The sequence below is a fragment of the Dryobates pubescens genome, chromosome Z (genome assembly GCF_014839835.1).
Source record: "Dryobates pubescens isolate bDryPub1 chromosome Z, bDryPub1.pri, whole genome shotgun sequence".
NCBI classification, from domain to species: Eukaryota; Metazoa; Chordata; class Aves; order Piciformes; family Picidae; genus Dryobates; species Dryobates pubescens.
The window spans coordinates 63,371,573-63,659,930 of record NC_071657.1 but is presented as its reverse complement, the minus strand read 5'-3'; the positions used below and the strand labels follow the sequence as shown (position 1 = coordinate 63,659,930).

At 43.3% G+C, this 288,358-nt stretch overlaps 1 protein-coding gene across 1 annotated transcript; it reads left to right on the top strand.

Moving 5' to 3' along the window:
- Positions 1-145,356: 145,356 nt before the first annotated feature.
- Positions 145,357-274,555, top strand: RNF180 (ring finger protein 180). The gene is given in 7 exon segments (XM_054177787.1): positions 145,357-145,431; positions 161,614-161,677; positions 161,680-161,853; positions 161,856-162,547; positions 237,727-237,952; positions 241,290-241,415; positions 274,058-274,555. Coding segments are annotated over 7 exon segments (1,560 nt in total). The 3' UTR covers positions 274,261-274,555.
- The last annotated feature ends 13,803 nt before the right edge of the window (positions 274,556-288,358 follow it).

Genomic DNA, 288,358 nt, shown 5'->3' with positions numbered 1-288,358 from the left:
TTCAACAGACTGCCAATGGGCTGGATCCACAGCTCCAGCATCTGTCATGCAGTAATCCATGATGCTCTGGAGGAAGGTGGTGCTCCAGAACACATCCAGTTCATCGATGATATCATCGTCTGGGGTAAAACTGCTGAGGAAGTCTTCGAGAAAGGTAACAAAATCATGGACATTCTCCTGAATGCAGGTTTTGCCATCAAGAGAGACAAAGTGAAAGGTCCTACCACAGAGATCCAGTTTCTGGGAGTGCAGTGGCAGGATGGACGCCGACACATTCCAGTGGATGTGGTAAATAGAGTCTCTACCATGGCAAATCCCACGAACAAGCAAGAAACTCTACGTTTCTTGGGGATAGTGGGATTTTGGAGACTACACATTCCTGGATACAGTCAGATTGTGAAACCTCTGTATGATGTGACTCGAAAGAGGAACAGTTTCCACTGGGGACCTGAACAACAAGCAGCCTTTGACCAGATAAAGCAAGAAGTAGTCCAAGCAGTGGGTCTGGGACCTGTCCGAGATGGTCCAGACATTAAGAACATTTTGTACACGGCTGCAGGTGACAATGGTCCAACCTGGTGCTTGTGGCAAAAAGCTCCAGGTGAGACACGTGGATGACCTCTTGGTTTCTGGAGTCGAGGTTACAGAGGTTCAGAGGCTAATTACACTCCAACAGAGAAAGAGATTCTAGCTGCCTATGAAGGAGTGAAAGCAGCTTCTGAAGTAATTGGAACTGAGTCACAACTTCTCTTAGCTCCCAGATTGCCAGTTTTGAATTGGATGTTCAAAGGCAAAGGTTCCACACCACATCATGCCACAGATTCCACCTGGTCTAAGTGGATGGCCCTGATAACACAGAGAGCTCGAATGGGAAATCTTGAAAGACCTGGTCTGGTGGAGGTGATCTCAAGTTGGCCTGAAGATACCAACTGTGCTAAACCTCCAGAGGAGAGAGTAACTCGTGCTGAGGAAGCTCCTCCTTACAATGACCTTTCTGATGATGAAAAGAAATATGCTTTGTTCACAGACGGTTCCTGTTGTCTCGTCGGGAACAAGCGAAGGTGGAAGTCTGCCGTGTGGAGTCCAACACGCCGAGTTGCAGAGGCGAAGGATGGAGAAGGAGAATCCAGTCAGTTTGCAGAGGTAAAAGCTGTCCAGCTAGCTCTCGACGTGGCTGAACGTGAGAGATGGCCAAAGCTTTATCTCTACACCGACTCATGGATGGTAGCCAATGCTCTATGGGGTTGGCTAAAGAACTGGAAAAAGAATGGCTGGCAGAGGAAAGGAAAACCCATCTGGGCAGCTGAACTGTGGCAAGACATTGCTGATCGAATCGAGAGAATTCCAGTGAAAGTGAGACACATTGATGCTCACATTCCCAAGAGCAAAGCTACTGAGGAACAGCAGCACAACCATCAGGCAGATCTAGCTGCAAGAGTTTCTCAAGTAGACAAGGACTCTGAACTTGATCTCGACTGGAAACACCGAGGTGAGATATTCTTAGCTCGGTGGGCTCACGATTCGTCAGGACATCAAGGCAGAGATGCAACATACCAATGGGCTCGTGACAGATCCATAGACATTTCCATGGATGCCATCACACAAGTCATCCATGACTGTGACATTTGTGCTGCTATTAAGCAGGCAAAGAGAATTAAGCCCTTGTGGTATGGTGACAGATGGTCCAAATACAGGTATGGTGAAGCTTGGCAGATTGACTACATCACTCTACCACGTTCTCGTTCTGGTAAGCAGTACGTGCTTACTATGGTAGAGGCAAACACTGGATGGCTGGAAACTTACGCAGTCCCACATGCAACTGCACGCAACACCATTCTCGGTCTGGAGAGACAGATCCTGTGGAGACACGGAACTCCAGAGAGGATTGAGTCAGACAACGGAACTCACTTCAAGAACAACCTTGTAAAGAGCTGGGCAAAAGAGCACGGTATTGAGTGGATTTTCCATATTCCTTACTATGCACCAGCTGCAGGGAAGATTGAACGCTACAACGGTTTGTTGAAGACCACTCTCAAAGCCATGGGAGGTGGATCTTTGAAAAACTGGGAGAAACATTTAGCACAAGCAACCTGGCTGGTGAACAGTAGAGGTTCAGTGAACCGAGCTGGACCTGCACATTCTGATCTGCTACAGAAAGTAGAAGGTGATAGAGTTCCTGTTGTTAGGGAAAAGAATCTGTTAGGTAAACTGTTTGGGTATTTTCGCCCTCAGGAGAGGCTAAACCTGTCCGAGGGGTGGTTTCAGCAGAAGGTCCGGGTCACACTTATTGGGTAATGCAAGAGAATGGTGAAATTCAGTGTATTCCACAAAGAGATTTAACTTTAGCTGAGAGAGTTTAATTTCAGAATGTTGTACAGCTACAGCGCGTCCAAAGGAAAGAGTCCCTGAGGAATCTACGGTGCACGAACCCTGAGAACCCTGAGAGCCCTGAGTCAACTGAGAGTCCCTGAGTCCCTGTTTCCCTTTTTCTTCGCTTCGTCTGCGGAGAGACAAACTGTTTTCCATTTTCTTGATTTTGGATTTTCTTGGACTTCTGAATCATCTACATCTGAGTATAGCCGGAATGGACGATGAACTTAACTTACGAACTGTAAATATTGTTCTGGATTGGATGGACAGTACGAACAGCCAATGAAATTGTTTAGAAAGGGGTGGACTGTGGTCGTTTGAGGCTGTGCCTTTAAGAACAAACACTGCTGGAACACACTGGCTAATGTTTTTGGTACTAGAACCAAAACATTCTGATATTCTAAACGAATTTCATTGGTTGATAAACAAAAATTCAGCTTTAGATTGTGAAGCGGTTGGAAAATTATTTTTTTTTTTTTTTTTCCTCAGTTCAGTTCGGTTTGGGAGTTGGGGGAGTTTGGTGTTTCAGCCTGTTCTCCCTGCCTGCTTCTTCTGCGAACTGCTGGACTTGGCCTTCAGATAAGCAAACACTAATCCTGCATGGGCTTTTGAAGCTTGCTAACAACTCTTTTCCTTAGTAACTTGCCTTTCTCTCTCTCTAACCCCTTTTTGGGGAAAAAGGGAGGTAAGGGGGGGAGAGAGGGGGTTCCAAAGAGGGGATCCCTCCCTGAGGGAGGGATTTTTGTTGTGTTATTTGTCTTTGCTGTGTATTTCTGTGTATATATTGTAAATACCTGTATATATTGTGTTATATATATAACCTGCTTTCCATATATGCTTGTAAATATATAGCTTTTGCTCTTCGACTGAGTTAGCTGTGGTTTCTTACTCTGTGGAGGAGGGAGAGCTAAGCCCTCTCTCAGCCTACCACAGTCAGTAGCATTTGCACCATTAATTTGTCTTCTACAAGCAATATGATTTTATGGGTCTCTGCAGTGATTATCTTTGGACTGATATTCAAGCAGGAGCTTTTTGTATCCAGATACTGAAACTATTAATAGCCTTGAAGCCATCAAAATCATAGTGTAGCCCAGCAGAAATGCCTAGCTATAATGTCCCAGTACTCCCCAGATACCTGGAAGTTTATTTTAAGTATGGATTGATGTATCATATTTTCAGAGGTCAGTGAAGATATGAGTACCAAGGAAAAAAAAAAAGATTTAAAATTGTAATCAAGGCTGAGAAGGGTGCATACAGAAGTACAACAAATAACAAGTATGACACTAACAATTTTATAATGGTATTAATTGTTCTTAAGTTTTTCCTACTTTTTTTTCTCCCAAAGAAATGTTTTGAAAACAGCACAGCTGCAACAGAGTGCCTAAAAGAGCAATGATACACCTCCTGTTTCTATGAATGGAGACAAAAATGCAGAAGGGCAAAAGTGGAAGTTCTCCATCTTCTCTTCAGAAGACAAAAACATGCCTGTAGCCTCTTGCTTCTAATTACTCTCACCCAAACAGGTGCAGAGATACATTCCAACATCCTGAGGATGACACTTATGAGCAGCTCTTTCCCTCTGTTCACAAAGCTTATGCCTTGGATGGTTTCACAGAACTCAATTCCTCTCTGTTACTCATTTGCTGTATGAAGTTCATAAAAGTGTTTATTAAAACTCAGTCCAAAGTGTCCATAACAATTTCAGAGGAAGAAAATGGACTAAAGTTTACCACCCCACCCCCCCAAAAAAACAACCCAAATGACATTGACTCTATCATTTTCATAGTTAATCTATAACAGTTGTGACCAGACAAATCTAGACTAATCTAGACCAATCTAGACTAATCTAGACAAATCTAGAAAATCATTGCTTGACTGCATTCTTGCAGTCTGAAACAAGATTGTACCTCCCAGATTTTCTAGACCACAATCCAACACTTCTGTAGGCAGAACAGAAACAACCTCACCCAATAAAAAATGTACAAGTAATCCTGTTTCCATCCCTTCATACCTGAAACTGTGATCTTCAAACTGCAGAGCACAAGCATAGGAATAGTACAGAATGAATCAAGTTAGAAGAGACCTTCAAAATCATTGAGTCCAATCTATCATCCAACACTACCTAATCAACTATAGCATGGAACCAAGCACCCTATCAAGTCTACTCCTGAACACCTCCAATGATGGTGACTCCACCACCTCCCCCAGCAGCCCATTCCAATGGGCAACCACTCTCTCTGTGTAGAACTTCTTCCTAACATCAAGCCTAAACTTCCCCCTGGCGCAGCTTGACACTGTCTCTCTTGTTCTGGTGCCGGCTGCCTGGGAGAGGAGACCAACCTCTGCCTGTCTACAACCTCCCTTCAGGTAGTTGTAGAGAGCAATAAGGTCACCCCTGAGTCTCCTCTTCTCCAGGCTAAGCAACCCCAGCTCCCTCAGTCTCTCCTCATAGGGCTTGTGTTCCAAACCCTTACCAACTTCATTGCCCCTCTCTGGACATGTTCCAGCAAGTCAACATCTTTCCTAAACTGAGGGGCCCAGAACTGGACACAGGACTCAAGGTGTGGCCTAACCAGTGCAGTGTACAGGGGCAGAATGACCTCCCTGCTCCTGCTGGCCACACTGTTCTTGATGCAGGCCACGATGCCATTGGCCCTCGTGGCTGCCTCGACAAACTGCAGGCTCATGTTCAGCCTACCATCAACCAGCACCCCCAAGTCCCTCTCTGGCTGCTCTCCAGCCACTCTGACCCCAGCCTGTAGCTCTGCATGGGGTTGCTGTGACAAATGTGCAGAAAATGGCACTTGGATGTGTTCAATCTCATGACCTTGGACACTGCCCATCTGTTCAGCCTGTCGAGGTCTCTCTGCAAAGCCTCTCTACCCTCCAGCAGATCAAATCCTGCCCCCAGCTTGGTGTCATCTGCAAATTTACTGATGATGGACTCAATGCCCTCATCCAGATCATCAACAAAGAAGTTAAAGAGCATGGGGCCCAGCACTGATCCTTGGGGCACATCACTAGTGACTGGCTGCCAGCTGGATGTGGCACCATTCACCACCACTCTCTGGGCTCGGCCCTCCAGCCACTTCCTAATCCAATGCAGTGTGCTCCCATCCAAGCCATGGGCTGACAGCTTGGCCAGGAGTTTGCTGTGGGGGACGGTGTCAAAGGCCTTGCTGAGGTCCAGGTAGACTACATCCACAGGCTTTCCCACATCCACCAGGCGGGTCACCTGATCATAGAAGGAGATCAGGTTGGTGAGGCAGGACCTGCCCGTCCTAAATCCATGCTGGCTGGGCCTGATCCCTTGGCCATCCTCGAAGTGCTGTGTGACTGCACTCAAGATGACCTGTTCCATAATCTTGCCTGGCACTGAGGTCAGGCTGACAGGCCTGGAATTCCCTGGCTAATCCAACCAGCCCTTCTTGTGGATGGGCACCACGCTGGCCAGCTTCCAGTCATCTGGGACCTCTCCAGTGAGCCAGGACTGATGAAAAGTTATGAAAATTTGCCCAGCCAGCTCATCTGCCAGCTCTCTCAGCACCCTAGGATGGATTCCGTCTGAACCCCATGGACTTTTGGGGATCCAAGCAGCTGAGCAGATCTCCAATCTCCTGCTCATGTAACATAGGGAAGCTATGCAGCTCTCTGCAGAACCCGGCACTTGGATGTGTTAAATCTCATGCCGTTGGATTCTGCCCATCTGTCCGGCCTGTCGAGGTCCCTCTGCAGAGCCTCAGTAGATACATTAGAAGTGGCGGCAACTGTCCCTTCCAGGATCCCTTTCAACCAGTAAATAATGCTAATTTTTAGCACGGGCTGTGGAAGCCATATTTGCTTTCATAGGAAAGCTGATTCTTTGCAGACTTGTATGAATGTGATGAATCCTAACCAACCTGTGGTCTGATTCAGCATCTGTATTAGGGTTGAGCAGCAACTCAGAGATGACAACTGAGTTGTGGAAAGCTAGGAAACAGAATTGTTTCAACCCAACAGAGTCCAAGAGTTTTCTAGAGAGGATTCAAAAGCTCCTCCTCTGCTATTTTTTGGAACCTCTCTTAATTATTTTTTAAATTTTTTGAATGACATCACATGTTAGGAGAGACAACCTTGGTTGTTCAAATTTTGGGTAGAACAAAGAGAATGTTTCTCATTTTAATTACTAATTAGATTTCAAGTCATGCAGAATGAGAAGTTACTTTGTTGTCCTATGTTTGCATAATGCTTTTCACATCTCTTTTCTGGATTTCCACAGTGATGTAAGGAAAAAGATAACAAGGGGAAATAAATTTTCTTCTCATATTTTAATACATGATCTACCTGTTCACACATAGACCTGGCCCTGCATGTCTAACCTATGCCTTGGACAGGCAAGCAGAACTAGGGACCTGAATTAATTTCCCTTGCCTCAACTTGAAAACTGTGCAGCAATCTGCACATTTAACTCTATCCTTTGCATATTATTTTATGAACAAGGACACAATTGGCTACAGACTTGACATCTTTGTCACAGTGATTCTGTGGCAGCACTGAAAAGAAAGGAGGAAGGAGAAGGGTCATAGAGAGGACAAAAGGAAAAAAATAGCTGTCTAAATCATATATCATTAAAGTGATGCTCATTGAATTACCTCTCTCAGGGCCTGTCAAAACATGTGGTGCCCTTGCAATATGATGTGAATTAAATGCCTTCTGGCCCATGAAATATTGTTTTCAAGGCCAAATGTGTGCTTTCACAGTCTCCCTCTAGTAACTATTAAGAGACATTTGAAGCATGCTGATTGACTCCTACAATTAGCAAAATCAACTCAGGAATACAGCAGTGTGTGGTAACTGGCTTTCAAGGAGAAGATAGGACACATGTCTTCTTGCAGACCTTTGATGATGGTCACTGATAGCTCTATATACTAAAAATTTTGATACACAGCTTAAAAATGCCCTTGGGAAATAAAATGTAAGCTCACTGAAGCTAAGCCCTCTGAATCTTTTCAGTAAATATAGTCTTATTTCATTGTCTGTGAGATGGGCTGAACTGCAAGCTGGTTAGTAGACCCCCATATAAATATCAGGTGTCCCAGAAAGTTGACTCCACCTGCATAAGGTTCTGAGGCTGTTTGAGATCTGCAGCTACCACTTTGCTTGACAGCCTATCACAACTCCTCCATAGTATCATAGTGTCATAGTATCAGTCAGGGTTGGAAGGGACCACAAGGATCATCTAGTTCCAACCCCCTGCCATGGGCAGGGACACCCCACACTAGATCAGGCTGGCCAGAGCTTTATCCAGCCTGGTCTTAAATACCTCCAGGGATGGCGCCCCAACCATCTCCCTGGACACCCCATTCCAGGGCTTCACCACTTTCATGGTGAAGAACTTCCTCCTCACGTCCAGCCTGAATCTCCCCACCTCCAGCTTCATTCCATTCCCCCTAGTCCTATCACTACCTGCTATCCTAAGAAGTCCCTCTCCAACCTTCTTGTAGGCGCCCTTCAGATACTGGGGACATCTGTCTCCTCCACCAGCTGAGATCATTGGGGCACCAGAACAGTAGGATTCTTCTCTTCTATTCCAGTGAAATTTTGGTTAATTCTTTACCAATGAGGAGTTTTACCTGTGTTTACTGTTGCTATTACGTGGTGCTGTTGTTTGGCCACTGGCCAAAGCGTGCAAGATCTACTGTACATAAGTAGAAAACATTGATGCCTACCTGAAAATATGGCATAACTTCAAAATTTGTCAGCCCTGTGTCCATCAAGAGTCAGAATGACTTCACAACTTCTGTGGGACTCCAGGATTTGTCCAGAATTTTGAGTCTGTGGGACAAGGACAAGTATAGGTAATACGTGAAGAGGTAAAATCCTGCATATGATGATATTGTCAAAAGATACCACTTTATGGAGAAAAATCTTACTGTTACTCATCATAGACATGTGAACATTAATGAGGTGAACATAATGCCACCAAAATTCTAATAATGTCTCTTCAAAGTTGTCAGATTGAACACATTTAAGGCAATAAGAATTGAGTTATTTATCTTGTTTTCTTTCTTTTCTCCTTCTTGTTAGTTCTTTTTTAGCCTGCAAGCTTTTACCTGAGATTACATAAACTAGACTTTGTCTGCTCCTCTCACTGCTTTTTAGTAAAAGATGTTGTGAACAGATAATTTTTTATTTTCATTCTTGAAAAGACAGTTTTAATGAAAGAAAAACATGATGTCTTCATTAGAAATGCTAAAATCAACATCACGTTTCTCCATATGAAAATGGCCTATCCTCAAAGGGAAAAAGATTCTAGGAAGGGAATTGGCAGGTCTCATAGATAGGGCTTTAAACTAGATTCAAAGGGGGAAGGGGGTGAAACCAGTCCCCCCAGGCAGGAGCCTGGGGGTGATAAGCTAGAGCCAGAGGTGAAACCGGCAGCCGGCTGAAGTGCATGTACACTAATGCATGAAGCATGGGTAACAAACAAGAGGAGCTGGAAGCCTTGTTGTAGCAGGAAAGTTATGATGTAGTTGCCATCACAGAGACGTGGTGGGATGGCTCACATGAGTGGAGAGCTGCAATTGATGGCTACAGGCTCTTCAGGAGAGACAGGCAAGGAAGAAGGGGTGGAGGGGTGGCCCTGTACATCAGGGAGGCACTAGATGCCATTGAGATGGAGATCAGGGATGATTGGGTTGAGCGATTGTGGGAGAAAATTAGAGGGAAGACCAGCAGGGCAGATATCCTGGTTGGAGTCTGTTATAGACCACCCAACCAGGATAAAGATGTTGATGAATCACTCTATAGGCAGCTTAAGGCTGTCTCAAGATCGCCTGACCTTGTTCTCATAGGCGACTTCAACCTGCCTGACATCTGCAGGGACCTCAACACAGCAGAGAGGAGGCAGTCTAGGAGGTTCTTAGAGTGCATGGAGGACAGCTTCTTATTCCAGGTACTCCAAGAGCCTACAGGGGTAAGGCTCTGCTTGACCTCCTCTTCACCAACAGGGAAGGGCTGGTGGGTGATGTGGTGGTTGGAGGCTGTTTAGGGGCCAGCGACCACGAGATAATTGAATTTTCAGTATTCAGTCAAGCTAAGAGGGGCAGCAAGAAGACCTCCACTCTGGACTGCCAGAGGGCAGACTTCAGGCTACTCAAGGAACTAACTCAGAAGGTTCCTTGGGAAACAGCCCTTAAAAACAAAGGGGTCCAGGAGAGCTGGGCCTGCTTCAAGGAAGAACTCTTGAAGGCGCAGGAACAGGCTGTGCCAATGTGCCAGAAGACGAGCCACCGGGGCAGAGGGCCAGCCTGGATGGGTAATGAGCTTCCAATAGAACTAAGAGAAAAAAAGAGGGTGTATCGTCTTTGGAAGAAAGGTGAGGCAACTCATAGAATGTTTCAGGATGTTGCTAGGTCATGTAGGAAGAAAATTAGGGAGGCAAAAGCACATTTAGAGCTTAGACTGGCCTCTGCTGTGAAGGACAACAAAAAATCCCTCTATAAATACATTAATAGCAAGAGGAAGGGCAAGGACAACCTCCATTCCTTGGTGCACACGGAGGGGAATGTAGTGACAAAAGATGAGGAAAAGGCAGAGGTACTTAACACCTTCTTTGCCTCAATTTTTACTAGCAGGACAGAATGTCTTCCAGACAGCTGGCCTGCAGAGCTGGCAGAAGGAGCCAGTGAGCAGCATAGTTTTCCTCTGTTCCAGAATGGAGTAATTGGTGATCTGCTCAGCCGCTTGGATCCCCACAAGTCCATGGGACCAGATGGGATCCATCCTAGGGTGCCGAGAGAGCTGGCAGATGAGCTGGCTGGGCAAATTTTCATAACTTTTCATCAGTCCTGGCTCACTGGAGAGGTCCCACAAGACTGGAAGCTGGCCAACGTGGTACCCATCCACAAGAAGGGCTGGTTGGAAGAGCCAGGGAATTCCAGGCCTGTCAGCCTGACCTCAGTGCCAGGCAAGATTATGGAACAGGTCATCTTGAGTGCAGTCACACAGCACTTCGAGGATGGCCAAGGGATCAGGCCCAGCCAGCATGGATTTAGGACGGGCAGGTCCTGCCTCACTAACCTGATCTCCTTCTATGATCAGGTGACCCGCCTGGTGGATGTGGGGAGGTCTGTGGATGTAGTCTACCTGGACCTCAGCAAGGCCTTTGGCACTGTCCCCATAGCAAACTCCTGGCCAAGCTGTCAGCCCATGGCTTGGATGGAAGCACACTGTGATGGGTTAGGAAGTGGCTGGAGGGCCGAGCCCAGAGAGTGGTGGTGAATGGTGCCACATCCAGCTGGTGGCCAGTCACTAGTGGTGTGCCCCAGGGATCAGTACTGGGCCCCATGCTCTTTAACATCTTTATTGATGATCTGGATGAGAGCATTGAGTCCATCATCAGTAAATTTGCAGATGACACCAAGCTGGGGGCAGGAGTTGATCTGCTGGAGGGTAGAGAGGCTCTGCAGAGGGACCTCGACAGGCTGGACAGATGGGCAGAATCCAACAGCATGAGATTTAACACATCCTAGTGCCGGGTTCCCGGCCGGGCTGTGCGTGTGGCGCCATTTTGGCTCGATAGCCGGTAAGCACCGCTTGGTTTGTGAGTTTCTGCTCAGCTTTTCACATTGCTTTCGGGGTTTTGCGGGTCGGGAGGACTCCTGGGGCGCAGTGGTTGAGGCGGGATCGTGCCTTTTGGCTGCTTGGGAAAAAAAATATTTTTTATGTTTGTTTTGTTTTGGTTTTGGTTTTGTTTACACTCATACGTTGTACCATGGTCATTACTTGGATAAACGGTAGCAAAACAGCATCTACCCAGACAGAGCTGTTTCATCAGCATGCTGGAGTCCAGGCTGCCAGCTGCAGAGAGTGCTTCAGCCTGGCACTTGGAATAGAGGGAGAGGGAGAGGACACCTGTGTCAGGTGTGAGCAGGTGAACTTTCTCCTCAGCCTGGTGGCTGAGGTGAAGGATGAAGTGGCCGAGCTGAAGGAGGAGGTGTCTAGGCTCAGGTTAATAAGGGAAAGCGAAAGGGAGTTAGATTTTTGGAAGAAGGCTCTGCAGATCTCCCCTGCTGAGGGAAGGGCCCCTGGAAATGGAGAGGGATGGATACAGGTCCCTGCCAAGGGTGGCAAGAGAAATCCACCCCAGCCCCCTCCTCCTCCTCCGCTACCCTTGTATAATAAGTATGAGGCCCTGCAGGCCAAGGGCAGTGGGGATGAGAAGGCTGAGAAGCAGCCATCCAGAGGGGAGACCAAGGCCAAGTGGTCCCCACCAGCTGTAATGACCAGCTCCAGAGTGGAGCCTAAGGCCAAGCCTAAGGCCAAGCGGTCCCCACCAGCTATAACGACCGGCTCCACAAAGAAAAGGAGAAGGGTTATAGTTGTTGGGGACTCTCTCGTGGGGGGTACTGAGGGACCCATATGTCATCCCGACCCATCCCACAGGGAGGTCTGCTCCCTACCCAGGGTGTGGGTAAGGGACATTGCAAGGGGAATCCCCAAGCTGATCCATCCCTCTAATTATTACCCTCTGCTGGTCATACAGGCTGGGAGTGATGAGATCGACAAGAAGGGCACCAGGGTGATTAAGAAGGAGTTCAGGGCCCTTGGACAATTGATTGATGGGGCAGGAGCTCAAGTGGTGTTCTGCTCAGTTCCCTCAGTGGCAGAGGAGTACAATGAGAGGAATGGGAGAACCCGTACCATCAACAATTGGCTCAGGGGATGGTGCCAGCAGCGGAATTTTGGCTTCTTTGATCATGGGACAACTTTTACTGCACCTGACCTGCTGGGTCCTTGTTGTAGTTTGAGCTGGGTGCCCCCCTGGTGCATTCACTTCCTGTGTCCAGAAGTCCAGCCCAGAGGGACGGACACAGGAAATTGTGTATTCCCTACCATAATTCTTTGCACCACTATAAGATCCAGTGCGGAGTCTGGCACTTCCTCTTTCCTTCCCTCTCCGAGACTTGGTAACTGGGGGAGAGATCTCCCGGCCATGGGCCTGATTGGGCCCAAGGCCACAGGGGGATGGGCAGTCTCAGGCCTGGCAAGCTGAGACTAGCCCAGCAGAGGGAGGGGGAAGAAGGAGCCCTGGGGGTTTTGCATGCACCCTCAGGTGGGGATGGGATCTTTCTTTGTCACTGCGCTTTGGGTTTTCTGTAACATTCACTGCTTTCTATTTAAACTTTCATCACTTTTGCAATCCGTTTGTCTGAGTCGTTATTTCTGCCTGTGGTGGGGAGGGGACCTGCCCCAACCCATTACAGTCCTGATGGGGTGCATTTATCTAGAAGGGGCAAGAGAGTCCTAACACTAGAGTTGGCAGGGCTCATTAGGAGGGCTTTAAACCAGGTCTGAAGGGGGTGGGTGAGGATATCGGTCCCTCTGCAGAGGAAAGAGTAGGGCACAAGGTAGGGTCAATTGAGAGGTTGGGAGCCCAGCTGCAGTGCATGTACACCAATGCACGCAGCCTGGGCAATAAGCAAGAGGAGCTGGAGGTCCTGGTCCACCAGGGCGACTACGATATAGTTGCCATCTCAGAAACTTGGTGGGACAGCACACACGATTGGAGTGCTGCACTGGGGGGTTACAGGCTCTTTAGGAGGGATAGGCGAGGGAGAAAAGGAGGAAGGGTGGCCTTGCATATTAGGGAGTCACTTTCTGCCACAGAACTTGAGGTGGAAGATGAGAGAATTGAGAGCCTGTGGGTTTAAATCAGAGGGCAGCCTAACAAATCTGACATCCTGGTTGGAGTCTGTTACAGACCACTCAACCAGGATGAGGAGGCTGATGAATTGTTCTACAAACAACTGGAGGCTGTCTCAAGATCATCAGATCTTGTCCTTGTGGGTGACTTCAACCTGCCAGATATCTGCTGGGAACTTAATTCAGCAGAGAAGAGGCAGTCCAGAAGATTCCTGGAGCAAATGGAGGACTGCTTCCTGACGCAGCTGTTTAGTGAGCCTACCAGGGGACAGGCTCTGCTTGACCTGCTGTTTTCCAATAGGGAAGGGCTGGTGGGAGATGTGATAGTGGGAGGCTGCCTAGGGTGCAGTGACCACGAGATAGTGAAGTTTTCAATATGCAGGGAGATAGGGAGGAGCACCAACAGAACCTTCACCTTGGACTGCAGGAGGGCAAACTTCAGCCTCTTTAAGAAACTTATTTGTAAATTTCCCTGGGTACCAACCCTCAAGAACCGAGGGGTCCAGGAGGTTGGACCTACTTCAAACAGGAGCTCTTGAAGGCACAGGAACTGGCAGTTCCCATGTGCCGAAAGATGAGCCGGCGGGGAAGGCGACCGGCCTGGATGAGCAAGCAGCTCCTGAAGGATTTAAGGGAAAAAAAGAGGCTGTATCACCTTTGGAAGGAGGGGAAGGCTTCTCGAGGTATGTTCAAGGAAGTGGTTAGATTATGTAGGAATAAAATTAGAGAGGCAAAGGCCCAGCTGGAACTGAAGCTGGCCACCTCTGTGAAAGACAATAAAAAGCATTTTTACAAATATATTAACACTAAAAAGAAGGGCAAGAAGAACCTCCACTCCTTACTGGACCTGGAGGGGAACACGGTGACCGAAGATGAGGAAAAGGCTGAGGTCCTGAACACCTTCTTTGCCTCGATGTTTAACAGCAAGGAAGGAGTCCAGGATGAGTGGCCTCCTGAGCTGGGTAATAGGGTCGGGGAGCAGTGTGATGCCCTGGAAATCCATGAGGAATTAGTTGGGGACCTGCTGAGCCACTTGGACACTCACAAATCCATGGGACGAGATGGGATCCATCCCAGGGTGCTAAGAGAGCTGGCGGATGAACTGGCCAAGCCTCTCTCCATCATTTTCCTCCAGTCCTGGCTCACTGGAGAGGTCCCAGATGACTGGAAACTGGCCAATGTGGTCCCCATCCACAAGAAGGGTTGGATGGAGGAACCTGGAAACTACAGGCCAGTCAGCCTGACCTCAGTGCCAGGGAGCAGATTATCCTGGCGGCAATAACTGCGGACCTGAAGGATGGCCAAGGGCTCAAGTCCAGCCAACATGGATTTAGGAAGGGCAGGTCCTGCCTCTCCAACCTGATTTCCTTCTATGATCAGGTGACCCACCTGGTGGACGTGGGGAGGCCTGTGGATGTGGTCTACATGGACTTCAGCAAGGCCTTTGACACCGTCCCCCACAGTATACTGCTGGCTAAGCTGTCAGCTCGCGGTTTGGACAGCAACACTCTGTGCTGGATTAGGAACTGGCTGGAGGGCCAAGCCCAGACAGTGGTGGTGAATGGTGCCACATCCAGCTGGCGGCCAGTCATCAGTGGCGTCCCCCAGGGATCAGTGCTGGGCCCCATCCTCTTTAACATCTTCATTGATGATATGGATGAGGGGATTGAGTCAGTCATGAGCAAGTTTGCAGATGACACCAAGTTAGGAGCAGATGTTGGTCAGTTAGAGAGTGGAAAGGCTCTACAAAGGGACCTGGACCGACTGGACAGATGGGCAGAGTCCAATGGCATGGCATTTAACAAATCCAAGTGCCGGGTGCTGAACTTTAGCCACAGCAACCTCATGCAGAGCTACAGGCTGGGGTCAGAGTGGCTGGAGAGGGGGGGGCTGATTGACACCCACCTGAACATGAGCCAGCAGCGTGCCCAGGTGGCCAAGAGGGCCAATGGCATCCTGGCCTGCATTAGGAATAGTGTGGCCAGCAGGAGCAGGGAGGTCATTGTGCCCCTGTACACTGCACTGGTTAGGACACACCTTGAGTCCTGTGTCCAGTTCTGGGCCCCTCAGTTTAAGAAGGACATTAAGACACTTGAACGTGTCCAGAGAAGAGCAACAAGGCTGGTGAGAGGCCTTGAGCACAAGCCCTATGAGGAGAGGCTGAGGGAGCTGGGATTGCTTAGCCTGGAGAAGAGAAGGCTCAGGTGTGACCTCCTTGCCCTCTACAACTACCTGAAAGGTGGTTGTAGACAGGAAGGGGTTGGTCTCTTCTCCCAGGCAACCAGCACCAGAACAAGGGGACACAGTCTCAAGCTCTGCCAGGAGAGGTTTAGACTCGAAGTGAGGAGAAAGTTCTTCACTGAGTGAGTCATTCGTCATTGGAATGGGCTGCCCAGGGAGGTGGTGGAGTCACTGTCCCTGGAGGTGTTCAATAGGAGATTGGACGTGGCACTTGGTGCCATGGTCCAGTCGTGAGGTCTACTGAGACAGGTTGGACTTGAGGATCCTTGGGGTCTCTTCCAACCTTAGTTATACTGTGACACTGTGATACTGTTCTGCACATTGACCACAGCAATCCCATGCAGTGCTACAGGCTGGGGTCAGTGTGGCTGGAGAGCAGCCAGGTGGAGAGGGACCTGGGGGTGCTGGTTGATGGTAGGCTGAACATGAGCCTGCAGTGTGCCCAGGCAGCTAAGAGGGCCAATGGCATCCTGGCCTGCATCAGGAACAGTGTGGCCAGCAGGAGCAAGGAGGTCATTGTGCCCCTGTACACTGCACTGGTTAGGCCACACCTCGAGTACTGTGTCCAGTTCTGGGCTCCTCAGTTTAGGAAGGATGTTGACTTGCTGGAGCATGTCCAGCGAAGGGCAGCAAAGTTGGTGAGGGGTTTGGAACACAAGCCCTACGAGGAGAGGCTGAGGGAGCTGGGATTGCTTAGCCTGGAGAAGAGGAGACTCAGGGGTGACCTTATTACTCTCTACAACTACCTGAAGGGGGGTTGTAGACAGGCAGAGGTTGGTCTCTTCTCCCAGGCAACCAGTACCAGAACAAGAGGACACAGTCTCAGGCTGCACCAGGGGAGGTTTAGGTTGGATGTTAGGAGGAAGTTTTATACAGAGAGAGTGATTGCCCATTGGAATGGGCTGCCTGGGGAGGTGGTGGGGTCGCCGTCACTGAGGGTGTTCAGTGCGAGGCTTGACACGATTCTTGATTGGGTGGTGTTGGATGATAGGTTGCACGTGATGATCTTGAAGGTCTCTTCCAACCTGGTTTATTCTATGTATTCTATGTATTCCAACCTGGTTTATTCTATTCTATTCTATTCTATTCTATTCTATTCTATTCTATTCTATTCTTCTATTCTATAATATAATTCATCAACCTCTTCATTCTGTTTTGGCGGTCTATAACAGACTCAAAACATGTTAGGAAGATGTTCTTCATAGAAAGAGAAATTGGCCATTGGAATGTGCTGCCCAGGGAGGTGGTGGAGTCACCATCACTAAAGGTGTTTAGGAAGCGACTGGATGGGGTATTTTGTGCCATGGTTTAGTTGATTAGATGATGTTGGATGATGGGTTGGACACGATGATCCTGAAGGTCGCTTCCAACCTGGATAAATTCTATTCTATTCTATTCTATTCTATTCTATTCTATTCTATTCTATTCTATTCTATTCTATTCTATTGTTTTAGATTGGATTAGATTAGAATTAGAATTAGAATGATATTGAACACATCCAAGTGCCAGGTTCTACATACTGGCCAAAACAACCCTGTGCTACAGGCTGGGGTCAGAGTGGCTGGAGAGCGTCCAGGCAGAAAGGGACCTGCAGGTACCAGTGAATACTAGCCTGAACATGAGCCAGCAGTGTGCCCAGGTGGCCAAGAAGGCCAATGGCATCCTGGCCTGCATCAGAAATACTGTGGCCAGCAGGAGCGGGGAGGTCATTCTGCCCCTGTACTCAGCACTGGTTAGGCCACACCTCGAGTACTGTGTCAAGTTCTGGGCTCCTCAATTTAGGAAGAACATTGACACACTTGAATGTTTCCAGAGAAGAGCAGCAAAGCTGGGAGTGGTTTGGAGCACAGCCCTATGAGGAGAGGCTGAGGGAGCTGGAGTTGCTCAGCCTGGAGAAGAGGAGGCTCAGGGGAGACCTCATTGCTCTCTACAACTACCTGAAGGTACGTTGTAGCCAGGTGCGGGTTGGTCTCTTCTCCCAGGCAACCAGCACCAGAACAAGAGGACACAGTCTCAAGCTGTGCCAAGGGAGGTTTAGGGTGGATGTTAGGAAGAAATTCTTCATAGAAAGAGAGACTGACTATTGGAATGGGCTGCCTAGGGAGGTGGTACAGTCACTGGGGGTGTTTTAGAAGAGGCTTGGTGAGACACTTGGTGCCAAGGTTTAGTTGATAAATTAGTGCTGGATGATAATCATAATCTCAAAGGCCTTTTTCATCCTATTCTATTCTATTCTATTCTATTCTATTCTATTCTATTCTATTCTATTCTATTCTATTCTATATCTACCACAGGATTTGCTGTACCTAAACAATTCTTTTCTTGCTTCTTTGCTCTGCAGAGATACTATTTTCTTTCTGCTTGACCTTGGCTGCATTGTTTTGGTTAAGCCTAACAGCCAATTTCTCTGCTCCTTTCTCCCTTCTTTTGTGCAGGAGGTTGGGAAGGGGCAGAAATGGAGAAGCTAGTAGCTTCCCTTGGTCTTTGACCAGGGGGGATATTGTGCTGTTTATTAATTCTTAATAGCTGTATAAACTGTAAATGCTGTATGTTTTGCATATATTGATTACATTCTGTTGTAGTTTGTAGTCTTGTCTGTAAATACAGATTTCATTTGCTTCCACCTGAGCTGGTCTGGGAAAGTTCATGTTGGGGGTGGAATTTCAACCCACCACACACCATCACAGTAAAGGATTTATTTCTTATATGTAATTTAAATCTCAGCCTCTTTCAGTTTAAAAGTGTTACCACTTGTACTATTGTAGCAGTTTGGGCTGGGTGCCCTGTGCTGTGTTCATATGAGGGACACTTCCTGTGTCCCAAAGGAGTTTAGCCCAGTGGGTGGACACTGGAAGCCAGGTATTTCATCCCATAATACCCTGCTCCCCTATAAGATCTCAGCAGGGGTTCTGGCACTTCCTCTTTTCTTCCCTTTCCACCACCCGGTAACCGGGGGAGATGTTTCCTGGCCTTTTGGGCCTAGCTAGGCCCAAGGCCAGGGGGATGGGCAGTTTCATATCTGGCCAGCTGAGACTAGCCTAGCAGTGGAGTGGGGCAGGGAAGAACTAGCCCTGAGGGTCTTGGGTGTACCCTCAGGTGGGGATGGGATATTTCCGGGTCTGCTTTGGGATTTCTTTTGTCACTGTGCTTCTGGCTCTCTGTAAACATTCACCACTTTCCATTTAAACTTTCCACCACTTTTGCAATCTGTTTGCCTGAGTCTCATTTTTGCCCATGGTGGGGAGAGGGTCTGCCTCAACCCATTCCAACTATTCCTATCTCTAATCAAGAGTAGCACCCCCTGTTTCCTGTTTGAGGAAAATCTATAAGGTCACAATGAGGCCTCCCTGGAGCCTTCTCTATTCAGGCTGAACAAACCCAAATGTCTTGTAGGAGAGGAGAGTTCTTCATTCTATTGATCAACTTTATGACCTTTTCTGCTCCAGCATGAGCAGGCTCATATCTTTCTTATCCTTGGGACCCAAGACCTGAACACAGTACTGCAGGTGGGCTCTGAACAGAGTGGAGAACAGGGGCAGAATCATCACCATTGAGCTACTAGCCATGCTGTTATTAATGCAGACTAGGATGTGATTTGCTTTCTGGGTTGTAATTGCACCTTACTGGGTCATGTTGGGCTTCTCATTAATCAACACCCCCAAGTCCTTCTCTGTGGGGCTGCTCTCAATCCACTCATTGTTCAGACTGTATTTGTGCTTGGTATTGCCCTGACCCATGTGCAGGACCTTTCAAATGACCTTGTTGAATTTCATGAGGTTCACACAAGTCCACCTCTTCAGCCTGTCAAGGTCTCTCTGGCATCATGTCCCTCCAGCATGTCAGCCGCATCTTTAGAGATGAGGCGTTGTATTTTTGATGCTGGCGAATTTACAGAGATCGCAGTTAATTCCACTGTCCATGTCACAGCCACTCATCACTGGTGTCCACTTGAACACCAAGCTATTGATGTTGAGGTCTTAGGAAATGCATCTCCCAATACAAGACTTTCATAAAACTGTGATTGTCAAAATAGGAATATATAGAGATTATATTAGAATTGCACACTGGTCCATAAAAATAAATACAACCGTTCATGAAGGAGTTTTATTACAGGTGCTGCTCTTAAACACTGAATACAACCCATCGACCAATCCAACACCATCCAAACATCTAACCCACGGCACCAAGCACCCCATCAAGTCTTCTCCTGAAAACCTCCAATGATGGCGACTCCACCACGTCCCCAGGCAGCCTATTCCAATGGGCAATCACTCTTTCTATATAGAACTTTTTCCTAACATCTAGCCTGAACCTCCCCAGGCACAGCCTGAGACTGTGTCCTCTTGTTCTGGTACTGGCTGCCTGGGAGAAGAGACCAACATCTGTCTACAACCTCCCTTCAGGTAGTTGTAGAGAGTAATAAGGTCACCCCTGAGTCTCCTACAGGCTAAGCAACCCCAGCTTCCTCAGCCTCTCCTCATAGGGCTTATGCTCCAAACCCCTCACCAAGTTTGTTGCTCTTCTCTGGACTCGTTCCAGCAAGTCAACCTCCTTCCTAAACTGAGGGGCCCAGAACTGGACACAGTACTCGAGGTGCAGCCTAACCAGTGCAGTGTACAGGGGCAGAATGACCTCCCTGCTCCTGCTGGCCACACTGTTCCTGATGCAGGCCAGGATGCCATTGGCCCTCTTGGCTGCCTGGGCACACTGCAGGCTTATGTTCAATCTACTGTCAACCAGCACCCCCAGGTCCCTCTCTGCCTGACTGCTCTCCAGCCACTCTGACCCCAGCTTGTAGCTCTGCATGGGGTTGTTGTGGCCAATGTGCAGAACCCGGCACTAGGATGTGTTAAATCTCATGCTGTTGGACTCTGCCCATCTGTCCAACCTGTCGAGGTCCCTTTTCAGAGCCTCTCTGCCCTCCAGCAGATCAACTCCTGCCCCCAGTTTGGTTTCGTCAGCAAATTTACTGATGATGGACTCGATGTCCTCGTCCAGATCATCAATAAAGATGTTAAAGAGCATGGGGCCCAGTGCTGATCCCTGGGGCACACCACTAGTGACTGGCCACCAGCTGGATGTGACACCATTCACCACCACTCTCTGGGCTCAGCCCTCCAGCCACTTCCTAACCCATCGCAGTGTGCTCCCATCCAAGCCATGGGCTGAAAGCTTGGCCAGGAGTTTGCTATGGGGAATGGTTTCAAAGGCCTTGCTGAGGTCCAGGTAGACTACATCCACAGGCCTCCCCACATCCACCAGGCGGGTCACCTGATCATAGAAGGAGATCAGGTTGGTCAGGCAGGACCTGCCTTTCCTAAACCCATGCTGGCTGGGCCTGATCCCTTGGCCATCCTCTACGTGCTGTGTGATTGCCCTCAGGATGACCTGTTCCATAATCTTTCCTGGCACAGATGTCAGGCTGACAGGCCTGTAATTCCCTGGAAGAGACCTTCAGGATCATCGTGTCCAACCTATCATCCAACACCACCCAACCAAATAAACCATGCAACCAAGCACCCTATCAAGTCTCCTCCTGAACACCTCCAATGATGGTGACTCCACCACCTCCCCAGGAAGCCCATTCCAATGGGCAGTCACTCTCTCTGTATAAAACTTCCTCCTAACCTCCAACCTAAACCTCCCCTGGTGCAGCCTGAGACAGTGTCCTCTTGTTCTGGTACTGGTTGCCTGGGAGAAGAGACCAACCTCTGCCTGTCTGCAACCTCCCTTCAGGTAGTTGTAGAGAGCAATAAGGTCACCCCTGAGTCTCCTCTTCTCCAGGCTAAGCAATCCCAGCTCCCTCAGCCTCTCCTCAAAGGGCTTGTGTTCCTAGCCCCTCACCGACCTTGTTGCCCTTCTCTGGACATGCGCCAGCAAGTCAACCTCCTTCCTAAACTGAGGGGCCCAGAACTGGACACAGTACTCGAGGTGCGGCCTAACCAGTGCAGTGTACAGGGGCACAATGACCTCCCTGCTCCTGCTGGCCACACTGTTCCTGATGCACGGCAGGATGCCATTGGCTGTCCTGGCTAATATAGGTAGCTAACCCTCAAGATCACCAGACCTTCTTCTTATGTGTGATATTAACCTGCCTGATATCTGCTGGGAACTCAACAGAGAATAGAGGGGGCAGTGTAGAAGGTTCTTAGAGTATGTGGAGAACAGCTTCATATCCCAGGTGCTGTGTGAGCCTACCAGGGGTAAGGCTTTGCTTGACTTTCTATTTACAAGCAGACAAGGGCTGGTGGGATATGTCATGGCTGGAGGCTGTCTGGGCTCCAGTGACCATGAGATAATTGAGTATTCAATATGCAGTCAAGCTAAGAGGGGCAGCAACAAAACCTCCACTCTGGACTTCCAGAGGGCAGACTTCAGGTTCTTTAAGTAACTAACTCAGAAGGTACCTTGGGAAACAGCCCTTAAAAACAAAGGGTTCCAGGAGGGCTGCACCTACATCAAGAAAGAACTCTTAAAGGCACAGCAACAGGCTGTGCCCATGTTCCAGAAGATGAGCTGCCAGGGTTGATAGCCAGGCTGGTTGGGCAATGAACTTCTGAGTGAATCAATGGAAAAAAACAGGGTGTATCATCTTTGGAAGGAAGGTGAGGTATCCCATGGAATGTTTAGGGATGTTGCTAGTTCATGTAGTAAAAAAAAAATTAGAGAGGCAGAAGCCCATTTAGAGCTTAGACTAGCCACTGCTATGAAGGACAAAAGAAAATCCTTCTACAAATATATTAATAGCAAAAGGAGGGCAAGGACAACCTCCACTCATTGGTGGACATGGAGGGGAGCAAAGGCAGAGGTACTTAACACCTTCTTTGCCTCAAATTTTAATAGCAGGATAGGTTGTCTTCCAGACAAATGGCCTCCTGAGCTGGCAGAGGGAGGCAGGGAGCAGTATAGTTCCACCGTGATTCAGGAGGAAGCAGTTAGAGACCTCCCTCCTTAGCCATTTGGATCCCCACAAGTCCATGGGACCAGATGGGATCCATCCTAGGGTGCTGAGAGAGATGGCAGATGAGCTGGCCAGGACACTCTCCTTCATTTTTCAGCAGTTCTGGCTCACTGGACAGGTCCCAGATGACTGGAAGCTGCACAACGTGATGCCAGTTGGACAAGCCAGGGAATTCCAGACCTGTCAGCCTGACTTCAGTGCCAGGCAAGATTATGCAACAGGTCATCTTGAGTGCAATCACACAGCACTTACAAGATGAACAAGGGATTAGGCCCAGCCAGAATGGATTTAGGAAGGGCAGGTCCTGCCTCACCAACCTGATCTCCTTCTATGAACAAGTGACTGCCTGGTGGATGTGGGGCAAGCTGTGGACGTAGTCTACCTGGACTTCAGCAAGTCCTTTGACAGTGTGCCCCACAGCAAACTCCTGGCCAAGCTGTCAGTCCCTGTCTTGGACAGCAGCTCTCTGAGCTGGGTTAGGAACTGGCTGGAGGGCCAAGCCCAGAGAGTGATGGTGAATGGTGCCACATCCAGCTGGCGGCCAGCCACTAGTGGTGTCCCCCAAGGATGAGTGCTGGGCCCCATGCTCTTTAATATCTTTATTGATGATCTGGATGAGGGGGTTGAGTCCATCATCAGCAAATTTGTAGACGACACCAAGCTGGGGGCAGGAGTTGATCTGTTAGAGGGTAGGAGAGCTCTGCAGAGGGACCTTTCAAGGCTGGACAGATGGGCAGAGTCCAACAGCATGAGTTCTAACACATCCCAGTGGCTGGTTGTACACATTGGCCACAACAACCCCATGCAGTGCTACAGGCTGGGGTCAGAGTGGCTGGAGAGTGGCCAGGTAGAAAGGGACCTGCAGTTGATAGTGAATACTGGCCTGAACATGAGCCAGCAGTGTACCCAGGTGGCCAGGAAGGCCAATGGCATCCTGGCTTGGATCAGGAACAGTGTGGCCAGCAGGAGCAGGGAAGTCATTCTGCCCCTGTCCTCAGCACTGGTTAGGCCACACCTTGACTCCTGTGTCCAGCTCTGGGCCTCTCAGTTTAGGAAAGATGTTGACTTGCTGGAAGGTCTCCAGACAAGGGCAACAAAGCTGGGAAGGGGTTTGGAACACAAGCCTATGAGGAGAGGCTGAGGGAGCTGGGGTTGCTTAGCCTGGAGAAGAGGGGGCTCAGGGGAGACCTTACTGTTCTCTACAACTCCCTGAAGGGAGGTTGTAGCCAGGTGGAGGCTGTTCTCTTCTTCTAGGCAACCAGCACCAGAACAAGCAAATTCAGTCTGAAGCTGTACCAGGGAGGTTTAGGCTGGAGGTTAGGAAGAAGTTCTTCACAGAAAGAGTGACCATCAGAATGTACTGTCCAGGGAGGTAGTGGAGTCACCATCACTGGAGGTGTTTAGGAAGAGACTAGATGAGGCACTTTGTGCCATGGTTTAGTTGATCAGATGTTGGATTCATTTTGGATCATAGATTGTACTAATTATCTTGAAGGTGTCTTCCAACCAGGTTAGTTCTATTCTATTTTATTCTGCCATTGACCCTATACTTCCCCTCGCACAGCTTGAACTATGTCCCCTTTTGCTGTCACAGTTTGCCTGGGAGAAGAGACCAACCCCCATCTGGCTTGTCCTTTTTACCAGGTAGTTCTAGACAGAAATAAGGTCTGTCCTGAGCCTCCTCTTCTCCAGGTTATGCAACCCCAGATTCCTTAGCCTCTCCTCATAGGTCTTGTGCTCCAAACTCCTCACCAGCTTTTTCACCCTTCTGTGGACACGTTCCAGCAACTCAACATCTTTGCTAAACTGAGGGGGAAATTGTGACAAGCCTTTAGATACCATGGAGATGGAGATTATTTCAGGGTGACCTGTAGTGTCTTTAGATTCTATTTCCCATTGACCCTGAAAGCTGTGCAAATCCCAACGGGTCCTGCCTAAGTATTAGCAGAGAGATTTGGTTTTAGGACTTAGATGCTGGTAAAAACAGTGTTTCCATGTTGTAGGATGTACAAAAGCAAAGCACCATCCCAGTCCAGCTCAGAATATCTACAATAATGAGTAAATAAAGTTTGTAGTCCACTACAGCTATCTCAGATGTAGGCAGTTCAAAAGTTCAAAAAACAGAAAATAAGAAAACAGACACTGGAACAGGTTGTCCAAAGTAGTTGTGGATGCCCCCTCCCACCCCCCTCATCCCTGGAAGTGTCCAAGGCCAGGATGGATAGGGCTTTGAGTAACCTGGTCTAGTGAAAATGTCCCTATCCATAACAAGAGGATAGGAAATAGATCTTTAAGGTCTCTTCCAATCCAAATATTTCTATGATTCCACAAAAAACATGATCGTGAGTAGAATTACCAGCTTCTACTAGAGACCCGCAGGCTGTGTTTCCACAGTTTTATAGGAGTAGTTCCTGGAATCCCACTTTCTGCCTTCATATTAGCCCATACAGTTGTCTTGGTAAGACCAAGGTGGAAAAAGTACTGGTATTCAGACCACCAGCATAGCTAGGCCATGATTCCTGCACTCTTGCATGTATGGCAGCCAATCCTAGGTCCTTCCTTTAAGTCACAAAGTTAGTAGCAAATCAAGAAAGGAAGAATTCAGCTGTTTTGGCATTGATCCTCACTGCTGCACCTCACTGCCTCCAAAGCAAAAAGTGTTGGAAAGTAGGTAGGTGATTTGCATTCCTTGGTGGGAAACAGATTTTGGGTACTGATCTCATCAATGGTTATTTCCCACAAACATGACAGCAAAATTATCTCATACATTTTCATCCAAAAAGCCCAGGATATGTTTTCAACTTGGTATCTCACCTCTTTTGCATCATGCTGTGATCAAATGGACAGATCATTTGACTTTTTCAGCTTCTGTAACCCTTTATTATTTATTGTTAATTTCAAGCTGCTGAGCACTTATGTGAAATGCTGAGCATCCTGATGCAGTGAGTGCCAATTAGAGGTGTGTGGCACCTTCCACTGTGACTTATAAGACTGTGACTTATAAGAGCAATTGTGCTGAAAGGGAAAAGAAATCTTCTGTTAATTACAAGTTCAATTAAACACAACCAATCTTCTGTTAATTACAAGTTCAATTAAAACACAACCAACATCTAAAGTACAGGTCGAGAAGAAAGTCAATGTACAGTACATTTGACATGTATAAAAGACAAATATGCCTTTCTATTAGTTTGAAGGTTAATGTGCTCATTACCTTATATCAGTTCATTATGCGGTTGTGCCTGTGTCTGCAATACGATATATAGCAATCAACAGGAGCATTTCAAGGATGAAATAAAAGAGAAAAATAATATAGTAACTGTTGATGATTAAAAGTTAAAAAGATAATCTGGACAGAAAGTTCATTTTTGCAGACATGTTAGGGAAAAACACATGATTTTTTTTAAAATGTTAATAGAATAGTAAGGCCGGTTGGCTTGGGAGACACAGAGATGCAAATTTGGGCTGACAATGTTTATGATGACCACAACATTCTTGTTTTCCCCCTTCACCCTAACATAATTGCTTTCGACTGGGCAAATCACGTTGTTCTTGTTGTAATGCCATGGCAATTTATGATTCCATAAGGCACTAGAATAGATTTTTTTTTTTCTATCTACCTTGCATTTCATTTTAATGCCACCCAGAGAAATTCCATACCTAAAGCTGTATCTGTTACTTTTCGTTAAATACTAAATGGTATAATTTTTTCTTTGTGTCTTGATTATAGTCGAGATACAGTTTTGTCTTTATTAAGAAATCACTTTCCTACTTCACTTAGAGCCTTAATGTTACTTTCTGCTTATACTTAGCTCTAAATGTCAAGCTTAATTCAGATTTTGTGTGAATATAGGGCAAAACTCCAACCACAAGGGGTCGACATAGTTTTGTGGGAAGTTTTAAAAACAACACCAAGCACAATTTTGATCTTGGAATGGAATAAATTATGGAGATTGAGTGAAGTCTAATGGGAGCTTCAGAGCAATTTGAAATGAAGTGTACTGAGCCACCATGACAGTAGTAGAAGGAGAGTTAGATGAATAAGACCATGATAAAGTTCAACAAAGACAAGTGCAGAATCTTGTACCTAGAGAGGAATAATCCCAGTACAGGTTAGAGTTTGACTTGCTGGAAAGCAGTTCCACCAAGATGGACTGGAGATTCCTGGGAAACAACAATTTAACCTTGAGCCAGCAATGCGCCCCTATGGGCAAGAAGGTAATTGTTGGGTTTTTTGTTTGTTTCTTTGGTTTTTTTTTTAATGCATTAAGAAGAATGTAGCCAGAGGGTCAAAGAAGGTCCTCCATCTGCTCTACTCTCCCCTAGTCAGGACACAGATAGAATAATTTGTCCAGTTCTGAGCTTCCCATTTCAAAAGTGACAAGGAACTACTAGAGAGCCAGTGAAAGTTACAAAGACAAGGAGTGAGCTGGAGCATCTCTCTAATGAGAAAAGGCTGGGGATCTGGGACCATTTAGCCTGAAGAAAAGACTAAAAGAGAAACCTATCAATGCTTATTGATATCATAAAGGGCTGGTATCAAGAGGATGGGGGCAGTGTGTTTTAAATGGTACAAGGGGCAATGGGTGCAAGTGGCAGCACAGGAACATTTGAACATGAAGAAAAAGTTAATGTGATGGAGCACTGGAACAGACTTCCCGGAGAGGCTGTGGTATCTCCTTCTCAGAAGATATTCAAATCCCATCTGGACACAAGAATTACACAGAATTGCATAGAATAAACCAGGTTGGAAGAGACCTTCAAGATCATCCAGTCCAACCCATCAACCAATCCAACCCACCTAATCAACGACACCACAGCACCAAGCACCCCATCAAGTCTCCTCCCAAACACCTCCAATGATGGCGACCCCACCACCTCTGCAGGCAGCCCATTCCAATGGGCAATCACTCTCTCTGTATAGAACTTCGTCCTAACATCCAACCTAAACCTCCCCTGGCACAGCCTGAGACTGTGTCCTCTTGTTCTAGTACAGTCTAAAACCTCCCTTCAGGTAGTTGTAGAGAGTAATAAGGTCACCCCTGAGTCTCCTCTTGGAGACTGGTTGCAACATCATCCTTCTCTAACTGCATAACTAGTAAGGGATAGTAGTCAGAGGGCTGCACCAGGCTAGGTAACCTTCTGGTAACATCATTAACTTGGGCTCCTGGCAGACAACAGAGTTCCCTATGAGAAGGGTCTGGCCGACATATGGGGCCCTCCGTTCACCTCAGAAGGGAATCACCAATAACAATTACCCTCCTCTTTTTTTTGAGGGAGCAGGTCCTGATGCCAGGGGAAGGCTGTTTAATCTTAGGCTGTTTAGCCTCAGGGAGAACCCCAGATGGTGTGTCCTCCGGCATCAGGATCACCTCACCCTCGATCTCCAGTGCCCCATACCTGTTTTCCAAGAGTAGTGGGGAAAGTGAGGGGAGGCAAGGAGGTTTAACCTTGTGTCTTTTGAGAGGAACCTGCGTCCATTCCCGTCTGCTTTTTGGATAACCAGCCTCTGCTGAGGGAACTTGCAGAGCCTGCTTACTCTGATTCATCTCTTTCCTCCTCTGGTTCATCTCTTTCCTCCTCTGGTTCATCTCTTTCCTACATTCCCTTACATTTCTAAGGCTAGCAACCTCATCCTTCAGTCTGGCCACCAGGTTAAGCAGATAAGTCAATCTGCTCACACCTTATGCAAGAGTTGCCCCTACTACTCTGCATCTCAAGAGCCAGGCTCCAGCACTCTCTACAGCCAGATACCTGAACAGATACCTGCTTGTCTTCTACCTCAGTCTGGGTCGACACTGATTTTTTTAGGGAGTTTTTGCTGCGAGTTACAACCATGCCTGTCCCTGGCCACAGCACCCACTGGACAAAAAACAACACCAACCAAAAAGAAAAATTAGCGAAAGTGAGGTGGCACATGAGAGCACGAGAGAATACGAGAGAAGATGGGCTTCCTGCCGAACAGACCCCCCGCAAACTGCGGCAAACCCTTTAAAAATCTGCTGCTGCTGATGCAGTGATCCTGAGCCCCAGCCATGTGAAAAGACGATTCCCCCAAGCCTCGCAGTGCTTGCAGCAACCTCTGCAGTGCTGGCAGTTCCTGTAGCCTGAGAAGCAAAGCAGCGAATGGCCGCCGGGGGTTGCTGGTCCAAGCTGGGGTAACCAATGGGTTGAACTAGATGATCACCAAAAGCCTTTTCTAAAACTTACCATTCTGTGATTGTCTATGAACTATTCTATATATAAATCATAGAATCAACCAGGTTGGAAAAAAACTCAGAAATCACCAAGCTCAGCCTATTACCTAACACCTAACACCTCCTGACAACCAAACCATGGCTCAAAGTGCTATGTCCAATCCTATTTTGAACACCTCCAGGGACGCTGACTCCACCACCTCCCTAGGCAGCACATTCCAATGGCCAATTTCTCTTTCTGGGAAGAACTTTCCCATCACCTCCAGCCTTAATTTCCCTTGGTGCAGCTTAAGACTGTGTCCTCTTGTTCTGTTTCTGGTTGCCTGGGAAAAGAGACCAACACCCACATGGCTACAACCTCCCTTCACAGAGTTGTAGACAGCAAGAAGGTCTCCTCTGAGCCTCCTCTTATCCAAGCTAAGCAATCCCAGCTCCCTCAGCCTCTACTTATAGGGCTTGTGCTTGAGACCACTCCCCAGCTTTGTTGCCCTTCTCTGGACACATTCAAGTGTCTCAATGTCCTTCTTAAATTGAGGGGCTCAGAACAGTACTCAAGGTGTGGCCAAAGCAGTGCTGAGTACAGGGGCAGAATGATGTCCCTGTTCCTGCTGGCCACACTGGTCCTGATCCAGGCCAGGATGCCATTGGCCTTCCTGGCCACCTAGGCACACTGCTGGCTTATGTTCAGCCTACTATCAACCAGTACCCCCAGGTCCCTTTCTGCCTGGTTGCTCTCCAGCCACTCTGACCCCACCTGTAGCACTGCATGGGGTTGTTGTGGCCAAAGTACAGCACCTGGCACCTGGACTTGTTAAATGCCATCCTGTTGGACTCTGCCCATCTGTCCCATCTGGCCTGTCAAGGTGCCTCTGCAATTGTAGATAAGGACTACTCTGGCAGCAGTCAAACATGGAATTCACTCAGTTTGTGGAAAATAATGTTTTACTGGTATTTAATAATTTTAACTAATATCTCTGCAATGCAAGGGAACATTCTGAGAAAACCTCTTAGAGAACTGTGTGAAGCTTATGAGTTTTAAAAGTTTGATTGCTTCCCAGATAAAGATACTTTAGATGCTTGAGGATCTAAAGAAGTGAAAAATAATAATCAAAGTGCTTTCAGTGATAAGACTGCTCATTAATGTTTTAGTAATGAATTATTTATTCTACAAACTGTAGCATAATGTAAATAAGAAAACAATGTTGTTACTATCATTTTCTGTGCACAAAGGCTTTGCCACATCGAAATCTTACAGATTTGTGATATTAATTGCATAGCACCTCATGACACCTCATGTTATTATCTCATGGAAGGAGACATAATTTCATATGGAAATCTCAAAATAGCATCTTTTTTATAGACTGTTCTGGGTAGAATATCCTTTTTTTTTTTTCATTGTAGAAGAATCCATTTTCACACCCCACCCCCCCCACCCCAGTTTTTGTTGGTTTCTTTTGGTCTTCACAACAGGTTGGTTGGGTTTTGGTGGTTTGGTGGGTTGGGTTTCTTTGGTTGGTTTGTTCAGAAGTCTTTTTTCTTTCTTTTATTTTTCTAGGAAAAAGAAAGAAAAAGAATGCCTCAAAATAAAAGTAATATTTTTTTTATATGAGCTCTACTCATGGGATAAAAAAATGCAGAAATGTGTATTATATTCATGGTCTACGTTTTTTATATTTTCACTCTCTTTTGAGGAGTGTTCTTAATGTCTGTAAGAAGGGAAATTTACCCTTTTCTTTTAGAAACACATGAGTAACTAATTTGCAAGATAGTTGCTGAGGGAGCAAGTGTCAGCATGTAAGACTAAAACACATAAAGAAAACATAATTACTGCAGGCCTTATCAGCTATTAACATATATCTTTATTCACATCCCATTGCAAGATAATGCTTTTGTAACAAAAAAGAGTGTGAGCACACACACACCTCCTACACAAATATATACAGATAGAGTTCTAAAATAGTAATTTATATGGGTAACCCAATGGGAAACCAGCTGAGATATTCAGATTTAACTGACAAGTAGTAACTGCAAAACTTTGCTTCTGAAATGTACATAAGGGGCAACATTTTAGAAAAGAGCTAACAAGAAGATATTATATTAATGTTAATAACGTTTTATTTCCAAAGGGAAAATGTGATCAAGTGCTTTTCTTTCTAGGCTACATCCTTCCTTCCCTCCTTCCTTCCTTCCTTCCTTCCTTCCCTCCTTCCTTCCTTCCTTCCTTCCTTCCCTCCTTCCTTCCTTCCTTCCTTCCCTCCTTCCTTCCTTCCTTCCTTCCCTCCTTCCTTCCCTCCTTCCTTCCTTCCTTCTTTCCTTCCTTCCTTCCTTCCTTCCTTCCTTCCTTCCTTCCTTCCTTCCTTCCTTCCCTCCTTCCTTACTTCCTTCCCTCCTTCCTTCATTCCTTCTTTCCCTCTTTCCCTCTTTCCTTCCTTCCTTCCTTCCTTCCTTCCTTCCTTCCTTCCTTCCTTCCTTCCTTCCTTCCTTCCTTCCTCCCTCCCTCCCTCCCTCCCTCCCTCCCTTCCTTCCTGCCATCCTTCCTGCCTGCCTTCTCTCCTTCCTGCCTTAGAATAAACCAGGTTTGAAGAGACCTAGCAACATCCTTAAACATTCCATGGGTTGCCTCACCTTTCTTCCAAAGATGATACACCCTCTTTTTTCCCCTTAGTTCCATTAAAAGTTCATTACCCATCCAGGATGGCTGTCTGCCCTGGCAGCTCATCTTCCGGCACATTGGCACAGCCTGTTCCTGCACCTTCCAGAGCTCTTCCTTGAAGTAGGTCCAGCTCTCCTGGACCCCTTTGTTTTTAAGGGCTTTATCGCAAGGAACCTTCTGAGTTAGTTCCTTGAATAACCTGAAGTCTGCCCTCCAGCAGTCCAGAGTGGAGGTCTTCTTGCTGCCCCTCTTAGCTTTCCCAAATATGGAAAATTCAATTATGTCGTGGTCGCTGGCCCCTAAACACTGTCTGACCACCACATCCCCACCAGCCCTTCCCTATTGGTGAAGAGAAGGTCAAGCAGAGCCTTACCCCTGGTAGGCTCTCGGAGTACCTGGGATAAGAAGCTGTCCTCCATACACTCTAAGAACCTCCTAGATTGCTTCCTCTCTGCTGTGTTGAGATCCCAGCAGATGTCAGGCAGGTTGAAATCACCCATAAGAGCAAGGTCAGGCGATCTTGAGACAGCCTTAAGCTGCCTATAGAATGCTTCATCAACATCTTCTTTCTGGTTGGGTGGTCTATAACAGAATGTTTGCCCTGCCGGTCTTCCCTCTAATTCTCACCCACAATCATTCAACCCAATCATCCCTAATCTCCATCTCAATGGCATCTAATGCCTCCATGATGTACAGGGCCACCCCTCCACTCCTTCTTCCTTGCCTGTCTCTCCTGAAGAGACTGTAGCCATCAATTGCAGCTCTCCACTCATGTGAGTCGTCCCACCACGTCTCTGTGACGGCAACTACATCATAACTTTCCGGCTGCAGCAAGGCTTCCAGCTCCTCTTGTTTGTTACCCGTGCTTCGTGCATTAGTGTACATGCACTGCAGCTGGGCTGCTGGTTTCACCTCTGGCTCTAGCTTATCACCCCCAGACTCCTGCCTGAGGGGTCTGGTTTCAGCCCCTTCCCCCTTCCTGCCTTCCTTCCTGTCTGTCTTTTCTTTTTTTTTTCTTATTTCTATGAAAGTTGGGGAAAATTACCCTAACTTAACCAGTTGTTCCCCTTGCATACAGTTCTGTTAAATTACATTTAAAAAAAAAAAAAAGGTGGGGGGGAAGGCTTGCAAGCAATGATCTTGACAAAGCCATACTTCTCAGATGGTGTATCATGAACAAGGCTCAGTGCCAAATGCTTTTAGCCAAGTCAAGTCATTCTATATATGCTCATGTACCATAAAATCTGCATTTACAAGGATAACTATAACATTTGCATTATAAAGGAAAAAAATGAAATATTAAGATCTTTGTTTGTATCTATCCCAAGCACTTCTATAGTGCTATATAAAATGAGATTGCATATTTCAATATTTTATAAATCTTGGCTCCATAGCTGATGAAATTTTATAATGGATTACATAGTCTCTATACTGTCAAGAGACCAAAATGTGTTTCTTCCTGTTGTAACACCCTATTTAAGGGCAGCCTTTGAAGTAATCAACTAGATTTCAGATATTTTATTACGTTTTCTCATTTTGGATTTTTCCTCTCTTGGTTTTACTTTTATTAAATTAAGAAGAATAAGCGATAACTGAAGGCATGAGCTCACGTTAGAACTATTAATTTGCATGATTTCAAATGCATCCTTATCACTAAGAAAACAAGTTTGCAAGAGGCACCACTGTTGCAGTTTATGAAATTATTGGCTGGAAATATGATAAAATATGACTATTATTTATTAAATATCAAAATCATTTTCCTGCACCAATTTACTCAGGTTCATTTGCCCGGTTGATAAGAGGTTAATTACACACAGTAGAAGGCTAATAAACAGTAGAATAACAGTCTAGAACAATCAGAACTTGGAATACAGAGGAACAAACTAGAATCTCCCTGTGCACATGAAACTAAACAGCACTGCTGCCTCGGGTGGCATAGATGAACCACTGTCGAGTTCACAACGGAGCTATCTAAGAGTTAACAAGCTATAAGCCTCAGAAATAACCAGGTAAAATAGCATATTTACTCATGAACCACCAGGCAGTATCCATAGATTTAGAGGAAATGAGAGGGAGAACACTGCTGCAGTGAACGCCCAACTTTAGCACTACACTGCTAAACAAAGAAACTACCTGCTCTAGAGAGAGGATCGAGTAGGGTGCTTGTTGCCGCCTTGAATCCCATTAACAAACGGGGGAGAGAGGTGAGAGAGTTGCAAGCTTTGAGTGCAATGAGTGAGCGAGGTACAAGTGAGCAAGCATAGGAGGGTCTTGCTCTATAAATTCCCTTAGAATAGAATAGAATACATAGAATACATAGAGTACATAGACTAAACCAGGTTGGAAGAGACCTTCAAGATCATCGCATCCAACCCATCAACCAACCCACCAAAACAACCCACCTAAACAACTAACCCATGGCACCAAGCACCCCATCAAGTCTTCTCCTGAAAACCTCCAGTGATGGCCACTCCACCACTTCCCCCGGCAGCCCATTCCAATAGGCAATCACTCTCTCTGTATAGAAATTTTCCTAACATCCAACCTAAACCTCCCCTGGCACAGCCTGAGACTGTGTCCTCTTGTTCTGGTACTGGCTGCCTGGGAGAAGAGACCAACCTCTGCCTGTCTACAACCTCCCTTCAGGTAGCTGTAGAGGGTAAGAAGGTCACCCCTGAGTCTCCTCTTCTCCAGGCTAAGCAACCCCAGCTCCCTCAGCCTCTCCTCATAGGGCTTGTGTTCCAAACCCCTCACCAACTTTGTTGCCCTTCTCTGGACTCGTTCCAGCAAGTCAACCTCCTTCCTAAACTGAGGGGCCCATACCTGGACACAGTACTCGAGGTGCAGCCTAACCAGTGCAGTGTTGTAATGGGTTGGGGCAGATCCCCTCCCCACCACAGGCAGAAATAACGACTCAGACAAACGGATTGCAAAAGTGATGAAAGTTTAAATAGAAAGCAGTGAATGTTACAGAAAACCCAAAGCGCAGTGACAAAGAAAGATCCCATCCCCACCTGAGGGTGCATGCAAAACCCCCAGGGCTCCTTCTTCCCCCTCCCTCTGCTGGGCTAGTCTCAGCTGGCCAGGCCTGAGACTGCCCATCCCCCTGTGGCCTTGGGCCCAGTCAGGCCCATGGCCGGGAGATCTCTCCCAGTTACCAAGTCTCGGAGAGGGAAGGAAAGAGGAAGTGCCAGACTCCGCACTGGATCTTATAGTGGTGCAAAGAATTATGGTAGGGAAATACACAACTTCCTGTGTCCATCCCTCTGGGCTGGACTTCTGGACACAGGAAGTGAATGCACCAGGGGGGCACCCAGCTCAAACTACAACATGCCACCCCTGTATTTCATAGCATAATCTTTGCACCCAAACACATCATCAGATCAGAAAACTTCTGATGACATGTCCGGCGGAGTCCATATCTTCATCTGGGCGTCCACTCAAACAGTCTCTCATTCAGGCTCAAGCATCAGTCCATTCCAGTTGTTCTTCCTCATGTGATGGAACCTCCCAGCGACGCAGTCCTTCTCCTGCAGTGTGAATTCCTTGTGGACTCCTTGGGACATCCTGGTCACCTGGAAATACCTCACAACTTCTCAGCTAAGCCTTTACTCTCCTATTCAGCGGCAAATTCTCCACCCCTGGGTCAGGCCAGTCGGAACAATCCGGCTCCACGACTGCCTTTTTCAATCCATCCAGGGTGCCGCAGCCAACCGCTTTCACGCGGACCAAAGCTACACGGATGCATGTCAGAGGCACTCCGCACCCCCCGGCTGGGCGCTCGCGTACCGAGGCAGGACAGCATCCGGCTGCACAACCTCCACCCCCGGAAGAGGGAGGAGCTGCGCCACAGCCCGCTGAAGAAGCAGGGAGGCGGAGCCAGGTGCTCGGCGCCATTTTCGGAACACGTCCGAAAACACCAGGGAAAGATTTACAGCTGCCGCCGCCGCCTGAACGCAGCCCGGCTCGGGCGGTGCCGCCGCCGCCGCTTGAACGCGGCCCGGCCCGGCCCCCGCCGTCTCTGTCGCCGCGATGCAGAGTCCGAGTCACCTCCAGCAGTCGCTTGCCCGCTCGCCGCGGGTGTCCGCTCCCCGCAGCGGCCGCGGGCCGACCACACTCTGCTTGCCGCTGCCCCTCCTCCGCTCCCCGCCGCTCCGCAGAGAACGAGGAGAAGGCAGGTCTCGCCTTCTTAGGCTACTCGAGCATTCTTAAGCTACCCTGGGCAGAAAGTCACAGAAAGAACCACCCCTCGCTGTTCCCAAACAACAGGAGGGAATTCCATGCCATCAGCCACGCACCAGCTATCCTTCTGCAGCCCACAGGAGTTCACACAGTCGCCCCGGTAACACAAAACCTGAGCCCCAACTTTCCAAACCCAAATCGACACCCAGAACTAAATTTAAACTCTCCATCTTTTGCAATCCGAGCTGCAGTTGGCCCCACGTTGGGCGCCAAAAATGTAATGGGTTGGGGCAGATCCCCTCCCCACCACAGGCAGAAATAACGACTCAGGCAAACGGATTGCAAAAGTGATGAAAGTTTAAATAGAAAGCAGTGAATGTTACAGAAAACCCAAAGCGCAGTGACAAAGAAAGATCCCATCCCCACCTGAGGGTGCATGCAAAACCCCCAGGGCTCCTTCTTCCCCCTCCCTCTGCTGGGCTAGTCTCAGCTGGCCAGGCCTGAGACTGCCCATCCCCCTGTGGCCTTGGGCCCAGTCAGGCCCATGGCCGGGAGATCTCTCCCAGTTACCAAGTCTCGGAGAGGGAAGGAAAGAGGAAGTGCCAGACTCCGCACTGGATCTTATAGTGGTGCAAAGAATTATGGTAGGGAAATACACAACTTCCTGTGTCCATCCCTCTGGGCTGGACTTCTGGACACAGGAAGTGAATGCACCAGGGGGGCACCCAGCTCAAACTACAACAAGTGTACAGGGGCAGAATGACCTCCCTGCTCCTGCTGGCCACAATGTTCCTGATGCAGGCCAGGATGCCATTGGCCCTCTTAGCTGCCTAGGCACACTGCAGGCTCATGTTCAGCCTACCATCGACCAGCACCCCCAGGTCCCTCTCCACCTGGCTGCTCTCCAGCCACTCTGACCCCAGCTTGTAGCTCTGCATGGGGTTGTTTTGGCCAATGTGCAGAACCCGGCTCTTGGATGTGTTAAATCTCATGCCATTGGACTCTGCCCATCTGTCCAGCCTGTCGAGGTTCCTCTGCAGAGCCTCTCTGCCCTCCAGCAGATCAACTCCTGCCCCCAGCTTGGTATCATCTGCAAATTTACTGATGATGGACTCAATGCCCTCGTCCAGATCATCAATAAAGATGATAAAGAGCATGGGGCCCAGCACTGATCCCTGGGGCACACCACTAGTGACTGGCCACCAGCTGGATGTGGCACCATTCACCACCACTCTCTGGGCTTGGCCCTCCAGCCACTTCCTAACCCATCACAGTGTGCTCCCATCCAAACCATGGGCTGACAGCTTGGCCAGGAGTTTGCTATGGGGAATGGTGTCAAAGGCCTTGCTGAGGTCCAGGTAGACTACATCCACAGGCCTCCCCACATCCACCAGGCGGGTCACCTGATCATAGAAGGAGATCAGGTTGGTCAGGCAGGACCTGCCCTTCCTAAATCCACGCTGGCTGGGTCTGATCCCTTGGCCATCCTCTAAGTGTTGTGTGATTGCACTCAAGATGACAATAGAATAGAATAGAATAGAATAGAATAGAATAGAATAGAATAGAATAGAATAGAATAGAATAGAATAGACCAAGTTGGAAGAGACCTTCAAGATCATCGCATCCAACCGATCAACTAATCCAACCCACCTAATTAACTAAGCCATGGCACCAAGCACCCTATCAAGTCTCCTCCTGAACACCTCCAATGATGGTGACTCCACCACCTCCCCAGGCAGCCCATTCCTTTTCGAAAACTGAACAGCCCAATGGCACATCAGCCATTCAAATCCCGCCAATCAATTCAAAATGTTTAGGTGGCGTGTAAACTGTGCACGCCTTAGCTTGGGGCTCAGCTTCCACTCCCCTCCAGGCAGCCTTAAGGGTGCCTGCCTGTTAGGCTCCTTGACCTCAATCCGGACCCTGTAACAGAGAGGTAGGAGAAAGGGACAGTGGCTTAAGACAGATTTGTCTTGGTAATGCCTCATCCAGGACAACCACTAATGAAAACTTAATGAAAAACTTATTTCAAGCTCTGTGATTAAGAAAAATATCTCCTTTATCCTTCCTTCCTGCCTTCCTCTCTATTTTAAAATTTCTCTTATTCCCTCCGACTGAAAGTCATGTAGGAAGGCCCTGAAATCTTAAACATAGTTATGAATTATGATGGGGGGCTGGGGGGACAGTTTCTGGTTCATTACTGCATTTCTAATATTCAGTTAATTTGAGTTAATATTTTTGTATTTCAATAAAAACACAAAAGAAATTAACAAACAAACAAAACCTCAAACCAACCAACCAAACAAAAAGGCAACAAAAGATGAGTCATGTACAGAAAATTAAATTTAAAATGAAAAATAAATTAGAAGGAAGAAAATAATCGGGGGGGGGGGGAACAAAACAAAAAACAACCTTGATTTGTAAAAGTTTTTGATTTAAATTCCTGCAAGAAAACAGAAGCATCTTTTAAAAAAAATAAGTAAATAAAGCAAGGCATAGTCAGATCTAATCTGTTAAGTCTCCCATTGTCTTCCTTCCTTCTTTGAGTACCTTAAACTTTTATCTTAGTAGTTATTTCATCTGCATCACAAAATTGAAATAACTGTGCTGTTGATGAGCATATTAACTCTGAAATCTGGAAGACATATTTGGTAAATTTGATAATGAAGCCTTAAAATAAGAGTAGTCACAACATTCTTGAGCACAAAACTTTGTAAGAGATATGTTGGAAGAACATTAACACCGCTATAACCAAAAAGTGAAGGGAAATTACTTGAATATGCAAAAAGAAACTGAAGACACAGAAAGTGCATTTAACATGAGGCTGAAGGTTTTGGAATTGGAGAGCTCACTAGATCACCTAGTCTTCTTTCCTCAGCTGAGCCCACCAGGAAAGACATACCATCAGGAAACACAGTCCACATCTGCTGATCTTGTATCTTGTTTGCCAATATTCTGTGGCCTGCTCATGTTTCTTTTGATGTGTAGAATCTGAAGTTGCATCAAGTATTTCAGTTCAACAATTTATCACTGCAGAGGTTATCAGGGTAATTACTTATGCTACAGATGTATTTTTTATTTATGTGTTACAAAATAATATACCACATTCACAGTATGAAGAAATCTTTGTTGTCATGAGGAACTCAGATTGTTTTTAGCAGAGCTAATGCTCCACATGCTATTCCCCAGTTTTCAGTTGTGTGGTTCATTGTTTCCACCTGTATGCAGGAATTGATATTTAAACCCCTTTTATGGATTTTTTTCTTTCTTCACTTTTCAGGGTCATTCTCACCATATTTCTATTGTAGGAAGCAGGCAAGCACAGAGCAGGCAAGAGACTCTTCAGTCTTTTCAGCACTATCATGAGAAGTTTCCCACTGAAGAGTGGAAAAGTTCTTGCTTTGATCATCATTTTACAACACAAAGCACATTCACATATGCACATACAAAGCTGTCTGGTCCTATTCAATGCACTGCACATAGGCTTTCATCAGTCAGCCAAATTTCCTCATGGATCTTACTCCTAAGAAATTAAATTCATGATTCCACTTCTTTCCATATGAACCCTTTAAAAAGTGACAGTACAGATCTCCCACATCAATTGCATGCTTAAAGGTCAGTAAGAATTATGATGAAGCCCATGATTTTTCATATTCAAAGCAAGAAGAAATCACAGTCTTTCTTTAGAACAATGTGAAACTTCCTCAGCCTCTGGCAACTGAAATTAAGAATAGCAGAATGCAGGTTGTTCTGTATGTTTGTGTGCACATCTTTAAATATAAATCAAATTTTGTCTTACCTTGCTGCTGCTGATATGACAATTACAGGAAGTGAACAGGCCACATCAATTATATTTCTGCCATTACACAGACTACACTGAAATAAAATCTGGAGAAGTGAAATACATTAACAAAATGTCCAATCTTATAATATTTCATTGTTACACAGCGTTTTTCATTGCAAGTAACCCAAACCACTTGATAAACAGCAGAAACACTCAGAACACATCTACAAGTTCAAATATGGTGTGACTGCTCATAGGGATGCTTTAGTCCAGATTTCTGAGGAAACACACTACCTTCATTTACTGTAAATTGTTGTGTACATAGATAAACAGAAAACCCACATTTTCTTGTACTTGCAGTTGGCATAGATGAATAAATACAAGTGTCTGGACTTTCACAGATGACAACCATCTGTTAGCTACCAGCCATGAACATCAGGACATAGTCAAAGTGTTATGTTTTTCTCTTAAGCAGAATTTTTCCTTATTAGCACTATATGTATAGTGAAGTTGGTTGTATGTGTGGGAGCAGGACCAAAGGTCAGGAAAATTGAATGAAGTATCTTTCTCTGACCTAAGGCTGATTCACAGGAAATCATTATGCACCCTTCTCCTTTTGTCTCTTCTTTTATTGTTACTTCTTTTTGCACAGAAAATTATTTCTTGTACAAAGCTTGAAGTAGTAAGGACAATCAACAGGACTGTAACACATTGAAATTACTATTGTTATTCAATGACTTCTAGGCTGTTACCGTGAGGAAAATATTTTAATTAAAAAATCTTTGCCATGAGAAGAAATGCAGGAAAAATAGAAAGCAGTCAGTACCTGGTTAAACAAACATTTTTGAAAAATATTTTCCTCCCCTTCATACAAACTATTGAAGACACAAAGAAGAGTTTGAATATGATAGAGATTGTGAAATGGTCTGATACAAAATTCATGTGTGAGTGGAGCTGTCATGAGAAAAAATATATTACTGATCAATCAAGGTAGTTATCTCTAGATGGGGGGATCAGAACTCAATAATGACAAACAGATGCAATGATAATGTGATGGGACACAGAAGGAAATTCCTCTCTGGTGAAAGAAAAAACAATGGATAAAAATCTAGTCAAACAGGTCTCATGAGTGGAGCCATAGAACTAATTTTTTGGGTCCTTTGAAAAATACAATCCCATCAAGACATATTTTGCTCTTTTATTTTGGTCTTTGGTGATCTATAGTTCAGCTGTGCTGAAATAAATGGAAAGGCCTTTAAAAAGCACAATTCTTTTTCTGATTTTGTAAATTCTTGGCTTTTGTTTGGTTGGTTATGTTTGGGGGTTTTTGTTTGGTTTATGAATCTCAAGCCAACGGATTTCTGGTTTTAGACTGGATCCTGGGAAAACATGCACAATCCAAACACCACTTCAGTCCAGAAGGCTAAGTGTTTTGGCAATTGAGCATTTTAGTAATTTTAGCACCCATTTTGCAATAGAATAGAATAGAATAGAATAGAATAGAATAGAATAGAATAGAATAGAATAGAATAGAATAGACCAGGTTGGAAGAGACCTTTGAGATCATCACATCCAACCCATCATCCATCACCATCTAATCAACTAAACCATGGCACCAAGCACACCATCAAGTCTCCTCCTAAACACCTCCAGCGATGGTGGCTCTACCACCTCGCAAGACAGCACATTCCAATGGGCAATCACCCTCTCTATGAAGAAATACTTCCTAACATGCAGTCTAAACCTCCCCTGGTGCAGCTTGAGACTGTGTCCTCTTGTTCTGGTGCTGGTTGCCTGGGAGAAGAGAACAGCCTCCACCTGGCTACAACTTACCTTCAGGTAGTTGTACAGAGCAATAAGGTCTCCCCCAAGGCTCCTCTTCTCCAGGATAAGCAACCCCAGCTCCCTCAGCCTCTCCTCATAGGGCTTGTGCTCCAAATCCCTTCCCATCTTTGTTGCCCTTCTCTGGACATGCTCCAGCAAGTCAACATCCTTCCTAAACAGAGGTGCCCAGAACACGGTACTCAAGGTATGGCCTAACCAGTGCTCCGTACAGGGGGAGAATGACTTCCCTGCTCCTGCTGGCCACAGTGTTCCTGATGCAGGCCAGGATGCCATTGGCCTTCTTGGCCACCTGGGCACACTGCTGGCTCATGTTCATACTACTGTAGACCAGTACCCCCAGGTCCCTCTCTACCTGGCCGCTCTCCAGCCACTCTGACCCCTGCCTAGTAGCTCTGCATGGGGTTGTTGTGGCCAATGTGTAGAACCTGGCACTGGGATGTGTTAGATCTCATGCTGTTGGACTCTGCCCATCTGTCCAGCCTGGCAAGGTCCCTCTGCAGAACTCTTCTACCCTCTAACAGATCAACTCTTGCCCCCAGCTTGGTGTCATCTGCAAATTTACTGATGATGGACTCAATGCCCTCATCCAGATTATCAATAAAGATATTAAAGAGCATGGGGCCCAGCACTGATTCTTGAGGGACACCACTAGTGGCTGGCCGCCAGCTGGATATGGCACCATTCACCACCACTCTCTGGTCTTGGCCCTCCAGTCACTTCCTAACCCAGCACAGAGCGCTGCTGTCCAAGCCAAAAGCTGACAGCATGGTCAGGAGTTTGCTGTGTGAGACAGTGTCAAAGGCCTTGCTGAAATCCAGGTAGACTACTTCCACAGGCCTCCCCACATCCACCAGGTGGGTCACCTGATCATAGAAGAAGATCAGATTGGTCAAGCAGGACCTGCCCTTCCTAAATCCATGCTGGCTGGGCCTGATCCCTTGGCCATCCTCGAAGTGCTGTGTGATTGCACTCAAGAAGACCTGTTCCATAATCTTGCCTGGCACAGAGGTCAGGCTGACAGGCCTGGAATTCCCTGGCTCTTCCAAACAGTCCTTCTTGTGGATGGGCACCACGTTGGACAGCTTCCAGTCTTGTGGGACCTCTCCAGTGAGCCAGGGCTGCTGAAGAATGATGGAGAGCAGCTTGGCCAGCTCATCTGCCAGCTCTCTCAGCACCCTAGGATGGATCCCATCTGGTCCCATGGACTTGTGCGGATCCAAGAGGCTGAGGAGATCTCTAATTACCCCATACTCGATCAGAGGGAAACTATGCTGCTCCCTGGCTCCTTCTGCCATCTCTGCAGGCCAGCTGTCTGGAAGACATTCTGTCCTGCTAGTAAAAATTGAGACAAAGATGGTGTTAAGTTCCTCTGCCTTTTCCTCATCCTTTATTACAGCGTTCCCCTCTGTGTCCACCAAGGAGTGGAGGTCGTCCTTGCCCTTCCTCTTGCTATTAATATATTTATAGAAGGACTTTTTGTTGTCCTTCACAGCAGAGGCCAGTCTAAGCTCCAAATGTGCTTTTGTCTCCCTAATTTTAGCATAGAATAGAATAGAATAGAATAGACCAGGTTGGAAGAGACCTTCAAGATCATCATGTCCAACCCATCAACCAATCCAACCCACCTAAACAACTAAACCATGGCACCAAGCACCCCATCAAGTCTCCAAAGGAAGTCTCTTTCTTCCTACAAGACCTAGCAACATCCTTAAACATTCCATGGGTTGCCTCACCTTTCTTCCAAAGATTATACACCCTCTTTTTTTCCCTTTTACAGTTCTCGCATGCCCTTCTTCTCTGTTTGAAGGGCAGCCATCAAGTTGCCAGAACCTATGTTCTTTCAGTCCATAGTTCAGTTGTCAGAATTAATAACTGTGCCTCTATAAGGAAGATTTCTAAACCACAGTTATCATATACCTGAAATATCAAAGTATAAAATATTCTTGAGTACTAAGTTTTCCTATGAAAGTGATCTGCTCTTTATAGCAAAGTGCCAGATTAAGTGGGCCTGAAAGACTAAACAGTGTGGATATGGGCCCAGTGCTCAGTGGCCTTTTGTCACACTGATTTTTTTGTCAGTTGATTTCAGATTAGAAGGCTTCATGTGAAGACTCCAAATTTTACATTATTAGTAAAAAAAAAAAGTAGAAGAGGCAAAGAAAATGTTTAAATGATTCTGAAAATCTGAGTAGAAATATTCATATGCATTGCTTTAGATTTAGGAAAAAAATTGCATCTGAGTTCTATACTAGATTCTGACATGCAAGTTGGGTTTGGTACTTGGTCCCTAAAAGCAAGTCCATGACAAATCCACACATAAACTGAATCATAAATCCAGTTACTAGGATTTATATTTTTAGGAATAACTTATGGAAATGAAATCATGTACTTGGTAGCTGATTCACTCATTTCCAAGTCCTGTACTAATGTTGTGTACATTTTTGTTTGCATATTCATAAAATCATAGAATCATAGAATTGTTAGGGTTGGAAGGGACCTCAAGGATCATCCAGTTCCAACCCCCCTACCATGGGCAGGGACACCTCACACTACAGCAGGTTGCTCACAGCCACATCCAGCCTGGCCTTAAAATCTTCCAGAGATGAGGCTTTCACCACCTCCCTGGGCAATCTGTTCCAGTGTCTCACCACCCTCATGGGGAAAAACTTCTTCCTAACATCCAATCTACCCATTTCTGGTTTTGTTCCATTCCCCCCACAGTCCTATCATTCTCTGACACCCTAAAAAGTCCCTCCCCAGCTTTCTTGTAGCCCCCTGCAGATACTGGAAGGCCACAATTAGGTCTCCTGGGAGCCTTCTCTTCTCCAGACTGAATAGTCCCAACTCCCTCAGTCTGTCCTCATAGCAGAGCAGCTCCAGCCCTCTAATCATTCTCGTGGCCCTTCTCTGGACACATTCCAGCACCTTCCTGTAATAGAGATCCTTCCTGTAATAGAGGCTCCAGAACTGGACACAGTACTCCAGGTGGGGTCTCACCAAAGCAGGGCAGAAGGGGAGAATCACCTCCCTTGAGCTGCTGGCTATGCTTCTCTTGATGCAGCCCAGGATGTGATTGGCTTTCTGGGCTGCAAATGCACACTTCTGGCTCCTGTTGAGCTTCTCATCCAGTACCACCAAATCCTTTTCTTCAGGTCTGCTCTCAAGCCAGCTGCTGCCCAGCCTGTACCAGTGCCTGGGATTGCCCTGACACAGATGCAGGACCTTGCACTTGGTCTTGCTGAACTTCATGAAGTTGTCATGGGCTCACCTCTCCAGCCTGTCCAGGTCCCTTTGGATGCATCACTTCCCTCCAGCATGTCTGCTGCACCGCACAGCTTGGTTTGGTCAGTCAGCCTGCTGAGGGTGCACTCAATGCCTCTGTCCATGTCACCAGCAAAGATGTTAAACAAGACTGGTCCCAGCACTGATCCCTGAGGGACTCCACTTGTCACTGGCCTCCACTTGGACAGGCACCCATTGACAGCCACCCTTTAGGTATGGCCATGAAGCCAATTCTTTATCCACTGAGTGGTCAATCCATCCATATTACTTGAAAAAGAAACTTAGTTTTTATATACTGAGTTTATTAATAGTTATCCAGTGTGATCTTCCTCTCTTCATCAAATATTTGGTTAAAGATTATGTCTGAGGAGAGAGTTCCTCTGAATCCACATTCAAGACATTTTTCATATGGAAAAATTCTTATGCAAATTTACCAAAAGCATTATACTGGTTATTTTACCTACCAGTCAAAAACTATTTGGGGTAAGGGTTGTCAATGCCTCTAATACTGCACCTTATAACATGTGCTGCTTTAAATCTTGCAGACAAGGACAGTGATGCAGTAAAACATAAAGCAGTCCTTTAGGTTTAAAACCCACAAGAAAATCTTTGCATGTGAAATCTTGTAATTTTTAAGTCAATTAATTCTAGAATGAAAATATACAATTTTGGGGGGGGGCTACATACAAAACAGGAGAAAACCCAAAAATATAGAAAACAGACAAATAGGAATAATAGATATAATTTCAAGAAACCACCCTTTGGGTATATATTAAGGAATATAACAAATACACAAACAACTAAGCTTGTAATTATACCCTTTTGGAATCACAACTTTAAAAGAAATATCTTCAAACACCACCTGAAAGTAATCCATAAATAGGGCTCTTATTCACAGTTGTACAATAGTAGGTCTTGAATTTAAAATAAAATAAAATAAAATAAAGTCTTAGCAACATATAGGCTTTGTTTACAGCATCAGGATGAGGGATAAAAATACCTTCTGAGTAACTAAGTCACTTAGCTTTTCTAACACCTTTGAAGATCAGAAGATTTGGAGATAAACAGTTTGTGCTGCAGTGAGGAGCTAAAAATTGTGATGTTGGTGAATCATTTATGGTACTGTGTCAAATAAGTATGGACAAATGTTTGAAACTTCTACCATGACTTGAACACTTAAGCAATGGAGAAATCAGCACACACATACATGTACTGTTCTAACAGTGAACTTCCTTAAAGGTTATAAAAAAACCATAATCCATCTTTGTGAGAGACTAAAGCTTGTCTCTCCTTGTGTGACTCAACAAAGATAAAATGACTTGCTGCTTGCCCAGACAATATGTGTTGGGCAGAGCCGCTGGAAGGAAGATCATGTAGGAATCCTGCCTACCAATCCTGGATGCAAATCACCTTGCAATTTGCATCACGATAACACTGGACTGCAGCTGGCCTACAACAATGGCCCAAGGACCCAGCCACCATGCCTTCAGGACAAGATCATTTCCAGCCATCAGATACCCCAGGAAGGGAGGATGGTGAGACAATGGATTCACCACCTGTTTCCTGATGTGTAATGAGTGTGGGGGCATCTAGATGGAGAAGGAGGAGGCCTCCCCCCTCCATCCAGACCCCTGCCTAAACACACAGGAATATGCAGAAAGATTTCCTGGGGAACAATACCTGGATATTTACCTAAGGATGATTTCCTCGCCCCTGAATTCCTGAGGGACAATGCTTGGACACATACCTAAGGACTAAAAACTCTATAAAAGACTTGAGCCACTACTGGCTTAGGAGAAGAAAAATGCAGGAGAAAAATGGAGATGAAGGAAAACACAGAAGAAGGACCATACCGCTGAGAAGGAAAAGCCTGGGATAATGCTGCTCCAGAGAAAGGAGGCTGTGAAGCCTAGAAGAAGCAGACTGAACCCTCTCTCCGTGTCCTAAGTCCCGCCTGCTGCAACTCATGGAGCTGAAGAGGATGCCCAGAGGACCATATCTCTTCTCCAGCCAAAGCCTCACCACCCTTTCTCTACAAACCCAGCATCTCCTGCAGCACCTTTCCCCCACAGACTCAAACTCTCTTGGGGGAGTGAGGGGTGTGGTAATGTAATTCCTTTCCTCTTCTCTCTCTCTTCTCTCTCTCCCTCTCTATTTTCTCCCTCTCCCCTTCTTATTTCCACTTTATTTATGTAATAAATAGTCTAGCTGTTGATATTTTGGCCTCATTTGTGCCTCTAATTTCACAACACAAGAATATTCAAAAGAAACTGAGTCTCGTTCCCTCTCCGGACCGAGACAATCTTACATCTCCATTTCCGATCTGATGACATTTCATATGGTCAATATATATTAATAACTAATTTTAATATCTTTGTTATTCATGCTGACATACACAGGTCATATTGAATGTATATCTTTACAATTTCTCTCAGATTCATTAAATACTGAACCTCTTAAATCTATCAAATTCAAGCATGATTTCAATTTCCTGAATAATTTCTTTTATACCTTTTTCAATGCTTTCTATTTTTCCATTATTCCTCTGCAATGGGAGAACTTTAAAAGAATCCTACATGCTTATGCTTTCAACCCTTTGTTTTCCCTGTCTCCCCAGCCACAGAGTTACCTCATGGAACATCATAAATACTGTATCTTTGTTGGAGATCTTCTAAAATTACTTCACTATCATTGAAAGCTTACAGTGTGCAGGGAAGGCCATTAAGAGTGGTAGTCACCATTCATGGCCTTCTTATATAATTCCTGGCGTGAACAGAAGTAAATGTATCTCTCTTCTCACACCTCTATTCTGGACCCACATTTTCTGTCTCACAAACTTCCTGATAATCTTTTGCTTTCAGAGCAGTGAAATTCATTGGAGAGGAGAGTCCTAGTTTCATGAACTGCTGAGAAATCAGTTCTGTCTTTGCACATTCACAAGTCCAGCTGATCTGAAACATGGTCTGGAATTACCATATATTGCTCTGCTGAGCATCTTGCAGGTTTAAAAAAAAAATAAATTAAATAACCAAACTGAAATAATACTTAAAGTGCAATTGGAAATGTCACTGCATGAGTCTATCAGAATAATGCAAGGACAGAATAACTGAAAACAGTGGATGTCTTTTGTGTCAGGTTTGACTTTGGACAGTCCCTCCAGATTTTATTTAGGGATGATAGAGGAGAAAACTTGTCTCTCAGAAACTGTATCTTATAAGATGCATATTTAAGCAGAATTATAAAATAATGAAAAGGCAGGTGTAAACACATACCTCTGATTTCCTTTCCTTCTTTAGAGTATGTCAGCTGCAGGACACACTGCTGTGCCAGGGGAAGTTTAGGCTCGATGTGAGGAGAAAGTTCTTCACAGAGAGAGTTGTTAGCCATTGGGATGTGCTGCCCAGGGAGGTGGAGTCCCCATCCCTGGAGGTGTTCAAGAGGGGATTGGATGTGGCACTTGGTCCAATGAGGTCTTGGGTGACAGGTTGGATGTGATGATCTTTGAGGTCTCTTCCAACCTTATTGATTCTACGATTCTCTGAAAATAAGCTGTGTGTATGTGTAGAAATAACTGTATTTCAAATCTCAGTTTTCCACAAAATTTAAAACACTAATGCAGATTGATTTGCAGCATTTTTCAAAAGTATGCTGTCTGTGTGTAGAATTGGGACAATCAATCTGATGTGCAGTTTTGCATTTTGTCTGATTGCCTTAGGGTTGTAAATATTTATTTTTCTGTTAGTTTGACTTGAGTATCCTCTAGCTGAAGATTTTATTCTTAAGGCAATTTTGACTTTTTAGAGCAGGAACCCTTGACTTTGTCAGTATATGTTAAAGAATAGCTCATCATGATCCTTCTCCTGCAAGGAAACAATTCTGTTGTGAAATAACACAACACCCACAGCAACACACTTTGAAGGTTCGTTATTGTTGAATTAGAAACAATCAATTAACCTAAGTTGCCCATGTATCTCTCTTTAAAAAAATTGTATTTTCTTTCCCATATTTTTGAGTGATTCATAATCATCTCTTCCTTTCATAGTGTACTGGCTTGTTTTGTTTTGTTTTTATTTAAGCTGTGAATCACAGCTGGAGAAATCAAATTTCAATGTCAACTAGTCAGAAACTGCAGGTTTCTCTCAACTAAATGCTCCTAGACAATATTGTTAGGACTGAAATATTATTATTATTTGATTCAAAGAGTTAAAAGAGTGTCAGAAGAACAAGGGATATTATTTAAATATTCTACATATAGAATGTAAGATTTTTTAATAAATTCTACCTAATATGCATGGGAAAAGGGATGTACTATTTATCTACCATCACTCCAGAATATTTCAAACACCCATTGAGATAGGGAAATGCTACCATTCTCACTTCACAGTAGTGGGAAGCAATGCAGAACAGCATCCAGAAATACTTAGACCCTTGAAGTGATACTTAAGTGAAATGCATGTTCTTCTGAGAAAGTCTGAAACTTTTGAAACCTATACTCTGGCACAATCTCAACAAAAGAAGCGTGGATAATTTCTTATCCCTCAGATTTGTCTAGATCTCTCTCCTCCTGTGACTAAGAAAAGCTTCTGCTGAAGGAAATTTATGTTATTTCAGTCTGTGGAGAAAATTGCTCATTTCCTACTAGGGTGCTCTGTGGATTCAACAAATGGGGAAGCTTCTCCCATTTCCATCCCCAGAAAGCTTACTTTAAAAGAAGTTTGAAACAAACTGAGTTCTCTGGAAGGAGAAAACATAACAAGGTAATGGTTGAAACAAACCTATTCATGATTCTGCTATGATAAAGGAATCTGTCTAGAATTTAGCTTCCTGGGTCATCTGATGCTGTGTTTAGAGTGGCCTTTAGCAACTTGACTGTATTTAAAGAAGTCTGTACAAATCTGCAGAATTATTTAGGATTTGCAGTATCTCCAGCTAGTCATTTCCATTTTAATTTCATTTCCCTAAGTGCTCAGTACAGAGCATCTTGTAACAAGTCACTTCTCAGAGAGCAGTTTACAAATCTCCTTAATTTATACAGACGGTCAGGTCCAAGAAACACATGTACATTCAACTGACATGGCAGCACAAAAGTTGAGTATAATTAAGTGAAACTGAAGACAAGGATAATTACAAAATTGATCTAGTGAATTACAACATTAACCCATCTTCAAAAAATTATTTCCACATTCTTTTTCATAATGGCAAAGCACAAATAAACAGGCAGAACAGAACTCACAGGCCACTGCTAAAAGTTGTTGGCTAGATAAATGAAATAATTCATTCTTTCTACCAACTCCAGCTGATCTTGGCCTTCAGTACCTACTCATTAAATGCAGAAATGTTTGAGATAATGTAAGTTAATTTACTAATTAAATGACAAGCACAATTTATAAATTGTCTCTTTGGCTTATTGTGCATTTAGAGAATGAATTAACAATACAATCAGGCTGCAATTGTGAGATGCCAATAAGGTTGAGACTTGAAGATATGTTCAGTTCTGTTTTCTGTCTCAGTTTTTATGGCAGCTGCACTGTAAGGAAAATTCTTGACTCTTTTAATTTGTGTCTGTAAAATTAAATATAGGTTTGTGGTTTCTTGCTCACTGGGATTGCAGACAAAATGGTGCATTTAACAATACATTTCTGATCAGCTGACATAGGCATGATACTGTATTAGCAAGTGATTTGATCAGGCTTGAATTAACAAGGCAGGAATTACAAAATATAGTTATTTTATTTTTCCTGAAAGCCCTGCCCCAAAATGATGTACAAAACTTATTAGATTATTTACAGGTTCTATTTGGTTGTGAATTCTACCACAATGCTTATGGTCAACTTTAGTACAATTTAGAGAATTCAGAAAATGGAAAAGGCTAAGCCACAAACTAGCTTCACCCCACTTTTAATCAGAGGCAAGCCAGGACCTTAGGGAACGGATGGAGAAGGAATTTGTCATTGGTTCCTAGGTCTCTCTCCTGTGGCAGGCTCCAGGAACTGCAGGTTTGTGGATAACGCCACACAATCCAAAGGCAAAGGACCTGCCAGAATCAAGTTTCCATAGACATGGCTGCTACAAGGGAAAACTTATGAGCAGCAGCACTGACAAGTGCAAGAAAGCCATGGCTTACACGGCAGGCAAGGTCATGCCATGTCAGGCAGAGAGCAGGACCAGAGGCAGGCAGGTCCAGGAGAAGCCAGGTCTGAGTGGACTGAGCAAGATGAAGGCAAGAGCAAGAGAGCAGGAGTGTGGGTGAGGTCATGACAAGAGCAGGAGCCACTTTATTTGAGGAGTTTCTAGACAAAGTGTCCAAGATCAATGTATACTGGATGTGAAGCACCCCACTTAATCATTGATTCCAAACCCAGCGGTCCTCCCCCACTGGTAAGTACTTGTGAAGGACCTCTGCCCCAGTGCAGTTCACCTGTTCCCAGGGGAAGGGCAAGGCAATTTCGCACCTTGGACGGCAATTTGGTACCTTTGGTTTTCCCCATTCAAACCGCTGCTGATGGAGATGGAGGGAGTGGGGCTCAGAGCACCCTGTAAGAGCAAGTTGGCATTTTTCTCTATTAGGTCTGTAAAATTATTTGTCATTGGGTTGTGTTATAGTAAAGTATGTTCAAGAGACTGTAACAATGAAAAGGTAAATAGAATTTCTCTGACATATTCAATTAAAACGTATAGTGAAATATTTTTCATTTAGAAACAACACTAACCATTAGCGTACTCATTTAAAATAAACATCACTAGTTTTTTGTGTATGGGCCTAAACTATCTTAAAAGTAGCTAGTTTAGGAATTTCTAAAGTATAGTGGAGATAGCATAGGAACTTAACTAATGGACAAATGATGATTCAAGTTTCTCAGCATGTCTAGTAAAATTGCTCTTAAGCAAAAATATTCCTTGTTTGTTTCTTTGACTTCTGAATGGAAGATATATATAAACTGTATGTTTCTAGACTGGCATGACTGATCTTTGGTTTTGCCCCTCTGAATGCTTTGTGTTTAATTTTGTTTTGTTTCCCAGATGAAGATAAATACAATTATCAACTTGCAGTCAAATTGAAAGTCAGTTAGAATTTATTACATGCTGCAGCTCCTCCAAGAGTGTCACAAAAGAACTTCCAAGGAAAACGAAAAAACATAAAAGGTCATCTGATTGTAATCAGCTCAAAAATTTGCAATGACCTGTGGAGAGAAACTGAGTTGTTTAGTTGTTTACTCACCAGTAATTCTAATTTTTTTTTTTTTGCACAAGTCGTTGTAAAATTTTTCCTTGCATAACATTTTTTATAGTCATAATTAATCACCTGTTATAATGTTGATATGTCTACAGCCTCTTTTCATAAACCAGTTACTTTCAAATTTTAACAATATTTAGTGTATGCCTATAGATGTGTGTGTGTGTGTGTTATTCCATTCTAAGGAAGAAAGCTGGTTACTTTGCATACAATTTACTTTGATTTTTCTGTCTAGTCTATTGGTGCCTACAGAAGAAAACAGTAATAAATCATTTATTAAATCAGCCCATTCCCTTCTACAGGGAAATACAGTGAGGCAGACTGTCTCATAAATTGTTTAGAATAATGCAGCTCTCCAGTGATTTAGCCTGATTTGTTTGTTAAAAAAAAAAAAAAAAAAAAAAAAAAAGGAAGAACAAGATAAAGATAAAGCCTACAAAACCCACAGATGGTGATTCCCATCTTTTATGAAGAGGGTAGCAGGAGTGCACACTTAAGACAAAAACAAAGTACCATTTAAAGTACCATTTAATGTGCTCACAGACAATGCAGATAGCATCACATTATCAAACAGACCATGGGTCAGAGAAATTAGAAGAAATTATGTAAATGGAAGTAATGGGGATTAATTTTCTGCAACTATTGCAAATGTTCTCCACTGGTCATATGACCTGCACTGCAACTTAAGGGGATTGGGGGGGAGGGGAGGAGGGGAGGGAGGAAGAAAATGACCCACTCAATTAGACCTCACATCCCAAATCTTTAACCTTTCTTCATGTGTTGATCATGGACAGTAACAAAATGGTATTGTGTTCTGGCAGCTTGACTTCTGGCATTTACCAGACTCTATGAAACAGCACATCTCCAAACACTTCTGTCACATTCTCTTCCAGATTGTGGTATATTAAACTAAGGAAATAAGTCTGTTTTGCTAGGGATCATATATTCATCAAAATTAAAGATGGAAAAGACCTGTTAGTGTAAATCACTTACATTATCCCTCATCCAATGCAATATTACTCCCTGAGGTATATTTTCCAGTACTTTTTACAGTCCACTTTGAAATGACTCATGCAACAGTTTCCAACATCTCTCTCTAGAGATCAGTCTACAGTCTAATATATCTCACTTACCCTTAGTTTCAGCCTAAATTTTCCATTACTCATTTAGAGAGATTTTTTTTCTAGCCATCTGGTAAGGCAGATTGAGGTGCCCCTCTGAAACCAAAACCTAAGCCTTGGCAGCAGAGCTAAGGGCTACCAGGAGGGCATGAGGTAGCCACATATTGAAACAGACTTCGAGCAACATTTTTAGGGTTTCAGTATCAGCTTGGATACAGTCCACAGAAACCCCATATAATGGTGTAGTAAACCTTTCCAAACCCACCTGCCCTTCATTAAAGCTATTGATGGAATTATGATACATCGCATTATGTTTGATTGGCAGAGTTAATAACAAGCTTTCTCTACTTACAAGCCTACAACATGAAAAAAAGAAAAAAAGCCCACAAAAATCAACTTGTAAAGCAAAGTTTAATGGAAGAATGTACTTAAGCTTTGATACTGCTCTGATATGTAGGGATACATTGATGTTTCTGAGGTAAGGCAGTCTGTATTACTGCCAGCCATTAAATCAGCTTCCAAGTTCAAGGCCCGTTATCTAAATGACACAGGTCCTCTTAGTCTCAGAAAAATTTGTTTTTCCTTTTCATGTTTCCTGCTTCAATTCATATTCACTTTTGAAAATTAGTTCTATTTAGAGGACAAAGTCATTTAATGAAGACACCACCAAAATTATCTAAAGGAATCCATGTATGGAAAGATGAAGTTTTCAAAATATCTGTGCTTTAGACAGAATTGAAAGTTAAATGCCTGGAGAAGAGACAACATTCAATTTGAAAAGTCAACAACCTCCTGCTTAACAAGAATCTGAAATATTTAATAAAATGTTTTGAGATACTATGAAGGTTGCTCTTCATGAAAGAGAAGATAATCAATCACAAAGTGTTCCAGCCTGAACATGCATTTGAATTGCCTCATGGGAAGTGTTAGATAAAAGTTAATGGAAAATAGAGACAGTCAGTGGGAGATCTATGTCCATCTTACAGCCCCAGCAGTGACCAATCTGCAATAAAATATGCCATAAATTGCCCTATGTTGATTTTATTTTTGCTGTAAGAATAAGTATAAAAAAGCCCAAATAAACAAATGAGTTATAAAATCCTGAGCAGGATTTATTTTGCTAAGTTCAGGCACAGAGTAGAGGCTTCAATTTTATGGGCCAAAGGAAGCAACACTCTTAGAATAAGTACATAGGCTTCTGTCCAATTAATGGAGGAAAATGAGCACCTCCAATGTCCTCCAGTGGGAAATCTTCTGTCCCCAGGACAAAATTAATTCTGCAGTTGGGATTTCCTGTCACATTATTATGCCATTTTGGTGAACCTGTGTGTTAGAGACTTGCAATATTTCACATAGCCAGGAAGGCTGGAGCACAGGAATCATTCCACCAGTGTTCACCTTACTAGATGAGAATTTAATGGGCATAGTTTACAAGCATGGTTTGGTTGCGGTTTCTAAAAAGCAGAACAATTATTCCTGAAGCTGCTGTAAACATTTCATATTTACTTATTTCAGATGGCAAATTTGGGTTTCTGTCAAGCCAGGATTATAAAGTAAACTCATTGTATTTGTCTAACAACCCCAGAGGTGCTGTACATCTTCATGTAAGTTGAAAATGTATGGTGTGGGGTTTTTTTAATTTGTCTGTTTTGTTTGATTTTGTTTTTTAATGCTCTCAGGGATATTCCTTATTCTTACAAACTGCTCTTTGCTGAGCATTACATCTATATCCATTTTCTGCGGGGTAGCTGCACTACAAAAATGTACCACTGTACTTATTTTTCACCCTTAGGCACACACCTATAGATGCATATATATAGCTTAAATAGTTTTAGCATACCTGCCTTGTCCCACATTCATTGAAGACTAGAGAAAACATGAAGTAGAGGAAAGAATTATGTCAATGAAGTTAGTAGTTTCTTTGCCAATGTCTGTGCTGAAATTATACATCATTTATTTATATTGCCTGCACACACACAGAGAATTTTCTGAGCCAGGACACTTAATATGGTTTGAGACAAAATTTACGTTAATAAATACTGAAGAATCATTTCCATAGGTAATATGAAGAAGACATGGACATGTTTGGAATTCATCTCCATACATTCTAACAGATCTGAAAAAAAAGACTCTCAGAGATCTCTGCATGTCCTCATGTCACATCAAAAGGCAAACAACAAAAACCTCTTTAAGTTTCATGCTGTGTAACAACTCTCTCTTCACAATTGAGCCTCACATTGTCAATACTTTAAGAAAAAATCATACAAAATCGGAATTGTATCTGTGGGCTATGATTGTCCTATATAGGGCACAACTCAAAGAAAGATTTCTCACCTCACTTTACTGAATGATACAGTTCTAGTTTTTGCTGGTAGTAAGAAAGAAATGAAGAAAAAAGGCTCAAGTGACAATTCCAGCTATTGAAAAGAAAATGAGTAAACTTAAAATGTATGTCACTTAAGCTTAGTCACCTAAGTTCTAAGTCACCTAGTTCTATGTTACTCAGTCTTTCTTTCTGTTCAGCTGAGAACCTTCAGAGAGTGACTCATCTTTGACATCTATCTTTACATGTGGTGAATCATTGTTTCGAAGTTCCAGTTTCACTGTAGCTACTAAAGAGGTAGTCTGGACAGTTCCTATTCAACTGAGTTCCTAACTTTCAAATGCTTAAAGACAAGTGATCTTATCTATCTTAAACAATTATTTTACTGTAACTTCTAAAGCAAGTTGACAGTTCCTGAGAAGTAATCTAGCTTTCTAAGTATAGCTGATTATATATATATTACATTTTATGTAACTTATTACATCCTGAACATTTGCTTGGGGTTGATAGATACAAACTGGGACTAATATGGCCTCTTGCCCTTTCTGAGATTTTCCTGGAGGCCAGGTGGCCAAATGATTTTTGGCATATGTAGCTACAGCAGTTATATTAAACATCAATGGAAAAACTGTACTTACTATTTTTCAATACATTTTACATTGTGGGTTTTTTTCACCAGTTTCATGGGCTAACAAATGTCCTGTGACAAAATGTATTCTTGAAATGTAACTTCAGAGTCATTCTCTATGAGTCATTCTCTGAGAGCAGAAAGAGACCAACATGTCAGATTTGATTAGATGGAGCAGAGACTTCCTAGGTCACCCATAATACATCCTTCCGGCTCCTAGTCTCATTTCCATTCCTGGAGCACAACTTCATCTGCATGTCTCTAGCTATGTAATGTACGAGGACTACCTGAAGACTTTCAATATTCAATCTCTTGTCCTGAAGCCAGGGTAAGTTCAGTCCCAGACAACTCAATCACACCTGGCCTCTTCACAGACAACCACATGGACATTTTATGCTAACAGCAAATGTATCAGGACGTAAAGGAACATGTTCAACAAATATGCAGATAAAGCCCAGTAGTATTTGATGCATATCACAAGTGGTATACATGCTGTTTCTTTTTAACATAATATTTCTTCAGTTTTGATGTATTGGGCTTGTGAGGCACATCAATTTTTTTTCAATTTTTTTTTTTCTTCCCACTCTTATGCTCGCTGACACCACCTCAGAGTTCAATATTGCAACCAAGCCATCATGCCTTATATATAGATTAAATAAGTGGGACAGGAGTTTGCATGACTTTATAATATCTAAAGGGAATGAGAATATATTCAATGCCTTTTGTCCACCTATTAGGGAAATGGTGACACTGGTGGTGTAAGTTTATCCAATTTCCATTGCTGCAGAGAGATTGTCACATATGTTAGGTGCACTGGCTATTTGTATTGCAGTCCTCTGTTGCCTGGTGTATAATTATCGTGGCTCATCTTTATTAAACACTAGTCTTATCTTTGTTTTGCTCTCTTTGTTGGTAGATGTAGCCTCAATACTGTTACCATGGCTACAGTAACAGTAGCTGAGAAGATTTTGTTTGTGGTAAACAAACTGAGCTATGCAGGCACAGATCCTAGTGGAGTGTTTCCAGTCCCCTGCCTTATATTATGCTGATTAACGCTGCCATCTCCCTCCTGCAACTTATTCCTTATTTTAATTAATATTAATTTAAGCTATATCAAGAAGTGTTTCTCCTTCTTTGCAATTGCATCCCCTTTCTGAAAGCTTTTCTCCTTATGGGAACAGCCATCGGTTAACACTGCAGCCCTGCTGAGAGTATCCTCACAGCAAAGCCCTGCTCGTACCAACAATTAATCTAGATGTGCACACTAGCATAATGGCAAAAGATTGCTTTAATTTACTTCCTACATTCTCACCTCCAGCGGTAACTGAACTTGTTCTCACATAGGAGCCACACTGATCTGAAAATGTCTTACTACTTATGAAGCTTATTTAGCTTCTAGCCTGTTTTTCAAAATCAAGGGCCACATTCAGCCCCTCACATAAGGAGATGAAACTGTTGTACAAGCAAGTCTATTGCTGACTGTTGACCTAACACATGTTCTTCCATATGGAAGAAAATTATCAGAGTAAGTTCAGGAATCATCTGAACTTCTGACAGCACCTGTTTTGTGTTATTTTTATGGCAGAATTTTCCCCTAGCAGACATTTTCTCAAATCCTTAGACCTGAGTCCTGAATTTTACATTAGTTTTATTTATAGTGTATGTCAATGCTAACAATACTTATTCTATACTATATAATTTCACTATTATTCTTTTCATCTTGAAAAATTTAGGCACTCTCCCTGGGGGTAATCTGACTACTTGTCTTGAGGGACTAGTACTATGTTCAGTGAAAGGTTCAATAGTTCCATATTATTTACATTAATGTTATACTTTTAATACTGCTGTAAACAGCTAGATTTCTTCATTTTAACTAGATAAAACTAAGTGAAAACCACTGTGTATGGGGACTGTAACAGCATGTAAACAGTGACAATGTTCTTGCCTAAAAAATGATGGGATAGAAGAGAGACAGGTTAAGCCAGGTGAGATATGTCTGTTCTGCAGCAGTACTGTAATTCAAAATGATTAGGCACTGCCCTGATTGGACACTGTGCAGTAGTATTGTCCATTAAATCAGAGTTACATACTGCTCTGTATACATCTTGCATAGTCCTGTTTTGATTTTGTGACCTTGTTGTGCCTCTGCTAAGGCATCACCTGAAGTGATGCTATCTGGAAGTCTTCTTTGCTCAGCAATGCAAGGATGAAACCTCATGATGTTTTCCTTCTCATTATTTCTCTCTCTGGCCCTGTATTTACTGCCATCCAGAATAAAGTGAAGATACCATTTGTGGGATGCCATCAGGAATTTGCAAACCGTGAGTGAGGTTCTGTTAAGAACAGAGTACCCTTTTATACGATACTGGTCCAAAAAAAGTCCTTCATGATATCTTCACAATTTAGCACTAGAAAGGACAAATTCTTCTGGGAACACTGAACTTAAGAGGAAGAAAACTCATCTTCCCTTTCACTGTGTTGATCCTCTTCATGCAAGAGACTAAACAGAATCAAAATATTGATGATATCATGACATACATTAAGGGAAGTCTAACAAATTCATCATTGCTAGGCATTCTTTGTTGATTGTGTGGAAACTATAGGATCATGAAATCAAGAGATCCCAGCAGTTCCTGGGATGACAGAAACATCAGCATCATTCAGAGCTCCAGGTATTTGCTTGTCATGAATGAGTTTACTTGAGAGGCTGGCACAGCATATGTTAAGTGTTGATACCAATGTGCTTTCCCACTATCAATGTACTCAGCCTTTTCCTAACAAACTGACCATCTTTATCCAACTCCTTTTTTGTGTGTCAAGACTGAATGTATTACAGTGCACACTATCTTAGAGCTTAGCCTTAGTCTCTTCCCTTAATACTTCTTGGTTTTATACCACAAAAAGTAATGTAGGTAAAGATGTGTCTTATTTTCAGTCTTTTGGTAAAACTTTGTACCCTGTCATCTGATGAGGTTGAGGGAAGGAAGAAATCACAGTACTTGTGAATTTCCTGGATTACACAGTTTTATGTTCCAACTCTTCATGCTACTTTAATTTTACAGGTGAGTGATAAACAAGGTAACACTTTTATAATGATTCACACTCATTTCCAGCTTGAAAAGTTGTTACCTAATCATACAGCAGCTTTTTTAAGTGCAAATGGAAATAAACCAGCATGCAGAGATCTGTAGTAGTTTGAAAATTTCTACATGGTATCTGGAAATCAACCTGAAATATTAGAGTAGATCAAATGCTCTACAGACCCAAACTCTTGTTTTAATGACTTGGCAGACCATCTAAGAGTATTTTTGCAGCAGAACTCTCCCTGCAATTTTAATTCTTCTAGGAAAATAACCTAAGTCAATATGTCTCACCAGTGTATCATGCTTGAAGACCACTTAGACCAGGGAGGTGGTGGACACCCCACCCCTGGATGTTTTTAAGGCTGGTCTGGATGTGGCTCTAGGCAACCTGATCTAGTGGAAGGTGTCTTTGCCTGTGGCATGGTGTTTGGAACTAGGGGTCCTTGGGGTCCCTTCCAACCCTGACAATTCTGTGATTCTGTGAAATTTATTTTGTTTCCCACGAGAGTAAAATGCAACGATATTTTCAAATTACTAGACATAGAAATGGAACCCAAGCTGCACAATAAGTATGCTTTCTCTGTCCCAGAGGCAGTGTGTCATGGAAGAAGGGAAGACTGAAACTACGTCACAATGCAACTACCTGAAAACAGTCTGAAGCTTGCTATGCACCTTTAATACTGCAGCCTGATGTTTCCAGTTATCTTTGTAGCACTAGACTAAATCATGTCTCCTTGTGAGATCTGATAATATAAATATGTAAGACAAAAGAGGGAGAAGGGAAGAATTATATTTTATACTCTTACTGTACTTACTGATAAAATGGGTCTTGAAAAGGTTGATTCACTCTTTCCCTAAAAATAGAGGGAGGCGGGGAAAAGGGCTCTCCAGAGGGACCTTCACTGGATGGCCAGAGGCGCAGAGTCCAACATGATGACATTCTACAAGTCCAAGTGCCAGGTGCTGTACTTTGGCCACAGCAACCCCATGCAGCACTACAGGCTGGGGTTGGAGTGGCTGCAGAGCAGCCAAACTGAGAGGGGCCTAGGGGTGCTGGTTGACAGACAGCTGAACATGAGCCAGCAGTGTGCCCAGGTGGCCAAGAAAGCCAATGGCATCCTGGCTGGCATCAAGAATATGGTGGCCAGCAGGAGCTGGGAAGTCATTCTGCCCCTGTCCACAGCACTGGTTAGGCCACACATTGAGTCCTGTGTCAAGTTCTGGGCCCCTCAATTTAAGAAGGACATTGAGACTCTTGAACGTATCCTGAGAAGGGCAACGAGGCTGGGGAGAGGCCTCGAGCACAGCTCTATGAGGAGAGGCTGAGGGAGCTGGGATGTTTAGCCTGGAGGAGGCTCAGGGGGGACCTCATTGCCCTCTACAACTACCTGAAAAGTGGTTGTAGCCAGGAGGGGGCTGGTCTTTTCTCCCAGACAACCAGCACCAGAACAAGAAGACACAGTCTCAAGCTGTGCCAGGGGAAGTTTAGGCTGAAGGTGAGGAGAAAGTTCTTCACAGAGAGAGTTGTTGGGTATTGGGATGGGCTGCCCAGGTGTGACCGTTTGAGGCTGTGCCTTTAAGGAAGGGACACTCTGGCTAAATGTTTGTAAATATATTGTATTCTAAACGAATTTCATTGGTTAATAGGTAGGAGTAAGGTCTTAAGATTTGGTGTGGCTGGAACTTTCGTTCAGTTTTGCTTTCTTTCGCTCTTCCAGCTGACTGCTTCTAGGCTTCTGGCCAAATAACAGATAAGAACTAACCCTCCTGTACTTAGGCCTCTTCTGCTTTGCTAATTCCCCTTGTTCTCTTTCTAACCCTCTTTGGGGAAGAAGGGGGGTAGGGGATGAAGGGGGCCCCCTCTGCTAGGGGGTCCTATTCCTTTTTTGTTTCTTTGCTGTATATTTCTGTATATATTGTAAATTCTGTATATTTGTGTACATAAATTCCCTGTGATCATTGCTTTGGAAATATAGCATTCCCTTTCGCTTTTACTGGCTGTGGCTATTTCTTCTTAGTGGGGGAGGGGAAACTGGGCCTTTCCTTTCAACCCACCACACCAGGGAGGTGGTGGAGTCACTGTCCCTGGAGGTGGTCAAGAGGGGACTGGACATGGCACTTGGTGCCATGGTCTAGTAGTCATGAGGTCTTGGGTGACAGGTTGGACTTGATGATCTTTGAGGTCTTTTCCAACCTTATCGATTCTATGATTTTATTATTCTATGTCTTACAGAAAGTCTGTGAGACAACTGGGAATCTGAATCCTATTCTGGGATGTTGTCCATATGTCCTGTAGTGGAACTTTTCCTGTCTCCTTAAATTATCCTCTGTTGTTTTTTTCTTTTGCTCTTACCAAATGTCTTTACTACTGGACTAAGGTGAGAACATTTCTAGATACAAGAAGCAGCACACTAAAAAGTGACCTCAATCTTAGTCATGGTGGCTGATGCTTCAGTCACACAATATCTAATATACTTAAGCCACAGTCATGTAGAATATGGCAGAAATTTCTTCTCAGCTGGAAGTATTAGATAGTATGAGTGCCTTCATAAAGAACCCTGTTGCTTCAAGTGAAATGAAGGAGGTAAAGGCAAGATACTAGACAGATACACCATGTAATGGGTTGGGGCAGATCCCCTCCCCACCACAGGCAGAGATAACGACTCAGGCAAACGGATTGCAAAAGTGATGAAAGTTTAAATAGAAAGCAGTGAATGTTACAGAAAACCCAAAGCGCAGTGACAAAGAAAGATCCCATCCCCACCTGAGGGTGCATGCAAAACCCCCAGGGCTCCTTCTTCCCCCTCCCTCTGCTGGGCTAGTCTCAGCTGGCCGGGCCTGAGACTGCCCATCCCCCTGTGGCCTTGGGCCTAATCAGGCCCATGGCCGGGAGATCTCTCCCCCAGTTACCAAGTCTCGGAGAGGGAAGGAAAGAGGAAGTGCCAGACTCCGCACTGGATCTTATAGTGGTGCAAAGAATTATGGTAGGAAATACACAATTTCCTGTGTCCATCCCTCTGGGCTGGACTTCTGGACACAGGAAGTGAATGCACCAGGGGGGCACCCAGCTCAAACTACAACACACCATTACAAATGAGGATGAGAAATTAAATGTAGACAATACAGCATTTAAAATGGGAATCAGGTATTGTATGTTCTTCTTATAAGATCAAATAAACTGTATTTTGATATCACTGTCTCTGCAATTAGTTTAGTGAATACAAAGGTTGCCTACAGCTGGTTTTGCACGTAGAGGAACCTGTGTTGGATCTGCAACTGCAGCACACCAAGGCAGGACCCCAGGCACCCACCATGCAGAAAATCATGTTGCCCCTCATCCTCCAAAACCAGCTTTCCTCTCCCAAGAGGCCAGTGCAGTGTGGGCAGAGACTGCTGCAGTGGGGGCCAGTGTTTTCACCAAGGGAGGGAGGTGCTGAGACCCATTGGCTCATTCCTGAGTTGTTCTCCAGTTAGGTCACATTGCCAGGGATAGAGATGGTGGTATATCACCACCAAGCTGTTTTCAAAAGATCTGTGTCGACACAGACTGAGGTGGAACTTAAGCAGGGAGGTGTGCAGGCAACTGGCTGCAGAGAGTGCTGGAGCCTGGCATCTGAAATGGAGGGCAATGGAGATAACACCTGTATGAGGTGCAAGCAGCTTGATTACATGCTTAACTTAGTGGCTGAACTGAAAAAAGAAGTTGCTAGACTTAGGACTGTAAGGGAATGTGAAAGAGAGTTGGATTTGAGGAAACAGCCTCTGCAGCCTCACCAGGCAGAGGGAGGTGACCCAAGATGCAGCAGAAAATGGATGCAGGTCCCTGTTAGGAGAGGCAAAGTAAAACCCTCACGTCTCCCCTCACCTTCCCAGATGCCTTTGCAATACAGGTATGGGAGTTGAGGGTGAGATGAATGGGAAGACACACCATCTGAGGTGTTGTCTAAAGCAAAACAGCCTTCCCCCTGCATCAGGACTTGTTCCCATAAAAAAAACGGAGGAGGGTAATTGTTATTGGTGATTCCCTCCTGAGGGGAACAGAGGGCCACATATGACAGTTGTATCCTTCCCAAAGGGAAGTCTGCTGCCACCCTGGGGCCCAGGTTGGAGATGTTACCAGAAGGCTGCCTAGTCTGGTACAATCCTCTGATTACTCCCCCTTGACAGTTATGCAGGTAGGGAGTGATGAGGTTGAAAACAGAGGTCCAAAGGCAATCAAAACAGACTTCAAGGCTCTGGGAGAACTGGCCGAGGGGTCAAGGGCACAGGTAATTTTTTCTTCAATACCCTTAGTTGCAGGAAGCAATAGTGAAAGGAACAGGACAGCAGGTGTCATTAACAAGTAGCTCAGAGGCTGGTGCCACCAAGAGAATTTTGGGTTGTTTGATCTTGGGGAACTTTCTATGGCACCAGGTCAGCTAGCAACAGATGGACTACATTCATCCCAGAGCGGGAGAAAGATCATAGCACATGAGAACAGCCTATCCCCCAGAGGGAAAAAGTTCTAGGAAGGGAGTTGGCAGGACTCATTGACAGGGCTTTAAACTAGATGCAAAGGGGGAAGGGGCTGAAACCAGCCTCCCCAGACAGGAGTCTGAGGGTGGTAAGATGGAGTCAGGGGTGAAAACAGCAGACCAGCTGAAGTGCGTGTACACTAATGCACGAAGCATGGGAAACAAACAAGAGGAAGTGGAAGCCTTGTTCCTGCTGGAACAGGCTTTTGTGGAAGTGGAAGCCTTGTTCCTACAGGCTTTTCAGGAGAGACACGCCAGGGAGAAGGAGTGGAGGGCTGGCCCTGTACCTCAGGGAGGCTCTAGACACCATGGAATTAGGGATTAAGGATGATTGAGATGAGTGCCTGTGGGTGAGAGAAGGAAGGCCAACAGGGCTGACATCCTGGTTGGAGTCTGTTATAGACCACCCAACCAGGATGAAGAGGTTGATGAATTATTCTATAGGCAGCTACAGGCTGTCTCAAGATCACCAGACCTTGTTCTCATGGGTGACTTCAACCTGCCTGATATCTGCTGGGAACTTAGCACAGCAGACAGGAGGCAGATTAGGAGGTTCTTAGAGTGCATGGAGGACAGCTTCTCATCCCAGCTGCTGTGTGAGCCTACCAGGGGTAAGGCTTAACTTGACCTCCTTTTTACAAGCAGAGAAGGGATGGTGGGAGATGTAGTGGTTGAAGGCTGTCTAGGTTCCAGTGACCATGAGGTAATTGAGTGTTCAATATGCAGTCAAGCTAAGAGGGGCAGCAACAAAACCTCCACTCTGGACTTCCGGAGGGCAGACCTCAGGTTACTTAAGGAAGTAACTCAGAAGGTACCTTGGGAAACAGCCCTTAAACACAAAGGTGTCCAGGAGGGATGCACCTACATCAAGAAAGAACACTTGTAGGCTCCAAAGAGGCTGTGCCCATGTGCTGGAAGATGAGGCCCAGGGCAATGAGATTCTGAACAAATTAAGGGAAAAAAGGAGGGTGTATCACCTTTGGAAGGAAGGAGAGGTGACCCATGAAATGCTTAAGGATGTTCTAGGTCATGCAGGAAAAAAATTAGAGAGGCAAAAGGCCATTTAGAGCTTAGACTGGCCAATACTGTGAAGGACAACAAAAAATCCTTCTACAAATATATTAATGGCAAGAGGAGGGGAAAGGACAACCTCCACTCCTTGGTGGACATGGAGGGGAGCAGAATAACTAAAGATGAGGAAAAGGCAGAGGTACTTAACACCTTCTTTGCCTCAAATTTTAGTAGCAGGATAGGTTGTCTTCCAGACAAATGGCCTCCTGAGCTGGCAGAGGGAGGCAGGGAGCAGTATAGTTCCCCTGTGATACAGGAGGAAGCTGTTAAAGACCTCCTTAGACATTTGGATCCCCACAAGTCCATGGGACCAGATGGGATCCATCCTAGGGTGCTGAGAGAGCTGGCAGATGAACTGGCCAAACCACTCTCCATTATTATTCACCAGTCCTGGCTCACTGGAGAGGCCCCAGATGACTGGAAGCTGGACAAGGTGGTGGCCATCCACAAGAAGGGCTGGAAGGAAAAGCCAGGGAATTCCAGACCTGTCAGCCTGACCTCTTTGCCAGGCAAGATTATGGAACAGGTCATCTTGAGTGCAATCACACAGCACTTCCAGGATGGCCAAGGGATCAGGCCTAGCCAGCCTGGATTTAGGAAGGGCAGGTCCTGCCTGACCAACCTGATCTCCTCCTATGATCAGGTGACCCAACTGGTGAATGTGGGGAAGGTTGTGGATGTAGTCTACCTGAACTTCAACAAGGCCTTTGATACAGTCCCCCACAGCAAACTCCTGGCCATGCTGTCAGTCCCTGTCTTGGACATCACTACTCTGAGCTGGGTTAGGAACTGGCTGGAGGGCTGAGCCCAGAGAGTGTTGGTGAATGGTGCCACATCCATCTGGCAGCCAGGCACTAGTGGTGTGCCCCAGGGTTCAGTGTGGGCCCTATCCTGTTCAATAACTTTATTGATGGGGGATTGAATCCATCATCAGTAGGTTTGCAGATGACACCAAGCTGGGGGCAGGTGTTGATCTGTTAGACAGTAGGAGGGCTCTGCAGAGGGACGTTGACAAGCTGGACAGATGGGCAGAGTCCAAGGGCATGTGATTTAAAACATATAAGCGCTGGGTTCTACACATTGGCCACAACCACCCCATGCAGTGCTACAGGCTGGAGTCAGAGTGGCTGGAGTGCAGCCAGGCAGAATGAGACCTGGGAGTACTGGTTGATAGTAGGTTGAACATGAGCCAGCAGTGTGCCCAGGCAGCCAAGAGGTCCAATGGCATCCTGGCCTGGATCAGGAATAGTGTGGCCAGCAGGAGCAGGGAAGTCATTCTGCCCTTGTACTAAGCACTGGTTGAGCCACACCTTGAGTCCTGTGTCAAGTTCTGGGCCCCTCAGTTTAGGAAGGATGTTGACTTGCTGGAGCATGTCCAGAGAAGGGCAACAAATCTGGGGAGGGGTTTGGAGCACAGCCCTGTGAGGAGAGGCTAAGAGAGCTGGTGTTGCTCATCCTGGCAAAGAGGAGGCTTAGGGGAGACCTTCTTGCTGTCTACAAGTACCTGATGGGTGGTTGTAGCCCGTTGGGGGTTGTAGCCAGAACAAGAGGACACAGTTTCAAGTTCAGCAAGGGAGGTTCAGGCTGGATGTTAGGAAGAAGTTCTTCACATAAAGAGAGAATGGCCATTGGAATGGGCTGCCCAGGGAGGTGGTGGAGTCGCCATCACTGGAGGTGTTTAGGAAGAGATTGGATGTGCCACTTTGTGCAATGGTTTAGTTGATAAGATGGTGTTAGGTGAGTGGTTGGACTTGGTAATTGTGATGAAGAGGTTATTAAATTTATTATTATGAAATATGAATTATGAAAATATTATTTTTATTATCAAATTAGTAATAAACAATTAATCACTAATTTATATACATGTTCTAGCACGTGGAAGATACTCTGTAGCTGTTGTTTGTAAGCAAGGTGGAGGTCCAGCAGACTACTGTCGCTGGACTGGTTCCTAGTTGAGTTGGACGGCGACGTTGGATTACTGTCTCTTCTCTCCGCAGCAGTGGAGAGGGAATAATGGAACCTTGGCTTAGTGCAGAAACAGGTTCCCTTCAGGACTCGGTCAATGCCCTCCAGACAACAGGGATCGGTCCTGGTCGGGGGTCAGGGTAGGCCTGTAGTTTGGCCCTCGGAGTCGGCTCACATGACAGGGCAGGGCAACGGTTGCCGGTAGGTGGCTTGGATATTTCCAATCAGACATGACAGTAGACAAAGGTCGGCCTGGCTACGGCAATTCTCGGGGCTGATATAAACGGCCTCGAGGAGAGAATACGGCCACGTTGAGTGGCTGCTTATCATTTACTGGGCTTAAAGGAATAGCGGGACGTTTGGAGTGGTCCCAGGTTTAGTGCAGTATAGGCACGAACAGTGCTTTAGTCTTCCCTGAGGTTTACAGGGCTCAGAGTGGCACACGTGGCAGCTCCTCTCCCACTACGGCGATGCTAGGCATATGTGGACTCGTTCTTGATCAAGTCCTTTCTCCCCAACAACTGGACAGATCTCACCCTCAGGGGTTGGTTCAGCCCTCTGATGGCACGGTGGGCTCTCCCAGTTGGTACGACTGCCTGTGACGATGCTGGGCTTCTCGGGCTCAGTGAAGGTCCTCCCTCTGGAGATGATCCTCACGATTGCTTCTTATGATGCAGAGGCTTTCAGTATGCATGCAGGTATAACAGAAGCTAACAACAATAAGCTCAATGGCAGAGGCCATGGCTCGAGAGTTGTTCTCTTGAGAAAGTACAGAGACAAAGTGAAAGAGGGGGCAACTTGTTTACCAACTGGGGTGATACTTAAAGATTCCGTGAGGCTGGGTTTGACCAGTGGGCACTCTCATAAACAACTGGCTTCAGCCTATAGAAAGCGTGAAGCTAGAATTATGCCCATACTTGGTATTTGCACAAGCACTGCATGCACTGGGTGCATGCTGGCCTGGCTAATGCCTTGGCTTTTGTCTTCCTTCTGAAGGTGGGGAAACTTGTCCACATGCTGGGACAAGATCCAATATCTGGGCAAAAATGTGCCTTCACCACAGTAATCTCAAAAGGTCTTTTCCACCCTGGTTAATTCTATTCCATTCTATTCACATGCAGGGTGCTTCCAGGCAAACTATTACAGAAGATGACCGAGGCACACTGGAGCTTACACATAATTGAGATTGTTTGGGGATTTTTGTAGCTATGTGACACTGTGCTATAGAAAGATGTTTTTAAAGTCTGACACTTTCTTAGTTACCTGTGTTAAACAGGGATGAGATGAAATACTGAAAAATCAGACTGTGTTAGTACTATTGCTTGCAAAATAATTATTGAGTTTTGCAGTGTTGTTCTAGTGAAACTTGGGGCAGAGGGTGTTTAAAACCAAACAGGAAGTAAGAAAATTTTTGTTATTCATTCCTGAATAATACTAAGAAAAGAGTGTGAAAAGGGGGAGAAAAATATCCTTGTAAGGTGGCAGCCAGGCTGAAGTAGAAACATGAGTTGCACTGATTTATCATACAGTGCACGGCAGTCATTTCTAGCTCTCTTTCTGTTGAACTAAATGAGAGATTGTCATTTACTTCAACAACAGAAAAATTTAGATCTTGATGTAATATCTTAATTTAAATAGTTTTCTGATTAAATTTAATATAAAATATTCCTCCATTCAGTTGTTAAGGACTTCTCTCATACTATGTTTGAGATGAATGAGTTATGGGAACAAAGGACAACACAGAAAACACATTATTGCAGCAGCTTTTTTTCCCCTAAGCATTCTTGTCATAAACAGAAAGCTTGTCATTCACATTCATAGTCCCCTAAGCTTGTTTTATATCAACACATCCCTTAGTATTACAGGAATCTAATTGTTTTACATGGTTAAAGATAAAGTTCTAATATTCATTATGGGCTGCAACTATAAATCTCCTTGCTAAAACAAAAACAAATATTTATCCAATTCAGGAAGCATATGAACATTGCATTCACCTTCTCTGATGATATCACTATAGTGTTTCCATCACTTCATTTTGCCATGAGATTATATATGGAGATGTGTTGGGTTGAAATCCCCCCCCAACATTAACTTTTCCAAAGCAGCTCAGCTGTATTTACAAGCAAAACTACACTCTATAATGGAATGCAATGAATATGTACAAAATATACAGTATTTACAATATTATACAGATATTTACAGTTAGCAAATAACACAAAACGTCCCCTGATTAGAGACCAGGGAAGCTGTTCCACTGCCCCCTTGCCCCCCACCCACCTCCTGTCCCAAGAGAGAAAGGAGCAGAGAGAAAGCAGGGGCTAGATTTAACCAAAATAATTCAGCCAACAGAAGTATATTAATCTCTCCTGAGCAAAGCAAACAGGGAAGAGAGCAGAAAGAGTTGTTTTGGTACAGCAAATCTTACAGCAGATATTTTCTCCAATGAAATTGCTTAGAACAATCTCTTGTTTTCCTTTTCACCCCTAAACTAAATTTTAAAGGCAAAGCCTAAAAACACCACAGGAGAAAAAAACTTTAAAAGAAAATACTGTGAGCCAAATTATCTTCACACATACCACAGTATATTTGCATTATTCTAGATGATGAATTAATTCAAGCATGTCTGTGGTGCAGTGTTGTACAGTAAGAATTACTTCTTGGTCTTGTGTCTCTGTGAGAACTGTATTCACACTGTCTGAATTTTGGCAGCAGCTGTCTTTAAAATACAACGCACATTTCCTGAGAATTCCTTTATAGTTGATGAAGGGTGTGGAGCTGGATTCCCAGGGGACCTAATTGGTGTGCTGTGTTTGACTTCTGTCAGTCACAACTTGGACAATTCTTCACTAATCATATAGGAGGCTCTGAGGTTGTACTGTCTTCAGTATTTTGCTGTGAATCTGTGAGATATATTTTGAAGTCAGGCATTTTGCATTGTCATTTTGTCTGCACTTACAAGTGCTACTTACTGTTACTAAAAGACTGACTCATTTTTTCTTTTTGAAAGTCTTCTTATATGTTTTGCATGGAGGTTTCTTAAGGCAAGAAAATCCATTGGGTAAATGAAGTTTTCTGTTGATGTTCCACCTTACTCTTGAAAAAAAATCCTCTTCACTCCTGGACAGATTTTTCTCCTCATGGGCATAAAAGTGGACTCTGATAGAGCTGTGGCATTAAAGCAACCTGGAATCACAAGCATTACAGATGAAGGTAACTATTCCCAATGTGGTAGCATCACATTTTATACAAACATTTTCTATGCCTTTTTATATTCATGCAATTAAGATTCATATTTGTTTTCCTGTAGCTGCCAAATAATGAACACATATCATAGTCAAACATTCCACAAGTTTCCAAATGTTTTAGATCCTCAGAGAATCCTGCAGCTTGAGAAACATATGAGAAGTTTAGAGCACTTCTGTCTGTAAGGATAACCTTACATCTATCCCAGTTGAATTCCATCTGTCAGGCAGCCATACTTCCATGTTATGTTCAAATCCACTGAAAAGTTCCACCTTCGTCCTCACTGCTTATTAATATTTAAGTATGTGAGAAAATTGTGATACTGATATCAGACACAGTCTAAATCTCAAATATTTTCAAATACAAATACAGACTTAGTGGACTTTTAAAATACAGGTGTATTAAACCCATAACTGATATATTATATTATCTTTTATCTTGTAGTGCTTTCTGTTGACATTTAGAATATTAATCTTGGATTATTTGAGCCAAATTTTTCAATTTATTTAAGGCAAATAGAATTTTTCAAATTTTAGTGGGAAAGTTTTACACTGAAAAGGTGAAAATAACAAAAATATGGGTTTGGCAAACTTGAATATTACACTTTTCTATCTGGAACAATTTTGCTTCTGTTTCAAATCAGTCTATTAAAATGTTGGACTGAATTTCAATCATTAATACAAGAAAATATCCAGGAAAATCTCTAGATGTACTTCTCCACCAGAAGACTAATCTTTAATGACCTGAATACATGCTGTTTCTCTTCCATGGAAAAATTCACAGTATCAGAAAAGGACACTTCTACCAGCAGAGGGTACAGAACATAATAAACTCCTTTTTCATACACAAACCCCATTAGTTTTCATTAGTTGGGCAAGAGATGTCAATCAGGAATTGAAAGTGCTCAGGGATCCCTCAGCAGCTCACAAAAATGTCTCTACTATCTAGAATTTCAATTAAATTTAAATTTACATTTAACTGACTTTGTCTTGCTCATTTTTCTTTCTGTTCACAAGTGTATGTATAATTGCATTTATTCTAATTAATATTTACAGCATTTTAATCTACAGTCCTGCACTGTCGCTTATCATGGTTATTTTTCTGAATAGTTCTTAAAACCACTTTTATTAGAACTTTTTGAGGATCTACATAACACATGCTCCCTGAAAAACTTTCTTTCCTTCTGAGTTTAAGATTTATGACTAACATTATTTTATGGAAATGCATGCAGTTTCAGTCTGGGTATATGGTATCTAAGGTATAGTTATCTAAGGTCCATGGTGGTTTTCCACCAGTAAGACTGGATCCACAAGAAGAAATAAGGGTTTGTTATGCAGTGGATATCCCAACCTCTCTTCTCAAAAGAAGCCCAAGATGGCCATGCTGCCTAGTGCTTGGAAATGTTGATCTGTGTCCATTAATTGACTCACCAGCTATATAACTGTCGTCTGGACAAATAAATATAGGCGGCGATTTTACCCAGAGAAAATTGTTTTTAAAGACTTTTAGGTCCCAGATGACTGGAAACTGGCCAATGTGGTCCCCATCCACAAGGGTCAGATGGAGGAGCCTGGAAACTCCAGGCCAGTCAGCCTGACCTCAGTGCCAGGGAAAGTGATGGAGCAGATTATCCTGGTGGCAATAACTGCACACCTGAAGGATGGCCAAGGGCTCAGGTCCAGCCAACATGGATTTAGGAAGGGCAGGTCCTGCCTCTCCAACCTGATCTCCTTCTATGATCAGGTGACCCGTCTGGTGGACGTGGGGAGGCCTGTGGATGTGGTCTACCTGGACTTCAGCAAGGCCTTTGACACCGTCCCCCACAGTAAACTGCTGTCTAAGCTGTCAGCTCACGGCTTGGACAGCAACACTCTGTGCTGGGTTAGGAACTGGCTGGAGGGCCGAGTCCAGAGAGTGCTGGGCCCCATCCTCTTTAACATCTTAACTGATGGTCTAGATGAGGGGGTTGAGTCAGTCATCAGCAAGTTTGTAGAAGACACCAAGTTAGGATCAAATGTTGGTCAGTTAGAGGGTGGAAAGGCTCTGCAGAGGGACCTTGACCGACTGGACAGATGGGCAGAGTCCAATGGCATGGCATTTAACAAGTCCAAGTGCCGGGTGCTGCACTTTGGTCACAACAACCCCATGCAGTGCTACAGGCTGGGGTCAGAGTGGCTGGAGAGCTCCCACACAGAGAGAGACCTGGGGGTGCCACCTAAACATGAGCCAGCAGTGTGCCCAGGTGGCCAAGAAGGCCAATGGCATCCTGGCCTGCATTAGGAATAGTGTGGCCAGCAGGAGCAGGGAGGACACTGTGCCCCTGTACACTGCATTGGTTAGGCCACACCTTGAGTACTGTGTCCAGTTCTGGGCCCCTCAGTTTAAGAAGGACATTGAGACACTTAAACATGTCCTGAGAAGGGCAACAAGGCTGGTGAGAGGCCTTGAGCACAAGCCCCATGAGGAGAGGCTGAGGGAGCTGGGATTGTTTAGCCTGGAGAAGAGAAGGCTCAGGGGTGACCTCATTGCCCTCTACAGCTACCTGAAAGGTGGTTGTAGCCAGGAAGGGGTTGGTCTCTTCTCCCAGGCAACTAGCACCAGAACAAGGGGGCACAGTCTCAAGCTGCACCAGGGGAGGTTTAGACTCGAGGTGTGGAGAAAGTTCTTCACTGAGCGAGTCATTCGTCATTGGAATGTGCTGCCCAGGGAGGTGGTGGAGTCACCATCCCTGGAGGTGTTCATGAGGGGATTGGATGTGGCACTTGGTGCCATGGTCTAGTCGTGAGGTCTGTGGAGATAGGTTGGACTCAATGATCCTCGAGGTCTCTTCCAACCTTAGTTATACTGTGATACTGTGACACTGTGATACTGTGACTTTATCTTTAAGTGACCCATATGTCACATTTTTTAGAGATCCTCAAAGATTCTTAGGACTGAACTATCTAATCATGACTTAATGGCGTACCACACTGCCTCTGTATGCACTTAGTAAGTATGAGACACTGTGATTTGTCTTAATCATCTTTGGTGATGCATTAAGCTATGCAAAATTACTTCATATTTTGCATAAATTAAAATTAAGCAATGAGACATTTACTCCAGATCACTTGATGCAAAGTGAATTCTTAAACCACAAGATTGCTCATGTGCCTGATCCTATGGGCATTTTTTTGTTTGTTTAAGGATGCTCTATCATCATGTACTCCATTACTGCCCTGTAAAGAGTTTCCCAGTGAGCCATAAAACTCTCACAATACTTTGTTTTTCACAGGTGCCTTTCAACAAAACTGACAATATGCTGGTTTTCCTCCAGACTTTTTTGCTAGTTTTAGACCTGATGGATTTGCCAAGTGGATTTTCCTGTGCCTGCAATGCCTCTGTAGATTAATCATACTCTTAGAGTGGGTAGAGAAACACAAACTTCTTGGCTGATTAAATTCAAGTCAGAATCAACTGGGAATTTCTTTGTAAATGTAATCAGGTTTTCTTCATTTATAGAATAGAATAGAATAGAATAGAATAGAATAGAATAGAATAGAATAGAATAGAATAGAATAGAATAGAATAGAATAGAATAGAATAGAATAGAATAGAAAGAATAGAACAAAACAAACCAGGTTGGAAAAGATACTTGAGACCATCAAATCCAACCTATCATCCAACACCATCTTCTCAGCTAAGTCCACCACGCTCCATTCCAATGGCCAATAACACATTCTATGAAGAATTTCTTCCTAACATATAGCCCAAACCTCCCCTGGCACAGCTTCAGACTGTGTCATCTTGTTCTGGTGCTCAGTGCCTGGGAAAAGAGACCAACCCCCACCTGGCTAAAACCTCCCATCGGGTAGTTGTAGAGACCAATAAGGTCTCCCCCAAGCCTTCTCTTCTCCAGACTAAGCAACCCCAGGTCCCTCAGCCTCCTCTAATAGGACTTGTTCTCCAGATTTGTTGCCCTTCTCTGGACACTTTCCAGCAATTCAACATCTTTCCTAGACTGAGGGGCCCAGAACTAGACACAGGACTCAAGGTGTGTTTCAACCAGTGCTCAGTACAGGGATAGAATGACCTCCCTGCTCCTGCTGGCCACACTGTTCCTGATCCAGGCCACAATGCCATTGGCCCTCTTAACTGCCTGGGCACACTGCAGGCTCATGTTCAGCCTACTATCAACCAGTACCCCCAGGTCTCTTTCTGCCTGGCTGCACTCCAGCTACTCTGATCCCATCCTGTAGCACTGCATGGGGTTGTTGTGGCCAATGTATAGAATCCAGCACTTAGACGTGTTAAATCTCATTCCGTTGGGACTCTGCCCATCTGTCCGGCCTGGCGAGGCACCTCTGCAGAGCTCTCCTACCATCTAACAGATCAATACCTGCCCCCAGCTTGGTGTCATCAACAAATTTACTGATGATGGACTCAATCCCCTGGTCCAGATCATCAATAAAGATATTAAAGAGCATGGGGGCCAGCACTGATCCTTGAGGGACACCACTAGTGACTGGCTGCCAGCTGGATGTGGCACCATTCACCTCCACTCTCTGGGCTCAGCCCTCCAGCCAGTTCCTAACCCAGCTCAGAGTGCTCCTATCCAAGACACAGGCTGAGAGATTGGCCAGGAGTTTACTGTAGGGTACGGTGTCAAAGGCCTTGCTGAAGTCCAGGTAGAATACACCCACAGCCTTCCCTATATCCACCAGCTGAGTCACTTGATCATAGAAGGAGATCAGGTTGGTCAGGCAAGACCTGCCCTTCCTAAATCCATGCTGGCCATCCTGTAAGTGCTGTGTGATTGCACTCAAGATGACCTGTTCCATAATCTTGCCTGGCAAAGAGGTCAGGCTGACAGGTCTGGAATTCCCTGGATTCTCCGACCGGCAATTCTTGTGGATGGGCACCACCTTGTCCAGCTTCCAGTCTTCTGCGACGTCTCCAGTGGGCCAGGACTGCTGAAAAATGATGGAGAGTGGCTTGGCAGTTCATCTGCCAGCTCTCTCAGCACCCTAGGATGGATCCCATCTGGTCCTATGGACTTGTGGGGATCCAAGCTGCTAAGGAGGTCTCTAACTACTTCCTCCTGGATCACAGGGGAACTACACTGCTCCCTTACTCCAACTGCCAGCTCAGAAGGCTGGTTGTCTGAAAGACAACCTATCCTGCTATTAAAATTTGAGGCAAAGAAGGTGTTAAGTACCTCTGCCTTTTCCTCATCTGTTACTGTGTTCCCCTCCATGTCCACCAAGGAGTGGAGGTTGTCCCTTCTCCTCCTCTTGCTATTAATGTATTTGTAGAAGGATTTTTTGTTGTCCTTCACAGCATTGGCCAGTCTAAGCTCTGAATGGCCTTTTGCCTCTTTAATTTTTTTCCTGCATGACCTAGCAACATCTCTAAACTTTCCATGGGATACCTCACCTTTGTTTCATAGATGATACACTCTCTCTTTTTCCCTTAATTCACCCGGAATTCACTGCCCAACCAGGCTGACCTTCTACCCTGGTGGATCATCTTCCAGCCTATGAGCACAGCCTGTTCTAATATTCTAATGTGGAGCACATCCACATCTTCTTATCTTATGAGATTATATGTTGAAACTTCAACATTATGACTGGCTTAAGTAAAACACTTCCCAGCTTCAAGAAGAGAAAATAAATACCTGACCTGTACTACTTCCAGCTATTCTTTACACAGCATACACAAAGAGAACAGCACATACATACAGATAGTTGACAGCCCTACTGATAACTGGTTATCTACAATCTCCTTTACAAGAACTTTGCTCTCTGCAGTGCACTGATGTCTCTAGTCTGTGTAAGACAAACACAGCAAAACCAGATAGGAACAGCTACTGCTGCAGCAGGAGCTCAGCAAACCTCCCCCATGTTTGTTTGTTTATGTTCTCTGATGGTCTGGATTGGAAATTTATTATGGCAGTGGGGGCTGGCTTGAAAGTTTCTCTCTCTTTATTTTAATGGTCATTTAAATTACTTCTGCAGACTTTGACAAAGCTTTGATTAGCACACACAGAGATGATGAAAAAAAATCAAACTCAATCTTTCATCTTAATAAAGATGAACCCACATCCCCATTTGGATCTTGGATGCTGCTTGTGAGCTCTCTAGATTTTCTGCCAAACACTGCCACCAAGTGTGACTCTCTGATTTTCTATGGAACAGTCAAGAAGGAAAAGGACCCGCCAGTGAGGTCCTGCCCCTGTCATTCTTAACAGAAAATTGAGAATACCCAGAAAGACACCTAGAGAAATATTTCCCACTCTCTTTTTCCCCTATTGAAAATAGACCTAGGAAGGCTGCCTGCCACCCACCTAAAGTATTATTTCTGGCACAATAAAACCAAAAATCTTCCAGGTAAAGTCAGATAAACTGTAACAGGCACCAGGACTTTGAAAGCATTAAACAGAGATGTAGTGAGGCAAAGTAGCTAAAGTGTAAAAAGACAAAGAAAATAATTTATTTTTGCTGTTACAAACTCACAATTTTTTCGCCCCAGAATAACTTTAGTAACATGATTGCCTACTATCCTGTTAGCTCTATACCATAGTAAGCAATGTAGCATGCAACACTGATATGGGAAATAATATATCATCAGTCTTGGAGAGGGAATATTTTTATGGCCACTTTAAACAAGATGATCTGCCTTCTAACATAGAAAAGGAAAAATACATAGAAATGAAAGAAAACTCAAAATATATCTAATTATAGCTGATTAAAAGTCTGCATGAAAACTGTCATTCATAAATAACATGGCATCAGGTCAAACAGCCTAGTATTTTTTTAGAGGATGAAATTTATTTCAAAATGAGGGGGTCCAGATGTCCAACAGGTTAACTTTACCTTTCTGTATTAACCAGAGTTAATTCGTCACACTTCTCAGATCTTCCTGTCTTCATGATTCCCTAGAAAGTCATCTAGGTGCCAGAGAATGTCACTTGTCTAAAGAAATCTTGATCAGATGACCCGCCTGGTGGACATGGGGCTGGCTGTGGGTGTGGTCTACCTGGACTACAGCAAGACCTTTGCTACCGTCCCCCACAGCAAATTCCTGGCCATGCTGTCAGCCTGTGTCTTGGACAGCAGCACTCTGAGCTGGGTTAGGAACTGGCTGGAGGCTAAGCCCAGGGAGTGGTGGTGAAAGATGCCACATCCAGCTGGTTGCCAGTCACTAGTGGTGTCCCCCCGGGGATCAGTGCTGGGCCTCATCCTGTTCAATGTCTTTATTGATGATCTGGACCAGGGGATTGAGTCCATCATCAGTAAGTTTGCAGATGATGCCAAGTTGGGGGCAGGTTTGATCTGCTACAGGGTAGGAGAGCTCTGCAGAGGCACCTCACCAGACTGGAGAGATGGGCAGAGCCCAATGGCATGAGATTTAACACATCCAAGTGCCAAGTTCTACACATCAACCACAACAACCCCATGCAGTGCTACAGGCTGGGATCAGAGTAGCTGGAGAGGCAGCCAAAAAGGGACCTGGGGGTACTGGTTGAGAGTAGGCTGAACATGAGCCAGCAGTGTGCCCAGGTGGCCAAGAAAGCCAATGGCATCCTGGCCTGCATCAGGAACAGTGTGGTCAGCAGAAGCAGGGAAGTCATTCTGCCCCTGTACGAAGCACTGGTTAGGCCACACCTTCAGTCCTGTGTCCAGTTCTGGGCTCCTCAATTTAGGAAAGATGTTGAGTTGCTGGAAGGTGTCCAGAGAAGGGCAACAAAGCTGGGGAGGGCTTTGAAGCACAAGCCCTATGAGGGAGCTGTGGTTGCTTATCCTGGAAAAGAGGAGGCTCAGGAGAGACCTTATTGCTCTCTACAACTACCTGAAGAATTGTAGCTAGGTGGGGGTTGGTCTCTTCTCCCAGGCACCCAGCACCAGAAAAAGAGGACAGTTTCAGGTTGCACCAGGGGAGGTTTAGGCTGGATGTCAGGAAGAAGTTCTTCCCGGAACGAGAGATTGGCCATTGAAATGTGATGCCCAGGGTGGTGGTGGAGTCATCACTGGATGAGTTGCTTGGTGCCATGGTTTCGTTGATTAAATGGTGTTGGATGGTAGGTTGGACTCAATGATCTCAAATATCTTTTCCAACCTGGTTAATTCTATTCTATTCTATTCTATTCTATTCTATTCTATTCTATTCTATTCTATTCTATTCTATTCTGAAATATCTGTAGTTAAAAAGAAAAGATGTGATTAGCAGCCATTTACTATAGTTTTTTGGCTGCAATGAAGGGTGCAAGGCTGTGAGATTCAGCCATGGTTCCCAGCCCTGAATGGAGACTCCAGCAAGGACTCTGATCTTCAGCAGTTTTAAGTTAATAAGCATGTGAACAAGAGGAATGTACTCGAAGTGGCTTATAACACAGGATCCATGGTCATGAAAATGATGATAATTTATAATAAGTCTTAGTATAGCTGTAGCCAATTAAATTCTAAACTGCAGTTCTGACAATTCCCTTTAGCTGGAAGTATATTCCTCAGCCAATAAGATGCAGAATTATTTATAACTCAAAAGTTTGAACATTTTCTGGGTATGTTTAAATACTGCTATTTTTGGATGCATGTGCAGAGTTTCTCTGTTTAATATCAATATTTGGACATGAAACTCAGCTTTGGGCATTTATCAGTGATTCTTGTTGCTGGACAACAAAGAATTAGTTAAATAGTTTCCTTAACTAATCTCTCGAATTTTCTCCTTCAGGTCTAAAACCACTACAAGGTAAATTAGACACAGCTTCAACATTGGTGTGTGTGTGAGAGGAGTTCTTAGGGTCTATAAGGTAAATAATATCATCTTTTTTTTTTTTTAAATTTATTCTAGGAGGCCTAGTCTCTCATCACATAAAACAGACTTATAAAGGCAACATGCATTAACTTTATTTGAAATCAGGCCTATAAATCCTCATATACTAATGAGAAAACAGACCCTTATGCAGTAATTCTGAATGTAGTAGAGATCTGAATGCTTGCTTGCAATAAATCACTGTATTCTGGAATATGAAGAAGGTAAAATCTACATTAAAGGGATTTCAGAGCACTTCTTTCTGGGACAGACAGTAAACTTTTCAATTCTTTATCCAGTGAGGTTTTGAATGTTTCAAGTACCAGACCTTCTGTCAGTCCCCTGAGGAAAATATTCTGCATCCTCACAGAGCGAGCATTGTTAAGGTCTCTTTTTAGACATTCATTTCAATTATTCATTTATTCTCTCCTAATTATGCTCATCTCAATAAAAAATTGTTCTCCTCAGAACTGCACTCTGTTGGAGATACCTCCTCATGCCCCCTGCCATTATCTGGGCAAAGTTAGTGATTCCATTATTCATGTGCTTCAAGTGAAGCTCATATGTCTGTCTTCATGGGATTTTTCTGGTTTTCAATTCCCCAGCCCTACAATAAGCCTCACTTTCTCACATCCTTTATCTATTTTTCTAAAAGTTCTAACAAAGGGTAAATCTTTATTTGTGAACATTATCTAAAAGCAATTCATGGAGAGACTGAGATCAGCTTCTCAAATACTCTGAGATACAAATGGAAAAGTGTAATAAAAAAAGTTGCAGATTATTCTTTTTAATTATGATATGACTGAAACAAGTATCCCACTTAAATCCTACCTGGATATCACTAGCCCTGAAAAAATTTAATTCCAAAAATAGATTAAGACAATACTAAAGAGGGATACCATATTGTGCAAAGGGAAGTAGCTGAAACAACATTTACAATAATCCCATGAGAAAATAAATAATTGTGAAACAGATGTTGATAAAATAAAGAGTTCAGTTTTGCACAAATGCAACTGTCATTTTTTTCTTTTTTTTTTTAAGATTTTTTTTTCTGAATAACCATTGGCTAGGTTAAATGCCTATCAACTTTAGACTTGAAATTGAGTAGTGTGATTTGAGACAAAAAATATTTTAATCATTCTTTCAGGCTGAAGAGGAGAAACACTCGTGCTCCCAAACCATTTCTAAGTCCTTTAACATATACAGTGGTATGTTTCTTGGCTTCAGCAGGAGATTAAATAACGAGAGAACTGGACTACTACTGCAGAGAACAAAATACTGGCTGCAGCTCTGCTGCTCTGCTGTTCAGATTCAAGCAACACATTTCATGTCCCTGTTTCTCATCTGTTTCTGCTTGTGATGCTCAACTAGAAAACTGTGTGGAAAAGAAATCCATGTCAAGATATTTGTATCATCCTTAATAAAATGGTCTCCTGAATTCATCTAGGGCCAGCAGACATGAATACTCCAGCTATAGATAGCACTTTCACTGTAAATATAGATTCAGATTCTATTCTTTAGGTACTGTCAACTATGTTTAGCCACTTTTATTGGGATGCCTTTATGGAATGTATCTAATGCCTAATGGACAGTAATGGGCACTTTCTGAGAAGAGAGTCAGACCACCCAAGAAAGGAGATGTTTTGAAGAAGCCCTAGATTTCTCTGCAATTACTGAGGAGAAGTAGGAAGCTCAAATTCTAATTCAGGCATAGCAGTTAAGAGCCTAGCATTAGCTAAGATGAATCCAGGCCAAAACAAATAACATCCTTTTAAGTGTGTGCGGAGTTCAAAGTCTATGTTTCAAACAAGTACAAGGTCAATAATACGTACATGGAATAACAATTGGTGCTTATGGAACTGCATGAACAGAGTAAGAAGGAAGGCAACATGAGGAAACTTTCTAACTCCTAAGAGCTGCAGTATCTTGATCTGGTGCTCATATAATAACCCTTGCTCCAATGTGATATTTTTGGAACCAGAAGGCTTTAAAAAAAAACAAGAAATGATGAGAATTTTTATATGCCTATATTGGTGGGAGAGGGGAAAGATAGATAGAAAGAAAGAGAAGCTCTTAGCAACAAAGAATGCAGGTCTAGGCACAAGAGTCCAGACCACAGACAATTTGTCCCCCGTCTAAATTCTATCACATATTTGTGCATGTATTTGTCTACATCACAGATAACACAGGGAAAGCATATGGATGATGTGTGAATGTGCACTGTATTCTCAACGGCCACAGGACGAGGATCAGTGTGGTCTTTGAGGACATATGCCTTAGCCAACAAAATCCAACTGTCAAAGAGTGTTCTTGCAGTTTCTAATTAGTGAGTTACATGATCTCCAAGACTGCACTCATTCTTAATAGGAAGCCCAGCAACATAATAATAATGACATTAAATGAAAGTCATACAGATTTCTAAGTTAGAATAAGCCAGGTAGGAAGAGACCTTCAAGATCATCACAACCCACCTAATCAACTAAAGATCAAGATCAACCCACCTAATCAACTAAACCATGGCACCAAGCACCCTATCAAGTCTTCTCCTGAACACCTCCAATGATGGTGACTCTACCACCTCCCCGGGCAGCCTGTTCCAATGGGCAATCACTCTCTCTGTCTAAAACTTCTTTCTAACATCCAGCCTAAACCTCCCCTGGTGTAGCCTGAGACTGTGTCCTCTTGTTCTGGTGCTGGCTGCCTGGGAGAAGAGACCAACATCCGCCTGTCTACAACCTTCCTTAACCACCCTGTAAGTGAGGGTTTGGACAGTGATGGGTGGAATAATATGAAAGAAAATGTATTCCTTATTGGCCATAGAGTAGCTGATGTCTAGGGCAATAAAGCACTATTGGACAGCTATATTTGTACCCTCCTAAAACATTACCTGATGCATTTCATATGTTATTTTCCTTAATCTTATTACAAAGTTCCATTACTCTGACGTTATTGTTATTCAGAACATAATACAAAACTAAATTACATCCCTTGTGAACACAGAATATAGGTTTTTCATTTAATATTTGATCATATGTCAAGGTCTTCTTGGAAAACTTTATTTGCTCTCTGCTTCATAAATAACTTCTAGAGGACCAAGGGCCTGGTCATTAAACACCATGGAAAATTTATCCCTGGATGATCCAGTGAAAATCAATAGAGTCACATCAGGGATAAATTTGTCCTAATTTGTTCACCCACACATAAAAACTACATGGTATCATCACATTTATTATGGCATGATACAAGAAACCACACATGTTCATAGGCTTTTTTGTCCGCTGCAGACCCCACAGCTAATTTTGTGTCACAGTGGAGAAAACAACTGCTAAATACCAGCAGCCTCTTCTTCATAGTCAGCATAAACTAGGTCTGTCTTTGCATCTTAATCTGTTTTCATTCAAGGTTGAATATTTGGGGGGAAAAAAAAGAGAACATTTTAAACCTGATTTCAATAAATATTTTGGGTTTAGGTCTATTATTTTAATCCATGTTCTCATTTTCTAATAATTTGTCCACACCATGATAATGTGGTACTGCCTTAATTTTCTGAGAACCAGAATGCCAGAAGTGCAAGATATGCTCAGCAGTGGGATGCCAGGGGAATGGTTTCCCTAGCAACAGCAAGCACATAGAAAGTATTCAGAACAGTCCCTGTTTCTCCTATGTATTAAGCTTCCATTGATTAAGGAATCATATCCAGTCTGGGGTTTGGATTATTTTGGTTGGTTAGTTGGTTGGGTTTTTTTGGTTGTTTTGTTTTGGGTTGTTTTTGTTGGCTTGTTTTTGTTTTGTTTTATTTTGTTTTGAGGGGGTGTTATGTATTTATTTTTTATTTAAGGTGAACTGCAGGGCAGAAACTCAGGGATTTATTTTATTGCATTTTGCCACCTTCTCGAGTAAACATGCAGGAAAGGGGATTACTGTCAGAATCTAGAAGTCCATACCTCTGAGAGGACATATAGTCACAGGGGGGAAAGAAAGAATAAACAACAATTAAAATAATGGAGCTTATTTTCAAATAACTAATTTTCTACAGTTGGTTTTAAAATGAGCCAGAGGGATTGTAGGGTTCAGTTTAAGGTTTGGCTTTGATTCAACATGTCTACCTTCAGTCTGAGAAGCAGATGCTCTTATTCAAGATGCAGATCCACTGTGTTTTAGGCATTTGGATAGTCCCATAGAAATCAGATACATGCTTTGGTATCTCTCTGAACCATGACTTACATGATGTCACTTTAAGGAAATTCAGATCTTGCTGTATTTCCTTCTTTAAAAGAGGCTTGGCTGGGCTAGTACTGCAAAGTTGCCTTTAAGAGGATGCAATAAAACTAAAATTTGTCTTCAACATATCTATGTTTTGCCTGCACCACCATTGTTGAGTGGGGACATGTGCATTTAATTTGTCTGCACTTTGACATGTTTTCTGGTGTGGTGGTTGTGGTTGTGGTTTTGCACACATGACAAGATAGATACCTACACTAAAAAAGTCAGAGATATAATTGGTCTTTCATGAATGCTTGATGCATCTATTATCTTTAGTACAGGAAGAGATAGATTTGTATTTTATAGACGGTGTTACTGCATAACTTTTCATGAAGCAGCATAAATATATGATAGAACAGATAGCTTAGCTAAAGCAAATAATGGAGGTGATCTCAATGGAATAAATACAAGCTCCTAGAATTGTATTAGGGTGATTACATACACTCAATGATTTTTGTATTATTTGCAAATTAGAGAAAAAAAAAATTTAAAATCATAATACCCTCTAAACAAATCAATTCTGCCATTACTTGAGCAAACACAAATTTTATCTTTACCTTCATGCTGAATATGACTTGATATTCTATGTTTTTTTTCTTTTTTTTTAATGGTTTTAGAGCCTTTGTTATTTCTGTACTCTCCTTCTTTGGAAGTTTACTGAGTATTAATATTCCCCAAGTGAACTGGCATTCCTTCATGCTAAATATATCCTTTCAAACTGTTTTCTTTTCCTTTTTTCCAACTGTTAATACTGTCCAGCATTTTCTCACTCTTCTTCCTTGCTTCCTTGCAGACTCCTGTATTAGATTTCCTTGGATTTTGTAATAGGACTAGGAAATAGAAAGGTGATATTTGTCACTTGAGAAGTATAAAAAATCTCCTAGGCCTGGACTATATTTTGTGATCAAAACTAATTCACTAATTCTTTCAAAAAAAAAAACCCCCACAACCCAAACATGGGTTCCAACCAGGAATCCATGTCTCTCCAACCACATACCAACCAGTACATCAGAAGGGAAGTCAGGCCATGTGTGGTGACAAAAGGACTCACAAAGAAAGAAAATACGAACATGTGAGATGCATTTATAACCTTTTACTAGGCTTTGACTTGTGAAGTTTTATTGTTTTTAAGGTTCACTAATAAGCACTGCCTTGAGCCTCCATCCAAACTTCTGTTTGAATAGCATTTTATACCATCTAAGCATCTGAGTGCTCAATAAAAATAACTTACCATTTGCAAACAAGTAATCAAGTGTGTAAGCGTGTATGCTTTCCTGAAGGGAGAAAAGAAAACAAAACAAGGGAGAAAATTGGATAAGATACAATGACCTACTTAACTGTTTTCATCAATTACAATAGCCAGTTACTGCTCCCTCATCGTGGCAAAAGAACTTTAGGGATACTGGATGCTTTTGTCTCCTGTAGGAAGACTCCATTGAAATTGTCAGATCCAATGGTTCTGCGCTTTACCCTGCCAAACAGCAAAACCATCAGATTTGGGTCACTCACCCTCCTTGTGCTGTCATAGCCACTCATATTTACCCTGACGGCCTCAAAATCTGTCCCTCTTCTTCAGAAATGTCTGGCTTTTCAGTGTTAAGGAAGCCAAGATGGTGGATTTTGGCTCTCTAGCTCTCTAATCTCTAGATTAGCACCCTAAAATGCAATAAAAATAGCAAGTACAAAATGTTCACATTGTCAGGCTAGTGAGAAGTCACATCCTTTCAGCTCCCCTGCTCTGGCTCTTTGATCTGGCTGAGCGTTCTCCCATTCTGGGCTTCCTTCTCTCACCATTGTTCTGGGTACATCTCTTCAACCCCTCAGCAGACATGTTTCACCTTTTAGTTCTATGAAAGAAGCCTGGGGATGCTACAATTTTATTTTCTGCCTTCTCATAGCCCTTAATTGATTCTCTATTTGAAAATTAGAGAATTACTCCACTGTCGCCTATAGGTTGCAGCACTGCAAAAATAATCCTTGTCTGCACAGTTCTCTGGAATGACCCTCACCTCCTCTCCCACACAGCCTTTTCCTCCAAAACATTTCCACAACTTCCATCCCCTCAGTTTCATATGATGCTATTTAAAGTAAAGCTATTGAGAATTTGGCATTTAAATAATATTACTGCATTCACCACATCCATGTACACTGAATATGCTTACTCTGCCATCTGCTTCTGCTTATACACATACTCATGCTTCTGCCCTTGGGAAGATGAGAGGGCAAACACCTGACAGATGCTTAGTCACATTGCTTAATATTTCTGGAAAACATTCAGGTGCTAAATTTGGAAACAGGAGAAAAGCAGCGCAGAATTAATATAAATTCCCAATAAATCTATCAGAATTATCTACCTGGAAGAATTCTTACAAAGATTAGATGTAGAACAGAAACACTGAATCTTTCCTATTTTTCACATGGATCAGTTACAGCAGCAGCATTGACAGTCAGGCTAGGTTTTATTCAAATCCAGAGTTACTGCATAATGAGATCTAAGACCTGCTGCATTTATGCATCCATTCCCATCTCTTCGGTGTCTGAGCACCTTCTAGCATAACTCTAAGTGATATAATTAACATCTGTCAAGTGTGGCTCATTCTCTCCACAGGAGGGAAAGATTGCCTGTGGATCATCTTTTTGTCAAGCATGCCCAGTGCTATGTGTCTGTAATAGCCAAGGCATTAATAAAAGAGGAAAACCGGGACTTTACACTTGGCACAAAGAGGAGAAAGGTGAGTGGTAAATTTTTTGGCAGTTTGCAAATCTGTACCTCTCCTGGTTGTCAGACTGCTACTGACAGAACACAACTCCTTCCCTTAGTTTTCGACTGGTCTATCAGTTGCAGAGACACCTTATGACCGTCAGATGACTTTTGAATCTTAAACAGAACTTTCACAAGTAAAGCCTCATGTGCTCAAAATGGAGGACAGAGGTTCCAGGACACATAATATTACTTTTCAGATGCTTGCCTCTCCAGCAGGCTTGGTAGAAGCAAGAATGCCCCTTTTCAAGTTCACACAATCTCCCCATACCTTCCTGCATATGAACTCTTTGTAAATAGTCACTTAAGATATGAATATTAGAACTACAGAATAGAATCATAGAATCATAATATCAATGAGGTTGGAAAAGACCTCAAATATCTGTCACCCAAGACCTCATGACTACCAAACCATGGCACCAAGTGCCACATCCAATCTCCTCATCCAATCCCCTCTTGAACACCTCCAGGGATGGTGATTCCACCACCTCCCTGAGCAGCCCATTCCAACAGCTAACAGCTCTCTCTGTGAAGAACTTTCTCCTCACGTCCAGCCTAAACCACTCCTGGCACAGCTTGAGACTGTATCCTCTCATTCTGGTGCTAATCCCTATGAGGAGAGGCTGAGGGAGCTGGGATTGTTCAGCCTGGAGAAGAGGAGGCTCAGGGGTGACCTCATTGCCCTCTACAACTACCTGAAAGGTGGTTGTGGCCAGGAAGGGGTTTGTCTCTTCTCTCTAGCAACCAGCACCAGAACAAGGGGACACAGTCTCAAGCTGTGCCAGGGGAAGTTTAGGCTGGAGGTGAGGAGAAAGTTCTTCACTGAGCGAGTCATTCATTATTGGAATGGGCTGCCCAGGGAGGTGGTGGAGTCACCATCCCTGGAGGTGTTCAAGAGGGGATTGGACATGGCACTTCGTGCCATGGTCTCAGCTTGGTGTCATCTGTAACCTCACTGATGTTGCATTTGATCCCACTGTGTATATCATTGATAAAACTATTTAACAGTACAGGTCCCAGTATGGACCCTTGAGGGACACCATTTGTCACTGTTCTTCATCTGGACTTTAAGCCATTGAGCAGCACCCTCTGGATGTGACCATCCAGCCAATCCCTTATCCACTGAACCCTCTACCCATCAGATCCATTTATCTTCAACCTGGCAAATAGGATGTTGTGGGGGGCTCTGTCAAAGGTCTTACAGAATCCAGATAGATCATAACCACAGGTTGTCCCTTTTCCACTGAATCCACTTTATCATAGAAAGCCTCTAAGCTGGTCAGGCAGGATTTGCCACTAGTAAAGCCATGATGGCTGTCTTGAATCACCTTCCCCTCCTCCATGTGCGTTAGCATGGCATCTAGGAAGATTTTCCCAGGCATGGATGTAAGGCTGACAGGTTGGTAGTTCCCGGGGTCTTTCTGCCCTTTTTCCATCAGCATGGTGGAATTTGTTTATTCTAGAGGAGGGAAAAATGAAGAAAGACATAAGTGTCTTCAAACATGTCCATTCGTCGGGAAGCTGCGCCGGGACCGCACCGGGACCTGCAGCCACCGGGGACCATCCGACTCTCTCCTGTTGGGCTGCGGGGGTCGCCGGAGCTGAGAACGTCCCCTGAGCACACCGCGAGGTCGGCGGGAGTCGTCTCTTCGCGCCACTGGGGCTCGTGATCACTGCGTCACCCCCGGCTGATTTAAACGCGGTTTGCTGCCGCACGCGAGGGTCCATTCGTCGGGCAGCCCGTATTGTCACGGTTTCGCTACTTTCTTTTTTTTTTTTTTTTTTTTTTTTTCCTAGTGGGTTCTGTGGTAAGGGACAATCATGGTTGTAACTCATAGCAAAAACTCCCTAAAACAGTCAGTGTTGACCCAGACTGAGGAAGAACACAAGCAGGTATCTGTCCATGTATCTGGCTGTAGAGAGTGCTGGAGTCTGGCTCTTGAGATGCAGAGTAGTAGGGGCAACTCTTGCATAAGGTGTGAGCAGATTGACTACCTACTTAATCTGGTGGCCAGACTAAAGGATGAGGTTGGTAGTCTTAAAAGTGTAAGGGAATGTAGGGAAGAGATGAACCAGAAGAGGAAAGAGATAAACCAGAGGGGCAAAGATATGGACAAGAGTAAGCAGGCTCTGCAGGTTCCCACAGCAAAGGCTGGTTACCCAAAAAGCAGAGGGGAATGGACACAGGTTCCTCTCAAAAGACACAAGGTTAAACCTCCTTGCCTTCCCACACCTTCCCCACTGCTCTTGAAAAACAGGTATGGGGCACTGGAGATCGAGGGTGAGGTGGTCCTGTTCCCAGAGGACACACCATCTGGGGTTCTCCCTGAGGCTAAAGAGCCTAAGGGTAAACAACCTAAGGTTAAACGGCCTAAGGCAAAGCAGCCTAAGGTTAAACAACCCTCCCCTGACATCAGGACCTGCTCCCTCAAGAAAAAGAGGAGGGTAATTGTTATTGGTGATTCACTTCTGAGGGGAATGGAGGGCCCCATTTGTCGGCCAGACCCATCTCATAGGGAACTCTGTTGTCTCCCTGGAGCCCAAATTAATGATGTTACCAGAAGGCTACCCAGGCTGGTACAGCCTTCTGACTATTATCCTTTGCTACTTATGCAGATAGGGAATGATGATGTTGTAGTCAGAACTCCCAGGGCTATAAAAAATGATTTCAGGGCCTTGGGAGAGCTGGTTGAGGGGTCAGGTGCTCAAATAATTTTTTCCTCAATACCCTTAGTTGCAGGAGGGAATACCACAAGGAACAGGACAGCAGCCATAATCAACAAGTGGCTTAGAGGCTGGTGCAGACAAAAGAATTTTGGGTTTTTTGATCTTGGTAAACTTTCTACTGCACCAGGCCACCTGGCAACAGATGGAGTACATCTGTCCCAAAGAAGGGGAAAGATCACAGTATATGAGAATGGCCTGTCCCCCAAAGGTAAAAAGATTCTGGGGAGGGAACTGGCAGCTCTCATCGACAGCGCTTTAAACTAGTTTCGAAGGGGGAAGGGGCTGAAACTAGTCCCCTCAGGCAAGAGTCTGGGGGCAGTAAGCTAGGGTCAGAGGCCAAACCAGCAGCCCAGCTGAGGTGCATGTACACTAATGCACGAAGCATGGGAAACAAACAAGAGGAGCTGGAAGCCTTGTTGCAGCAGGAAAGTTATGACGTAGTTGCCATCACAGAGACGTAGTGGGATGACTCACATGACTGGAGTGCTGCAATTGATGGCTACAGGCTCTTCAGGAGAGATAGACAAGGAAGAAGGGGTGGAGGGGTGGCCCTGTACATCAGGGAGGCACTAGATGCCATTGAGCTAGAGATTAGGGACGATCAGGTTGAATGCTTGTGGGCGAGAATTAGAGGGAAGACCGGCAGGGCAGACATCCTGGTTGGAGTCTGTTATAGACCACCCAACCAGGAGGATGATGTCGACGAAGCATTCTATAGACAGCTTAAGGCTGTCTCAAGATCTCCTGACCTTGTCCTTATGGGCGACTTCAACCTGCCTGACATCTGCTGGGATCTTAACACAGCAGAGAGGAGACAGTCTAGGAGGTTCTTAGAGTGCATGGAGGACAGCTTCTTATCCCAGGTGCTGCGTGAGCCTACCAGGGGCAAGGCTATGCTTGACCTCCTCTTCACCAACAGGGAAGGGCTGGTGGGTGATGTGGTGGTTGGAGGCTGTTTAGGGGCCAGCGACCATGAGATAATTGAATTTTCAGTATTCGGTCAAGCTAAGAGGGGCAGCAAGAAGAGCTCCACTCTGGACTGCCGGAGGGTGGACTTCAGGTTGCTCAAGGAAATAATTCAGAGGGTTCCTTGGGAGAAAGCCCTTAAAAATAAAGGGGTCCAGGAGGGCTGGACCTGCTTCAAGAAAGAACTGATGAAGGCTCAGGAGCAGGCTGTGCCAATGTGCCGGAAGAGGAGCCGCCGGGGCAGACGGCCAGCCTGGTTGTGTAATGAACTTTTAATAGAGCTAAGGGAAAAAAAGAGGGTGTATCACCTTTGGAAGAAAGTTGAGGCAACCCATGGGATGTTTAAAGATGTTGCTAGGGCATGTAGGAGGAAAATTAGGGAGGCAAAAGCACATTTGGAACTTAAACTGGCCTCTGCTGTGAAGGACAACAAAAAGTCCTTCTATAAATATATTAATAGCAAGAGGAAGGGCAAGGACAACCTCCACTCCTTGGTTGACATGGAGGGAAATGTTGTATCACATGATGAGGAAAAGGCAGAGGTACTTAACAACTTCTTTACCTCAATTTTTACTAGCGGGAAAGAACGTCTACCAGACAGCTGGCCTGCAGAGCTGGTAGAAGAAGCCAGGGAGCTGCATAGTTTCCCTGTGTTCCATGAGCAAGTGATAGGAGCTCTCCTCAGCAGCTTAGACCCCCACAAGTCCATGAGACCAGATGGGATCCATCCTAGGGTGCTGAGAGAGCTGGCAGATGAGCTGGCCAAGCCACTCTCCATCATTTTTCAGCAGTCCTGGCTCACTGGAGAGATCCCAGATGACTGGAAGCTGGCCAACGTGGTACCCATCCACAAGAAGGGCCGGTTGGATGAGCCAGGGAATTACAGGCCTGTCAGCCTAACCTCAGTGCCAGGAAAGATTATGGAGCAGGTCATCCTGAGTGCAATCACACAACACTTAGAGGATGGCCAAGGGATCAGGCCCAGCCAGCACGGGTTTAGGAAGGGCAGGTCCTGCCTGACCAACCTGATCTCCTTCTGTGATCAGGTGACCCGCCTGGTGGATGTGGGGGAAGCCTGTGGGTGTAGTCTACCTGGACCTCAGCAAGGCCTTTGACACCGTTCCCCACAGCAAACTCCTGGCCAAGCTGTCAGCCCATGGCTTGGATGGGAGCACACTGCGATGGGTTAGGAAGTGGCTGGAGGGCCGAGCCCAGAGAGTGGTAGTGAATGGTGCCACATCCAGCTGGCAGCCAGTCACTAGTGGTGTGCCCCAGGGATCAGTACTGGGCCCCATGCTCTTTAACATCTTTATTGATGATCTGGACGAGGACATTGAGTCCATCATCAGTAAATTTGCTGACGACACCAAGCTGGGGGCAGGAGTTGATCTGCTGGAGGGTAGAGAGGCTCTGCAGAGGGACCTCAATAGGCTGGACAGATGGGCAGAGTCCAACAGCATGAGATTTAACACATCCAAGTGCTGGGTTCTGCACATTGGCCACAACAACCCCAGGCAGTGCTACAGGCTGGGGTCAGAGTGGCTGGAGAGCAGTCAGGCTGAGAGGGACCTGGGGGTGCTGTTTGATGGTAGACTGAACATGAGCCTGCAGTGTGCCCAGGCAGCTAAGAGGGCCAATGGCATCCTGACCTGCATCAGGAACAGTGTGGCCAGCAGCAGCAGGGAGGTCATTCTGCCCCTGTACACTGCACTGGTTAGGCCGCACCTTGAGTACTGTGTCCAGTTCTGGGCCCCTCAATTTAGGAAGGATGTTGACTTGCTGGAACAAGTCCAGAGAAGAGCAACAAACTTGGTGAGGGGATTGGAACATAAGCCCTACGAGGAGAGGCTGAGGGAGCTGGGGTTGCTTAGCCTGGAGAGGAGGAGACTCAGGGGTGACCTTATTATTCTCTACAACTACCTGAAGGGAGGTTGTAGACAGACGGTTGTTGGTCTCTTCTCCCAGGCAAGCAGTACCAGAACAAGAGGACAGAGTCTCAGGCTGCGCCAGGGGAGGTTGAGGCTGGATGTTAGGAAAAAGTTCTATACAGAGAGAGTGATTGCCCATTGGAATGGGCTGCCTGGAGAGGTAGTGGAGTCGCCATCATTGGAGGTTTTCAGGAGAAGACTTGATGGGGTGCTTGTTGCCATGGGTTAGTTGTTTGGGTGGTGTTGGATTGGTTGATGGGTTGGACGCGATGATCTTGAAGGTCTCTTCCAACCTGGTTTATTCTATGTATTCTATGTATTCATTTAAAGAATGGCTGCATAAAAGGAAATTAATAAAATATTATTCATGTCATCTGGGGTTAGGGGAAACAGCAATAGGCTTAAATTACAGTAAAGGAGGTGTAGGTTGGGCATTAGGAAGGAATTCCTAACAGTAAGGATTGTTAAGGTATGTTGCACAAAGAAGCTGTAGATCCCCTGTTATTCAATATTAAAAAAAGTCACTTAAATGAATCTGTCAAAAAAGTGTCTAGGTACAGTTGTCGTAGGCAAAAGGTTACCTGGCTCTGATAGCTGTGGGAAGCTGACTCAGTGAGCAAGATGTAAACCCAGAGTACAAACCCGTATAAGTACTGAGAAATTATTTGTCTGTATTGCCTATCAGTCTTTGCCACCTGGGGGAAACTGATGTCATTCAATTCCTCACATGTATTTTACTACCAAGAAATGCCACCAGGTTTTATATATGTCTTCCAGATTACATTTTTTATCAGCTTTTAAACAGGCCCACATGTGGGACATTTATTTTTTGATGATGTGCAATTATTTCCTTGCAGATTGTGTGGAAATTATTTCTCATTCTCCAAAAATTATGACTACATTTCATTCCTAAAAAATGTTTCAAAGGGATTCCATGGTCAAATGGCCTGCACATTTTAGAAACTCAGTTTGCCCTCAGTGATATTTTTTGAAGCTATTCAAATTTCATTCAGCTAGAAATTGATTAGTAGAAAGGTGACATGACCTTGCTTTCTGTATTAGGTACTAAGAAGTCCAGAAGATTCCTGGAGTGAATGGAGGACTGGCAGTTCCCATGTGCCGAAAGATGAGCCAGCGGGGAAGGCTCCGGGCCTGGATGAGCAAGCAGCTCCTAGAGGATTTAAGGGGAAAAAAGGGGCTATATCACCTTTGGAAGGAATGGAAGGCTTCTCGAGGTATGTTCAAGGAAGTTGTTAGATTATGTAGGAAAAAAAATAGAGAGGCAAAGGCCCAGTTGGAACTGAAGCTGAACACCTCTGTCACAGACAATAAAAATCATTTTTATAAACACATTAACACTAAAAAGAAGGGCAAGAAGAACCTCTACTCCTTATTGGACCTGGAGGGGAACACTGACTGAAGATGAGGAAAAGGCTGAGGTCCTGAACACCTTCTTTGCCTCAATGTTTAACAGCAAGGCAGGAGTTCAGGGCCTCCTGAGCTGGGCGATGGGGTCGGCGAGTGGTGTAATGCCCCGGGAATCCATGAGGAATTGGTTCGGGACCTGCTCAGCCACTTGGACACTCACAAGTCCATGGAGCCGGATGGGATCCATCCTAGGGTGCTGAGAGAGCTGGCAGATGAACTGGCCAAGCCGCTCTCCATCATTTTCCTCCAGTCCTTGTTCACCAGTGAGGTCCCAGATGACTGGAAACTGGCCAATGTGGTCCCCATCCACAAGAAGGGACGGATGGAGTAACCTGGAAACTCCAGGCCAGTCAGCCTGACCTCAGTGCCAGGGAAAGTGATGAAGCAGATTATCCTGGCAGCAATAACTGTGCAACTGAAGGATGGCCAAGGGCTCAGGTCCAGCCAACATGGGTTTAGGAAGGGCAGGTCCTGCCTCTCCAACCTGATCTCCTTCTATGATCCATCTGGTGGACGTGGGGAGGCCTGTGGATGTGGTCTACCTGGACTTCAGCAAGGCCTTTGACACCATCCCCCACAGTAAACTGCTGGCTAAGCTGTCAGCTTGTGGATTGGACCATAACACTCTGTGCTGGGTTAGGAACTGGCTGGAGGGCTGAGCCCAGAGAGTGGTGGTGAATGGTGCCACATCCAGCTGGCGGCCAGTCACCAGTGGCATCCCCCAGGGATCAGTGCGGGGCCCCATCCTCTTTAACATCTTCACTGATGATCTGGATGAGGGGATTGAGTCAGTCATCAGCAAGTTTGCAGATGACACCAAGTTAGGAGCAGATGTTGGTCAGTTAGAGGGTGGAAAGGCTCTGCAGAGGGACCTCGACCGATTGGACAGATGGGCAGAGTCAAATGGCATGGCATTTAACAAATCCAAGTGCCAGGTGCTGCACTTTGGCCACAGTAACCCCATGAAGAGTCACAGGCTGGGGTCAGAGTGGCTGGAGAGCTGCCAAAGAGAGAGGGATCTGGGGGTGCTGATTGACAGCTGCCTGAACATGAGCCAGCAGTGTGCCCAGGTGGCCAAGAGGGCCAATGGCATCCTGGCCTGCATTAGGAATAGTGTGGCCAGCAGGAGCAGGGAGGTCATTGTGCCCCTGTACTCTGCATTGGTTAGGCCACACCTTGAGTCCTGTGTCCAGTTCTGGGACCCTCAGTTTACGAAGGACATCGAGACACTTGAACGTGTCCAGAGAAAGGCAACAAGGCTGGGGAGAGGCCTTGAGCACAAGCCCTGTGAGGAGAGGCTGAGGGAGCTGGGATTGTTCAGCCTGGAGAAGAGAAGGCTCAGAGGTGACCTCATTGCCCTCTACAACTACCTGAAAGGTGGTTGTAGCCAGGAAGGGGTTGGCCTCTTCTCCCAGGCAACCAGCACCAGAACAAGGGGACACAGTCTCAAGCTGTGCCAGGGGAGATTTAGACTCAAAGTGAGGAGAAAGTTCTTCACTGAGCAAGTCGTTTGTCATTGGAATGGGCTGCCCAGGGAGGTAGTGGAGTCACCATCCCTGGAGGTGTTCAAGAGGAGATTGGACGTGGCACTTGGTGCCCTGGTCTAGTCATGAGGTCTGTGGAGACAGTTTGGACTCAATGATTCTCAAGGTCTCTTCCAACCTTGATGATACTGTGATACTGTGATACTGTGAAGTTGCTCTAACCTTGATTATCTCATGAACAGAACATAATGTGCTGATCAAATTATTTTTGCATTGACATCCTTTTCTGAACAGTCAAATTGATTTTAAATGCTCCTACTCAAGAAGCTTATATGGGGACTAAAATGTTTTCTTTAGTTTTCCACAATCCTGTAAATCTGCAGTTGAGAATGTAGATCATATCCACAAGTCTTGGAGTGGACTTGCACTCTAGACCACAGAGGATGTTCCCCATTTCCCACCCTGGCTGGGTCCTGTAAAGGAAACTTCCACCCCTGTCATGATGTAGAAATCCGAAGAGAGTGAAAGAAGGGAGTAAAGTTAATCAAACATTATATATTCATAACATTAGCAGAGGTTGTAGTCACATCCTTACAGATAAAAATTGTGTTATCCAGCACTTATTTATTTGAAACAAAGAGTGAATTTTAACAGAGAGCAGTCAAATTGACCACAAAAAACTTGGAAAGTTCTGTCTTTTTTCCATTTTAGGTCTTCTTTTTTGTGGATTCATATAATTTTTTCCAGAGTGAAAAAAAAAAAAAAAAAGAATGAAAAAAAATTAAAATCTCATGATAGGATTGACTGGCCAAAGATTTTCAGTGAATAACACACACATAATCACACAGAATCAACCAGGCTGGAAGAGGCCTCCAAGATCATCAAGTCCAACCGATCACCCAACCCTAGCTAATCAACTAGACCATGGCACTGAGTGCCTCATCCCATTAACTGTGTCCTCAGGGTTCTGAGGATGGGAAGTTCTGGAAGGATATGATCTCAGCATATTATGGGGGAACAATCTGTCCTGAAAAGCAGAAACTGGCCTGGGTTTTCACATTGTTCTCAGCAATATTTTCTTTTTTTTTTTCTTTTCTTTTCTTTTCTTTTCTTTTCTTTTCTTTTCTTTTCTTTTCTTTTCTTTTCTTTTCTTTTCTTTTCTTTTTTCTTTTCTTTTCTTTTCTTTTCTTTTCTTTTCTTTTCTTTTCTTTTCTTTTCTTTTCTTTTCTTTTCTTTTCTTTTCCTTTTTTCTTTTCTTTTCTTTTCCTTTTTTCTTTTCTTTTCTTTTCTTTTCTTTTCTTTTCTTTTCTTTTCTCTTTTCTTTTCTTTTCTTTTCTTTTCTTTTCTTTTCTTTTCTTTTCTTTTCTTTTCTTTTCTTTTCTTTTTTCTTTTCTTTCTTTACAGCATAATCTCTTTTCAGGTGAGATTTAGTTCTCTGCTTCTTTTTTTTTTTTTTTTTCCCCATATATATAAGATAATACTCTTTCTGGAACTGCAGCTGAGTCCTTCCTCTGCACTGGTATCTGAATAAATGTCATTCAGTATGTGTGGCTAGGTCAAAAGGACAGAGGTGGGTGTGATACAAAAGTAGAGGTATTGTAGCACATTGCCAGAGATCTATCACTACTGTCAGTAAATGGCTGTCCATCCTCTAATTATGATGAGTATTTTGTTTAGGTGAAAGTGTAGAAAATCTTTGCCATACATTTTGTACATGTCAAGGTGACATTTCTTTTTCAGTTGGGTTCTCAGAAAGATCATACAGTGTCTTTGTAAATGACTGGAGGAAGATATATATGGATGACTGTACAGTGTTATTACAAGACACTGAAAAGCAGTAATAACAATATAATTACATCAGAAATAAAATTACACCTTCCAAAGTGAATTTCTGTCAAATTGTCTTCACTACATGAAATTAAAACAGAGTGTCTGAATGCTGGGGTAGGTAAGAAGGGCCTGGACCAATGAGAAATGTTAATAATATTCTGCTTTCTTAAAGAAAAATAGCCAAAGCCTTTGACGTAGCTGTTTGTGATATCTTCTCCCTCCTGAGTATGGGACATGACAGCCAGATGAGAGATAATCAGGTAACCTGAGGATAATAACTTTAAAGGATTAGATGGAGAGAATGACTTGATTGATGTACTTGTTGAATCCAGCCTTTTTTTCCCCCCTCTTACTACTTCCCAGAAATCCTTCTCCCATCATCCCCTGAGATTTTTAATTAGTTTTTGTTATTGTTTTTAATAAAAGGCTTTATGCAATTCCAAACAGAAGTATTTTATGCAATTGTTTACTTTACATTGTCAGTGTGATCATAATGAGATCTTTCTGAAGAGCATTGTGTAAGACCTGAAGAATGACAAATGTCTTTTTCTTGGTTGTTGTTGCTAAAATAACATTATCTGGTGATATCTTTCTCCCTTAGTCTATTACAAGAACTTAACTACAGAACACACAAGGGGAAGTCTGGATCTACTCTCCTAGCCAAAATCTAAGGCAGCTGATGAACTGTTAAAGGAGCAGAGCCAGCTGCTAAGTTTTTATTTCAGACTTCAGCCACTATGTAAAGTTTCAGAGGAATAAACCAAATTTTCTTAGAATCATAGAACCATAGAAGGGTTTGGCCCAGAAGGGACCTCCAAAGCTCATCTAGTCTGACCTCCCTACAGTCAGCAGGGACATCCCCAACTAGACCAGGCTGCCCAGTACCTCACCAAGCTTCACATTGAATATCTCCAGGGAAAGGGCCTCAACGACCTCCCTGGGAGACCTGTTCCAGTGATCCACCACCCTTATAGTAAAGAACTTGTTCCTAACATCCAATATAAATTGGCCCTTCTCCAGCTTAAAGCCATTGCCCTTCATCCTGTCACCTCAGGCCTTTGTAAACAGACTCTCCATCCTTCTAGGCCCCCTTCAGGTACTAGAAGGCTGCTATTAGGCCTCCCTGGAGCCTCCTCTTCTCCAGGCTGAACAACCCCACCTCCCTCAGTCTGTCCCTTGTAGCAGAGCTGCTCCAACCCCTTGATCATTCCTGTGTCCCTCCTCTAGATCTGCTCCATCAGGTCCTTGTTCATATATTGAGGGCTCCAGACCTGTACACAGTACTCCAAGTGAGGTCTCGCCAGAGAAAGTGGCAGAATCACCTCTCTGGATTTGATAGCGATGCATTTTTTGATGTGGTCCAGGATGTGATTTGCCTTCTGGGCTGAAAGCACACACCACCTGCTCATGCCCAGCTTCTCATCCATCAGCAACCCCAAGTCCTTTTCCTCAGGCTGCTGTCTATCACCTCATCCCTCAGTCTGTATTGATAGTGAGGATTGTTCCTGGCCCAGATGCAGAACCCTGGGCTTGCTCTTGTTGAACCTCATCAGGTTCACCACTTCTCCAGCTTGTCCAAGTCCCTCTCAATGCCATCTTGTCTCTGTGGCATATCTACAACACCACACAATGTGGTGTCATCTGCAACCTTGCTGATGATGCACTTGATCCTGGTGTCTATATCACTGATAAAAATATGAAAGAGCACAGGTCCCAGTATGGACCCTTGAGGGACACCATTTGTCACTGCTCTTCATCTGGATTTCCAGCCATTAAGAACCACCCTCTGGATGTGACCTTCCAGCCAATCCCTTATCCACTGAACCCTCCACCCATCAAATCCATATCCCTCCAATTTAGCAAGCAGGATGTTGTGGTAGACCATGTCAAAGGCCTTGCAGAATCCAGATAGGTCACATTCATAGGTCGTCATTTATCTACTGACATAACCACTCTATCATAGAAGACTCTAATAAAGCCATGCTGGCTGTCTTGAATCGGCTCCCTGTCCTCCATGCACCTCAGCATGGCATCTAGGAGGATCTGTTCCAGGATCTTCTCAGGCACAGATGTGAGGCTGACAGGTTGGTAGTTCCCAGAGCCATCCTTTCTACCCTTTTTAAAAATTGGGTGTGATATTTCCTTTCGTCCAGTCATAAATGACTTCACCTCACTGACATGACTTTTCAAATACCATGGAGAGTGTCTTGGCAACTACATCAGCTAGCTCCTCAGGACTGGGACGTATTTCATCAGGTCCCATGGACTTCTATATCTTCAGGTTCCTCAGATGATCATACACCATGTCTTCACTTACAGTGGGAGGAACCATGTCACCCTGATCTCCAACTAGTGGGCCATCAATACAAGAGCAATGAGGAGAGGGATTGCCAGTGAAGACTGAGGCAGAAAAGTTGTTGAGAATTTCAGCATTCTCCTCATCTGTTGATACAAGCTCCCCACTGTTGCTCTTTTGAGGGGGGATGGGGGGGTAGGTGTAGTTTCCTTTAACCTTCCTCTCCTGGTTTATGTACCTGTAGAAGCCTTTCTTCTTTTTCTTGATATCCCTTGCCAAGATCAATTCCACCTGTGCCTTGGCCTTCCTGACCTCATCCCTACACAGCTGGGCAATGTTCCTATATGCTTCCCAGGAACCCTGTCTCTCCTTACATTTTCTGTGTAGCCCCATCTTGTCCTTTAGTTTGACCAGCAGATCATGGCTAGCCATGGTGGTCTCTTGCCCTCCTTGCCCAGTTTCTTACATGTCGAGATCTCTTGTGCTTTACAGGAAGCAGCCTTGAAGATCTGCCAACTCTGTTCCTTTTCTTTGTCCCTGGGGGCCATTTCCCATGGGGTCCTTGAAGAGCTGGAAAGTTGCTTTCTTAAAATTTGGAGTCCTAACTGTGCTTCTGGTGGACATCATACTCCTTAGGACAGTGAACTGCACTAGCACATGATTGCTGCAGCCCAGACTGCCTTAGACTTTGATATCCCTGATGATGTTGCTTGCGTTTGTGACCAACAGGTCCAACAACACATCTCCTTGAGTAGGGCTGTTCATTTCTTGTCTGAAGAAGTTGTCATCTAGGCACTCTAGGAGCTTTCTGCATTGCCTAAAGCCAGATGTGTTGTTTTTCCAAAGGATGTTGGAATGGTTAAATCTCCCAGAAGGATGAGAGCAGGCTACCTGCCAGCTCCTCCCATTTGTTGCACATGCTGCATGCATTGGTGTAGAGACACTTCAGCCAGTCTGCCAACCATGTCACCTTCTTTTTTATGTGGCCTTCTCTTAGCATGAAATGCCTGAGGGGAAAGATGCTGCTTCAGATTACATAGCCTGAATAGAGGTGTCCCTGTGAAAGGCAGATGTCTTAGTTTCCTCTTAAATCAGCAATAATTGTTATTTAAGGGTCTGGTTCAATGTTCAAACAGAAGGTCTATACTATCTGCTAGGGCACTTCAAGGTCTCCCACTTGTTTCCATAGATTCATAGAACGGTTTGGGTTGGATATGACCTTAGAGATCATCTAGTTCCAGTTCATCCCCATCACAGGCAGGAACACCCTCCACTAGATCAGGTTCCTCAAGGCTGCATCCAGCCTGGCCTGGAACATCTTCAGGGAGGGATCATTCATGACCCCTCTGGGCAACCTGTTCCAGTGTCTCTCCATCCTCACTGTAAAGAATTTTTTCCTAATGTCTACTCTAAATCTACCTTCCTCAAGTTAAATGCCATTGTCCCCCATCCTACCATTACAATACCACTGGAAGGCTGCTATAAGCTACATGCCATTTTGCCCATAACTGCAAATTTTCATGTTTATGTTCATGTTTTGTGTTGTGCTGCAGGCAGAAGAAAGACATACCAGTCTTGTTTTAGTATTTGGGCTGTGCTTGAAGTTGAAATAGCAGCTAACCTTTTTTTTGTTTGTTTGTTTGTTGTTGGGTTTTTTTGTTCTTTTGTTGTTGGTTGTTTTTTTTTTTAAAGCCAGGAATTCATCAGAGTAAAAGCAGTAAGCCCAAAGTTTCAGATGAAGAGAGCTGCTGCCTCAAGTGATCACACTGATCTACTCAAATGGTAGTACCATATTAGAAGACAAAGCACTTTTTGTTAGATGGAATATTCAAACTCTCCACAGGCATTTATGTATAATGCAGGCAATGCCTTCATGGAACTAAAGTAACCATCAGCAACTTCCTGTTCATAAAACAAAATAAAACAACCCCCCTAAAATGCCAAACAAACTAAAGAAGAATACATAACCTTTTTTTTTTTTCTCTGTAAAATGCTGAGTTAACCAAAATACTGCTACTTGAAGGCATGAAATGCATACCTTCTCAAAAAGCTAAGTCTTTGTCTCATGATTATTTATCCAACTAATTAATTTAACTTTCTATTATAATCTTATTTTTAATTACTGTCTTTTCTTTTTTTTTTCCATTTCACTCAGATCATCTTTCTACTATGGACCTGGTGCCTTAATTCTGCACCACAGAGCTCAGCAACCATTTGACTTGCTAAGACTTTTAAAGAATTTTTAACTCAAGCCTATTAAACTCAGACAAAATGTTTTGGAGCTTTTCATTTGTATGCAGTAAGGAGGCTCTTGAGAGGGGAGAAATCTTCAAAAGAAATATAAATCAATATCTTAACACAAGTGTTCAATATGGCACCATAGCTGTTACATACTTTTTTCTGTCCTTCTGAGGTTCAAATACATATGCTCAGCAATTACTGTTATATTTGCATAAAAGGACATTTTTTGATTAACATCTCTTGGACTTCTGTTTGCATTTTTTAACTGTGGTTACTTTCATTTTCTACTTTGTCCTTATTCCCTCTTCATGTTCTGTTATGCTTCCTCATGTTTTCCTTTGCTCTTCTTTTGTTTTGCTGATGGCTTGTTTTCTCCAAAGCTTTGTTTAGTGTTTGATTTTGTAGGTCACATCATACAGTGATGGGATACCAGGAAAGCAAGACATATGAAATATTAAAATTTAATTAATAAATTGTGAAACCACATGATAAATGCCATGCTTCCACAGGGGGCAGCCAGGAAACAGAGTGGTGCACTGCAATGTCTTACAAAAACTGTGATATAATTTACAGTTATTCAGCCTTTCACCCTATTTCAAGGTTTTGTCCAGTGAGGCAAATACCTTGTATTTTTATCAGCTTCAGACATTATACAAAATTTGAACACTCTACCTGCATCTCTATCTATCCAGAACATTACCAAAGTCTTGACATAGTGATGTCAGGTGGAGCTGTTCTGGTTGACCATTCTCTTTGCCCAATTTATGAGTTAAATGTAAGGCAAGGCTTAGGTAGCTATGCAATTTTTCAAAAATCCTTCAGTGCAGTCAATTAGATTTTCAGTTCTGTAGAAGTCTTTAATACTTTTCTGCCACAGTGAGGCTCAAAAGGGCTCTGGGCAGCCTAATCTAGTTGAGAATGCCCCTGATTACTTTAGAGGGGATTGGACTAGATGACCTTCGGAGGTCCCTTCCAACCCAGACCATTCTATGATTCTATGGTATTAGTGCTCTATTTGTTCATTTTTATCTACCTTTAAATATTGTAAATACTTGGATATCAGAGCAAAAAACTCTAGAATTTTATTATGTTTTGGGTTCACCTTCCTGTTCATGGAATTAATTGATTTCTGTAATTAAACAAGTTGGAAGTAAACTCTGGCCTTTAGCTGCATGCAACACATCAGAGCCAATAGTTGAATCGTAATAAGCTGTTTAGTGCAATCGTGTGTCAGAGCAGCTAGGTGTTAACAGTTTCCCTAGTGCTGCAATTCCATGTAGCAATCTGCAGTTATAATTGACTCTGCCAGCACAAAAGAAAGAGGAGGTGGAATAGACGTAGATTAAAATGAAACAGTGTAGTGCAAAGTGGTTAGCTCAATGAATGCAAAATTCTTCCCTTTTCCATGTAAGTTGAACTCAATAGGTTCAATTTCCATCTTTCTTTCCAATCACAGTGTTTCAGATTCCAAAACCTATCTGGAAAAAGAGATCTGAGAATGTTCCCTATCTGGGAAACAGAGAGAAAAAAAAATAAAACAAACAAAAAAACCCCAAAAAACCCTCAAACAACAAACAAACCAATAGCATCTTTGATGTGTAAACAATGACATGTAATTACCAAGGATAATAGTAATGCCTTTGTACTGCTCCTTACAGACTTCTATGTTTTAGTGTCAATATTGTGTAGTCAACATGCATTACAAAAACACAAACTCAATAGTATTGTTCCACTCCTTAAATCACAAAACAAACAAAAAAATCTCAAAGAAAAAAAAAAATGAACACACCAAATATTCCTCGATAACAACAACACAACAACCACCACCCCAACAAACAACCCCAGAAAGCAAACCAAACCAAAGCCACCACAATCTGGTGCTCGCCTTAAAAAATAAGCTGGAATACAGGCAAATCACCCCATAAAGTGGTATACTATAAAACAGACAAAATAAGGGGGGGGGGAAGTTATATAAAGGAAATAGCTTAAGGCATGGAATAACTTCCAGAGCTCATGATTGCCCATCCATTATATCTAGATGCTCCCTCTCTTTTTATGTAATACTGTTGCAGTGAGGTGCTTCCTGTGTCAAGAGGTCCAGCCCAGTGGGTGGACACAGGAAATTAGGTATTTCTACCATATTTCCTGCACCACTATAAAATCCATGGAGGGGTCTGGCACTTCCTCTTTCTTTCCTTTCCACCACCCAGTAACTGGGGGAGATGTCTCCCAGCCATGGGCCTGGCTAGGCCTAAGGCCACAGTGGGGATAGGCAGTCTCAGATCTGGCCAGCTGAGACTAGCCTAGCAGTGGGGGGGGGGAGGAGGAGCCCTGGGGATCTGGGGTGCACCGTCAGGTGGGGATGGGATGTTTCTGGATCTGTTTTGGGGTTTCTCTTGTCACTATGCTTCGGGCTTTCTGTACACACTCCCTGTTTTCTATTTAAACTTTCCATCACTTTTGCAATCCTTTTATCTGAGTTGTTATTTCTGCCCATGGTGGGAGGGGGTTTGCCCCAACCCATTACAAATACCTGCTCTTAGATATAAATTCCCAAAATATTTTGGAATAGTCCAGAAAAAATTTCATCTGTCCATGGAGAAAAGTTTCATTTTCCTTAGAACAGAAAGAGTCCAGAAGTTTGCTGGGACTGTATATGGGTTGCAGTGCCTCCTTGATTCCTGAGGGAATCAATTGCCATAAACAAAATTATATGAGAGCAAAAAATAGTCATAATCATAGAATCATAAAATGGTCCAGGCTGGAAGAGACCTCCCAAGGTCATCTAGTACAACCTCGCCACAACCAGCAGGGACATCCCCAACTAGATCAGGTTCCCAGGGACTCACTGAGCCTCACTTTGAATATCTCCAGGGAAGGGACCTCAACCACCTCCCTGGGCAACCAGTTCCAGTGATCCACTACCCTCATAGTGAAGAACTTCTTCCTGATATCCAATCTAAATTGGCCCTTCTCTAGTCTGAAGCCCTTGTCCCTTGTCCTGTCACTGCAGGCCCTTGTAAACAATCTCTCCCCATCCTTCCTGTAGGCCACCTTCAGTTACTGGAAGGCTGCTGTCAGGTCTTCCCAGAGCCTCCTCTTCTCCAGGCTGAATAACCAACCCTCTGATCATCACAGTATCACAGTATCACAGTATAACTAAGGTTGGAAGAGACCCCAAGGATCATCAAGTCCAACCTGTCTCGATAGACCTCACGACTAGACCATGGCACCAAGTGCCACGTCCAATCCCCTCTTGAACACCTCCAGGGACGGTGACTCCACCACCTCCCTGGGCAGCACATCCCAATGACGAATGACTCGCTCAGTGAAGAACTTTCTCCTCACTTCGAGTCTAAACCTCCCCTGGCGCAGCTTGAGACTGTGTCCCCTTGTTCTGGTGCTGGTTGCCTGGGAGAAGAGACCAACCCTTTCCCGGCTACAACCACCTTTCAGGTAGTTGTAGAGGGCAATGAGGTCACCCCTCATCCTTCTCTTCTCCAGGCTAAACAATCCCAGCTCCCTCAGCCTCTCCTCATGGGGCTTGTGCTCAAGGCCTCTCACCAGCCTCGTTGCCCTTCTCAGGACACCTTCAAGTGTCTCAATGTCCTTCTTAAACTGAGGGGCCCAGAACTGGATACAGGACTCAAGGTGTGGCCTAACCAATGCAGAGTACAGGGGCACAGTGACTTCCTTGCTCCTGCTGGCCATGCTATTCTTGATGCAGGCCAGGATGCCACTGGCCCTCTTGGCCACCTGGGCACACTGCTGGCTCATGTTTAGGTGGCTGTCAATCAGCACCCCCAGGTCCCTCTCTCTTTGGCAGCTCTCCAGCCACTCTGACCCCAGCCTGTAGCTCTGCATGGGGTTGCTGTGGCCAAAGTGCATCACCTGGCGCTTGGACTTGTTAAATGCCATGCCATTAGACTCTGCCCATCTGTCCAGTCAATTGAGGTCCCTCTGCAGAGCCTTTCCACCCTCTACCTGACCAAGATCTGTTCCCAACTTGGTGTCATCCGCAAATTTGCTGATGACTGACTCAACCCCCTCATCCATATCATCAATGGAGATGTTAAAGAGGATGGGGTCCAGCACTGATCCCTGGGGGATGCCACTGGTGACTGGCCGCCAGCTGGATGTGGCACCATTCACCACCACTCTCTGGGCTCAGCCCTCCAGCCAGTTCCTAACCCAGCACAGAGGTTGCTGTCCAAACCACGAGCTGACAGCTTAGACAGCAGTTTACTGTGGGGGGATGGTGTCAAAGGCCTTGCTGAAGTCCAGGTAGACCACATGTACCTGGACTTCAGCAAGGCCTTTACACCGTCCCCCATGGCCCTCCTCTGGACGCTCTCCATCCAGAAGTTTTGTTGGATTTGTTACGATATTCAGCTAAGCATCTCTCCCCACATGTATATTTCTCATGATACCTCTCAATTCTTCTGTTGTACTTCAAAGCTTATCAACTTTCAGTATGTTTCTCACAGGCTTGATATCAATAAATATATGGAGCATGTTCCTTGAAAATAACAATCCTTTAAAAGTGACCATTAGAAAACAGAGTGAGTCACTCTGAAGAGGAGAGAGTGGGACACAAATTAGGGTTAATTGAGAAATCGAGAGCCCAGCTGAAGTGCATGTACACCAATGCATGCAGTATGGGCAACAAGCAAGAAGAACTGGAAGTCCTGGTCTACCAAGATGACTATGATATAGTTGCCATCTCAGAAAGATGGTGGGACAATACACATGATTGGAGTACTATACTGGCGGAGTTACAGGCTCTTTAGGAGAGGCAGGCGAGGGAGAAGAGGAGAAGGGGTAGCTCTGTATATTAGGGTGTTGCACTTTGCCATAGAGTTTGAGGTGGAGGATGAAAGGATTGAGAGCCTATGGGTTAAAATCAGAGGGAGGCCTAACAAATCTGACATCCTGGTTGGAGTCTGTTATAGAGCACCCAACAAGGATGAGAAGGCAGATGAAATATTCTATAAACAATTGGAGGCTGTCTCAAGATCATCAGATCTTGTCCTTGTAGGTGACTTTAACCTGACAGACATCTGCTGGGAACTTAATTCAGCAGAGAGGAGGCAGTCCAGAAGATTCCTAGAGCGCATGGAGGACAGCTTCCTGATGCAGCTGTTAAGTGAGTATACCAGGGATCAGGCCCTGCTTGACCTGCTGTTCTGAAATAGAGAAGGGCTGGTGGGAGATGTGACGGTAGGAGGCTGTCTAGGGTGCAGTGATCATGAGATAGTGAAGTTTTCAATATGCAGGGAGATAGGGAGGAGCACCAACAGAACCCTCACCTTGGACGTCTGGAGGGCAAACTTCAACTTCTTCAAGCAACTTATTTGGAAAGTACCCTGGCAGCAGCCCTGAAGAACCAAGGGGTCCGAGATGGTTGCACCTACTTCAAACAGGAGCTCTTGAAGGCACAGGAACTGGCAGTTCCCATGTGCCAAAAGATGAGCCAGCGGGGAAGGCGACCGGCCTGGATGAGCAAGCAGCTCCTGAAGGAATTAAAGTTAAAAAAGAGGTTGTATTGCCTTTGGAAGGACGGGGAGGTTTCTTGTGATATGTTTAAGGATGTTGTTAGATTATGTAGGAAAAACAATAGAGAGGCAAAGGCCCAGTTGGAACTGAAGCTGGCCACCTCTGTGAAAGACAATAAAAAGCATTTTTACAAATATATTAACGCTAAAAAGAGGGGCAAGAAGATCCTGCACTCCTTATTGGACCTGGAGGGGAACACTGTGACTGAAGATGAGGAAAAGACTGAGGTCCTGAACACCTTCCTTGACTCAATTTTCCACAGCAAGGCAGGAGGAGTTCTGGACGAGTGGCCTCCTGAGCTGGGCGATGGGGTCAGGGAGCAGTGTAATGCCCCGGAAATCCATGAGGAATTAGTCCAGGACTTGCTGAGCCACTTGGATACTTCTAAGTCCATGGGACCAGATGGGATCCATCCTAGGGTGCTGAGTGGGCTGGCAGATGAACTGGCCAAGCCTCTCTCCATCATTTTCCACCAGTCCTGGCTCACCGGTGAGGTCCCAGATGACTGGAAACTGGCCAATGTGGTCCCCATCCACAAGAAGGGTCGGAATGGGGAACCCGGAAACTCTGGGCCTGTCAGCCTGACCTCAGTGCCAGGGAAAATGATGGAGCAGATTATCCTGGTGGCAACAACTGTGCACCTGAAGGACTGCAAAGGGCTCAGGCCTAGCCAACATGGATTTGGGAAGGGCAGGTCCTGCCCCTCCAACCTGATCTCCTTCTGTGATCAGGTGACTGCCTGGTGGATGTGGGGAGGGCTGTGGATGTGGTCTACCTGGACTTCAGCAAGGCCTTTGACACTGTCACCCACAGCAAACTACTGTATAAGCCGTCAGCCCATGGCTTGGATGGGAGCACACTGCATTGGGTTAGGAACTGGCTGGAGGACCAAGCCCAGAGAGTGGTGGTGAATGGTGCCACATCCAGCTGGAGGCCAGGCACTAGTACTGGGCCCTGTGCTCTTTAACATCTTTATTGATGATCTGGATGAGGGCATTGAGTCCATCATCAGTAAATTTGCTGACGACACCAAGCTGGGGGCAGGAGTTGATCTGCTGGAGGGTAGAGAGGCTCTGCAGAGGGACCTTGACAGACTGGACAGATGGGCAGAGTCCAACGGCATGAGATTGAACACATCCAAGTGCCGGGTTCTGCACATTGGCCACAGCAACCCCATGCAGAGCTACAGGCTGGGGTCAGAGTGGCTGGAAAACAGCCAGGCAGAGAGGGACCTGGGGGTGCTGGTTGATGGTACGCTGAACATGAGCCTGCAGTGTGCCCAGGCAGCCAAGAGGGCCAATGGCATCCTGGCCTGCATCAGGAACAGTGTGGCCAGCAGGAGCAGGGAGGTCATTGTGCCCCTGTACACTGCACTGGTTAGGCTGCACCTTGAGTACTGTGTCCAGTTCTGGGCCCCTCAGTTTAGGAAGGATGTTGATTTGCTGGAACGAGTCCAGAGAAGGGCAACGAAGTTGGTGAGGGGTTTGGAACACAAGCCCTATGAAAGAAGTCTGAGGGAGCTGGGGTTGCTTAGCCTGGAGAAAAGGAGACTTAGGTGTGACCTTATCACTCTCTACAACTACCTGAAGGGAGGTTGTAGACAGATGGATGATGGTCTTTTCTCCCAGACAGCCAGTACCAGAACAAGAGGACACAGTCTCAGGCTGTGCCAGGGGAGGTTTAGGTTGGATGTTAGGAAGAAGTTGTATACAGAGAGAGTGATTGCCCATTGGAATGGGCTGCCGGGGGAGGTGGTGGAGTCACCGTCATTGGAAGTTTTCAGAAGGAGACTTGATGGGGTGCTTGGTGCCATGGGTTAGTTGTTTAGGTGGTGTTGGATTGGTTGATGGGTTGGATGCGATGATCTTGAAGGTCTCTTCCAAACTGGTTTATTCTATTCTATTCTATTCTATTCTATTCTATTCTATTCTATTCTATTCTATTCTATTCTATTCTACATGGTACATGGTAATTTAGACAGCTGTATCAAATTGTGAGGGAGAAGGAAAGGGACAAGAAATCATGTGAAATAGTAATTGAAGACTAAAATGCAAAAGTATCAAAACCCATAGATTTATAAAACAAAGAGATGATTTCCTTTTTGATTTGAAACACTTTTCTCTACCTCTGGACGTACACCTTTGCAATATCTCCAGAGGGTTATGAATGAGCAATGGTTTTAAGCTAGAGCAGGGTAGGCTTAGGTTAGATATAAGGAGGAAGTTATTTAAAATGAGACTGGTGTAATACCAGAAGAAATTATCCAGAGATAGGGGTGAGGCCAATCTCTGGAGAAACTGAAGGTCAGACTCAGTGGGGGCCTGGACAGCCTGATCTGCTTGGAGGTGTACCTGTTCAATGTACTGGGGCTGAACAAGATGACTTTTGAGTGTCCTTTCCAACCCAGTGTATTCTGTGATTGTATGAAAGGCAATTGTCACCTGAAAAGTGAGCAAGGAATGTGAAATTAAAATTTTTTTTTAAAAAAAAAAGAAAAAAAAAAGTGGTTTTTTTTTTAAGTATGTGAGAAACTTCTCTTATTGGGATAATTAAATATGATTTATAATATAATGCACCAGAAAAATCAATAACAGAATATCATAACATGAAACAATAAAATCTTATCAAGTTATACGTTTTTAAAAGTAAAATTATTGACTGAAGATTCTAATCAGCAAAATGCATGAAGGTTAATCCAGAGCATGCTTAGGAATAAATGAATTCGAGGAGATAGTAGCCACAACATAATTACTTGTCTGGTTAAATACATCGTCCTTTTTTTGTGGAAATAATTTGCTTTCTAATTCATGCTGAGAAACTACCAGCTTCTCTTTATCATAATATGATTTAGCAAAATGTAGCATTCCTTCTTCATCAAATTAAACCAGTTTGGAAAATTGAAGAGTCTTTGGGTCTCAGCTCTTCAATCATGCTCCATTGCTGCACTCAGATGAAAAACAGGGTATTAAAAATAAAAGCTTCAAAAAGGGACTATCTTTTCTTACAAGTAAGATTGGCAGGGTGTTGGGGGGTGGGAGTGGGAATAAGAGGTATCCTTTAAGCTGGAAACTAAGGATTTTTTGAGAGTTACTCAGACTACATCCTTAGATTGCTGCAGCTCTGCTACAGCCACCTCAACAATGCCTGCAGCCAGAGAATCTTACTCCAGCGGAGCAAAGCCTCATCCTGAGTAATTTTAAGTATCAGAAATATGTACCACATTCACTCTATTCTGCTGCTCCACCATACAGTAGAGCAAAGTCATTTATTATGGGACTAGTTTGGGCTTTGTTGCTCCTTGTGCACTCGATTACAATAATAGGTCACAGATCAGTGCCATACCAGAAATTGTAACCTTAACATGAATACTATGACGTTGGTGAACAGATGAAAATAGCATTGTCCTGTTAGTAGGTAGCTAAGCCACAGTTAAGTAATTTGTCAAAGTAACAAGAATCCTTTTCCATCTGATACTCATTTTAGTAAGAAAGACATGCCTGTCTCTTTAAAGATTCGGATTTCATTTTTCTGTGGAAAAATAAATAAATAAGCATGTTCTAGTCTAGTCCTAGCCTGAGTAGAGGGCCAGACAATGCATATTTACTTCAAATGAGAAGTCCTTACTGCTATTTACAAGCAAATTAATTCTCCAGCTAATGAGTTTACAGCTTCAAAGCCCAACATACATCAGCCTTTCATGGCTTCTGTATTATGTCTGGACGGATTTGAAGTGGAGGAGGTAGAAACATGGTAACTGGAAAATGTAACACTCGGACAACTGATACATTCACTCACAAAGGCAGTTAGAGGCAAATGAAAATGTATAAAATTAAAGGATGGATATTCTAACTAGCCATTTTAATGCTAAAAGTAATTACCTTCCATCTCTGTTTCCCTCACCTTCCCCAGTCTGTGCTCTGTGTTTAAAATAGATTGATGGAATTGTTAAGAATTGAGTCTGAGCTCCAGTGAGATTATATCAATTATTTAGAAGTGCTAAAATTTTGTCAGAGCCATAATCCACCTTCTCACTTTGAAGACAATCTGCAGATTAATACAAACATGCATTAAGGAAAGAAACTCAGGCAGGGTAAAGCTAGTGTGACAAAATGAACACTTGCACTCCAATATTGCAGCATGAGGGGAAGGGAATTAGGTGTCAGATGATAAACAGGATGAATTACCCACTTGTCATATCAAAAGCTTTTAGCTTTCATCTGAAGATAATGGATATATTGCAAGTTTTACAGTGATAAAGTCAAATTTTGGTTCATAGTGAAGAATTTAAAAATTAAATGTCCTGCCCTTTGATAGAATTATTGAATACTTGCTAGTATTTTCAGGTTTGTATTTCATATAAATTATGCAGACAGGAAAGACACCCCACTAATCTGGAAGTTGGAGGATGACATTTTGGCCAAACTACAAGTCTTTAAAAAACACTGTATGAATGCACACATAAATATTGTTACAACATCTGTAATAATAAATACAAGGTTGTGTAAGGCAGAGATAAATTTGCCATAGATATAGTAAGAATGTATTCAACCCCAGGAAATTAGGCCATAAACACATGATCTCTGCAAAAACAACTGTTGAGATTGAAGAATGCTGTTGTCTACCCTTGGTTTATTATCATCATCTTCCTAACACACACAGATCACAGATCACAGTAACAGATTACACGATTGCCTCTAATTGATTTCAATGTGGTAAGCTAGAAAATGGACCTTTAAGTCTGAGAAGCTGGTGGTTTAAACCAGCGTATTTGGCATTCCTCTAAGTAGGTTGTTTGTACATTATGTTACTACACTTCAGCTCTGGAAATGGTAACAAAGAGCCTTAGAGCCATAATGAGCAAACTAGACAAATATTTCATAAATTGCTCAATCTTAGTTTAGATAAGCAGGAATGCCTGTGCTCATCTTTGAGCTGGTTATTAAAAGAAGGAAGTTCTTTACATCGAGAGTAGCAAAACACTGGAACAGGTGGTTGAGGACCCATCCGTGGAGACATTAAAGGCCAAGCTTGGTGGGGCCCTGAGCAACCTATCTAGTTGGTGACACCCTTCTCACTGCAGGGAGGTTGGACAAGGGTGTCAGGGTTCCTTCCAACCTGATACATTCTGTGATTCTGTGAACTCCTGATAATTTGAACTGTGTCAAACATATTTTTGTGAACAATGATGGTTAGTTGAAATCTCCCATGAGTACTAGGGCCTGTGAACACAAAGCCACTTCTATTTGCCTGTGGGTTGCTTTATCTGCTTGTTTCTGCTGGTCAGGTAGCCTGTAGCAGACCCCTGCAGTAACAACACCTTCTCCTCTCTTCCCCTTAATCTTCACCCATGTGCTCTCAACCAGCTCATCATCCTTGCCCAGGTGGAGCTCCACTGATTCCAGCTGGTCACTGATACAGAGAGTAACACCTCCTCTCCTCCTACTCTGCCTGCCCTTCCTAAAGAGCTTGCACCCATCTATCACTACATTCCAGTCATGGGAATCACCCTACCAAGTTTCAGTAATAGCCACGATGTCACAGCATTCCAGCAGCACAGTGCCCTTAATTCATCCTGTTTGTTGTCCAGGCTGTGTGCATTTGCACAGAGGCCCTTCACCTGTGCTGGCCATGCATCCCTCTTATATGAATTCCCCTTGATTACCTTGGGATGCCCCAGTGCTTCATTCTTGGCTTACCTCGGGGCAAGAAGTTGAGACTCCTCACTAGCATCCATCCCTCTGCCTCTGGCAAGCTGCCCTGATGTTTGTCACAGGCAAGCATGAGATTAACAAACCCTTTCCCCTTCAAATCTAGTTTAAAGCCCTATCAATGAGTCCTACCAACTTCTGCCCTAGAATCCTTTTCCCCCTCTGGTACAGATGCATCCCATTGGTTGCTTGCATCTCTGGTGCCCTGTAAACAGAGCTGTGATCAATTACTCAATTATATCAATTAGGAAGGATGTTGACCTGCTGGAACGTATCCAGAGAAGGGCAACGAAGTTGGTGAGGGGTTTGGAACACAAGCCCTATGAGGAGAGGCTGAGGGAGCTGGGGTTGCTTAGCCTGGAGAAGGGGAGACTCAGGGGTGACCTTATTGCTTTCTACAACTACCTGAAGGGAGGTTGTAGGCAGGCGGATGTTGGTCTCTTCTCCCAGGCAGCCAGCACCAGAACAAGAGGACACAGTCTCAGGCTGCACCAGGGGAGGTTTAGGCTGGATGTTAGGAAGAAGTTGTATACAGAGAGCAAGAGAAGGGGCAAGGACAGACTCCACTCCTTGATGGACATGGAGGGGAACAGAGTAACAAAAGATGAGGAAAAGGCAAAGGTACCTAACACCTTCTCTGCCTCAAATTTTAATAGCAGGATAGGATGTCTTCCAGACAAATGGCCTCCTGAGCTGGCAGAGGGAGGCAGGGAGCAGTGTAGTTCCCCTGTGATCCAGGAGGAAGTAGTTAGAGGCCTCCTTAGCAGCTTGGATCCCAACAAGTCCATGGGACAGGAGAGGATCCATCCTAGGGTGCTGAGAAATCTGGCAGATGAGATGGCCAAGTCACTATCCATCATTTTTCACCAGTCCAGGCCCACTGGAGAAGTCCCAGAAGACTGGAAGCTGGTCAGCGTGGTGCCCATCCACAAGAAGGGCCGGTTGGATGAGCCAGGGAATTCCAGACCTGTCAGTGCCAGGCAAGGTTATGGAACAGGTCTTCTTGAGTGCAATCACACAGCACTTCCAGGATGGCCAAGGGATCAGGCCCAGCCAGCATGGATTTAGGAAGGGCAGGTCCTGCCTGACTAAACTGATCTCCTTCTATGATCAGGTGACCCAACTGGTGGATATGGGGCAGGCTGTGAATGTTGTCTACCTGGACTTCAGCAAGACCTTTGACACTGTCCCCCACAGCAAAATCCTGGACAAGATCTCAGCCTGTGGCTTGGACAGGAGCTCTCTGTGCTGGGTTAGGAACAGGTTGGAGGGCCGAGCCCAGAGAGTGGTGGTGATTGGTGCCACATCTATCTGGCAGCCAGTCACTAGTGGTGTGCCCCAGGGATCAGTGCTGGGCCCCATGCTCCTTAATATCTTTATCAATGATCTGGATGAGGGCATTGAGTCCATCATCAGTAAATTTGTTGATGACACCAAGCTGGGGGCAGGACCTGATCTGTTAGACAGTAGGAGAGCTCTGCAGAGGACCTCACCAGGCTGGACAGATGGGCCGAGTCCAGCAGAATGAGATTTAACACCTATAAGAGTGGGGTTCTAGACATTGGCCACAACAACCCCATGCAGTGCTACAGGCTGGGGTCAGAGTAGCTGGAGAGCAGCCAGGCAGAAAGGGACCTGGGGGTACTGGTTGATACTAGGCTGAATATGAGCCAGCAGTGTGCCCAGGTGGCCAGGAAGGCCAGTGACATCGTGGCCTGGATCAGGAACAGTGTGGCCAGCAGGAGCAGGGAGGTCATTCTGCCCCTGTACTCAGTACTGGTTAGGCCACACCTTGAGTCCTGTGTCCAGTTCTGGGCCCCACAGTTTAGGAAAAATGTTGAGTTGCTGGAATGTGTCCAGAGAAGGGCAACGAAGCTGGGGAGGGGTTTGGAGCACAGCCCTGTGAGAAGAGGCTGAGGGAGCTGTGGTTGATTATCCTGGAGAAGAGGAGGCTCAGGGAAGATCTTTTTGCTCTCTACAACTGCCTGAAGGGTTGTAGCCAGGTGGGGGTTGGTCTCTTCTCCCAGGCACCCAGCACCAGAACAAGAGGACACAGACTCCAGCTGCACCAGGGGAGGTTTAGGCTGGATGTTAAGAAGAAGTTCTTCATAGAAAGAGTGATTGGCCATTGTAATGGGCTGCCCAGGGAGGTGGTGGAGTCACCATCACTGGAGGTGTTTAGGAAGAGACTTGATGGGGTGCTTGGTGCCATGGTTTATTTGATTAGATGGTGTTGGATGATAGGTTAGACTCAATGATCTCAAATATCTTTTCCAACCTATTCTATTCTATTCTATTCTATTCTATTCTATTCTATTCTATTCTATTCTATTCTATTCTATTCTATTCTATTCTATTCTATTCTATTCTATATCAAGCAGTAGAAAACATAAGATATGTGTTACGAATGGGACATTCCCTCTCCAGTGCTACATCTTGCCTATATGGTGACCCTTCTCCCTTGGTCAGTAGACTGACCAAGGTTGCTTTTCTGGGACTCAAAAAGTAAGGGAACATTCAGCCTGTGGTAAGTTTGAAACCTCAGGTGATTAACTAAACTTGTATAACGTTTAGCATGCTTTTTATGGTGTTACAGTATATTCTTGCATTTAATTTGTAAAAGTGCATTCTTCCATTGTTATCTGTGAAAGCTTGCCACAGTGGCATATTTGATCTACAGCTGAAGGTCAGAATAATGATTTGCTTTACCCTTGTAGTTAAACTTGTAAATGAAGCTCAAAGAAATTGTTTTCTTTACCCTTAAAATGTAATCATCTCTTTTTTTTTATACTCTTCTGTTTTGCTAAGGTTTGACATAGTTCACTGACACAAACATCAAAACCAGAGGTGCTTCCAATAGATTTTTGTGAGGGGAAGTCTTTAAATGTTGTTTCTGACCTATTTAGACTGAAACTCTTTTAGAAGGTGTGATTACCTGCAACATTCAAGCTGCAGGCAGACTGCATTTGCGAGATGACTGCATCAGGTCTGGCTAGCTCCATGCTGTGCCATGGTATTTAGAAGAGAAAAGGGGGCTCCCAGATTCAGGAAGACTAAGAGAGAGAGAGAGAAGGAGAGGTGACCTGACCTGACTCAGCATCTCTTGCAAGGGTGCCTGAGAGGGATACATGGCTGGGGGCGTTCCTGGAGAAGCTTGAGATTTATACCTGGCAAAACCAGCAGAGGCTCTCAGAGTGTAAGCTGCAAGGCTACTGCCTTCTTGCTAGTTGGAACCCGGGGAGTAGGGCACGAGAGGGAAGGGACGTGGTCAGAGAGCTGGGAGTGCGTGGCATTGGTTGAGACAGGTTAACAGGCACAGGGAGTGCAAATAGTGATTGAGTGTACCTCAGGTGCTCCTTTTTAATTAGCTCAGTAGTTGGCATGAGCAGGGTGTGTGGGCAGGACGCAAAGTGCCTCAGTTTTACTGAGGGCATGATGGTGGCTACTTGGAGGAGGAAGACTGTGCTCTCTGCACCCATCAAAATAGATACCAGCATGCAGGCCACAGGCTGTGTGGAAGGCCACAGTCTGAGATGAAAGCCACAACTTTTCACAGGCAAGAGGGTGCAACACTGACTATGGGTGTGTGTGGTGTGAGCAGGTTTTTGACCTGTTTAGTTGGCACAGCTCCAGGATGAAGTGATGGAGCTCAGGGAAGAGGTGAGTAGGTTAAGAAGCATGAGGGAGAGTGAGAGGGAAATTGGTAACTTTCACAAACTGATCTTTACAAATACAGAACAAGAGTCAATTCTTAGTGGGGCAGAGGATTTGATATCCTGTCATCAGCAAGCCCCCAGCTCTCCTGTAGTAACTCACATGTGCAGGGTCAATGGGAACAGATTACTACCTGTGGTGGGTTATGCCCATCCTGAAAGTTGGTGGGGGAGGACTTGTGAGAGCCTTGCTCTGCCCAGAGGAGGTTATCCCCCTGGGAAACTGAGTGAGTCTGTTACAATCCAACTCCCTGTCCAGCAAGCCTATAAAAAAGAAGACACTGCTGTCTTTTGCTCTTTTATTTCTGCCTTGTGGGGACTAAGAGAGTTGCTGCTGGCTTCCTGGTTCCACGTGGCCAGGCCTGGTCCTCCTCCTCCCTGCTACATTCATGCTTCTTCAAAGGACTTCAAAGGACTGCTTTTGTATACACATTTTCCCCATTCATCCTTATTCCTTACCCTTCTGAACCTTTCCTATTATTGTTATATATGTATATTTTTTTGTAGCAGTTTGGGCCAGGTGTCCCCCACTGTGCCCACATAAGAAACATCTCCGGTGTCCCGAAAGGGTCCAACCCAGTGGGGGGGCACAGGAAGCCGTGTGTTTCATCCCATAATGTCCTCCTCCCTACAAAAGCCGCCTGCAAGGTCTTGCACCTGCTCTTTCTTCCCTCGCCTCTACCTGTTTCACAGTATCACAGTATCACACTATAACTCACGTTGGAAGAGACCCCAAGGATCATTGAGTCCAACCTGTCTCCACAGACCACATGACTAGACCATGGCACCAAGTGCCACGTCTAATCTCCTCTTGAACACCTCCAGGGACGGTGACTCCACCACCTCCCTGGGCAGCACATTCCAATGACAAATGACTCGCTCAGTGAAGAACTTTCTCCTCACTTCGAGTCTAAACCTCCCCTGGTGCAGCTTGAGACTGTGTCCCCTTGATCTGGTGCTGGTTGCCTGGGAGAAGAGACCAACCCCTTCCTGTCTACAACCACCTTTCAGGTAGTTGTAGAGGGCAATGAGGTCACCCCTGAGCCTCCTCTTCTCCAGGCTAAACAATCCCAGCTCTCTCAGCCTCTCCTCATAGGGCTTGTGCTCAAGGCCTCTCACCAGCCTTGTTGCCCTTCTCTGGACACGTTCAAGTGTCTCAATGTCCTTCTTAAACTGAGGGGCCCAGAACTGGATGCAGGACTCAAGTTGCGGCCTAACCAATGCAGAGTACAGGGGCACAATGACTTCCTTGCTCCTGCTGGCCATGCTATTCTTGATGCAGACCAGGATGCCATTGGCCCTCTTGGCCACCTGGGCACACTGCTGGCTCATGTTTAGGTGGGTGTCAATCAGCACCCCCAGGTCCCTCTCTCTTTGGCAGCTCTCCAGCCACTCTGACCCTAGCCTGTAGCTCTGCATGGGGTTGCTGTGGCCAAAGTGCAGCACCTGGCACTTGGACTTGTTAAATGCCATGCCATTAGACTCTGCCCATCTGTCCAGTCAGTCGAGGTCCCTCTGCAGAGCCTTTCCACCCTCTAACTGACCAACATCTGCTCCTAACTTGGTGTCATCTGCAAACTTGCTCATGACTGACTCAATTCCCTCATCCATATCATCAATGAAGATGTTAAAGAGGATGGGGCCCAGCACTGATCCCTGGGGGACACCACTGGTGACTGGCTGCCAGCTGGATGTGGCACCATTCACCACCACTCTCTGGGCTCGGCCCTCCAGCCAGTTCCTAACACAGCACAGAGTGTTGCTGTCCAAGCCACGAGCTGACAGCTTAGACAGCAGTTTGCTGTGGGGGACGGTGTCAAAGGCCTTGCTGAAGTCCAGGTAGACCACATCTACAGGCCTCCCCTTGTCCATGAGATGGGTCACCTGATCATAGAAGGAGATCAGGTTGGTCAGGCAGGACCTGCCCTCCCTAAATCCATGTTGGCTGGACCTGAGCCCTTGGCCATCCTTCAGGTGCACAGTTATTGCCGTCAGGATAATCTGCTCCATCACTTTCCCTGGAACTGAGGTCAGGCTGACTGGCCTGTAGTTACCAGGTACCTGGTAATGGGCAGAGCTGTCCCGTGGCCTTTTTGGTCATGGCTTGGCCCAAGCCCTGGGGAAAGGGCAGTCTCAGATCTGGACAGCTGAGATTAGCCTAACAGTGGAGGAGAGGGGGTGAAAGAAAGAGCCCTGGGGGTTTTGGGGGTACCCTCAGGTGTGGATGGGATGTTTCTGGGCATGCTTTGGGTTCTTTCTCGTCACTGTGCTTGTGGTTCTCTGTAAAACATTCACTGCTTTTCCATTTAAACTTTCCACCTCTTTTACAATCCATTTGTCTGAGTTTCATTTTTGCCGGGGGGAGGGGGTGTGTGTGTCAGCCTCAACCCATCACATGTTTATAGAAAATTTTTACCTCTCTATTTCTAAACTGATTCCAAATTATTTCTAGGTAGATTTGCTCCTTCCTTTTATCTTTTTTGTCTCAATTACAAAAGAGGAGGGGGGAGCAGGAGAGGGATTCTCATCCTTGCCCTCCACCTGAGCTCTTCTATCATATTTGAGGCTTAAACCACTACACTACCCAACAAAACAAATGACACAAACAGAGCGAACATACTCCTTTAAGAAGGGCAACACCCACAGTGCCCTTGTAGAACAAGTATGAGGCTTTGCAGGTGGAACTAGTTGTGAGAAAGGATGTGGGCTTATAAAGACCAAAGTGCCACAAAGGCCAGAAGTGCCACCAAGGCCAACTAACTTCAGGACAGCCAGAAAAACTAACCCTGAAAAGAAAAATCAAAGGGTCATGGTTGTATATGACTCCGGGCTGAGGGGAGCAGAGGAGCCAGTATTCAGACCAAACCCACTTCATAGAGAGGTCAGATGGCTCCCTGGTGCCTGGGTAAAGGATGAAGGATGTCATAGGTAAACTTCCCACCCTTGTGAGTCCTTCAGGCTATAACCCACTTACAGTTTTTCAGGTGAATAGTGGTGATGCAGCAATGAGAGGCTCACAATCAATTAAAAGAGACTTCAGGGAACTGTAGGCCAGGCAGTCTCACCTCTGTGCCTAGTGAGATCAAGGCCAAGCAACTGATATCATTTACCTGGATCTGAGCAAAGCCTTTGACACTGTCCTGCACTGCATCCTGGTCTCCAAGCTGGTGTAGTACAGATTCCATGGATGGACCAGTGGATAAAGAACTGGCTTGATGGCTGCACCCAAAGGTTGGCTGTCAATCAGTCCATGTCCAAGTAGAGGCCAGTGACAAGTGGAGTCCCTCAGGGATCAGTGCTGGGACCAGTCTTGTTTAACACCTTTGTTGGCAACATGGACAGAGGCATTGAGTGCACCCTCAGCAGACTGGCTGATGACACCAAACTGCGTGGAAGGGATGCTACCCAGAGGGAATTTGACAGGCTGGAGAGCTGGACCTAAGCAAACTTCATGAGGTTCAACAAGACCAAATGCAAGGGCTTGCATCTGGGTCGGGACAATCCCTAGCACCAAGATAGGATGAGCAGAGAATGGCTTGATAGCAGACCTGAAGAAAAGGACTTGAGCATGCTGGTGGATGAGACGCTCAATATGAGCCAGCAGTGTGCACTTGCAGCCCAGAAAGCCAACCAGATCCTGGGCTGCATCAAGAGAAGCATAGCCAGCAGCTCAAGGGAGGTGATTCTCCCCTTCTACTCCGCTCTGGTGAGACCCCATCTGGAGTACTGTCTGGTTCTGAAGCCTCTATTACAGGAAGGATCTGAGGTGCTGAAATGTCTCCAGAGAAGGGTCATGAGTATGATTAGAGGTCTGGAACACCTCTCCTATGAGGACAGACCGAGAGACTTGGAACTATTCAGTCTGGAGAAGAGAAGGCTCTAAGGAGACCTAATTGTAGCCTTCCAGTATCTGCAGAAAGAAGCAAACTGGTGAGGGACTTTTTAGGGTGTCAGGTAATGATAGGACTAGGAAGAATGGAACAAAACTAGAAGTGGGTAGATTTAGATTGGATGTTAGGAAGAAATTCTTCCCCATGAGGGTGGTGAGACACTGGAACAGGTTGCCCAGGGAGGTGGTGGAAGCCTCATGCCTGGAGGTTTTTAAGGCCAGGCTGGATGTGGCTGTGAGCAACCTGATCTCATGTGAGGTATCCCCGCCTATGGCAGAGGGTATGGAACTAGATGATCCTTGAGGTCCTTTCCAATCCTACCAGTTCAATGATTCTATGACTCTATGTATGTACAATCAGACTGTGGGCTTGGCCTGACACCTACACATATTTCCATCATGCAGATTATTAAAAAAAAAACATACTGCAAATTCTGTTTAAAGCCATCTAAAGAGCCAGTGCAACAACTATCTCTCACCTGTGCATTTCTCCAAATGAAAACTACTAAGGAGTTATTAGTAAAGATCTATGAGTTTCAAGAATTACAAAATAGAATGAGTATACAAAAATAAGCTATTAAAAATGGTAATTGCTTGTATCTCTTTTAGGTTGACATTAATCTGACAGTTCCCATGTCAGACTCCATCAGGAAAATAGAGCAATTATATTTTAAACTTGCCTCCTAAATCTTGATGCCTATTACAGTGCACATTATATTCACTAATACTTGAATGTATTGAGGTAGGTTTTAGTGGGAATGGCGGAAAAAGAAAAATACTTGTGTAATTTAGGTAATAAATCATGCATTATAGCATTTGCCCAATTTGGTATTCCCTTGTTACAGCACAGGTCAACTGTATCTTTATAACTGTATGCTATCTGCTCTGTTTCTTAATTCAATTCCAAACTTCATTTTAATAGAAGAATATCTGATGTTGTTTTCCTTATGTCCCACCATCCATATTCACTCATCTCATTGTGACATGGTTATGGTGTTGGAGGGTAAAGGGGGAGTACATCAACCTTCAGTTCAAGTTTTCAGATAAACCCAATTTGCTGTACTTAATACCTGTCATTAAAACATATTGGAGCTTTTCAGATATCTGTGAAGAAAAGGCAATATTTAGGAGCTGGAGACATAACAGGTAAAACTAATAAATTTTCATATAAATTCATTTTCCTAGATAGATTTCTATTAATGTCTCAAAAAAAAAAAAAAAAAAAAAAAAAAAAAGACATCACTTTCCACTTTCCACTTAATTGCTGGACAAGCAGCTTGGTAAAGTTCCAGCTTCATAAGTGTTCATGGGGTAAGAGATCCAGCTGGCAACTTGCCTCATTGAGTAGTGTTACAGGGTAAGAGAAAGCTCATAACCCCATTAGTTTCAGTCAAAAACCTCACAGGTGTGAATTTCAGGCCATCAGTGGATAAAAATAAACAAACAGCACAGCAGCCTGAACATTTTTGAGGAAACTTGCAATTAAATTGCATTTAATGAGCTTCTTTTGGTTTTCTAATCCTTTCTTCTTGGAACTCACAGGACACGTGAAGTGCTGCAAACAATTATTAGCTAGCTCACAAGTACATCATGACTCCTGGAATTCCTTGACAGAAACTGCATATATATATTTTTTTTTAATTCAAGACATCCATCTAACTCAATGCTTTACAGTTCATGAGATCTATACAAGGAATGGCAGTTTGTTCCATTGGTTTTGCATCTTCTGCAGTACTATCTAAACTTTTTAGCTGCAACAACCTAACGATGTAACAGAAATCATATTGTTCACCCATGCTGCTAGAGACTTTTATCCTGTTTGTAGGTTGGTGTCTGAGCTCATAAATCTATACAGCCTAGGTGTCTCCTGTCTCAAAATACCTTTCTTGCAGTTGAAAATCCAAACAGTCAAATTATGAGAATCACATTTAAGACTTCAGTTTCCTGGAAGGATAGATTTTCTCTTTTATGTGCTTTAAATTTAGATGGCTTGAATTAATTGCAGCACAAATTTCTGGAGAGAATTGATGCTAAATGAAGTGCACTAAATAGTGAGGTTTTCGGGTGAATGCTGGAGGTGTTCCACCAAGCCCTTCACACATCTCTGTGACAGAAGGAGTGTAATGTATTATTTTCTTATTAATTTCCCATTTAAGAAAGTCTTCTGAATAATAATGCTGCAGAACAAAAAATGCTAAATATAGCAGGAGAATTTTTGTCTTGCTGCTTTCTGTTGCTGCTGGTTACTAGATGCAAAAGAAAAGCTGTAGCGTATTTATTTCCTGAAGAGTGCAATAGAAAGTGAAATTGTTCCCAGTTGGCTGAGAGAGATATTGTGGTCAATTCTGAGTGCTCAGAAATGATCCCTAGGAAGCAGATTTATCCTTTCTATAGAAGAGATCTCAGGAGACATCTGAACACTCTGGATGGTTTGTACTGTTAATGAACTGTAGGGATATTTTCTGGAATCGAGTCATACTTTAGAGGTGAATAAGCAGTCCTCTGCAGAATAAGTGAAGAAGCCTAGGGCATCCCCATTCTTCCACTAAGTGCTGGACATGAAGTGAATCCAGCAGTATGTATATATACTACAGATTACATTTCCCCACAGACACAGTGCATACCAAAGAACATGCCAAAGCACTGAGAACTAGAGTCTTGATACTGTTCCTTCAAAGGTGGATGCTTTGAGAAAGGAGATCTATCCTACTCTCCTTTAAAATTTACTGTAATCACTGTTTTATTAAAAGTCAGTACAGCTCTTTTGAAAAAGATTTCCATACTAAAATTAGGAAAAGGACTGTGGGGATATTGAACTGGAAAACATGTTATGGAGAGGTAGGAACCAAAGAGAAAAAAATTGAGAGGGCAAGCCAAGGAAGATTGAAAGCCTGCTGAAGTGAAAGAAAAGAAAGATAAATAAATTCTTGTATGATGTGTCCAGCACACCCAGACTTAGCCTTGCAGTCATCTGCCCTATAAATAAAACATAACTATTGAGATGGGAATCTTGTGGTTTTTGAAGGCAGATGAGCCAAAAAGTTTCTATCTTCTGTCTGACTGCAGGAGCCATGATGTACTTATCTAAGACCTGGAGGTCACTCTTTGCACAGTTTGCCTGCTGCAGTTATTGAAAAGCTTTCCTGGCATTTTGATCTTTAAAGAAAACATCAGGAGTATTAGCAGAATAGCCTATGTCTGACTTGTTCAGAAAAATACAAATTGGTCTTTTAGTAATTCATTGTCTAATTTATAATGCATGGTAAAAGGTAAAAGGAAAGGAACTCCAGGAAGATGCTGGGACTTCCCAGCATTAGAGCTTTCCACCACCATTGTTTGGAGCAATGAAGGATAATAAAACAAATCATTCTGTAAATAATAAATAACCTCATCATCATACATTTAAAAACAGAAAGCATGAAAGGGAAAATTCCCAACAGCTGTAAAGCTTTAATAGCTCTAAGCTCTTAGCTTAGCTCTTGTGGCACCAGTTGTTGACTTCTGGAAAAAGGACCACAGTTAGCATAGATCAATTTATGGAATTAACAAACAAACAAACACACACAACACCACAAAGCAAATACCCCTCCACCCACCCTCCAAAAAAAAAAAAAAAAAAGGGGAAAAACCAACCAAAACTCCCAACCAAGCCAAACCAGCCAACCAACCAACCAAAACCCAAACAAACAAAAAGTCCTAAGGAGAAAGGTAATAAAACATGCACTTGATGAAGGAAATGATTCATAGCAAGTGGGAACCTCAAGGGAATACAAAGCCACAGAGGAATGAACACCTCAAGGAAACAGGCAGAATGAGAAATATAGAATCACAGAATCAGTTGGGGTTGGAAGGGACCACAAGGACCACCTAGTTCCAACCCCTCTGCCATGGGCAGGGACACCTCACACTAGATCAGGCTGGCCAGAGCCTCATCCAGCCTGATCTTAAACACCTCCAGGGATGGGGCCTCAACCACCTCCTTGGACAACCTATTCCAGGGCTTCACCACTCTCATGGGGAAGAACTTCCTCCTCACCTCCAGCCTGAATCTCCCCACCTCCAGCTTCATTCCATTCCCCCTAGTCCTAGCACTACCTGATATCCTGAGAAGTCTCTCCCCAGCCCTCTTGTAGGCCCCCTTCAGATACTGGAAGGCTACAATAAGGTCACTTCGGAGCCTTCTCTTCTCCAGACTGAACAGCCCCAACTCCTTCAGTCTGTCCTCACAGGAGTCGTGCTCCAGCCCTCTGATCATCCTCATGGCCCTTCTCTGGACACCTTCCAGCACCTCCAGATCCCTCTGGTAATAGGGGCTCCAGAACTGGAGGCAGTACTCCAGGTGGGGTCTCACCAGAGCTGAATATAAAATATAAAAGAAAAGCATTTAATAATATAAATGTTTTTGCAGCTGGAGCACAAAACTAGGGTCTCAACTACTTGCCACCATGGCAGATCTCTGCTTTTTCACAGGAATATATTTATTCTCTAAGTACTGTATGGGGGAGTGGTAGAGTAAGGAAGTGCACTTGTAAAGCTAAATTGCCACAGAATATTTCAGGGGAGAAAGTTAATCTGTTATTAGTTTCTGTCCCTCTTTCACTCCATATCAATACAGTGGCAATGTTAAAATAGCTGCCATGCTTGGTTCTACTGAGGCTTCCCTTTGCTAAGTGGACATTTTACAAAGACACCTGGGACAAGCAAGAGAGTTTGGAGCAGCTGTGCAAACCAGGATTTCAAAGCACATAACCATCATCAGTTTCTTAGAGATAATTTTCTCTTCATTGGGCTGTCCAACATTGGTGTGTTTAGCTGCCACGGTCAGGCTTCTGGTTCCATAATGTGCTCCCAAACTTCAGGGAGATCCACAGGCATGTCCCAATGAAGTGTACTGAAATACAGGATGATGACAGATAAATTCATAAACTTTTGTGGTGCCATTTTAAAATGTAACTGTCTCCAGTTGTGTTCCTCTCACAGGGATAGTCTCATCCCAGCACAGCCAGCAAACAAAAGTACAATCATTTTACCCTGCAACAATCCCTTAATCAGAAAAAGCTTGTTCAAAGTATGATGCAGGACAGGAGAGCTGACAGTTTATGTTCAACAGGCTGCTCAGGGAAGTGATAGTCACCATCCCTGGAGGACTTCAGGAGATTGCAGATGTGGTACTTAGGGACATGTTTTAGTGATGGACTTGGCAGTGCTGGGTTAATGATTGCACTCAATGAACTTAAAGGTCTTTTCCAGCCTAAACAGCAAACTCCTGACCAAGCTGGCCTGATGGATGTGGGGTAGGCTATGAATGTAGTCTGCCTTGACTTCAGCAAGGCCTTTGATACCATCCCCCACATCAAAATCCTGGCCAAGCTGCCAGATGGTGGCTTGGACAGCAGAACTCTGAGCTGGGTTAGGAACTGGCTGGAGGGCCGAGCTCAGAGAGTGGTGCTGAATGGTGCCACGTCCAGCTCGCAGCCAGTCACTAGTGGTGTCCCTCAGGGATCAGTGTTGGGCCCCATTCTGTTCTATACCATTAAAATCATAGAAGCACAGAATGTTTTTGGTTGGAAGGGACCTTCAAAGGCATCTAGACTAACACACCTGTAGTGAGCAGGGGTGTCCTCCACTACATCAAGTAGCCCAGACCCCTGTCAAACCTCACTGTATCTCCAGGATGGGGCCCTTTTCCACAGGGCTGGTGTAGATGACCTTTGAAGGTCCCTTCAAAAAAGCATTTTACAGTTCTATGATTTTAAGGGAATTGAATTGAATTGAATTGAATTGAATTGAATTGAATTGAATTGAATTGCGTTAACCAGGTTGGAAAAGACCTTCAAAATCATGAAGTTAACTACAGGCCAGTCAGCCTGACCTCAGTGCCAGGGAAAGTGATGGAACAGATTATCCTGGCGGCACTGACTGCGCACCTGAAGGATGCACCTGAAGGATGGCCAAGGGCTCAGGTCCAGCAAATATGGAAGGGCAGGTCCTGCCTCTCCAACCTGATCTCCTTCTACGATCAGGTGACTCTTCCAGTGGACGTGGGGAGGCCTGTGGATGTGACCTACCTGGACCTCAGCAAGGCCTTTGACACCGTCCCCCACAGCAAACTGCTGGCTAAGCTGTCAGCTTGTGGCTTCGACAGCAACACTCCGTGCTGGGTTAGGAACTGTCTGGAGGACCAAGCCCAGAGAGTAGTGGTGAATGGTGCCACACCCAGCTGGCAGCCAGTCACCAGTGGCATCCCCCAGGGATCGGTGCTGGGCCCCATCCTCTTTAACATCTGTGATCGTTTGAGGCTGTGCCTTTAAGGAAGGGGCACACTGGCTAAATGTTTATAAAATATTTTGGTAGCTGCAGTTTCTTTCTCAGTGGGGGATGGAAAGCAGAGCCTTTCCTTTCAACCCACCACATCTTCATTGATGATCTGGATGAGGGAATTGAGTCAGTCATCAACAAGTTTGCAGATGACACCAAGTTAGGAGCAGATGTTGGTCAGTTAGAGGGTGGAAAGGCTCTGCAGAGGGACCTTGACCAACTGGACAGATGGGGGGAGTCCAATGGGATGGCATTTAACAAGTCCAAGTGCTGGGTGCTGCACTTTGGCCACAACAACCCCATGCAGAGCTACAGGCTGGGGTCAGAGTGGCTGGAGAGCTGCCAAAGAGAGAGGGACCTGGGGGTGCTGATTGACAGCCGCCTAAACATGAGCCAGCAGTGTGCCCAGGTGGCCAAGAGGGCCAATGGCATCCTGGCCTGTATTAGGAATAGTGTGGCCAGCAGGAGCAGGGAAGTCATTGTGCCCCTGTACTCTGCATTGGTTAGGCTGCACTGCGAGTCCTGTGTCCAGTTCTGGGCCCCTCAGTTTAAGAAGGACATCGAGACACTTGAACGTGTCCAGAGAAGGGCAACAAGGCTGGTGAGAGGCCTTGAGCACAAGCCCTATGAGGAGAGGCTGAGGGAGCTGGGATTGTTTAGCCTGGAGAAGAGGAGGCTCAGGGGTGACCTCATTGCCCTCTACAACTACCTGAAAGGTGGTTGTAGACAGGAGGGGGTTGGTCTCTTCTCCCAGGCAACCAGCACCAGAACAAGGGGACACAGTCTCAAGCTATGCCAGGGGAGGTTTAGACTCGAGGTGAGGAAAAAGTTCTTCACTGAGCGAGTCATTCGTCATTGGAATGGGCTGCCCAGGGAGGTGGTGGAGTCGCCGTCCCTGGAGGTGTTCAAGGGGAGATTGGACGTGGCACTTGGTGCCATGGTCTAGTTGTGAGGTCTGTTGGGGCAGGTTGCACTTGATGATCCTTGGGGTCTCTTCCAACCTTGGTTACTGTGATACTGTGTGATACTGTGATACTGTGATACTATGTTCTTGTGGTTCCGCAACTTATGTTTTAATGCACTGAAAACTATGGTAACACCAACAGTCTGCTATTTCCTTGAATCTACTTCCATCTGTTGGCAGAAGTGTACATTACACTTGGGAAATATGAAATTTCATAATACAAATATTTGTTTTGGTTCTCCTTAGAAAAGGAGAAATATCCTGAACATCTGGCATTATTCTGATTTTTCTGATAATCTGATAAAAATCCTTATGGCAAACAATTAAACTTTTTATTTACCTTTTAAAACAAGACAAGCAAAACATCATACAGATTTCCCATACACAGAAAAGGTCTTGCACAATTAAAAGTTGACTTTCCCCCCTTCTCCATCCCCTGTTCCCCCCTTCCCCTGCCCCGTACATCTGCTGGTCTAATAAAAAGATAATATTCCTTAATATTCATTTCCAAAAGCCTTATAGCCCTTGTTTCTTTAAAACACCAAAGCTGTACAACAGTCCTCCTGTAAACTGTGGTTACAACTGTTATGTAATAATCCTTTCTGCTGGCTCAGAGTTTCAGGCAAGAAGCTTTCATTAAAATGAACACACCTTATAAATAGGTTTATAGGTATTATTATATCAAAACATAATATTTTTTTCCATATTTTGCTGCCAGTCAGTCAAAAATTTATTTTACTTCACACTGAAGAGCTTGAAAAGATTATCATACTTTGATGAAACAAAGTAATAGTTCTTAGGCCAGCTATTGACATGAGAAACTCCTGAGTTTGGTCCAGTATCAGTACATCTTGTAGTATTAATGCTTCCTTCTTTAGAAGACCTCTCACTATGCACAGCTGTGACACACTAAAGAGTAACAATAATGCTTGAGACTTTTCTCTGTGATGCTATCAATACTTGCAGACACAGTACTTACACACTCTCCAGAAGCCCAGGTCAGACCTCGGAGTCTTCATTTCACCTTTTTCTGTTTTATTACTACTTTTGACAACGGAGTTGCATGTTCTCTGAGTTTTTCCATCTCTTGCTTATTGTGATGCCTTCCTTGTCTATTAGTCTCTAAAATATCTTTTTCCCTTCGTATTTATCTTCTTGTTCTCCATAAAACACCCTTTAGTCTGTATGTAAGCATCTCTTCAATTTTTGCATCTTACTGTTAAGTGATGTCATACCCTACAATGATTTTATAGAAAAAACTTCATCCCGAAATCTACTTTTCCCATTCGGAGTCTTTTTAGGACATGGGCTCTCCTGTTGGTTATCATTCCAAAGACAATGTGTTATACACTGAGGAACAACTGAGGGAAGTGGGGCTGTTTAATCCACAAAAAATAAAACTGAGACGAGACCTCATTGGTCTCTACAACCACCTGAAAGGAGGTTGTAGAGAGGTAGGCAATGATCTCTTCTCATAAGTGTGGAAGGCTATGCCCATCCTTGGAAAAAAACGGTGGGGGAAGGCCTCATGAGAAGTTTTGGTTTTTGCTCTCCCTGGTGGGGGTGTTTCTTCCCATGGGAAACTGACTTGGTCTGCTCCACTTCCCCCTCTCCTTGTCCAGCGGGGGTATTGCATGGTTTAGTTGATTTGGTGGTGTTGGATAATAGGTTGGACACGATGATCTTGAAGGTCTCTTCCAACCTGGTTCATTCTATTCTATTCTATTCTATTCTATTCTGGAGAAGAATTGCAGCCATTGCTCTTTCCTGCTGCTTCCACACTGTGGTGAAGTGAGAGAAAGCCTACCTCCCCCTCCCCCACAGAGAAAGAAACCACAGCTAACTCAGTCGGAGAAGCAAAGATATATTTACAAGCAGATATGGAATGCAGGTTATATATATATACACAATATATACAGTATTTACAATATATATAGAAATATACAGCAAAGGAAAATAACACAACAAAATTCCCTCCTCTGGACAGAGGAGGGTTCCCCTCCCCTGTAACCCCTCTCTCCCTCTACCTCCATTTCTTCCCAAAAAGGGGTTAGAGAGAGAGAAAAAGGCAGTTATTAGGGATGAGAGTTCTTATTAGGCTTCAAAGCACATGCAGGGATTAGTTTTGCTTATCTCAAGGTCATTCCGGCTAGTTTGCTCAGAAGCAGACAAGCTGGAAAGGCAGAACAGGCTGGAACTGAGAAAAATTCCCACTGCACTAAAACTTAAAGTTGCATTCTACCAATCTACCAATGAAATTCGTTTAGAATATTGATGTTTTCATTGTCTTCACCAAAACATTCAGCCAGAGTGCTTCAACATTGTCTCTTTCTTAAAGGCAGAGCCTCAAATGGTCACACACACTTTGCAAAGGACTAGTTCCGTATCGCATATTATCTTTTTCATTTTCCTTTCTATCTCTCACCCATCCTTGTTCCCTACCCTTGTGAACCCTGACTGTCATTGCTACATATATATATATTTCACAGTATAGCTAAGGTTGGAAGACACCCCAAGGATCATCAAGTCCAACCTGTCTCAACAGACCTCATGAACAGACCATGGCACCAAGTGCCACATCCAATCTCCTCTTGAACACCTCCAGGGATGGTGACTCCACCACCTCCCTGGGCAGCCCATTCCAATGACGAATGACTCGCTCAGTAAAGAACTTTCTCCTCACTTCGAGTCTAAACCTCCCCTGGCACAGCTTGAGACTGTGTCCCCTTGTTCTGGCGCTGGTTGCCTGGGAGAAGAGACCAACCCCTTCCTGGCTACAACCACCTTTCAGGTAGTTGTAGAGGGCAATGAGGTCACCCCTGAGCCTTCTCTTCTCCAGGCTAAGCAATCCCAGCTCCCTCAGCCTCTCCTCATAGGGCTTGTGCTCAAGGCCTCTCACCAGCCTTGTTGCCCTTCTCTGGACACGTTCAAGTGTCTTAATGTCCTTCTTAAACTGAGGGGCCCAGAACTGGATACAGGACTCAAGGTGTGGCCTAACCAATGCAGAGTACAGGGGCACAATGACCTCCCTGCTCCTGCTGGCCACACTATTCCTAATACAGGCCAGGATGCCATTGGCCCTCTTGGCCACCTGGGCACACTGCTGGCTCATGTTTAGGCGGCTGTCAATCAGCACCCCCAGGTCCCTCTCTCTTTGGCAGCTCTCCAGCCACTCTGACCCTAGCCTGTAGCTCTCTATGGGGTTGCTGTGGCCAAAGTGCAGCACCCGGCACTTGGATTTGTTAAATGCCATGCCATTAGACTCTGCCCATCTGTCCAGTCGGTCGAGGTCCCTCTGCAGAGCCTTTCCACCCTCTAACTGACCAACATCTGCTCCTAACTTGGTGTCATCTGCAAACTTGCTCATGACTGACTCAATCCCCTCATCCATATCATCAATGAAGATGTTAAAGAGGATGGGGCCCAGCACTGATCCTTGGGGCACACCACTGGTGACTGGCTGCCAGCTGGATGTGGCACCATTCACCACCACTCTCTGGGCTTGGCCCTCCAGCCACTTCCTAACCCAGCACAGAGTGTTGCTGCCCAAACCACGAGCTGACAGCTTAGACAGCAGTTTACTGTAGGGGACGGTGTCAAAGGCCTTGCTGAATTCCAGGTAGACCACATCCACAGGCCTCCCCACGTCCACCAGACGAGTCACCTGACCATAGAGGGAGATCAGGTTTTAGAGGCAGGACCTGCCCTTCCTAAATCCATATTGGCTGGATCTGAGCCCTTGGCCATCCTTCAGGTGCACAGTTATTGCCGCCAGGATAATCTGTTGCATCACTTTCCCTGGCACTGAGGTCAGGCTGACTGGCCTGGAGTTTTCAGGTTACTCCATCCGACCCTTCTTGTGGATGGGCACCACATTGGCTAGTTTCCAGTCATCTGGAACCTCTCCAGTGAGCCAGGACTGGAGGAAAATGATGGAGAGTGGCTTGGCCAGCTCATCTGCCAGCTCTCTCAGCACCCTAGGACGGATCCCATCCGGTCCCATGGACTTGTGAGTGTCCAAGTGGCTCAGCAGGTCCTGAACTAATTCCTCATGGATTTCCAGGGCATCACACTGCTCCCCGACCCCATTGCCCAGCTCAGGAGGCCACTCATCCTGGACTCCTACTTCGCTGTTAAACATCAAGGCAAAGAAGGCGTTCAGGACCTCAGCCTTTTCCTCATCTTCGGTCACCGTGTTCCCCTCCAGGTCCAGTAAGGAGTGGAGGTTCTTCTTGCCCTTCTTTTTAGTGTTGATATATTTGTAAAATGCTTTTTATTGTCTTTCACAGAGGTGTTCAGCTTCAGTTCCAACTGGGCCTTTGCCTCTCTAATTTTATTCCTACATAATCTAACCACTTCCTTGAACATACCTCGAGAAGCCTTCCCCTCCTTCCAAAGGTGATACAGCCTCTTTTTTCCCCTCAGATCCTTCAGGAGCTGCTTGTCCATCCAGGCCAGTCGCCTTCCTCGCCGGCTCATCTTTCGGCACTTGGGAACTGCCAGTTCCTGTGCCTTCAAGAGCTCCTGTTTGAAGTAGGTCCAACCCTCCTGGACCCCTCGGTTCATGAGGGTTGGTACCCAGGGAACTTTACAAATAAGTTTCTTAAAGAGGCTGAAGTCTGCCCTCTGGAAGTCCAAGGTGAAGGTTCTGTTGGTGCTCCTCCCTATCTCCCTGCATATTGAAAACTTCACTATCTTGTGGTCACTGCACCCTAGGCAGCCTCCCATGGTCACATCTCCCACCAGCCCTTCCCTATTGGAGAACAATATATATATACAGTTTAAAGATAAATTCTTTGCATCTGCTTCCAAGCTGAACCCAAATTATTTGTTGGTGGATTTGCTTCCCTCCCTTCCTTGTCTTTCTCTGTTGGGGAAGGGGATTCTCAGCCTTGCCCCCATCTGAGGTTTTAAGCCCCAGTTGAGGCTCAAACCACCACAATTTTTGGCACTCCCAACATGGGGTTTTGAAATTAATATTCTATTTGGAAGGTAATACTTTGTCTGAAAGAAAGGGAATGAAAGTAGAGATGTCAATTTTGAAGAATCTGATGGTCCAAGCCTTTGCATGGGTGTTTGGCTGGATCTTTTTGACCCATATCTCCAAATTAATAACTTACCATGTGGTGTGGTTAATGATAGAGATGCTGCTCAACTGGATAAAAACTTTACTGATGCAGCTGGGTGTGTACCTCTTGAATTCCTTGAATTTTACTGGCAGTGGTTATTTCTCTAACAAGCAAGCAGTGAAACAAACAGTGTAGACAGAAATATCTGGGATGGAAAATTGCCTTACATTACAATATGCTCTATATGCTTAAATGTAATCCTTATAGGGGCATTTGCTGCGACCATGTTGGGTGGGGGATGAGCTAACCCATTAACAGTGCTTTGGAGGGTAATGAGGGCAATGAGACAATCCTTTGTACTCTTTAACGAGTGTGGGACAGAGTGTGGGAACTTCAGGGTGGCCACTACGAGGATAACTCATCTAGAAGAAGGGCTGCCCCAGTTTTCTGGGGTGGTCGCTCTTGCTCAGGAGACCCTTCTCCTAGTAACACAGGACCCTGTGACAAGTGTGAGCATTGCTGTCAGCATTAGAGGTGCCCTACCTCCAGCCAGGTGGAGTCCAGGAACAACAGAGTGTACTAGGACATCTATGTGAAATGGCCTGGTGCTTCAGAAGCCCTGGAGTACTGAGCTCTGGTGGACACAGGTGCCCAATGCACCCTGATACCATCGAGGTCCTAAGAGGTTGAACCCATAAGCATTCAGGGAGTCACAGGGGGCTCACAAGATTTGGCTGTACTGCAGGCTGAGATAAGCCTAACCAGGAATGAATGGGGAAAGCACACCATAGTGACTGGTCCAGATGCACCTTGCATTCTTGGCATTGATTTTCTGCGGGAGGGATGCTTCAAAGACCCTAAGGGGCACAAGTGGGCATTTGGGGTGGCAGCTGTAGAGACTTCAGGCAAAGAACAGCTGTCTACTACACCCGAGCTGTCAGATGACCACTCCATAGTGGGCAGCTATAAGAGGCAGGATTTGAAGTTACTGATTGCCTCTCGCATAGTACATCGCAGGCAATACAGGACCAACAGAGACTCTCCGCACCCCATACACCAACTGATTCAATGACTGGAGAGCCAGAAGGTGATCAGGAAGGCTCACTCCCCCTTCAACAGCCTGGTCAAGTGGTATGCCACAATTGATATTGCTAATGCCTTTTTCTCCATTCCCATTGCAGAAGAATGCAGGCCACAGTTTGCTTTCACCTGGAGGGGAGTTCAGTACCAATGGAATCGGTTGCCTCAGGGCTGGGTCCATAGCTCAATCATCTGCCATGAGGTGATCCAGACTGCTTTAGAGAAAGGCAGAGCCTCTGAGTATCTGCAGTTCATTGATGACATCATTGTATGGGGTGAGACAGCAGAGGAAGTTTACCAGAAGTGTAAGAGGATAATCAATATCCTGTTGGAGGCTGGCTTTGCCATAAAGAGAAGCAAGGTCAAAGTGCCTGCCAGGAAGATCCAGTTCCTGGGTGTTCAATGGCAAGATGGCCGTTGCCACATCCCTCAGGAGGTGGTGAACAGGGTAGGCACTATGGTGCAACCCACAAACAAGAAAGAGACACGGTCCTTTTTGGGGCTTGTGGGTTTCTGGAAAATGCACATTCCTGGGTACAGTCAAATTGTGAAGCCTCTCTTCCATGTAACAAGGAAGAAAAATTGTTTTGTGTGGGCTCTGAGACCTGTTTGAACTGGACCAGAGATCAAGAATGTGCTGTACACTGCGGCCAGTGAGAGTGGTCCTATGTGGAGCTTGTGGCAGAAGGCTCCAGGCGAAGCCAGGGTCAGGCCCCTAGGTTTCTGGAGTAAGGGGTACAAAGGCTCCAAGATCAACTACACCACAGCAGAGAAGGAAATTCTAGCTTCCTATGAGGGTGTCAGGGCTGCCTCTGAGGTAACTGGGACTCAGTCACCTCTATTGCTAGCTCCAAGGCTTCCAGTCCTGACCTGGATGTTCAAAGGGAGAGGCTCAACCCCACATCATGCCACAGATGCTACCTGGAGTAAGTGGATGGCCCTGATAACTCAGCGATCTCGGATGGGGAGCTTGAAATGCCCTGGCATAGTGGAAGTGATCACCAACTGGCCAGAGGGTGCTGACCTTGAAGTGCCACCAGAGCAGACAGTGACCTGTGCTGAGGAGGCTCCCCCATATAATGATCTCCCTGACAATGAGAAGGGCTATGCTCTATTTACAGATGGGTCCTGCCAGCTTGTAGGAAGCAAGTGGAGATGGAAGGCATCTGTCTGGAGCCCAACAAGGGAAGTGTCAGAAGCAAGGGATGGAGGCGAATCCAGTCAGTACGCAGAGGTAAAAGCTGTCCAACTGGCCCTGGACATAGCAGAACAAGAGAACTGGCCAGTGCTGTACCTCTACTCTGACTCCTGGATGGTAGCCAATGCCTTGTGGGGGTGGCTGAAGGAATGGAGGAGGAACAGGTGGCAGAGAAAAAGGAAGCCTCTTTGGGCCGCTGATCTGTGGCAAGACATCGTTGCCCGCCTGGACAGGCTGCCAATGAAGGTACGGCACATCAATGCACACATCCCCAGGAGCAGAGCCACGGAGGAGCACAAGCACCACCACCAAGCAGATCTGGCTGCTAAAATCTCCCAAATAGACTTGGACTGGGAACACAAGGGCAAGCTGTTCTTAACTCACTGGGCCCATGATACTTCTGGCCACCAAAGGAGAGATGGCACACACCGGTGGGCTCGGGACAGGTCCGTGGACATCTCTATGGAGGCCATCTCACAGGTTATCCACGAGTGTGACATCTGTGCTGCCATCAAGCAGGCCAAGTGCATGAAGTCTCTGTGGTATGGGGGCAGATGGTCGAAATATAAGTACAGAGAGGCCTGGCAGATCGACTACATCACCCTTCCTAGTCTCACAGCAGCAAGCAGTATGTACTGACCATGGTGGAGGCAAGTGCAGGGTGGCTGTGTAATGGGTTGGGGCAAACCCCCTCCTCACCACGCGCAGAAATAACGACTCAGACAAACTGATTGCAAAAGTAGTGGAGAGTTTAAATAGAGAACAGTGAGTGTGCACAAAAGGAAACATAGTGACAAGAAAGAAACCAAAGTAAATCTAGAAAAAGACCCCAAACCCCACCTGAGGGTGCATCCAAAACCCCCAGGGCTCCTCCTTCCCCCCCCCCCCCCCCCCTACTATTAGGCTGGTCCCAGCTGGCCAGATCTGAGACTGCCCATCCCCCAGTGGCCTTGGGCCCAGTCAGGCCCATGGCCGGGAGATCTCTCCCCCAGTTACCAAGTCTCGGAGAGGGAAGGAAAGAGGAAGTGCCAGACCCCACCGCAAAATTTATAGTGGTGCAAGGGATTATGGTAGAAATACCTAATTTCCTGCGTCCACCCACTGGGATGGACTTCTGGACACAGGAAACACCCCTGTAGCAGAGGGCACCCAGCCCAAACTACGACAGGCTGGAAACCTACCCAGTACCTCATGCCACACTGCTCGCAACACCATCCTGGGCCTAAAGAGGTATGTCCTGTGGACACAGGGCACCCCCAGGAGGATTGAATCAGACAATGGAAGCCACTTCAAGAACCATCTCATAAGGGACTGGGCAAAGGAACATGGCATCGAGTGGATTTACCATATCCCATACCATGCACCAGCTGCGGGAAAGGTCAAGTGCTACAATGGCTTGCTAAAGACCACCCTAAAAGCCATGGTGGGGGTGGAACTTTTAGGTATTGGGAAAAACACCTAGCTCAAGCCACTTGGTTAGTGAACAGCAGAGGATCTGTGAACCGAGCTGGTCCTGCCCAGTCCGACCTGCTGCAAACAGTGGATGGAGATGGAGTTCCTGTGTTTGCTGAGAAAAACCTGCCTGGGAAGTCAGTGTGGGTTTTTCCTGCTGCTGGTGGGGGCAAACCAACCCAGGGGATGGTCTTGGCTGAGGGGTCTGGTCACACGTATTGGGTCATGCTAGAAACTGGGGACATTCAGTGTATCCCACAGCGGAACGTGACTCTGGCTGAGAGTGGATATACTCAGAGGGGGTAACACACATCAATGTATTATAGTCACTGTGTGAATAGTTATAAGTTGTTCTAAGTTTTTCCCTCCTAGCTTAATACCAGGTTAGCATCCAGGATGCAACATACACACTGCACACCAACCCAGAGAGCTCCTGCATCATCTCATCTGTACCTGTTCCTGCTTCCCAACAGCAAGAGACTCTTCCTGATGTCCCTACAGCAATGGACTGTTCCTGATTTTTCTCTTTCCCTTTCAAAGACAGACTGATTCCTGCTTTTTTTCCTCCACATCCCTGCCCAGTTCAAGTACCACCTACATCGACCAGCACCAGAGAGAGAGAGAGAGACTGCCCTGAGAGAGAGCGAGCCGGGAAAACAAAGGACTTGCATGGAGGATTTGAATACCACGTGTCAAAATTGGATGAAGGGGCTGTGACAGGAGAGTGAAAGTGGAACAGAGGGGTGGATTGTGGCGGGTTAATGCCCATTCTGAAAAAATCAAAACAGAGTGGAGGGCTTGCGGGTGTTTTGTCCTCCCTTCAGGGCGTTTTCCCCCTGGGAAACTGAGTCTCTTCCACTCCCCGCTCCCCACCCAGCCAGGATATGAAAAGCAGGACATTGCAGTCATTAGGCCTGCTTTTTGGCTCCTTTCTTTCTTGGACAAGAGCTACTGCAGCTGCCTTCCTGCTCTTCTGCCACGTGATTGGGCCTGATTCTTCTTCCCTGCTGCCTCCATGCCTCTTCGGAGAGAGAGACTGGTTTTGTATTCTTGTTGGGATTTTTTTCCCCCTCCCATCCAACCTTGTTCCTTGCCCTTGTGAACCTTACCTGTTATTGTTATATACATATATATTGTTTAAAGAAAATTCTTTACCTCTCTACTTTCAGGCCAACTCCAAATTATTGTTTGGTGGATTTGCTCCTTCCCTTTCCTTTTTTTTTCCTCTCTGTTGGGAGGAAAAAGGGGGAGAGATCCTCAGCCTTGCCCCCATCTGAGCTCTTAACTCCCAGTTAAGGCTCAAACCACCACACTATACTTTGTCTTTGACTCTCAGAGTAATGTAAACACCTTGTAACTGAAGGAGAGAACTTTGGCAGAGTTTGGTTGGATGTGATAAAACACTGTTTTATTATTTTGACCTACTGCATGCCTTAATTACATGTATGCCAGTAGAAAATGACCAATTGGGATGTGACACATGTGCCTTCTGATATACTATATAACTTTGCTGTATAATGCAATAAACATCTTTGCTTGCTTACATCTTGTCCAGAAAGCATCACTCTGGGTGTTTAAAACATCTATACTTTTACAAATGTTGACCCCGACCATGTTCCTGAAGCAATTATTCATTACGACTCCCAGTTGCACCATCAAGAAGATACTTTGCTTTTAAGGACTGCAGAGATGCTCATGTTCATCAGCATCACTAATGGTGACTATTAGATTAGTCTCTGTGAGATTAATCTATCTGATTTTATACCAGTGATGTTCCCTGGTTTCCTTGGATATCATATCGATGAAGGTAAGGCAAGGTATGCCAGATATTGATGAAGATAAGTCAAGGACCGCCACTTATTGATGAAGATAAGGCGAGGTATGCCAGAGGTAAAGGGTTGGTGCCTTAGTAAAGAAGAAGCTCTGCAGGACAGGGAAAATAGGGGAAAATGGGGGTTGGTGCCTCCTATTGACAAACACATAATGGTTAATCAAATAACAAAAGAAGAGAAATCAATACTAGGAGTGATTATGCATATCTTGACAAAAAAGGAAAAACTTATGATGAAAGGACACTGGAGTGGGGAGAGATGGCTATGTTTGGGGCAACAAAACTAAGCAGGATTGTTGCACCTTCCTTTACAACATGGAGATTAGTTAAAGATTCTTTAGAACAACTACCATATGTCCCCATATGTACCCATATGTCGGCCAGAACCTACTCACAGGGAAGTTTGTTGCCTCCCAGGAGCTAAGGTTAAGGATGTTACCAGAAGGATGCCCAGTTTGGTGCAGCCCTCTGACTACTACCCCTTACTAGTTATGCAGTTAGGGAATAATGATGTTGCAACCAGAACTTCCAGGGCTATCAAGAATGACTTCAGGGCCCTGGGGGATGTCATTGAGGGGTCAGGTGCACAAATAATTTTCTCATCTATACCCTTAGTTACAGGAGGGAATACCATAAGGAAGAGGTCAGCAGCCATAATCAACAAGTGGCACAGAGGCTGGTGTAGTCAAAAGAATTTTGGGTTTTTCGATCTTGAAAAACTGTCTAATGCACCAGGTCAGGTGGCAACAGATGGAGCACATCTGTCCCAGAGGAGGGGAAAGATCAGAGTGTATGAAAATGGCCTATCCCTCAAAGGGAAAAAGATTCTAGGAAGGCAATTGGCAGGTCTCATAGATAGCGCTTCAAACTAGATTTGAAGGGGGAAGGGGCTGAAACCAGTCCCCCCAGGCAGGAGTATGGGGGTGACAAGCTTGAGCCAGAGGTGAAACCAGCAGCCCAGCTGAGGTGCATGTTCACTAATGCACGAAGCATGGGTAACAAACAAGAGGAGCTGGAAGCCTTGCTGCAGCAGGAAAGTTATGATGTAGTTGCCATCACAGAGACGTGGTGGGATGACTCACATGAGTGGAGCACCGCAATTGATGGTTACAGGTTTTTCAGAAGAGACAGGCAAGGAAGAAGGGGTGGAGGGGTGGCCCTGTACATCAGGGAGGCACTAGATGCCATTGAGATGGAGATCAGGGACCATCAGGTTGAGTGCCTGTGGGTGAGAATTAGAGGGAAGGCCAACAGGGCTTACATCCTGATTGGAGTCTGTAATAGACCACCCAACCAGAAAGAAGAAGTTGATGAAGCATTCTTTAGGCAGCTTAAGGCTGTCTCAAGATCGCCTGACCTTGTTCTCATGGGTGACTTCAACCTGCCTGACATCTGCTGGGATCTTAACACAGCAGAGAGGAGACAGTCTAGGAGGTTCTTAGAGTGCATGGAGGACAGCTTCTTATCCCAGGTGCTGAGTGAACCTACCAGGGGTAAGGCTCTGCTTGACCTCCTCTTCACCAACAGGGAAGGGCTGGTGGGTGATGTGGTGGTCGGAGGCTGTTTAGGGGCCAGCGACCACGAGATAATTGAATTCTCAGTATTTGGGCAAGCTAAGAGGGGCAGCAAGAAGAGCTCCACTCTGGACTGCCAGAGGACGGACTTCAGGCTACTCAAGGAACCAACTCAGAAGGTTCCTTGGGAAACATCCCTTAGAAACAAAGGGGTCCAGGAGAGCTGGGACTACTTCAAGGAAGAACTCTTGAAGGCGTAGGAACAGGCTGTGCCAATGCGCCGGAAGATAAGCCGCTGGGGCAGACGGCCAGCCTGGATGGGTAATGAACTTCTAAAAGAACTAAGATAAAAAAGAGGGTGTATCACCTTTGGAAGAAAGGTGAGGCAACCCATGAAAAGTTTAAGGATGTTGCTAGACCGTGTAGGAAGAAAATTAGGGAGGCAAAAGCACATTTGGAGCTTAGACTGGCCTCTGCTGTGAAGGACAACAAAAAGTCCTTCTATAAATACATTAATAGCAAGAGGAAGGGCAAGGACAACCTCCACTCCTTGGTGGACATGGAGGGGAATGTTGTAACAAAGGATGAGGAGAAGGCAGAGGTACTTAACACCTTCTTTGCCTCAATTTTTACTAGCAGGACAGAATGTCTTCCAGACAGCTAGCCTGCAGAGATGGCAGAAGGAGTCAGGGAGCAGCATAGTTTTCCTCTGTTCCAGAATGGGGTAGCTGGTGATCTGCTTAGCCACTAGGATCCCCACAAGTCCATGGGACCTGATGGGATCCATCCTAGGGTGCTAAGAGAGCTGGCAGATGTGCTGGCCAAGCCGCTCTCCATCATTTTCCAGCAGTCCTGGCTCACTGGAGAGGTCCCAGATGACTGGAAGCTGGCCACTGTGGTGCCCATCCACAAGAAGGGCCAGTTGGATGAGCCAGGGAATTAATAGACCTGTCAGCCTGACCTCAGTGCCAGGCAAGATTATGGAACAGGTCATCTTGAGTGCAGTCACACAGCACTTCCAGGATGGCCAAGGGATCAGGCCCAGCCAGCATGGATTTAGGAAGGGCAGGTCGTGTCTGACCAACCTGATCTCCTTCTATGATCAGGTGACCCGTCTGATGGATGTGGGGCAGGCTGTGGATGTAGTCTATGTGGACCTCAGCCAGGCCTTTGACACTGTCCCCCATGGCAGACTCCTGGCCAAGCTGTCAGCCCATGGATTGGATGGGAGCCTTAATTCCTTACCAGCACACCAATCTGGTTATTCATCACCAAAAACTTAGAGAAAAGCAACTTCAGAGCAGAACGCAGTATTCAAGCAATCAGAATCTGCACAGTACAGAAGATAGCTTGTAAGCAATGGCAGAAAAGTGCCTTTTCTACTACCATCTGATTGCTGTTGCCCCCCAACCCTTCCACCGCACCTCTCCTGTGCCCCCCTCCTTTTCTGTCTTATCTTTCCCTTGTTTGCAGTTGTTTGCAGCCTGCAGAAATTGTTTGACATTTAAAGTAACAGTGCTAAGTTTTGTTGGAGAGCTGCTTCAACATTTTTGCACATGCAAACCTGATATGGATGCTGATTTTAGCATTATTTCTGCTTGTAAAGGATTTTGCAGATATGTTATTTTGACATTTGTAGTAGTTCAGTTTTAACAGTAGGCATAATGAATAATAACTCCTTATAAGAAGTATTTAGAACTTGTAATAAGGTCTGTTGAGTATATGTAAGAATGTTAAGATATAGGTAGTAATGAGTGCTTCTAAGTCTAGTGATTGTGCTAAGGTATGTTCCCTACTGTATAAGCATAATACCATATATGTGCTACTGGGTGATGACATAAGCTGTTTTATGTGTTCATAGGTTAAGTTTTTTCCTTTTGGTTCAAACCTCTTTTTTTTGAGTATGCTGGGAATCTAAAAAAGAGCTCTATATAATATCGTGCTTTAGGCATTGTAACATCTTCCTTATGGGTTTTTTTTTAGCATTGCTCTGATGGTTTACTTTTAACATAGTTCTTCCAGTTTCGGGCGATATTTGGTGTTAGCATGACCTAGGAGTTTATTATGGGGGTGTTATGAAATGCTATTTTGCTCCTTCTGTTCGCAAAGGTTTTAAGATAAAGCTTACAAAAAAAAGAGGGGGAATATTTCCTTCTAGGCCCAACAGTTAGCCTAAGAAAAGGGAAAGGCTAGTACAGGGATTCATCTTTTCTTACCTACAGGTGTTTGTCATTCCAGTTAGGCAGAGCCTAACTATGTCATGAGCTGGACAGCTCGGTTCTGCAAACATCACTGCTGACAATGCAGAATCAAAACACAGGCAGGCACCACTAGAAACACCACAGCCAAATGAGGGGTAACTGTGCTGAGAATCAACTCAAGACTAAGACTGGTCACAGTGATTGTCACACTGAACTGGGATCAAAGAATCCACCTGAGGCTTGATAGCATGAGAGTGTCACCACAGAACATCTGAATTAGGACTGAATATCACAATGCCTTAATTGCCATGTACCAAGGGAATATGTTCACACAAATTTTTATGTTACCTCACCAATCTGTCATAGTCAAGCAATAATCTCAACTGGTTAAAGGGACAATGAAAATCAGTTACATTTTCATTTTAGGTTACCAAAAAAAAAAGAAAAAAAAAAAAGAGAGAAGTATAGGTATTATGTCACAAGAAAGAATAATTAACAGCATGATGTGGTTTAACAATATTCATGGAAGATTAAAAATCTTGGAGGCTGTAACTGAGAGAAATTTGAAAGGGAAAGCCAACTTAATATTAGGCCAAGAGTAGGAACAATAAGGCTCAGTACCTTTCCTTAGTAATACAAAGCATCAAGACATCAGTATGTTAAGATCAGTAGAAATGGCCTTATTATGTTATGTTTAATTTTATATTGGGCAGAATTCTGACTTTAGGACATCATTCTGGCAGGGAGGAAATATATAAATTGGATTCATACCAGCGAAGGGGTTTTCACCCTTGCTCTCTGCTTACAGGTATTTTCCTTTCCTTCAAATTGCTATAGTAAAAGCATTAACTCCGCTGAATCAACAGGCATGTTGGATCATAAAACGAGATGACATTGAATAATTGTTTTATTATTAGCTCACAATCATGGCTGTACAGCATCTATCCTGAAAGTTCTACCCAATTGCTTCCATTTCTGAATTTCTCCTAAAGTTCCCTACCTGGCCATTGTCTAAGACACCTTCCTCCAGTAACAATGATCAAATAGTAAATACTCGGTCTTGGAGATGATCCCAGCAGATGGAGACAACCTAATGGATCAAAGGACCAGGGATTATGGAACTGGGTTAATGCCTGGACTAGTCATTAGTGCACAACTACTACTGGAGAAAACATAGTATCTTCTATTGGAGAAGGTGTATTTTGATAAAGAAAGGAGCACTAAAGGAGTAAAAGTCAGGTCACCCATTTACCTAGGCAGCTAAGAGTTATTTTTTTCCAGCTTCATTGGCACTATTGGTAAGAAAACCAATGCATCTCTGCTGTGGCTATTGGACTACAGCACCGCTTGGTAAAAGCGTTCATAGTGCATCTGTGAACATAGTGCTGTGGCCATGAAAACACTGTTTATGCACACATCACTCCCTTGTTTCAGAACAAGTCAAAAATTTCACTTATTTCACTTGTTTCTATAGACCTTTACTAATGAAATTTCCTAGAAAATTCCTTCTAACCTGCAGCTCTATGACTGATAGTGCTTTTTCTAAGTAAGTCCTTTCAGTTTAAATCTGAGCATACTGAACCACACTAGAAATTATTTTAAAATAAAAGCCTTTCACTTCTACATAAAATAACTGTACACTCATGGTAGAGCAAACAGAACATAGTTATCGTGAGCATCTTACTTGTGAAATTCTGTACGTAGATTTTCTTTACTGGCTCTGCATTAAGCAACAAAAAGTAGCTATTAGCAAAACATCTTACAAAACATCATCACTAAAAAGACTTCTCAAGAATAAAACCAACAGGCTTTCTAACCATGGAGTGTGAAATGGCAAGACAGGAAAATGATTCATCACAGCATAGGGTAATTTGTTCATTTGTTTCTTTTTTTTTAAAATGCCACCATCTGGTTACAGGCTTTAAGTACACAGGATGAGTATAAAGTAATTTAGTTAGCTGTAATTACTGAAAAATGTAAGGCTTTCTGAATAAGTTACATTGTCATTTAAACTATTTGTATCACACTTCTGCATGAAATCTTATTGTGAGTCCTACATCATCCAAACTATCTTCTTGATATCATGACCTACAGGGCCACTGAAATCTAGGGAAACCTAAAGAAATCAGACACCGTAAATGCAGGAAAAACAGTGAAGTAGAGGTTTCAGTGTTTCAAGTCACCTCCACAGGCCAAAAACTTGGCAGACTCTAAATTTCTATTCCTTGGCAATCTTCATCCCATTCATACATTCACATTGCTCTAACAACTCTCGTCCCTTCCAAGTGTCTGAAGCCGAGCAACTATTCTTAAGAGATTGTCAGCTATAAGCACATGAGCTCCTGATCAAACTCGGTTGCCCGCAGCATTCAGAGCAGCAAGTCTGCATTTTCTACCGTGCAACGTGATTTGCATCAATTCCTTACAAAGCTTCGTAATTTTACTTCATTTTCCCCCTCCGTATTTTAGTTAAAGCTTCATCTCCATTCATGATGCCTATTAAAATAGTCAGGGAGTACTGATGATGCCCTGCCCATTTTGCTTACTGGTACTTGTGGGTCCCTCTGACGTCCCTGGCCCTGCTCTTTGAAAACTCTAGGGCTGGGCTTGTTCCTTGAAGTGGAGGCACATGTCCCAGACTGATATTTTTTTTTTTTTAAAGTTTTCATTCTATCGCTTGTAATTCAACTCCTCACTCTTGACACAGCTTGACGCCGAGGTTGACCCCACCCCGGCTCCATCTCTGCCAGTCAGGAGACGAGAGGACGTGCCAACCTCAGGCCTCGGCACGGCCCAGTCTGGCGCGGTTGTTGCCCTCTTCCCTGGCCGCAGCAGGGCTGGCTCCCCAAAGGGCTATGCGCCCGGCCTCCCGCGGGGGCGAGGGACACAGCAGCTGCCTGAAAAGACTGGATTGCCCCACGGTGACTGCCACGGCCGCACTGCGCTAGCGGAGCGCTTTCCGCCGCCGTTTGTCTCCCGTCTCTTCCCGTTCTCGAGAGCAGCTGCTGCTGCGCAACCCCTTCCCCGCCCGCCCGCTCGCCCCACTGGCGTCTCCTCCCTCAGGCTCGCACAGCGCGACCCGGTAAGCTGAGCGTAGTCGGGATGCGGGAGGCCGGGCAGAGCACAGCGCCGCTGCCACCCTTTGAATCGTGCTGAGCCTTGCGCTGGGGCGGCGTCGGCAGCGGAGCTTTGGGGGTGCGCCGTTAGCAGGCACCTGCCTGGAGCCGGGGGCGCGGCGCAGCTCCCCGTCCCGGGGCGAGCCCAGAGCCTGCCTCAGCGCGACGTCCACAACCCCGACTTCTCCTAGAGTTGATTCAGCCGTGCCACCGCCGGCTGCCCGCACCCAGAACGCGTCGGGAGTCCTCCGGCATGCGAGGAAGGGCGGGGCTGCTAGTCCAGCCCGCCCTGCGCCGCTCTAGGACCGGGTGCCGGGCTGCCGCGCTGCCGCGCTGCCGCGATCCCTTACTACCCAGGCCGAAGAGCGGTCCGTGCCCGGCTGCCGAGGGCGCCTGTCCCACCGCCTCTGCCCTGCAGCAGGATTTGGACGGCGCAGGAGGTGTACGGGTACTGGCGGGGACGGCCGAGGGCAGCGGCTGCGGCTGCTGCTGTGCTTGTTTCCTGGCGACTTGCGATGCGGAGCTCCGCTTGTACTGGGACGTGGGCATCGTATTCGTGTTTTAGTCCTTTGTGCAAGTTTGTAGGTGCATAAGCGTGAAACAGGCAGTACTGTTCTGCGGCATCTCATACAAGAAAAAGGTTTTGTGCCCAACCACTGTTTTCCATTCACCTGTTAGGTCTGTGCCCTGTCAATAGCTCCTCATTGCTATACTGGTAGACCTGTTGACTTTAGCATCATGTAGTAGGATATTGTAGCAAGTAACGCGTTGCAGGTAACATGCCTTCCCATTTTTATGTTAACTGATTTTTAATTATATGGGCTACTCTAGCTACGACGGCAAGAGTATCTTTTAGACATCCTCTTTATTCAGCCAGTGGTCCATGATGAAGCTGATCACACAACAGCTGGGCAGGTAGAGCACATGGCACGTTTCTTCAAGCTTCTCTGACAAACCTGGAGGCAGTTCTTTAAACTTTCTTTCCTGTCTTCCTATTTTCCTACTTTATTGAGGAACACTCGTTCAGTATGCTTTTTTAAGTGTCTCTCTAAGCAGAAATACATAGGAAGTCAGAAGCTATCAGTAAGTTTTTATGTGTAGCTGAATGCCTTCCGTGATTCTTCCTTTGTCTGGCGAAGTGTCAGTTTTTCCCTTTATGGGAGCTGGATTTTCTGGTATAGGCATTTGTTGGCTAGGACAGCTCATCTATGTCATCTTTCCAAGTTGCCACTCATCTAATATATTTCAAGACTTCCTGTAACTAATGTCCAAGTTTCTGTGACCTAGTTTCTCGCTGCAAACCAATTATTATAATTTTCATGGCTGCAGTGTTCTGAAGAGATCACAGATGACTTTTGAACAAAAAGGCGCTGAGAATCACTTCTCCTCCTCTACTTATTTTCTTATTTTTATGTGTTTGAGGATGAGGGGCAAACAAGTTCAAAATAAATTCTAAACCAGCTGTTCAACAGAAATGTAGGTGTTTGTGCTTAGTTATTTATTTGGAATATTTGAAAATTTTTAGGATGGTTTTCTTAATGATTTCTAGCAATCTTTTAGAAGAGGAAATGGCCAAATCTTAATACATTACACAATTTGAATTCTGTAAGAAATTTAGATATAAATATCCAAAGAGGAATTCCTACTAGTGTGAGGATGGCAGATGGAAAAGTGTCCTCTTCAAGGAGTGATGAAAAACAGGAAGCTGATGAGCTCTGTACCATTTTTCTGGTGGGTATGTGGGCTGCTTAATTCTTTATTACTTTTTCGTTATTTTCCTTGTGAATAGTTCCACTAGCATTCTGTGGTGTTATTCATAGGTGCTCCAGACAGAGGGGTGGTAGAGGAAAATGCACTTCCTGTTTCCTCTTCACTTAGCATATTAATATGAATCTTGAAGAATGTATGGTAAATGTGCTTAAAAATTGCTTGCTGAATGGGAGTTGTTACCTGTTCTTCCAGTGTAAGAAACAGTGGCCTTATAAGTGTAAGAAACAACATTTTCAAATGGATTTTGTGTTAGTTTCCACTCTAATACGATATTCTTCTCCATTCCTATTTTCCCTTGAAAATTTATGTAATCTACCTAGTCTACTCAGTGCTGGTTAAATTTTAATTTGAGTCCTGCATCCAGATTTGAACACTTCTGTGCCAGACTTCAAACATTCCTGTTTAAAAGAGTTCACAAATAATAATGACAGTTGGAGATCAACAAAGGATGATATGCAAGGGAAGAGGAAAAGATTTAGCCCAAACACAAGTTTGAAAGGCAGCTAATAAATGATAAGTATTTAATGTTGTGAAATGTTCTTGTACAGATGACAAGGAGCAGTTTTGCGCTCTGTATTAAATGTGAATAAGGTAAATGGCAAGACATTCAGGTTAGATATTGGAGGGAAAGTTAAGATAATAGAAAATAAGAAGATAATTAAATAGTTTGGGAAGACTGTGAAATACCTGTCAAAAGTCTGTAAGAGAAAGTTGAATGGTTTTCATGAAAGGGCACTGGAAAGAAGGCTTAGTTCCTGTCTTTTCTGGGACTGAATCACAGAAAAACACTTGAAGAATGTAAAACAAGAGCCATAGAGAAGCATAGGTTTTTTAACAATCAGATGTGTCTACATAATATTCTGGAGACAAACATGAGCTCACATAAAGCACCTGATCTGAAAGCAGTACAGCCACAACAAACATGGCCCAGTGCCAAGCTGAAAAGGTCCACTGAAGAGTTACACTATCTACTTCATGAGTGCTAAATTTGAATCTTTTATTTTTACATCGTTGTTTTGTGCTGAAAGACAAAGGAAGGTAAGAACAAGATGTCTATTAATAGTTTTAGATGCAAAACAAGACAAAAATTTGCTAAAATGTATTCAGAACACTATTATTTAATTGCATTTAACTATAAAAACACTTCAAAAACTTATGTTTGTATGCTTTTGAAGCTATGTGCAAGTCCAAATAAAAATGAATACTTATTTGACAAATCAGAAATGTCTCATTTGCTGTTTTCTAGCATGACAGTTATAGAAACCTTTGCAGTGTGTTAGTGTATATTGGTAGCATTTCTGCTGTCTTCCATGAGAGCTGCAAAAGGCACAAACATGAAGAATTTTGGCAGACTTACAGGAATTTTCCTTTTAAAATTCTTCTAGGCCAGAAGAACTCATCCCACTGTAATAAAGTCTTAAAGACCGTTTCCACTTTTGAGGTGTTTGGGGTTTTTTGGTTTGGTTTGGTTGTATTTTCCATGTGGTTTGCTATCAGAATTGTTAGTTACACAAAATGCAAACTGTACTGCATGGATTATTTTATATATATTAGGTATTCACAGAGGAGGCTGAGGTATTCAACAACTTTTTTATGCTTCAGTCTTCACTAGCAAGTGCTCCAGCTACACCAGCCAAGTGACAGAAGGCAAAGGCAAGGATTGGGAGAATGAAGAACTGTCAGGGTAGGAGAAGATTAGGTTTGAGTCCATCTAAGGAACCTAAAGGTGCACAGGTCCATGGGACTTCTGAGTGAACTAGCAGATAAAGTTGCGAAGCCACACTTCATCATATTTCAGAAGTCTGGTGAAGTTCCCACTGACTGGAAAAGGGGAAATATAACCCCCGTTTTTAAAAAACAGGAAGACCCAGGAAGCTATAGGCTGGTCATTGTCAGCTCTGTTCCCTGTTCCTCTGTTCCCTGTTTCTGATCATGGAGCAGATCATCCTGGAAACTATGCTAGGGCACATGGAAGATACGGAGGTGATTGTTGACAGCCGTCATGGCTCCACGAAGGACAAATTGCACTGACAAATTTGATGACATTCTATAAAGCAATTACAGCATAGGATAAGGGGAGAATAACTAATCTCATCTACCTGGATTTGTTCAGACCATTTGACACTTCCTCACATGACATTCTTGTCTCTAAATTGGAAAGATATGGATTTGATGGCTGGACCACTCAGTGGATAAGGAATTGATTGAATGATCACACTCACAAGTGTTGCAGTCAATGGCTCAATGTCTGAGTGGAGACCAGGGAACAGTGATCTTCTTCAGGGGTTGGTGCTGTGGCTGGTTATCATCTTTGTCAGGAATATGGACACTGGGATCAAGTGCACTCTCAGCAAGTTTGCTAGCAACACCAAACTGTGTGGTGCAGTTTGTATGCTAGAGGGAAGGGATGACATCCAGAGGGATCTTGACAGGCTGCAGAGGTGGGGCCATGTGAACTTGAAGTTCAGCAAGGCTAAATATGAGATTCTGCACTTGGGTTGAGGCAATCTCAAGCACAATGACAAGGTAGAGGGTAAAGTGATTGAGGGCAGCCATGAGGAGAAGGACTTGGGGGTATTGGTGGATGAAAAACTGAGCAGCAATGTGTACTTGCAGCTCAGAAAGCTGATCACATCCTTGGCTGCATCAAGGTCTCCAGCAGGTCAAGGGAGATGATTCTCTCTGTCTAATCTGCTCTTGTGAGATTCCACCTGGAGAACTCTGTCGGAGCTCTGGGGTCCTAGGACAAGAAAGACATGGATGTGTTGGGAAGGGTCCAGAAAAGCAGCACAAGGGTGATCAGGCATCTGTAGCACTTCTCCTATGAGAATGGGCTGAGAGAATTGGGGTTGCTAGCCTGGAGGAGGCTCCAGGAAGACCTTATAGCAGTCTTCCAGTACTTAAAAGGGGCCTATAGGAATTATAAGGGATTCTTTATCAGGGATTGCAGTGACAGGGCAATGAGTAATGGTTTTAAACTGAGAAAAGATAGATTTAAAATAGATATTAGGAAGAATTCCTTCCCTGTGAGGGTAGTGAGATACTGGAACAGTTTGCCCAAGAAGTTACAGACATGCCTCCCTGGAGTTGTTCAAAGTTCAGGTGGATGGGACTTTGAGCAGCCCAGTTTTGTGGAGGGTGTCCCTGACCATTGCAGCAGGATTGGAACTAGTGGTGCTCAATGGAGTTAAATCCAGCTGGCAGCCAATCACAAGTGGTGTTCCTGAGGCCTCAGTCTTCGGACAACTTCTGTTTAACATCTTTATTGATGACCTTTCTGAAGACATAGACTGTGTCATCAGTAAGTTCACAGATGACACCAGGTTAGGTTGGGAGTGTTAATCTTCATGAGGTTAGAGAGGCTCTACAGAGAGACTTGGATAGATTGGATCAATGGGCCAATGTTAAAGGGATGAGCTTCAACAAGGCCAAATGCCAGGTCCTGCACTTGGGTCACAACAATCCCAGCAATGCTTCAGGCTTGGGGAAGTATGGCTGGAGAGCTGTCTGGCAGAAAGGGACCTGGGGATTCTAATCAACAAGCAGCTGAATGTGAGCAAGCAGTGTGCCCAGGTGGCCAAGAAAGCCAATGGCATCCTGGCTTGTATTAGAAATGCTGTGTCCAGCAGGAGTAAGGCGGTGATTGTCCCCTTGTATTCAGTTGGTGAGGCCACACCTTGAGTATTGAGTCCAGTTTTGGGCACTCAATACAAGAGAGATGTGGAGGTGCTGGAGTGAGTACAGAGGAGGGCAATGAAGCTGGGAAGGGCCTGGTGAATAAATCTTACGAGGAGCGACAGAAGGAACTGGGACTGTTTGAAAAAGAGGAGGCAGAGGGGAGACCTCATTGCTGTCTACAACTACCTGAAAGGATGTTGTGTAGAGGCTGATGCTGGTCTCTTCTCACAGGTAATTAGTGATAGAACAAGAGTGAATGGCGTCAAGCTGTGTTTGGGTATGTTTAGACTGGGCATTAGGGAAAAGACTTCATGGCAAGAGTGGTCAGGCATTAGAATGTGCTGCTTAGGGAGGTGGTTGAGTCACTACCCCTGGATGTGTTTAAAGGTCATTTGAATGTGGTTCTTAGGGAAATGGTTTAGGGGTGAACTTTGTGGAGTAAGGTTGTCAGTTAGACTTGGTGATCCTGAGGGTCTGGAGAAGAGGAGACTCAGGGGTGACCTTATTACTCTCTACAACTACCTGAAGGGAGGTTGTGGACAGATGGATGTTGGTCTCTTCTCCCAGGCAAGCAGTACCAGAACAAGAGGACACAGTCTCAGGCTGCGCCAGGGGAGGTTCAGGCTGGATGTTAGAAAAAAGTTCTACACAGAGAGAGTGATTGCCCATTGGAACGGGCTGCCTGGGGAGGTGGTGGAGTCACCATCACTGGAGGTTTTCAGGAGAAGACTTGATGGGGTGCTTGGTGCCGTGGGTTAGTTGTTTGGGTGGTGTTGGATTGGTTGATGGGTTGGACGCGATGATCTTGAAGGTCTCTTCCAACCTGGTTTATTCTATTCTATTCTATTCTATTCTATTCTATTCTATTCTATTCTATTCTATTCTTTTCCAACCTGAATATTTCTGTCATTCTGTGATTCTGTCCTTCCCAACCCAAAGCATTCTCTGATTCTCTGGTTCTGTGATTCTTCTTATGAAAGTGTATTTGTAAGTGAAAAGGTAAATGCAGAAATAGGAAAAACCTTTTGAAGTGTATAAATAAAAAGAGGGTTTATTTGGCAGTAAAATACTGCTTGCTTGCTAGATATTGTTAAGCTGTTTACATTACTTCAGATGCTAGTGATCACAATATCACTATGCATGGAAAAGATCTCTAGGATCATCAAGTCCAACCATTATCTAGCTCTACCAGGGCCACTACTACACTATATCCTTGAGCACCATATCCAGACAGCTTTTAAATGCATCCAGGGATGTCAATTCAACCACTTCACTGGGCAGCCTGTTCCAGCCTTAGATAACCCTTTTGGTATAGTAGTTTTTCCTAGTGTCTAACCTAAATCTCCCCAGTGTAACTTGATGCCATTTATACATAGAATACATATACATAGAATAAACCAGGTTGGAAGAGACCTTCAAGATCATCACGTCCAACCCATCGACCAATCCAACACCACCTAAACAACTAACCCATGGCAACAAGCATCCCATCAAGTCTTCTCCTGAAAACCTCCAATGATGGCAACTCCACCACCTCCCCAGGCAGCCCATTCCAATGGGCAATCACTCTTTCTGTATAGGACTTTTTCCTAACATCTAGCCTGCACCTCCCCTGGCGCAGCCTGAGACTGTGTCCTCTTGTTCTGCTACTGGCTTCCTAGGAGAAGAGACCAACATCCGTCTGTCTATCACCTCCCTTCAGGTAGTTGTAGAGAGTAATAAGGTCACCCCTGAGTCTCCTCTTCTCCGGGCTAAGCAACCCCAGCTCCCTCAGCCTCTCCTCATAGGGCTTATGTTCCAAACCCCTCACCTTCTCTGGACTTGTTCCAGCAAGTCAACCTCCTTCCTAAACTGAGGGGCCCAGAACTGGACACAGTACTTGAGGTGTGGCCTAACCAGTGCAGTGTACAGGGGCAGAATGACCTCCCTGCTCCTGCTGGCCACACTGTTCCTGATGCAGGCCAGGATGCCATTGGCCCTCTTAGCTGCCTGGGCACACTGCAGGCTCATGTTCAGTCTACCGTCGACCAGCACCCCCAGGTCCCTCTCTGGCTGGCTGTTTTCCAGCCACTCTGACCCCAGCCTGTAGCTCTGCATGGGGTTGTTGTGGCCAATGTGCAGAACCCGGCACTTGGATGTGTTAAATTTCATGCCGTTGGACTCTGCCCATCTGTCCAGCCTATTGAGGTCCCTCTGCAGTGCCTCTCTACCCTCCAGCAGATCAACTCCTGCCCCCAGCTTGGTGTCATCAGCAAATTTACTGATGATGGACTCAATGCCCTTGTCCAGATCATCAATAAAGATGTTAAAGAGCATGGGGCCCAGTACTGATCCCTGGGGCACACCACTAGTGACTGGCCGCCAGCTGGATGTGGCACCATTCACCACCACTCTCTGGGCTCGGCCCTCCAGCCAGTTCCTAACCCATCACAGTGTGCTCCCATCCAAGCCATGGGCTGACAGCTTGGCCAGGAGTTTGCTATGGGGAACGGTGTCAAAGGACTTGCTGAGGTCCAGGTAGACTACATCCACAGGCCTCCCCACATCCACCAGGCGGGTCACCTGATCGTAGAAGGAGATCAGGTTGGTCAGGCAGGACCTGCCCTTCCTAAACCCATGCTGGCTGGGCCTGATCCCTTGTCCATCCTCTAAGTGCTGTGTGATTGCACTCAGGATGACCTGTTGCATAATCTTGCCTGGCACTGAGGTCAGGCTGACAGGCCTGGAATTCCCTGGCTCATCCAACCAGCCCTTCTTGTGGATGGGTACCACGTTGGCCAGCTTCCAGTCATCTGGGATTTCTCCAGTGAGCCAGGACTGCTGAAAAATGATGGAAAGTGGCTTGGCCAGCTCATCTGCCAGCTCTCTCAGCACCCTAGGATGGATCCCATCTGGTCCCATGGACTTGTGGGAATCCAAGCTGCTGAGGAGAGCTTCGATCACTTGCTCATGGAACACAGGGAAACTATGCATCTCCCTGGCTCCTTCTGCCAGCTCTGCAGGCCAGCTGTCTGGAAGACGTTCTGTCCTGGTAGTAAAAATTGAGGCAAAGAAGGTGTTAGGTACCTCTGCCTTTTCCTCATCCTGTGATACAACATTTCCCTCCATGTCAACCAAGGAGTGGAGGTTGTCCCTGCCTTTCGTCTTGCTATTAATGTATTTATAGAAGGACTTTTTGTTGCCCTTCACAGCAGAGGCCAGTCTAAGCTCCAAATGTGCTTTTGCCTCCCTAATTTTCTTCCTACATGACCTAGCAACATCTTTAAACATTCCATGGGTTGCCTCACCTTTCTTCCAAAGGTGATACACTCTCTTTTTTTCCCTTAGTTCTATTAAAAGTTCATTGCCCATCCAGGCTGGCCATCTGCCCCGGCGGCTCATCTTCCGGCGCATTGGCACAGCCTGCTCCTGCACCTTCATCAGTTCTTTCATGATGGAGGCCCAGCCCTCCTGGACCCCTTTATTTTTAAGGGCTTTCTCCCAAGGAACCCTCTGAATTATTTCCTTGAGCAACCTGAATTCTGCCCTTCTTGCTGCCCCTCTTAGTTTGACCGAATACTGAAAATTCAATTATCTCGTGGTCGCTGGCCCCTAAACAGCCTCCGACCAGCACATCCCCACCAGCCCTTCCCTGTTGGTGAAGAGGAGGTCAAGCATAGCCTTACCCCTGGTAGGCTCACTCAGCACCTGGGATAAGAAGCTGTCCTCCATGCACTCTAAGAACTTCCTAGACTGTCTCCTCTCTGCTGTTTTGAGATCCCAGCAGATGTCAGGCAGGTTGAAGTCGCCTATGAGAACAAGGTCAGGCGATCTTGAGACAGCCTTAAGCTGCCTATAGAGTGATTCATCAACATCTTTATCCTGGTTGGGTGGTCTATAACAGACTCCAACCAGGATGTCTGCCCTGCCGGTCTTCCCTCTAATTCTTGCCCACAAGCATTCAACCTGATCATCCCTAATCTCCATCTCAATGGCATCTAGTGCCTCCCTGATGTACAGGGCCACCCCTCCACCCCTTCTTCCTTGCCTGTCTCTCCTGAAGAGCCTGTAGCCATCAATTGCAGCGCTCCACTCATGTGAGTCATCCCACCACATCTCTGTGATGGCAACTACATCATAACTTTCCTGCTGCAGCAAGGCTTCCAGCTCCTCTTGTTTGTTTCCCATGCTTTGTGCATTAGTGTACATGCACCTCAGCTGGCCTGCTGGTTTGGCCTCTGAGCCTAGCTTATTGCCCCCAGACTATGACCTATGAGTTGTGACTTGTGAGAAGAGACCAACAACCACCTCTCTGTGATCACCCTTCAGGTAGTTGTAAGTCTCCCTTCAGCCTCCTCAAGACTAAACAACCCCAATTCCCTCAGCTGCTCCTCATAAGACTTACCCTGCACCCACTTCATTGCCCTTCTCTGGACATGCTCCAGCATGAAAATCTCTCTCTTACACTTTGGTTTCCCAGACTGAACACAGTACTCAAGCTGCAGCCTCACCAGTGCTGAGTGCAGTGGGACAGTCACCCCTCTAGTCCTGCCGGCCATGCTATTCCTGATACAGGCTAGGATGCAGTTGGCCTTCTTAGACATCTGGGCACTCTGCTGGCTCATGTTCAGCCAGCTGTTGATCAACATCCCCAGGTCTCTCTCTTCTGAGCAGCTTTCCAGCCACAAAAGCCCCAAGCCTGTAGCATTTTATGGGGTTGTTGTGACCCAAGTGGAGGACCTGGCCTTGTTGAAGGCCATCTTACTAGCCTCAGTCCATTGACTGAGCATATCCAGGTCTGTCTGGAGAACCTTCTGACTCTCCAGTAGATGATCACTCCAGCCTAACTTGATGTTGTCTGCAAACTTGGTCAGGGTGCTCTCAGTCTTGTTAAGGTCATTGATAAAGATACTGAAAAGGAGTGGCCCCAGCACTGAGCCCTGGGGAACACTACTTGTGACCAATATCATTAGACAGCCTTTGTTTGCATGACTTGAATCTTGTGGGGTTTTTTTAATACAGCAAGTGCATTTGTCCATTATCATTCTTTTATACCCTGCATTACGAGCTTCAAATGAATCAGCTCTTCAGCATGTAGCAGAAGAACTTTTCTGTAACAGCATAAGGGGAACCGAATGTATACAGAGACTCAAATATATATGATTTGAATAAACAGATACAGCATATAAAGTGTGCTGGATGTGTATCTCTAACTTTTCAGAAATGTGTTTTAGTAGTTGGGGTTATAGCTGTACCTGCAAAGCACATCTGAGCTAGCCTTATGCAAAAAGTCACAGTCATTCCTTCTTGGTCTCAGATCTGAGATTCTTACTGAGCTGTTGTAAGATTAATTCTACAGGTGTGTTATTGTGGTGGTAGGGGCAAATGGGCCCAGCACAAACCCAGACAGATCTTGGTATGTCTAGACATGGTTCCCCTCTTCACCCCTCCCTCCTGCAGGAGTCCAAGGAAATGGGGGAAAAGGACAAAAGAACAGGCACCAGTAAGTCTGGTAAACAAAAGGACGTATTTTCCCTTTATGGTTATAAAACATGTGCACTGGCCATGCATCTCCTAGACCAGGCCTATGCCTTTGCCTTTTATGGTTGCAGCCTGGCAGAATCCCATTTCATTGGCTAGCTGTTTGCTGGCTTCAGTTGCCCTGTTGGCCCAAGTTGAATCTCAGGCAAGTGATAAATACAGGCCAAATTATATTTGCCTTGCCTTGCTTTTCCAAGATCTGGGAGAGAAGCCACAAACCTTACCCTGCAAGCCTGAAAAGCCAAGCCTTGCTTGCCTTGTAACTGGAATTTGTGCCATGCCTCACTTTACCCAGACAGATGCAAGCACCCTTCGCAATAACATGTCATAAAGCCCAGAAGCAGACAGACATATCTTTCTGCCTTGCCAGGCAGAGGGACAAATCCTCAGTGAGCTGGAAACTGTCCCCTGCCACTTTGCAAAACTCCAAGACAGTCTGCAGATCCTGGAAGGAAGCTTCAAGAGCTGCACAAAAGTGCCTCAAAAAGCCTTAACAGCTAACATACAGGCAGCAGCAGCACCTTTCCTACTTCAGTGGAACTCATTTGTCAGTAACTAGTTTTATTGCCTCCTGTGTTTGACAGTTAGTGTCAAGTCTCCCTCGGTGGTCGAGCACCATATTGTGCTGGGGATTCTCTTTCCCAGTTATTTTTCCATTTCGCTTAAAATTGTTTAAATTGTTAAATATTCCCATTGTAAATGTATATTCCAGCTGTACACTGAACCTATTTGTGAATTTTTTGAAAATTTCCATATTAATACAAAATCATTAGCATTTTTATTAAAAACATATTTCCCATATTTTTCATAAACCATAACAGTAATGAAATCATGAAGAAAACAATCAGAACCACTTTAAGGGGGTTGTTTGAGTGATACAAACAAATTCATAACTGGTATTCATTCTTTCCATGTCCTGTGAAGTCTATTTTGTGTTTGTCACTGCCAAGTATTGTACACTACTTTTAAAAATCTTTCAGAGCCTGAGTCTGCTTTTTAAAATAAGCAAAAGTCCGGCATTTTTATACATTTCACTTCCAAAATATGCCTGGTACAGAAAGTAGCAGCATCAACAGAGTGATGTTAAGAGAAACTTGAGAGACATTCTGATTAAGTCTGGGGATGTGAACAATCACAATTTTGTGATGAAAAAGAAAGGTTTCCAGTGTAAATTCTGCCTTTTCTGAAAGTGTCTCTTCCATGATCTTTTGCTTGGCCATCTTAGCTTGCAATAAAATAAGCTAATGTGATCTCAACAAAAGTTAATTTTAATTTATTGTTGTATTTCTGGAAAATATTTAATGTTTATATTAATTTCACTTTCTAAGCTTAGTATAGATCTGGTTATTAAAAGCTGAATGTACAGTTGAGCTCAGAGTCTAACTTAGGCACCTGTTATTTCTATTCTTCCTCGTAAAATTGTATTTGAGACTCTTTGTACATATGGAAAAAGCAGGAAGTTTGTTGAAAGAAAACCTCTAGTATAAATGAAAATTAACAACCTGTATGTGTGTATCATAGTCTTTAATTCAGAAAACAAGGCAGAAAAGGGAAAGGTAGAAATGGGGGAAATGTGGAAATCACAAAAGTCTGTATGGCTCAGTAAGCTAAATTGCTCTTCAGACAAGCTATACTGAGGACCCCAGAGTTGTATTAAAAAGAGAAGACTAAATAAAAATTAAGTTGTTGAAGTAACTGCAAAATTAGATGGTTGGATTGTGGAAGAAGAGAGATTGTTTTAATCCTGGTTTTAAGTTTTATGCCCCAGCTTCCTTGTCAGTGCCCGCTGTGCACTTCAGCACTGTGAGTAAGCATACTGTGGCATAATGCTTGAGTTGAGTGTATAGATGTAAAAGATTTAATTTTTTTTTCAATCTTTATTTCATAGCTAGCATACAAGGATAAAAATAGAAACAGGTAGAAGGAAGGTTTGGAGGACCCTTGGAGAAGGCGTGGCAAAAAGGGAAGGCTTTGGAAACAGTTCAGAGAAAACCAGAGAGACATCACAACACATAAAGACACAAAGAGAAAAAAATATTTGACTTGTCATTCTGGTTGTCTTAATTTAGGTCTGTTTTACAAGGAAGATTCAGTTCTGTGAATAGCACTTTTGCACCAGTAATACTGGTTCTCCCATAAAAAAAAAAAAAATTCAAGGGAGCAAGCCTCCAGAGGCATGTTGAGAAGAGTCTTCTCTGGCTTTATGTCAGGATTCCTTTTAGTCATGTGGATTCACATATATGTGTGTGGGGAAAAAAAGTAGAGGAAAGAAGGTGTCTTTGTGCCCCATGGTGGAAATTTTATTTGCTAGAGGAGACCCACCACCACTGTGCAAGGGACTCAAGTAGTTCCCTCTATAACTAAATAGTACATATAATTCTGTAATGTCATAAAACTTCCCAAACCCTAAGGAGACAAAGGTGAGAAGAGTAATTTTTATTTCAATTTGTCAGCTTTCCCTCGTGAATTTTAGACCTTCAATCAAAGATACAGCAGAAATATGAGTAAAAGAGGAAATTATTAGAAAAAAATCTTAATACCAAATGTTGAAGTTACAAATGCAGCATGAACACTTTAAATCAGAGTTATATCCAAGCAGAGGTACTATACACAGAAAGAAGCAAGATGATAGCATAGGTAATGGCAGATGGATCTGTCTGATGTTATTACTTGGAGGACTTTTAAAAGCTTCTGTCTTCTGAGTATAGTCCTACTTCCAGTTTTTAGCATAATAAAATTTTATTCTGATGAATTGCATAGCATAGGAGTCAGTGATTTTCCATATTTGTAAATTTTAACAACTACTTTTAAGACTTGAACACTCATCACAATTTCCTTATATTTATGGAAATGTTTAAAAAATTACATTCTGAAACATTAAAATGTTGAATTACATTTACAGAACTTCTATGCTAAAAGATAATTTTACTTATACTGTCTCTTAATGAAGTGCTAGGTTTTTAGATTTTGTTTTCAGTTGGTCACATTATTGCATTAAAAACTCAGAAGTTGTTATGAATCCCTAGTTTCTCTGCTAAGGATTCTAACAAACACTACACAATTAATGTAAAACTATTTGTGGTGTAGTTGTGCAGTACTGACCACAGTCTTCATATAAACTAGAACTTTAATTTTCCTGTATTTGCTGGAAAATTATGCTATGTGATAGTGCTTCTGAAATCAATTTCCAAATATACTTGGAAGGTCACAAGTTGCATAATTTCTCTTCTTCTAAACAAAACAAAACCACCTCCAAACGCCTCCATCTCCACAGTAGAGTCTGTCCAATGTCCTTAAATTCAGAAATAGAAAATTATTTACAACATCTTCCTGATTTTTGCTTATATAATGGGCCAGCACATTTGAGGTTTATCTTTTGTTAATGAAATACTTACTGAGTTTGGGAAGATAACTTCTGACTATAGTAAAAACAAACAAACTGGCAAGAAAAGCCACCTTACATGATGTTAAGTATCAATATAATAATAATTCTTTTAACAGACATCACAACCTTTGGTTGAACCTCAGGAGTCTGAAACATACAGCATGTGAACTTAAAAGCCATTCCAGAGTGGGTGAAAAAGTGTTGTTGAAAAGGTCGACCTTTTCTTCCTTGCATCTCTATAATTCACATGTTAAATAAGTAAGAGGAACAAATTTCAAGGGCACTTTTCTGCTGACATTCTACTGGAAGAGATTTCCCTCAGTAATTTCTGTCATTACTTTTTAGTCTTTTTGCCCTCTTAAATGCTTTTTTAATGTATGCACAAAGCCTACAAGAGAGAACTTCTCTTTCTCTCTATTTATAGAGGAATGTACTTATGTTTGTCCAAATAACTGATTTGGGCACCTCTCCATATTCTATCAATGCTTAAAATCATATTTTTTCTATAGGCTTTGGTTTTTGAATACAGAGGCTTTTGTATTTAATGTGCTCTTATGTCATATGAATTGGTAGTTACCTTGCTGCAAATCAAAGGTCTGATGACAAGCCAGGATCACTTCTTTTTGAGTTTCAGCTGCCCATTCTGAAGTTACAAAGCATGTCATAACTTTCCTGTTGTGCTGTTTGCTTCAGTGGAGTACTTCCTTTAAGTTATTTTAGGTCTAGGTGTTAATGTTATTGCATAGATACAATATACAGAAGCTTTACCGTTTTTCTCTTTTGAGTCTGATTTTGAGGCAAATGATAATCTGCATTTCTTTAAACTTAGGCTTCAGAGTCCAAGTTTTACTGTTACAAGTAACTATTGATCTAAGCAAATTCACCCTGAAAATTATAAACAAATAAACTTTTATGACTGTAAAACTAAACACTGTATTAATCTTCTTTCATTGTTTTTGCTCTGCTTTATTTTTTTTAACATTAAATAAACTCTTCCTGAAATTAGTGCATGATAGAATAGTGTATTTCTTTCAGAAACATTAATATTGTGAAGGAGAGGCTGGCTAATCTTCAATGTCTGATCATAACAATACATTTTTTAGAGTACTTTTTGTATTCTATTATTTCAGTAAAATTTGATGCAATATTGGTGGTAATTTTATTCTTTTCACTTTTACCTATAAATGGCCAGCCTTCTGTAATGGAAAGCCTCAATGGTCAGGTTGGAGATCTGGGAAATACAAACCTCATAGGCTGTTCAGAAAAGGCTTAACTTATTTGCTGAACATTGCAGAGAAGCAATGCTCCTCATGTGGCAGAGGGAAAAGATGCAATTCTACATGAACACCTTCAAAAATCTTAGTGTTTGTTTTGTCTTTTAATATCCCAGGAACTCTTGCATCGAGCACTTCTGACTTGTCTGAAAAGATCCTGTGTGTTTATTGATAAATGTGTGGGGGTTTTAAACAATTCTGACTTATCCTTAGATCCTCCTTGCCTGAATAATGTTGTGATCATGTGGGGTTTTTTCCTCTATGACTCCTAATTCAAAGGCTAAATCATTTTACATAAGCATGAAGTCTATTTGTAGGCTGTAAAACCCCACTGCTTCCCAGCCAGTTCTTTTTTGCCATCTGTCCCTGTTCTTAACCAATCTCATTGGATTTCATGCATACATTAGTGTATAGATAATCTTCAATAATTACAGATTTCTAGCTAGTACTGTTAGTGAATTTTATTGACCTGTGCTTTCTTTCCCTGTCACTCATCACTTGTTTTAGCTTCTTCGAGTAACCCTTCCTGATTTTTCCTCTTAATGCAATCCATCATTAAATCTATGTGCCCTAAGCTTCTTTACAGATTTTGCTGATTTTCCCTCTGCCACGTCCTCCGCTAGTAGGCTGTTACTTCTTTTACTGAGTCAATGCTTCTACAATCTGTTGCCAAACTCATGCTAAATCAGTCCTGGACTCCCTTGTACTGCACCTTATCTCCCAATCTCTGTGCACATAGGGCATAGCAATGTCTTTTTTTCCTTCACTGCTGTGTCTTGCATTCCCATTTTTGCCAGGCTGCTAGCTGCCTTCTGTAACTTTCTTGCATCAGTCCTCCCTGCTATTTAGAGATACAAGTTATTATTCCATAGTGTCTGAGTATCAGAAAAACACACTAGAAAGTGCATTTCAATTAATTATAGTACTTAGCCCATGGAAGATGTAGTGGGAAGAAGATGGAGTGTGGGAAACTGAACCAGTGTAATTCTTCTTTGGGAGCGGCATATGCACATTTGTTAGCCATATAAACTGAGACTGCCCGTTCAAGGAATTTTCAGAGATTGGAAACCTTTAAGCACATGTGATCTAAGACGTTTGTTTTTTTCTCTAAGTGAAAAACATTTCCAGATTTACATATAATCTGATAGGTGCAACGAAAGGCACATCTTTGATACTTCATGAAAAGTTGAGGTTTTAAGTCACAGAGCAGGAGGAGTAATTTGCTCATATGTGTTGTAAAACATGAACGTTTCAAGATATTTTTGTAACATTACATATGAAAAATAACTATTTTGTTTTTTCTGTACAAGTTTATTTTCTGAAACTAAAAATTTGTTTTTTACTGTAACTTTCTAAAGCATTGCATGAGACAAGCACAACTGATGGAACCATCTTCCCATACTACCTAGAAAGACATTTGCAACTGAAAGTAGTGCTTGTAACTACAAATCTTGGACAGCTTCTGTATTCATGGCTTTAGGCATACTAATGAGTGATGTGTGACATGGAGTTCATAATGTTTTTTCTTCTGGGCTTTGATTCTGTGAACACTTGCATAACTCTAATCCTCAAAAATGTTTCTGTGGACAGATGAATATATTTACTGAAAATACTAGTAGCTGTGCAAATATATGGGAGTTTACAGATTTTTGGATACCTATTTTCTTTTGAAAAAGCACCTTAAGGGTTGGAATTGAATTAGTAGAATTACAAACAGTAAAAGTAGTTGCCTTCTGTGTTAAGGCTTTGTCACTGTATCTGCACACAGATAATGTAATATTACGTGCACCACAATACAAGTTCCATTTCAAGTTTTCATGCAATAAGCAAAGTAAAATGCTATTTTGTCTTTGTAAGAAATCTCTGTCCACTCTACTTAGTATGCATGAAATGTGTCCATAGAAGACTCAGCTAAAAAACTGTGCTTGCAGATTCCAGATTAACATAGTAAATTGTTTTCACTGCTTTAAAGGATCTAATGTTTTCATTGGTATTGCAGCATTATTCTGTGGACAAATTGAAACATATTTCAAAGTCCATACCTTTTGAAAAGCATGCTCTAGACTTCTTAGTATTAGTTATGACTGCAGCAAGCAGAATTTTGACCAGGATATTTATGGGGAATTTCTTTCTGCTGTAAAGTCTCTTTAATTGTGTTTGAAAAGTAAATAATCTTATTAAAGATGAGAAGTAACTCTAGTAATGATTTCATCTTTTGTTGTTGTAGTTGGTTTTAAATGTTGGGTTTTGTTTGTTGTTTGTTTTTTGTTTTTTTCTTTTCAATAGGCACAGCGGACAATTGGAAAACTGCACTGTCCATTTTGTGAGGTCTGCTAAGGGGGCTTTAACTGCACAACAGAAAATGTGCCTGTGGACAATTAGTAACTGTACGTTTCTCCAGAAGTCAGACTGACTGTCAGCTAGCTTTCTCCATTAAACTGGCAAAATCATCAGGAAAACACTTCTCTCTCTGCAAAATTCAGTCTGTTTTTTGCAAGGATACCTGCCAAGAGGTTGTAACTGAAGTGTGAAAATGAAAAATCAAGGGCTTTTGTACATGGCCAGAAATAATAATGGTACTGGAAGATTAACAGAAGCACTTTGTCTAGAAGCAAGAACTCCCAGATTTGAGATGAAAAGTGAAAAACTTCCCTCAAAGGTATTAAATCAGAAAAGAAGTCTTTCTGCTTCTTATCCTATGAATGATGCATGCACGGTAAAACCTTTTCACAGAAGAGCACGTAGTTTGGATTTAAGTATCAGAGAGAGACTGGTTTTCTCACCTGTGTTATATGAAACTTGCAGTATGGGTGCAATTTACCATGGTAAACATGAAAATTCACCTGTTCACACACAGCATAGCTTGCAGTTAGTGTTCAGTCAGACAGAACATAGTTCTCTTCAGGACCTATATGCTGACAAACTACAAAAAAGTTGTCACGTTACTTCCTTTACAACATTTCTACATACAGAAAGAGAAAGTGAGTGTGATTTTGAAGATACTGGACAGTCTTCTGAAAGTGCCATTCCTGATAGGTCACCCTCTGTGATGAACCTTTCTTCACCTAAAAGTGCTGTAGAAGAGAAGTATATCACACTTGTTGGTCATGTTCAGCCTATGAGTATTTCCTTAAACCAAAAGCTGAAGAAGAGAGAAAGAAACAAGTTGAAAAGCTTGAGGAGAAAACAAAGAAGGGGAGAACGGTGGCTGCAGAAGCAAGTAGGTGTTTAAAATAAATTATACATTTTCTAATGTTTGGCTTGCTTTTATAAATCGTGCTGACTGGCTTTGTAATGCTGTATTTAAATACTAGTTTAAAGTGGTACTGTCTAGAGTCAGACATCCCACAAACAATGGTTTATGACCTTTCCTTAAATGTGAATTTTCTAAGTAGTTTTTCTGTGTAAATCAAACCTAGTTTCTTTTTACTGTTTTGTGATATATTAATCAATTTGAATAAGGAAAAAAATATGATAAAATTTAACCAGTGTGATAAAGGGAAAACTAAACATTTGCATCTTTTGAGTGAGAAATCCTAGCATTTTACAATTTCCTACCTTATAAGTAATGGTATTTTGAGTTAAATTTGCAATTAAAAGCATTTGGTTTACAATGTATTTGCTTTTATTTTTGTATTGTAAAACAAACAAAAAAATGGAGTAAGGAACTAATTGTTGCTATCTAAAATATTAGTCTTTGGTAGGTAAATTTTTGTCTGTAAATCTGGCATAAACTTGCATATTCTTATCAATTATACAACCGTGGTTTTCTTCTTCAAACCATCTAAAGCAGAACAGAATTAAAGACCATAGATGGTTGTCCAGTTTTGGTAAGGAGCAGGGAAAAAGACCAAGAATATATCTTAAAATCAACGAGACAGTGTTTGCTCTGAAATTCGGTATAAAGACTAATGATTGTTGAAAAGATATAATCTTTCCTTTATTTATATGGCAATATTAACATATTAATAATCTGTTATTAATATGAAAATGGCCCAAACATCTCAAACATATCAACATGTCATTTTGCATGATTTAGTTGTTTAAGTGGTGTTGGATGATAGGACGCGATGATCTTGAGGGTCTCTTCCAACCTGGTCTATTCTATTCTATTCTATTCTATTCTATTCTATTCTATTCTATTCTATTCTATTCTATTCTGGCTTGAGAGCAAACCGGAACTGGCATTCGGGACTGCTCTGCTTGAATCGTGAGCTTTCTGCTTGGCTTTTCACTTTCTTTTTGGGGCTTTGCAGGTCAGGAGGACCCCTGGTTGGCAGTGAGGTCCGACAGGACCGTCCTCTCGTGAGCCTGCTCGGGATCGGGAGTGTGACTGTTGTGAATATGCCCTGAGAAAATGAGTGGCAGATATACCAACGAAAATATATGTTAAATCTATTTACAAACTCTGTAATGGGGTATTTACAGTCACCCTTCACAGGTATCAATATCCAGTTAGTGAAACAATCTTTACAGAATGTTTAAATATGGGCACTTAAATCAAACAATTCACAGAACTTAGAATCGAAACTAATTCAGAAAGTGGCAGGGGGAGGGGTTGGTCAGTGACTTGCAACCCTCCTCTCGGAGCAATCCAAACGCTATCTTAACTGGAAACTCTATAAAGAAAGGCTTAACTTACAAGCTGAGGACTTCATGAGGTCTCCCCTTAATAATATTTATAGTCCAGAAACGTGGCACGGATGTGCCGTAAGACGGAGACAGGAAATGGTGCCGGCCACGTGGCTGCACCGCGTGGCTGCTGCTCCTCCCAGGACACAAAGGTCTCCCGCTCGAGGGGGGGCTGTGGCAGGTCAGCGACGCTGGCTCACACGGGCTGCTGGCATTCCTCCTGCAGCAATGGATCGCGCAGTGGTCGATCCCACGGGATACTGTCCACGGCACCGCGCGCAGCTGGTGACGGTGGCAAAGGAGCGTGAGGTCTCTTGGGGCACTGGCTTGAGTCTCGGGCAAGGTGAACCACGGCAGCACTGGCACGCACACACTCACAGGCTCCAACACGATGTGGGGGGGCTCGTTAACCAAATGACCCCTATTTACCATTTGCCCCAGTGAATACTGGCCCAATGAGCATTCTGTTGCTAACGCAAGATTAACCAATGGACTAACATCTACCAAATATGGTGTAAGTATATGCTATGCCCAGGCTGTTTACCTGGACTCAGTGGCGCCAGGATCCTCCCTGTTGCCCCCAGAAAGGAGAGGGAAACAAAAAGGGTTAACACTCAGAAGAGTATGTTCCAGAAATGTTTGGGGCACAATCCTGACCATAAGCATCCTTCACTACAGTGACATCAGCTGTGGGAGGTTTAAATCCTGCCTGGGCTGTGTGCACAACACCATTTTGGCTTGAAAGCTGACCGGAACCGGCATTCGTGACTGCTCCACTTAAACCGTGAGCTTTCTGCCTAGCTTTTTGCTTTCTTTTTGGGACTTTGCAGGTCAGGAGGACCCCTGGTTGGCAGTGAGGTCCAGCAGGATCGTCCTCTCCTGAGCCTGCTCGGGATTGGGAGTGTGACGTCAGCAGTGGGAGGTTTAAATCCCACCCGGGCTGTGCGCGCGATGCCATTGTGGCTGCAGAGCCTTCCTGCTGCTCACATTAAAAAAAAAAAAAAAAATATTTTTTCCAATCAAACATTGAACCATGGTTGTCACTCGGATGAAGGCTAGAAAAACAGCATCTACCCAGACAGAGTTGCTGCATTAGCATACAGGAGTCCAGGCTGCCGCCTGCAGAGAGTGCTTCAGCCTGGCACTTGGAATAGAGGGGGAAGGAGAGGACACCTGTGTCAGGTGTGACCAGGTGAACTTTCTCCTCAGTCTGGTGGCAGAGCTGAAGGATGAGGTATCTAGGCTCAGGTCAATAAGGGAAAGCAAAAGGGAGTTAGATATGTGGAAGAAGGCTCTGCAGATCTCCCCTGCTGAGGGAAGGGTCCCTGGAAACAGGGAGGCATGGATACAGGTCCCTGCCAGGGGTTGCAAGGGAAATCCATCCCGGACCCCTCCTCCTCTTCCACTGCCCTTGCATAGTAAGTATGAGGCCCTGCAAGCTGAGGGCAGTAGGGATGAGAGGGTCGAGGAGCAACCATCTGGAGAGGAGCCTAAGGCCAAGCAGTCCCCATCAACTATAGCGACCAGCTCCACAAAGAAAAGGAGGAGGGTTATAGTTGTTGGGAACTCTCTGCTGGGGGTTACTGAGGGACCCATATGTCGTCGCAACCCATCCCACAGGGAGGTCTGCTCCCTACCTGGGGCGTGGGTTAGGAACATCACAAGGAGACTCCCAGAGTTAATCCAGCCCTCTGACTATTACCCTCTGCTGGTAATACAAGCTGGAAGTGATGAAATTGACAAGAAGGGCATGAGGGCAATTAAAAAGGAATTCAAGGCCCTTGGACAATTGATTGATGGGGCAGGAGCTCAAGTGGTGTTCTTCTCAGTTCCCTCAGTGACAGGGGAGTACACTGAGAGGAACAGGAGAACCCATACCATCAACAATTGGCTGAGGGGATGGTGCCAGCAGCAGAATTTTGGTTTCTTTGAGCATGGGACAACTTTTACTGCACCTGACCTGCTGGGTCCTGATGGGGTGCAATTATCTAGAAAGGGTAAGAGAGTCCTAGCACTAGAGTTGGCAGGGCTCATTAAGAGGGCTTTAAACTAGGTCTGAAGGGGGTGGGTGAGGAAATCAGTCCCTCTGAAGAGGAAAGAGTGGGACACAAATTAAGGTTAATTGGGAAGTCGAGAGCCCAGCTGAAGTGCATGTACACCAATGCATGCAGCATGGTCAATAAGCAAGAGAAGCTGGAAGTCCTGGTCCACATTGGTGACTATGATATAGTTGTGTGGTGGTGAGAGAAAGTTCAGTTCTCCCTCCCCCACAAAGAAACCACGGCTAACTCAGTCGGAGAAGCAGAGATGAAATAAGCTGTATTTACAAGCAGGATGAAATGCAGTGAACATATACACAATATACAGTATTCACAATATATACAGGAATATACAGCAAAGAATGCAATACAGAACAAAACTCCCTCCTCCAGCCAGAGGAGGGTGTCCCCGCTGTACTCCCTCTCTCCCCCCACCTCCCTTCTTTCCCAAAGGGTTACAGAGAGAGAAAAGGTAATTATTAAGGAGAAAAATTCTGTTACCTTAAAGCACATGCAAGAATTATTTTTCTTATCTGTTATTCAAGGTTAACTCCTACAGCTGTTGCTCAGAAGCAGACAGAAGCATACAGGCAGAACTGAAAGAACAGAATTGAACTAAAACTTAAAGTTGCATTTTACCAATCTACCAATGGAATTCATGTAGAATATCATGTTTTCATTGTCTTCACCAAAACATTCAGCCAGAGTGTTCCAGCAGCTGTCCCTTTCTTAAAGGCACAGCCTAAAACAGTCACAAGTCACCATCTCAGAAGCATGGTAAGATAACACGCACAATTCAAGTGCTACTCTGGGGGGTTACAGGCTCTTTAGGAGAGACAGGCGAGGGAGAAGAGGAGGAGGGGTGGCTCTGTATATTAGGGAGTCACTCTCTGCCATAGAACTCGATGATCTTTGAAGTCTCTTCCAACCTTGGTGATACTATGATACTGTGATACTGTGAAAAGGTTTGATGTACGGTTAGAATGTATCTACAATGGGAATGTACGTCATTTGGGCAACTGTAACAATTCAAGTATTTTATGGAAACTGAGAGGAATATAACAGAAAGAATACCCTGGGAGCGAAATGGTGCTCAACCACATGGAGGGGGAATGCTCAACAAGAACCATTAAGCCAAAGAGGCAATGAATTAATTACTTACAGCTAATTTTACCCAAATGCGAGTGCTGCTGCTGTGTATAGATGCTTTGGGACGCTCATGCACCAGGCACAGCAGGTTGCCAGCAGGAATGCCATGCGGTCTTCGATGGCTGGTCTGGCTTCAGCAGACAGCGGGCTGTTAACGATGCTATTGTGGTGGGCACTTGCTTTGTCTTGAGGAAACTGAGGCATGCCAAAATTCTGGTTGCAAGGGGAATCAGGCTTTGCTCCAACTCCTAAGCTTGTGGCTTCCCTTGTTGCTCGTGGTGTGTATGCTTGTGGTTTTTATCCCAGGCACTGGACCCCAGGTAGCTTGAGGCTATGTAACTTGAGGCAACTTCAAGCCAGACAAGGTCCAAGCAGGTTCAAGCACACAAGGCTTGAGCAAGGCTTAGCAAGGCAAAAGCAAGGCATAGGCAACTAGAAATCAGCCTGTATATGACTCTTGCCTGAGATTCAATTGGGCCAATAGGGTAACAGAAACCAGCACATAGCTACCCAATGGGAAGGGGTTCTGCCAGGTTGTGGCTAGAGCACATTCCCTTACCATAGATACAAGGGTTTTACCAGTCATGCATGGTCCTGTCCCCTTTGTTCCTTTTCCCGTGTTACCCTGGCTTTCTGCACGAAGCAGGGGAGAGAAAGGGACCATGTCTAGACACCTTAGTGTCTGTCTGGGATTTGTGCTGGGGCTATTTGGCTCTACCATGACAATGATATGTATCCTTTTAAAATCAGAAATTCTCCTCATATAATTCCTGCTACAAAATACAATATGGCCAGCAAGGGTAAACATACTAACTTTCAACAGAGAAGTAGGATCTACTCAATAAATTATTCCTGCCTTAGATAGGTGTGTTATTTTGATACTCTTAGAATATACCACAGATGAAGTGTAGCACAGTGTAAAGCTTATGTAATCCTTATTTTACTAATATATTTTTTAATGTACTTTCTTTAAATTTTACAGTAGTTAAGTCTTAATATTTATGCATTATTGAGAAGTACTAAGCTTATTTGAATGCACTATGCTTAGTTTAGATACAAAATTATTTCCATTACTTTTCATTTAATGCAGTAGAATATATAGGACTAATAGTTAATGGGTGGATCTTTCATTAGTCCTTTGTACATAGTGGTTTTCATCATTAATACTTTACTCTCCTTACACAGTTCTTCTCCACTCAGGTGCCAAATGACTTTGAGGTCTTTCCTAAGTACAGTAAACAGAACCGTACAATATAGTACAGAATTGAAGCAGAGCAATGAATTCAGCATTGAGAGAGAGAGAGAGAGATAAAGGCTGTGTCTCTCCATTAAATGCTAAGAACCAGCTTGAAAATGTTGTGGTTCTGGGACACATTATGAAAATCTCACTATGCCATACATACATTCTTTTATCTTTGGGAAGATTTTTTGTTTTGTTTAAAGAAAAAATTAAATTTGTGTGTGCTATACTGAAAACATTTCTTATTTTGTAAAATGTTTCTCTGAAGCTGAGAGTAAAGAACCTTTTCAAGACCTGGATGTCTTAATATTGAATATTTGTTTTCTAGTAAGTTTCTTAAGGGTTTCTAAAATGGCTTTAAAAATTCCAGACCTCATTGTTTCTGTTAAATAAAATTATGATGTCAAAGCACAGTATATACGAACATCTATACAGTTGTGTCATCTGCAGTCTCTCCAGACACTTTAATCTTTGCTAGGTGCTACTTTCAAGAATTAAATTTTACACACATTTTCCAAATTTGTGATAGCTAAGGAAAGCTCCCCATACTTTCAGATCCTTACCTTGTTTTAAACCATGCTTATCTGGTTCCTACATTAATTTCAGTTTCAAATAGCAAATTATATACAGTTGTTAAATCCAGTGCATCTAATCAGTAAGCATACAGTTTATGAAGTATGACAAATTATAAAATAAGTATGTAAAATAAATAGTCTGGCTTCGAATAGTTTTGAGGGGAAGATATTTTGATTTTGTACTGATTTCTTTAATCATTTTGAAAGTCTGTGATTGTGACATGGAATATTTAAACAGGCCTACTTCTCAGACTCTGTCAAGTGGTGCATGAGGCTGGTGTGGCTGTGTTCCCCATCATGCTGGTATATTTTCAGGCTACAGGAGCGGCAGGACCCCGTCGATCTCTGGGCAGACAGTGAGGTCCAGCATAGCCGCCTTCTCACATGCCTGCCTGTTCGTGATCGTTACGTCAGCAGCGGCAAATTGTAAAACCCAGCCGGGGACTCACCCAGGCTTACATTGAGCAGCAGCAGACTGCTGTGCTCACTCAGCTGCAGCCAGCCACCCGCGCCACCACGCTTTTTTAAGTTTTGTCCAGTAGGTCATGTGGCCTGGGATAGGGATGGTTGTGACTCGCAGCAAAGCTGCCTTCAGAAGATCAGCATCGACCCAGACTGGGGTCAAACATAAGCAGGTAGGTGTCCAGGTATCTGGCTGCAGAGAGTGATGGAGCCTGGCCCTTGAGATGCAGGGTAGTGGGGACAACTCCTGCATTAGGTGTGAGCAGATTGACTATCTGCTTAACATGGTGGCTGAACTGAAGGATGAGGTTGCTGGACTTAGAGCTGTAAGGAAATGTAGAAGGGAGATGAACTTGAGTAACCAGGCTCTGCAGGCTTCCCTAGCAGAGGCTGGTTACCCAAAAAGCAGTGGGGAATGGACACAGGTTGCTCTTAAAAGACGTAAAGTAAAACCTCCTTGCCTCCCCTCACCTTCCCCACTGCCCTTGAAAAACAAGTATGGGGCACTGGAGGTTGAGGGTGAGGTGATTCTGATGCTGGAGGACACACCATCTGAGGTTTTGCCTAAAGCAAAACAGCCTAAGGCAAAACAGCCTAAGGTTAAACAGCCTTCCCCCAGCATCAGGACTTGTTCCCTCAAAAAGAAGATGAGGGTAATTGTTATTGGTGATTCCCTCCTGAGGGGAACAGAGGGCCACATACGTTGGCCAGATCCTTCTCACAGGGAAGTTTGCTGCCTTCCTAGAGCCCAGGTTAGGGATGTTACCAGAAGGCTGCCTAGTCTGGTGCAGCCCTCTGATTACCATTCCTTAATATATCACTTTCACATGACTGGAGCGCTGCAATTGATGGCTACAGGCTTTTCAGGAGAGACAGGCAAGGAAGAAGGGGTGGAGGGGTGGCCCTGTACATCAGGGAGGCACTGGATGCCATTGAGCTGGAGATTAGGGACCATCAGGTTGAGTGCCTGTGGGTGAGAATTAGAGGGAAGGCCAACAGGGCTGACATCCTGGTTGGAGTCTGTTACAGACCACCCAACCAGGATGAAGATGTTGATGAGTCATTCTGTAGGCAGCTTAAGGCTGTTTCAACATCACCTGACCTTGTTCTCATGGGTGACTTCAACCTGCCTGACATCTGCTGGGATCTTAACATAGCAGAGAGGAGGCAGTCTAGGAGGTTTTTAAGAGTGCATGGAGGACAGCTTCTTATCCCAGGTGCTGCGTGAGCCTACCATCATCCTGCATCAGGAACAGTGTGGCCAGCAGGAGCAGGGAGGTCATTCTGCCCCTGTACACTGCACTGTTTAGGCCGCACCTCGAGTCCTGTGTCCAGTTCTGGGCCCCTCACTTTAGGAAGGATGTTGACTTGCTGGAACGAGTCCAGAGAAGAGCAACAAAGTTGTTGAGGGGTTTGGAACACAAGCCCTGTGAGGAGAGGCTGAGGGAGCTGGGGTTGCTTAGCCTGGAGAAGGGGAGACTCACGGGTGACCTTATTACACTCTACAGCTACCTGAAGGGAGGTTGTAGACAGATGGATGTTGGTCTCTTCTCCCAGGTAGCCAGTACCAGAACAAGAGGACACAGTCTCAGGCTGCGCCAGGGGAGGTTTAGGTTGGATGTTAGGAAAAATTTCTATACAGAGAGAGTGATTGCCCATTGGAATGGGCTGCCTGGGGAGGTGGTGGAGTCACCGTCATTGGAGGTTTTCAGGAGAAGACTTGATGGGGTGCTTGGTGCCATGGGTTAGTTGTTTAGGTGGGGTTGGATTGGTTGATGGATTGGACGCGATGATCTTGAAGGTCTCTTCCAACCTGGTTTATTCTATGTATTCTATGTATTCTACCAGGGGTAAGGCTATGCTTGACCTCCTCTTCACCAATAGGGAGGGGCTGGTGGGTGATGTAGTGGTTGGAGGGTGTTTAGGGGCCAGTGATCACGAGAATAGTTATGCAGTTAGGGAATGATGATGTTGCAACCAGAACTCCCAGGGCTATCAAAAATGACTTCAAGGCCCTGGGAGAACTGTTTGAGGGGTCAGGGGCACAAATAATTTTCTCATCAATACCTTTAGTTGCAGGAGGGATTACCAGAAGGAACAGGTTGGCAGCTATAGTCAACAAGTGGCTTAGAGGCTGGTGCTACTAAAAGAATTTTGGGTTTTTTGATCTTGGGGAACTTTCTACTGCACCAGGTCAGCTGGCAACAGATGGAGTACATCTGTCCCAGAGGAGGGGAAAGATCCCAGCGTATGAGAATGGCCTATCCCTCAAAGGGAAAAAGATTCTAGGAAGGGAATTGGCAGGTCTCAATGACAGGGATTTAAAAAAGAGTTGAAGGGAAAAGGGGCTGAAACCAGTCCCCCCAGGCAGGAGTCTAAGGGTGATAAGTTAGAGTCGGGGTCAAACCAGCAGCCCAGCTGAAGTGCATGTACACTAATGCACAAAGTATGGGTAACAAACAAGAGGAGCTGGAAGCCTTGCTGCAGCAGGAAAGTTATGATGTAGTTGCCATCACAGAGATGTGGTGGGATGACTCACATGAGTGGAGCACTGCAATTGACAGCTACAGGCTCTTCAGGAGGGATGGGCAAGGGAAAAGGGGTGGAGGGGTGGCCCTGTACCTCAGGGAGGTGAGGTGTGTAGGTGAAAATTAGAAGGAAGACCAACAGGGCAGACATCCTGGTTGGAGTCTGCTATAGACCACCCAACCAGGATGAAGAGGTTGATGAATCATTCTATAGGCAGCTAAGAGACTGTCTCAAGATCACCAGACCTTGTTCTCATGAGCGATTTCAACCTGCCTGATATCTGCTGGGAATTCAACACAGCAGAGTGGAGGCAATTGAATATTCAGTAATTGAATTTTCAGTATTCAGTCAAGCGAAGAGGGGCAGCAAGAAAACCTCCCCTCTGGACTTCCTGAGGGTGGACTTCAGGTTACTCAAGGAACTAACTCAGAAGGTACCTTGAGAAACAGCTCTTAAAAACAAAAGGGTCCAGGAGAGCTAGACCTACTTCAAGAAAGAACCCTTGAAGGTGCAGGAACAGGCTGTGCCAATGTGTCAGAAGATGAGCCACCTGGGCAGATGGCCAGCCTGGATGGGCAATGAACTTCTAAAGGAACTAAGGGTTAAAACAGAGGGTGTATCTTCTTTGGAAGAAATATGAGGCAACCCATATAATGCTTAAGGATGTTGCTAGGTCTTGTAGGAAAAAAACTAGGGAGGTAAAAGCACATTTAGAGCTTAGACTGGCCTCTGCTGTGAAGGACAACAGAAAATCCTTCTATAAATGTATTAATAGCAAGAGGAGTGGCAAGGACAACCTCCACTCCTTGGTGGACATGGAGAGGAACACAGTAACAAAAGATGAGGAAAAGGCAGAGGTACTTAACACCTTCTTTGCCTCAAATTTTAATAGCAGGACAGATTGTCTTCCAGACATCTGGCCTCCTGAGATGGCAGTTGGAGTAAGGGAGCAGTATAGTTCCCCTGTGATCCAGGAGGAAGTAGTTAGAGATCTCCTTAGCTGCTTGGATCCCCACAAGTCCATGGGACCAGATGGGGTCCATCCTAGGGTGCTAAGAGAGCTGGCAGATGAGCTGGCCAAGCCACTCTCCATCATTTTTCAGCAGTCCTGGCTCACTGGAGAGGTCCCAGACAACTGGAAGCTGGCCAACGTGGTGTCCATCCACAAGAAGGGCTGGTTGGGTGAGCCAGGGAATTACAGGCCTGTCAGCCTGACCTCAACTACCTGAAGAGTGGTTGTATCCAGGAAGGGGTAGGACTCTTCTCTCTGGCAACCAGCACCAGTACAAGAGGACACAGTCTCAAGCTGCACCAGGGGAAGTTTAGGCTCAAGATGAGGCGAAAGTTCTGAGAGAGTTGTTCGCCATTGGAATGGGCTGCCCAGGGAGGTGGTGGAGTCACCATCCCTGGAGGGGTTCAAGAGGGGATTGGACGTGGCACTTGATGCCATGGTTTAGTCATGAGGTCTGTGGTGACAGGTTGGACTGGATGATCTTTGAGGTCACTTCCAACCTTGGTGATTCTGTGATTCTGTGTGATTCAGTGCCAGGCAAGATTATGGAATAGGTGATCTTGAGTGCAATCACACAGCACTTACAGGATGTCCAAGGGATGAGGCCCAGCCAACAAGAATTTAGGAAGGGCAGGTTCTGCCTGACCAACCTGATCTCCTTCAATGATCAGGTGAGCCGCCTGGCAGATGTGGGGAAGGCTGTGGATGTAGTCTCCCTGGACTTCATCAAGGCCTTTGACACTGTCCTCCACAGCAAACTCCTGGACAAGCTGTCTGCCTGTGGCTTGGACAAGAGCACTCTGAGCTGGGTTAGGAACTGGCTGGAGGGCCGAGACCAGAGTGGTGTTGAATGGTGCCACATCCAGCTGGCAGCCGGTCACTAGTGGTGTGCCCCAAGGATCAGTGCTGGGCCCCATGCTCTTCAGTATCTTCATTGATGATCTAGATGAGGGTGTTGAGTCCATCATCAGTAAATTTGTAGACAACACCAAGCTGGGGGCAGTTGTTGATCTGTTGGAAGGTAGATGGGCTTGGGAGAGGGACCTTGACAGGCTGGACAGGTGGGCAGAATCCAACAGCATGAGATTTAACACATCTAAGTGCTGGGTTCTGCACATTGGCCACAGCAACTCCATGCAGTGCTACAGTCTGGGGTCAGAGTGGCTGGAGAGTGGCCAGGCAGAAGGGGACCTGGGGGTACTGGTTGATGGTAGGCTGAACATGAGCCTGCTGTGTGCTCAGGTGGCCAAGAGGGTTAATGGCATCCTGGCCTGTATCAGGAACAGTGTGGCCAGCAGGAGCAGGGAAGTCATTCTGCCCCTGTACAATGCACTGTTTAGGCCACACCTTGAGTCCTGTGTCCAGTTCTGGGCTCCTCAGTTTAGGAAGGATGTTGAGTTGCTGGTATGTGTCCAGAGAAGGGCAACAAAGTTGGTGAGAAGTTTGGAACACAAGCCCTATGAAGAGAGGCTGAGGGAGCTGGGGTTGCTTGGCCTGGAGAAGAGGAGGCTCAGGGGAGACCTTATTGCTCTCTACAACTACCTTAATGGAGGTTGTAGACAGGCAGGGCCCGGTCTCTTCTCCCAGGCCACCAGCACCAGAACAAGAGGACACAGTCTCAGGCTGCACCAGGGGAGGTTCAGACTGGATGTTAGGAAGAAATTCTTCACAGAGAGAGTGAGTGCCCATTGGAATGTGCTGCCTGAGGAGGTGGTGGAGTCACCATCATTGGTGGTGTTTAGGAGGAGACTTGCTAGGGTGCTTGGTTGCATGGTTTAGTTGAGTAGGTGGTGTTGGATGGTGGGTTGGACGCGATCATCTTGAAGGTCTCTTCCATCCTGGTTTATTCTATTCTATTCCCAGGAAAATGTGGATCTTGAAAATTACATTGTCTGCACACTCTGATGTATGGCAGAAAGGGCTGCTCTTCTGACACACAGTCCTTTTTATGGCTGCTCTACTCTTATGTGCCAGTCTAGGCATCCAACCTTTTCTCACAAGTTCCACTTGCTGTCCTTTTTCTTCAGGGTTCTCACACCCTGCCTTGTAGAAATGTACACTTTGTTACAGTGGAACTGATCACTGAAGAAGCTAATCTCTGGTACTTTGTAACCATGTTTTCCCATATACTTATCATGTATGCTTAAGCTGTCAGAGAATAAAACTTCAAGAGAAAAATGCATAGACCCCTGCACGGATGAAGTGACGGACTTTTAGTAAATGACAATGGGATGTATTTAAGTGCTTTTTTAAGTGCAACAGAACCATGATGTGAGGTATTCACCTCTAAGTTCACACTCTTCTAAGTTCTCCTTGCTAAAGATGTGCATCTCATTTTTATCTTTAATTAAGGCTTTTCTGAAGAACAGTCTGAGAATCTTCATGCTTTGGAATTTCTTTGTAAATGCATAGGCTGTGTCTCTAAGTTTTTTATGTAATGTGGTAACTTTGTCACACAATTTTTCTGTCCTGCAGCAAGCCCACATGTGTCCATCAAGGTTGTGCTGTGGCAGAATGCACTATACTGTTAAACTGAAATATATAAACCTTGGATTGTAAATAGGAGCTGTTCTGTGAAGTATTGACCTACACTTGCCCCCAGAGGCCTGCAATGTTGCACATTCTGGCATGCATGCGGGTCTACTGAACAGCAGTGGGACCTAAGCTTCTTCTGTCTGCTCCACAAGGCAAAGCTCTTCATGGCTGTGAGGAGGTGTTATGATCATAAGGAGGTTATTAATATTCAATAGGCAGAACAATTAATAAATTTATTAATACCTTTATTAATAAAAAATCCACATAAAATATTAATAAAACCTATTTACTAGTTTAAATATTTGGTTGTGAAACAGATATCTCATCAGCAGGAACATGTAATGATTTTAAAAATATGAGCAAAAATCCAGAAACAACAAACAGCAATTTAAACTGTAAAGAAAAGGAACATTGGCAACAGAGCCAAAGATTGCCCACAAAGGGTGGTGGGGAAGGGAACTCTAGAATTCTCTAGGGCAACAGACCTTTAATAGATGCTTATAAAAATCAGATTTCGTAATTACTCACTGATGATGGTACCACACATCATACATAGGGATTTAAACAAAACCAAAATGGCATAGACCACATGAAAGCTGCAGGAACAGTTTCACTTTCTGTTGGCTTCTGCAGCTTGTCGCTAAGCCACATACAGAATTTATCTCCAAAGGCTTTGTAGCTGAAAGCTTTGTAGAAAAGAGGTTGCTGCTGAAGCTTGCTGGGCATGTTGGCTTTGTAGCTTTGCCTATTTGGAGAGGTTCTTCAGCTGCAATCTTCGCAGTGGTGCTTGTTGCTTCTTCCAATAAAATGAAACTGTCCCAAGGACTCTCAGCTCCTCCTGGGTTTCATCTCTCAGCCCAGCGAGATGTGTCTGCTCTGCTCCTGGGCTTTACAACACTATACAGTGAGGGGTCTTGCAGTCTTGTCTGGGTAAACTGAAACACAGCTTGGATTCCAAGCAGGGCTTGTGACTTCTGCCAGAGCTTGGACAATTGCAAGGCAAGGCACTGGCTCTTTAGGCTGGTATTTCTAGATCTCCCGAGACAATGATGGCAAATGATAACAAAGATTGAGAGATTAAAAACCTGATACTTTAACCTATAGAATCAGTTTTCTCCAAACGTGGCCAAAAGCACACACATCTGGCCTGCTTGGACTGCAGGGCATGTTCAGACAAGCCTGGGCAACATGGACATTTTCCTGAAAAACCAGACCTGCTGGCTTCTGCCCCATTGTCTGATTCAAAGCATTTTTGAGGCTTTTTGTCCCTTTAGGACAGGAAGATACTTGCATTTTGTGTGTGTGCACAAAATGCATACACATTAATGTTAATGCGGGATTTTTGCATTTCTGCTATATTATTAGGGTATGATAATAACTACTTAAGTCTTGAAATTGGCAATATTAATAATGGTTCTTTAAATTCTTGCTGTAGGTGAGATGAAGTTTTTTCTGTTATAAATTCCCTTTGTGTATATCTTGTTATATGTTTGGATTGTTTGCTAATTACAACAATTATTGTAATATTTTTCTGAAAGATCTTGGGCAGAAGTACCATCTGTCTCTCCTACAGTTTTAGTTAATTTCTTTTTACAATCACTTTACGCAGAGGAATGCTGTGTATCCAGCTTGGAAACTCCAGTCTCCTCTTGGAAACTATCCTGATCCATTCAAAAAAATATTACTGGTCTTTGTGCTTCATTTTGTAACTTGACACCACCAGTTCTTTTGTATCTTTTCTAAAACATGGGAGTTTTGTCTTGCAAAGGCAACTAGTGGTCAGTTTCCATTAAGTGAATTTGCTTTCATGCTCCTAGTATTAATTTAAACTCAGGGTGGAGAAGTGATTGAGGTACTGCATTATTTATCCACACTGTCAAGTGCTGTTTCCTTGCCCTGCAGCCTTCAGTTTTCAAGTCCATACTGATGTTCTCTAGCAACTGGTAGTCTTGCAGTGAAGGCAATAGGCTTCAAAGGTATTGCTTGTGACCTTAGTTCACTTTATCTATGCATGTCTCTTCTTCATCTGTACTTTGGTTTATAATTGCTTTTCTTGCACCATCATGTCTGTATTTCAACTGTAGTCTTTCAGGCATTTAATTATATATTTGTGTACCTGTATTTCAGTTGCTATTTCTGTGATGATACTTTAAATAAGGCACATCTTCAGACTGTTTATGAGTTCCTCAACTGGCTGATGGAAGGCTAAAACATTATTTAGCATGGTACCAAAGTGAAGCAAGAAGAGAAGGAATTCAAATTACGGGTGGATAAGGCAAGCAGTAACTGCAAGGTCTCAAGTACAACCTTTGTTAGGAAAATGAGAAGCCCTGGTTAAGTTGCTTAAAGGAGAAAGGAAATGCAGGGGGAAAGGGACAGTCCTAATCACATACCCTGATGTCTGTACCAAAAGATAGTGGATTTAATATGAAGTAATACTCAGTTGCATTGACTGACATCTTGAATCCCTACAATTAAGACTGAGGGTTGTACCCTTAAAACCAATTCTGTCCAGGCCTTGGTCTGCATTTCAGTAGATCTCTGTAAAGTTGCTCATAGCTGTTGTGGTGTCCAGTCCAAACCTATTGCCCCATGTCATGTGATCCTATGCCTGTGTTGCATCCTGGGACTCCATTTCTCAAGGCCTGTGCTCTATTTAGCAGGCCTTTATTTCTTCCTAGTACTTCCTAGAACTTCCTAATCTTACAGTTGTAAATACATCATTCTACATGGAATAACCACTGTGAGTGGTTTTACTGTACAAACATAGGTAAAACAAATTAGTCACAGACATATGGTCAGAGAAACTTCTGTAACAGCTAAAACCAAATAAAACCAAGTGGCAGAAATGGCAAGGGAAGTTCAACCAGAGCAAGGATGGCCAGCCTCAGCCCTGAGGCCTTGCAAGTTCAGTATAAAGTTGTGGCTGTTCCTAGCATTGGCAATATGGTATTACAGGACCATGTGGTTTCAGTTAAGAAGCAGCTGTTTTTTTAACTAGCTGATACAAGAAGGGGAGACATTTTGGGCATGAGGAGCTTCCAAGCCAAAGTTGCTTTTATCTTCACTTTTGCTTTTTTTGTAACCGTTGTTGCTACACGGTGACTTCGGTAATTAGGGAAAATTTCTTTACTAAATGAGTGGTGAGGCATTGGAACAGGCTGCCCAGGGAGGTATCATACCTGGAGGTGTTCAAGCAGTGTGTAGATATGGCACTTCAGGATATAGTTTAGTGATCATGGTAGCTGGATGTGGTGGTTTCAGCCTTAACTGGGATTTAAGAGCTCAGATGGGGGCCAAGGCTGAGAATCCCTTCCCTGTTCCCCACCTCCTCTTTCCTAATCAAGAGGGGAAAAAAAGAAAGGGAAGGAGCAAATCTACCAAGAAATAATTTGGAGTCGGTTTGGAAATAGAGAGGTAAAAATTTTCTTTAAACTATATATGTATTTTATATATATATATATAAAAGTATGTATAACATACGTATATATAACATATATAATAGGAAGGGTTCACAAGGGTAAGGAACAAGGATGGATGGGGAAAATATGCATACAAAGCCAGTCCTTTGGAGTCCTTTGGAGAGGCGTGGATGTAGCAGAGAGGAGGACCAGGCCTGACCACATGGCAGAGAAGCAGGAAGCCAGCAGCAGTCCTCTCGTCCAGGCAAGGAGAAGCCAAAGAGCTAAATGGCCGCAGTGTCTTCCTTTTTATAGGCTTGCTGCACGGGGAGGGGGAGTGGAACACACAAACTCAGTTCCCCAGGGGGAAAATGCGCTCCAGGGAGAGCAAGGCTCTCACAAGCCCTCCCCGCCGCACTTTCAGGATGAGCATAACACGTCACACTGGGTTACAGTTGGACTCTATGATCTTAAAGGTCTACTCCAACCTTAATGATTCTGTGACTCTATCAAACTGTTGTACTGTTGCACTGCTGTTGTATTGCAGCCCTAAGAGTCACCATCTGGCTATGTGCTGTGCCACAGATAAGATTCTCATCCATCCTTGCAGACATTGTTCTCACGCAGGACAAAAGCAACAAGGGAAAGAAAGTAAGCCAAATTAAGTGAGTTACATATTTTATTGTTGATTGAAGAAAAAGTAGGGGCTGGGGAGGGGTAGTAAATAACATATCATAGAATTGTGGAATCAATCAGGTTGGGAAAGACCTCAGAGATCATCAAGTCCAACCTATTGCCTAATACCTAACACCTCATGGCAACTAAACCATGGTGTCAAGTGCCACATCCAATCCTTTTTTGAACACGTGGATATGGATCATTGCTGTGTTATCTAAAATATCAGATTCAAATGCTCCACTAACAGTTTTAAGGTTTTGGGGAGCAAGGCATTCTTTATTCAGCACTGGACACATGTGAATCTCTTCAAAAAGTATCAAAGAAATCAATAACATACTCATTTTTCAGACTTCCTGTTAATATGTACAAATGGCTTCTCTACAGGCACATTCCTGTCCTCCAGTGGCTTTTAGTGGTCTTGTGGTTGTTGGTGATATTGTCATGTGTCTCGGTCTGGAGAGGGAAGGAGACTCAGTTCTTTTGAATATTCTCATGTTGTGAAATTAGAGGCACAAACGAGGCCAAAATATCAACAGCTAGACTATGTATTACATAAATAAAATGGAAATAAGAAGGGGAGAGGGAGAAAATGGAAATGGAGAGGGAGAGAGAAAAGAGAGAGAGGAGAGGAAAGGAATTATATTACCACACCCCTCCCCCCTTTCCCCCCCCCCCCCCCAAGACAGTTTGAGTCTGTGGAGGAAAGGTGATGCAGGAGATGCTGGGTTTGTAGAGAAAGGGTGGTGAGGCTTTGGCTGGAGAAGAGATGTGGTCCTCTGGGCAGCCTGGGTCTGTAGAGAAAGGGTGCTGAGGCTTTGGCTGGAGAAGAGATGTGGTCCTCTGTGCAGCTTCTTCAGCTCCATGAGTTGAAGCGGGCGGGACTTAGGACACGGAGAGAGGGTTCAGTCTGCTTCTCCCAGGCTCCACAGCCTCTTTTCTTCCGGAGCAGCATGGTCCCAGGCTTTTCCTTCCTTCTCAGCAGCATGGTCCTTCTTCTGATTGTTGTAGGCCAGCTGCAGTCCAGTGTTATCACGATGCAATCACAAAGTGATTTGCATCCAGGATTGGTAGACAGGATTCCTACATGATCTTTGCACCTTCTTTCCAGTGGCTCTGCCCAAGAACATATTGTCTGGGCAAGCAGCAAGTGATTTTATCTTTGTTGAGTCACACAAGGAGGGACAAGCATTAGTCTCTCACATCATTGTCTTCTCAGTGTTTGCTACTTGAACTTGGGATTCACACATGCTCAAAAAGGCGTTATAGCTCATTACACAAAATTCTTTATTGCTTGCAACTTCCTGCTCTTCCTTATCTTCAAGGATACAGCGTACTTCACAATTTATCACCTTCCTTCTGGAACTTATCACCTCCTTATCTTAGGCCTGCATTTCTGTGTCACAAGGACAATCCTTGTAATGGGTTGGGGCAGATCCCCTCCCCACCACAGGCAGAAATAACGACTCAGACAAACGGATTGCAAAAGTGATGAAAGTTTAAATAGAAAGCAGTGAATGTTACAGAAAATCCAAAGCGCAGTGACAAAGAAAGATCCCATCCCCACCTGAGGGTGCATCCAAAACCCCCAGAGCTCCTTCTTCCCCCTCCCTCTGCTGGGCTAGTCTCAGCTGGCCAGGCCTGAGACTGCCCATCCCCCTGTGGCCTTGGGCCCAATCAGGCCCATGGCCGGGAGATCTCTCCCCCAGTTACCAAGTCTCGGAGAGGGAAGGAAAGAGGAAGTGCCAGACTCCGCACTGGATCTTATAGTGGTGCAAAGAATTATGGTAGGAAATACACAATTTCCTGTGTCCATCCCTCTGGGCTGGACTTCTGGACACAGGAAGTGAATGCACCAGGGGGGCACCCAGCTCAAACTACAACAATCCTCTTCAGCTCTGTCTGTATTATCTCAGAATAAGGGTTGGCAGCCATGGTCTTCCTGCTAAGCTCTACTTGTGCCATTATTTTATTTTGCATTTTATATTTTTATATACCTACTTACAGCTGCAGTTCCAAGGTTATATTGGTTGCTATTCAAAGAAAATATTTATGAACAGCCTAGCGCTATAGAAATACTATACAGTAGTGGGATATTTTTTGGCTTTTAATAAATTGTAGGTATTAGAAACTAATATTTTAGTTTTCCTAGAAGCTCTGAGACACTTGGATCATAAACATTTTTGAGACTTGCTGTCCCTTAGCTAAGAAAAATAATTACCTGCTTATGGAGGTAGGTTGAAATGGTGTGGGGTTAGGTGCAACCCCTAATTTCAGCATGGATTCTGTCTACACAAATAGAGCGATGAGCAGAACAAATTGCAGTTACATGGGATACTTGGGCAGATAATCAAAAGTTTCACAATGGTATGAACAAGAATACAAGAGTACTTGCATATTTATGAGATTTATTGTGTATTACCAGAAGGAGCACTGCAAATACACAGTAAAGAAGGGAGCTGCAGATGAGATTTTACTTAATAAAAGAATGTCTTGTTATAAGCATTACAGAATTTTGTGCCCCAGGCTCCTAGTCCTTCACTTCAACAAATTATTACAGATTCAATGACTAAGAATTTGAGTAAGTTTTATATTTCTAATTGATTTTCATGGTACTAAAATTTCTTAATACTTATAAGCTAAAGTGAATTAAATGCTGCTTGTGTGGACATGTTAGTAGAGTGTAGGGCTTTGTTCTTCAAATTAAAAGAAAGAAAATTTTTTTCAGGAAAAAAGAAATTCCTAACATCTGGGATAAATAAAACTACCCATCTTTTTTTAAAAGAACTACTTCTTCATGCTTTATAGTGGTTAATATATATGTGAATGTTTTTCATTCGTGACCTGTCTTTAAATTTTGTGGTATAAAACTTGTAAGCATTTTTCATGCATGTCTGCATTTGGGAGAAAATAATTCTATCTGGGAAAAAAAAAACCAAACTTTTCTTTTTAACTTTTTTTAATTTCATTCAGGTGAAACTACAGGCAGTCACTGAGAAGTAGAAGTTACTTTACATATTAACAAGAGACTGCAAAACTAGCATAGAACAGATTTCATACAAATTTGCTGTTTCTGAAGTTGATAAGCAATTAATGGTTATACTATGAAATAGAAAAAGTAGCTAAATAACAAAATGAATTATTATATATATAGTACTGCAAAATACTGAAGAGATATTGTGTGGTAGCCTCATTTCAGAGTTAAATGTAGGAAGAGATAGCATCTACTATTAGAGCTGAGGAGGCTGGCAGTCCTTTGGGCCTGTGTATGTCTTTTTCACATCCAAAATGCAAGCCTATACCAATATTATATAAACCAAAAGTTTCCTATGTTATGGCCTAACACACAGCTATAAAGCTGTGTCAGCATATATATTTTTCAAGTTAGATATTGACAAGATTTTAATTGAAACACTGCTTTTACTTTTATGTATTTCCCTAATGCATATTGTCAACACTTAAATTAAAATGATTACACATTAGAAGGGAAAGGTTTCCTTTATAGATGACATAACTAAAAATATTCCTTACATTTAATAAAATTTAGAATTGTATGAGACAGAATGTGTGGGCTTCTTTTATTTGGTTTTTTAAAATTTACTTGAGAATATATCTGCTTTTTGTGAAAATGCTAGAAATCTGCCCATTCCAATTATTAGTAATTTGTGATAAAGTTTCTAACTAAAATGATTGAACTTTTTCTTTTTTTTTTTTTTTTTTGAGCATTAAGAGACTTGATAAGTTGTTTCTTAAGATTGGGATTCAGAGGATGAACAAGAAGATGTTTGGGCATAGTGAACATTAAGAAAAGAAACGTTCTGATTCAGTAATGACCTCACAGTTTTGAAAATGCCATCAGTCAGAAAGAAACATTCATCTTCATCAAGTAAGGCTTCCTTCCCATAATCTTTACAAAAGAAGCCCAACAGTACTACGAAAGACAAAAGGTTAATTTAATCTTAATCTTCTGTAGCTTAGAAAGTTGAAAAATTTCAAGTGATCTTATTTTCATATTTTGTATCTTGCTTCTTCTATGTACAGAGTAAAGACACCTTGGACTTCTTTTGTTAAACAATTTTGTAGAGGTATTGACATTAGGAACACCTACTTAAAGCAATAAATAATTTTATGGTTCCCATAACTTCTAATAGCAGTATCTATTTCATGTATACTTTGTTCAGTACCTTTTAAAAGCCATTTTAATTTAGACTTTTCTTTGCTGAAGTGCACTGCTAGTCCATATTCTGAAGCAATGGCGAATAATCAGCTGGCAACTTGAAGAACTAAAATGTGATCTTAGCTAATGGAACTCATGATTTGGTAAAAGCTGCAGACTGCAGAGAAAATGAAGAAATAATTCCTGAACAAAAAAAAAGGGGTGCGGGGAATGGAACAATTTCATGGACCTTTTTAAAAAGTTACATTAGAAGATCCAAATAGATCTAGTTTTGAATAACTCAGCTTTGATTTGCAGATTTAAGTTAGTATGTCACACGAATCAGAGAGTAGAATTACATTATCAATATTCTGAAATGCACTTTGCTGGAAATCAAAAACTCCAGCTATGTAGTTACTCCTTTTCATGCAAAGCAATCCACAGATTAAGAAAATAAGTCATAGAAAGCTATTTAATTCATAAGAAACAGAGCAAAGAACATTCAGGAAAACATGAAAAATTACTTAACTGCAGATGTGGTGAGAGATGCAAAAATACTAAATAGTGAAAGAAACTGCAATGTGGAGTGTTGAATTCAGTAGGCTCTCTGAACAGGGCAGAGTAGGTGGAGTATTCTGTTTTCCAACTAGATACAGCAGAAGGTTGGTTGTGGGAGGGAAAAAACGGTGCACAGAATTAGAATGAAACATTACAACTGATATTCTGGAAAAATATAAAAACTAGGTGTTGTTCTTATGGATACAAACGTGCATTTTTCCTTTGTGTGTCTTCTCAATATTTTTTTACACCCCTTCATCTAAGCCACAGTTTCTGGTTTTATCTTCAGATAAGTGCTCATATTTAGTGCCATGGGTTGAGTTGAATCTGCTGATGTCTTTTCAATACCATGCTGATGTCATGCCAGCTTCAAAATGAAAGTGCTGTCTGGAGCAAAGTATTATGGGGCTTGAAGTTCAGGTTGTAACATGAGAGGCTTCCTGTTCTGGTTGCAGCTGCCAGGTTTGGGGTTTTGGCCTTTTCCACTGTGCTGGTTGCTGTGTGCTTGAGTAGGGGGAGCTCTTTTATTGCTGCCTTTTGCTGCTGCTGCTACTGCTTTTGCTGAGGTAGCTGTACAGCATATGACCTCATTAAACTTCTTATCTCAACCCAGAGGGTTTTTGTGTTACTTTCCCTGCCATCTGTGTGTGAGGCACAGGGCTTGCTTGTGAGAGTGGGCTGTGTTAACACAGGAAATTTACATAATTTTGGAAAGATAGGTAAACACAGAAGACTCTCTAAGTGCTCTGATGTGGGAAATGCTGTACATTAACTTTGCAAAAGTAAGAAATTCCAGTCATAAACCAAAAATCTGTAGACACTAAGCCCCACTACAACAGGCTTGCCAGCAGTGGCACATCCAGAAACTACACAGGACCTGCAGTCCTTCAGTCAGATTAACTTTCCTATATTCCTCAAGTCTGATGCATACCAAATGTATTTAACTTGTCATACCTTTTAAGGTCACAGGGACTTAATGCTGCACCTTACAGAAGTAGGTGCAACTAAGAATATTTTTCCCTGTTAGCAGCAGAGTTGACAGACTTCCAATAATTAGGTGAACAACATGTTTGTTTCATTGGCACCATTAGAAAAGTAAGATTCTAGAATGGTTTAACCCACACACCACAAAAAAACTCAGCTGAACCCAGTCAGAGAAGCAAATGAAGCTGTATTTTACAAGCGATAATGGAACACAATGAATATGTACAAAAAAATATACAGTATTTACAATATTATACAGGTATTTACAAAAAGCAAACAGCACAGGAATCTTCCTTGGGCTGGAGGATTCCACCTCGCCACCCCCAACTACCCCCTCCCTTTTCCCTCTAGTTAACTAGAAGAAAAGAGAAAAGGAAAGATGTTAGGGGAATTTCAGTTAGTTCAAAGACATTATTAAGAAATTAGTATTGCTTATCTCAAGGCAATTAGATAAGAGGTCTCTCTCTCCCTGTCCAGAACAGCAGCATGCATGCCAGCAGAAAGACAGAAGATGGAGTGAGACAAGAATGTAAGAGCTTGCTATGGTACATCTCACATCTGACCAATGAAATTCGTTTAGAACAATCTTTCTTTTCCTTTTTACACCCAACTGTAGATTTGCTCAGAATTCTTTTAAAGGCACAGCCTAAACTGTCACAAGAGCAAAGAGAAAAATATACTATTGTATATGAACAATTGTGTATAATTTTATTATTTGCATGTTTTCAACCTGTTAAGTGGATTCAGTGCTCAATCTCACTTGATAAAAAAAAAAAACCAAGCAAAGTTGGATGAAAAGATATGTAAAGAGCTTGTTTGAAGATTAGATATAGCAGACCTGCTAGTTCCTCTTGGCTGCATAATGATGTACCTTGAATTGTTAAACAGTACTGCCCTTGAGATGGGTCAAGAATCCTGACTGAAATGTGAATATTAATTGTGTTACAGTTAAAAAGGAATAGTGATTTTGCTATACTAGCAAATAAATATTTGTTTTATGCATTAGAAAGAATGCTGATCAGAAGCAGATTTCTTCTGGATGATCAAATATTTTTTACAGGGAACTATAAAACTGAAAAGGAGAACAGCATTTTTTGTAGTTGCTGTGGCAATATGTTGTTTCTCTCTCCAGGAAAGCACTATATACCAACCTGGTTTTTGAAAATAAGCCCTTTCAGGAGGATATAAATAATGCATTAGAATTACTACTAGGTGAATGTTTCTGGGTTGGAATCAGTTAATATATGGAATATATTAATATTTAGAACAGTATTAACCACTATGTGGATGTTTGTCTTTTGGTTTTCTTTTGTTCTACAAATATCCTACTTCCCTTAAGCTTAAGTATAAATGTGGCATTGGCTGGTGTGCTGAACCTATTTATATGCAAATGTGTGAGCAGTACTGAATTTTGGAGACTTACTTTGAAAAGTATGATATGTGACCCACCCCACTGGAGACAGAATGTGATGAGGATCTCCTGGGATTAACTTGATCCACTATTAGTAAAATATAATCTCACTTTTTAATGGACAGAAACACTAGGAAGTGGTTGCTCAGCCAGAGCACTGATCCAGTCTCTCATTTGTTTTCTACATGTTCTTTAGATTTATCTTCTGTTAAACTTGTCTTTTGCACTAGCTGTAGAAGATCTTACTGAACTTTAGAAGTATGATACATAAATTCTTTGTTTCCCTTTAGCTATACCACTATTTCTTCACCTTAGGTGCAAAGATAGATTTTTTCTCTTGCTTCTATTACAGATTTTGTTCAGCAGTTTTAATCTCAACAAATCAAACGATCTGGTTAGATGAGATGTGGAGTACCTGTTTATGTGTCTTAAGTTTCTCCACCAAATCTTCTCTCTCTGCTCTTGGAAGCTATTTGTCTCTTTTTCCCTTCCATGCACTACGCACAGTACCATATCAAAAGGCTTTTGTCTACTGCCATTGCTGTTTTCAAGTCTTGAATGTGCATTTTCTCATCATCTGATTTTCAGTTTCTTATTTGTACTCTAAGACAAGTTTTCCCTACTTGCCTTCCACCAGCCTTCTGTCATTTCTCTGATATGAGTGTGCATGTTTTCTGGGAACAGTCTTGCTGTATTTTTGCTTGATATTTGTTATCATTTGTTGCCTGTAGATTTGTTACAATTTGAAGGGGGAACTTTAACCTAGTCCCTGACTGCAAAGACTCAAACATTACTATTGAATGTAAAAGAAAAATAATGATAAGGTCTATATAATTCCTTGGTTTGCTAATGGAGTTATAGTGTAGAGGCAGAAACAGTTTCTTCCATTTTCTTCTTCTGTCACTTCTGCTTGTAACTTCTCTCTCTCTCTTCCATGGCGTTGCTGGGGTATCTCTGTTTTGACTAATGTGTGCAGTATCACAGTATATTAGAGGTTGGATGGGACCTCAGGAGATCATTGGGTCCACCCCCCTGCCAAAGCAGGATCACTTTAGGGTAGTCCACACAGGAATATATCCAGGTGTGTTTTGAAAGTCTCCAGAGAAGGAGAGGTACCTCCTCCAGAGAAGGATGTAATGGGAAGGAGGGAGGGAGTGTGGCAGAAGATGAATGGGTCCCCTGGATCTGTCCAGGGCAGTCTGAGGAGTTTCTGTGTTGTTTATAAATTGTAAAATAAAAAATAAAAATATGGTTTTAGTTAGTTTAATATATATAAAATGGTGTATAGATATAGATATAGATATATAGTGTGTATCTATGTTTGTATATATATACATACATATAATTTTAAATATATATATAGTACATACATATTTTGTACATATTCATTGTGTTTCATATTTCTATGTTTTAGTTTGCTTGTAAATACAGCTTCATTTGCTTCCATCCCAAACTGAGCTGGTCTGAGTGATTTATTTTTGGGGTAATTTTCCAAATTAGTTGGGGGTAATTTCAACCCACCACAAGCGTTCCAAGTAATTCTTTGTGAAAAGAGGCAGAAAAATGGGATTTTTGGTACATTGAAAGAAGGCAATCTTTGAACCTCAAAATGGCTTCTATAAAATATGTTTATCAGTGGTTTCCTAGCCACATGGATGATGTACACAATGTGCACCATTTTAGTGCTATAGGTATTGAAACCTCTGTAGCAAGACCCCTCAAATACTAAACTATGGCTGAAATGTAGCTCACATTTCACCTTCTGCACTCCTTTTTGCCCCAGCTGTCAGATTACAAGGGGTCATTTGTCTGTGTATGTCTCAGTCTGGAGAGGGAAAGAGACTCAGTTCTTTTGAATATTCCTGTATTGTGCAATTAGAGGCACAAATGAGGCCAAAATATCAACAGCTAGACTATTTATTACATAAATAAAGTGGATGGATCAGAAGGGGAGAGAGACAAAATAGAGAATGAGAGAGAGAAGAGAGAGAGAGAAGAGGAAAGGAATTATTCTACCACACCCCTCACCCCCCAAGACAGTTTGAGTCTGTGGAGGAAAGGTGCTGCAGGAGATGTTGGGTCTGTAGAGAAAGGGTGTTGAGGCTTTGGCTGTAGAAGAGATGTGGTCCTCTGGGCAGCCTCTTCAGCTCCATGAGTTGCAGCATGTGGAACTTAGGACACGGAGAGAGGGTTCTGCTTCTTCCAGGCTCCATGGTGATGTCTCTGTCATTTTTCTTTCCGTTTTTCTTCAGAGCAGCATTGCCCCAGGCTTTTCCTTCTCTCATGTTTTCCTTCTCAGCAACATTGTCCTTCTCCTGTGTTTTCCTTCTCTGCAACATTGTCCTTCTGTGGTTTTCTTCTACTGAGCCAATAGTTGCTCAAGTCTTTTATACAGTACAGGTATGTGTCCAAGTATTGTCCCCCAGGAAATCAGGGGCCAGGTGGTGAGTCCATTGTCAGTCCATTTATTCCAGTGAGAACACTGAGCACTGGTTTGGCCACACCTTGAGTCCTGTGTCCAGTTCTGAGCTCCTCAGTTTAGGAAAGATGTTGAGATGCTGGAAGGTGTCCAGAGAAGGGCAACAAAGTTGGGGAGGGGTCTGGAGCACAGCCTTGTGAGGAGGAGCTGAAGGAGCTGGGGTTGCTTAGCCTGCAGAAGAGGAGGCTCAGGGGAGACCTTGTTACCATCTACAACTACCTGAAGGGAGGTTGTAGCCAGGTCTCTTCTCCCAGGCAACCAGCACCAGAACAAGAAGACACAGTCTCAAGCTGTGCCAGGGGAGGTTCAGGCTGGATGTTAGGAAGGAATTCTTCATAGAGAGAGAGATTGGGCATTGGAATGCACTGCCCAGGGAGGTGGTGGAGTCACCATCCCTGGAGGTGTTTAGGAAGAGCCTGGATGAGGCACTTGCTGCCATGGTTTAGTTGATTAGATGGTGCTGGGTGATAGGTTGGACTTGATGATCTCTGAGGTCTTTTCCAACCTGGTTAATTCTGTATTCTGTATTCTGTCTCACCATCCTCCCTTTCCCGGGTATCTGAAGGGTGGAGATTATCTTGTCTTATGCATATTCCTGAAGGTGGCCTCGGTCCATTGTTGTGAGGCCAGCTGTGGTCCAGTGAGCAATGTTATCTTTGCACCTTCCCAAGAGTAGTTCCAGTGGCTCTGCCCAATACACATCAGCTGTTGTCTGGGCAAGCAGCAAAGGTGATTTTATCTTTGTTGAGTCACACCAGGAGAGACAAGCTTTAGTGTCTTACAGTGTAGAGGGAAGAAACCTGGCACAGACAGACCTGATTGGAAGTTCACACACTGTGGATTTTGAGTCCAAGAGTGAGACTGCCTTGACTAAGAAAATAAAAGAAATACAAGGTGTTGTTTTTTTTCTTTAGCTATCTCTTGTCAATTTCTTGCTGTGTTAGACTGCAGCTAGAGGTGGAAGAACAAAAGGCAGTAGAAGAGGGCAATTGCTTGCGGCTTCCTTGCTTCTGCTTTTCACTGGTGCCCAGTGATAGGCTGAGAGGTAATGGAACACAGGAAATTCTTCTTAACATGAGGAATAATTTCTTCACTGTGAGGGTGACAGAGCACTGGAACAGGCTGCCCAGAGGGGTTGTGGGTGTTGTCTAAACACTTTGTGAGAGGTTGTCTAAACACTTTCAAAACCTGTCTGGAAATGTTTCTGTGTGCCCTGCCCCAGATGATCCTGCTTTGGCAGTGAGGTTGGGCTAAATGATCTCTAAAGGTCTCTTCCAACCGCAACCTTTCTGTCATTCTTTTGAAACTGACCTATAAAGAAGAAAAAGGCAGTGGGTTGAAGCAGAGCAGGCTTTCCAGAGGCTAGGTCTTCTTAGATACACACAGGTAAAATATAACTAAGTAGAAACTGGGACAGAGAGTGTTGCTTGTCAACTTGCGCTTACATTAGAATGCTGAGGAAAGAGGCCAGGAACATATAAGGGAATATGGAACATTGAGTGGAAGGTGCCTTTTATTCACTTTGCTCTGTTTCTGCTTTTAAGAAAGAGGTAAGTTAAGGCATAATAGTAAAAAGTAAACTGCATTGATTTCCATGGTTTGTCCAATAAGATCCCCTGTATTTTCTTATGATCTCAGGAGCTGCTCTAAGGAAATTCCCCCTAATTTTGTGCAGAGAAATAATTTTTAATATTTTCAGTTTATGAAATGTTTGTGTTTAGTGTCAAATTTATTCAGAAAAACCCAGTGCTTTGTTGAAATTTTGTTTCAAGAAAATCATTGAAGTGCCAACTTCTTATCAATACCAGCTTATGGTGCAAAATTTGATTTTTGTGGGACATTATTTTGGAAGCTTACCAGGTGTTCAGGTACCTGGTCATCTACAGGATGACAAGCTTGCTAACCAAGCTAAACTTTTGTCACCAGACAGAACAAAAGGTATAATACCTGTACAACCCTGAATATTGTGCACTTCTGCAGGATTCCTACAACTTTGTTTAGGCTGTCTGAAGAATGCTGGCCTGTCAGAGTGGTGAACAGAAACAGTGAATTTGTAACTGAGCTAGAAATATTTTGCTTTTGTCAAGATTGCACAGCAAGGAAGGTGTGTCAGTGCTATGCTGTTGGAACAACATTACATTAATTACTTTCCATTACTTTGCACAATTCTTTATTCAAAATACCAACATAGTCATAGCAACATGGCAGTGACAAAATATAGCAGTGTCTAACTATCTTTTTCACAGTATCACAGTATAACTAAGGTTGGAAGAGACCCCAAGGATCATCAAGTCCAACCTGTCCCAACAGACCTCACGACTAGACCATGGCACCAAGCGCCATGTCCAATCTCCCCTTGAACACCTCCAGGGACGGCGACTCCACAGCCTCCCTGGGCAGCCCATTCCAATGACGAATGACTCGCTCGGTGAAGAACTTTTTCCACACTTTGAGTCTAAACCTCCCCTGGCACAGCTTGAGACTGTGTCCCCTTGTTCTGGCGCTGGTTGCCTGGGAGAAGAGACCAACCCCTTCCTGGCTACAACCACCTTTCAGGTAGTTGTAGAGGGCAATGAGGTCACCCCTGAGCCTTCTCTTCTCCAGGCTAAACAATCCCAGCTCCCTCAGCCTCTCCTCACAGGGCTGTGCTCAAGGCCTCTCCCCAGCCTTGTTGCCCTTCTCTGGACACATTCAAGTGTCTCAATGTCCTTCTTAAACTGAGGGGCCCAGAACTGAACACAGGACTCAAGGTGTGGCCTAACCAATGCAGAGTACAGGGGCACAATGACCTCCCTGCTCCTGCTGGCCACACTATTCCTAATGCAGGCCAGGATGCCATTGGCCCTCTTGGCCACCTGGGCACACTGCTGGCTCATGTTTAAGCGTGTGTCAATCAGCACCCCCAGGTCCCTCTCTGGGAGGTCTCCAGCCACTCTTGACCCCAGCCTGTAGCTCTGCATGGGGTTGCTGTGGCCAAAGTGCAGCACCTGGCACTTGGACTTGTTAAATGCCATGCTATTTGACTCTGCCCATCTGTCCAATCAGTTGAGGTCCCTCTGCAGAGCCTTTCCACCCTCTAACTGACTAACATATGTTCCCAACTTGGTGTCATCTGCAAACTTGCTCATGACTGACTCAATCCCCTCATCCAGATCATCAATGAAGATGTTAAAGAGGATGGGGCCCAGCATTGATCCCTGGGGAACGCCACTAGTGACTGGCCGCCAGCTGGATGTGGCACCATTCACCACCACTCTCTGGGCTTGGCCCTCCAGCCAGTTCCTAACCCAGCACAGAGTGTTGCAGTCCAAACCACGAGCTGACAGCTTAGCCAGCAGTTTACTGTGGGGGACCGTGTCAAAGGCCTTGCTGAAGTCCAGGTAGACTTAGTTTAAATGATAGTGTGGGTAGGCAATGTAGGTGGTGGTTTCATGTTACAGTGGGTGAAAAGGAATCTCCTTTCTGGCTCCAACTATCACTCTATAGTACCTTGACTCAGAGAAGTAAAAAAAAGCAAAATCTAAATACTTCTTTGTTGTTTTTTCTCCTACATCAGCTCGTGCTGGGTTCAGTAGGTTGCTGCAGCCAGCAGAAGAGAATAGCTGGAGCTGTGTTGTTGGAGGTAAAGAAATATTAGCTGATAGATTGGCTGAGCTATAACATGAAAGCGTAGCTTTGTACTTAGAGTTCTTGCTAACTAGTTGTTTGTTTCATGTTCTAACAATCCTGCAAGAACCATTTATGTGGGGCATTTGTAAAAGGTAGTAATACAAATATTTATTTGTTTAATTCTGAATGATCTAATCTGAGGCTCAAGTTGCATCCATCTGCACCACTTCTGTAATGAAATGTAATTGAGAGTGATCATTTTAAAGAGCACTTCTTAGGCACTAAGAACAACCAGGTCATCTATGTATGTACAGTGTTCTTCCCACAAGGCACTGAGCATACATTTTGGTTAAAAAATAGGAATGGTAACAAATAGCCAAACTACAGTGCAAACTATCTATCTGATGGTTCCAGTCTTCCCTAAAAAGCTGACATGCATAATTCTGTGGTGCACATTTTAATTTCCACCCAATATTGCAAGAGCAATTATTAGGAGCCTACCTGGTAGTACTGCCTGGGTGACCTGTGTGCTGATAACATTGGATAACCATAGTCTGAATACATACCCTGAGGTTGAACTTAGTCCCCAGTTGATTCTAGGAGAAAATAGATTTTTCACTCTATGTTTGGGTCCTTACTTTTGTGCTAAATATAGCCTGGTATGTCATAAACATGTTTACGATTAAATACTCTTCCCAAGTATTTTTATAACTAATCTGAAATTACAGAAGTTACTATATCTTCATTGTTAGATAGCAGAGAAAATGTCCATCCATGTTTTAGAGAACCTCAGTCAGTGGCATTTTTATTTTATCTCTGTAAGAGATGCCATGTTGCAAATTCTGAAAAAGAAAAATAGACTCTGAAAAAGAGAATGTGTTCTGGGAATACTAGCTTAGCTTTAGCTATTGCACTGCCTCATTAATAACAGTGGCATTACATCATAGCATGCTGTACTCTTGTGTTCTATCAAACAATGAGAATTGCTTATTTTATTAGGAATGAAAGCTTTCCAAAACATGGTCCACTGCAGCAAGCCCATTAATAAATTAGCAAAAGGTATAAGCAAATTTATTTCAGCACTGCTGAGTTGCTGCAGATTATTGCTCTAACAATAATACTAAATTACAATGACGCCAAATAATATGAATAGTGCCAACTATGATTGAAAGTAAAAGGTTTGCCAGTGTATTAAGATAATACTTGTATTTGATTCGTTCTCTCCATAAGAGGGACTTGATGTAGTTTAGCTTCATCATGTTGCATTAGATACTCCTTCCAAAGCCTACAAAAATATTTTGTGTTGTTTTTTCTGTTTTGAAAAAGACCGTTCTGTGTCTCAATCAATAGCCATCATCACAGATGATTTGTAGCCCACAAATTGTATTACTTATTGAGTTACATAAGCTTGCTTAGGCTAGTCACAAATTGGGAAAAAGGGCATCACATTCCAGAGGGACAGAAATGAAGTTAAATGTAGAATGTACCAGTGTGCAGTAGCACTAAATACATGGTGATGGTGTATGGTGTCTGAGAGCCTAAGAACTGTAAGAGCTCCCCATAAAAAGTGCCATACCTTTTGGTTTAAGTCTTGCTGAATTCATACAAAACCATTTGGTTTGTAACAACCACTTTGCTTAGGATGTAGCTTTTTTCCGGAAGTGATTTGTAGCATTTTCTATAAAAGCTTTAGATGTCAGAGCATCCTAGGATCTTTCTTTATTTCAGAGAATTTTAGAAGCATTAGATGCTTTTCAGTGTAGGTAATCTTAATATTCCCTGCCTGGAGAACATGTATTTTACTTTCAGTAATGATTCAGTGGAAGAGAACAGCAGACTAGAAGGATGACGGTCAGTTGAAGAAAGAATCAGAATAATGAAATGCTGACATGTTACGATGAGACTGCATGTAATGGTGAGACTAGAGTCACTGACAGCCAAGGGGCTGTGAGATAAAACAGATCAGGCATGCTAATTCAAATTTAAATTCGATCTGATGCAAAACTGGTCATGTCACGTTGGCCAGGCAGCGTTTATTTTTTGAGACTACTGAGCACAGCATAGGCACTTCAACAACAAATGGAAATGTTAGAAACCCAAGTAAAATGTGTTCTCCAAACATGCTGTAAAGGCATTTTGATTGTTGTATGTCTAATCATTGTGGATTTGGCCTGGCTATATGCTGAACTTGTGTCCTATAAGCCTGCCTTAAGGAGCAAGTTCAATACTGTAGGTGTTCCAGACTTCCTTTGCTGTCCTTTACAGTATCAGAGGACGATTAGTGTCTGATGTCCTACATTTCCTTCTTCACACTGTATGAAAGTGCCTACACTGCTCATTTTTCTAAGTAGCACTGTAAGTTTCAGGATCAGATTTCATGTGATTCTGGATCTGTCCTATAACTTCTGCTACATACAAATGACTCTGCAAAGAGATAGTCAATGACAGTTAACCACAACCCAAAGAGATATCCCAGAAATGTCCCAGATAGTTGCCCATGGAGAATGCAAGATTGGCAGCAGGCAGTGGTTTTTCATATGATATTCCCAGTGTCTAAAAAAAGTTTAAATTTAATGAAGCAATTATATGTTTGCCATGCAGGACATTTGGGGCATTCTTGTTTTCTTACATGACTCAATTGAAGGATTTTCTTTTAATATAAATGTGTAAGTATATATGTATGTGTATGTATATATGTATGCCTCGTGTAAACCACAAATCATCTCTGATTTGAGAGACAATCTTTTGAAATATTTTTCTAACTTGGGTTAAAAGCTGCTGCATTGATTGTGATGGAGTGGTCTGAATTATTAATTTAGTGTCATTTGGAAGGAAAAATGTTTTTTAATTGATTATCTTACAAAAGGTGATATATGCTTTCACAGAGCTGTTATCTGCCTTTTGAGTATATTAATATTTAATGTTTACTATTGTGGTTTGAAATTTACCACCACATTAACAAAAGCACGGCTCAGGAAAGCAAATGGAAGCTATATTTACAAGCAATAACTACACTGTACAATGGAATGCAATGAATATGTACAAATATACAGTATTTGCAATATTATACAGGTATTTACAATCAGAAAAACACCGCAGAAACTCCTCTGGTCAAAAATGACCAGAGAAAGATACCCCACTCCTCCCAACCCCCCGCTTTTTTTTTCCCTTCCCCCTATAATAGAAGAAAGAAAAATGAATGTTAATCTTATCTGCAAGGTCAGCTAGTAGTGATAAGATCATCCCAGCCAAAGCAGAACAGCCAAACCGCCAGAGAAGAAAGAAAGCAATGAAGAGGGATGTGTGAGATTGTTACGGCTACCCTTCACACATCTGCCCAATAAAATTTGTTTAGAATAATCTTTTGTTTTCCTTTTTACACCCAATTGTGAATTGCTTATATTTCTCCACTTTCTCAGCTCAAAATCTGAAGTTAACTTTTAAAGGCATAGCCTGAAACTGCCACAATCCACCCCTTCTAAACAATTTCATTGGCTGTTAATACTATCAATCTAATCTAAAACAATATCTGCAGTTCGTAAATAAAGTTCACAGTCCTTTCTGGCTGTCCTCAGATGTAGGTGATTCAGAAGTCCAAGAAAAACAGATATTGTGAATATGCCCTCAGAAAATGAGCGGCAGATATACCAACAAAAATATATGTCAAATTTATTTTGTATATATATATACAAACTCTGTAACGGGGTATTTACAGTCACCCTTCACAGGTATCAATATCCGGTTAGTGAAACAATCTTTACAAAATGTTTAAATGTGGGCAATTGAATCAACAATTCACAGAACTTAGAATCGAAACTAATTCAGAAAGTGGCAGGGGGAGGGGTTGGTCGGTGATCAGCGACCCTCCACTCGGGGCAATCTAAACGCTACCTTAACTGGAAACTCTATAAAGAAAGGTGTGGTGGGTTGAGAGAGGGCTTAGCTCTCCCTCCTCCACAGAGTAAGAAACCACAGCTAACTCAGTCGAAGAGCAAAAGCTATATATTTACAAGCATATATGGAAAGCAGGTTATATATAACACAATATATACAGGTATTTACAATATATACACAGAAATACACAGCAAAGACAAATAACACAACAAAAATCCCTCCCTCAGGGAGGGATCCCCTCTTTGGAACCCCCTCTCTCCCCCCCTTACCTCCCTTTTTCCCCAAAAAGGGGTTAGAGAGAGAGAAAGGCAAGTTACTAAGGAAAAGAGTTGTTAGCAAGCTTCAAAAGCCCATGCAGGATTAGTGTTTGCTTATCTGAAGGCCAAGTCCAGCAGTTCGCAGAAGAAGCAGGCAGGGAGAACAGGCTGAAACACCAAACTCCCCCAACTCCCAAACCGAACTGAACTGAGGAAAAAATTTTCCAACCGCTTCACAATCTAAAGCTGAATTTTTGTTTATCAACCAATGAAATTCGTTTAGAATATCAGAATGTTTTGGTTCTAGTACCAAAAACATTAGCCAGTGTGTTCCAGCAGTGTTTGTTCTTAAAGGCACAGCCTCAAACGACCACAGTCCACCCCTTTCTAAACAATTTCATTGGCTGTTTGTACTGTCCATCCAATCCAGAACAATATTTACAGTTCGTAAGTTAAGTTCATCGTCCATTCCGGCTATACTCAGATGTAGATGATTCAGAAGTCCAAGAAAATCCAAAATCAAGAAAATGGAAAACAGTTTGTCTCTCCGCAGACGAAGCGAAGAAAAAGGGAAACAGGGACTCAGGGACTCTCAGTTGACTCAGGGCTCTCAGGGTTCTCAGGGTTCGTGCACCGTAGATTCCTCAGGGACTCTTTCCTTTGGACGCGCTGTAGCTGTACAACATTCTGAAATTAAACTCTCTCAGCTAAAGTTAAATCTCTTTGTGGAATACACTGAATTTCACCATTCTCTTGCATTACCCAATAAGTGTGACCCGGACCTTCTGCTGAAACCACCCCTCGGACAGGTTTAGCCTCTCCTGAGGGCGAAAATACCCAAACAGTTTTACCTAACAGATTCTTTTCCCTAACAACAGGAACTCTATCACCTTCTACTTTCTGTAGCAGATCAGAATGTGCAGGTCCAGCTCGGTTCACTGAACCTCTACTGTTCACCAGCCAGGTTGCTTGTGCTAAATGTTTCTCCCAGTTTTTCAAAGATCCACCTCCCATGGCTTTGAGAGTGGTCTTCAACAAACCATTGTAGCGTTCAATCTTCCCTGCAGCTGGTGCATAGTAAGGAATATGGAAAATCCACTCAATACCGTGCTCTTTTGCCCAGCTCTTTACAAGGTTGTTCTTGAAGTGAGTTCCGTTGTCTGACTCAATCCTCTCTGGAGTTCCGTGTCTCCACAGGATCTGTCTCTCCAGACCGAGAATGATGTTGCGTGCAGTTGCATGTGGGACTGCGTAAGTTTCCAGCCATCCAGTGTTTGCCTCTACCATAGTAAGCACGTACTGCTTACCAGAACGAGAACGTGGTAGAGTGATGTAGTCAATCTGCCAAGCTTCACCATACCTGTATTTGGACCATCTGTCACCATACCACAAGGGCTTAATTCGCTTTGCCTGCTTAATAGCAGCACAAATGTCACAGTCATGGATGACTTGTGTGATGGCATCCATGGAAATGTCTATGGATCTGTCACGAGCCCATTGGTATGTTGCATCTCTGCCTTGATGTCCTGACGAATCGTGAGCCCACCGAGCTAAGAATATCTCACCTCGGTGTTTCCAGTCGAGATCAAGTTCAGAGTCCTTGTCTACTTGAGAAACTCTTGCAGCTAGATCTGCCTGATGGTTGTGCTGCTGTTCCTCAGTAGCTTTGCTCTTGGGAATGTGAGCATCAATGTGTCTCACTTTCACTGGAATTCTCTCGATTCGATCAGCAATGTCTTGCCACAGTTCAGCTGCCCAGATGGGTTTTCCTTTCCTCTGCCAGCCATTCTTTTTCCAGTTCTTTAGCCAACCCCATAGAGCATTGGCTACCATCCATGAGTCGGTGTAGAGATAAAGCTTTGGCCATCTCTCACGTTCAGCTACGTCGAGAGCTAGCTGGACAGCTTTTACCTCTGCAAACTGACTGGATTCTCCTTCTCCATCCTTCGCCTCTGCAACTCGGCGTGTTGGACTCCACACAGCAGACTTCCACCTTCGCTTGTTCCCGACGAGACGACAGGAACCGTCTGTGAACAAAGCATATTTCTTTTCATCATCAGAAAGGTCATTGTAAGGAGGAGCTTCCTCAGCACGAGTTACTCTCTCCTCTGGAGGTTTAGCACAGTTGGTATCTTCAGGCCAACTTGAGATCACCTCCACCAGACCAGGTCTTTCAAGATTTCCCATTCGAGCTCTCTGTGTTATCAGGGCCATCCACTTGGACCAGGTGGAATCTGTGGCATGATGTGGTGTGGAACCTTTGCCTTTGAACATCCAATTCAAAACTGGCAATCTGGGAGCTAGGAGAAGTTGTGACTCAGTTCCAATTACTTCAGAAGCTGCTTTCACTCCTTCATAGGCAGCTAGAATCTCTTTCTCTGTTGGAGTGTAATTAGCCTCTGAACCTCTGTAACCTCGACTCCAGAAACCAAGAGGTCGTCCACGTGTCTCACCTGGAGCTTTTTGCCACAAGCACCAGGTTGGACCATTGTCACCTGCAGCCGTGTACAAAATGTTCTTAATGTCTGGACCATCTCGCACAGGTCCCAGACCCACTGCTTGGACTACTTCTTGCTTTATCTGGTCAAAGGCTGCTTGTTGTTCAGGTCCCCAGTGGAAACTGTTCCTCTTTCGAGTCACATCATACAGAGGTTTCACAATCTGACTGTATCCAGGAATGTGTAGTCTCCAAAATCCCACTATCCCCAAGAAACGTAGAGTTTCTTGCTTGTTCGTGGGATTTGCCATGGTAGAGACTCTATTTACCACATCCACTGGAATGTGTCGGCGTCCATCCTGCCACTGCACTCCCAGAAACTGGATCTCTGTGGTAGGACCTTTCACTTTGTCTCTCTTGATGGCAAAACCTGCATTCAGGAGAATGTCCATGATTTTGTTACCTTTCTCGAAGACTTCCTCAGCAGTTTTACCCCAGACGATGATATCATCGATGAACTGGATGTGTTCTGGAGCACCACCTTCCTCCAGAGCATCATGGATTACTGCATGACAGATGCTGGAGCTGTGGATCCAGCCCATTGGCAGTCTGTTGAAAGTGTACTGGATTCCTCTCCAGGTGAAAGCAAACTGAGGCCTGCATTCCTCTGCTATGGGAATAGAGAAGAAGGCATTAGCAATGTCTATGGTAGCATACCATTTGGCCTCTTTGGATTCCAGCTCATACTGGAGTTCCATCATGTCTGGTACTGCTGCACTCATAGGCGGAGTTACTTCATTCAGGGCTCGGTAGTCCACTGTCAGACGCCAGTCTCCATTCGGCTTTCGCACAGGCCACACTGGGCTGTTGAAAGGTGAATGAGTTTTGCTGATGACTTTCTGACTCTCCAACTGACGAATCAGATTCTGAATGGGCAACAAAGAGTCACGGTTGGTTCTGTATTGTCTGTGATGCACAGTCCGAGAAGCAACCGGCAACTTAATGTCCTGAATCTTGTGTTGTCCCACAACTGCAGATTCATCAGAAAGCTCAGGTCTAGCAGACAGCTTCAGTTTTTGTCCATCAATTTCTACAGAAGCTACTCCAAAAGCCCATTTGTAACCTTTAGGGTCTTTGAAACGCCCTTCTCTCAGAAAATCAATTCCCAAAATACAAGGTGCATCAGGTCCGGTCACAACTGTATGCTTTTTCCATTGTTTACCAGTTAAGCTTATATTAACCTCCACTTTACTTAACTCTTGAGATCCACCAGTGACTCCCAGAATAGTTATGGACTCTGATCCCTGATAATTTGATGGCAATATGGTGCACTGAGCTCCTGTGTCAACCAAGGCCCTGTACTTCTGAAAGTGTGAAGTGCCAGGCCACTGGATGTACACATCCCAATAGATTCTGTTATCTGTATTACCCCTCTCCTCCCCCTGGCGGGAGGCAGGGCACCCCTAGTTATGGGGAACATGTCCACAGGTGCAACGAGCACACTGTGCAGTGTTAGAACTGGAGCCACTGTTGGAGCTACTAGAGTTGTCCTGGGGAACTGTAGAAGTAACAGCTACCCTTCTGGTATTGCTACCTCGGGTTCTGCCACTTTGCAGTTCTCTCAGTCTCCTGAAAAGATTAGAAGTTGGTTGACCATCCCACCTGTTCATGTTCTCACCAAACTGATCACGCAGGGTAATCCAAATAGTCCTACGTGACTGCCTTGGTGGTCTGTTTTGGTTTGATCTGTTTTGGAATGACCTCCTTGGAGGATGTCTATTCCTCACAGATGAAACCTGTACCCACCTGGAGGAAGAATTGGAATCATCTCTTTGTGCCAATTGGGAGATGGTGTTTTTAAATTCATCCTTCAGCTCTTTCATGCAATTCTCCAGTTTTCCAGACAGAGTTTCAATGGCTGAAACCAAAGAAACACGTGTCATGCTATCATCCAATTGTCTCAATTGATCAGTGAATTGGCCAACCGTAAGAGGAGCTCCACCATAATTTCTTGCTACAATTCTGCTTGCCAGAATGTTTGCATAATTGGAAGGAGCAAGCTTGATGAGCTTTTTAGTAAGACCATTTCCTACAGGAACATCATCAGGATTCAGAGATTCATGTTCACCATAGAGTACCTCTCTAACAGCAAATTCTCTCAGACGCTTAATTCCCTCATCTATGGTAGTCCAGGGCTTAGGATTCCATGGAAGATCATCTCGGGAAGGGTATCTCATGAGAACCGCCATTAGAAGGCGTATCCACAGATTAACTTTACCGAGAGCCTTGCCTAGATGTCTGTCTATTCCATTATCCTTCGAGAGAGTTCCTAGCTGGGCTGCTGACTTGTCTCCAACCATTAGAGCTGGAGCACCTGTATCATAACATCTACCAAGCCAAGCGAGAACTGGCTCCTTATCTGCTCTGAGATAGTCTTTTCTCACATTTCTAAGCTCCTCACGTGGTGAAGAGCAGTCGGTTATGTCATCTTGTTCTTGCTCCTCTGCCTCCTGTTCCTCAACTTGTGGTCCCAACAACCTCTCAAAGATCCCTTTAAGCTGAGAAGCACCACCACTAGCTGCTGTCCTACCAAGAGATGCATCTTGATCCTCTGATGATCTCAATAACTCAGCTATATTTTTAAGACAGATTTTCTCTTCCTCCCCAGCAGAAGAACCTTGCTGTGCATCCCCGTCAGCTCCTGAATCAGCTTTAGTCTTACCCTTCCTTGTTGTTAAAACTGCTACTTGCTTTACTGGAGCTGTGTTTGGGTTTCCAGCTGCCTTATTATCAGAAGCTGATAAGCTTTGAGACAGATTAGCTGCTTTGGAGGACGCTTCCGCTCCTGCCATGGAAGAAGGAGGAAATGACTTTGCCTCGTTAATGGTGGCTGCCTGGGACACAGGAGCCGCCATGTTTGGGGCTACTGTAGCCCCTGGCTGCTTGCCAGAATCATCACCATTGCTATTCAGAGCTGCCTTGCCGATTGACTTTTTAGCTTTATCTTTAACTGACACAGATTCTCCATTATCATCCTCACTGGATGTTCCTGAAACAGAGCTAGGGTGGCGTTTTCGTCTCTTAACCCTCCGTTTTATAACAAAACATGCCTTGGATACTTTTTTCTCCCGGTACAGTGCTACCAACAAATACACATTAATTATCATCATCAGCAGGACTACACACATCAAGAAAATCAGCTTTGGATCCCAGCCATCACTTAAAATTACCCTTTCACCGAGCGGAATCTTAAACTCTTTTATCTCAATAGGGAGTGTGCTAGATGTAACATTCCTGCACTTTTTAACATAAAAGAATTCCAGGTACTGATCATACAGAAGCCGAATCTTGTACTTAAACCACAAATATAATTTTTGCATTATATATTTACCTATCTTATCGATAATCATACCCAAGCAATACTTGTAGATCAATACACCAAAGACCGAGAAGAACAGACGCTCAAAAAGCCAAAACACCTTCATGTTTGCTCGTTCGACTTAAGCAAGCAATAAATCAAACTAATTTGTCACCAAGCCCCACGTTGGGCGCCAATAAATGTGGTGGGTTGAGAGAGGGCTTAGCTCTCCCTCCTCCACAGAGTAAGAAACCACAGCTAACTCAGTCGAAGAGCAAAAGCTATATATTTACAAGCATATATGGAAAGCAGGTTATATATAACACAATATATACAGGTATTTACAATATATACACAGAAATACACAGCAAAGACAAATAACACAACAAAAATCCCTCCCTCAGGGAGGGATCCCCTCTTTGGAACCCCCTCTCTCCCCCCCTTACCTCCCTTTTTCCCCAAAAAGGGGTTAGAGAGAGAGAAAGGCAAGTTACTAAGGAAAAGAGTTGTTAGCAAGCTTCAAAAGCCCATGCAGGATTAGTGTTTGCTTATCTGAAGGCCAAGTCCAGCAGTTCGCAGAAGAAGCAGGCAGGGAGAACAGGCTGAAACACCAAACTCCCCCAACTCCCAAACCGAACTGAACTGAGGAAAAAATTTTCCAACCGCTTCACAATCTAAAGCTGAATTTTTGTTTATCAACCAATGAAATTCGTTTAGAATATCAGAATGTTTTGGTTCTAGTACCAAAAACATTAGCCAGTGTGTTCCAGCAGTGTTTGTTCTTAAAGGCACAGCCTCAAACGACCACAAAAGGTTTGACTTACAAGCTGAGAACTTCGTGAGGTCTCACCTTAATATTTATAGTCCAGAAACGTGGCACAGACGTGCCGTAAGACGGAGACAGGAAATGGCGCTGGCCGCATGGCTGCACTGCGTGGCTGCTGCTTCTCCCAGGACACAAAGGTCTCCCGCTCGAGGGGGGGCTGTGGCAGGTCAGCGACGCTGGTTCACACGGGCTACTGGCATTCCTCCTGCAGCAATGGATTGCGCAGTGGTCGATCCCACGGGGTACTGTCCACGGCACTGCACGCAGCTGGGTGACGGTGGCAAAGGAGCGTGAGGTCTCTTGGGGCACTGGCTTGAGTCTCGGGCAAGGTGGACCACGGCAGCACTGGCACGCACACAGTCACAGGCTCCAACACGATGTGGGGGGGCTCGTTAACCAAATGACCCCTATTTACCATTTGCCCCAGTGAATACTGGCCCAATGAGCAGTCTGTTGCTAACGCAAGATTAACCAATGGACTAACATCTACCAAATATGGTGTAAGTACATGCTATACCCAGGCTCTTTACCTGGACTCAGTGGCGCCAGGATCCCCCCTGCTGCCCCCAGAAAGGAGGGGGAAACAAAGGAGGGTTAACACTCAGAAGAGTATGTTCCAGAAATGTTTGGGGCACAATCCTGACCATAAGCATCCTTCACTACAACAGAAAAGAGAAAACAGTTTGCCTCTCCACAAATGAAATGACGAAAAGAAACAAAGACTCTCAGTTGAGTCAGGGCTCTCAGGGTTCTTAGGGTTTGTGCACCGTAGATTCCTCATGGATTCTTCTTTTGGGTGCAGTGTTGTATCTGTACAACACTCTGAAGTTAAACTCTCTCAGCTAAAGTTAGATTTCTTTGTGGAATACACCATTCTCTTGCATTACCCAGTAAGTGTGACCAGGACCTTCAGCAGAAACCACCCCTTGGACAGGTTTGACCTCTCCTGAAGGAGAAAACACCCAAACAGTTTTACACAACAGATTCTTTTCTCTAACAACAAGAACTCTATCACATTCTACATTTCATAGGAAATCGGAGTGTGCAGGTCCAGCTTGATTCAATGTACCTCTACCATTTACCAGCCAGGTTGCTTGTGCTAGATGTTTCTCCCAGTTTTTCAAAGATGCACCCCCCTATGGCTTTGAGAGTTGTCTTCAGCAAACCATTGTAGTGCTCAGTCTTCCCTGCAGCTGGTGCATAGTGGGGAGTGTGGAATATCCACTCGGTCCCGTGCTCTTTGGCCCAGGTTTTCACAAGATTGTTTCTGAAATGAGTTCCATTCTCTAAGTCTTCTCTGGAGTTCTGTGCCTCCACAGGAATTGTCTCTCCATAACAAGAATGGTGTTGCATGCAGTTACATGTGGAACTCTGCATGTGGCTCTGCAGAGTGACCTCAACTGACTGGACAGATGGGCGGAGTCCAATGGGATGGCATTCAAAAAGTCTAAGTGCCGGGTGCTGCACTTTGGCCATGGCAACCCCATGCAGAGCTACAGGCTGGGGTTGGAGTGGCTGGAGAGCTCCCAAACAGAGAGGGACCTGGGGATGCTGATTGACAGCCACCTAAAGATGAGCCAGCAGTGTGCCCAGGTGGCCAAGAAGGCCACTGGCATCCTAGCCTGCATTAGGAATAGTGTGGCCAGCAGGAGCAGGGAAGTCATTTTGCCCCTGTACTCTGCATTGGTTAGGCCACACCTTGAGTACTGTGTCCAGTTCTGGGCCCCTCAGTTTAAGAAGGACATCGAGACACTTGAACGTGTCCAGAGAAGGGCAACAAGGCTGGTGAGAGGCCTTGAGCACAAGCCCTATGAGGAGAGGCTGAGGGAGCTGGGATTGTTTATCCTGGAGAAGAGGAGGCTCAGGGGTGACCTCATTGCCCTCTACAACTAGCTGAAAGGTGGTTGTAGCCAGGAAGGGGTTGGTCTCGCTAGCAACCAGCACCAGAACAAGGGGACACAGTCTCAAGCTGTGCCAGGGGAGGTTTAGACTCGAAGTGAGAAGAAAGTTCTTCACCGAGCGAGTCGTTCATCATTGGAATGGGCTGCCCAGGGAGGTGGTGGAGTCACTGTCCCTGGAGGTGTTCAAGAGGAGATTGGACCTGGCACTTGGTGCCATGGTCTGTTCATGAGGTCTGTGGTGACAGGTTGGACTCGACGATCCTCAAGGTCTCTTCCAACCTTGGTGATACTGTGATACTGTAACTGGATAAGTTTCCAACCATGCAGTGTTTGCTTCCACAATAGTAAGAACATATTGCTTACCAGATCAAGAACAAGGTAAAGTGATATAGTCAATCTGCCAGGCCTCACCATACTTGTACTTGGACCATCGGTCACCATATCACAAGGGCTTAATTTGCTTTGCTTGCTTAATAGCAGCACAAATGTCGCAGTCATGGATGACTTGTGTGATAGCATCCATGGAAATGTCTATGGATCTGTCATGAGCACACTGCTAGGCTGCCTCTCTGCCTTGAGGTCCTGAAGAATCATGAGCCCACTGAGCTAAGAATATTTCACCTCTGTGTTTCCGGTCAAGATCAAAATCAGAGTCTGTGTCTACTTGAGAAACTCTTGCAGCTAGATCTGCCTGATGGTTGTGTTGTTGTTCTGGTTGTGTTGTTGTTCCTCAGTAGCTTTGCTCTTAGGAAACTGAGCATCAATGTGTCTCACCTTCACTGGAATTCTCTCAATTCGATCAGCGATGTCCTGCCACAGGTCAGCTGCCCAAATAGGCTTTCCTTTTCTCTGCCAACCATTCTTCTTCCAGTCCTTTAGCCAACCCCACAGAGCATTGGCTACCATCCATGAATCAGTGTAGAGATAAAGCTTTGGCTATCTCTAATGTTCAGCAACGTCAATAGCTAGCTGCACAGCTTTTACCTCTGCAAACTGACTGGATTCTCCTTCTCCATCCTTTGCTTCTGCAACTCAGCGTGTTGGACTCCACACTGCAGACTTCCATCTTCGCTAGTTTCCAACAAGACAACAGGAACCATCTGTGAACAAAGCATATTTCTTTTCATCATCTGAAAGGTCATTGTAAGGAGGAGCTTCCTCAGCACGAATTACTCTCTCCTCTGGTGGTTTTGTACAGTTAGGGCCAGATTGTGATCACCTCCACTAGACCAGGTCTCTCAAGATTTCCCATTTGAGCTCTTTGTGTTAGCAGAGCCATCCACTTGGACCATGTGGCACCTGTGGCATGATGTGGTGTAGTACCTCAACCTTTGAACATCCAGTTCAAAACTGGCAATCTGGGAGCTAAGAGAAGTTGTGACTCAGTTCCACTTACTTCAGAAGCAGCTTTTACTCCTTCATAGGCAGCTAGAATATCTTTCTCTGTTGGAGTATAATTTGCCTCTCAGCCTCTGTGACCTCAACTCCAGAAACCAAGAGGACATCCACGTGTCTCACCTGGAGCTCTTTGCCATAAGCACCAGGTTGGACCATTGTCACTTGCAGCTGTGTACAAAATGTTCTTAATATCTGGACCAGCTCAGACAGGTCCCAGATCCATTGCTTGGACTACTTCTTGTTTTATCTGGTCAAAGGCTGCTTGTTGTTCAGGTCCCCATTGGAAACCGTTTCTCTTTCAAGTCACATCATACAGAGGTTTCACAATCTGACTGTATCCAGGAATGTGCAGTCTCCAAAATCCCACTATTCCCAAGAAACTTAGAGTTTCTTGCTTGTTCGTGGGATTTGCCATGGTGGAGACTCTGTTTACCACATCCACTGGAATGTGACAGCGACCATCCTGCCACCGCATTCCCAGAAACAGAATCTCTCTGGTAGGTCCTTTCACCTTGTCTCACTTAATGGTGAAACCTGCATTCAGAAGAATGTCAATGATTTTGTTACCTTTCTCAAAGACTTCTTCAGCAGTTTTACCCCAGATGACGATATCGATGAACTGGATGTGTTCTGGAGCACCACCTTTCTCCACAACATCATGGATCACTGCATGAGCTGTGGATCCAGCCCATTGGCAATCTGTTAACAGCGTATGGAACTCCTCTCCAGGTGAAGGCAAACTGAGGCTTGCATTCCTCTGCTATGGGAATAGAGAAGAAAGCATTAGCAGTGTCTATGGTAGCATACCATTTGGCCTCTTTGGATTCCAGCTCATACTGGAATTCCATCATGTGTGGTACTTTTGCACTCAGGTGGAGTTACTTCATTCAGGGCACAGAAGTCAACTGTCAGATGCCAGTCTCCATTCTGCTTTCGCACAGGCCACACTGGACTGTTGAAAGGTGAATGAGTTTTGCTGATGACATTCTGACTTTCCAACTGACAAATCTGATTCTGAATGGGCACAAATTAGTATTCTCAAAACCAAACACAATCTGGAACTGAAAATACATACTTGACAAAAGGACTGTTGCATGAAAACCGTATTTCGGAAAAATAAGTATTTAAGAGGCTCCAGTCCAGGTAGCAGATTTCAAATTTTAGGAGTCAACTTGTTTGGTGGCTGACTGTTGCAGATTGCTTTGGGCTAAGTAGTTTAGTTTGAAGTTTTAAGTAACTGGCAAATAACCATTGTCGAGGTGAGTAAAATGGATTCACACTAACAGTAGCTGTCTAGAAACATGGTTTGTGTTCTTGCTGTATTGAAAACTGGTTGAAACAGTGTCTTGGTCCAGAGAGGGAAAGAGACTGAGTTCTTTTGAATATTCCCATGTTATGAAATTAGAGGCACAAACAAGGCCAAAATATCAACAGCCAGGCTACTTATTAACGGAATAAAGTGGATGGATCAGAAGGACAGAGAGAGAAAAAAGAGAGAAAAGAAAGAGAGAAAGAAAAGAGGGAGAGAGAAGAGGAAAGGAATTATATTACCATCCCCCAAGATGGTTTGGTTCTGTGGAGGAAGGGTGCTGCCATGTTGGTTGTGCTGTCCTCTGCTGGAGGAAGGGAGGGAGAAATCCCAAAGTCCAAGTCCAAGTCTTTCTCTGAGCAGCCTCTTCATGAGTTGCAGCAGGTGGAACATGGGACACGGAGAGAGGGTTCCTCCTGGTCTGCTTCCTCCAGGCTATGTGGTGATGTCTCTGTCCTTTTCTCTCCTAGTATTTTCTTCATTTTTCTTCAGCATTGCCGAGGTCTTTTCCTTCTTCTGAGCCAATAGTTGCTCAGGTCTTTTCTACAGCTTTTTAGGTTTGTATCCAGGTGGTGAAACCATTGTCCTTTTCACCATCCTCCATTTCCAGGTGTTGCTGATGGGTAGAGATGATCTTGTCTGTGTACATTCCAGAGAGTTGTTATCCAGTGGTATCTGCCCAATACACATCAGCTATTGTCTGGGCAAGGAGCAAAGGTGGTTTTATCCTTTATTCACATCAAGAGTTACAAGATTTAGTCTCTTACAAACAGCCATGGTCAAACACTTTTAAAAGAGGTAGAGGTAATGATTCTGTTGTCTGAAGACTTTCCATGGATTTTTGACCAGAATATCTTAATGCCTTGTTAAAATGATTCAATTTTTTAAATTAAATAAGTTTGATTGTAGTTGTGTTAACACAACTAACATAAGTTGTGTTAGACTGAATTCTGAAAAGAACTCCAGTTTTGCAAGGAACTATATTAGATTGCCATATGGCAATTATAATGTGTAAAGGTTGACATTTTGTGAAATCACAATTTGAAGGATTTTTCCATTATAAAGTTCAGAATCTTGAGCTGTAATCTTATTTGATGCAAGGAAGATACAGAGGGTGGTACCTGATCTGTAAATGAGACACTAGCATATGTTTCAAGTTAGTGTGTGTACCTTTTAAGCTCATGGAAGATTGTCCTTTTGAAATACGCGCCTAGCCAAGTGTATCATTCACATTGTCAGATTACATGCTTTTCCTGTAAACACAGAAGATGTTACTTCTGTGAGAAATAAGAGCACGGTCATATTCTAAAGAAACCCTGTGTCAAAGGCAATATCTGAGGTCCTTCCTTTTCAGAGAAAAGGTATTGCTCCTAGCATGACAGAGGTAGGAATTATTTTTTATTTTTAATACCATTCAAGTTTTTGTGTGTGTCACACTTGGGCACTTAGAAAATCACCAAGCATTGGAAATCTACTGCAGCTGGAGATGAGGTAGGCAGACAAATTTCTCATATTCTGGGTAGATGAGTCATCTTTGCATTCACAGAAGTAACCTAATGACTAGATTTGGTGCCAGGAAGGAATTTTTCACACAGATTTAACTGGAGAAATCAAGAATGTAGTACAGACCTCTGGGTGAATTCATAGTTTCCTTCCCAGTATTATCTATCATTAATTTCCCATCTCTTTGTTTCCTAGCTTGTTGATTCTGCTTTTGCCTTTTGGTAGAAGTTTTAAACTTGTAACTGGATGTTGAGATGGAGGATATGTGGCTGTGGAGAAGGGAGCCTGTGAACATCCTGTCTTATTACTCATGATTTTAGAACACTGGACTCAGTGATCCAGCAAGCCTTTTGGTCCTGTTTTGCATACTTTTAAGCCATTTTAAGCCATGGCAGATCGTATTTCCACTTGGAAGTAATGAAGCATTCTTTATATTCAGTAGTTTACAATGCTGCTTTTTACTACTTACATTTGTATTGTCTAGTATGTAATTTCAGTCTGTGTTTCCCTGAATAGGGAAATACAATTTAACTCTGCAGTTCACTACTGCAGCTGTGCAAATATTGGGGGGGGGGGAAGTTAAAATCACATTTCTTTCTGTTTTTAAAGGTGGATTATTATGCTTGAGATACTGAATTAAGAACATCATTTAAGGGGGCTTATAGTGATGTTTTTAAAAAATATATGAGGGTAAGATCTAACTGAGTTTTATTACACTTTAATATTGGTTTGAGCTTCTTACAATGTCTTTTTGAATAATACTTTAAAATGCTTAATATGAAACTGTATTTTCTGGCATTTAAGAAATAGGTGTTGAAACTTAAAGTTTACACACAGTAATGTAAGGAGCAGAGTGATTGCAGCCTGAAGAACTATTAAAACATGTGTAAATACTTTAATACACAAAGGACAATTTACATGATTTATGATTTTTTAAATATTATTTAATTATATAGTTATTCTCCACAATTATGCAACCGGTGATGGGGTTTTTTTGATGTACTTTTTTTTCTTTTTTACAGAAAATTATTTTGTGATCTTCATGCCTTTTTACTCTTTGGAGGAATAAATGCTTATTTAGTGGTGTCTGCTCTGTACTTTCTGGGCTGTGTTGGTCTTACCCTGGCCAGCAGCTAGGCGCACACACACGCCCTCTCCTGCAGGGTAAGGGGAAAATAGAAGGAAAGAAAGAAGACTCAAGGATTGAGATAATGACAGTTTAACTGGGAAAGCAAAACTCTGTGTGAAAGCAAAGCAAAAAGAGGAATTTATTCTGTCCTATCTATCAGCAGGCAGATGTGCAACAACTTCCTGGGGAGCAGGACCTCAGCACATGTAATGGTTGCTTGCACAGAGAAATGTCATAACCACAAACATCCTGCCTTCCTCCTCATCTCTCTGAGGGTTTATTGCTGACTGTGACATCCTGTGGTGTAGGTCATATGTCTTGGCTATATGCCCTTACAACCTCAACCCCATCCTCATCTACTTGCAGTGGTGGGCAGAGAGGAAGCACTGACACTGCGTAAGCACTGTTCAGCACCAGCACGTTATCAGCACTGTTTTGGCCACAGATCAAAACCACAGCCATGTATGGACTACTAAGAAGAAATTTTCTTGTTTGTCTCCTTAGTAGTTGTTTCTTGACACACCTTCATGCTTTTTTCTTCATTTTCTTCCCAGCAGCATCTCCAGTTCCTAACTGAGTCTGTGTCATTGCCATTTCATATCCCATGTATCTGCTAAATGATCCCTGGTTAAGTGACTAAAGTTGACAGTGATGGACTTCAGAGCTAAGACTGCACTCAGGCTTAAAAAGGGCAGAGTTTGCATCACTGAGTTTTCTTTCAGGTTGTCTCCACCAGTTACATTTTATTACTTTTGAAGCTTTATCTTCAGGATAAGGGCTAAGAAGTGCTCCTTAGTAACAAAATCTTGAGTGCTAGGGGTTTTGAATTTACCATGTGCACTCAAACTATTTGTACTGGTCATACCCTTCACAAAGGTTTTATGTCAAATCTTCTGCTTGAGGGCTTCTTGCCTCCTTTAACACCCAAAATAAAGTTCTAGCCTCACACTGAATGCACTGTGAGAGCTATATAATTAAAAGTATGTAGCCTAACATGTTTTATTGTTTTTAAGATAGGGAAGACTTTGAACAATATAGAAGTGAGCTTTTTTGCTCAAAAAATGCCCTGCTTTTGCCTGAAGAACTGACACGAATAATACATCTAAAAATTGTCACAGTTTATCAGCTACAAACTTAAATTAAGGAGGCAGCCAACCCAGCACAATCAAACTAAATGGCATTGGTTTGCTTTGTGTGTTTTACTGCAGTGGGTCTTTGCCTGTTAAGTTTCTTCATTGGGAAAGACTAAACTAGAACATAGGATACTAGCCACATTAAGGAAATTAAAATTAATAGCTAACAGTGGCAAGTTTTTAAAACCTCACTTGGGAGTTCTAGATTATAGAGGATGCTTTTGTGTGAAACCCTGCTGAAGTTTAATAGTTCGATAATTTTTTTTCCTTCCCCCCCCCGACTATTTTAATAGATGCAGAGTAGGAATAATGTTTTCTTACTGTCAGAATATATAATAAAAGAAAAAAAAAAAACAAACATCTTTAGCATATTAATAGTAGTGGTCAGTGTTAGAAATTCATTGAATTTTTCAAAAAGGGAAGATAGATTCTGCTATCAAGCTTGAATATAGTGCTTTGCCATGAAAATAATTACCAGTTCATTTTTTGCCTTGAAAATAATTAGCAGTTCATTTTTTATAATTTCAAGCAATGGGTCTGAAATAATCCTTTGTGATGTTCCTTGAGTATATTTTGAACTGTTCTTCACTTGAAAATGTGGTAAGCTGTTTGTTCCAGACAGGTTCATATTTCTACTAATTTCCAAACTCATGTAACTTCTTAGTTCCAGTTTTACAAAGATTTCCAGACCATAATCAGTGAAACTTTTGAGGTGCCTTGTCTACTGATGCTGAATTGCTTTCTATGCCTTCTACCTCAGTCAGATCATCTACCTCAGTCATCTCCCTAAGCTGGGGCAAATGTGTGAAGTGTTGGGCAGTGTATTCACTGCTGTAAATCCAGGTGTCTTGAGACTTTTAATGACAGTATATGGCAGTTTTGCTGCATGAGAATTAAACTTTTTAGATAATGTGTACCTGGGCTAAGATAAATTCAAAAGCTTAAGATCCATTTTAGATATGAGTGGATTATTATGTTCAAGGATTTCTTTTTTGGACTACTTGTTGAAAAAAATCTAACCCTTAAGCAAGAATCTTGCCTGCACCTGAAGACTACAGGTAATATTTTATGGTAATGTTGCTTTTGTTGAAAGATAAATTTATCTGCAAAGACTTACTCTACACCTCCTGTAGTGGTTTGAGCCTTAGCTGGGAGTTAAAAGCCTAGATGGGGGAAAGGCTGACAATCTCTCCCCCACTCCCCCCTTCTCCCCCCAAACAGAGAGGGGAAAAAAAAAAAAAAGGGTAAGGAGCAAATCTACTAAACAATAACCTGGAGCTGGCTTGGAAGTAGAGAGGTGAAGAATTTTCTAATTTTCTTTAAACAATATCTATCTATCTATCTATCTATCTATCTATCTATCTATCTATATATATCTATATATATCTATCTATATATATATAACAATAACAGGAAAGGTTCACAAGGGGCAAGGAACAAGGATGGATGGGAGGGGGACAAGAAAGAATAATACAAAACCAGTCTTTCTCTGAGGAGGTGCGGAGGCAGCAGGGAGAAGGATCAGGTCCGGCCATGTGGCTGAGGAGCAGGAGGGCAGCTGCAATAGCTCTCATCCAGCAGAGGCAGAAGCCAAAAGGAGGGCCAACAGCTACAATGTCCTGCTTTTTATACCCTAGCTGGGCAGGGAGGGGGGGAGTGGAACAGACTCAGCTTCCTAGGGGAAAACGCCCTGCAGGGAGGGCAAAGCACTCGCAATCCCTCCACCCTGCTTTGGTTTTTTTTGTTTTCAGAAAAGGGTGTTAACCCACCACACCTCCATATATATTATACAGCTATAAACTGTATATTTATAAATACAGTTGTATTGTGTAGTAGTTCTAAATGAATGCATTCTATTCTGCTCTAATAAGCTCCTGCTAACTTGCATAGTCTTCTACTCTAATGCTACAGAACAAAATCTGAGACCTGCCCAGGTGACTTTAATGGGACAGGGGGTTTACCCTATTGTTTTACCCTATTGAATGCCAGAACTACTGTGTCTTTAAAATTTGTTGTTATAATTACATAAGATTTTTATTGCATTTTATAAATTTATACCCACTGTTTGGTGAGTTACTTTGTTTCCTGTAGTGTCATCCTATATTGTATTTCAGCTTTTCAACAAAAGAAATTTATTCTGTCCTATTAAATCATTTTCTTCATATGCTCTTCAGTCTTGAAAGATAGGACCCATCAAGCTTCTGGAATTAGTGAAGAATCCCAGTGGGCATTATCTCTGCTTCTTAATGTGAAAATGTTTCTACATAACATGTATTTGAAGTGGATTCTTCCTATAAGTGATTGTGCTAACATCTGAGTATGCTTCTTTTAATTGACCCTAAAAAGTACTATTTGATTGAAGCAGTATATTCCCAGAAAATACAGTTGCAGGGAAAAAAAAAACACACACAAAAACAAACAAACAAAAAATCCCCACACAAGAATGGAAAGAATATTCCATTAGATCAAGTATATTATTTTTATAAAACATATTCAATTAGATCAACTATATTTTTTTAAATTAATCTTTACTTGGCTGCTGATTCTGTTTGACTAGTGAATTTTGCAGATATTAGCTAATTGGTTAAGTGAATGTCAAAATTACTTGCTTCAATTCTCTATATGCTCAGTATTGCAGATAGAAATATGAGAGCATTGGTCTCAAATTCTATTTATTACTTTTTTATATAAGCTGTGTCTTCTTGAAGTGCTAAAATGACATTTGACTGTAATTTTCTGTAAGTATGAGAGAGGTCACTAGGTGAATGGGATCCCTGGAACAACCTGATAGAGGACCTTTGAGAAGACTGATTTACCTAATCTGAACTATATCTCCAGTAAAAAGTGAAATTTCCATATCCATTTAATTGTCAATATTTTAGGACAGAATTTATCCACTGAGGATTTTCTAACATTTTCATAGGTGATGTTTTATTGGTCACTGTCATGTACCAAAGTATTTTTATTCTTTGTGTAAGGAAGCTTTATCATATTAATTATTTCTACATGTAAACAAAATGGGAAGGAAAAAAAAAATCTATTTGGAGGTAAACATAGATGAAATGTATTCGCCACATAAATTTACTATGAAATTCAAATTTTTCCATTACAACAGAATGTGCTGTAGTAGCTTCAGTTTCTGGGGATTGCAGGATTAAAATATTGTAATAAAGTTTCTGTTACAGTGTAATCAGTTCACAAGGTTTGAAGCATATTTTCTTCCTACAAATATATTGTTTTATCAGAAGAGCAATTTGTACTTGAAAATGAGAACAAAAGAGCATTTCTGTATAGATGCCATTTTATATTTTGCTAATAATGGAAAGATAAATTCCAGGTTAGTGTGCAGTATGAATGTAAATACTGTAAGACACAGAATACACCTCAATGAGAAAACACCAGTGGCAGCAAAATCGTAACTTACTGCTAGGCACATTTTCTCAGAAATAAAGAATCAGTTGTTCCCACTGTCTTACACAGCTAATCATAATATGGATTAGTTCCTTTAGAGCAAGATGACCAGTTCCGCCTCACCCTTGCACCAAAAATAGTAATCTTTTTCTTTTTCTTTTTCTTTTTTTTTAAGCATTGCAACATCAGTGCTCTAAGGTGGCCTTTCCCGTGACTTTTCTTTGCATCTCACATTCCCTCTGAAAACAGAAATGTGGGGTCCAGGCTTGAGGAAGGTCCCTTGCCCACAAAGCACTGATGAAATTCAGACAATATCAGCTTGTAGCAGTGGATCTTTTCAAGAGTGACACTGTAATATTACAAGCGGTGGATCACAGATTAGTAACAGGCACTGAGAATTCTTGTGGAAGGCTATTGTCCAAGATGTTTTAAGCACAAAATAAAAGTCTAATTCTACCTCCTCAATATCACCTGTATCAGAGTAAGTACCATGAAATGCTGAGCTGAAGAAAAGCTTTGGTATTTCCTCATCCAGCTCATTATTTTCTGCCATTTTCTGTCATCTACAGGGACTATATTGCCTTCACCAAAAAAAAAATAAGGGTGTTGGGCAAGAGGGGGGCAAATATGTGAATTAAATACCTATGCAAATGTAGCCAAGTACTTGTTTCCTTTGGTAATAAAAGTTCATCAGCCATACAAATAGAAAAGAAAATGTCCTAGAATTGCTGTTCTTCTGTTGGTTTTGTTGTTTTGTTTGTTTGTTTTGTTGGTTTTATTTATTCAACAGTTTAGTTTCGTAGCAAGGTGTTCTTTAAACAAACTTAAGGCATAATAATTGTCAGAGTAATGTGTAGCACACAAAAAAAAGTTACAATTTTATACCCGTTTAAGAGGTGCTACATATCATACCTAGCCCATTACTAACAGGTGAACAGATTCCAGTCCAAGATAAGGGAACATGATTTGTCAAAAGATCTTGTCATCAAGTCTGCTGCTTTAAATTCAGAAAACTTCACTTTGTGGACCATCTAGGCCCTTCATAAGATGTATGTTTTAAACAAGAAATTGCAAAGGAAATGGTTTCACTGTATTTTGGGGGAGGAGGTGGATTTTAGTAGTCAGTTTCTGAGAAACTTTATGAGAGACTTCACTAGAAGTAACAACTGGAGTATTGAACTAACACAGAGAGAAAAGATATAAATTCTCAGAGGTTGTTATTCAGACCCCTGCAGGCTTTTGTAGGAAGGTTCATGAGAAATGTTGCCATCCAAGAACTATAAATGGCTTTACCATCTTCATAAATAACTTCTGAAGAAAATTAAGTGGGATGCAGTATGCCGCTTATTCAACACAGAAAATTCATGTCTTGCATAAAACAGTCTAAATGTTGCAATACTTGTTCAGGGAATGGAGTTTGTTCTATATGAAAGGAAATACTTATGGTATTGTATAAAATTACTAATTATTACAGAAATAGGCACTCAGGCATAAAAGACTTTCTGCTTGCACTGAGAATTTTTTTAAAAAGCAGTAATTTTGCTCCATTTATCAGAAAAGGTTTGGATAATAGCTGCTTAAATTAAGTATCTAGAAAGAGGATTTATTTAGCTATCAGTATGCTGAAAGCTGACCCTTTTGAAGCCATACATGTTCAGCACCTTCAGACCACAGCATCTTGTGGTTAAATTGAGGAAAACAAGCTCCTGCACCATTTGCATGACTTTGGATATAACTGAATAGAGTACCAAGGAAAGAACATAGTGCTGACAGCTGCCATCACAGAACCATAATTAAAAATAAACTTTCTGATAAATTTTCTGAAAATATCATCAAGAATAAGAGTTGAGGAGAAGCTAATTAATCACCTTGGGCATCTAGATTTTCTTCATCAGAAAAGCAATACATGGAACAGTTGGATGACATTTTGTTGCTACAGGTCCACCTGGATTTTTTTTTTTTTTTTAAAACAATATAGCATCAAATTTTAGTATCACTCTCCAAAAACTGCATGAAAACAGCAAACAGAAGAGGCTTTTCTTTTTCTTTCTCTTTGTCTTTTTTTTTTTTCCCCCATATTGCTACATTAAGTTTTTGGAAACACTGGTTGTATTTTCATGGTTTATTGTTTTGTTTTTGCTTTACAATGTCTACTACAGATGGATTGCAAACTGCAAGTTTTACTGAGCCAGAGTAACAATGTAATCAAAATGGAGAAAAGGATCATGCTTCTTTGTTCTTTTTGTAATGAGACCTAGAACCCTAATTTTAACTCATTTTTTCTCTTCAGAATGTCATTTCCAACAGAGAACATCTCCAGAAAGGCATTACAAGTTCTGTAGGAAATCAGACAGATTTGGACTTCTTGCAAATGTAATACTAATGCAAAATCTGCCATAATTTTCTTGTTTTATTTTAGTTTGAGTTTTTAGCAAAAACACTATTATTTTGTATTTCTGTGACTTCTTTGTTTGTATTTGAAGGAAATTTGTATATAATGTTTTCAAATCATTATGGAATCGTATAAGTGAATTCAAATATTTATTTCTGATGAAGTTAGAATTAGTAGTGATTTTGACAGCTATAAAAACAACAGTAAGGAAATTGATTACATTTCTCATAAGTGTCCTTTTTGAAACTGTCTTTATTTTTCTTCAGTGCAAATGAATGTTGTTAAATACTGTTTAGAGATTAAATCTATTTATGTAATCAATAATTAAACTGAGTTTAAGAATCTGAGCCAAGATGCTTTAAATAGGTGGCCTGATTGTTCTGAACAAGATGATCATGCAGTTGCTTCATCCAGGACAGGTAACTTTTGAAAACTGGGACAATTATTTAATTGTCTAAATATAGTGTTTGGTTGCTGATTTTAGGTTAACTTATTTTAAAGCAACTCATCTCACTAGGTGAATTCTTTTTTTTACTATAATATGTCACACCCTATGCTTCAGTTGTGTAAAAAAAGTGTACATCAGATTCATAAAACAAGGGTGTCCTGTTGGTGTTTTGTTTTGGGGGTAAGAGGTAGGCATGTCCCAGCCTAATGACAAGGACACTGGGCACTCTGTCCTGATGAAAGGATGTTACATTCAACAGATGCCCAGATGAAGAGTCAGGGTTTGGCACACCATAATGTGCATCTAGGTGATTATAGATAGAGACACAGTTAATTCAACTGTATTAAATATCTCTATTGCATCATAATTGTGATGGTTCTTACCTAAATTCTCTTTTATAGCTGATGAATAAAAGGCAATGTCTTTCACAATTCTGCCCTAGCCTGTCTTGGAAAACTGTACTATTATCATGTTAATAAAATTTGAGCAATCATTCAGCCACCATCACTAATGACTGAAAGGAAGGTCAAGCTTACGTAAAACTGCTAAAATTTATGTAACATTTATTTGAAGACATTCCTGAAGAAACCTGTGATTGAAGTTCATCAAACCAATCTTTCTGTCCAGTGCAGTAGTAAATTCTTTTATAACTGTATCTAGCAGTCAGAAACATTGTGTAACTCTCACTGTGTTCATCTTTTGATATCTGTTGGCAGACAAGTCTAAGCAGTTGCTGTAGAATGTAAAAAAAGAGAGAACTGTAACTCAGAGCTGATAAATCCCACAATCAAGGACACTTTGATAGGAAAAAAAAATCATTATAAGGCCATGTTCATGGAGAGAAGATACATTGAGTTATAAAGAGTTTGTGAATGCTGATCATCTCTGAGCAACATTCTTTCTATGTCATCTATTCCACTTTCTGCTATGTAATGCTGGGGAAGAGACCTATTTTAATGACAAGAGGAAATGTTCTACACAAAATGGGCCTTTTGTGTACTTTCTATTAACTCAGAGATTGTGTTGTGCATCACTGTAATTTGCATTAGATTTATGATGAATGACAAGAATTTTGGACACATTGTTTGTTATGCTATGACTATATTTATGCAAATATGGCAAAATGTAGCAGCACTAGCTGCTCTAGCAATTCTTTTTACATTCTTTTGTAATGAGTATTTTCCCTAACAGAGTAATTGTGTACAAATTCACTAAAAATCTAGAACTGGAATGGAAAAATAAATGCACGTAATTGTTTTATTTTACTGCTGAATGTCTCTCTGTGAAGATTTTTAAAATACGCTATTTCTTCAGTTATAACATCAATATTTCTGCAGAAATATTTTGTTGATTCTCTAGCTCTTTAGGCATGTACATTGGCAGGACTCCTGTCTTTTTACCATGTACCAGAACAACTGCTAGATTGTACACGTACTCTCATTAAACTAGAGAGGAAGACTCTTCAGATGTAGACAGCTACTGCTTTGGTCTAATTAACAGAAAGCAGTCTTTGTGCTTGCAGCTTGTTTACTTCTTCAGGACTATAATTTGACCTTCCAGTCCAAGTATGCCTGTAAATTTCAGCAGTATGTTTAGCACTTACTACAGCCAGTTTTACATAATTTCAGTTCCAAAAATGTGAAGGTGTATCATACCAAAAGGAGGAACAATACTTTCCTTTCCTTCCCCTACATCTTCTGTAAAAAAACCAAACAAACAAATCCCAAGAAAGAGAAAGGAAAAAAAAAAATAATATTTCTTATCATGAAATTCACACCAGCAGGGCCAACACAACTTTTTATCTGTTATATAGTCATTGCATCAGACTAGGGGATGAGGTGATAGATAACAGTTGTGTGGAAAAGGACTTGAGGGTGCTGACGGGTGAGAAGATGGACATGAGCAGGCAATGTGCGCCTGCAGCCCAGAAGGCAAATCGCACCCTGGGTTGTATCAAAAAAAGCATGGCCAACAGATTGAGAAAGGTGATCCTGCCACTTTGCTCTGTTGAGACATGACCTGGAGTATTGTGCCCTCAGTACAGGAAGGACAAAGACCTGATGTGAAGCAGGTCCAGAGGAGGGCCATAAAAATGATCAGAGGGTTGGAGCACCTCTGCTATGAGGACAGGCCGAAGGAGCTGGGGTTGTTCAAGTGTGGAGAAGAGAAGGCTCCGTGGAGAAGTGATAACAACCTTACGGTAACTGAAGGAGGCCTACAAGAAGGATGAAGGGAGACTGATTACGGAGGCCTGTAGTGATAGGATGAGGGGCAATGGCTTCAAACTAAAGAGATTTAGATTGGATGTTAGGAACAAGTTCTTTACCATGAGGATAGTGGACCACTGGAACAGGTTGCCCAGGGAGGTGGTTGGGGCTCCATCCTTGGAGCTATTCAAGGTGAGGCTCAACAGGGCTCTGGACAGCCAGATCTAGTTGAGGATGCTCCTGCTGACTACAGAGGGGGTTGGACTAGATAACCTTTGGAGGGTTCTTCTAACCCAGGCCATTCTATGATACTATGATTCTGTGATTCTTCAGGCCTCTGCAAATGAATTTTCCTCCTCTTTTTATTGAAATATTAGAGTAAATATGAATCATTATTAATATTTACTCTGTTGTTAGGTGTAGCGACACTAATAGCTGTGCCTGGATGTTCTACTCTGCATATTTATCTTTGGCATGAAGCTACATTTTCTAACTTAGCTACAATGCACACATCATTCTCATAAAAGCCTGAGTAAATAATGTATGTGCTATATTAAATGCAAAAATAAAAATTAAGATAGGCTTGTAACACGGCAGTAATTTCTTATATACTAGTTTAGGAGCCACTATAAATATTAATACATTAAGATGATTGTGGTTCAAGTAATTTGAGTAATATTTATGCCAGTGGACTGTTTCTAAATTCATCTTCATAATTAAATTATTTTAATAGGATTAATATTTTATGAAAAGTCAATAAAGCAATTGCCATGCTCTTCAAGAGATCTTCATAAAAGCTGTGTATACAAATCTTCCTTAAACAATAAATTTGATTCTTCTGAGAGAAATTTCTGAAAGGGTAATACTACCTAGAGCCGACAGTTGAGATGTATATTGCAAAAGGTTAAAGGGACAGTTACTCAGAAGGAACTGCATAGATTATCCAAATTACATTTTAAAAAAATGACATAATTCCAAATCCATCATAAGAAGAAACGAAAATATATAATGGTGCTTGAAAATAAAGAGGAATTGTGCATAATATCCATGTACAACTTTACCAAAAAGTGCTAGCCTGTTTCAACCTGATGAAAACAGTATGAATTAGTAATACAATAAAATAGTCATTATTCTAGTTCTGTGAAGTGTGTACAGGAATAAAAAGGAAATATATCAGATAATTTTCTTCTCCATTGTCACCTTCTGAGTTTTCATGTTCTTACCTTCCACAAAATAAGCCATTATGTCCTGACAGAAGATAAAAGATCTATTGAAACAAATATTTCAGTGAGACAAATTGGTTAGCTTGCCATCTATCATGGAATTTTATAATTTGTTTTTCTTAAGGTACCCAGGTTTGTCCTCAAATTGTTAAATCATACTAACTGCACACAAACAACAAACCATACTAACAATTAACTAATAGTAAATAATGCTTGTCATTACCAGGATACTGAGGTAATTACAGTTCTATAATTCTGTAGTTCCCAACCAGCATGGATTTAGGAAGGGCAGGTCCTGCCTGACCAACCTGTTCTCCTTCTATGATCAGGTGACCCGCCTGGTGGATGTGGGGAGGCCTGTGGATGTAGTCTACCTGGATTTCAGCAAGGCCTTTGACACTATCACCCACAATAGCAAACTCCTGGCCAAGATGTCAGCCCATGGCTTGGACAGCAGCACTCTGGGCTGGGTTAGTAACTGGCTGGAGGGCCGAGTCGAGAGAGTGGTGGTGAATGATGCCACATCCAGCTGGCAGCCAGTCACTAGTGGTGTGCCCCAGGGATCAGTGCTGGGCCTCATCCTGTTCAATATCTTTATCTGGTCTGGATGAGGGTATTGAATTCATCATCAGTAAATTTGCAGATGACACCAAGTTGGGGGCAGGTGTTGATCTGTTACAGGTTAGGAGGGCTCTGCAGAGGGACCTTGACAGGCTAGACAGGTGGGCAGAGTCCAACAGCATGAGATTTAACACATCTGAGTGCCAGGTTCTACACATTGGCCACAACAACCCCATGCAGTGCCAGAGGCTGGGGTCAGAGTGGCTGGAGAGCAGACAGGCAGAAAGGGACCTGGGGGTACTGGTTGATAGTAGGCAGAACATGAGCCAGCAGTGTGCCTAGGTAGCCAAGAGGGCCAATGGCATCCTGGCCTGCATCAGGAATAGTGTGGCCAGCAGGAGTGGGGAGATCATTCTGCCCCTGTACTCAGCACTGGTTAGGCCACACCTTGAGTCCTGTGTCCAGTTCTGGGCTCATCAATTCATTTGGTAGTTAACAAAATGTGTAAAAAGAATATTGTTCCTCAAGCTGTCAGAGTACATGTATGTACATCTTGTTAAACTTTGAATTAATTCTGAATAAGTAAATGTTTTTATTGTTTCTTTGTAATAGTTTTACATCTATGAAGTCATCTGTTACAAGATCACTTTGATATTTTGTGAATATAACTGTTTCTCCAGAGAAGAAAAATGCAGGCTGGCTCCATTTGAGTGCCTGTGTATGAGCATGAGCTTTATGTTCCATAGAGTGCTGAGTTAATCCAGCCATTTCAGTGCTGGCAGGGTCTCTTAGTTAGTTTCTGTCTGCAGCTGTGCCGTAATGATTATTCACTGATAAATAGCCTCCTGTAGGCTTTGCACTCAGTGTTAATTACAGGCCATGGGATTAGCTATTTTGAAAAAAATTAATCCTCATATGTAGTTTATAAGTGGTGAAGAGTTTATCACATTGATAATCCATTTAAATTATTACTGTCCTCACTTAAAATGTGTGGCTTATTCTCAATTTGAAGTGTTAATTGCATCTGTAAGATGTGGCATTATAATATTACTTTCTATGATAGATTTTAAAAGATGAACTTCATTGAATTTGTCTTTTCTTGCAGGACATATTTTATGCTTTTTTATGCTTTTTGTTGTGCCCTTTCTGGGTTTTGGTGTCAATTTTTAATTGTAGATGTTCAGACTTAGGTATGTTATTCTAGAAGTGATCGCAGTATACAGAATTTCAGGAGAGCCATTCATAGCAGTCTGTGTAAGTAGCAAGAGAAGAAATTCCTTTGGGACTAGCACAAGCTACACTCACCCAGAGGTTTTCTATTTGCATATTTAACCTGTGGCTATGAAGAAGTCCTGGTATTCAGTACCTGAAGAATTTTTTTGGCCTTAGAAGGCTCCATAGAATTGCCTGGGTTTTTATTTCCTGATGTCTTCAATTGATGAGGGCTCTGTTCTAATGATGAGGTGAATGTCTTCATCAAAGGGACAACATCACATGGGTTAAATGAAATGTGAAATTTCTTGGCTCTGAACACTTCTTGCTTACTAGTCATAAGGAATAGTTTACAGGGCAGCTGCTCTGTAAGCAAGATCCTGTGTCCATGCATAAGGTTGCTCAGCTCCTAGTTCCCAGTTATCCCAAGTTTTTCTATCTGGGACAAAGGAAATAAAAGTCTCCTTTCCTATCTCCTTTGTATTTGAACAATATCTTCAAACTAACTTTTCCAGGCCACCATCAGAAAAGACATATTTCAGTGTGAAAATGACACCTCTTTTAATCTTGGAGAGCAAGGAATAGAGAACTCAGTGGAATTCTCAAAGATTTGCTGACTATGCATAATGTTGTCAGAATCTTTGATCCTTCTCCTGAACTTCATGGACCTGAGCGAAAGGAAACAGTACCAGTCCAGCTCACACATTAGTGCTCATAACTACCAAGCACCATTTGCTTTCTGTAAGCATCCTATCCTCAGGTTAGTTGCTCACTGGTTTAATCTCTGGTATCTTTTCTGTACACCATCTAATTATTCTGCATCCACTTTAACTTCTGGCTATCAGACCACCAGTGATCTGTGTAAAGGCAGTCACCTAGTCAAGCCCCAGCAACACTGTGCAGAACATGAAAACTTTATCAGAAGGTTGGCAATAGTATCAGTCAGAGCAGACAAGTACAAGAAATTTTAATGCATTTTGGAAAAGGCAAATTCAGCTAACCAGACAGTTTGAGATGTTTCACTTGTGAAGTGCTCAGATACTGAAATAATAATTAGATAATTACCTTCGGCAGAAGTATGATAAACCTGTGTAGTTACACCTGACTCTATATGCAGCATATGTAATAATTAAATACAGCAAACGTTAAAAACCTTATGCTTAATTTTCTCAACTGTGGCCTGTGCTTAATAATTAAGTAAACGTCAATTAGATAAGAAATGTAACTTGCCTGTGTTGTTCACTACATGGTCATTCAGGATTCAGATAAAAATGTAGTAGTGCTATTTTAGCTGCCATTATCCATCAAAGAGATTGTGATTGATAGAAATTAATATGCATATGTATATTTAATTAAACCAAATAATGTATATTTGGTGCAGGCTGCTAGAGTGTGGGGAAAGAAAAGGAAGTTTGGAGGGGCAAAAGGTCATTTGAGGTCTGAAAAGCCATAGCCCTCATGAACAAATATGACCTCAGAGCAACTATTTGTTAAGTCAAAAGGAGAGGGAAAAGGAATTAGTGTTAAGGAGTCTGTCTTCACTGTGAAGCAGGAAGATAGGTAATTTATTTTGTCTGGAACATGGGGAGGCTGTCTGGAGTTTAGAGTGCAGATAGCACTTTCATGGTTTATTCTGTTCATTTATTGTTGTCTCTTTAAAGAACTGCAAAAAGTTTTAAGTATCTTAACAGTAGCTGCCTTAGAAGCCTTGCTGTTCAGAGCACAAGATGAACAGATCCATTGCCTAAAGCTATTTCTAAATGATACAGAGTTTTTAAAAAAACAATAATTTTTAAAAGTACACTGTAGAAGAGGAATAAAGAAAATGTCCTTCAGTTGTTTTCCTTTGAGCTAATTTTATCCCATCCAAATGCATCACAGAGGGTCCCAGTGCAGGGGGAAGACATGGCAGTAAGTAGATCCAGACAGCTACTTAGGTTACTTTGCTCTGCTTTTAAATTTTTGGCTTGCTTGTATATTTTTGTGAAATTTTATGTGGTAAGAAATGCATAGTGCAGGGAGTTCAGATTGAATTTTATACTGCAGACACTGACACCTCTGCCCTATTAAGGTCTACATTACAAGCTTAGATTTTTAAGACCTCTGAGAAGATTCCTTTTTGCATTCATTATACCAGTCAGCCAAAACAGGCTTGAAGGCATACAAACCACATTGGACCTTATGGACTGATTTGGAAAATTTTCTGTTAGTTTTGCTAGTTAAGATGTTTGGTATCTTTTTTTAAAATTGGACTTCTATTTCTTTCCTGAGTTGCTTTTGGAACTCCTTAGAAAGTCACCAATTTAGTCTTTGGAGTTCTGTGCAAAACAGCAAATCACCTGCAGACTGATGTCACTCTTCTCAGTCTCTACTCAATGTAGCTGTCAATTTCCATGGGATTTTCAGGAAGCCAATATACCTGAGGCCACAACCCTTGTATCAAATTTGGTTACAATTGTCTAGCATATTCAGATGGTGGTGTGGGATGACTCAGTGAATAAACAGGCATACCTCTCCTACGAGCTGCATTTCTGTTAGAAATCAGGCTGAATACACTGATTTTTATTTCTTTTTCCAGCAGCAACTGAGAAATTTTTATTTCTTTTTTATCTATTTCTGTACAAAACAGGATATGTGTTCCTTCTTTCAAACATTTTCAGAGCTGGGGTGTATGATTCTGGCTATGTAGTATAACTGAGGGCTTAATGTCTATTTCAGAATTGCAAGCCATTGCAGATTTATTTTTGTGCAGCTTACAAAAAAAGCATGGAAAGGTTACTTAGAGTCAGCTTCCAAGAAAGCAAAGTGCATACTGCACTCTTTTGAAATGTGAGGTATGCAAATGTGCAGCAAATCAGGTCTTCCTCCTGGTTTTTAAGGATGAGCTTCTTGAGCCTCCCAGACCACTGTTATCCTTTTGAGGTACTGTTTGAGGTACTGTTCACGTCAGAGAACAGTGAAGGAGTTGCCTTCATAAAGAGACCACAGTTTTATCCACATGTACATTAGGTATATAGGAACAGAAACCATTTGGGTTTTTTACCCTCCTAACCAATCTATGTAACTTGTAATGGAACATGTAGTCTGATCACCACACCTATCAGTATCTGAGAAAGGTTATTATGATTGTCCAATGGAGCATGTAGTTGCTGTTATGTTAAAAGTGTGGTCTGAAATGGGATCTCTACAACTGTATGTCAAGGATGAATACCTTTTCTTGATTTAAGAGATTTTTTCAATGCATTTGGGGGGACACATGCTGATAGTGCAGCTGTCTGTTTTCACCAGTCTCTATTCTACAGGGCTGTCCATCACTTACACGCTTTTCTGCGCTGTCCCATGCTGTTTCATGCCCAGCTATTTCACAGTTCACAGTACTACTGAGGACAGCATCTCTCACTGCTAGGTATTTCTCTAGTCCTGTCTACTGCACAGCACTGTGCTGCTTAGCACATCCCATCCCAGATAATGCACAATACGGTGCATTACTCTTAGTACCACAATACGGTGAAGCACTCCCTTGGAAATGGCATATCCATGCTTATTCCTGAATCTGCTTTCATAATGATATCATTTAAATGGGGAAAGAGTCAATGGTATACTTATATTTTAACCCTGGGTTTCTAGAAGAATGTAGGCCTATAGGGTATTTTGATTCTTCTCCTATCATTTCAGGGCAATTTATTGGCACAATTATTACACAAGATAAGTCAATCAGCTACTAATTAACTTGGAATATTATTTGCATTGACAAAGCATACACAGGTATCTTTAGGCTTTCATTCTTCTGTTTAAAAAGTGAAATATACAGAAGGCTTTCTCTGATGCTAACATAAATTTGACACCTTTTCAAAAATTCCAACTTTGATCATCAGTTTTTTCTGGGTTAATATTTCCATGAAATACAGCTTTGTATATTTTTTTCCAAGTTTTGTTTCAGGCAGTTATCTTTGCAAGATAAGAATGTGAAGTATAGATCTGATACTTTTCTTGGTTATCTTTCTCTTTAACTGTGGATATTTTTGAGCTTACAAGGCATTTGAAATGGGTTAGGTCAAAATGAAGGGGTCTGTAACATTTTTTTCATAATTTGGCAACTTGGTGAAATGTTGTATATGCTTTATTTAGTGTCACCACTGTTCTAATCATATTCACAGATTTCACTCTGAACCTCCTTATACTGGTAGCATGTATATAGACTGTTCTCTTGTTTGTATCTTGTTTTAACATCCTTCTTCCATCCAAACCATGAAATACCAGGAGTTACCATCTGGTGCTACAGTCAGGATTATCAGTTCCGAAGTGATTTTGGAAGACACAAGCTTTAGAAGGCTTTTAACTTTTGTTCATTTCCTAGGAGTAATAGTTTTTCTTTCAAGGTTTTCCAGTTAGTATTTGGCAATCTTCTGCTCCTATTGTTATCCTTAATGTCTGCATGACCATCCTCAGTTTTGCATGCACTATGGTTCTGCAAGAACAGCATTTTGGTTTATGCTTGTAATGCTCTCAAATGCCAAAGCTGCATCACAAGTTAGAATATATAGGCACTGCTTAATTGCAAACAAAAAACAATGCTTTAGATTCTTGCATAAGGAAGTTGCTCTGATTTTAGCTTCAGCAATACTAAATGATGCTGTGTCCCTACATAGATCTTTTGAGAAGGGGCACAAAGCTGTTGAAAAAAACAGCTCTTCCTCTGATTCACTAAGCACTGATTCACTAAGTTAAGATTACTCTTAACTTAGAGTCTTGTTTGCACATTAGAATAATTTTGATCTCTTTCCTAATTGCAATGGGCACTGAGATTCTCCTCAATGTGTAACTTACCATGATTACAAACCTATTTCAGAATCATAGAATCATAGAATCAAAAAGGTAGGAAAAGACCTGAGAGATCATCAAGTCCAACCTATTACCTAATACCTAACACCTCATGACTAACTAAGCCATGGCTTCAAGTGCCATGTCCCATCCTTTTTTGAACACCTCCATGAATGGTGACTCCACCACCTCCCCTGGCGAGCCCATTCCAATGGTCAATCACTCTTTCTGTGAAGAACTTCTTCCTCACCTCAAGCCTAAACTTCCCCTGCCACAGCTTGAGACTGTGTCCTCTTGTTCTGTTGGTGGTTGCCTGGGAGAAGAGACCAATCTCCATCTGGCTACAACCTCCCTTCTACAACCTCTAGTTGTAGACAGAAATAAGGTCTCTACTGAGCCTTCTCTTCTCCAGGATAAACAACCCCAGCTCCCTCAGCCTCTCCTCATAGGGCTTGTGCTCCAGACCCCTCACCAGCTTTGTTGGCCTTCTCTGGACACGTTCCAGCAACTCAATATCATTCTTGAATTGAGGAGCCCAGAAGTGGACACAGTACTGTGGTGGGTTAATGCCTATCCTGAAAAAGAAAACAGGGTGGAGGGCTTGCGAGTGCTTTGCCCTCCCTGCAGGGCATTCTCTCCCTGGGAAACTGAGTCTGTTCCACTCCCCTCTCCCTACCCAGCTAGGGTATAAAAGGCAGAACATTACAGCCATTAGCTCTCCTTTTGGCTCCTGCCTCTCCTGGATGAGAGCTACTGTGGCTGCCTTCCTGCTCCTCTGCCATGTGGTCGGGCCTGATCTTTCTCCCTGCTACCTCTGTGCCTCTTCAGAGAGAAAGACTGGTTTTGTATTCTTGTTTTTTTTTCCCTTCCCATCCATCCTTGTTCCTTGCCCTTGTGGAGGACTCTTTACCTCTCTACTTCCAAGCCAACTCCAAATTATTGCTTGGTGGATTTGCTCCTTTCCTTTTTTTCTTTCCTCTCTGTTGGGAGGGAAGAGGAGGGAGCAGGCGGGAACGATTCTCAGCCTTGCCCCCATCTGAGCTCTTAAGTCCCAGTTAAGGCTCAAACCACCACAACTTTTGGCACTTCCAATGTGGGGTTTGGAAATTAATATTGTATTTGGAAAGCAATACTTTTTCTGAAAGAAAGGGACTGTAAGTAGAGATGGTAATTTTGAAGAATCTCATAGTCCAAGCTTTTGCATGGGTGTTTGGCTGGATCTTTTGGACCCATATCTACAAATTAATAACTTACCATGTGATGTGGTTAATGATAGAGATGCTGCTCAACTGGATAAAAACTTTACCAATGAAATTGGGCATGCATCTCTTGAATTCTTTGAATTTTACTGGCAGTGGTAACTTCTCTAACACAGGAAATTTTCCTGAAGCAAGCTATGAAACCAATGGTGTAGATAAAAATGTCTGTGATGGAAAATTCCTTTACATTGCAATATGCTCCATATTGTTAAATATAATCCTTATAGGGGCATTTGCTGTGACCATGTTGGGTGGGGGAAGAGCTAACCCATTAAGAGCTATTTGGAGGGTGATAACACACTCCTTTGTACTCTTTAACGACCAGGGGCATGTCTGCTGTGGCATTGTGAGCACTCTGTAAACACAAAGAGGGAGGGGTCTGGTTGTAATGAGTGTGCCAGATCTCAGCCTGAGCCCCAGGCACAAGGGTTTGCCCGACCACCAGGGGTTCCACACTTAACCCCTGATGCTCCTGGCAATGCAGTTTTTCTAGCACCAGTCACCACACACAGGAAAAGAAGGCAAAAATCATCTCCAAGCACAGATGATGAGGAAGGCACATCAGCAGGGCCCAGCACCTCACAGAACCCAGCAGTGTATGAAGATCAGTCAGACCAGGAAATAACTGTTACATCACTACCCAGAAAGGAACTAAGGCAAACTCATCTGGATTATGCAAGGAAAGAGGGTGAGCCAATACTAAGCTGTGCCCTGAGATGCTGGGACAAGGGGGTGGACGCAGTGGACCTGGATAAGAGGGAGGCGAAGCTTTTAGGCTCCTTGACTCATGATGCAGGTTTGGACAAAGAGTCAACCAAACTTGATGGAACACACACTCTCTAGGCTTGGATTCTCAGTGTCATAAAGAGCCGGTAGCACTCGAGATGACCTGCCCTGGGCCCCAGTTAGATGGACAACTATGGAACAAGCATTCAGTATCTGAGACAAATGGCCGTGCTGGAAATAATTTATGGGGATGGCCAGCTCCCTTCAGATCCAGATGAGGTGCCCATGAGACGGCCCTTCATAAAGAAACTCACCCAAGGTGGTCCTCAGAAATACGCTCACACATTAGGAGGGATACTCCTGACTGGACAGGATGGAAGTCCTAAAACTGTCTATGAGTTTGCCAGTGGTTTAAGGGAATATGAGGACAGCATAAATCAGAAACCCCTGATCTCAGCCTTAGAAACTATGGCTAAAGACATTGTCAAAGAGATCAAGACCTCCATGTCTGAACTGAAAAAGGGGAGCAATACCTCCTTTTCCCCTTCTCCTTCAGAATGGGTCCAGGTTTCGGGAATCAGGAACAGGCAACCTTCCCCTAGGAGATCACCCCAAGCCAGCTGGGGGATGTCAAGGGGATCTCTGTGGAGGATCCTCAGTGACCATGGAGAGGATATGGACAGCTGCCTCTGCCCTCTGGAACAGAGTGCCAGAACTGCAAGGTGGGGACAACGGGAATAACTTGTCCAGGAGAAGGGCTGCCCCAGTTTCCCGGGGTGGTCCCTCTCGCTCAAGAGACCCTTCCCCTAGTAACACAGGACCCTGTGACAAGTGTGAGCATCGCCACCAGCATTAGAGATGCCCTACCTCCAGCCAGGTGGAGGCCAGGGACAACAGAGTGTACTGGGACATCTACGTGAAATGGCCTGGCACTTCAGAAGCCCTGAAGTACCGAGCTCTGGTGGACACAGGGGCCCAATGCACCCTGATACCATCAAGGTACAAAGGGGCTGAGCCCATAAGCATTCAGGGAGTCACAGGGGGTTCAGAAGACCTGAGTGTACTGCAGGCTGAGATAAGCCTGACTGGGAATGACTGGGGAAAGCACGACATAGTGACTGGTCCAGATGCACCTTGCATTCTTAGCATTGAGGGATGCTTCAGGGACCCTAGGGGGCACAAGTGGGCATTTGGGGTAGCAGCTGTAGAGACTTATAGTGGTGAGAGAAAGTTCAGTTCTCACACACACACAAAGAAACCACGGCTAACTCAGTCAGAGGAGCAGAAATGGATAAGAGCTATATTTACAAGCCAGATGAAGTACAGACGGATATACACACAATATACAGTATTTACAATATATACAGAAATATACAGCAAAGAACGTAATACCGAACAAAACTCCCTCCTCCAGCCGGGAGGGTCCCCCCACCTGTACCCCCTTTCTCCCCCTACCTCCCTTTTTTCCCAAAAAGGGTTAAGAGAGAGAAAAAAGGTAATTATTAAGGAGGAAATTCTGTTAGCTCAAAGCGTATGCAAGAATTAGTATCTTATCTGTTAGTTAAAGGTCAACTCCGTCCCGCACAGCTGTTGCTCAGAGAAAGACTGAAACAGGCTGAAAAAGACACAGACTGAACTGACTGAGACTCAAACTGAACTAAAACTTAAAGTTGCATTCTACCAATCTACCAATGAAATTCGTTTAGAATATCTTGTTTTCATTTTTTCACCAAAACATTCAGCCAGAGTGTTCCAGCAACTGTCCTTTCTTAAAGGCACAGCCTAAAATGGTCACAAGACTGCAAGCAAAGAACAGCTGTCTACCACACCCGAGCTGTCAGATGACCCCTCCATAGTGGGCAGCCATAAGGTGCAGGGTTTGAAGTTACCTATTGCTTCTCACATAGTACATTGCAGGAAATACAGGACCAACAGAGACTCTCTGCACCCCATACACCAACTGATCCAACAACTGGAGAGCCAGAAGGTAATCAGCAAAGCTCACTCCCCCTTCAACAGCCTGATATGGCCAGTGCAGAAGGCAAATGGGGAGTGGAGATTCACTGTGGACTACTATGGCATGAATGAAGTGACTTCGCCGATCAGCACTGCTGTGGCAGACATGCTAGAGCTCCAGTACAAGCTGGAATCAAAGGAGGCCGAGTGGTATGCCACAATTGACATTGCTAATGCCTTTTTCTCCATTCCCATTGCAGAAGAATGCAGGCCACAGTTTGCTTTCACCTGGAGGGAAGTACAGTACCAATGGAATCGGTTGCCTCAGGGCTGGGTCCATAGCTCAACCATCTGCCATGGGGTGATCCACACTGCTTTAGAGAAAGGTGGAGCCCCTGAGCATCTGCAGTTCATTGATGACATCATTGTATGGGGTGAGACAGCAGAGGATGTTTACCAGAAGGGTAAGAGGATAATCGATATCCTGTTGAAGGCTGGCTTTGCCATAAAGAGAAGCAAGATGAAAGGGCCTGCCTGGGAGATCCAGTTCCTGGGTGTTCAATGGCAAGATGGCTGTTGCCACATCCCTCAGGAGGTGGTGAACAGGGCAGGCACTATGGTGCAACCCACAAACAAGAAAGAGACACAGTCCTTTTTGGGGCTTGTGGGCTTCTGGAAAATGCACATTCCCAGGTGCAGTCAATTTGTGAAACTTCTATGTAACAAGGAAGAAAAATTATTTTGTATGGGGACCTGAGCAGCAGGTGGCATTTGACCAGATCAAATGAAAGGTGATCCATGCTATGGCTCTGGGACCTGTTCGAACTGGACCAAAGATCAAGAATGTGCTGTACACTGCAGCCAGTGAGAATGGTCTTACGTGGAGCTTGTGACAGAAGGCTCCTGGTGAAGCCAGGGTCAGGCCCCTAGGTTTCTGGAGTAAGGGGTACAAAGGCTCCAAGGCCAGCTACACCACAACAGAGAAGGAAATCCTAGCTGCCTATGAGGATGTCTGGGCTGCCTCTGAGGTAATTGGGACTGAGTCATCACTATTTCTAGCTCCAAGGCTTCTAGTCCTGACCTGGATGTTCAAACAGAGAGACTCAACCCCACATCATGCCACAGATGCCACCTGGAGTAAGTGAATGGCCCTGATAACTCAGTGAGCTCGGATGGGGAGCTTTGAACACCCTGGCATAGTGGAAGCGATCACCAACTGGCCAGAGGGTGCTGACTTTGGAATGCCACCAGAGCAGACACTGACCTGTGCTGAGGAGGCTTCCCCATACAATGATCTCCCTGATAATGAGAAGGGCTATGCTCTATTTACAGATGGGTCCTGCTGGCTTCTAGGAAGCAAATGGAGATGGAAGGCAGCTGTCTGGAGCCCAATAAGGCAAGTGGCAGAAGCAAGGGATGGAGAAGGCAAATCCAGTCAGTATGCAGAGGTAAAAGCCGTCCAGCTGGCCCTGGATGTGGCAGAATGGGAGAACTGGCCAGTGCTGTACCTCTATACTGACTCCTGGATGGTAGGCAATGCCTTGTGGGGGTGGCTAAAGGAATGGAGGAGGAATGGGTGGCAGAGGAAAGGGAAGCCTGTTTGGGCTGCTGACCTGTGGCAAGACATCGTTGCCTGCCTGGACAGGCTGCCAATGAAGGTACAGCACATTGATGCACACATCCCCAGGAGCAGAGCCACAGAGGAGCACAAGCACAACCACCAAGCAGATCTGGCTGCTAAAATCTCCCAAATAGACTTGGACTGGGAAAACAAGGGCGAGCTGTTCTTAGCTCACTGGGCCCATGACACTTCTGGCCACCAAAGGAGAGACGGCACATACCCGTGGGCTTGGGACAGATCAGTGGACATCTCTATGGAAGCCATCTCACAGGTCATCCACGAGTGTGACATCTGTGCTGCCATCAAGCAGGCCAAGTGCATGAACCCTCTGTGGTATGGAGGAAGATGGTTGAAATATACGTACGGAGAGGCCTGGCAGATTGACTACATCACCCTGCCTCGGTCTCACAGTGGCAGGCAGTACGTGCTGACCATGGTGGAGGCAAGTACAGGGTGGCTGGAAACCTACCCAGTACCTCATGCCACTGCTCACAACACCATCCTGGGCCTAGAGAGACATACCCTGTGGAGACACAGCATCCCCAGGAGGATTGAATCAGACAATGGAACCCACTTCAAGAACCATCTCATAAGGGACTGGGCAAAGGAACATGGCATTGAGTGGATTTACCACATCCCATAACATGCACCAGCTGCAGGGAAGGTCGAGCGCTACAATGGCTTGCTAAAGACCACCCTAGAAGCCATGGGGGGTGGAACCTTTAGGAACCGGGAAAAACACCTAGCTCAAGCTACTTGGTTAGTGAACAGCAGAGGATCTGTGAACTGAGCTGGTCCTGCCCAGTCTGACCTGCTGCAAACAGTGGATGGAGATGGAGTTCCTGTGATTGCTGAGAAGAACCTGCTGGGGAAGTTGGTGTGGGTTTTTCCTGCTGCTGGTGGGGGCAAACCAACCCAAGGGATGGTCTTGACTGAGGGGCCTGGTCACACGTATTGAGTCATGTTAGAAACTGGGGACATTCAGTGTATCCCACAGCAGAACGTGACTGGCTGAGAGGGGATGAACTCAGAGGGGGCAACACAGATCAACATATTATAGTCACTGTGTGAATAGTTATAAGTTGTTCTAAGTTTCTCCCTCCTGGCTTAATACCAGCCTAGCATCCAGGACTCAACATACACACCGCACACGAATCTAGAGAGCTTCTGGGTCGTCTCACCTGCACCTGTTCCTGCTTCCTTACAGCAACGGACTGTTCCTGATGTCCCTACAGCAACAGACAGTTCCTGATTTTTCTCTTTCCCTTTCAAAGACAGACTGATTCCTGATTCTTCTCCGCAACCCTGCCCAGTTCAAGCACCACCTACACTGACCAGCACCAGAGAGAGAGAGACTGCCCTGAGAGAGAGCAAGCCAGGATAACAAGAGACTTGCATCAAGGATTCGAATACCACGTGTCAAGATTGGATGAAGGGGCTGTGACAGGAGAGTGGAAGTGGAACAGAGGGGTGGATTGTGGTGGGTTAATGCCCATCCTGAAAGAAAACCAGGGTGGAGGGCTTGTGAGTGCTTTGCCCTCCCTGCAGGGCATTCTCCCCCTGGGAAACTGAGTCAGTTCCACTCCCCCCTCCCTACCCAGCTAGGGTATAAAAGGCAGAACATTGCAGCCATTAGCTCTCCTTTTGGCTCCTGCCTCTCCTGGATGAGAGCTACTGTGGCTGCCTTCCTGTTCCTCTGCCATGTGGTCAGGCCTGATCTTTCTCCCTGCTGCCTCTGTGCCTCTTCAGAGAAAGAGACTGGTTTTGTATTCTTGTTTTTTTTTCCCACTCGCATCCATCCTTGTTCCTTGCCCTTGTGAACCTTACCTGTATATATATGTATATATATATATATCTATGTATGTGTATATATATGTATTGTTTAAGGAAGACTCTTTACCTCTCTACTTCCAAGCCAACTCCAAATTATTGCTTCGTGGATTTGCTCCTTTCCTTTTTTTCTTTCCTCTCTGTTGGGAGGGAAGAGGAGGGAGCAGGGGGGAGAGATTCTCAGCCTTGCCCCCATCTGAGCTCATAACTCCTAGTTAAGGCTCAAACCACCACAAGTACCCAAGATGTGGCCTAACCAGTGCTGAGTACAGGGGCAGAATGACCTCCCTGCTCCTGCTGGCCACACTGCAACTGATGTCATTTACCTGGACCTGAGCAAAGCCTTCAACACTGTCCCACACCACATCCTGGTCTCCAACTGGTGAAACATGGGTTTGATGGGTGGACCACTAGGTGGATAAAGAACTGGCTTGATGGCCATGCCCAAAGAGTGGCTGTCAATAGGTCCATGTCCCAGTGAAGGCCAGTGACAAGAAGAGTCCCTCAGGGATCAGTCCTGGGACCAGGGTTGTTCAACATCTTTGTCAATGACATGGACAGTGGCATTGAGTGCACCCTCAGCAAGTTTGCTGATGACACCAAGCTGTGTGGTGCAGCAGACACGCTGGAGGGAAGGGATGCCATCCAGAAGGACCTTGACAGGCTGGAGAGGTGGGCACAAGCCAACCTCATGAGGTTCAACAGGACCAAGTGCAGGGTCCTGCATCTGGGTTGTGGCAATCCCAGGCACAAATACAGGCTGGGCAGTGACTGGTTGGAAAGCAGCCCTGAGGAGAGAGACTTGGGGGTGCTGGTGGAAGAGAAGCTCAACATGAGCTCTCAATGTGCACTTGCAGCCCAGAAGGCAAATCAGATGCTGGGCTGCATCAAGAGAAGTGTGGCCAGCAGGTCAAGGGAGGTGATTCTCCCCCTCTACTCAGCCCTGGTGAGACCCTATCTGGAGTACTGCCTCCAGTTCTGGAGCCCCTATTACAGGAGGGATATGGAGGTGCTGGAAGGTGTCCAGAGAAAGGCCATGAGGATGATCAGAGGGCTGGAGCACCTCTCCTATGGGGACAGACTGAAAGAGTTGGGGCTGTTCAATCTGGAGAAAAGAAGGCTCCAAGGTGACCTAATTGTGGTATCATGTGCAAATAATGGAGTTTGCAGGAAATCACTGCAAGGCAGCTTAGAATTAAGGCACCTAAACTGGGATTGTAAGCAAGTGCTTGGAGTCTAGCATAAGGGGCATGAGAGAAGAGTTTTGACACTTGTGAAGTGTCTAACACCCTTCTCTGTCTTGATTCTTTTCCGGTAGCTTTGCTGGATATTGGGCTGTTTTGCATTCTGTTAGCTGTGAAAACAGAGAAGATGGATAGAGGGAGAAAAAAAAACAATATTTCTTTAAGCCAAAACCATGGATGCCATTAGCATAAGATCTTCAGATTATGTGAAAAATTTTAGTCATCTTACAAGAGGAAAGCAGGAACTTGGCAATAGATCCAAGTTGTCATGTTCATATGGCATGTACAGCATTTAGGAGGTCCAGCTATATCCCTCTGAAAATACAGCAGAGTATATGTGCTGGCAAAAACAAGCAGTTACCAAAGATGTTAGGGATTCCTAGACTTTCTACTCTAAGATTTAGACTCTGCATTGTAATAAAGAAGTTGGAGCTTGTTTCAGACTCTGAGTCATTATTCTTGCTGAAACATGCCCTTCACAAATTACCTTTCCAAGGGAAAACAGTCTGCAGGTCATTTGTAGTGATTTTTGTTGTGATTTTCTTGGAAAGGTTACCAGGTAATAAAGTTGCAAATAAATTGTTACAATTTATTTTCTTTAAAAGAAATATGATCATAGTACAGTTTTACTGACTCTTTCATTTTGTTACTTCCTTCTTTTACTTGTCTCCTATGCTTTTTGTTCTTTCCCACAGAGTGCCTGTCATGACATTCTTGTCTTATCAGTGTGTTTCATCATCTTTTCTAAAATAACCAATATTAAAAATTAAGAATATCCCCAGTGTGTACCAACTTCTTAAGCATTATTTAAAGTTACCTTTCTGCTGGTTGGTTTATCCAAAATAGTTATTAGCTGATCTGTGAAAAGATGTTTTCTTTTTCTTTTTCTCCTTGCAGACTGCAAATGATAACCTGCATACAGATGATGAGCATGAACTCAGAGGAGATAAAGAAAGCTATCTCTGTGCAGTGTGCCTGGATGTTTATTTCAATCCTTACAGGTGCTATCCATGCCACCACATCTTTTGTGAACCTTGCCTAAGGATGCTTGCCAAAGACAATCCATCCAGCACTCCATGTCCACTGTGTCGCACTACAATTGCTAGAGTCTTTTTCCAAGCAGGTATAAAAATGAAAATTTTTACAATATACAAAAATCCTGTACCACTCCTTCCTGTATTTCTGGCCTGAATAAATATTTAGTTGGAAAAGAGACGAAGGAAAGGGGACAGAAAGAAAGAAAGAGAGGAAGAGAACAAAGGAAAAGAAATAAAAGAGGGAGAGGAAAAAATGCACTGGATGCGGTCTTGCTTTAGTGGCAAGAATGCAGATTTGAAAACTTGTTGAAATTTGTATTTCTTTGGTTTGCTCTTTCTGAATAATCAAAAACTCCAGATATAGTAATTTTTTCTCAACATTTCCTAGCAGAAAAATCTTTTCTGTAAAAATTATTAACAATCAAAACCCAAAGAAGTATTTCTTGGGTTTATGAATTTAGTTTGACTACAGTGAAAATAAAGGCTGGCAGAACTATAGACTTCCCCTAAATTTGTTTTTAAATTCTTCCTCCCTGATCACTTACACCTTTATCTCTATTGTTTCTGACTTTTAGCAATTGGTAAACATGGTGGGTAAGGGGTGTTTGATGTTAGCATGGTTACTGAAATAGAAGAGGGTTAAGTAGTGCTGTAGACGTGATACCTGTAACAGCATGAGTCAGTCTTTTATGCCTGGATCTTAAAAAGGTAAATTCAAGCACCATGGATAAAATTGCACTATGTCATCTGGAGACAGCACTTAAAACTCTGTGCACATAGGCCACAAACTAATCAAAATGACTCAGCCATGCAGGAGTGTTTGTTTATTTTTGCATGCGGCAGAGATCTTGCAGCAATTCTCTTCAAACTGGGAGAATGCTGTGACAGTGGCAGGTTAGGGTTGTGCATTAAACTATGCTTTCACATTGATAAGCGGAGCTGTCCTGCTTCTATTTCCAGCATTGATAAACAGAGCTGCCCAGCTTCTATTTCCAGCACAGACTTTTCCTCTACACAGGCACAACTTTGTCTAATTTGATGGCAGACCAGTTTGAGGAACTGACTAGGTGGAAGAAGAACTCATTTGGGTGGGAAGGATGTATTTCTCAAATTAATCACCCCAGGATGGTTCACTGGGGAGCTGCTGGTGGCAAGGGATAGGTAATGACTATGTCAGCACTGCAGCAGAGGAATGGAGGAAGGCTACAGCCTAAGCACTCTTGGCACCCTACATAGCTGATGTATAGAAGTTTCTAGCTGTTCTCGTTTCATTTGTTTTATGTTGGTTGCTCCTTTAGTTTTAATGTACAGTTGAAGTGTGTTTTACTAATAGATTTATTCTGGATAGTTTCTTCAGTTTTCCTTTTGAATCACTACATTGTGTTCTGCAAGGATATCACAAGAAGAAAACATTTAATGATGTATTCAGAAGTTAACATTTTAGCTTGTACAGTTTTTCAAACTGAACATAGCTGCAACAGAGGGATGCATGTCACATATCAAAAAAGATGAAGGCTAAAGGGTCAATTATCTACCAATTAGGAAGTAAAAAAAGCTTAACTCAGAGACATGGATGTGACCCATAAGGGTGCTTTCTTTGGCCAGTTGGCTTGATCAAGTGAGCCTTTTCCATTAGTTCCCTTGAGAGTGAGTTCCAATCCAATCAGGTTGCTCTTATGGTGTTTGTAGTGCATTTCTGACTTTTTTAAAGGCTTTCTTAGAAGCCCTTCTCCCATCAGGATAAGCATACATCTGGTCAGAGAATAGGGTGCATGGAGACAACTGCTTTTGATCTGATTTCAGCCACCCACTTCAAGCAACTCGGTCTTTTAACTGCCTTCCTGTCAGGGGAAAGACTGAGCCAGAGACTGGCTTCTACACTTCCATTCATATAAAGTTCATTTAGATTAATTCTTCCCAAGGCAGGACAGTTCTGGCACCCATGTACAATAAATCCAGGGCTTTAGAGAAACACAGATTCGTTGTAGTGGTTGTGCATGGGAGGTGTAGGCATATCACAGGGAAGGGGTCACATACATACAGAAAGACAGTTGCCTGGACAGACAGAAAAAAAAATAAAAATCTTTCATTAGAAGCCTAAAAAAGCAACCTTCTGAAAGCCAGTAAGTGGTCCACTGCCTTTTCAGGAGGAACTAGATGCCTCACCAGAGGTTTCAGTGTTTAAATGTGGACAATAAAGTGGAAAGAACTGAGCTGAATTATATGGCTTGTAGAAGGAAAGTAAAATATTATCTGTTGATGCTGTGAGAGGCAAGAAGAGTATCATCAGAGAATATTTCTCCAAATCCAAATAGTACTTAATCCAAATATGCTCAATAGAATAGAAAGCTCTTATATAAAATTCAAAATACACAGCTTTTTCCTTTTACATTTAAGAAGGAAAATGGCCTCTTTCCCTTCAGTGACAGAGGTTTATGGGTGCAGTAGCACTGTTCGCCCTGAAAAAGATAAAAGAATTTGGAGATTTCTGTATTCTGTGTGTGTTGTGCAGCCTCATTCCACCTGTTTGGACATGGTAAAATACAGGATAATTTGGGGACTAAGACCACCATACCTTTTTTTTTTTTTTTCCCCTTCAGATCTACTAATACTTTCCTTTTACACAGAAAAAGCTGTGCAATTGAAGGACAGGTTGATTTTTCTTCCTTCTTTCTGGAGTCTGTTCACAAAAAGCTTAGTTTTCTGACATTTGCCAGAGAAAAAGATCCTTTCACAAAATATTACTGAAAAAGTATGTACAGTAAACCAGATAAAGTAACAATGCATACGCCTTTTCAAAGATCTGTGATGTGTCTTATATTCTGCAGAAAGAAACAGAAGGAGTTATGGTAATAGCTGCATTATGAATATTTTTTTGGAGCCATGGTAGTTTGAAGGGCCAAAAGAAAGGTTGAATTTTCTGTGTTAACTACGGCTTGGCAACCCTTTCTATTACCTTATATTCCCAAATTGTATGCCCAAAGACTGATGATTTATTGAGATCAATATATGTCAGCTCTTGAAATGTGTTATTAATCATTCTGGAAATGTGTTATTAATTCCTGTTAATCCACAACATTTAAAATCTCAAAAAAAAAATTTAAAAAATCAGACACTACTTGCATTACTGAGTACTACTGAGTAATAGTGTTAAACAAAACCATTATGAACTGATAATTAAGACCACAATCAGTTTGATAGATGTAATTTTCATGGAGGCCATCATAGCTTTATTAGTTAAATATCATGAGTTATTATGTACTTCATATTGCTAGAATAAACCTTCAGGTTTATATGATTTTATATGGTTTATATGATCATATATCATATCTATGGTATTTTGCTTTTGTAGTATAAATGTGTGCAAATTACTGCTATATTTACAGCATTGATCTGTATATTCTTTCCCATTTAATATTTTAGAACTAAACAACTCTACCAAATCTATTTTCCCTATGGAATATCTGAAGTTAAAAGAAAATTTTCAAAAATCAAATTCAGCAAAGTGGCCTCTACCAAGCTGCAAGAAATCCTTCAGAGTGTTTGAAGGTAAGTTTTTTAAATTTTCCCTAAGCTTCACTCAGTCTTGCATATAATATTTGAACATAAGTCTCAAGCTAATACATGCCATAGAAAATCAGAGATGCATGATTATTCAAGTAGAGCTGAGTTCACTTCTTCTGAGTGACGCAAACACAGTGCTCTGAATCTAAAGATAAACTGCAAATTGTTAAAAGATCATTTATGTCTGTATCTTTTTAGGTTTTTTACTTAAGCCTTTAATTTCATGCACATTATCAGGATAATTCTATGCAGTTTCTTGTCTGGAAAAAGTTGTATCTGTATAGTGGAATAAAAAGCATTACTCTGGGAAAAAAGTTACTTGTTCCCAGTTCGATCAATAAAGACCTTTCAAAAAGAAAAATCAGAATCAGTCTACTATGAAAGAAGTCTTATAAAAAATTTGCTTATTTTATATATTAGAAATGGAATAAAAGGTGTGGGGATTTTATCTTTGTTTTCTGCTTATTCTGTCTTGCTGCTTTAACACTCATTTACACGGTTATCAACTGGTTGTTAACTGAAAAGCATTTAAATTAGAACACTGAAATTTCCTTATTTTCAGACTAATGGCCACTTTTCACTTGGCCTCATCTACTTTTACTCACGTAGTTACTTTCTGCAGTGCTGAGTTTTGCTAGCAGATATGCTTTTCCTGTTTAAAAGAACTCTACGGATTGTTTCTCAAAATATGGAGAAGAAATAAAGTAGGACATCATTCTCATATTCATTTTGTGAGTCTACCCAGATCATTCTGCAGGTCGAATCTGATAAATTCTGGTCATACACTTATAAACCTGTGTCACACAAGGCCATGATTTTATAGTTCAAATAACAGGAAATACTTCTCACCATCAAAAATGAGCAGACTTGAGAAGTTTGAGGACTAGTACATCATCTTTGGTATGACTCAGAAGGGAAGCTCTTAGCAGGAAAAACAAAGATGAGTGTTTCTTTTCTCTGATAGCAGTTAATGTAGTGTGGATGTTGATGCTGAGTTTATTTGCTTATTATATTACTTTATGTATGTGACATAGTTCATGTATGTTCCATAGTGTCATGAGTCATAAATAAGAAATGCTACCATGTTGATCATTGTATAAAAGTGAAATAATAATAAAAAAATAAATAATAGTATCTGGAGAGGTCATACAGCTTTAGTATTATGTTACCTGAAAATCAGGGGTGTAATTTCACAAAGGCAGTTCAGAATGCTGGATTTACATGTCTCCAAAATATAGCTATAAAGTTCCACACTAAATGGGACCATGATTAGATCTATTTAATAGGAAACCCAAACCACATAGCTGTCTGAAACTTTATTGTTGCCTTCTAAAATACAAATGTCATTACCATGTCTCTCTCTTCTGACTTTTTACTTGAATAAAAGCTATTGCAGGGTTTGACAAAACAGAAGTGTATAATATATTCTTCTTGGACTGCTGCTGTGGGTTTAAATATAAATTGTGCTTGGCAGCATCTCAAGTTCCATATTTGGCTTTCTTAATTTTCCTTATGTTCCCTTTGTCAGGAGTCTCACAAGGACTTTACAGGTGTAAAAGGATGATCATGCTGTCAGCAAAAGGGTTCTGGCACCATAATAAGTGCCCTCACAAAAACAAACCCTAGTGTCATTGGGAACGGTAGAGGAAAAGAGGATATTTGTATTAATTTCTATTTAATTAGGAAGGTAACAGCATAATGAGATGTTAGAGTTGCAGAAGCAAAATTAAAAAAAAAAAGGAAAGAGCAAAGTGGATGTGTGAATGGAGTGACTGGAATGAAAAAGGATATGGTTACAGTGCTTAGAAAGTGATGAAAATGTGCAGATTTGAAAGTGAGAATAGCTAATAAAGGAGAATAGCTAATAAAGAATAATAAAGAAAATACTGAATTGCCAAAGAAGAAATTTCGTGGCTCTTTCAGTAATATAAATATATGGGCTCTTTTGTCTAGTTCATATGTGGAGGGTTCATTGGTCACTGAAAATCTAGCAGCTTTTAAAAATTCTTATGATTCCAGTTTTCTGTCAGACAAAACATTTTCCACAATATTATCTTAATACTCCAGACATAAAATGACGAATTTTACACAGTAAACCACTCATTAGACCTGCTAGATCTGATAAAATCAGATCAGAATTGTGCAGAATTGCAGTATGTTAGGAATAGGAAGGGATCTCAAAACATCATCTAGTCCAACCCCCATAGCAAAGCCAGATCACCTAGAACAGGTCGCACAGGACCACATGCAGGCAGGTTCTGAATGTCCCCAGAGAAGGGGACTCCACAGGGGCAGGTTGTTCTAGTGCTCTGTTACCCTCACAGTGAAAAAGTTTTTGCCTATGTTCGTGTAGCACCTCAATGCTCCAGCTTGTACCCATTGCCCCTTGTCCTATCATTGGACATTGCTAAGAGCCTGGCTCTGTCCTCCCAACACTTTCCCTTCATGTATTTATAAACATTAATGAGGTCACCTCTCAGTCTCCTCCAAGCTAAAGAGACTCAGCTCCTGCAGCCTTTTCTCATAAGGTAGGTATTCCACTCCGTTATTCATCATTTGGCTCTGCACTGGACTCTTTAAAGCAGTTCCCTGTCCTTCTTGAGCTGAGTGGCCCAGAACTGGACACAATATTCCAGATGAGGCCTCAGCAGGGCAAAGCAGAGGAGGAGGAGAACCGCTCTTGACCTACTAACCACACCTCTTCTAATACTAGAAGACTGGAAGGCAAAGAGATAAAGATGGTCATAGACAAGCCTAGATTATAGAAGCAGTTTGAACTAATTTAGATGTTCTGAGTATTGCAGTCCTGCTAGATAAAATCTTTTTCCTTACATTATTTTCTGAATTGATTCACTGAGCCAGGAAGATTTTATAATCAATATATGAGCCTTCTTTCACATGAGAATTCCCACCAGGAACGTAGAGTTATCTGCTAGCTAAACCCCAAAGGTTTTACAAATAAAGTAAGGAATCTCAGCACTGTAGCCCTTTTATGCTTTCCAGCTGATAAAAAATGATGCTCCAGAGTATTTTGTCCTTAGAATTCCCATTTTTCCATAAACATTACATACGGTAACGCTGTAAAAGGGTAGTGGCTATCTGGATGTGGAGAATGTACTTGAAGAAGTGCATAGCTAGTGTACAGAGTGGGGGTTGGGAGAAGTATGAAACCTCTTGAGTTGCAGCCCTTGGTGAGTATTTCAAGATATAATTATCCCTAGGCAAATAGAAAATTATCTCTAACTGGTTTTATGCTAATATTTCTATTTAAAACATAATGATTACATTAAAAGTGGAAAAACCTAATTTGAAACATTAATTCTTTTCAGTTTGTGGGGTTTTTTTAATGCTTAATCTATAAAACATTACCCCAATGTTGCATAAAATGAAATCTATAATAATTCTTTACTGATCTAATCTCTTCATTGACTTAATAAAAAAACTATTTACTTCTTTATCAGCCAATGATTGCAAGATAAAGTGTTTTCACTGCCTGGTAACGCTAGTGGAAATTCCCACTGCCTCAGTAGGTCACATCTGGCATGCCCTTTTGTGTAATTAATCTCTAGAGAAAAGGTTTGGTATCTATCTTCAAAAATTATGTACAACACTTTTAAAATTAAATTTCTTGATTCAAGATGCTGTCATGATTTCAGTTAGACAGTAAAGAAAAAATGTTAACAGCTTGAAAAATTACAGCTATAAAATTACCTCAACTAGGTTCTAAGTTCATACTTCTCCGTTTAAAACAGATACTGGTTTCTAAGTTTTAGATGCCATGATCTACTGAAAAGAGAGACAAGGTACTGAAAATACCAGGTGCAACACTGATTTTAGCTGTAGGGAATGGTGGTGGAATATAAGAACTCTCTGAGAATAATCTTTATTTTGAGCTATTTTCCCCAAGTCCTACTATTCCATCTTTCCTTATTGCACTTTTTTCTTTCAGTTATTTTCCTTACTTCTTCATTTCTTTAAGTTGTTTGTCCCTTTGTCATACTCAGGACTGAAGTTGTGGGACCATGCAACACTTCTGCAACTGATGTCTTTTGGTTTCTAGCTGGAGGGGGAGGCGAGAAGCGGGGAACAAACAAATTTGCCTACATGTATTTTTTGCAAGATGCATTTACAATCTATGGTCTTCACAACAAGTGAATTTTCTGCCTCAAGGAGATATACAGTACTGGGAAGTCTTCTCTTTGAGCATCTGTTTTGCCTATAGTACACTAGGAAGGAAAACACAGAATTCAAGCACTGCTGATTTAGAGTCTGGTCATCTGCAGCATACTGACTAGCCTTCAACCCTTCACTTTTGCACCTCACCAAGCAGAAGTGAACCTGAAAGAAAACCAAAATAAAATCAAAAGAGAACTTAAAGGTACAAAGGTCAGTGCCACAGGGATATCCTAAGCGCCAGCCCTGTTAGCTCTACCAATTTCTCTCCCTGCTGTTTTACCAATGTTTGTTAGTACAAACTGTTGTGAAAGTATCAGTATGCCTTGTTAAGCTGTTTGGTACAGGCTGTTCTTTAGAGACTTCTTCAGAGTTACAGTATTATTGGAAAAGATAAATAAACACTGCATCCAGAGTTAGTCTGTGTACGAGAGTGATATACATCTCAGAAACTGGCTGCTCAGTCATCTCTATTGGTTCACAACTACCTGAAGGGAGGTTGTAGACAGACGGATGTTGGTCTCTTCTCCCAGGCAAGCAGTACCAGAACAAGAGGACACAGTCTCAGGCTGCACCAGGGGAGGTTCAGGCTGGATGTTAGAAAAAAGTTCTATACAGAAAGAGTGATTGCCCATTGGAATGGGCTGCCTGGGGAGGTGGTGGAGTCGCCATCACTGGAGGTTTTCAGGAGAAGACTTGACGGGGTGCTTGGTGCCATGGGTTAGTTGTTTGGGTGGTGTTGGATTGGTTGATGGGTTGGACGCGATGATCTTGAAGGTCTCTTCCAACCTGGTTTATTCTATGTATTCTATGTATTCTATGTATAAATGCATTGAAGGAAATCACATGCTAGCTAATGTGCATGTGTCAACAGGATTGCTTGTTTCCATTTAACTGTGATGGTATAGGACAGCTTGGCTACAAATACTGATATCTATACTTAAGCAACACCTAGGACTATGATAGAATGGCCATGGCAAAAAAGCATACAGAAGCCTTTCCTCATGTATTTCTTGATGTGTCCATAAACAGATGTTAGATTTGCATCTTTAGTTCTGCTTAGGGAACCAAGTGTGCATACTCCCACTGCAGTTTCCTATGGAGTTCCCTGAACTGCAAATCCCTGGAATCTAAGGGAGAATACAAAGAATGTACTGCAATATGCTTGCCCATTCTTTCCTTTCCATTCACCAATTCATTGTTGTTTGGCCTTGTCAAAGTAATAATGATTGAGTAGTAAGACCTTTAGTCTACACGTAGTTTGCCTGTTCTTATGAGATTTCCTACAATTTGATGACAGTGATGTCTTCCGTTGCAATTTTAACTTCATAAAAGGGCATCATAAAAGGATTTTATGTATTTATTGACTAAGATTACATAAATATTTATTATTTGTCCTGTGGAAACAGTTGAGAACAATACATAATGCTACTTCAACCACCCTAGGTGAGCTTTGAATTATTAGCTTTTTGAAATTGTAGTCTTTCAACACAGAATCTGTTTAAATAATAAAATAGCTCTTGGTCTCAATTTTTTTATGTTTTGTGTAAGATTCTGCTGGAGACTAGTTCAAGTTATGACAAGTCTCTGTGAACAAGTGGAAGCATAAATGTCTGTCTTTATCACTGAGAGGAATTAGCAAATATCTTTCTGTGTATTTTTCTGGAAATGGAGAGTGATCTTTACCAGCTATGCCAAACACAATGGAAAAGAGATAGATAGTGGTCACTAAGCAATGACCAGTAAAACTGGTTAAATTCTAATTAGCTGTGAACTAATTACATTTTGTAAAGGTTATGTCAGACATACTTCCTGAACATATGCCCCTAATCTGCTTAGCACTGAAAGGCACTGCATAGGAGAGCAGTTTGTATTGAAGTAGCCCCCAAAGAGTCTTAACTCTGCTCATGTAAATACATCTGACCTTGAGAGTTAAGTTTGGTTGGTGTTCAGTCCTTGAATTTAATGCCTTACAGATATCCTCTGTAGAAATTTACTATAAAAATAACAAAGACTTTTTGTCTTAGAATAGATTATAGAAAATTCATATAGCTTCAGTGCTGCAGTTAGTAGAGAATGAAACAGGATGAGCATATACTTTGTTTCTTATGCCTAACATGCCTGTAATTTCTGTTTCATACATCTGTACCAGTAACACAGATAGATCTATGCCATTCCAAAGTTCAGAAGGAACACGAGTTCAGTTTGATCCTAAAGCACTTAATTGGTAGAAAACTGCTATTATTTCTGGGGGAATATTGTAATTGCATAGTATGATTGTAGGAAGTTGAGGCAACAACTTTTTTTGGACAATGTAGAGTTTCAAAGACCCCCTAAAAGTGAAAACAGAAGCCATCAGCATCAGAAAATGTTCAGTTCAGAAAAACTGCCAGCTTTCTCAAGATACAGTCTCGTGCTTTGCATTTTTCATTGTCTGGAGGAACTAGTATTTCTTTTATTTATGTGGTGTTTGTTTTTGCACCACACAGCAATTTGGAATTTACCCCAAGGAGTAAATTGCCACACTAGACAGAATTGAGAATTAGATGAAATTATTATTTACAAAAACAAATTAAATATAAAAGCATAAAAGGTAATAAACATATACCCCCCAAAAAAGATATGTACATATATGTATATAATTCAACTACAGCACAACAATCCCCTGGCCACTCCCCTGGACATCTCCTGTACAGAGAGCCCAGAGGGCTTTTACCAGTTAACAAGTTATTGTCTCTCTCTCATACCACCTGTGACCGTTTGAGGCTGTGCCTTTAAGAAAGGGACAGTGCTGGGACACTCTGGCTGAATATTTTATAAACATTGATATTCTAAACTAATTTCATTGGTAGATTGGTAGAATGCAGCTTTAAGTTTTAGTGCAGTTAGAATCTTGTTCAGTTCCTCTTTGCTTTCCCTTTCCAGCCTGTCTGCTTCTGGGCATCTAGCCAGAATGACCTTGGATAACAGATAAGCACTAATCCTCCTGCATGTGCTTGGAGGCCTACTAAAATTTTCCTTCCTTAAAATCTGCCTTTTTCTTTCTGTAACCCCTCTTTGGGAAAAAGGGAGGTAGGGGGAGAGAGGGGGGTACAGGGGAGGAACTCTTCTCTGTTCGGAGGAGGGAATCTTCTTCCTGTATCTTTCTTTGCTGCGTATTTCTGTATATATATTGTAAATACTGTATATATTGTGTGTATATATATATCCCCCCTGCATTTTCACATTGCTTGTAAATATAGCATTCCTTTGCTTCTCCGGCTGGGCCAGCTGTGGTTTTTTTCCTTTCTCCGTGGGGGAGAGAAAGCTGGGCCATCTCTCTCAACCCACTACACTGCCACTATTCCTTACTGTAACCCACACAGAAACCAGCAAGCCAAGCAAACATGGTCAGAGGCAGAGACAAAGGGAAAGAAGCAAGCAAGAAAGGAGATTTCATGGGGTGCTTGGTGCCATGGGTTAGTTGTTTAGGTGGGTTGGATTGGTTGATGGGTTGGACACAGTGATCTTGAAGGTCTCTTCCAACCTTGTCTATTCTATTCTATTCTATTCTATTCTATTCTATTCTATTCTATTCTATTCTATTCTATTCTATTCTAATTTGTGGTTTCAGACAATCTAGAAATTTTGCAGACAAATGAAATGGGATAAACCTATCTCATATATTCTGTTCAGCCCCTTAGGGACTGTCTATCCCCTGGACCCTCTCAAATTCTGTGGAAAACTCTTGTTTACATTTAGGACACTAAGGCACTAGCCTTAAACCTGTAACAATTTGCTCAGATGAGAAGTAGGAATGGAGGGGGGGCAGGTCGGTCAAGATTAGCTCAAGCTGAATATTAATTCATTCAAAGTCAATGGCGTGGCTTCAAGACAGGTCATTCACTAGTACCTCTGGAGGAATTAAAGGAGGCATGTTGCCAGACAGCTAGATTTGCAAGTAAACCAGTGCTTTCTGTAGATAAAGCTAAAGATGCCTGTCTGAATGGAGAACTTTGGCTGGAACTCAGGAGCAAAAGGAGAGTTTATGGCCTTTTGAAAAGGGGACAGATGGATAGCTAGGGATGGGCAGCTCAGGAGGACTACAAAGACACATTGAAGCTATGCAGGGAGAAAATTCAAAGAGCCACACTCCCACTAGAACTCAGTCTTGCGATGGGTGTAAAAGATAATAAAAATGCTTGTATAAATACATTAACAACAAAATGAGGACTGGGGAAAACCTTCATCCTTTATTGGATGCAGGGAGAAACACAGTGACTAAGGATGAGGAAAGGCTGAGGTACTCAATGCCTTCTTTGACTCAGTCTTCAATAGCCGAACTAGTTGTTTGCTGGGCAGCCAGCCCTCTGAGCTGTAACAGGGTTGGGTGTGGTAGGTTGAGAGAGGCCTAGCTCTCTCTCCTCCACAGAGTAAGAAACCACAGCTAACCCAGTCGGAGGAGCAAAGCTATATATTTACAAGCATATATGGAAAGCAGGTTATATATAACACTATATATACAGGTATTTACAATATATACACAGAAATATACAGCAAAGAGAAATAACACAACAAAAATCCCTCCCCAAGGAGGGATTCCCTCCCTGTAACCCCCTCTTTCCCCCCCTACATCCCTTTTTTCCCAAAAAGGGGTTAGAGAGAAAGAAAGGCAAGTTATTAAGGAAAAGAGTTGTTAGTAAGCTTCAAAAGCCCATGCAGGATTATTTTTTGCTTATCTGAAGGCCAACTCCAGCTAGTTCGTGAAGAAGCAGGCAGGGAGAACAGGCTGAAACCCAAACTCCCCCAACTCCCAAACCAAACTCCAAAAAAATTCCAACTGCTCTACAATTTAAAGTTGCATTTTATCCATCCATCAATGAAATTTGTTTAGAATATCAGAATGTTTTTGTTCTAGTACTGAAAACATTTAGCCAGTGTGTCCCAGCACTGTTTGTTCCTTAAAGTCGCAGCCTCAAACGGTCACATTGGGAAACAGAAGGAGACCTCCATAACCCAAGAGGAAGTGGAGAGTGACCTGGTGAACCACCTGGACATACATAAGTCTGTGGGGCTAGATGGGTTACCCAAGAGTGCTGAAGTAGTTGGCAGATGTGCTTACCAAGCCACTCTTCATGATTTATCACCAGGCCTGGCTAACAGACTGGATACTAGCACAAGAAGGGAAGGAAGGAGGACCGGAGAGCTATAGACACATCAGTCTGACCTTGGTGCCATGAAAGGTCATGGAACAAATCATCTAGAGTTCCACAACAACCATTTACAGGACAATCATTCAATCAGGCCCAGTACATGTTTGACAGACCTCATCTGCTTCTATGACAAGGTGACCAGCTTGGTGGATGAGGGAGAAGCTAAGGATGTTGTTTACCTGGACTTCAGTAAAGTCTTTGATACTGTTTCCCACAACAGCCTCATGAAAAAACTGGCCAGTGCACCTGTAGCAAGTTCACCAGTGACACCAAGCTGTGTGGTGCAGCTGACACACTGGAGGGAAGGGTTGCCATCCACAGTTTGCAGATGACACCAACTTAGGTGGGAGTATTTGTCTGCTGGAGGGCAGAAAGGCTTTTCAGAGGGAGCTAGAGAAAGGCTGGATTGATGAGCAGAGACCAATCACATGAGCTTCACCAAGACCAAGTGTCAGGTCCTGCACCTGGGCTGCAACACCCCCATGCAACTTTATGCTTGGGGCTGAGTGGCTGGAAAGCTGCTCAGCAGAAAGGGGCCTGGGGGTGCAGGTTGCCAGATAGCTGAACATGAGCCAGCAGTGTGCCCATTTGGCCAAGAAAGCCAACAAAATCCTGCCGTGCATCAGGAGCAGGGTGTCCAGCAGGAACAGAGAGGTAATTGTCCCACGCCTTGAGTACTGTGTTCAGTTTGGGGTACTGCAGTACAAGAGTCACATTAGAATACATATAATACATAGAATGCATAGAATACATAGAATAAACCAGGTTGGAAGAGACCTTCAAGATCATCGCGTCCAACCCATCAACCAATCCAACACCACCCAAACAACTAACCCACAGCACCAAGCACCCCATCAAGTCTTCTCCTGAAAACCTCCAGTGATGGCGACTCCACCACCTCCCCAGGCAGCCCATTCCAATGGGCAATCACTCTTTCTGTTGAGATGCTGGAGAAGGGAACAAAGCTATTGAAGGGTCTTGAGAATAAGTCTTAAAAGGGAGGTTGTAGAGAGGTGAGTGTTGGTCTCGTCTCACAAATCACAACTGATAGGACAAGAGGAAATGTCATTGAGTTATGCCAGGGAAAGTTTCTGTCAGACATTAGGAAAAACTTCTGTACAGTGTTGAAAAAAGGAAGCTGAAGGCTATCAAAAGAGACTTCAGGGCCTTGGGTCAATTGGTCAAGGAAGTGGGAGTGCAGGTGGTGTTCTCTTCTATCCTCCCAATTGAAGGAATCAACCCAGAAAGACTGAAGAGGGCTTCTCAGAACAATTCTTGGCATTGAGCCTGGTGCCTCCAACAGGACTTTGGGTTTTTTGATCATGGCTTGATTTACAAGAGGCCAGGGCTGCTGACAACAAATAGGAATAGCCTATCCCAGAGGGGGGAAAGGGTTTTAGAAAGGGAGTTGGCAGGGTGCATTGACAGGGCTTTAAACTAGATTTGAAGGGAAGAAGGGGATGAAACGAGTCTCTGCAGACAGGAGTCTGAGGGTGGTAAGCTGGAGTCAGGGGTGAAACCAGCAGCCCAGCTGAAGTGCATGTACACTCATGCATGCAGTACGGGTAACAAAGAAGAGGAGCTGCAAGCCTTGTTACAGCAGGAGAGTTATGATGTAGTTGCCATCACAGAAACGTGGTGGAATGACTCACATGACTGGAGTGCAGTAATTGATGGCTACAGGCTCTTCAGGAGAGACTGGTGAGGGAGAAGGAGTGGAGGGAGAAGGAGTGGAGGGATGGCCCTGAACATGAGGGAGGCTCTAGATGCCATTGAACTAGAGATTAAGGATGATTACATTGAGTGCCTGTGGGTGACTATTAGAGGGTAGGCCAACAAGGCAGACAACCTGGTTGGAGTCTGTTATAGACCACCCAACCAGGATGAAGAGGAAGATGAATTATTCTAGAAGCAGCTGGAGGTAGTCTCAAGATCACCAGCCCTTGTCCTTGTGGGCAACTTTATCCTGCCAGATAGCTACTGGGAACTTAAAACAGCAGAGAGGAGGCAGTCTAGAAGGTTCTTGGAGTGTATGGAGGACGGCTCCTTGTCACAGTGTGTCCCCACTACCAAAAAAACAACAATGATTAGATTTCCATTCTAATTTTCCATCTTCTCCAATCCAATCTGCAGAGTACCCACAGCAACCACCCTCTGCTACCATTAATAATGTCCCAGGTTGAGGCAGATCCTCTCTTGCCTCCCACTGGGGTAGAAAAAAAAAAAGACTCACACAAACAGATTGCAGAAGAGATGCAAAGTTTAAATGGAAAAGCAGTGAATGTTTTACAGAGAGCTACAAGCATAGTGACAAAAAGGATTCCAAAGCATAGAGAGTCCCTCATAGCATACCTAGAAGCCTCCTAGCATTTCCCTTCTCCCTACCTGAGGGTACACCCAAAACCCCCAGGGCTCGCTCTTTCCCCGCTCCACTGTTAGGCTAATCTCATCTGGCCAGACCTGAGATTACCCTTCCCTCTTCTCCTCCTGGCATTAGGCCTAGCCAGGCCCAAGAGGCCACAAGATAACTCCCCTTCTATTACCAGATAGGGAGCATCTCCCACAGGAGCAGCGAGGGAAGAAAGAGGAAGTGTGAGACCTTGCTGATAGACTTATAGGAAGCAGGGCACTATGGGAATGAAATACACTATTTCTTGTGTCCACCCGCTGGGCTGGACACTCAGGGCACCGGAGGTATATCTTGTGTGGCAGCAGCAGGATGCACCCAGCCTAAACTGCCACATACAGCTGCTGTGTGAGCGCACTAGGGGTGAGGCTTTGCTCAACCTGCTCTTTAGAAATAGAGAAGGGTTGGTGGGAGATGTGATTGGAGGCTCTCTGAGGTCCAGTGACCATGAAATAATGAAGTTTTCAATATGCAGTGAAACTAGCAGGCAGACCACCAAAACCTGCACTCTGGACTTCTGGAGGGCAGACTTTGGCTTTTTTGGGGAACTAACTCTGAAGATACCTTGGGAAACAGCCCTTAATAACAAAGGGGTCCAGGAAGGCTGGACCTACTTCAAGAAAGAAATCTTGACGGCTCAGGAACAGGATGTGCCAGTGTACTGGAAGATGAGCTGCTGGGGTAGACGGCCAGCCTGGACGGGCAACAAATCTCTGCATGAATTAAGGGGGAAAAAGAGGGTTGATCACCTTTGCAAAAAAAGGGGAGATAACCCAGGAAATGTTTAAGGATGTTGATAGGTCATATAGGAAAAAAAAATAGAGAGGCAAAAGCTCATTTAGAACTTAGGCTGGCCACTGCTGTGAAGGACAATACTACACAGCACAGTCTCAAGCTGCGCCAGGGGAAGTTTAGGCTCGAGGTGAGAAGAAAGTTCTTCACCGAGAGAGTCATTTGTCATCGGAATCGGCTGCCCATGGAGATGGTGGAGTCACTGTACCTGGAGGGGTTCAAGAGGGGATTGGATGTGGCACTTGGTGCCATGGTCTCGTTATGAGGTCTGTGGTGAAAGGTTGGACTCCATGATCTTTGAGGTCTCTTCCAACCTTGGTGATACTGTGATACTGTAAAATGTTTTTACAAATGTATTAATGGCAAAAGGAGGGGCAAGGACAACCTCCACTCCTTAGTGCACATGGAGGGGAATATAGTAATAAAAGATGAGGAAAAGGCAGAGGTACTTAATGCCTTCTTTGCAACTTTCAATAATAGGATAGGTTGTCTTCAGGGCAAGTGGCCTCCTGAGCTAGCAGATGGAGTCAGGGAGCAGAATAGTCTCCCCCATAACCCAGGAGGAAGCAGTTAGAGAACTGCTGAGCCACTTGGATCCCCACAAGTCCATGGGACAGTATGGGATCCATTCTAGGGTACTGAGAGAGCTGGCAGATGAGCTGGCCAAGCTGCTCCCGATCATTTTTGAACAGTCCTGTCTCACTGGAGAGGTCCTTGATGGCTGGAAGCTGGTCAACGTGATGCCCATCCACAAGCAGGGCCGGTTGGATGAGCCAGGCAATTCCAGGCCTGTCAGCCTGACCTCAGTGCCAGGCAAGATTATGGAACAGGTCATCCTGAGTGCAATCACACAGCACTTAGAGGATGGCCAAGGGATCAGGCCCAGCCAGCATGGATTTGGGAAGGGCAGGTCCTGCCTGACCAACCTGATCTCCTTCTATGCTCAAGTGACTTTCTGGTGGATGTGGGGAAGGCTGTGAATGTAGTCTACCTGGACTTCAGCAAGGCCTTTGACACTGTCTCCCATAGCAAACTCCTGGCCAAGCTGTCAGCACATGGCTTGGACATCAGCACTCTGCACTGGTTTAGGAACCGGCTGGAGGGCCGAGCCCAGAGAGTGGTGGTAAATGGTGCCACATCCAGCTGGCAGCCAGTCACTAGTGGTGTCCACCAGGGATCAGTGCTGGGCCCCATTCTCTTTAATACCTTTATTGATGATCTTGATAATGAAATAAGAGTCTTTCATCAGTAAGTTTGCAGTTGACACCAAGATGGGGGCAGATGTTGATCTGTTAGAGGGCAGGAGGGCTCTGCAGAGGGACCTTGACAGGCTGCACAAGTGGGCAGAGTCCAATGGCATGAGATTGAACACATCTTAGTGCCGCATTCTACACATTGGCCACAACAACCCCATGCAGCACTACAGGCTGGGGACAGAGTAGCTGGAGAGTAGCCAGACAGAAAGGGATCTGGGGCTACTGGTTGACAGTAGGCTGAACATGAGCCAGCAGTGTGCCTAGGTGGCCAAGAAGGCAAATGGCATCTTGGCCTGTATCAGGAATAGTGTGGCCAGCAGGAGCAGGGAAGTCATTGTGTCCCTGTACTCAGCACTGGTTAGGCCACACCTTGAGTCCTGTGTCCAATTCTGCACTCCTCAATTCAAGAAAGATGTTGAGTTGCTGGAACATGTCCAGAGAGGGGCAACAAAGCTGATGAGGGGTTTGGAGCACAAGCCCTATGAGGAGAGGCTGAGGGAGCTGGGGTTGTTCAGCCTGGAGTGGAGGAAGGTCAGGGGAGACCTTATTGCTGTCTACAGCTGCCTGAAGGGAGGTTGTAGCCAGGTGGGGGTTGGTCTCTTCTCCCAGGCAACCAGCACAGAATGAGAGGACACATTCTTAAGTTGTGCAAGGAGAAATTTAGGTTTAATCTTAGAAAGAAGTTCTTCACATGTGCTGCCCAGGGAGTTGGTGGGGTTGATGTCCCTGGAGGTGTTTTAAGAAAAGACTGGCTGAGGCACTTACAGAATAGTCTAGCTGATTAGTTAGGGTTGGGTGATTGGTTGGACTTGATGATCCTGGCGGTCTCTTCCAGCCTGTCTGATTCTGTGATTCTGTGAGGGTACAGAGATTAAATCTTTTTATGCAGCAGGAGGGGAAAAGCTAAAATTAGATCTGAGAAGTATGATGACTGGGTTGAGTGGTTCAAATTTGGGGAACTAAATACTTTGGTGGAAGCCTTGAGACTGAATTATAGGTTGGGACATGAGACAGGTTCAGTGGGGCATGTTTGCTGACATTTCACACAGGATAAGTATCATCTGCTCATAAACTTCTCTACAATATATGTTTTTTTGTTTTGCTGGAGGCAGGGTTGTTTGGTTGTTTTGTTGCTGGGAATACAGTTCTCATAGCTCATTTTCAATCTTGCAATTTAGTTGTTGTACTAGCAAAACCAGAATACGATGCCACACAATGTGCCTATGGGAGAAGGCTGGTGTTTGTGCAATTTCAGGATGATGTCTCATTTGTGAAAGCAGTATTAAAACACCATATCTGCTGCTGTAGGGATAGGGTAACAGCCAAAGCAACAAATATAAAACACAAGCAGATTATAGAGAAAGACAAAAGACTATGTTTATTCCAGCAAGCAACACATATCTGTATCTATGTTGTTAGTGTGGCTGCATGTGATTGGTTAATAAACTCCTCTGAAGATTCTTATGACTTAGTGATAGCATTGCTATAGTTACTTGTTAAGCTAGTCCAGTGGCCTATCTCATGGTTTCTCATCTTCCAACAGCCAGTCCAGGGAGTTTCCTGCTTCTCATGGGAGTACAGTGACGTTTTCAATACTGAACTCATCACCAGAGCTCTTCAGAAGGTCCATAGATTCATCACAGTCCCACAAAATTCCCCCTTTGTGTTTTTCTGCTACAAATGTCACTTTGATCATCTGCTGCAGGGCCCTTTGCAACGGATCAATCAGGCAGGGCAACATCAGTAATATCACAATCACAATTACCAAAATTAATAACCTGATTTTAACAATCAAAACTAACATCCCATTCTATTTAATGTACCTAGTGCCTTAGCTGCTGCCACACCAGGAGTGAGGACAGAGGCTATTATGACTTTTCCCCTCCCCCAGAAATCAATGCTGTCATCACAATCATTCTCAAAGGCATGAATGTTATGCTTCTGCCTCTTTCTAAAGTGATTGAAAATATCAGATGCATTTGGTGTTAACATGGTCAGTCGACCAAGACTGCAATGTCCTCCCCTCATCTGTGAGGGTAAGGCTGGCCAGGCTCTGTCCCCACAAATAAGGAAAATACCTGCAGGCAAACAAGGAGGATAAGAATGCAGTGGCACTGTTATAAATGTAGTGTGATTACACCAGGCACTATAATTTCTATACTCCCTCCCCGCTCAGGTAACATCCTGAACATTTGTGGCTTCATCCTAAATAACATTAAACATAACACAACAATCCATTTTTACTAACCCTAACATATCAATTTCATCAGGCTCTAATGCAGCCCTCAAAAGGCACTGGATCCAGTTGTTCTAACCCCTAGCCTTATATTCTAATGTTAAATTAGTCTTTTCAAATCCTTCCCAACTAAACCCATGAAAGCTTGAAATTGAAATTCCATAAAAACTGTGTACAAAATGGTATCTTCAAGTTCAGAGGTTCTATCTTCTCAGTAATGTCCTTTCATCTGTTCACCAGAATGCCCACCAGGCAGGTGCTGAAAGGATTCATTGGTGTTGATACTGAGAGGCACAACATATCTTGTTTCAGGGCATTAGCAATCGTGACCCACAATTTCTTCTGTGATTGCTTTAGAATCTGCATAACTGTTGCAGCAGTCAGTGTCCAGAGGGTGATGAAAACGCTGGTCAAATCCATCTTGCTGGAACCCAATATGGTCCAGAATCTGTTGAGACACAAGCATACCCTCATCCCCAGGATATGGAACCCCTGTTACAAGAGGGATCTGGACGTGCTGAAACGCGTCCAGAGAAGGGCCACGAGGATGATCAGAGGGCTGGAGCACCTCTCCTATAAGGACAGACTGAAGGAGTTGGGGCTGTTCAGTCTGGAGAAAAGAAGGCTCCGAGGTGACCTTATTGTGGCTTTCCACTATCTGAAGGGGGCCTACAAGAAGGCTGGGGAGGGATTTCTCAGGATATCAGGTAGCGATAGGACTAGGGGGAATGGAATGAAGCTGGAGGTGGGGAGATTCAGACAGGACGTGAGGAAGAAGTTCTTCACCATGAGAGTGGTGAAGCCCTGGAATGGGTTGTCCAAGGAGGTGGTTGAGGCCCCATCCCTGGAGGCATTTAGAATACATAGAATACATAGAATAAACCAGGTTGGAAGAGACCTTCAAGATCATCGCGTCCAACCCATCAACCAATCCAACACCGCCCAAACAATTAACCCAAGGCACCAAGCACCCCATCAAGTCTTCTCCTAAAAACCTCCAGTGATGGCGACTCCACCACCTCCCCAGGCAGCCCATTCCAATGTGCAATCACTCTTTCTGTATAGAACTTTTTTCTAACATCCAGCCTGAACCTCCCCTGGCGCAGCTTGAGACTGTGTCCTCTTGTTCTGGTACTGCTTGCCTGGGAGAAGAGACCAACATCCGTCTGTCTACCACCTCCCTTCAGGTAGTTGTAGAGAGTAATAAGGTCACCCCTGAGTCTCCTCTTCTCCAGGCTAAGCAACCCCAGCTCCCTCAGCCTCTCCTCGTAGGGCTTATGTTCCAAACCCCTCACCAACTTTGTTGCCCTTCTCTGGACTCGTTCCAGCAAGTCAACCTCCTTCCTAAACTGAGGGGCCCAGAACTGGACACAGTACTCGAGGTGCGGCCTAACCAGTGCAGTGTACAGGGGCAGAATGACCTCCCTGCTCCTGCTGGCCACACTGTTCCTGATGCAGGCCAGAATGCCATTGGCCCTCTTAGCTGCCTGGGCACACTGCAGGCTCATGTTCAGTCTACCGTCGACCAGCACCCCCAGGTCCCTCTCAGCCTGACTGCTCTCCAGCCACTCCGACCCCAGCCTGTAGCTCTGCATGGGGTTGCTGTGGCCAATGTGCAGAACCCGGCACTTGGATGTGTTAAATCTCATGCCGTTGGACTCTGCCCATCTGCCCAGCCTGTCGAGGTCCCTCTGCAGAGCCTCTCTACCCTCCAGCAGATCAACTCCTGCTCCCAGCTTGGTGTCATCAGCAAATTTACTGATGATGGACTCGATGCCCTTGTCCAGATCATCAATAAAGATGTTAAAGAGCATGGGGCCCAGTACTGATCCCTGGGGCACACCACTGGTGACTGGCTGCCAGCTGGATGTGGCACCATTCACCACCACTCTCTGGGCTCGGCCCTCCAGCCAGTTCCTAACCCATCGCAGTGTGCTCCCATCCAAGCCACAGGCTGACAGCTTGGCCAGGAGTTTGCTATGGGGAACGGTGTCAAAGGCCTTGCTGAGGTCCAGGTAGACTACATCCACAGGCCTCCCCACATCCACCAGGCGGGTCACCTGATCATAGAAGGAGATCAGGTTGGTCAGGCAGGACCTGCCCTTCCTAAACCCATGCTGGCTGGGCCTGATCCCTTGGCCATCCTCTAAGTGTTGTGTGATTGCACTCAGGATGACCTGCTCCATAATCTTTCCTGGCACTGAGGTCAGGCTGACAGGCCTGTAATTCCCTGGCTCATCCAGCCGGCCCTTCTTGTGGATGGGTACCACGTTGGCCAGCTTCCAGTCATCTGGGATCTCTCCAGTGAGCCAGGACTGATGAAAAATAATGGAGAGTGGCTTGGCCAGCTCATCTGCCACCTCTCTCAGCACCCTAGGATGGATCCCATCTGGTCCCATGGACTTGTGGGGGTCTAAGCTGCTGAGGAGAGCTCCTATCACTTGCTCATGGAACACAGGGAAACTATGCAGCTCCCTGGCTCCTTCTGCCAGCTCTGCAGGCCAGCTGTCTGGTAGACGTTCTTTCCAGCTAGTAAAAATTGAGGTAAAGTAGGTGTTAAGTACCTCTGCCTTTTCCTCATCCTGTGTTACAACATTTCCCTCCATGTCAACCAAGGAGTGGAGGTTGTCCCTGCCCTTCCTCTTGCTATTAATATATTTATAGAAGGACTTTTTGTTGTCCTTCACATCAGAGGCCAGTTTAAGTTCCAAATGTGCTTTTGCCTCCCTAATTTTCCTCCTACATGCCCTAGCAACCTCTTTAAACATTCCATGGGTTGCCTCACCTTTCTTCCAATGATTATACACCCTCTTTTTTTCCCTCTTTTTTTTTTTTCCCCTCTTTTTTTTTTTTTTTAAGACCAGGCTGGATGAGGCTCTGGCCAGCCTGATCTAGTGTGAGGCGTCCCTGCCCATGGTGGAGGGGTTGGAACTAGATGATCCTTGTGGTCCCTTCCAACCCCAACTGATTCTATGATTCTGTGATTCTATATTAAATCACAAGGATCAGACCAATGACCTGTTTGCAGATGCTGAACCCTGACTTTAGCTCCTGAGTGCACCCCACTGGTGGTAGCTAATGAGCCAAAATGATGCATTATTGGGGGTTCCTGAGAATCACCAGAAATCTGCAAGAAATATAGAACATACATGGCTTCGTTCAATTGAGCTTCTGGAGGATTCCCTGCCATTCCCCCTTTTTGTTTTTGCAACAGTTGTTTTAATGTGCCATGTGCACATTCAACAATACCTTGTCCAGTGGGAAAATGAGGGATACCTGTAACATGAGTTATACCCCATGACTGCAGAAATGAGTTAACCTTTGCAGATACATACACTGGACCGTTTTTATCTGAAGGCGAACTCCAGCAGTAGAAAAAGTTCACTGCCAATGATGAATAACATCTTTGGCAGTCTCTCCTGTGTGAGCAGTAGCACTGATAACTGAGGAGAATGTATCAATAGACACATGAACAAATTTTAACCTGCCAAATTCAGCAATGTGGGTAACATCTGTTTGCCGGATCTGGAGGGCTCATAACCCTCTAGGGTTAGTACCAGAATAGTGAGGAATATGCTGGCCCTGACGATCAGGACATGCAGCAACAATACCTTGAGCTTCAGCATTGGACAACTGAAATTGCTGGTTTAGAGCACGATAACCTTAATGAAAAAATTGATGAGAAGCTATTGACTGTTGTCTAATATTGGGAATTGGTCCCATTGCTACACTCGACACAAGTGTATCTGCTTTTGCATTCCCTTCCACCAAAAAAACTGGCAAGTTTGTGTGACTCTTAATATGCAAAACATAATGAGGAGCACATAGTTTTTGAATCTCAGTCCATAACAGTTTTAAAATTCCAAAAACCTTCTCCTGATTAACATGACCAAGGACAGCTTTCTCTAAACGTTTCACTAACCCAGCCACATAGGCTGAATCAGTAACAATGTTTACAGGACAGGAAAATTGTTGAAATACCAGAATCACAGCCCTTAACTCCACAATCTGAAGAGAGCCTTCTTCGTATTCAATGTTGGTTTGCCATTGATTACCATCATACTACATGATAGCTGCTTTTCCTGTTTTTCCAAAGCCATCAGTGAACACTGTGGTACCAAGCACAGGGTTAGATTGACTTAATTGTTTTTGTGCAAATCTCATTAGTCCACCCATTTTATTAATGGATGGGAAGGCAGATGATAGCCAATATGACTTGTATAATTTGCCATTGCTGCTTGTAGTGCTGAACTGTTAACAAAGCACCATTCAAAATATTCACTTTGCACTGGTATCACAATTTTTTCTGGATCCCTTGTCAACAATTCTACACAGTGAGCTCTCGTTTTCATAATGATCTGAGTCAAAAGCTCAAACAGGCCAGGACCAGTTTTCTTGGTTTCAAAAGGTAAAAATGTCGATTCTAAAACATGAAGAGGATTATGCCAATCAGAATTCCACTGTGCAAGCATTGCAAAAGGTATCAGATCATCTATTAAAACAAACACCTGAACTGATACAGCCAAATCAATTCTCCACACATGCTTTTTGTGGATGGCTTGTTCTACTTCTTCAGTTAACTGCTTTGCTTCTGGAGTTAGAACTCGTGGTGCAGAAATGTCTGAGTCCCCTGTTATTAGTTCTAAGAGCAGCTGCAATTTAGAGGATGTCAACCCTAGATAAAGTTGCACCCAATTAATCATTCCTGCTAATTTTTGGTTGTGTCACGCTCTGCATCACAATGACCCCTAGCAAAAATCCGTCATGATTTTCACTCCCCACTGCCCCAAACAGTCTCTTCTCCATAAATTAAGGGCTGCTGTGGCCACATATCATCTAAGAGTAGCTTTTTGTTCCTCAGGGTTGGTGATTACAACAGGTTTACCACTCATAAAACTCTTAGCAACTCCACCAAGTCCTACCACACTCATGTTGTTCGATACTAGTGGCCAGGCAATAGGCCAGTTACACTGCACAATGATTGTAATATCTGCTCCTGTGTTGAGGAGTCCAGTGACTCGTATCAGTGCAGGAGTAGCATGGTCCATGGAGAGCATGCAGGTCATTTGTGGTTTCTCCTCAGTAATTGTCTGAGACCAAAACACAGATGGTGGTCCCATCGATCTAGATCCTTTGTCACCATGGATAGTCTGTTCTGTTCTAGAAACATGACTCAGAAAAGGTACAAGTTGAGCAATTTGAGTCCCTTTAGGAATTGTTACAGGTGGTGTTGCAGTGGGTATTAAAGCCCAACATAATCAGCATCAATTACCCCTACATGTACGTCTATTCTTTGAATATTAGTAAAGCACTGAGCCCGTTACCAGTTGCCCCCATGCATCTAAAGGCACCTTGTGTGTCTTTGTGTCTGAAATACTATTACATCGGCTATGGATACATCCATCCCTGCTGATTCCCTTGTGCTGGCTGATAATTTGTCACATAGGGTTGGACCCATTGAGCTGGATATGCCCCAGTCAGAAACTGACTGCTGACATTGGGGGGTATTTGTGTCATCACGTGCCCTTTCACATTCTTTTTCCCATTTCCCTGCAAAAACTGACCACTTGCATGAAATGTAGATTTGCACTGTTTGGCATGATGACCAGGTTTACCACAACAAGCACAAGAATTAATTTTTCAAGTTAACTCCCAGCTGTGCTTTTACTTGCTTACAATTAGCTTTCACATGTCCCTCTTTCCCACAGCTGAAACACCTTACTGGGCCTCCTGATTTCAAGGCAGCTGCAAGCGCAGTCATCTTAAAATCAGTGCTGCTGATTTTTGAATAGGCCACTACCATATCAGCCACAGATGGTTCACCTGGCAATGCTTCAATAATTTTTTGGCAGTCAGCATTTGCATTGTCTTTCACTAATTGCAGACACAAAATTTGCCTGAGATTTTCATCATTGACCTGTTTCTCAATAGCAGCAGAAACCCTTTCCACAAACTGCAGAAATGGCTCATTAGCCTCTTGTTTATATCAAGGTCGTGGAAATGCAAGCTCCATCGTCTTTTGAATTGCAGACATGCCTATTTTTTGACTCTGTTCCAGTACATAAGGGTGCTAGTGAGCTTGTGTGTTAGGATTAGAAAACACAGGTCCTGTGCCCATGAGAGCACCTGCCCCCACACCTCACAGAACATCATTTTGATCCCTTTGCATGTCTTGTATTGTAGCCTTTTCAGCTAATTTTTTCCAGTTAGTTTCAAATACTCAAAACTGAACAGGGTGAAAAATTATCTGCACAAGGTGATGAATATCAAATGGACAACAGCAAATCAATGTCTATAATACACAAAAGCTGCATAGTTTCACTTGAATTGACACCATACTTTGCTACTGTGGATCACGAATCCTGATGATTATCTTGCTGCCCTGATCCCGGAGCTGCTTTTTCCACAGGGAAAGCCATAGGATCATCTGAAACACCCATAGGAGAAGACTCCTCCTCTGTTTTAACAGACATACATGGTGCATCCAAGATTTCCACTAAACCCCAGTCACCCACAGCAGCAGCTTTCTGATGAGCTTGCTGCCAAAATCTCTCTGCCGAACACAGACTCACAGTCACACTACAGGGAGGCAAGGTCCAAGGTGCAGACTGACGCCCACCCCTGATGCACTGAATTTAGGGAGTAGAATCTCAAGCAATGCTCAGCTGATAGAAGGAAATGTTTTAGCTCTTGTGGGCCACAAACCTTGGGAACAAACGGCATCATTTAGCTAATTACCAACGGCCATTGTGACTCAGAAAGCCACACAACGACCTCAGAATGAGAGTTGATAAACATTGCAAGAAAGTCTTTTGTCTTCTCTCTGAACTTAGATAAGAGATGCTTGATCGTTTGCCTTTGGTCTAACACCTGTCTGAGCCTTGCTCAGAGATGTGTGCTCCCTGGCATTTCCTCGGCAGCCAATCACGAATCTGTAACTGTCGCACGGACACATCTAATTACCAATCACAAGTTGCTTTTGATTATGTTAGCCTATATAAAAAAAAGACTTTGTACAATAAAGGAGACACTTTGCTTGTATCAAGCTTTGTCTTCATCTCTCAATCGCGGTACACCCCCCTCTCGGCTCTCAACAGTCTTTCATGTGGCCACAGTCACACTATGATTTGCAGTTTCCGCCTCACTCTCATCCTTGCTATCAGATGACAGAGAGGGTGATTGCTGTTGTAAAGGCACTTGCTGGTGTGAAGTCCGTGGATTGTTATGCTTATTACATTCTTCCTTTTTTACAGGTTCTTTCAGCTGCTCTCTCAGAGGTTGATAAGACAGTGGCATTTTTGCAAAATCTTTGGGACTTTTCCAATTCATAGGGAACTTAAGTTGATCATTAGTAGAAAGCTACTTCTCAGCAGCGCTTGTTATGTGTTGCGCTGTTGAATCTACTCCTGAGCAGCCAAACAAAGGGGGACTAGAGGGTGGAGACGGTGCTGATTTATTCATCTCCCCCACAGCCAAGTCAATCCCTTTCTCTTTCAATTCCCCCATCATTTCCTTCTCTTTCTTCTCCTGCTCCTGCTTAAGATCTTTTAGTGCGACGAAGCAGGCGCCAGGTAGAGGCCGTATCAACCAGTTCCTTGTCTCCTTTTGAGATAGTGTCCCACAAATAACTACCTAGCTTGTGCCAGGCAGTAACACTGGAAGCTGTAATTGAGAAAGCCTCAAAACTATGCTGCTTGCCCCATAAGAGTAATTTTTGTAAGTCAAAATCTTTAACTTCTAGACCCCTATGTTTCAGTAACAGTTTCCAGGTTCCAAGGACTAAGTCCTCGTCCTTTGCTAATTCCTGACCCGTTATGTTCCCAGCAGCTCACCTACCTGACCCAGGCAGGTGTCAAAGTTCAAGTCTGGACCAAAAGGCAGTATCCCCACTGCTCTCAGCTACACTGGGCTCTGTCACTGCTGCTGGACCTGCAGCCCAAATGTCCTCAACTCACTTCTTGGATCACATGTCAGGGGTCACCATTTGTCGCTGTAGGGATAGGGTGATGGCCAAAGCAACAAATATAAAACACAAGCAGATTATAGAGAAAGACAAAAGACTATGTTTATTCCAGCAAGCAAAACATATTTGTATCTATGTTGTTAGTGTGGCTGCATGTGATTGGTTAACAAACTCCTCTCAAGATTCTTATGAGTTAGTGATAGCATTGCTATAGTTACTTGTTAAGCTAGTCCAGTGGCCTATCTCATGGTTTCTCATCTTTCAACAGCCAGTCCAGGGAGTTTCCTGCTTCTCATGGGAGTACAGTGATGTTTTCAATACTGAACTCATCACCAGAGCTCTTCAGAAGTTCCAGAGATTCATCACAGTCCCCCACATATATTCTTGAAAAAATTAGAGAAATTTTTTGGGAAATTTTTGCCCATTTCCCCATGTTGTCATCAGGTCTGCTGAAATGGGCTGAAACAGTAAAGCAGGTGCTTCAGAACACAAAGTCCCTTTCAGCAGGGCCATAAAAAGAAAACCAGAGTAGAAGACAGAAAATGTAGCATCTAGCAAACTACATAGGAATGATGTTAGAATCCCACAGTAGTCTGTGTAATGTAGATCATTTATATATGATTTGGAGAAGGGATACACATACAGATGATAAAATTTAGTAATCAGACTAAATAATTCAGTTCACTGTTGATAGCAAATATGAACCTGACAAATAACAGTTGTGTTATTTGTCAACACAACATAACAGCAGTCTCAAGGAGGCAACAGAATGCACTCTTGTCAGGTGTGCAGGGGACAACAAATTGGAGGACAGTTTGATAGACTCAGCAATGGGGCTGGCATTCAGAGCCACCTAAGCAGTCAGGAGAAATGTGCTGAAAGGAACCTTGTAAAATTAAACAAGGACAAACGCCCCTGGCAATAAGACAGGTTGGGCACTGGCAGCCTGGGAAGCAGCTCTGTGGAAAGGACCTGGGCATCTTGATGGAAAGCAAGCTGTGGATGAGCTGGCAGTGTGCCCTGGCAACAAAAAAATGCCAAGAGCATCCTGAGCTGTATGAACTGTAATGGAGCATGATGTATGAACAGCAGTAGATGAGGGAAATTTTTATAACCAGATACTCAGAAGACCACATTTACAATACTGTAAATTCACCCCCACCCTATACAGTAAAGACAGCAGTAAATTGGGACAGGTTTAGCAGAATGACATCCAGATGCTTAGGGTTCTGGAGCACCTGACCTGTGAGGAGAAGCTGAAGGAGCTGATACATTCAGTCTGGACAAGGGTAGGCTTTCAGGAACATCTTCAGGCAGTCTTACTGCACCTATAAGGTCACTACCAGGACCGACCAGCTGTACACAGTGGTGTATGGCACCGAGATGAGCAATAATGGATATGAGAGGTTCAGACTGCAAGAAAGAAAACCACTTTCACTGTGAGGACATGGAGCCAGTTGCCCATAGAGGCTATGCAATCTCCAAAATAAATAATATTCACTATTATGATCTGTAAATGAGCTAATGCCACTTAAGAAAAGCGACCTGGGTAATACTGTAATTAGCCTTCTGAAAACATCCACTTCACAGCCATAGTCAGAAAGTAAGCAAGAATTATTAAGATCATAACAAATGGAAAACATTATGTCATTTTCCAGATGTGGTGATAGGCTCTAATTTTGCATATAATTTCAGATTAAGTCAATGTAATAAATTGTATAATTTTATATGTTTTATATTTAATATTTCCTGGCAGTGGTATCTTCAAACACTGATGTAACTTATTTACAAAGTATATTTACAGGTTCTGTTATTTGGTTGTGAGTTATTAATTTCACATATCAAGACAGTTAAACAATTCAAGCACAGATCTAAGAATTTCCAATACAGCGATCCAAATTAGAAACAAAGATTCTGTGATCTGCAGTTTCCCACAAATGGGATTCTGCAGCAGATTAGCCAGGGACTCACATCTTGCTCCTCTTTCTGGTATCTTCCCAGATGCTGTGGCTATAATTCAAGAAGCCCTTGCCTTGAACTGAGCTAAGGTCATCTCTCTTCTTTTGTGCCAAATTCACAGTCTGGAACTTGCCCTTGATTCAGAGAGGGCTAGGGGGTCCTCTTTCTCTCTTGTGTGCTCCATCGCTGGGCTGTAGCTTTTCCGTGGGTTAGGGCATGTTTGGGGGATTGACCCTTCAGGACAGTCAAAGAAGGATAAATCTGGGTGAAGCATAGAACAGAAAAGATGATCTGAAGCGTGGAAGCTTTTCATTACAAAGGAAACACAATTTTTCTGTTTCTACAGGATATCAGAGAGGATAAATATATGAGGTCTGTAAAATTATGAATGACATCAGGATATTTGGGGAAGATTGATTGCTGTCTCTAAGAGGTATTCTTGCATTGGTTAGTAGATCAGTCATAATTGGTAGGACAAAATAATTGGCACTAAGGACCAGATGTCCACAGTTATTTTTTAGCGAACAGGGGCAACTTACTTTCATTCCCAAGGGCTGAATGCCTATTAATGATTGAAGCATATTACTGCACAGTACATGTCAGAGCTCCCGGAGCTCATGTTCTGGTTTAGTTTCACCTGAAAGGAAATAAATTTATGTGCTTGTGGTGGTTTAAGCCTTAACTGGGAGTTAAGATGGGGGCAAGATGGGGGCTCAGATGGGGGCAAGGCTGAGAATCTCTCCCCTGCTCCCCCCTCCTCCCTCCCAACAGAGAGGGGAAAAAAAGGGAAAGGAGCAAATCCACCAAACAATAATTTGGAGTCTGCTTGGAAGTAGAGAGGTAAAGAATTTTCTTTAAACAAAAAATATATATATATATATTTATAACAATAACAGGTAAGGTTCACAAGGGCAAGGAACAAGGATGGATGGGAGGGGGACAAAGAAGAAAAATACAAAACTAGTCTCTCTCCGAAGAAGCACAGAGGCAGCAGGGAGAAGGATCAGGCCCGACCATGTGGCAGAGGAGCACGAAGGCAGCTGCAGTAGCTCTCATCCAGGAGAGGCAGGAGCCAAAAGGAGAGCTAATGACTCCAGTGCCTTCCCTTTTATACCCTAGCTGGGCAGGGAGGGGGGAATGGAACAGACTCAGTTTCCCAGGGGGAAAACGCCCTGCAGGAAGGGCAAAGCACTCGCAATCCCTCCACCCTGTTCTCAGAATGGGCGTTAACCCACCACAGTGCTCTAAGGCTACCCCACAAGGGGATACAAAGCACACTAAGTGGAGGCAGTGTGAAATCTGGTCCACAAGAGTAAACAGACACAGACATGAAAAGACATGCCATTTTAGCACATTGTTCTCAGCACAGGTTCTGAAACACTGGGTTCCTAAGCTGGTGGTTACTGCAAGGGCACATAAGGGAAATTGTTTGTCTGTATTTACCTTTTTCCTTACAGTCTTTCAGTAGCTCTATCTGCTGCAGCTCATAAACAGAAAGAAGAAACTGCATTAAAATTACCTTGGTAAATCTTTTAAGTAATTTAATTTTACGTGAGCACTTATAAGTGTTACAAATAAAGGGATGCAGGCAGGGAATTAATAAAAATTAATTTAGAAATTCCACCACCCACATAACTTATATACAAATTTAGAAAAACACTATTTACAGGTTCACTGCTCAGTTGCACAGTATCTCCAGAGTGCAGGCACAAGTACAAATGGTTAAAGATCAGTATTTGGCAAATGACAGAACCCAAGAGCAGTATATTGCCCCTACTAATAAGAGAAGGTATTCCCCAGAGACTCAGGCAGGTTCCAAATATACTCACAACCCTGGTTCCAGTTGTGATTAACTCTCTTTGTGTCTCTGTTTCTTGAGGAATCCTTCTGGACTGCAGTGTGTGGTCCACATGTGCAGGGGACAAAATCCCAAGAAGAACCTCTAAGTGCTCTCTAGCAAACCCTTTTTGTATCAGCTCATGTGCCACATGTCAGGTGTCGCAAATTCCACAGATCATATTCCACATGCCAAAAAGACCAAGAAACTGACCAGCATCAGGTTCTGTATTGTGCTGCCCCAGGGATCCGCCCTGACATGTGACTTGGGGCAAGGGACCCAGGTGTCAGGTGACACTACCTTGAAAAGTGTGAGGTGCCTTCCTCCTTATCCCTCTTCTCACACTTTCTGATCTTCACCCCAATCCAATGGGGGGTGGGGGGGGTTTTTTGTATGCATTGTCGTAATAAGGTAAATGGTTATTATGGTTTGCATATTATTCATTTGGGCACATTTTCAGAGTACTATTTTCCACTGGACATCTTATATTCTCTAGTGATAGCAAAACGAGATCAGTCCATTTATATAATTGGGATAATATTTTAAATTGCTTTAAGTCTTGAGTATTGCTAGTACCTCAACTGGAGTTTGCAAATCTTGCAAATCACATACATCAGATGTGCCTATTCATGCTCCAGTGAAAATCCTTTTTGATTTGCACACTTTGGTGGATATAAAAGTGTGATTTGGACACAACATTGTTCTTGTTATCTAGTAATAAGTTTCCATTAACAGTCTGCCAGAATACACTGGCACTGTGCACGCATATTCATGTCATTCAAGTGAAAATTCTTATTCAGAGTGCAGCAACACAGGCATTCACCAAAAAAATTAAGTGAAATATACATGTCTGTGTAGACATTATTTAGGGACCGTATTCATCAAATAAGATAGGGTTTGTTTTTAAAGAAGGAGCAAATATATTAGAAGTTATTTAAAGCTCCCTTCACTCTTCTGTTCCATAATTCATACCCCTGCTCCATGTTGCCATACAGTTCTTGGGGAATTTGACAGCTCTCAGTTTTTATCTGCAGATGGCTAGAATCAGATGCAGAGACTTGGCTTATTTCCACTCTTGCTGAAGAGGCAGACATCTGAAGGTATTTTTCATGTCAGAATTTATTAAAGGCAGTAGTCACAGTACGGATCATAGAGTCTTCAGTAACCTTTGTGTATGATCATACAGGGTGTCTAAATCGATCTGATCCTTGGTTTCAGAGCTGTATGCAAGTTTCAGGGAAAAGAAATAGTTCTTGTTCTTTGTTAGGCTTTGTTAAACCCTAGAACTCAATTTACGTAAGTGTTGCACTATTGAGTTTTTCAGCTGAAGCTTAACCAATTTACAAATGGTAAATAAAAGAGACTATTTCAGCAATGGAATTAGAATCTGTTCCACAGAACTGGCTGTCGACTTTCAATAGATTTGCTCATGCTCAGGGAACCTACAGGGATTACACATACTTACTATACACATACATAGAATACATACATACATACATAGAATAAACCAGGTTGGAAGAGACCTTCAAGATCATCGCATCCAACCCATCAACCAATCCAACACCACCTAAACAACTAACCCGTGGCACCAAGCACCCCATCAAGTCTTCTCCTGAAAACCTCCAATGATGGCGACTCCACCACCTCCCCAGGCAGCCCATTCCAATGGGCAATCACTCTCTCTGTATAGAACTTCTTCCTAACATCCAATCTGAACCTCCCCTGGTGCAGCCTGAGACTGTGTCCTCTTGTTCTGGTACTGGCTGCCTGGGAGAAGAGACCAACCTCTGCCTGTCTACAACCTCCCTTCAGGTAGTTGTAGAGAGTAATAAGGTCACCCCTGAGTCTCCTCTTCTCCAGGCTGAGCAACCCCAGCTCCCTCAGCCTCTCCTCGTAGGGCTTGTGTTCCAAACCCCTCACCAACTTTGTTGCTCTTCTCTGGACTCGTTCCAGCAAGTCAGCATCCTTCCTAAACTGAGGGGCCCAGAACTGGACACAGTACTTGAGGTGCGGCCTAACCAGTGCAGTGTACAGGGGCAGAATGACCTCCCTGCTCCTGCTGGCCACACTGTTCCTGCTGGCCACACTGTTCCTGATGCAGGCCAGGATGCCATTGGCCCTCATACACCACATCGTGTATAGTAAGCAGTTCTTCATTATATATATATATATATATATATATATACACACACCTTTAGCAACATAAAGCTTTTAGCAAGAATTTTTCTGTGGCTTTTTATATGAAAGGCTATTAGAAAATAGACAGTTTTCTATACTGAAACTGCCATCTGTGATAAACTCCATGCAGGTTTGCTTAAGACGAGTTGCACAGGCATACAAATCAGGGATAATGTTTGTCCAGATCCTCTAGAAAGCGAGGACTACAAGGTCAAAACCAATGGAGCTATGTTTGCATAATTCCCTGATTATCCTGTTAATGCACAACCAGCGTATTACACTTGGTGTTGTATTTAGTTTAAATACAGAAATAAATGAAAGGAATGTATGAGTAGCAGTCTTAACTGAGACCCTCTGGAAAGTATAATATACACTTACAATTCATGTGTAAAAGGCAAAGTGTATGATACAGCTTTGGTGATAAATTTAATGCCATTTGAAAATTAAATTTAAAAAGTAGAACATAACAACATAAATCTAGGTGCCTATTGGACAATCTCATTTTAAAGCATTAGAAAAGAAATTAAGATAAATACAAGTTTGAAACTGAAGTAATTTTTTAAATTATAATATTTAAAAACAACTAACATTTTTCAGAGTTTTATTACTGATGTTATTTTTCAGGAATCAATGGTTTATATTAACATCTTTTTAAATTAACATGATCTAAAGAATAACAAACATCAAGGAAGTCTGTATCATACTTTAAACACATCTTCAGCATCTTTAAGGAGATCTGTAGTTCATAAACTTGCATAAAATTTTGTAGTATTATAATCTAAAACTCTTTAAATGTAAATTCCTAAAATTTTTTACTTTTATTCCCCCTTAGCTGTGGGGCAAATCTGACACCATTTGGAGTCACTAAAAGCCCTCATGAAACATCATCACTCACTTTACTAGCATGAAGACTTTATCTATAGAGTATCCAAAATAAGATCCGTAACGCTAGAGAAATTTTGATGCCTACACATATGGAAACTTAGTATTTGTACATGACAAACTGATAAAAATTGTCCTTAAAAATTAAAAAAGAAATGCAGTGACATCTAACAATGACTGATTCTCCAAAGGAAGAATTTCTCTGTCTCAATAATCTAGTCAAATTCCTGAATAAAGCAGTCATTAAATAAATACAGGAGGACCAGTTTACCTATGTAATTTGAAATCAAAACGTTTGTGATGAGCAGTCTGAAAAAGGATACTAAAGTGAGAAAAATACGTACCTTTGTTAGATGTGGAAACAATTGCATTATGATATTGGGCAAAATATTAGTTCAGAATTAAAAGTACAAAGAAACAGTCAATATCCACCATGGAAAAGAAAAAAAATATTGAAATTCCAGCAAAGATATGTATTGGAACACTTTAAAAAAAAATGTTTCTTAATTATCTTGAATAAGATAGGAGAAAGTTAAAATGAAAATACTGGCACGTGTGCAACACTTATACAGAATTATTTGTATTAGTCAGAAGACTGAGGAACTTCAAGGAGGCTTAATTAAGATGGACTAGAAGAAAGCATGGTAGCAGATTAAAACTGAGGAGCATACACCAAGGCATGCTGGTGTGCAATGGTGTACACAGAAAGGGACACTTTCTACTCACCTTGAGACTCCAAAAGCCATGCTGTCTTTACAGAGAAGAGTCTAGGCAGCTTGGCAAAGATCTGTTTTTCAGAATCACAGCATGAATCACAAAGAGTCAGAGTTACTTGAAAACTGAATGAAAATCCAGACTGCATTCATTCCTTGTCCTTCATCAGGATGGGAGCACAGCTTCCAGGTCCCGTGCCACAACCTGCTGTCTAAGATAGCTGTACAGACACTTACAGACACTTCTCCAATCTCCTATCTTGACATATGGAAAAGCTATGCTTCTACAGAACTTCTCTTACTACAAAGAGAAGTCAAAGGTGGAATGAATAGGGAAAACCTTCTGACAGGACCCCACATTGAGACCATTCTTGGAGTTACAGTGTTCTTTCTTACACTTCAAAGTCTATGTTTGCATCTGCCTGTATATTTTTAAGTTATCATCAGTATACAAACTAATTTAAAGTTTTAATTTTAATCTAGTATGTATGATATAGACATAATATTAAACCAATATTTATTTAAAGGAGTGTTCTGGAAAAAGTGTTAATTATTGTAAAAGGAATTCACATGTATTTCTTCTGTTGAACTATGTGTCTACACGCAGATGTGTCTCAGTTACAGAAGAATTCAGATGAATAGACTTAGGGAAGTCAGAGATTAATTATTCAAGAGATTAATTACAGTATATGGAGCCATCCCCTTCTAGATCACTGAATAAATCCAGTGGAAAAAGACACCGAAAGAGAGTTATTCATAAGCCCAGATAACTTAAGCAGATTGCGTTACGTGACTAGTAGGGAGTGCCAAATCCAAGTAAACAAACGTTATTTTCCATAGAAGGCAGTTACTTTTTTCATCTTTCAAAATCAAGTTCACAGAGGGTTCTTGTCTAATAAAGTGAAGAGATCTAGCAGTGAGGTATGATATTTCCAGCTTCCATTTGTCCTGTAAATAACAGGGGGGAGTGTGTAGGAGGGTTAAATTTGGGTTTGTTTAACTCTATCTTGTTGGTTTTCTGTCTGGTCTGTTTTTTCAGCAGATTTTCAAAGACGCTCAGATACTGTAACACGGAGGCATTTCCCACATGCTGCTCACAGGATGGACTACATGGACTTTGAGGATGACAGTCGTGGATGGCTTTTTGATATGGACATGGTGATAATCTACATTTATTCAGTCAACTGGGTAATAGGATTTATTGTATTCTGTTTTCTTTGTTATTTCTTTTTCCCTTTTTAGTCTGTACTACTCACAGTTGAGGAAAACAGCACTCATGTGATGCACAATAATGTGAATAGAAAAACCTTGAAGAAGGCAAAATGTCTGTTTGATATTGTGGTTTTATAATTTGGAATTGTAATAGACTGCATTGAGTAGGCTGTTTGATACTTCTGCTCTGTGTGACGAAGAATTTGACTTTGGTTCCAAATATAATGCGAAATCCAAATCATACTTTCTTCCAATTGGAGTTTTCCTTGAATTTTATAGGAATAGGATTGACCCCTAATGTATAAAATAATTACTCCGTAGAAACAAAGAAGGCTGCTTGTTCGTAGGGGAATTGTGTGTACTACAACAGAATATGATCCATAGAGTAATTTTGGGGTTTGACTCTATGTTGACACACTTCGCTTACTCATTAGTCCATTCCATTTATAGTCAGGTCTTTTGGGAACAGGATATTGTTAGCACTGAAGTGCTTCATGATATAGACATTCATCAGAGAGAATTCAATTGAATAATCCAAATATTTGGAAAATTTTGTCAATTGATAGACCTGTGAACATTCTACTGGGGAGATGTGCAGCACTCAGTGCCTCAAATTTTCAGCAAAAAGATGAATGATACTGGTACTAACAGATCATCTTTTTTGTAAATGGCAATCAGAAACATAACAGCCCCAAGTTCTGCACATTAAAGGAACCATTAGTGTGCAGATTTTCACATTAGCTGTGTATTGGTTTTCACCTATCCAGATGAGTGTGTTTGGATCCAGAAAGAGAGCTAATGGAGTACAAGCAACAGGCATGCTGGCTGTGACACTAACCCAAATAAATAATAGAGAAACGTTCTCCAGTCTAAGAAATCAGTATCATTATTTAATTGCTGTAGCAATTTGAGAATACTCTTGAGTGTGGGTTCATCAGGACTATGTATCCAGGGAGATCATATAATAGGATACAGTATTTATTTGCACCTTGCATGTGGAACAATTCTAAAGCACTTTATAGTTATTTTATATAAAAGATTGCTGAATTATGCTCTCAAACTGCAGCCAGTTCAGCAATCATTCCACATTTGCTGCTTTACACGGTATTTTCAAACAGAAGAGCATCCTTTAAATTATAAAGGGGATATTAGTGGAATCAGGTTCTGAAGAATGAGTGGTACAAGGTAGTTCAAGGGCTTACTTATCAGGAAGGTACAAGGAAGTGTTTACTTTAAGGGCATGGACCTGCAAAGTACACTGTGGTTTCTAGAAAAGCATGTGAATTTATGTATATAGTTGCTCTGATACCGGGATTTGTGTGGGAGACCTGTGCTTTTTCAGTAGGTGGTGTACTCCCCTGTTCTAGCAAAGAACAAGAAAAAATGTGTTGTGGAAGGTGCCATCTGCCAAACTTGATGGAATGGAGTGAATTTGGGGATTTTTAAGTATGCTCTTATGCTTCTTTATTGAGCAGGACCAGCATGGTCATTCTTTGATAGGCTATAAAGTCATCAGGACAGAAAACTTTTACTTAATCTGAAAACCATGAGTAAGTCATCTATGAGTATTTAGTTGTCTTGAAGGCTGCATAAAGAATCTCTTTGAGAATATACATGTTAAATTACAAATTTTAAGTCTGCTGGAAATACAACACAGCAGAGAGGGAGCCAAATAGGGAAGGCACTATGCTGGAACTGCTATTTGTGAACAGAGAAGGACTTGTGAGTGATTTAAATACTCAGGGCTGTCTTGGGCACAGCAATTGCAAAATGATAAGAGTTCTCAGTTGCTGAAGTAAAGAGGGGGGTCAGCAGAACTGTCACCTTGGACTGCCAGTGAGTGGCCTTCAGCCTGTTTCAGAGACCAGTGGACAGAGTCCCTTGGGAGGCAGTCCTCAAGGGCCAAGTTGTCCAGGAAGGCTGGGCAGATGTTTGGTTGCAGCTTGGAGGGAAAAGGAGGGGCAGGAGCACCTCTTCTATGAGGACAGGCTGAGAGAGCTGGGATTGTTGGAGGAGGCTCTCAGGAGACCTTATTGTGGACTTCCAGTATCTGAAGGGGGCCTACAAGAAAGCTGGTGAGGGACTTTTTAGGGTGTCAGGTAGTGATAGGACTAGGGGAAATGGATCCAAGCTAGAGGAGAGGAGATTTAGATTAGACATTAGGAAGAGGTTCTTCACCCTGAGGGTGGTGAGACATTGGAACAGGTTTCCCAGGAAGATGGTGGAAGCCCTATCCCTGGAGGTTTTTAAGGCCAGTCTAGATGTGACTCCGGGCAATCTGTTCTAGTGGAAAGTGTCCCTGTCCACGGTAGGGAGGTTGGAACTACATGGTCCTTGAAGTCTTTTGCAACCCTGACAGTTCTGTGGTTCTGTGAAATTCACTATCACCATATAGTCATGGTTATGGCAGAAATGCATTTTCTGTGGTTCCAGCATATCTTGTTACTTTGTCTGTACCCAGAGGTGATTTGTTCTATTACTGTTGGCATTAGTCATAACATTTTAAAAGCTTCAAGGCTGTAGTAAAGCACTTGGTGAATTTCCTTCTTTATATTGATACAAGTGTTTTAAAAGATAGGGAGTTTAGGTCATAGGCTCACACTTTGCTACATGCAGATGTGTAGGTCTGTATGCTCAAATATCAATTTTAACATATTTTTCTCATCCATTCCAGGACTAGAATTCTATATTCAATTTTTGTTTATCTCTGTAATCTTATTAATTCACTGCTCTTGTCTCAGTAAAGAGAGGGACTGATTCATGTATTAAGACAAAATTGCTTATAACTTTTGATCTCAAAAAAAAAAAAAAAAGAAATAAAATGATGCCGTGAAAAATTACTTCAACCTGGCTGGCTTAGTCTAAAATTCCAGTGATAATGTAATTTAACATTGTTTACGTAGGATATCTGATAAAGCAACATCTCTTAGGCATATTCCAAAATATATTGAGGCATAAGATGCATAATGTAGGTAACTAACTAATGATATAAGAAATTACATCATTTTTAATAGAATGTTACCATGGCTTTATTCTGAAAAAGGCAACAAAGGAGAGTAAGAGATCCAGTGTAATACTGGCCCCTTTTGTATATTTACAGCAAGTATTGTTGACAGAGAGTTGCCATTTTCCTAAATTTAGTAGGAGTAACAATTTTGTATGGCATTTCTGACTCTGTAATTCCAAGTTTCTTTGAGACCTAAATTATAAACTGTATTATTTTGCTTCATGTTGGTTGTTACTAATTCTAGGGGACAATTACTTTGAAAAGATTGCAAATGTACATAATGAAGACTATTGCAACTTTGAGATATATCCTCCATAGGAAAACAACTGAAAGGAATAGAGTGGAGGTACTCTTTTTTTTGGTCCTTTATTGCCTTTTTAACATACATACTTTTGAAAAAATACAACAGGAATTCAAAAGCTCAAATTTGGTTTTCTTTGAAGTCTGCCTGTAGAATTATGTTGAAAACTGTAACAGCAAAAGCAGGGCTTTTTTAAGCAATTTTCTGGTTAAAGTGATCCTGGCCTGCAAGCTTGTCTTTCTTATCTACAAAAGCATTAAAATGTTTGCAATAAAATTTGAGTTATTTGTAATATTTTGCAGTCATTTCACTAGGTTTTGCTTGCTGGAATTTATTTTTTTTTATTCAATATGTTGTTTGTTATCCTGCCTATTCTGTTTCTGCCTGGGGTGTAGCTAGGGTTTGTTGAATTGTTTTACTGCTGTGATTGACTTTTTTGATACTAGCAGCCATTTATTTGTTTCAATATTTTCCATTAAATGGACAGCTTTTGACATCAGTCATCTCAGGGCAAGGTGTGGATCTTAGTACATTCTGATAATGAAACACACTCAGTATTGGTGTTGTTAGTCCAGACCCATTAACTGCTGGAGGCAGCAGAAATTCACAACAAGACTAAGTTTGGCTTTGACAGGAAAAGGGATTTTATGCACACGCAAAGGTGTTTGACTTTCTTTCCTAGCAGTGGGTATGTTTGTAATTCTTCTACCCATCAAAGACCCAGTCCTCTTGCTTTCCTCACAAACCTTTTTTTTTAATGGCTAAGCAATAGCTGTACAGGGAGTAGCTGCTATGAAGCACAATGGATTCTTTCACAGCTATGTGTCTGCCCACAGAAACCAAGACCTAAGCCTTTATCAGTACCAGCATACACCTGAAACATTTACATCACCTGTAGCTCTACCACAGTTACTGATACTGACATGGAAAAGGATGATGAAGAAACAGAGCTTATGTTTAGTTTGTCAGTTTTAGAGAAAAGTAGTGCTAATATCATGAGCCTCTGGAAGGAAAACTAGTTATTGCAGCTATTATGTAACAGGTACTATCCTGATGGTTGTGTGGATGTGTCTTCAGCATCTTTATGTCCTTGACAGTCACATGAGTAATCATGAGATGTTCAGCCTTCTCTGTGAAATTTTAGATCTGTACAAGGTAGACAGAAAATACAAAGGTAGGTCATTTGGGAGCATTCTGCTGGTGTTCATCCCTGCACCCAGGCAGATGCTCAGAGAAAAGAGGCAAGATATACTGTGGATTGCTCAAGGCCAGATGTGGAGCAAGGCAACAAGCTCCCCTTAGAGATACCATTTATTTAGCTGGAAGTGCTAAGACAACAATAGCAGACAGGGAGGTGGATTTAAAACCAGCTGAACAGCCAAGCTCAGATAGTTTTGACCTGTGGCACAGTCTACCTGGAGGCAGGTAATTAGTGGTGTACCCCAGGATTTCTATGTATTCTATTTATCCTGTGTATCCTTGTGGTAGGTTGAGAGGACAATTCTCCCACCACGGGCAAAAGAAGAGACTCAGACAAACAGATTGCAAAAATGGTGGAAAGTTTGAATAAAAATCAATGAAAGTTTTACAGAGAACCACAAGCACCATAACAAAAAAGAGAGAGATCCCAAAACATACCCAAAAGCATCCCATCCCCTAACTGGGGGTACACCCAAAAACCCCCAGGGTGTTCCTTCTTCCCCCCACTCCTCCACTGCTAGGCAAATCTCAGCTGGCCAGATCTGAGGTTGCCCATTCCCCCAGCCTTGAGCCCAGCTAGACCCAAAAGGCCAGGACACACCTCCCCCCAGTTACCAGGTGGTGGCAAGGGAAGAAAAGAGGAAGAGAGGACCCCTCGCTGATGTTTCATAGGGCAGGGCATTATGGGATGCAATACCTGGCTTCCTGTGCCCACCCACTGGGCTGGACCCTTTTGGGACATGCCTGAACCACCACAATCCTATATAGATATCCTATAGGACGCCAATGTATCCTATATATTCTGGTCTTCAGCAAGGCCTTTGACACCATCCCCCACAGCAAACTCCTCACCAAGCTGTCAACTCATGGCTTGGACAGCAGCACTCTGTGCTGGCTGGAGGGCCAAGCCCAGAGGGTGGTGGTGATTGGTGCCACATCCAGCTGGCAGCCAGTCACTAGTGGTGTCCCCCAGAGATCAGTGCTGGGCCCCATCCTGTTCAATATCTTTATCGATGATCTAGGTGAGGGGATTGAGTTCATCATCAGTAAGTTTGCAGATGACACCAAGTTGGGGGCAGGAGTTGATCTGTTAGAGGGTAGATGGGCTCTGCAGAGGAACCTTGACAGGCTGGACAGATGGGCACAGTCCAGCAGCATGAGATTTAACACATCCAAGTGCCGGGTTCTACACATTGGCCACAACAACCCCATGCAGTGCTAGAGGCTGAGGTCAGAGTGGCTGGAGAGCGGCCAGGCAGAGAAGAACCTGGGGGTATCGGTCAATAGTAGGCTCAACATGAGCCAGCAGTGTGCCTAGGTGGCCAGGAAGGCCAATGGCATCCTGGCCTGGATCAGGAAGAGTGTGGCCAGCAGGATGAGGGAAGTCAATGTGCCCCTGTACTCAGCACTGGTTAGGCCACACCTTGAGTCCTGTGTCCAGTTCTGGGCCCCTCAGTTTAAGAAGGATGTTGACTTGCTGGAGTGTGTCCAGAGAAGGACAACAAAGCTGGTGAGGGGTTTGGTGCACAAGCCCTATGAGGAGAGGCTGAGGGAGATGGAGTTGCTTAGCCTGGAGAAGAGAAGGCTGAGAGGAGACCTTATAGCTGTCTACAGCTGCCTGAAAGGAGGTTGTAGCCAGATGGGGTTTGGTCTCTTCCCCCAGGCAGCCAGTACCAGAACAAGAGGACACAGTCTCAAGGTGTGCCAGGGGAGGTTTAGGCTGGATGTTAGGAAGAAGTTCTTAATAGAAATAGTGCTTTGCCATTGGAATGGGTTGCCCAGTGAGGTGGTGGTGGAGTCACCATCACCGGAAGTGTTTAAGAAGAAGAGACTGGATGGGGCGCTTGGTGCCATGGTTTCGTTGATTAGATGGTGTTGGGTGATAGGTTGGACTCGATGATCTTGGTTATTTCTATTCTATGACCTGGTTATTTCTATTCTATTGTATTTAAACTCCCAGCCTAGCTCTCCAAAGGACCTTGCAGTTGTGCTTGGTTCTGAAAGATGTACAATCAAGTGTTTGTGACCTCTATGAAAATGATCTTCTTCTAGTCATGAAAATTCTATTCTATTTATTATCATCATCTGATGGTGCAGAGTGTAGTCTCAGTAAGTTTGCAGATGACATAAAACTAGGAGGAATGGCTGCTGCAATAGAGGGTTGTGTGGACCTTGACAGGCCAGAGAAATGGACTGAACAGAACATCATGTAATTTAATAAGAAGTGCAATGTCTTGCACCCGGGGACAGATTTACACCCAACACATGCTAGCAGTCACCCAGCTGGAAAGCAGCTCTGCATAAAAGAAACAAGGAGTCCTGGTGTACGTGAAGTTGAACATAAGCCAGCAATGCACTCTGGCCGCAAGAAAGTTAATGGTATGCTGGACTCTGTAAGGTGAGTTGTAGCCAGCACATCAAGGGAGGTGATCCATCCCCTCTACTCAGCACTGGTGAGGCCACACATGGGGCATTGTGCCCAGTTACGGTCTCCCCTGTACAACAGAGATAATTCTATAAGAAGCCCAGTAAAGAGCCACTAAGATGATTAAGGGGCTGAAGCATCTCTTAAATGAGTGGTTCTATGAAGTCATCAGACAAGACTTACAGGGTTGAGGATTAGGAAAAGTTAATCCTTCAATAATTGGCAAATGAACCAGAAAGTTCTGAGTAGAACATCATGGTTTCTTTCAGTAACACAAGCTAGTACACTGTTGAATGAATTTGTCCCACATCAATGTCTATCTTGTCTGCTATACATATCTGTAATTCTCAGTCTGGAACAACTCATTAGAAGTTTTTCTCTCACTAGTACCTTGAGTCAATATAGCCAATTTTTCTTTGGGTACCAGTTAAAAGTGGTGATTCTGCCACTTTGCTCTGCTCTGGTGAGACCACAATATAGGAAGGACACAGACCTGATGGAGCAGGTCTAGAGGAGGCCCATGAAAATGATCAGAGGGTTGGAGCACCACTGCTACAAGGACAGGCTGAGGGAACTGGGGGTGTTCAGCCTGAAGAAGAGGAGTTTCTGGGGAGACATAATAGCCTTCCAGTAGCTGAAAGGGGCCTGAAGGAAGGATGGAGAGAGACTGTTTACAAAGGCCTGCAGTGACAGGATGAGGGGCAATGGCATCAAACTATAGAAGGGCAGATTTTGATTGGATATCAGGAAGAGATACTTTACTATGAGATTGCCCAGGGAGGTGGTTGAAGCCCCTTACCTGCAGATATTCAAGGTGAGGCCCTGGGCAGCCCGGTCTAGTTGGGGACGTCTGTGCTGACTGCTGGGAGGTCAGACTAGATGACCTTTGGAGGTCCTTTCTCACGTGGACTATTCTATGATTCTATGATTCTAAGTTATCTTTCCTCCTACTTACTGAAATCTGTGATTGTTGCAGTCCTCTAATGGTGAAGTTCCGAGAGTGACAAGGAAAGAATCATAAGAAATCTAGTTACATTATTGCAGTATGGGTCAGTCTACTGTCAGAAACAGCTATTCAGAATTTATTATCTAAATTTTTTTTTATTATTTACATTTTTATGTACACAATAAAATGTCTAAAATCTGATATTTTTTACAGGTAAGTTTTCTATTAACATTTTCAAAAGCAACTCCCAATTTTGGATGGCTCATTTTGTTATTCCCAACATGACATCTTCCATCTAAAGGGGTCTGATGCAGAACTGAAGATCACTTTTCTCCAAAATAGATTCTTTAACATTTCTTATGTTGGAAGCCAAAGCCTGATAAACCTTAGAGGCACTTATGGGAGACTGTGGTACAGATCTCAGCAGAATCAATGGCAGTCATCGTTTTAAGGATACATTTTCTCTTATATATATCTGCAACTGAATTTTTGTCTCACAAACGGTTTCCATTACTCTAAAGATATTCTGATGGAATTTCTGAGATGAGTTTTCAGAATTAGTTGTGGCACGAGGAAGTTCAAATTTTTTATTTCCTTACATTGTATTACCCTGTGACTGAAAGGAAACTAAACCTTCAGTCTATTAGATGTATTTTCTGGATTTCCTTGCTTCTGTGATGTAATCCCAGAAAATACATAGTACCAAAATGAATTTAATAAAATAAGTTAGCTTAAAATAACATAATAATAATAATATATTTCATATCAAATATTTTCTTTGGCTGAAATATTTCTACATTTAAGGCAAGGCATTAAAATGGAATCCTGTTTGAATGTAATTTCCAGTGTTACTCTGTGGAAATTTAACATTACAGTGTAATTTTTAATTTAATTTTTAACTTCTTCCTTGATTATATTTTTACAGAGTGATTTCTTATTGCAGTAGGTTGAAAATTTCTCCCTCAACATAAAATTGCCAGACTAGCTCAGTGGAAGCAAACAAAACTGTATTTACAAGCAAAACTACAATATAAAATATGGAATGCACTGAATATGTACAAAATATACAGTATTTACATGTATTTACAATTATAAACAGCACAAGAACCTCCCTGGGTAAACCAGGGGGCTGACAATAGGTTCCCCACTCTCTGCTCCCTTCCCTCTCCCTGTACACCGGGCAAGAGAAAGAGCAGAGAATTGTTGTTATTTTCCCTTTTACACCCAATGGCAAATTATTTACATTCTACTACTTTCTGTTCAAGATCTGTGGAAATTTTTCAAGGCACAGCCTAAAACTACCACACTCATTAAAAAAGAAAATAATAAAAGAAGAAGAAGAAGAAAGAACAAGAACAAGAAGGAAGAAGAAGAGGAAGAAATATTCCTGCAAGAAGAGTGAAGGCATGTGTAAGTCTGTGTTACAAAACAATCTTCATCTCTGATAGACGCTGGAGAAAAAGTGCTGTGTGAACTGACAAATCTGATCTGAGAAACGCTTCTGGGAAAGTCAGCAGTTTGATGTTCTAGTACAAAAGGCCAGGGCACACTTCTCAAGGGAAGGTTCTCAATGGGACAAAGTCACATAGGAGATCAAATGGCTTTCCTTGCCCTTTCAGTGCTGCATAGGACACTATATGGTCACATCCAGAGCCTCCACTGGCACTTTCAGATCATTATTTTTCCCTTGCTTCTTCATTAAAACATTGGTGAATATTGCCAGGGTTTGGGTTTTTTTTTTTAAGGCCTTTTACTTGTCCTATGACTGCTGAACTTTTCCCAAAGGAATTCAAAGCGATACACTATTATTTTTTATTACTTTTGGGTTTGCTCTTCCATTTCAATCTGATATGCTCAGGCATGGCATATGACCCTGAAACTCTCAACTTACACCCAGGTAATAACCTATGACCTAATTTATTTTACAGCCTTTAATGAAAATTGTTGCAGATCTAAACAGAAGGAAAATAATGTTTTTAATTATCCCTCAATTCAGGGGCCATTGAGTGACGAATGAAGGCATGAACCCTGTTGCCGTATAGCAACAAGATTCCAGAAATGCAGAGAGCAGAGAATTTCAGAAGTCCTTTATTGTTGCATTGTAGAATCCCTAGCATTACAGAGTCTTAGAGTCCCACTTACAGAAGTCCCAGAAGTCATTCACAGACAAAGCAGCTAACAGAAGTCCCGAGCATATCCCTAGTAGTATCCCTCCACCAAAGCTCTTGCCAGATGAAGTAGTGAACTAACAGCAGCAGGAGTCCCTAGCAGAAGTAGAAGACCCTATTGCTCAGTGTCTGGTTTTTATAGTCTTTGTTGTCAATCACTTAACCAGTAAAACCTAACCACATATATAAGCTAAAATCTTTTCCCAGTGAGAGATGCCAGCATGTCCAGGAGGTGGCTTCTGCAGCGTGTGCCAATCAAAGAGTGTCGATGTGAGGAATTTGTTCTTCACATACATTGGTCAGCTAAGGAATCACACACTCTGCATGCATCCAGCAGCTGCCCTCCAAACAGTAGCCACAACAGGAAAATATTTACCCTGCCAAAGAATTGCACAAAAATACTTTGTAGCACCACATGTAAACAAAAGCCCGAGATCTTTTCAAAGTGACTTCTGTATAGAAGTTCTCTATAAAGAATTCTATAAGCCAGAGCATGATTTCTTCTTGCAAGAAATCAACAATGAAGGTATAAAGTAGGAGAAAAGCAAAGGGCAGCAAAGAAGCCACTGCCAGGGAGCTACTGGATAGTAGTTCTGGGTGGCAATGACAGGTACTTGATGGCTTTCAGCCTGGCCTAGAAAGAGGAAGGTCGGTGTTAATAGCACAAAGCTGATTATTCCTTCTTCTTTGTTTGAGGCTGGTAGGAAATGAGAACAGAACAGAGTGGCTTATGCACCTATTTACTTGGCATATCTGTGAAGATCAAAGCCCTCAAGATTCTGGCTCAGCCCGCCTGTGCTGGTTTCCTAAGAGCTCACAAGGGCATAAGACCCTTATACATTAATCCTTGGGTTGGAAAGCATGCTCCTTCATTCAGGATTGCTCACATTACATGAAAAGCGTTGTTGCAGCCCCACAGGAGTATTTGAAATTTCTACTATGTGTTAGCACTTCCTTTAATATTGTAGCAGCAGTCAATATCCTATGTGTACTTAACCAAGCAGTTTTCACTTTGAAAAACATTCTGTAACTCCATAATAGAGCATATTCTAACTCCTCTTGCATGAGCAATCAGCAACACTGCTATCCCTTAGCTTCACTTTTGATTCCTGGTTTACTATATAAAATTGTAAAAACTTCATCTTCATGTCCTCAACATCTCAATACTAACTTGCGAGTGAAATGAAACTGTTGCCATGATTTCTAGATTGATGCTACACAAGGGACACATATCACTGATACGGTATTAGTGACAGCTTATTTATATTTACAGTTTGGGTTTGGGATGAGAAAACTGCAGTAATCATATAATGCTTTTCATTAGATTTCATTTTAATAATCTATTTCATTTTTCATCAAACATCTTCAACATTAAGTTGAAATATTTCTACATTTCTGGTAAGGCATTCACATATAATCAGGCAATCGAATATATGCCGCATGTGATCTTTTATCTTCAAACAAAATGATGAAGCAGAAGAGGAAAATGCTGCCAATGAAAAGATCATGGTAAGTCATTTGATATTGATACAAGAATTAATCATTTAAAACCCTTTTTATCTGTCAAAAAAAAAATATACTAATCTGTAATGTACTCCACTGTTTCTGATCTGGAGAATGAAATTTAATCTGAGCAGAAAGGAAATCTCACATAGACATATTATGTTACCTGTGTAAAATAAATAACTTTAGATAGAGATATAAAAATTTGTATGACCATTCCATTCAATGAAAAGTGAAACAAAATACTTTTCACAATCCTATGTAATCCTAATATCCCTAAAATAACCCCTGGGTTGGGGGTATTACTTTTTCACATAATTAGGCTCCTACCCAATAAATATTGTTTAGACTCACAATCAAAGTGAATTCTGGATAACTGAAATTCACAAAAACCTATCCTTACTCCATGCAGATAATAAATCCTTGGGGATCTACATGTTTCCAGAATTAATTACCAGTCAGAGCATATCATCCCATGGTGCCTGAAAGACATCCCATTCTAAATAAAACATATGAGGTAAGAATGTGTTCGCCTTGCAGATGGCTCTAGCTAGCTAATGTATGCATTTCATCTGTCAGAAGTTAAACTACTTCTAAAATAATTTGAATTAGACTTCAGGGGAGAAAGAATATGCCAACATGGATTTAGGAAGGGCAGGTCCTGCCTCTCCAACCCGATCTCCTTCTATGATCAGGTGACCTACCGGGTGGATGTGGGGAGGGCCATGGATGTAGTCTACCTGGACTTCAGCAAGGCCTTTGACACCATCCCCCACATCAAACTGCTGGCTAAGCTGCCAGCTCGTGGCTTGGACAGCAGCACTCTGTGCTGGGTTAGGAGCTGAATGGAGGGCTGAGCCCAGAGAGTAGTGGTGAATGGTGCCACATCCAGCTGGCAGCCAGTCACCAGTGGTGTCCCCCAGGGATCAGTGCTGGGCCCCATGCTCTTTAATATCTTTATTAATGATCTGGATGAGGGGATAGAGTCAGTCATCAGCAAATTTGCAGATGACACCAAGTTGGGAGGAGTTGTTGATCAGTTACAGGGCAGAAGGGCTCTGCAGAGGGACCTCGACTGACTGGACAGATGGGCAGAGTCCAACAGGATGGCATTCAACAAGTCCAAGTGCCGGGTGCTGCACTTTGGCCACAGCAACCCCATGCAGAGCTACAGGCTGGGGTCGGAGTGGCTGGAGAGCTCCCAAACAGAGAGGGACCTGGGTGTGCTGATTGACAGCTGCCTAAACATGAGCCAGCAGTGTGCCCAGGTGGCCAAGAAGGCCACTGGTATCCTGGCCTGCATTAGGAATAGTGTGGCCAGCAGGAGCAGGGAAGTAATTTTACCCCTGTACTCTGCACTGGTTAGGCAACACCTTGAGTACTGTGTCCAGTTCTGGACCCCTCAGTTTAAGAAGGACATCGAGACACTTGAACGTTTCCAGAGAAGGGCAACAAGGCTGGGGAGAGGCCTTGAGCACAAGCCCTGTGAGGAGAGGTTGAGGGAGCTGGGATTGTTTAGCCTGGAGAAGAGGAGGCTCGGGGGAGACCTCATTGCTGTCTACAACTACCAGAAGGGGGGTTGTAGCCAGGAGGGAGTTGTTCTCTTCTCTCAGGCAACCATCACCAGAACAAGGGGACACAGTCTTAAGCTGTGCCAGGGGAAGTTTAGGCTCATGGTGAGGAGAAAGTTCTTCACTGAGAGAGTCGTTCGCCATTGGAATGTGCTGCCCAGGGAGGTGGTGGAGTCACCATCCCTGGAGGTGTTCAAGAGGGGATTGGACGTGGCACTTGGTGCCATGGTCTAGTCATGAGGTCTGTGGTGACAGGTTGGACTTGATGATCTTTGAGTTCTCTTCCAACCATGGTGATACCATGATACTGTGATAATTTCCTTATATATTTTACAAAGCAGAAAACATTTACAATTAGTTAATGTTACAGGCAATTTGTAGTCCTATCTGGTTCCATCTTAATGAACTGGACCCTACTTTTTATCTTTTTTAATACATGTGAGTTACATGAACATTGAAGTTAATAATTGCCTCTATGGTGACAGATTTTTACAATGCGTATAGTATAATTTTACATGATCAGAAATTGTATGACCTACAAAATTGTCTGAGAGTTTTATATTATGTTCACCTAGGAGCTAATGCTCCCAAACTCATTTTTATTTGTCATTTAGACTGTGACTGAAATCCTAAATTACAAAAAAATGACATAATGCCATTAAATTACCAAGCTGCAGTGGTATTTTTCATTGATTCTTAAGACAGGAATATAGTGTAATGATAACAATAGCAGAAAATGAGATACCCTTCTCTTTCCTTATGTATTATTCCTAAAGTGCTTATTTTAAAGAGCAATTTACAGGATAAATTCTCATTATTCTCAATCTTTAAAAACAAGTTACTCAGAACTTCCATTTTTCATTCAAAGTATAGTAGCCACAAAGCACTTAGAGCTTCTGAAGTGAAAAGCATTTTTATAAGCATAAGATGATACCTTAATACAAGTATTACACAGTATTAATATAACAGATTAACATGTTTTTTGGTAACAGGAACTATGTTATCAT